Source organism: Natrix helvetica (genome assembly GCF_964273705.1).
Source record: "Natrix helvetica genome assembly, chromosome: 2".
Taxonomy (NCBI): domain Eukaryota; kingdom Metazoa; phylum Chordata; class Lepidosauria; order Squamata; family Natricidae; genus Natrix; species Natrix helvetica.
Genome location: NC_138552.1, coordinates 134,359,765 through 134,648,122, shown reverse-complemented (window position 1 = coordinate 134,648,122; position 288,358 = coordinate 134,359,765). Strand labels below are relative to the sequence as shown.

The 288,358-nt window shown below is 41.1% G+C and overlaps 3 protein-coding genes across 10 annotated transcripts; 2 read left to right on the top strand and 1 right to left on the bottom strand.

The window, feature by feature from the left end:
- Positions 1-79,199: 79,199 nt before the first annotated feature.
- SNAP25 (synaptosome associated protein 25) lies at positions 79,200-143,165 on the top strand. Of its 3 annotated transcripts, none has more exons than XM_081943687.1 (8): positions 79,200-79,345; positions 118,135-118,270; positions 122,058-122,099; positions 127,314-127,362; positions 131,890-132,007; positions 136,720-136,845; positions 140,544-140,688; positions 141,591-143,165. In XM_081943687.1, exons 2-8 carry the CDS (start codon positions 118,199-118,201, stop codon positions 141,657-141,659), a joined length of 621 nt encoding a protein of 206 aa, XP_081799813.1. In that variant the 5' UTR covers positions 79,200-79,345; positions 118,135-118,198; the 3' UTR covers positions 141,660-143,165. The 3 variants fall into 3 exon arrangements, with proteins under 3 accessions (XP_081799813.1, XP_081799815.1, XP_081799814.1); XM_081943689.1 differs by lacking the exon at positions 131,890-132,007 and adding an exon at positions 131,623-131,740; XM_081943688.1 differs by lacking the exon at positions 79,200-79,345 and adding an exon at positions 79,457-79,578.
- A 15,478-nt stretch (positions 143,166-158,643) lies between these two features.
- MKKS (MKKS centrosomal shuttling protein) lies at positions 158,644-179,197 on the bottom strand. Of its 5 annotated transcripts, none has more exons than XM_081940758.1 (6): positions 179,081-179,197; positions 174,333-174,570; positions 168,357-169,694; positions 164,253-164,428; positions 161,129-161,239; positions 158,644-159,620 (listed from the first exon to the last, which is right to left on the bottom strand). In XM_081940758.1, exons 3-6 carry the CDS (start codon positions 169,339-169,341, stop codon positions 159,180-159,182), a joined length of 1,713 nt encoding a protein of 570 aa, XP_081796884.1. In that variant the 5' UTR covers positions 169,342-169,694; positions 174,333-174,570; positions 179,081-179,197; the 3' UTR covers positions 158,644-159,179. The 5 variants fall into 5 exon arrangements, with proteins under 5 accessions (XP_081796884.1, XP_081796885.1, XP_081796883.1 ...); XM_081940759.1 differs by having other exon boundaries at positions 168,357-169,718; positions 179,070-179,187; XM_081940757.1 differs by having other exon boundaries at positions 179,070-179,187.
- Positions 179,198-191,418: 12,221 nt separating this feature from the next.
- Positions 191,419-281,997, top strand: SLX4IP (SLX4 interacting protein). 2 transcript variants are annotated; one of them, XM_081941455.1, is made up of 9 exons: positions 191,419-191,511; positions 201,925-201,978; positions 244,818-244,895; positions 245,391-245,514; positions 254,477-254,551; positions 261,661-261,749; positions 275,706-275,815; positions 277,291-277,350; positions 279,622-281,997. In XM_081941455.1, the coding sequence occupies exons 2-9, from the start codon at positions 201,952-201,954 to the stop codon at positions 279,716-279,718; spliced, it is 660 nt and encodes a 219-aa protein (XP_081797581.1). In that variant the 5' UTR covers positions 191,419-191,511; positions 201,925-201,951; the 3' UTR covers positions 279,719-281,997. The 2 variants fall into 2 exon arrangements, with proteins under 2 accessions (XP_081797581.1, XP_081797582.1); XM_081941456.1 differs by lacking the exon at positions 277,291-277,350.
- The last annotated feature ends 6,361 nt before the right edge of the window (positions 281,998-288,358 follow it).

Genomic DNA, 288,358 nt, shown 5'->3' with positions numbered 1-288,358 from the left:
TAAACTTGCTTCTCTATGTACTTCCAGCCATCACTAATCGTGGAAAATGAGGAGGGGTGAATTAGAACTGCAGGCTCAGAATGTCTCCACTTTTTTGGTGCCCAGGCTTATTTTGCAGAACTTAAAGGAATTCTTTGGGAGGGGGAGGGGGAAAAGGCATGGTGTGAACATGCAAGAGTGACTAAGCTAGCTTCATTTTGTCTAGCCCAGGCATGCTGCCCTCTATCTGTTTTGCATCACAGACCTCCAATGGCCTGTCATGGAGACGACAGGAATTGAAGTCTAAAACACTTAGAGGCCACCAGGTTGCCTATGGTGATGGACACCGGCAACAGCTCTTCCCCACCCCTTTGGTTTAGCCAGCTGATACAGTATACTGAAACCAAGGCATTTTCCACTCTGGGATGGGAACCATAGCATCACAGCCTGTTCCAGAATCAGTTCTAAAATTGACCCACACCATCAATCCCGTTTTTGATGCACCTGAAATGGCACATTAAGTATCATTCTATTTGCAATGGGGAAGCTCTTAGTTTTTCAGTGGTCTCCCCACCACCACCCACCGTCCCATCAGTGACATTTCCTGCCTTACCCAGTTTCATAGCTCTGCAACTTTAAATAGCAAGGTTTCTCCCCCCCCCCTTTCCCCTCTTTCTCTTGCTTCTGTCATTTTGTGATGCAACATAATCAGGAGCAAGAGGCAGGAACTCATATTCATTCTCATACAGAGAAGCACGTAACAGTCTTCCTAATGGCATCTGCTTGAAATGTGGCAAGGCAAACACATTAACTCTCCATGTGGCTTGCAGATCATTTGAGAAAAGCAGCAGCGAATTAAGTGGTCCTTTATCTCCTTTGGCAGGTACTTCTCTTTCCTACCAAAGCTTTGCATTTAATTTAATCAGCACTCGTTCATGGAGTAATGAATTGCTCAGATTTTCCCTCTTCTTGCTGTAGATAACAATGGCTAGTACAGCCCATCATATCTGCTCACTTTTGTTTAGGCAATGGAAAATAAAATTACTTCATATCATATTCTATTCCTGTGATTTCATGGATGCAGTGATATAGTTTTCTTTGTAGCAATATTGATGTGTTTTACCTTTTTCTGGCTTCCTGAAGGCTTTTTTTCCTATTTTAGGTTTATTTTAGATACTTCTATTGATCAATTGCATTGCTTTGCATTACATTATTATACTGTGCTATGCTGTGTTGTACTATACTATACTGTTGTGGCCCAGCCGGTGCCGGTGCCGCTGCCACCAGACTCCGACAGCGAGGTGTCCTCTGAGTCGGCTCAAGAGGAGGTGGGGGACCCTGGACAGGGTTCCGATGCTGAGCAGGGCGCAGAGAGGCTGGTTGGCCACCAGGGGGCGCCTGAGGCATGTAGCAGTGGTGAAAGCCAAAGGAAGGGGGCTCCTGATGTCATGCCTTGGAGCAGTGGAGAGGAGTCACAGGACAGTGAGTCAGACAGCAGTGAGCTATTAGATGCTCGTTACCGACGTGCTACCCGGCGTAAGGAGCAATTGAGCAATTACCGGAGGTAATGGCTCTCAGCTGCTGATCATTAGACTCCTCTCCAGACTATAAAGGGACTGCTTGTGGACACACCCTTTGCAGGAATCAACTGATCATTGGGGTTGGAGAAGCTCAGATCTGTGTCGTACTTTGGCAGGCTGGATTGCTGCTAAAGGTTTTACCTGGATTACTGTCAATCTGTTCCCTGGACCTTGGCTGCTAAGGTGATTATCTGGAGCTTGGTAGCTGGATTGCTGCCAAGGGGTGTCGCTGTAGCTGGATTGCTGCCCAGAGTGCTATCTTGACCTTGGCAGGCTGGATTGCTGCCAAGGTGGAACCTGTATGTCAATAAACATCTTTGAAGAGACTTTGTGTCAGAGTGTCTTGGTATACAAGAGGAGGGGGTCAGAACACTATACTATACTATGCTATGCTACGCTACGCTACGCTACGCTACGCTACGCTACGCTACACTACACTACACTACACTATACTATACTATACTATACTATACTCAGTGATGGGATTCAGCCAGTTCGCATCTATTCAGGAGAACCAGTTATTAACTTTTGAAGCAGTTTGGAGAACCAGTTGTTGGAAGAAATCTCATTTTGTTTTTTCCCACTTTGCAAGGCTAATCCTGTAAGGAAGACAGGAAGGAAACATTCTGGTGTTGTTTCTAGCCTAATCTTTATTGTCCTGCTTCCAGAAACTGCCTCTCACGTTAACCCTTATTACATTGTAACAGCTAAGGCGAAGGACCCATCGACGTGAGTGATGTTGAGTTGGCCACGCCCACCCAGTCACATGACCACCGAGCCCCACCTACCCATCTGGTCATTAGGGCAGAGAACCAGTTGTTAAATTATTTGAATCCCACCTGACTATACCATACCATACTATACTTTTACTATAGCAATAACACTTAGACTTATGTATATACCACTTCACAGTGCTTTACAGCCCTCTCTAAGCAGTTTTTTTACAGAGTCACCATATTGCCCCCCAACAATCTGGGTCTTCATTTTACCAACCTCAGAACGATGGAAGGCTGAATCAACCTTGAGTCAGTCATTATATTATTATTATTATATATTTTATTAATTAAACATGAAACTCAGCCAACTGAACGTTCAAAAATGCATTACAAATACCAGTGACTGGTGCTAATGGTCTATACAGTTTGTTGCCAGGGTCCTAGGTATCAACCAGGTACCTTCTTAAAATATAAGATGTTCCGAGTAGTGCAGTTTTTTGCAGTTCCACTGGGGTTATTGTACGAAGCTGAAATTTGTTGATGTATCTTGTAAAATTCTTGGACATGGTACCAAGTGCCCCAATGACAATGGGTATCACTGTTACATGCTTCATCCATAGCTGTGTAGTTTCGATGGCCAGGTCGCGATATTTCATGATTTTTTCTAGTTCTTTTTCTTCGACTCTGGCATCTCCAGGTACAGCGATATCAATAAACTGTACACTTCAGCCCTCTACAACCATGATATCCAACGTGTTGTGCTCCAAATGATGATCCGTTTGTATTCAAAAGTCCCACAAGATCTTCACCTTCTCATTTTCGATAACTTTTTCCACTTTATGTTCCCATGACTTTCTGGATACAGGTAAATCATATTTTTTACATAATGACCAGTGGATTAATTTAGCAACTCGGTCATGTCTAGCTTTGTAATCAGTTTGTGCGATTTTGCTGCATTCACATATTAAATGTGAAACAGTTTCGACTATGTTATTGCAAAATCGGCAGTTTGGTTGTCAGTGGATTTTTGTATCTTCGCTTTCATGGCATTAGTTTGCAGTGCTTGTTCTTGAGCAGCCAGTATTAAACCTTCCGTTTCTTGATAGTTCCCATCTTAAGCCATGTCCATGTCAAGTTGTCATCACATTTTCCTTCAATGTTTTTCAAGTGCTGTCCATGCAAAGCTTTGGTTTTCCATCTATTTAATCTGTCATCCAGCTGTTTTTCCTTATATTCTGCCTTTGTTTCTGTTGTTTTTATGCTGTTCTCCGTTTTCACAGCCTGCAGCAATTTTTCTGTATTTTGGTTCTCATAATCACTCAAACTTCATTTTTCTTCTTCTACAGTTTGATGGATTTGCAATAGCTCCCTGCCCCCTATTTTTCTTGGCAGGTACAACCTGTCGATGTCACTTCGTGGATGTAAAGCGTGTTTTCCAGTCCAAGTTTTCCAGTTCAGCCAAAGTCCAGTTGATGATTCCAGCTGAGTAGCATATCACTGGCACTGCCCATGTATTAATGGCTTTAATTATGTTTCCAGCATTCAGCTTTGATTTTAATATCTTGCGGACCCTCCTGATATATTCCTTTTGTGTTGACTCTTTGACTTTTCCATTCAAGATGTTATCTGTTTCCAATATACCTAAGTACTTGTAACCATCATCCTTTGCTAATTCTTTCACTATATTTCCATTTCCCAGTTCTATTCCTTCTGTTTTTTCCATTTTTCCTCACCACATGGATAATATAGCACATTTTTCAAGCCCAAAGTTCATTTTGATGTCACTGCTGAACAGTTGAACTGGGTTGAGTAGTGATTTAAGTTCAGTGGGGCTTTTCGTATACATTTTTAAGTCATCCATGTATAGTAGATGGTTTATCTCAACCCATGTTGGCTTGAGATTTGGTATCCCAGTTTTGTGTTTCGTAGGATTATTGTCAGTGGAATTAATACAATGTTGAACAGTAGTGGTGAAAGTGAATCCCCTTGGAAGATTCCTTTTCTGATCTTGACTTCACCAATGTTCTCCCCATTTGTTGTTAAAACTGTTTTCTATTTTTGCATATTTGCTTTCAAAAATGTACAGATACTTTTGCTGATTCCAAAGTTTTCCAGACAGGTATTAATCCAGCTGTGCGGTAATGAGTCAAATGCCTTCTTGTAATCAATCCATGCCATATTTAAATTTGTTTTTCTTCGTTTTGCATTTTTTAGTACCATTTCGTCTATGAGCAGTTGATCTTTTGTTCCTCTTGATTTTTTATAATTTCCTTTTTGTTCTACTGGATACAAACTGTTTTCCATCAGATGATTGAATACTGAATTTGCCAGTATCCTTGTAAAAAGTTTGAACGTTGTTGGCAGACAAGTAATTGGGCGATAGTTGCTTGGTTCTGTGCCTTTTTCTGGATCTTTCATTATCAAGTATGTTTGGCCAGCTGTTAACCATTCTTCGCTTGTTGCATTTTGAAGCATTTGATCAAATTGAGTGGCCATGCAATGATGGAGGCTTGTCAGGTGTTTTAGCCAGTATCCATGCAGTTCATCCAGGCCAGGTGCACTCCACTTCTTGACTTTCTTTGCTTGTTTTGCCACCATGTCAGTTTTTATTACAATATTTTCCATCTTGTTTTGTGCTGTTTGTTGTTGAATATCTTTGATCCAGGAGGCAGTGTTGTTGTATTCCACTGGGATTTCCCACAGTTCTTTCCAAAAGTTGAAAGTTTTTTCTTTACATGGGTGAATATTAGTTTAGATTCGATTTTCATCAAGGGACTGGTAGAAGAGATGTTGGTTTCTTCTGAATTGGACATTTTCACGATATTATTTTACTCATTCTTCGTATCTTTCAATTTTCCTTGCTGTTGCTATTGCACGTTGTTTTAGTTCTTCGTGGCTTTGTGGGAGAGCTCCATTTTCGCTGGCAGAGGGCTGCAGGAAACCATCGCCATCACAAACAGAGCCCCAAAACAGAGCTCTCCCTAGTTTCACCATGCTCCGCTGGAGACAATGGTCCCAGCCAGCCCTGCCCAGGCCACCACAGGTGCCCCCAACATGAGTTACGTTGAGATGGCCATGCCTTCCCTGGCCACGCCCACCTGCCCTCCCGAGGTCAAACACAACCCTCATGTAGCCCTCAATGAAACTGAGTTTGACACCCCTGCACTAAACAATAAATAAATAAATAAATACTTGGCTGGATTCTAGTGATAATCAACAGGAGAGGTACTTTGCTTAGTCATTCCCAAATGTTGAACCTCCCCACCTGGCAGTAGGGATTGGAGCTGAGCTGGTGATCTGCTTTAAAAAGGTACTCATATCTTCTTCTAGGACTTTCGTGTTAATGGAACTTTTCAATTGTTTCAGATCAGGGATATCTGCAGGGACAAGCCTAGACCTGAATCTGTAACATTGGAGTTATATGCCTGATAAGGGTTACTAGCAGAAACTCTTAAACCTTGGCAAGAAGGCAACTGTACATAACTTGCAAGATTAGGAAAGAAGCTCAGCTCAACTGGCATTTTTTGCAAGAGTTCTTTATCAGCTTGTCAGAAGCTCCTCCAAAACCCTTAACGCTCATCCCAGCCCTGCTTATATTCAACATGGGCTGAAATTAGCAGTTACAAAAAGAGAGAGCATATGAAGAGCATCTGCCTCCCTTTTTACTTTATGAAGCCAGGAATGTATTTTTACTTGGCTAAAAAAAGTAATCTCCAAGGAGTTTATTGTCTCCAAAGTCATCTGTCTTTTCGAAGTCTTAAAAAATAATTAATCACCCTTCCTTGGATCAAATGCAGAATAAATGCTTCCAGTGCTTGTATCATGCTGCCCAGTGGTGGGTTTCAATTTTTTTTAGAACCTCTTCTGTAGGTGTGGCCTACTTTGTGGGAGTGGCTTGCTGGCCATGTGACTGGGTGGGAGTGGATTGCCGGGCATGTGACTGAGTGGGCGTGGCCAACTTGTAAAATGTGGTGAAACTCACTTAACAACGCTCTTGCTTAGCAACCAAAATGTTGGCTCAGAAACTCTGGCATTGAAGTGTGCAAGTCTTAAAGCTGTCAAGTTACAAGACCCTTGCACTCCTAACCCTTTAGAAACCCCCCCCAGGGGTGTTCAAACTTGACAGCTTTAAGACTTGTGGACTTCAACTCCCAGAATCCCTCCTCTCGCTCTTCATCTTGATGATGTGCGGATGGGCAGGGGGAGGGAGCTGGAACCGGTTCTAAACGGCACTGTAGATTTGGGGAACCTCTTCTATAGAAGAGGTTAGAACTGGCATGAACCCACCCCTGATGCTGCCAATATGATCGCCAACGTCCGATGACAGATATTGCACAAGAAGAAGTGCTTCTAACTTTTGACAACAACATGTCATAGCATAGCATAGCATAGCTTGGCGTGGCGTGGCATGGTGTGGCATAGCATAGCAGGAAGGGACCTTGTAAGTCTTCTAATCCAACCTCCTGCTCAGGCAGAAAACCCATTATTATTTCAGACAAATGGTTGCCCAATCTCTTCTTTAAACTTTCCAGTGTTGGAGCATTCACAACTTCTGGAGGCAAGTTGTTCCACTCATTAATTGTTCTAACTGTCAGGAAATTTCTGCTTAATTCTAGGTTGCTTCTCTCCTTGATTAATTCCCATCCATTTCTTCTTGTCCTGTCATCAGGTGCTTTGGAGAATAGTTTGACCCCTTCTTGTTTGGGGCAACCCCTGTGATATTGGAATACTGCGATCATTTCCTCACTACCACAACCCCCATTCAATATGTGCACGTCAACTCGCCGGTGGTGACTATTTTGTTTGACTTGGCTTTTTGATAGTCTTGTTTGCAATATTGCCGCTTACAGTGTAGAAATTAAGTGAGCTTGTAGGGGTCATAACTATAAACAGAACCAAGAAAATAAACTGTGAAGAAAAAGAGGGGAAAAGACTGAAGCACATTTGAAAGTCTGGTGTTAAAATTCTTCTCTGGGAGTCACAATGACAAAGGAGTCACCATCGGTATTTTATTTTACTTACACAGAACCTGAAAATATATGCTGGGTCATTTTCATCTTTTGTAGCTCGAGCACAAGAGTGGAAACATGGTAAATGCTGAAATGCATTTTTAAAAGGTTGGAATAACTGCATTTATGCAGCCAAGATATATTCAAGGAAATATAGAAGTAGGGCAGACTTGGTACAATCAGGTCATTCCTGAGCTGATTCAATGCTGAATTCTACTTTGTTTTCATTCTTTTGGGTAGAGACAAATGTCTTTTGTGTCAGTAAAAAAAAAAAAGTTCACCATTAAAACTCTTTAATGCTCCCTTTTTGTTTTCCCTAAAGTGTGTGGTCACTTTTCTCTACTGTTTATGGTGGTAGCCATTTCTTGCTTTCCTGCAGGGGTCAGCAAATGTTTTCAAGAAAGGACCAGGTGGTAAATATTTTAGGTTTTGAAAGCCAAGAAGTAAAATCGAGAATATGAAGTAGGTTATTTATATAACAAGACAGAAAACAAAACTTCACAATTTTTTTAACTGATGAAGTTCCTTCCCTCATTTGATGTGGCAGGAACTACAAAGCATCAGTGGTCTAGATGAGGTCAGAGGCTCCGGACACCTCCCTCCCTCCCTTCCTCTCCCTCCCTCTCTGGATGTGGCCAGCAAGTCTGCTGGCCAAGGAGCATGAGAGCCATTTGATCAGCAAAGAGATACAGTATAATGATATGTGAGAAGGACCTTGGAAGATGGAGGAAGACCAATAGACTATGCAGTGGTCAGACAAGAAGCAGATGAGTCCATAGAAGGAATGCGGATCTACTAAAGGTCTCAGAAGGGACCCTCCCTAGTTTCTTGGACTGGAAAAGCAAGAAGGAAAAGATGCAATATTCTATTACTATAACCTTATTAAAGTTAGAGTGAGTACGTTTACGTGTGCTTCTGGCTCAGGCTACTTCATAAAATTGACAGGAGGCCACTGATAAGCTGCAAGCAAAATGGAAGATGTCCTCTTACGCCTTGTCTCTGCCCAACACTTAAGGAGCTCAGCTGAGTCTCAGGCCTGGCTTTTCCACCCATCCTTCCTTACACGCCATACAAAAAACCGATGGTGAGCTGGATTTGACCCGTGTTGCAGATTTTCTATTGTTGCTTTATTTCTTCAATGTTCTTAAGCACTCAGGGAGCATGAGGGTGTATTGGGAGAGAGAGCCACAGATAGGACAAGCAGCATGTAAAAAATACTTCAAACCAGTTCTTGATTTACGTCCAAAATGTAGCCCAAATTATTTGTTGCTAACCGAGACAGTTAAGTGTTCTGACCCCCCCCCCCGCTCTTGTATACCAAGTCACTCCAACACAAAGTCTCTTCAAGATGTTTATTGACATACAGGTTCAACCTTGGCAGCAATCCAGCCTGCCAAGGTCAAGATAGCACTTTGGGCAGCAATCCAGATACAGCGAACCCTTTGGCAGCAATCCAGCTACCAAGATCCAGATAACCACCTTGGCAGCACTCCACTGCTGAGGTCCAAGGAACAGATTGGCAGCAATCCAGGTAAACACTTTGGCAGCAATCCAGTCTGCCAAGCTACGACATTAGCGTCTCCAACTCTAATGATCAGTTGATTCCTGCAACGGGTGTGTCCACAAGCAGCCCCTTTATAGTCTGGAGAGGAGTCTAATTATCAGCAGCTGAAAGCAATTACCTCCTGTAACTGCTCAATTGCTCCTTACGCCGGGTAGCACGTCGGTAACGAGCATCTAATAACTCACTGCTGATGTCTGACTCACTGTCCCGTGATTCCTCCCCACTGCTCCAAGGCATGACATCAGGAGCCCCCTTCCTTTGGCTTTCACCACTGCTCCATGCCTCAGGCGCCTCCTGGTGGCCAACCAGCCTCTCTGCACCCTGCTCAGAGTCGGAACCCTGTCCAGGGTCCTCCACATCCTCCTGAACCGACTCATAGGGACCCTCGCTGTCTGAGTCTGGTGGCAACTCGAACTGCTCCTGCTGGGCCACAACAGTTAAGTATGGTTCCCCCCCTTTTTATGACCTTTCTTGCCATGGTTGTTAAGTGAATCACTGCAGATATTAAGTTAGTAACATGGTTGTTAAGTGAGTATGGCTTCCGCATTGGCTTTTGCTTGTCAGAAGGTCCCAAAAGATGAACACATGACCCCCCCCAGGACATTGCAACCATCATAAATAGGAGTAAGTTGCAAAGCGGCTGAATTTTGATCATGCGACTTTGGGGATGCTGCAACAGTTCTATGAAAAAAGGTCATAAATCACAGTGTTGTTGTAACGGTGAATAGTCACTAAATGAATTGTTGTAAGTTGAGGACTACCTGTAATTCTCACACTGTCTTATTCTCTGACAATAATAGAAAACATATGTTAGACCAGGGGTGTCCAACCTTGGCAACCTTAAGACCTGTGGACTTCAACTCCCAGAATTCCTCAGCCAGCAAAAGCTGACTGAGGAATTCTGGGTGTTGAGGTCCACAGGTCTTAAAAGTTGCCAAGGCTGGAGACCCATGTGTTAGACAACCTCTTCAAAGCCCTCTTTTATTTATTTTTTGACTTCCTATCTTATTGTGTTCCTTTTCTCTTTGTGTTTTCCTTTCCCCTTCCTCGTGCTTCTGAAACTTCGCATAGATTGCTATTCTCCTGCTTCCACCTCCTTAATTATGATACGACGGCAGAAGGAGCAGGATTTGCTTTTAAGTTCGCATTTATCTGATTAACCTGGAGGGTTGTGTTTCTGAGACAGTCATTCACCAATTCAAAATTAACACTTTGTTCTTTCGGTTCTCTTTTGAGCTCAGCCATTCAAGTCTCCAATTGTCCCTTCTCTTTCAAGGCCAGGGATCCTTTGCTTTCTTGGCACTCTCTTCCACGGGCCCATGGCTGCCTTGTTGAACTTGGCACTTAGCACATTCAGCAGCTGCAGCTTGAATCATCTGCTTCCATTTCTCACACCTGTCTAGAGCTAGGGTGAGTGAATAAATTGCAAATGAGAGAGAAGCATACTTCTCGGTGCTGGATCGGCACAGCAGTATTTGGGAGAGGCCAGTGACGTGTTGGAAGAAATATCCAGGTCCAGATCCAAGCTGGGAGAAAGGCACTGGAGACAAAATGGAGGCTGGAGACTGATTGGAAAGAGAGTCCATTTATTGATGAACAGGACCACGTGCAGAGGTGGTATTCAGCCGGTTCAGGCCAGTTCACCTGAACCGGGAGCGGAAATGATGGGTAACTGCTGACCAGCTTTCTTCCTACCAAGGAAGATCTCAAACCATGGGATCCATCTTAAGAGACCTTTTCCTGTTTTTCAGTGGCAACGTCTTCAAATCAGGAAAAGTGCAAAACATTTATCTGAGATATTTAGAACTAAGGAGAAATAGAACAGTTAGAATCAGTGGAACAACTTGTCTTCTGAAGCTGTAAATGCTCCAACACTGGAAGTTTTAAAGAAGAGATTGTACAACCATTTGTCTGAAAGGATACAGGGTTTTCTGCCTAAGCAGGGGGTTGGACTAGACAGCCTCCAAGGTCCTTTCCAACTCTGTAATTCTGTTATCCTAATATGCAATCAGAAATACACATAAAGCATACAATGTAGGAATTCGTTTAGCGGTACTATCATGGGTTCTCAAATGCCAGGCTATTGCATCCTTTTTAAAATTTGTACCTAGCGTATTAAGTAAACAATTTGGAATCTGTCTGAAAGACTATTGCCTGATGCTATTCAAAATTATTATATATAGTCCCCTATTGTTGGAGAATATAAGTGGAGGGATGCTCTTGCCAGAATATTCAGTTTATGGGGTACTCATTGGCACCTGCATGGACGTTATGGGAACAGAATGCTGGACAAGATGGGTCTCTCCTAGGGGACAGAGTTGGCAGAATCTTATATCATTTTTTCTTCTTCTGTTCAATCATATTTGATTCTTGGAAGTTGCCTGGACAAATCCCTGTAGTTTTCTTGGCAAGATTTTTTAGAAGTGGTTTGCATTGCCTCATTATTCTTAGAGCTGAAAAAAAAATGCTGGTCCAAGGTTGCTTGTTTTGTGCCTAAGGTGGGAATAGAATTCATGGTCTCCCAGTTTCTAGCCTAGCCTGATGCCTAATCCACTGCACCTAACTGGCTCTGTTATACCAATGCAAGAGAATATATGTAGGTCAATGTCTGCAAGCAAACAAGTTCAGAGAACCAAGTTTACAGAGCTGTCACAGAGAAGTGTGTGTGTGTCAGCCTAGTCTTGAAAGCACTTGAGGGCAGGACAAAGAAGTGATGGATGGAAGATTATTATGAAGAGATTTGACCTAGAACTGAGGAGAAATTTCCTGACAGTAAGAATAATTAACTAGTGGAAATGCTTGCCTTCAGATCTTGTGGGAGCTCCCTCACTGGAGGTTTTAAAGAATAGACTGGATAACCATTTGTCCAGGATGCTATAAGGTCTCCTACTTAAGCGGGGGTAGACTAGAAGACCTCTTAAGGTCCCTTCCAATTCTATGATTCTATGAAGCACCAAGGACTCAGCAGGGTGTTTTTACCCAATTGCAGTAAATATTTGGATTGCTGCTGCCCTCTGGTGGCATCTTTGAAATGAAATATATTCATATTGGGTGGGCGTGTGCAACATGCAACGCTCATTTCTGCATACAGTAGAGGTGGGTGGAAGTTTGGGACTTTTCTCGTCTATGTCAGTGGAAAGATTTGTTTGTGCATTTTGCCTCTGTATTAGGTGTTAGATGGGATAAAGGAAAGGCACACTCAGGCTAAAGGCAACAACAGAACAACTATGTACAATCCAGCGAAGGTTCAGTCTGACAGCAGCCCTTTTATAGGGAGCTGTCAGACACTTCGACCAATGAGATTAAACCTCTGTTCCTGCCGGAACAGAGGACCTTGGTGGAAACCATTATGACAGTTGCTAGTATCGAACACCCCTCCCCTCTTAGATGGAATCAACCAACTTGTGATGTAGTCACGCAGGTAGGTGGGCTTTTTGGTAGCTCTGCCAGACCTGCGCAGTTCAGTCGGAGGGTGTTCTTCGGACAGGTCGGACGGACTTGTTGGCTCTGCAGCTTTGCCTGATGGAAGCTCCTGGAATCTTTCACAGGCCGCGGCTGGAGCTTCTAGAGCCGGTTCGCTCAGAGCTAGCTGCGGGCCTGCAATACAAGTAGATGAGTATCCTGGTGTTTTTGGGTGTGAGTTGGCTGTGGAAGGAGTGGCTTTGTGCTCCTTTTGGGTAGGGCTTTGGCTAACTTGTGCAGGAGTTACCGCTGGTTGCCTAAGAGTGGAGTTGGAAAGGCAGCCATGGAGTTGGTCAACGTGCCTTCTCCAATTCTGACCGTCCTCAAGCTCTACAAATAAGAGCGAGGCCCAGTGATGTCTATCACTGTTGCAGGAATCCACAGAGTTCCTCTGGCATAGTTGTGGGCGTAAACTGAATCCCCTACTCTAAAATTCTGAATTTTGCTTGTTGAGTCTCGGGGTGATGCGGCACAATAGTTTGGGTGTAGTGGGTCTAAGTGGGACCTTAGTCGGCGACCCATGAGAAGCTCAGAGGGGCTTCTCCCCGTAGTAGCGCTTGGCGTGATGTGTTGAATTAGAACATAATGATCAACCCGTGTTTGCCAATCTCCCGGGCCTATCCTGGATAGGGCCTCTTTTGCAGATCTCATCATTCTCTCTGCCTGACCATTGGAGGCCGGATGGAATGGCACGATCAGGGCATGTCTGATTCCCTGTGCTGCTAAGTAGGTCTCAAATTGCATGGCCGTGAATTGGGGCCCATTGTCTCTGTAGTACCTTGCTGTGGTAGAGGTCATGAGGACTACCTCTAGCCATTTCGAGTACGCATCCACAACTACTAAGAATGTCTGGCCATGAACTGGGCCAGCAAAATTTATGTGCACCCTAGACCATGGTGGTTGAGGTCGCTCCCACTCCTTAGCGGGTGCCTCTGGGGGAGCTGGTCTGGACTCCGGCATGGTGTGCAGGTAGCCACCCATTCTTCGTCCATGTTAGGCCACCACACGTAACTCCTAGCCAAAGACTTTATCCTGACAATTCCAGGATGTCCTACATGTAAAGCCTCTAATACTGCAACGCACAGTTTGGTGGAACAACAACCCGGTCCCCACAAAGCAAACAGCCATTAATAATAGACAATTCATCTCTTTTACAATATTACATTTTGAAATCAGACCCAAAGGGCCCCTTGGGCCACCCTCTCCACACCCAGTTCAAAAGTTGTTTGAACGTGGAGTCTCTTGCAGAGTGGCGGGCAACGTCACTAGATGAGACAGGACCAGTCTCTAAGCAGTCAATGAGAAGGACTGGCATCTCGGGGATAGGGTCTGCAAGTAGTTTTGGCAGCAGGCAGCGACTCAAAGTGTCAGCATGCCCCAAGGTTGAGCCTGGTCGATGGATGAGGCGATAGGTGTAGGCCGCGAGGAAAATAGTCCATCTGGTCATTTGCGGTGACAATGACATAGGAGTAGGTCGGTCCCAAGCCAGCAAGCCCAGTAGTGGTTTGTGGTCCATGATGAGTTCAAAATCACAGCTGTAGAGGTACTCATGGAACATTTTTACACCGGCCACTGCAGCCAATGCCTCACGGTACAGCTGGCTGTAGTTCCACTTGGCATGCAGTGGCTGAGGACGGCTCCGACGCCAAACGGGGAAGCGTCACAAGTTAACACAAGTGGCAGGGTCTGGCTGTACTGAACCAGGAACATGTCTGCTGACAGTAGTCTCTTCACTGCAGCAAATGCGGCTGCTTCGGCTCTGCCCCAGGATCACTTCGTGTTCTTTGCCAGGGGACGATGTAAGGGCTCAGCAACAGTGGCTTTCTGTTTGAGACAGACACTGTAGAAGTTAAGGAGCCCAAGGAACACCTGCAGCTCAGTCTGATTGCGAGGTGTAGGGGCATCCTGGACTGCTTTAATTTTTTTAGTGGTTGGGTGAATCCCAGAGCCATCGATGAGGTACCCTAAGAATTCAACCCTTGGCACGTTAATTTGGCATTTTTCTTTTTTGAGATGGAGGCCCTTGTCTCTAATTCTGGTCAAAACAGTTCTTAAATGTTTGAAAAGTTGCACCTCATTTGCAGCCGATACCAAGATGTTGTCAAAATAGGGGGCGACTCCTGGAATCCCCTGCAAAAGCCGTTCCATGATACTTTGGAACAGTCCAGGGGCGATACTAACTCCAAATTGCAGGCGGTTACATTTGAATGCACCCCTGTGCGTCACAATGGTTTGGGCTTCTGCCGTAGCACCATCTACAGGCAATTGTTGGTGTGCCTGCGCCATGTCTAATTTAGCGAATACTTTGCTGGGGCCTAAGGAATGTAATAAACACTGTACAATGGGTACAGGATAAGCGCTTTGTTGTAACGCTTTATTGATTGTGCACTTGTAGCCTGTGCATAGGTGGACAGACCCATCAGATTTGACAGGTGTCACTATAAGGGTCTCCCAGCGTGCGTGATCAACCGGCTCTAGGATTCCCTGGCCTATGAGCTTGTCAATTTCCAGATCAATTTTAGGGCAGAGAGCGAAAGGTACTCTCCTGGGTTTCAGCCTGATGGGGGCTATGTTGGGATTCAAATTAAAAGAGATTGGGGTCCCCACATACTTACCTAGACTGGTGCCAAAGACTTCCTCAAACTCCTTAAAGAATTCTTAGGCGCTCTCGTCTTTCAAGGTATTGATACCGGTCACTTCTAGGCCCAGGGCTTTGAACCAATCAAGCCCCAGGAGGCTCTGCAGGTCACCGCTGATCACCGTCACTGGAAACTGGCCGCTGAAGTTTTTGAATTGCACCCGGAAGGTGCCCTGGCCAACGATGGGGACTCAGTTCCCCTGGTAATCGCGAAGGCGGATGTCAGGGGCGCATTGATGCTGCTGCTTCAGGCTAGGGATAGCCTGCTTTGAGTGTAGACCATGGCATGATAGTCAGTGATGACCCCGTGTTGATCTCCATCTCGTATGGAGAGCCCTCGATGAGGACTGTGACCTTCAGCTTTTTTGGCCGCCTTGTGCGGGCTTGGCCGATTGAAGTGTGGTAGGTGACTCTGGTGTCGCCCTCTGAGTGCTGTGGTGGGGGCTGCCATGCCACTTAGTTGGGCCTCTGCTGGCAGTTAGGTCGGCTTCTGGGCTTCCAGGTCATCATGGGGTGCTCGCTTCTGCAAACCTTGGTGATGTGCCCCTTCTGCTCGCAGCGGTGGCATATGGCATCGCGGAAACGGCAAAACAATCTGGCATGGTCTCCGCCGCAGCTTGCGCAAGGCGGGAAACATGGTTCAAATTTGCGCGCCGGCTTGGTGCGGTCACTGTGCATGCAGCAGCTGTCATCTTTGCTTTCTGAGCCCTTGGCCTCTGTAGCTTCACAATGTATGCGTGCACCCTTTCACATGTCTTGTACGTGTGCGCCCTGCAGCGCCCTTTGGCGCTGCAGGGTTTCTGTAGACTTAACAGCAGATTCGGATGCCCTGGCTTCGTCCAAAGTTATTTGCAGAGTGAGATTAAATTTGGCAAGTAATCTCCTCTGTAAGTTAATGTCCCGCACACTGCATATGATGCAGTCAAGTATGAGTTTGTCTAGGTCTCTGAACTCACAGTATGCTGTAGCCTTTCTTAGCGCCACAATGTACTCGATCGATTCGCCTTCCTTCTGATTGCGAATATTAAATTCATCCCAGCAGATGTGCTTAGACAGCTTGGGAGCATAGTGTGTCCTCAGCGTCTGTTGGAGCACTGACCAAGCGACCGATTGGAGTGGCGTTGGCTCAGATAGATTTTTGGCTGTTTTGAACACTTCCCGCCCACAGTAACCCAGGAACATGTTTTTCTTTCGGCCTTCAGAAAGGCCCATGAGGTCGTTGGCTTCGAGGAAGCAGTCAAACCTCAGCATATACGATTTCCAGTGCTCGGTGACTGGGTCTTATGGAGTTGGTGGGGCGTGCATGGCCATTTTGTGTTCTGAGGGCATTTTGATTTTGCCGTTCAAAAATGGCTGCTCAAAGCCATGCTGAGCTCCGGGCTGGATTACTTGCTGGATTGCTATGCTCTTTTTGGTTCACCTAGTTGCCTTCCAATCCCACCTTCGGCGCCAGTGTTAGATCGGGTAATGGAAAGGCACACTCAGGCTAAAGGCAACAACAGCTCTTTATTGTAACACAACAACTATGTACAATCCAGCGAAGGTTCAGTCTGACAGCAGCCCTTTTATAGGGAGCTGTCAGACCCTTCGACCAATGAGATTAAACCTCTGTTCCCGCCGGAACAGAGGACCTTGGTGGAAACCATTATGACAGTTGCTAGTATCTAACATTAGGCATCTTCAATATTGTAAGGAGGAATGGATTAGGGGGGAAAAAACTTCGGGTGAGGGGAAACATGATTCCAAAAATGCTGTCATGGATGTGATGGGGTTGACTTGTTCTCTCTTACTAGAAGGCAAGACTAGAACCAACCTCAACTGATCACAGAGAAATACACTACTGATAAAACTATGGAGCAGGATGTGGCAAGCAAGCCTTCTCTGGAAATGCTTAAGCATCGTCTGATCCTCTTCTATCAAGGATCCCTTGGCTGCAAGATTCCTGCAGTGTGCAAAGAATGCACAAAATTAAAACTGGAGCTGGTTTTGCATTTTTATTATGCAGATGCTCCTCACACTTACCAATATTACAAGTTGGAAATCTTTCACTGGGAAGAAAGAAAAGATGGTCCCTTAGCTGCTCAGGATTGAGCTGTTATATGCCATCAAAGCAGCTGACAAAAATTCTCCATACTTTACTTGACTATCAGATATAGACATATAGCTTCATTTGCTAATAGGATAGCTTGTTAAGAGTGTTGATTGCTCAAGAAATAGAAGGAGGAAAGGCAGATAATCCATTAGCATTCATGCCACCAAATCCTGAGCAGAGAGGTACTCTAGCCTCTAATTCAGGGGTGAAATTCAGCAGGTTCTGACAGGTTCTGGAGAACCGGTAGCAGAAATTTTGAATAGTTCGGAGAACTGGCAAATGCCACCTCTGGCTGGCCCCAGAGTGGGCTAGGGATGGAGATTTTGCAATATCCTTCCCCCAGGAGTGGGGAGGGAATGGGGATTTTGCAGTATCCTTCCCCTGCCATGCCCACCAAGCCACGTCCACAGAACCGGTAGTAAAAATGTTTGAATTTCACCACTGCTCTAATCGAATTTATTCGTATTCTGGTGTCTTCCCCCCACCCCCTCTGGCATAAAGAGTCCCCGTGTCTGGATCTTGACTTGGTGGCTTTTCTGAGCCTAATTACTAAATAAAGACGTAGGATCTAACTCATTGAGATGGATCTGAAACCACCCCTGCACTCCTTTCTTGCATATTCATTTTCCTTTGGCTCATTGGGAGTGATTACATCCAAGCCCTAATGGCCAGATAGCATATTTCAGTCCAGTTAGCTTTGACCTGGTTACCCAGGCTGGGATTTCAGATTTACTTTGACAACGTCTCTGAAGACTTTGAACTGTCCATGGTACCAGCTGTCTTGCGCTAGGATTTCCTTTCATGGAAGACAAGCTTCGATCGTTTTACTGAATGCAGAAAGCAAGTGAAGAGCACAAGTGGGAAAGCACCGCAGTCTGTGCTGTTAATACCAGTACACAAAATGAAAGCTTCTTATATAAATATGAGCCAGCCCGGCTGCATATCGCTGGCCCCACCTTCCTCGAGCTATTTTTCAAATCAAATCACTCAAATCTGTATCATTTCTCCCTCTCCTGTAGTAAGAAAGACTTCTGGATCTTTTCATTTTCCTGCATTTTCCCCTCTTGGCCTTGACGGAAAAAGCAGTTCTGAAGGATGATTTTGCACTGAAAAACGATAACGGTGAGCCAAATAAGCTCTGTTTTGCTTTGCCTGAAAAGTGTGGAAAATAAATCGCTTGGAATATAAACACACACAGAGACATCCCAAATAACCAAACCAATCCAAACTAAACCGAGAAAACAAAGGTTTTCATAAAACATGTGTTGGATAGACAAACATTTAAAAATAAAAACTGTGATTCAAATAGAAATGCATTAACTTCATGGTTTAATGTACCTCAGGCTGGTAGACTTTGGTTAGAGAAGACAATGTTTTGGCCCAGGCAGTGCCCTGAAACAACAGATTGATCTACAGTCGTGAGGGAACTATGGACCTCTTTATAATTGTGGACTTGGACTCCCAGAATTCCTGAGCGAGCATATCCATACTTGCTTAGGAATTCTGGAGTTGAAGTCCATAAGTCATAAAAGAGCCATAGTTCCCCACCCCTGATCTGTCTGGTTCATCATGTGGAGTAGTAGCCCAGACAAGTTTTGCCACCCATAAAAGATGAGGAAGCTTCTGGGCACACTTCTTGTTTTGAGTTCCCGATGGGGAAAGGGAGAAGAGAAGGAAGCACTGGGAGGTTGAGGCCCACAGAGGATAGAGTGCTGGAGCAGTTAATAGTGGTTGAGACAAGATAGCTAATGATCATCTTGTGTTTTTTTTAAAGTCATTTAGGGATGTTTATTTTCATAATCTATATATATTCAGATTCTAATCTAAGGGTGTCAAAGTGGCAGCCTACGGGCGGGATGCATCACATGCGGGCCACACCCACCCCAGCTCAGCAAAGAGGAAAACTGTCATGAAATATCACATGACGGCAACAAGATGCCATGGGTTTGACACCCGTGCTCTATTCCTTCAGGGTACAGGTAATCTTCGACTTAACAACTTTGAAGTTGTTAAGTTACAACGGCACTGAAAAAAGTGACACGACCATTTTTCATAGTTACAATCTTTGCAGTTCCCCAGGCTCGTGTGTTCAAAATTCAGTTGCTTGGCAAATTGGTTCATATTTATGACCGTTTTATCACTTAACAACCGGATTACTAATTTATCAACTGCAGTGATGCACTAAACACCTGAGGCAAGAAAGGTTGTAAATTGGAGCAAAACTCACTTATGAGTTTGTCTCCCTTAACAACAGAAATGTTGGGCTCAATTGTGGTTATAAGTTGAGAACTACCCATGTTGCTCTTGGAATATAAACACACACAGAGACATCCCGAATAACCAAACCAATCCAAACTAAACCGAGAAAACAAAGGTTTTCATAAAACATGTGTTGGATAGACAAACATTTAAAAATAAAAACTGTGATTCAAATAGAAATGCATTAACTTCATGGTTTAATGTACCTCAGGCTGGTAGACTTTGGTTAGAGAAGACAATGTTTTGGCCCAGGCAGTGCCCTGAAACAACAGATTGATCTACAGTCGTGAGGGAACTATGGACCTCTTTATAATTGTGGACTTGGACTCCCAGAATTCCTGAGCGAGCATATCCATACTTGAAAAAAGTGACACGACCATTTTTCATAGTTACAATCTTTGCAGTTCCCCAGGCTCGTGTGTTCAAAATTCAGTTGCTTGGCAAATTGGTTCATATTTATGACCGTTTTATCACTTAACAACCGGATTACTAATTTATCAACTGCAGTGATGCACTAAACACCTGAGGCAAGAAAGGTTGTAAATTGGAGCAAAACTCACTTATGAGTTTGTCTCCCTTAACAACAGAAATGTTGGGCTCAATTGTGGTTATAAGTTGAGAACTACCCATGTTGCTCTCTGGAGTAAAGACAATAACTGCATCAAACACTTGTCAACTTAGATATTGTGGTAGTTCATTAATTGTATATGTGGCTTCTGTTTCAGGGATGCAAAAAAAATTACAAAATAAACTTTATTGGTTCGATGGCCTGCTAAAGGCACCTTCACCAACCATTTTGGTCAAGAGGTCTGAGTACTACAGTTCTGCTATATTTGGACATTCCCTCCCCACTCCAGGGGAAGATTACTGCAAAATCCCCATGTCCTCTTGATCAGCTGGGACTCGGGAGGCAGAGAATAGATGGGAGTGGAGCCAGTCAGAGGTGGTATTTACTGGCTCTCCGAACTACTCAAAATTTCCACTACCAGTCAGTGATGGGTTGCAGGTGGTACACCCTGGTATGGGCGTACCAGTGCTTGCCAGGAGCACCGGGTACCGTTCCGGTACAGTGCTCCGGAGGACCCACCCGCCAGCCTGAGTTCCTTACCTATATTTGAGCTCTTCGGTGCTTCCGTGCACGCAGCGTACTACGCCTGCGCGATGCTCCACCGAGCAGCTGGAGCATCGCGGGGGTGTCATGGAGGTAAAGACGGATGCATGCACTACGCACATCTGCGCATGTGCTGCTCACGTGCATGTGGGGGACGCCGGGCCCCATTGCACTGTACTGGTTGCACCGGAGATCCGGAACCCACCACTGCTACCAGTTCTCTAGAACTGGTCAGACCTTGCTGAATACCACCTCTGGTGCAGTGAGAAACAATTCAAGTTGCTTAACCATGGTTGACATGATTATGTTTGAGGGTTCAATGTGTGTGTGTGTGTAATAACTACCAAAGAATTATCCTTCCTTTAGATAAATGGCTAATCCTGAATTTTTTTTTTCTGTTTCTGCTTAATTTTTTTCTGCTGTGAAGTTGACTGATTGATTGATTGCATTGGCTGAGTTTTTCCTCCTCCTACAAGCATTTGAGACTCTTTTGGCAGCCTTGGGAGATGGCAACCCTATCCCAATCACCCAATCCAAAAATGCTGCTGTTTGTAACTTGAAGACGATGTTAATATTGCCGAGGGAGGCGGATGTAGCCAGCAATGGATGATTTAGTGGCTGTGCATAAGAAGGGAGACGAGCATAGTCTCGCCTGCTGCTAATCTTTGAAGAAATGTCGTCTTGATTTAAACTTGGCTCGAGTCAACCCCTCCCCCCATACTGCAGCAGATTTCTGCTTTGCTAATGCAGTGCACTCTGCCAGAGCCTTGGGCAGTGTGTTTAAGAAATCTCTTGTTTCTCTTAAAGACAGACCACTCTATGTTTACACTGAATCTGTGCTTCCTCCAGCATGGGGATTGTGGAAATAACAAAGAGGGAGGGATAAGGAAGAAATATTCATCACTCAGACAAACTGGAACTGAATACTGTAAAGCAGACAGTAATGCAAAGATAAGATAAACAGTAGTCTCACTCCCACCACCCCCTCAGATGTATGAGAGATGCCTCTGTAGGAAGTTAGCACCCTCCCCTCCCCTAGAAAAATGAAATATTTTAGGAAATATTAAAAGGGCAGAATATTCCCCCTAAAAGGGAGGCAGAAACTCAGCCCCCCACCTTTGTCCATGGGCTATTAAGGCCTGAGCCAGTCTATTCTACATAACAAAGAACTATCCCCTTCAGCTCCAGGGTGATGGCATTAAGACATGGCCTTCAGGACATGATAGGATTAGCCCTCTACACATCTCACCGCATGGCACCTGGGAAGATTACATCAACCAGCAAGGCTCAACCACTCCTGGGAGGCAGAGAGCCTACAAAGTTAGCTAAGACCACGCCCCTTGGGAGTCTGACCACCAATCAGAATACATTTCTTACACAGGAACAGGAAGCAATAAGGTGGGGCCCAGGAGAGGGTATAAATCTCCCTCCCTCCCTCCCTCCCTCCCTCCCTCTCTCTCTCTCTCTCTCTCTCTCACACACACACACACACCAGTGGGTTGCAGGCGGTATGCCCCGGTATGGGCATACCAGTGCCTGCTGGGAGCAGTGGGTACTGTTACGGTACGGCGCTCCGGAGGGCCCACCCTCCCACCTACTGTCCTTACCTGTATTTGAGCTCTTCGGGGGTTCCTCGCACGGAGCGTACAGTGCCTGCGCAATGCTCTGCCGAGCAGCTGGAGCGTTGCAGAGGTATCGCAGAGCGTCGCAGGGGGTAAGGATGCATGCATGCGCTGCACGCGTTCATGTGGTGGCCTCCAGGCCCTGTTGCACCATACCGGTTGCAACGGGATCCGGAACCTACCACACACACACACACACACACACACACACACACACACACACACTTCTTGTTATGCAAGGACAATATGACACAAATCACATTAGGGTTTTGAACAAGTCCATAGTGTTCTCTTCACCTTGCTCAGGTTGGAATCCTAAATCCACATAATCCACTGGGAGTAAGTAAGCACCACGAGTTCAAATAGAACATAGAATCATAAAGCTGGAAGGGACCTTGAAGATCTTCTAGTCTAACCCCCTGCTCAAGGCAGGAGACTTATATAAATTCCAGTCAAATAGCTGTCCAATCTTTTCTTGAAAACTTCCAGCAATGAAACACCCACAACTCTGGGATGCAAGCTATTCCATTGATTGTTCTCTACGTCAGAAAGTTTCTCCTTATTTCTAGGTTGGATCTCTTTAACAAGTTTCCACCATTGCTTCTTGTCCTGCCATAAGGTGCCCCTCTTCTCTGTGACAGTCCCTCAGTTATCATGCCTCCCCTCAAGCTTTCTCTTCAATAGTCCTGTGTCTGAGTTCAGAGACTCATGTGGTTAACGTTTTTGATTCTGCTTATGGAATAGAAACCCTCTGGAGATTAGAGAAATGAACAAGTACCAACAGTAGTGAATTTTACGGCGGCGTTTTATTATAGTATTTAATGGCATTTTGAAAGTACTAGTTAGAAGATTGTTTAAATTTACTCTTTGGCCTGCAGTACAACTAATGAAGTCTAGTGGGACCTTTTGCCATCTTTTCCCTTAAATGCATATATTGGTGGAAAAGGTAGCTCTCTACTTTTCATTGTAATTATTTTCTATTTTTGTTTACCTTTTTAAAAAAATTGAATTGGCGAAAGCCAAGAATCAAGATTTGTTTTGCCTGCCTGCCTGCCTGCCAGCAAAAAAACCTTCAATGAATGCACTTCTCCTACCCCCACCCCAATAAATAAAGTTTGATACCCAAGGATTTCTTCCAGGATTTGCATTTCAGCATACATGCATTTAACTGGCCTAAACAGATCATTTCCCAGGATAGTGTAAGTCTATGCATGCATGAAATGCCTGGAAATAAAAATAACTATTTTCAGTGGGGCTCACTACAGAGGAAGCATGGTTGATATTTGTTGGGGCCATATTTCAGGATTCTCGTTTTTCCCCTATACAGTATGTCTGCATGAACGGGTGTGAAAATAATTGCTGTGTTGGTGTGTATGATAATTATTTGTATGTATGTATATGTGAAGCATGAATCACATATCTAAGCCAACTTTTGCTGCAAATCAAGGATGGCTTTCTCTTCCCAGCCTTTCATCCTGTGGTAAAATAGAGCACTGCCTTATAGCAATCCATCTCTCTCTTAGTCTAGGTTAGATTATCTACACTGATGACAAAACTATGGCCCAAAGTCTACATGCTCTTATAGCTTGGTCTTCTGAGCCTTCCTTCCATCCATCCATCCATCCATCCATCCATCCATCCATCAAAGAATGTGCTGCTAATGTTTAGCCAAAACTAATAGGCTAATGATTTCCATCTTTAAAAGAAGGAGGGAGAGACTCAGAAGTCAAATACCTCCATTATGCCTACTTTAGCCTCCTCTAAAATTTGGGAGGGGAAAGCGGGGGGCACCAACCTCACTGAAGCTACTGCATCACTGTGCTACACCCAAAGCCCTTAGTCACCAAACTGATGTTTTGTGTTTTCTAAGAGCAGGCCCTTGGCTGAGACAGACTGTTTCCCCTTGATCCACTTCAACTGACAGGACACTGCAGAGATTCATGCTGTGCCTGCAAACCTGCTTGCCCTGTGCCTGTTACTCTATCCCTGCTGTCACAGGCAAAGATCTGAAATATTTGATTTCCTTTCTTCATACTGCAATTTGATCGCTCCACTTCTCAGAATGTGGCACGACACCAAGTATCGGGCAGCTTCCCTGCCCCCTCCAAATGAAGGCACTGCTGCTTTCTTCCTCCTCTAGTTCTCCCTTCCAACCACATCATCATTTTTCCTCAAATGGCACTAAATTTTCTCTAGCAAAATTATTCCATTTCTGCCAGGGTTTGGTGGGCTGGTATTGCTAAGGAGGAAGGGGATGGAATCATATCTTACTAGAAATCAAACACATCAAACCTCTATCCATGATTTGCTCAAGCAATGGCATTTTATAAGAGACCTTCTAGGACCTTTTAAAATATTGGCCTTTGGAAATCTTCCATGGTACCACAGAAAGTGACCACATGTCAGTGGTGGAATATGGTGTACAAAAGGCCTCCGATTTAGCACCTGACATTCCCATCCAGAATGCTTAGGTAAGAGATTTACCTGTGCCAGAAGTGGTGATACTGGATAGGACATACTTAGAAGAATCAATGGAATCTCTCTCTCTCTCTCTCTCTCTCTCTCTCTCTCTCTCTCTCTCTCTCTCTCTCTCTCTCTCTCTCTCTCTCTCTCTCTCTCTCTCTCTCTCTCTCTCTCTCTCTCTCTCTCTCTCTCTCTCTCTCTCTCTCTCTCTCTCTCTCTCTCTCTCTCTCTCTCTCTCTCTCTCTCTCTCTCTCTCTCTCTCTCATATCTATCCATCTATCCATCTATCCATCTATCTATCATCTATCATCTAATCTCCCACCTTTATTATTTTTATAAATAACTGTAGGCAGAAAATATATCTAATATTCCTTCCTCCTCCTATTTTCTCCACAAAATAACAATCCTGTGAGGTGGAGAGGGGGAGGGGGAGAGAATTTCTGTCTCAGAAATTCTGGGTTTTCTTTTCAGCCGTATGTCATATGCCTTTAATTTATTTGTGGCTGCACGCTGTTATGCTAAGGAAGACAATGACTACCCTCTGAGTCAGAATGAATGGGCTTCCCATTTTCTCTTCCAGAGAATTCCCCTCCCCATTTTCTTCTTCTTCTGATCTTTCTCTCTCACTTTCTTTCTTTCTTTTTTGCATAAACACAAACGATCACAACACAAAGAATCCTCTTTCTTTACATACTATAGAAAGTGTGTCAGTTGGTTACAAAAAGCTTTTGTGCATCTCTTCCACAGTCATCACCTGTAATTCATATCAAATCATATATTTCAAATCAAATATATTTATAGATATTACTATCATCATACCTCCATTTTTATTTGACTATAATTGTTTTAACGTCTTTTTGCATAGAATATTCCAAAGTTTTAAAACATAACCACATAATGGCATTTTGTTAGTTATTTCCAATATCATCCAATAACATTAAATCCTTATGACCTATTCTAAATAAAAATCAATAATATTTAGTAACCAAGTTTCTAGTCCTCCTTTCCACATCACTGTTTACAATTTATATCCAATTTCCTTTTATAAAGCCAATATATATATATATATATATATATATATATATATATATATATATATATATATATATATATATATATATATATATATATATATATGTTATTATCATTATCATTATCAATCATTTATTTGACTGTGTCCATTATCATAACATTTTTGATCTAATGCTCAAAGTTTAACTAGATTTAATTTAATTTTTTATTATTAGCTTTTATGTCATAACAAAATTTCTAATCTTCCTTTCATAGTCACCATTTACCATTCAAATCCAATTAATTCTTATCAAACCACTACATATATATATACATTATTATCATTCTCAATTATTTATTTAACCATATCCATTATCACTTCATTTTTTACATAATGCTCTAAATTTAACTAATTTTTTGTTATAAGCTTTCTTATATCAGCCTGTATCTTTCCAGTAATAATGCAATCTTATGTTTTTTGCCATTTGTGGAATTAATCTTCTGATTATTTCCTTGATAATATTTGTGTGGACTTCTCTTCGCAGCTCGTTGCTTGTTGCATCTCTTATATAATCTCGATAGCCTCCATCTGTTTCTTTAATCAACATATCTTTGGTCATCAACAGTGCTTCTGATAAGATTTCTCTTCTTAAATCCATCAATTCTTCTCTTTTTTCTTCTTCTATACCTTGCCATCTGGGGTAGAGTTCCTGGCCATATAGCTCCCCTTTCCATATTCCACTGTCTCCATTTCCAACCACACTCCATTCACCGTAGATATCAACAAATTTCTTGTCTTTGTGCTCATTTTTCTCTTCAATTTTTAGGACTCTAGCCTCCACTTTTTCCAATTGAGATTCTCCATCATATTTTGCTGTTATATGCTCTATGTTTTCCAGTTTCTCCTCAATTCTCTCTGATACTTCTAATAATTTTTGAATTTCAAACATTATCTCTTGCAATATTAAAGTTTCTTTTTGATGTTGATATTGTGGCATTCTTTCAACTGGTAAATACTGCCACTCTGGCTTTCAAAGCTTTTTATTAGATTAACCACAAATTCATTTATAATCTCTCACAAAAAGACCTTGTTTCCATTTTTCTCCAGCTGGCAATAAGGTTCAAAAGAACACCTGCATAAACACTCCATGCTCTTCTTATCACTCTCTGTAAACAAGCTGCAAGGTCTTAAAGTGCAAAGTTGAAATGATCAAAGAGAGAAGTAAAAATGTTTCCAAGGCTCAAACCTCCAGCCTCCAAGTGGCAGTGTTGCTTCCTTTCCCCCTAATGTTACAAGCCTCTTTGTACTCCTTTTGTATCTTTTTTGTATTCCAGGTTTAAAAGAAGTAAAATTCTTAAATGAGGCAAAACAGAAAAAAGGAAAAAAACTCATATAGAAATGAAAAAAAGAGTTTCAATCCATAGGTTACAAAAATAAAAAAAGTAGAAGAAAAACTAATCCGTTCACTTTAAAAAGCTTTGCGCAAATTCCATCCATAAAATAGCATTTAAAAAGAAAGATAACACACTATCCAATGCAATCTAATGTAGCTTAATTTCACCACTTATTTCTTCTGTTCTCAAATTTAATTTAGCTTTAAGGGTTTTTTTTTTTTTTGAGCAGTCTCTTTTAAAACAATAAACTTTCCTCACCAGCTGTACACACTTTCTCTTTCCGTTTCCTTCCATTCCGGAGCTGTCCCAACTTCATCAGCTTGTGGCTGCGCTTTTGTTGCCGGCTAGAAGAACTTCTCTTGGATCAATCAGGGACTTTGCGGGGTCCCTGAGATCAGCAAAACGTATTCTTCCCGATCACCATCTCTGCGGGACGGTTTAGGTTCATATGGACCGTCCAGCGGCGAAAGTATCAACTGCGATCTCGGAACTTTGAGATCGCAGGCCGTGTCATCGCGATGTCAGCTCCTCCTCCCCATCACTTTCTTCATCTACAAGGCAGCCAGAGGCTTGACAGAGAAGAGACAGATCACTATCCCTATTCCGGCACCTTCTTTCTTCCACTGAACAATCACATGACATAAAAATCCCTGAGCAGAAGAGAAGCAAATAAATTGGGGATAAGTAATTGTACCGTGTCTTTCTAGTGTTCAATGTCCTTGTTTGCATGCCCTGCTTTTATTGAGGAAAGAGTTTGCATTAGTGGCACCTTCATGTCAGCAATTGGGGCTCCCTCTAACTTTGGATCACATTATTCCTGAGAACAGTCAATACTGGCAGCACAGAAGAGGGGCATCTTTTGAAGGTGCTCAAATGAGGAAGAATTGCCAGATGCTGGAGGTGGAACAGAGAGATAAGAGGCAGTTGTCTGTCCCTGATAAGACACACAACATGAATAATCCTGGAAATGTTGGTATAAAGGAAGGAAAGAAATCATTTGCATTAAATCTGTCTCCATATATTAGCACTGCTAATTGAGAGCAAATCAGGGTTGCTTTGGAGAGCAAATTAATATGGAAGTGAAAAGTACAGTGGTTGTACAAGGCAATGGTCAATTTCAATTTTAAAAAAATCCCTGTGGCCTTTTTGAGTGTCTCTTTGTTTAACTCCTTTGGAAAGGATGCAGCTTCTCATAGATTCAGAAGAGAACCTGGCTTCTGAGCATATTAAAGGCGCCTCCTTGTGGAGGGAGGGGTAGTAGAAGCATATGGGCTGCCCACAAACTCATGTCCCCATTAATGGAGAACGCGGAAGATAAGGGGAGGATAAGCTGGTGAGGAGGTTGTTAGCTTTCTCCATTACTTGCCCATTCTCTCCCAAAGCAGAGACTCCCTCTTGGAAATTTTGCAATCTCTTGAGTAGGAATACGTTGGGGGAAGACATACATTGTAAGAATGGAAGGAGTCTCGTGGCTGCCTCACACTGTCAACTTCCAGCTTTAGCAGCTATTAGTATTAGTCTACTGAGCTGGGTTGTTGAGTTTGCCTTTCCCAAAATGAAAACAAAAAGGGATGAGAACTTTTCGCATTTCCTGAGGATACTATAAAGGTGCCCATGGAAAAAAATGTAGTATTATTCTTGCAGTAGATTGGTTGGCTTTTTTGGAAAATTATCTTTCCCTCTTCTTTATCCGGGATGGAGATTGACAACAGGAGAGCGGCCTCCTGCCTAATATGTAATACAGCCCAGGTTCAAATCCCAGTAAGGGTATGGCTAGCTGATGAGAGCTAAATAGCTTGAAATGGATCTATACTAGTCTCCCTTTATTTATTTATCAGCACAAATACAACACAAATATAAAAAGGCAACATTAAAAATAAAAATATGGTTTTGTGCCTGGATGGTTTTCTGTGATGAGCTGAAGGACAGAAAGAGGGAGTAGTGAGCTTCCTCCCATATTTGGGCATACCAGGGGTTGTAACACAAATACATACATATACATATACATACATACATACATACATACATACATACATACATACATACATACATACATTATTGTGATTTTATATGTGGCTATATATTATTCATAATATATGAATGGGATAATGTTTAAAGAAAAAATCAATTTTTTCACTTTTTTTTTAACAAACCAAAGAAATGTTTTAGACTGCTATTAGCAAATTCACTTTATTCCCTCATGGGTATCATATTAACAGTTCACAAGAAGTTTTCAGACTCTTTAATTGTTCTTGACGTTACCTCAAAGGCATACATAAGATTTCTTTCCCTTCCTTATGTCAAATTACCTCTAAAAGTTAGTAATTTGAAATATGTGATTACAATGAAACAAAATAGTACAGTTTACACTGGGAAGGAAATATGATCTTTTTAAAAAAATCAGTGTATTAGAAGCTGATATAGATAAGACAAGGAGTTATTTTATTTCACTAACTTAGCAAGAAACAATGTACTGAAATGGAAATAACAAAGACGAACTGAATAAAATTCTTACAATTCCCTTAAATACAGAATTTTAGATTGTAGTAGTAGATACAAGATAGGGAACTTTTAACCCTCTACATCCGTGATGGCAAACCTATGGCACGCGTGCCACAAGTGGCACGCAGAGCCATTTGTCAGGGCACGCGAGGCGCTGCCCTGTCAGCTGGCCAGCGAGCATGCGCCCGCTGGCCAGCTGAGTTCACCTTTTTAAAAGCTATTTTTCGCCCTCCCCAGGCTCCAGAGGCTTTATAGGAGCCTGGGGAGGGTGAAAATAGCCTCCCCCGCCCGCCCAGAGGCCCTCCCCAGGCTTCAGGGACCGTCAGGAGGCTTCCCTGAAGCCTTCGGAACGCTCAAAACCACCCTCCGAGCAAACCAGAAGTCGGGTTGCTCAGAGGGTGGTTTTAAGCATTCCGAAGGCATCAGGGAAGCCTCCGGATGGTCCCTGAAGCCTTCGGAGGGCCTCCGGGGGGGGCGGGGGAGGCTCCTTTCGCCATCCCCAGGCTCCTATAAAGCCTCTGGAGCCTGGGGAGGGCGAAAAAAGCATGTAAAAATGGGGGGCACGTTGTGCGCGCATGCTCACTGGGGGATCACACGTTGCATTATGGGTGCGGCACGCCCGCACATGACCCCCCCGCACTCCCCCCACTTGTGGCACGCGAGCCAAAAAAGGTTCGCCATCGCTGCTCTACATGTTGCCAAACTACATCTCTCATCAGTCTCATTAAATGAAATCAGTTTCAAAAGTTGTTGGGAATTGTGCAGCTCAGCCGACCCCAATAGACCCAGAGACGTAAGGTTTCTCCTGCAGTCCAAGCCAAAATGACAAGGGAAGGTGATGCCATAATGACTGGATGGGAGCAGGCCTATTATCAACTCCATTGTTAATGAATCATGCTAGGATCATAATGGGGGGGGGGAGAAATCTAAGGAATATTTATGATGCGATTAGGGGGAACATGAGAAAGACTTTAATCTGAAAAGCATTACAAATGAAATAGCAAACTTCCTTGTTTGGATATGGCAGGCTTTTCTTTCTGTTTTCTTTTACCAACTGCTCCCTTTCTGATGTGACTCTCATCACATGGAAGTTTATTTTTAAGCCAATTCGTTTTTTAATTTGCTCTGGGTATGGCTGCAGATTCTATTAGTCATGGATCTCAGCAACAAATATATGAGAACACGGATGCCACAGGCTTGATCCCTCTTGACAGTTTTGAATGGTAATTAATACATCAGCAAATGTATGTCTTTTGCATTATTATTTTTAAAAAAAAATTTTTTATTAAAACAGTTCTACAACCTTCCGAGGCAAAAATATCATTTCATTTGCACGAGAATTTGCATCATTGTTGTTTGGCTTCCCTGACTTACTCTGAAGAATCCAGTCGATGAAGCTAATCTGATTCTAGGGCATTTGTCAGTACAAGTAACTTTCTAAACCACTGCCAGAAATAGAATGGATTAGTTCATACTAAATATGGACGGTTGCCCATTTGACCCTAATGACCTTATAAAAGGCATGGCCCAGGAAATAAGTACTGATATATATATTTCTCTATATATAGAATTCCTCAGCAGGTATCCTGTTTAGCTATGCACATTCTCATTTTTAAAAGAAGGAACGTTGTGAAAATCTCACACGATTTGGTCATCTTATGAGAGGTCAGCATATATATATATATTTTGCCCCAAATCTCATCAATTCTCCTAGAAGAGCACAACGGTTTCATGAGATTTGATGATCTTTCGAGATATTGATTATTTTGATTTTTGAAAATTGATTTTGGCTTCATCTGGGCATTCCACAGGCACGATTGAGTAACATCATAGGCCTTGTGGTCCTATGGAAGGGATAAATAGTGAATGACGCAGACTGGAGTCCAATAACCATCCCCATCTATAGAAAGGGACAGCAGAGCAAGAGAAAACACCATCAAATGGGAAAGGGAAATATGGTTTACCATCAAAACTGTAGTTTCCCACTGTGGAAGGAAGGAAAAATTAACAGCTCCCCAAGAAACTATTTTCTAGAAGGGGAGAATTTCAAGCTTTGAATGTGAAGCAACCCTATGATGACTCCACATCCAACTAATAGAAGCCCATGTAAAAGCCCTTTCCCACAATTCAACCTTCTCCATACCAAAGAAGAAAGGGACAATAATAGCACTTAGCAATAGCACTTAGACTTATATACTGCTTCATAGTGCTTTACAGCCCTCTCTAAGCAATTTACCGAGTCAGCCTCTTGCCCCCAACAATCTGGGTCCTCATTTTACTCACCTTGGAAGGATGGAAGGCTGAGTCAATCTTGAGCCTGATGATATTCCATCTGCCAAACTGCTGGCAGCCGGTGATGATCAGCAGAAGTAGCCTGCAGTACTGCACTCTAACCACTGCGCCACCATGGCTCTTATAAAGTTGAAGACAATAAGGAGACACATTTCATTGCGTTTGCTTGGTCAGGAAATTGCTTTTTTGACATCTGTGTTCTTAACTGTTCTAAGCTGGTTTACATTCCTGGCTATCTCCCGTCCAAGTACTAACCAGGTCTCGCTCTCTTTAGCTTCCAAGCCCAAACAATGTTGCTGGAGTACTGCCATCTGCTGAGACTGATCACATGAATGAAATACAAAGAACACACTCTCCAGTGGTCTAAACGTAGTTTTACGAGGCTGCAAAGTTCACAACAGATTTTATTTATGGTCAGAGTCTTACTGGGGGGGAGGGGTTGATGATGCAAAGTCCACTGCATATGGGAGAGGCAGGATTTTTTTCCCCCAGGTTATTTTTCTTTGGCGTACATGTGTGTGTTAGAATGGAGCAGAATCCTCTAAAAATATTACACTTATTTCAGGGATACAGATGCCTTTTTTGTGCCTCCTGCACAAAAAAAGGAGAAAATTACATTTTTAGCAATTTTGAACTAGAAGAACCTATTGTTGATCTGTGTTTAAGTGCAACTGATTAGGCACAGCTGCCTGGATTTGAATGGACACCAGTTGCAGTCTGCATTCTGTCCTAACACTTTGTACCAATTTGTGCACAAGTTTTCCTGAAGTGCCTTTCTTGCTCTGAGGGCATATAAAATGTCTCATGTGTCTCAAGGCAATTGTTATCACACACAGAGGTCTATTTCCTTCCAGCAACTTTAAGAATAATAAGCAAGGGCAAAAATAGGAGTATTATAGTGCCCTAATCTACAAGAATGTTGAGTTAACCCTGTAGTTAATTCTGTTCCACAAGTACAAGGTGCTCAAAAATTAGAAGAGGTTAAATTTTCTGTCCCTGCTCTGTATCTCTTCTCTTCCAGGATCTGAAAATTGATTATATTAAACGAAGTAGATACTTAAATCAATGTAGCCATATTATGTATATTAAGTTTGCATGCCATAACTACCTCGGTAGAACTTCCAACTTGACCAGGAATATATTGATGACTAGAAAGAAAATCCAAAGTTGCAAGAAAGGGACAGTATATCCATCAACAATACCAAGGCCCAGCCAAATTCTTGGTAAGTGAGCCAAGCAGACACAAGACTGAACTGTACAAAATGAAAATGATGTAATGAATGAAGCTTTTTAGTCACTGTGGATTTGCTCAAGAGCCCACAACCAACATACTGTACTGTGGGAGATTACTAGTTCTCAGCAATAGTTTCAACAATATCACCTTAGCCATAATTATTAAATTAATATTTTGCAATAATAAGGCCAACAGATAATTAGCACAACAATAGTTCCACAAATTTTGAATGTTGCTGCTTGCGTAACCAAAGCTTAGTGTTGTCTAGTTTGAAGTCCAAATGAACCTGTGATTGATAATGCCACTCAGTCATGGCAGCAATATTCCAGTTTCCAACTTATCCCATGTCACCCTTTCTGTGAATTGTACAGAAGAGAGCTGTATATACACAATGAAATATCTTGAGGCTGCTTGACCCACATAATATTCTTTGAAGTGTGAATCTGAGACTGCCGAGAGCTACTGAATATAGTCCAGCAGAATTGCAAATACCAAATCCATTTCGACCTGAGAGAAAAATCTAGTTTCTGTGTGACTGACCCAGGCAAGGTTGTTGCTAAGATGCATCATGAATTCATCCACTTCAGGTTAGAGCAATCACATTATAAATCATAAGAGTCTGCCCGTAATTCACACATAAGTATACTGTCTCTGTATCAGAAATGAGCTTCATCACTTTGCAGTCCAGAATGCTTTGTTTGTTGAGGCATTCTGCACAATTTGGACATCTGATAAAGATAAATAGCAGCGCAGATTATTATATATTGGAAATCATTGCTTTGTAGTGACAAATACATTAGGATAAACATTCTCCAGCATGTTGCATGAGTTACTTTCCCCCCATTCTAGGGTAAAGGGCTTGCAGCCCAAACTATGTCTCCCTGGACTCCTCAGTTCCTGGAAGACGTGCCAATACATACCCAGCTCCATGTTGGAACTGTGGTGATGAATACTACAATTCCCATTCTTGCAATTCTCACTGGCAAGTTTGGTGAGGAGCAGAGAGGGAGAGGTTGAAACACTTATGGGACCACAGTAGGTAGGAAGTGCACCATAACCAGCCTTTCCATATGGAATTACTAGAAGTCATCTCCAGGAAAATATTGCATCATAAGGTATTTCTTTAATGGCATTTTAATGAAGCCATGGCACTGCTGTATTGTGGTCCATTGAGCAGAAGATATTCTTAGCTTATAGAAGACCAGCACTCGTCAACATAGCCCAATCATAGGCCTGATCTGGCCAAAAGAATTCATATACATCGCCAGTCTGATTCGCACTGTTACTGTACTTGTTTGCCTTTCCTTATGAGAATCTATTCATGCCTTTTGGATTAACTTACCATTAACTACATGCCAGTTAGAACGTGGTGGTTCAGTGGCTAAGACGTTGAGCTTGTCAATCAGAAAGTTTGGCAGTTCAGTGGTTCGAATCCCTAGCACCGCGTAACGGAGTGAGCTCCCGTTACTTGTCCCAGCTTCTGCCAACCTAGCAGTCCAAAGGCATGTAAAAATGCAAGTAGAAAAATAGGAACCACCTTTGGTGGGAAGGTAACAGCGTTTCGTGTGCCTTCGGCATTTAGTCATGCCAGCCACATGACCACGGAGACGTCTTTGGACAGCTCTGGCTCTTCGGCTTTGAAACAGAAATGAGCACCGCCCTGTAGAGTCGGAAACGACTAGCGCATATGTGCATGGGGAACCTTTACCTGTTCCTTACATGCTAATATCTGTCTGTCTGTCTGTGTCTGTCAGTCAGCCTCTCTCCCCCCCTATTTCAAGCTACAGATGAAAACCAAGTATCAAAGTCCCTGAACTATAAGTTTGAAACTTCCCATTAAGGTGCCCTTCAGTGTGTTGTTCTTCAAGTTCCATCTTTCCTACCTTCCGAGTGACCGTATAAGTTGGAAATTGTGAGCATCGAGGCGCAGCCAGAGGCCACCTGGTTGGGGAAAGTCTGCTGTTATGCAGTTTACCCAAAATCTCTACACCATTTCTACCCTGGCACTGCTCCCCCCCTGGGTGCACTGGGCTTTCTAAGGAGGCAATATGTCTTGTATAGCATACAGGGTATCTTGCATTTGATTTATTTTCACTGCTAATGTGCATTCCTCCTTCCTTTCTATCTCAATCCTCCCCCTCGTGCTGGGAGGGTGCGTTTAAAAAAATCCCCAAATGCTGAACGCTGCACCACCGCAAAAGAGAGCCTTCTAAAAAACACCCCTCTGTGTGCCAAATCACTGCTGCAATGAATCGATTCTGCACCCTTCCCAGCAGTTCGTCGGCTCCCTCCTTCTGAGAGCCTGTGTGTGGTTACCCTGATTGCTGCAGAAGCTAAAACAACAATTCTGTGTTTCGTCTCTTTGCCGTGTGACTCAAGGCATTGCGGTTTTGCTTTTCTCCTTCGTGAGGCTTCAAAAGACCAAGAAGCAATGGCTGCATAACTCCGTGCTCTCCCCTGCCAAACTCCGAGGAATGGAGAGGAATGCCAGCTTCATCACTTCCTGGAGGCAGGCTTTCTGCTTCTTCCCCTGCAATCTGTCCTGTGCTATCCAGGCACAGAGAGCAAAGGGGGGGGGGGGGAGATCTCAAGAAATCCCTGCAGGTGCCTGTGAAGTCAGAACAATCAGGCGTCTTTTCTGGGACTGGCAAAATCCTGTCTCTGTTTACTGTCTGCTGTGGCATCAGGATATTGCCCCCCACCCTCTTTGCTTTTTGCTCAACATCCGAAAGCTTGATTTTCCTTTTAGACGAGGCACAGAAAATCCTCCAACTTTCACATATATACATGCAAACATGCACACGCAGTCATAAATCAAGTTGATTTTAATATGGAAATTTTGTCATCACATCGACAAGCATATTAGTATGCGTTGTGTCTCGCTTCCTTAAAGGAAGCCCTAGATGGTTTCTGAGAATGTCCTAAGAACATAAGGCACATTTCTAATACTTGTTTTATTTACTGTTGCATAAGCAGATCCTAATGAAAGCAAAAGTACCCTCCTGAAGGAATAAAATAGCCTGCATCAGGAATCTCAAGGCAACCTTACAGATTGCTTCCAAGGCTATAGTTGTTCTGACCTAGGCTTCCTTAAAAAGCAAGAAGTAGAGTCCCCTTTTATTTACACGACTGTGAATTCCTTTCATTCACAGTCAGCAAGGCTTAGCAAACAGTCTTTCAGAGAAATGTTTATCAACACGAACCTTATCTCGTTTGGAGAGCTGCCCGTTAACAAGTTTCCAAACACAAGGCAAGGCAAGGCAAAACTTGGCACAGTCTCTTATAGTCACAAATGAAACTCTCCACTCTTGAAACGACCGAATTGTTTCCTGCAAAAGCCCACTCCCCATTCGCTCCTCTTTTGTTTCCTAAGGGAGGGGCTAATCACCTCCAAGGTGTGGCTTTACTCCTAAGTCGACCCTGCTTTCTTAGTTGTTCTTGTCTTCTGGCAGCTCTGCGCATGTGCACACTGGGAACAGGCTCCAGCTGTTCCTCTGCCTCACTGTTGTCTAGCTCCCTCTCTGCCTCTGACACAGAGCCCTCGTCTGAGCTTTTCTCAGCCCCCAGGACTGGCCCATGTTCCTCCCCAACCTCCTCACTGTCCGATTCTGCTGCCAGCTCTGCTAAAATAGGACGTAAAGTGAGATTTGGACATTAAGAGTGAACATACGCGGTCAGGCTGGATAGCCTCTCGGGACTCCTTTCCTCTTGTTATTATAAAGTAAAAGACGGTTTGAAGCTTGCAAAAGAACAGGAAGTATGAAGCCTAGCCACAGAGTTCACTTAAAGTTCTCACAAAACCACAGAGTTCAGCTAAAGTTCTTACATAGCCACGTAGCCATTATGAGACTAGAGCTCCAGACCTGCGGCCCAGACAAAAGGGGAAGCAAGACAGTATCTGCTTATAAGGCTTCTTTCCTCAAGGTAACCAATCAGAAATGGGTTAAGTATTTCCGTGTTATGTTGCTTTTGACAAAGTATAACAATGTGTAGTTCCATTAGAAGAGTTGTTCAGAAGTTACATGCAAGCCCTTGACTAGCTTTTCTGAACCTGGCTGCCAAATAAACTTCTCCTTGATCCTGAGACGTCTAAGCCCTGTGTCAGCCTCTGTTTTGCTATTTGCTTTCAGCTGCCATTGAAAAGGGGGGGGCTGGTATTTGGGAGGGGAAGTTTTAGTACAGGAGAGATTGTAAAAAGGGAGTTTTGGTCTCACCGTCTACTGCGCATGCTGGAGATTAGTGCTTGGTGTCGGTCAAGGCTAACCATCCTGCATACCAACCTGATGATGCTCCTTGAAGATGGAACTCACATGACGCCTAAGGGATTTACAGATTGGACAGTGGGATGAGGGTTAACAGAAGGAGGGGGTTGGTCACATATTGGTATGTATGATTTCGCATGCTTTTGCCTCAGATCTTGCTTTGCTTAGCTGCTATCTTTTCATAACCAGTAAAAGTACTCTTAATTCTGCAAAATGGAGTTAAGCGGTTTCTTTCTTGGTTGCTGAGGGAGGCCGGCTTGACACCCTGTTATCTTCTGCAACACTGCTGGCCAGTGGCAGGCCACAACAATAGTTTTGTTACCATTCAGCTACTAAGTTCTCTGGCCTTCTACCCTATTCTTGATTTTCTTCCTTTCTTCATCTTATTTGAAATGCCACATTCCATCTCTAATTAATATTTATTCCAAAAAGCTGGAATGAGATCTCCAGCTTACGAGAGATCATCCTGTATTCTCAAGGAACCATATTAGGCCATTCGTCCAACAATCTGCTGTACTATAATTTTAGATGTGGTACAATATTCCAGAACAATTTTGCCTGTAAATTTGTAATTCATTTAATGTATGTCCCTTCTTTCTTTCCATAGAGTACTGAATACAGTTACCAATTTTTCAAAGCAACATTTATGGACAAATTAGTTAAAATCATGAGTCACTAATTGAAACTGAACAAGCTGGGCTAAAAATGAAGAAGTTTCCTAAAAGCACAGAGAGTGGGGGCTGAGCACTCTTCAAAAATGATTCAAAATAAACATTTTGGATCTCATACCAATAGAAGGGTAGAGCAGGGCTGGGCTTGCATGATACTTGAAGCAATTCCCAATCGTTTTGAAAGTGGCTCTGCCCAGTGTATTCTTTAACTTGACAGTACTAGAAGATCTTCTACCCAGCAGACAGATCTTTTAAAGCAAGAGCAGAGCCTTCTTTGCTGACCTTCAGATCTAGACAGCTTCATAGGAAGAGAAGCGAGCCTTATAATACGTTGAAGCAGAACAAAAAACTTGAATGTCAGTGACGTGCAGTCAGGTGAGGCAAGTGAGGCAAGTGAGGCACAGCCTCACCACTCTCATCATGAAAAAAAAAAGTAAAAGGAAAAAGCTGAGCTAGTTGCTGCCTCACCGTGGATGACTCTGCTTAACCTCACTGGTGCTCTCCCTCCCCAAGTGTAGTGACTTCCTCCCCAGGCCCCCATTCATTTCTCTCTCTCACACACACAGCTGGATAAAACTATATAAAAATCTAGCCCAGCTTCACTGATTACAAGTTTGAAAAGGCAACATGGCTCCACCTGCAATCAAACTACACTTGGGGAGGGAGAGCACAAGCGAGCACTGAGGAGACCACAGGAGGAGGCAGGAAGCCAGGCAAAGAGCCATGCTGTAGTACACACACTTCCCCCCAGCCTCTTTCTTTTGGAAGGCTCGGCTCGGCTCCCCTCCGGCTTCTCTGCCTCTCCTCTCACCCCAGCCTGCCAGCAGGAGGTGATGGGTGGGCTTTATTGTGTTCCAGGCATTTCCCACCCAGACAGCAGGCTGCATTTGCAATGGTGGAGGTGTTTGGGAAAGGCAGCAGGGGAATGGGGGGGGGGGGATGGCAGAGGAGCTGCTTTCAAGCCACTGGAAAAGATATCCAATCCAACTTTTGTGGGGGGGGGGTGAGTGAGAGAGGGAAGGGGTAGGAGAGATAGTCCAATCCAACTTCTGTGTGTGTGTGTGTGTGTGTGTGTGTGTGTGTGTGTGTGTTTGAGAGAGGGGGAGGAAGGGAGAGAGGGAGGAAGGAGGGGAAAGAGAAGAAAAAGAAAAAGAAAGAAGGAGCAAAGGAGAAAAACAAATGCTGTCGCTTTAAATTGGAACTGAGCATGCCTGGCTATGGAATTCTGGGAGTTGAAGTCCACAAGTCTAAAAATATTTGAAACCCAGCACTGTGTCAGTGCCTCACCAGTCATAAACCTCACCGCACGTCACTGTTGAATGTGTATGCCATAAGCCATCTTAAGAAAGTCAAACTATCGGGACAATTCTCTCTTAGTGTCAGGGCTTGTGCCACTAATCACAAGAATGACACCTTTCTTGACATACCTTTCTTCTGCAAGAAATGTGCCTAATGTGTAAAATTCCCTGAATGCCATTTCTGATCTTCTTATCCATTTATAGATACAAATACAGATGAATGTACTGAAGCTCTATATTGCTAGGTGTTAAACTGAGGAATTCAAGGAGCTACCGTACTTGAAAGATCCCCAAGTAATGTCCCATGTCATCAAGGCCAACTTTTCACCAGATGGAACCCTAGGGCCATTTGCAACTCCAAAAGTCCTGGGATATAGCCCTCAGATACCCAAATGTTTTCCCTAATTGCACTTTTAATGTGAATAAATGACCAGGGAGTAATCCTGATCATTATATTAGATATATATGAAATAAATCCAATTAAATTTTTCTCTTGGCTTTGCCTACCTTTTTAAAAATGTGCTGACCTGCATAGCACTTTAAAAAAAACCAGATATGGCCATCTTTCTCTATCACACTATTATTTCGGCCTTCTTTTATTTCCCCCCTCTTTCTATTTTAAAGTTTTTCTTGGCAGGCAGGGAGTGAGAACTCCAGAATACATGTCACTCTCAGCCACCCTTTCCTCCACTGATTACTTACCAGTTCTGAGGGCTTGCTCCAAGGAGTTCTCGGAATGATAAATTAGGGCCGGCATATCAAAATGAAAAGCAAGTCCAATTTGAGAGTTGTTAGATCGGGTAAAGGAAAGGCACACTCAGGCTTAGGCAGCAACAGCTCTTTATTAACCCTGAAACAACTATGTACAACCCAGCGAAGGTTCAGTCTGACAGCAGCCCTTTTATAGGGAGCTGTCAGACCCTTCGACCAATCAGCTTGAATCACTGTTCCCACCGGAACAGAGGACCTTGGTGAAAACCATTAGTACTGTTTCTGATATCTAACACCCCTCCCCTCTTAGATGGGATCAACCGACTTGTGACGTAGTCACGCAGGTAGGCGGGCTTTCTGGTGGCTCGCCCAGACCTGCGCAGTTCAGTTGGTGGGTGTTCTTCAGTCAGGTCGGATGGACCTGTTGTCTCCGTGGCTTCACCTGGTGGAAGCTCCTGGAACTTCTCACAGGCCACGGCTGGAGTGTCTGGAGCCGGTTCCCTCGGAACTTGCTGCGGGCCTGCAACAATTTCAGATAAGTGCCACGGGACCTTCGGAATTGAGTTATCTGTGGAAGGAGTGAATTCATGCTCCTTTTGGGTAGGGCTTTGGCTAACTCATGCAGGAGTTACCTCTGGTTGCATAAGTTTGGATTTGGAGAGGCGGCCACAGAGTTGGTCAACGTGCCATCTCCAATTCCGACCGTCCTCGAGCTCTACTAGGTAAGAGCGAGGTCCGGTGATGCCTATTATTGTGGCAGGAATCCACAGAGTTCCCCCAGCATGGTTGTGGGAGTAAACTGAATCCCCTATGCTAAAGTTCCTTATTTTGCTTGTCGAATCTGGGGGCGATGCGGCAGAGTAGTTTGAGTGTAGCCAGTCTAAGTGGGACCTTAGCCAGCGACCCATTAGAAGCTCGGAAGGGCTTCTCCCAGTGGTAGCACTTGATGTGATGTGCTGTATGAGGAGGAATTGATCAACCCGTGTTTGCCAATCTCCTGGGCCCATCCTGTATAGAGCCTTTTGCAGATCTCACCATTCTCTCCGCCTAACCATTGGATGGAATGGAGCGACCAGGGCATGTCTGATTCCCTGCGTTGCTAAGTAGGTCTCGAACTGCATGGCCTTAAATTGGGGCCCGTTGTCAGAGACCAAGACATCGGGCAGGCCGTGAGTGGAGAAAAGTCTCCGTAGTACCTTGATGACCGCTTCTGCCATGGTAGAGGTCATGAGGACTAGTTCTAGCCATTTCGAGTAGGCGTCCACAACTACCATGAAAGTCTGGCCGTGAACTGGGCCAGCAAAATCTATGTGCAATCTAGACCATAGGCGCCTCTGGGGGAGCTGGTCTGGACTCCTGGCACGGTGTGCAGGTAACCACCCATTCTTCTATCTCCCTGTTCATGTTAGGCCACCACATGTAACTCCTGTCCAAAGACTTCATCCTGACAATTCCAGGATGCCCTACGTGCAAAACCTCTAATACTGCAATGCACAGTTTGGGTGAAACAACGACCCAGTCCCCCATAGTAAACAACCATTTATTACAGACAGTTCATCATGTTTGCAGTAAAACATTTTAAATTCAGACCCGACAGGCCCCTTGGGCCACCCCCTCCACACCCAATTCAAAACATGTTTGAGTGTAGAGTCTTTTGCAGAGTGGCGGGCAACGTCACTAGACAAGACAGGACTAGTCTCTAGGTAGTCAGTGAGGAGTTCTGGCATCTAGGGGGTAGAGTCTGCAAGCAGTTCAGACAGTGGGCATCGACTCACGGTGTCGGCATGCCCCAATGTAGAGCCAGGTCGATGGACAAGGCGCTAACTGTAGGCCGTGAGGAAGATAGTCCATCTGGTCATTCACGGCGACAAAGAAGCAGGAGTAGGAGTGAGCAAGCCCAGTAGTGGTTTGTGGTCCATGATGAGTTCAAAGTCACAGCCGTAGAGGTACTCGTGGAAGCTTTTAATGCCAGCAAGTGCAGCCAGAGCCTCCCGGTCCAGTTGGCTGTAGTTCCGCTTGGCAGCAGACAAAGTTCGTGAGTCATAGGTAATGAGCGCCTCGGTTCCATTGGGCATGTGGTGGCTGAGGACGGCTCCAACGCCAAACGGGGAAGTGTCGCACGTTAGCACAAATGGCAGGGTCTGACTATATTGGACAAAAAACGTGTCCACTGACAGCAGTCTCTTCACCGCGGCAAATGTGGCTGCTTCAGCTTTGCCTCAGGACCACTTTGCGTTCTTTGCGAGAAGCCGATGTAAAGGCTCAGCAACTGTGGCTTTCTGTTTGAGAAAGACACTGTAGAAGTTAAGGAGTCTGAGGAATGCCTGCAGCTTGGTCTGATTGCAAGGTGTAGAGGCGTCATGGATTACCTTAATTTTTGTCGGTCAGGTGAATCCCAGAGCCGTCGATGAGGTACCCTAGGAATTCAACCCTTGGCACGTTAATTTTTCTATAAGAAAAAGCAGTCCAAACAATACAAATATAATTTAAAATATAATTTTAAGGTTTTAAGTAATTGTTAATTGAGGCTTAAGTGAAAGTGAAGAACAAACTTTCCTACTGCCTCAGGAAAGAGCCAACTCTGTTGGAACAGAAGAACGTGTAGAATGAACTACACACACACACACACACACACACACACACACACACACACACAAAGGGGGGGGGCAACAGGGCTTACCATAAAGCAATATTTGCCATATAAAAAGACTTTCATTAGCCTCAAAAGTTTCAACTTTATGCTCAAGGTATCTTCCCTGGCTAAATTTCCCATTGCTGGCAGGCAGAGAGGTTTCGGTGTTAGCTTTTTTGCAACTCTGAAAGATGCCACTTCTAATATTTGCATTTCCTCTGTGTGAAAGCACCCTGCCATGTGGCACAAGGCCCGTCGAAATTAAAACAAACAAATGCATCCATTCCAAATCCTCTCGGGCGATTTGCCCTTGCTGTGCAGCTCCTCAGATCTTGGGATTGCCAGCCAGGCTTTGCCTGAATTACCTATGGGAAGAGGGAAAACCCACCCTGCATAATCCCCAGTTTAACGAAAATAACGAGGAAAGATTTCCAGGAGATGATAAATGTGTTTTCCTTGGACGATGTCAGGAGAAGGAGATTAGGCCTTTCCTTTTACTCTTGTCCCTGTCATGGCCTCCATTGAGGTTTAAGAAAATGAATGTGAGGCTCCCAGTGTGGTAACTCAGGCTGCCTTTAAAAGGGCAACGGCTGTTCAGACAGACCCTTCCTCTCTAAGAGCTGATGAAGAAGGAGATCCATTTCAAAGTGTGGCCTATGGCTCTAGAAAGGTGTGTGGTAACCAATGCAGAAGAAAGTTCCCCATTCTTCTGAGTACACACACACACACACACACACACACACTTTTCTGTTCACCTCCCCTTCCTTCCATTATACCATCTGTCTCTCAAGCCATATATAGGGAAGGTTGGGACAGAACAAGACATTCATAACTGGCTGAAGCAGCATTTGGCAGTACAAGAGCAGGCTGCCTAGCTGATCTTGCCAATAATATCTGCTTGCCTCAAAGATTATTCCATGCGTGTTGAAGTACACGCAGGCCTCAAAATGAAATGGCAAAAAGGAGGCCTAAAGGCTTCACTTCATAAAGCCCCGTCTCTGCAGACCCCAAAAAGAACCAAATTCTGTTTCATTATATCCAGGTTAGATTCTGGGCACAATGGAACAGTTAAAATGGGAAAATAAAAATAATTCTGTAGGATAGAAAAGCCTGGTTTGAAGGGATGAGCTGTATTCCAATGAAAGCTTGTTTCTGGGGTTTTTTTTGGGGGGGGGGGGGATAAGTCTGGACAACACGCAACTTTTGGAAATAAAAAATTGTTTGAAAAGGTCTCTTGACTTTACTCCTCCATATTTAGCAACATGAGCCTTGGCCTAACTGCCGTACTTTCTTGCATCTCCTGGTCAGCATTACTTCATGTAGGCCTACATAGACCATTCCCACATTCCATCATCTTTCTAATTTATGACCTTGTCATCTTTCTAACTTCCTCTAATGCCAGCAGAGGAGTCAGGGATGACATCCCCAATGAACAGGCAATTTGAAGACAGGAGAGGATTTGCACTGCTTTGGCATTCTCTGCCCTGTTACCGCTGCCACAGGGCTACATTGCAACAGAGAAGACTTTTATCTTTTCTAATATCCACAGAAAACCCAGGAATACTTAGAGTTGGTCTACTTGGATAATAGTTTGTTGATGGTATCTGTTCAATCATGTCTGATTTTGGGTTATTTGATGGACCAACTTTCTCCACATTTTCTAGCCCTGTATGGCTTCTTTCATTTGTTTAATGATCTGGCATGAAACGGCCTGTTCTTTGCCTCCTCTTAAAATATATTTTCTGTTTGTTTCTCTCTGATTCTATGTCTTATCCTATTTCCATTATAAATTTTAGTTAATTTGGCCCTTTATTCAGTGGTGGGTTGCCAATTTTTTTACTACTGGTTTGAGCGCACACCGCTTCTGCACATGTGCAGAAGCATCCAGGCAGATGGGCGGAGCCTCCTGCCGCCGCTACTACAGGTTCGCCCGATCCGGGCTGAACTGGGAGCAACCTACCTCTGCCTTTGTTGCTGAACTATCTAATTGCCTATAGATTTTATAGCCATTATGCATGTTGCCCATAGTTAGCATGCGTGGCTGGGATGTAATTTTGGATCATTCTTTTCCCACCACCATCCCACAAACACCTTGAGAAATGTGAGAGAAGCTCTGGTGGCATTAGCATCTTGCCTTTATTTTTAGCTCCCCACTTTCCCTGTTTTTCTCTCCCTCTTCTGCAAGGCTCTGCATTCTGCTTTTCTCGATTACCCCTGCCAATGAAGGTTGTTTTTTTTAAAATCTCGTAGGAAAAATTCTCACTGTGATATTTTGAGCCATGCTAGATGCTAAGTCTGTGCTGGAGATTTGTATTCAAGTCAGCCTTGGCATCTGTTTTACTGACATTCACCGCCCCTTCCTAAAAGTACACTTTTTTACAGCTTCTCTGTGACAAACTGCTAGCCTTTTAAAGGAGGGGTAAGTAAATGCTTCACTGGGATGTGGTAATCTGACAAACTATGTTTATTCCAATAATTTTAACATGGTCTCAGAGTCTAAAAGTATCACTGATAATAGATGGGGACATGTGCTGCTGGAACATTAATCGTTTAATCTGAGTGAGACATTAGGTTATGGAATTTGAAAAGTATGAGGGGGGGTCAAACTGGCGGCCCACGGGCCAGATTGGGTGCTTCATATGTAGGCCATGCCCACCCCAGCTCTGCGAAGGGGTCAAATGTCGCGATGCGTCACATGATGATGATGGCAACATGATGCCGCAAGTTTACACCTGTGCCTTAGAGTACAGCAAGAGTTCTCCAAACTTGGCAACTTTAAGACTTGTGGATTTCAACTCCAAGAATTCCTCAGCCAGCCATGGGAATTCTGGGGGTTGAAGTTCACAAATCTTAAAGTTGCCATGTTGGAGACCCCTGGATTATAGCATGAGCTGCAATTCCATAGAGATCCTCAATTCCATAGATATTTTTTATAACAATTGCACTTAGACTTCTACACCGCTCCATAAGTGAGTGGTTTACAGCACTCTCTGAGCGGTTTACAGAGTCAACCTATTGCCTCCAACAATCTGGGTCCTCATTTTACCGACCTCAGAAGGATGGAAGTCTGAGTCAACCTTGAACCAGTCAAGGATCAAACTCCTGGCTGTGGGCCAAGTTACTGCAATACTGTTATTCTAACCACTGCACCACTATGGCCCAGAGATCCTCCAATTACACCCCAATAATTCAAAATTATTTCTATCTTAAATTCTATTAATTATTTAAATAGGAAACTCCCTCACTTAGAAAGGATTTTTGTCAGGGAGCCAAACATATTGATCCTTATCTCTGGGAGTTTCAACTCAAGAGGAACCACAGTACAGCCATTCAAGACTAGTTTAGGAGCAGACCTGTTGCTGCAGAATGAATAATGAGGCGACATTTCTTTTCCATCTCCCTATATAACTGGAAGCCAAGAAATGGCCTAGCCTGCTCAGTTATGTCTAGAAGTAGCATAACAGAAGGCAAGCTGTATAAAAAAAATCTATTCTTCACTCTAATTATTTTTAGTCACCAGCCAATCTGAGGCAACCAACTCAGTCTTCTTATTTATCTCTTTTATAAGGCTCCTTATCTGATTCTTTGGATTTGTCTTGAGCAGGACTTCTGCTTTTGTTTTGGGAAGAATGATATTTCATTTTCAGAAGAAGTCCTTAGGAAAACTGAAAATTCACTTGCCCTCATTGACTTTCTCTTAATTTGGGGGTTCCTGGTCATTTGCATTTTATACTACTTTTATCTTAAACACATTGGAAAGCTTTTCATCCTTAAAGGTAGCTCAGGATTAATTTATTGTTGGGGAGATGACAAATATCTTCATTAGATAGTTACTACTACTAGATATACTGTAGCATTTCCATTCTAATATCTTTACTGATGTTCCAGACAGGTTTGAAAATCTTTCTTAATAAGTGAAGCTATGCTGTTTTTTTTAATCAGTTCTGAATCTCTTTGAAACTAGGAGCACTGAGTATTCTTGGAAGAAAGAAAAAAACCATTCATAATTCCTATAGGATTTTTCTTCAGTTTTTCTTCTTTCAAATGTTTCATCATTTTAAACTTTTCTTCAAATTAAAGCACCTTATTTTGATTATTGTTGTTGCCTTTTGCTAGCTTTTGCATTTCTTTGGCCACCATATATACCTCATCCTAATTTTGATCTTGAGATATAAATGGTAACTGGATTAGGGATATTTAGAATGGGAAGTAAAGACAATATTGAGAGACTTTGACATTTGCAAAAAATTAATTAATTAATCCATAGAGATCCAAGGAGGTGGAATATTCTGATTCCTCTCCTTACAACCTGGAAATGTATTTGTCTATAGGCATTGCACTGTAAATGAAATGCAGGTAGTCCTTGAATTACGACCACAATTGAGACCAGGATTTATGTTGCTATATGAGAAATTTGTTAAATGAATTTTGTCCCATTTTATGACTTTTCTTGCCACAGTTTTTAAGTGAATCACTGTGGTTGTTAAATTGGTAACACAGCTGTTAAGGGAACCTGGCTTCCCCATTGACATTGCTTGTCAGAAAGTCGCAAAAGATTGTCACAGGGACACTGCAACTGTCATAAATATGAACCAGTTGCCAAGCATCTGAATGTAAATTAGGTGACAATGGGGATGCTGCAATGGTCATAAGTGTGAAAAATGGTCGTAAGTCCCTTTTTTCAGTGCTGTTGTAACTTCAGTCATTAAATGAACTGTTGTAAGTTGAGGCCTACCTGAGGTTTACAATAATAATCTGGGCCAGCTGCGATTTATAGCCTGCTAGGCCAGGCATTTCCAGTGTAGCAGTGCATCAACTTTCTGCAATGGCTGCTGGCTTGGCCCCCAATCTCAAGCAAGGCCTAGGGCAAGAGAGCTCACACTCCCGTTCTGCCTTCAACTTTATGATCACTAGTTCTGACTTGACCTAAATTAGTCAATTTGCAGGGTCAGCTGGAAGGAAGCATCTTATTATGGCATCTTGTATTATTCACAGCTGCTATACTCAATTCAGTATCTGTCCTGCTTTTCCTCCAAGAGCTCAAGAGGAAACACACACACACACTGTGCTCCAATATTCTCTCCCGCCCCCTGCGGTGATTTTGTGGCTGGGTTGAGAGAAGAATGATTGGTCCAGAGTCACCCAGTGGCTTTCAGGGCTGAGGGCAGACTTGAACCCAAATCTTCAATGTCCTCACAACACGTTACTCTGTGTGCAGCTTGATATGTAGCTAAAACCACCTATCCTCCAATAAAACAGTGTGTAGGTCTGGATGCTTTATTAAAGGAACAGGATAGATGCAGTGGTGGGATTCAATTTTTTTTTGCTACCGGTTCTGTGGGTGTGGCTACGTGGGGGGGGGGCATGTGATTGAATGGATGTGGCCAACTTGACATCACTCACGGCCATGCCCACTCAGTCACATGACCACCCTCCACCAAGCCATGCCCACAGAAAAAGGTAGGAATTTTTTTTTGAATTTCTACCTATTTTCTGCCAAGATCTGGCCTAATCTGTCAAAGAAATGTTCATCTGGGTTCAGTTCCAGGTGGGGAGAAAGACACTGGAAACATGGAGGCTGGTTGGAAAAATGGTTTAATGGTGAAGCAGAACCAACAAGCAGATGTGATTCTGGATAGCTGACCACATGGAGTGAAGAGTGAGAGGCATTTATACCCTCTCTTGGGCTTTGAACTTGAGCTTCCTGTTCCTGTGCTAAGAGCATGTATTCTATTGGTTGCTGTCAGACTCCCATAGGGCCATGCGGGGTCATGTTTGTCTTGAAGTCAAGTTTGGTTGAACCTTGGGTTGATGTAATGTAGGGGCTTGGTTGTGCCATGTGGTGAGCGCTGCTGATAGATAATCCTATTATATCCTGGAGTGTCATGTCTTAATCCCATCACCCTGGAGCTGGAGTCTTTTTGTCCTGTAGATAGGCTGGCCCAGTCTTTCTCAATGGGCTCCAAATATCTGCTGGGGGCAGGGAGCTGCTCTTTGTCTTTAAAAGCATGTTTCTCCTTTTCTCATCCAGGAAAATATAATATTTTACCTTTTTAAAATATTCCTCAAAATATTTTATTCTTCTAGGACGGGAGTGCGTGGTAATGTTCTTCATCACACTAAGCCAAAAGCAAAGACGTGGCACTATAATATAGTATTACAATCAGGATGGACTGAATCTTCTCTGTTCCAAGACAAAATATGCCAGTTCTTTAGACAGCCACAGCAGAAAATCCAAATATGCATCTTCCCCAGCAGTTAAAAGAAAAGAATAACAAGGAATAAGCATTGCAGCCCTTTCCCTAGCTCCTTAACCAGCTGCCTAAGGGAGCTTCCTCATTCTGCCTACCAGCTAGGTAACCCTGTCAAGGGAGCCAATGAGGGAAAAGGAAAGGGAGAGACAGGATATACTGAAATATCTTCAGAAGATGGTTATTATAAAACATCCACACACAAAACTGAATGTAGTACAGTGACACTCTTGATTGCTAAGGTGAGAGAACTAAGATTTTTCTAAATAAAACAGTAAAATAAAACAAAATAAAATCAATGCCAGAACGAAACAACAACGAAAGATATGTTACCAAGGCGGTTTCAAAGAGGCAAATATATAGGTGAATGTCAAAGGGAGCAACTGCCTTACTTACTTTGAGGAGCAAGGAATGAATGTGAGCACGGCTTTAATCATAGCAAGTCTGATTTGCACTCAAGGCAGCTTATTCAGCACAGGTCAGGGCTGAAGTAGATAAAAGAGAAAGAAACAGGAGTAAAGGCTACAGGAAGCTTTTCAAATCCTTCGGGGAGCTGGTTTTGGAAAGCTAAAAGCCTCCCTGAAAGGGGGAATTATTGTATTGGTTCTCATGCTGCCTATAAGCAGGCAAGGCTGCTTGTAAGAAACCACAGGAATTGCCTGCATTAGAAACATTGGGAATGATATAGTCAATAAACACTTGCTCTGCCGTGGGCAATAGACAAAGTGAGTTACCAAGGACCAAGGTGATGTTTCCACGTTGCTCATGAGTCTTCCCAGCTCTGTACTTTGCCTTAAATATCCTGTACCGATTTTGAGAAAGCTGGCAAGGCCCAGGGAGTAAATTATCCTTCAAGATTAGTTGCACTTGAAGGTTAAGCATTTGGTTATCTTGGCCCTCCTGTCCTTGCTCTGTATGTGTGTGTGTATGTACGCACAGGCAGAAAAGTGATTAGATGGAGGATGGGATCTCAGGAGCTTTATGATTCAGCAATTGTTACTCAGTTGTTGGCTAGCTAGTCAGTTGAGTTTCAAAGCAGATGCATTCTTAAAAACACTGGATGCTTTAAAGAAGAGTCTAGACTACGGGTGTCAAACCCACTGCGTCATATTGATGTCATTTGACGTATCGTGACGTTTTTCCCCCCTTTGTAGAGCTGGGGTGGGCATGGCTTGCACAGGAAGCATCCGGACCATGGGCTGCCAGTTTGACACTCCTGGGCCTCTATACCAGGGGTGTCAAACTCAAGGCCCAGGGCCCGGATCCGGCCCACAGGGTGCTTAGATCTGGCTCACGGGGCCACCGTGGAAACAGAAAAGGATCAGCCCATAGTGCCTCTGCCAGGAAAAGCAGCGTTTGAGAGGGCCGTGGGCAGCCCTCCGGAGCTCCATTTTCACTGGCAGCGGGTTGCAGGAGGCCATTGCAGCGGAAAAAGGAGCTTAGGAGCCCATTTTCACCAGCAGAGTGCTCAGGCCACCACAGGCACCCCTGACACAAGTGAAATCAAGCTAGCCATGCCCCCTTGGCCACGCCCCCCTTGAGGTGAAACATAACCCTGATGTGGCCCTCAATGAAATCGAATTTGACACCCCTGCTCTAGACAGTCACTTATCTGAAATAGTATAAGTTCTCCTGCTTGAGCAGGGGGCAGGACTAGAAAACCTCCAAGGTCTAGTCCTCTCCTCTCCTCTCCTAGTCTAGTCTAGTCTAGTCTATTAAAAAACCAGACGGAAATACCATGGCATGGACTGACCTAAGACATGGTGTCAGCTTTAAACCAGCAATGCCAATGAGTTGTAGCCATAATGGTAGTACACAAAGTATATCTCCAAGTACCAGTTGCTGGACAATAGAAGTAGGAAAGCATTCTTGCCCTCATTCCACTTATGGGGCTCTCAGAAAGGTCTCTTGATCCCTTTGGGGGAACCAGATGCTGGCCAAAACAGATGATTGTTCCAAGTGCTTTAGCAGGATACTTCTTACCCTTATCTTAGATTTATTTCAGCAGTTCGGAAACCTCCCCAAATCATTGTAGTTTCCCTAGTGCCTGCATGCAAATGTCATCCAAAAATCTCCTGGGGATTTATATGAATCATAATCTCTCTACTCCTTTGTTGTCTTTCTCTGCTGGCAGTTTATAGCTAATGTAACATTTATCCAGGGGCTACCTTTGTTAGTTTTGTCCTTTCACGGATGGAGGTTCTGCCTGTCCATCTCTCTTCTGCCTCCCTCCCCACCTGGCTAGTCAACGAAGCAATTCACTGCATCATTTCTGAGCACCGGAGCTGCAATAGAACAGGTCGTATCCCTGCAGAATTGAATGGGTAAAGAGAGGGAGGGAGGGAGAGAGAGAGGGAGGGAGGGAGGGAGGGAGGGAGGGAGAAATAAAGAAGGCAGGCTGATAAAGATTACTGGTATTCAGTCAGATCTGATTTCCTTAGGACAAAGTAGTAGAAACGAAAGCAAGAAACGAGAACTCTGGGCAATGTCAGAGTGGAATTGGGAAGGGGGGGGGGCAGGGTATCATTTTCAGAAATTGTTTGCCTCCCTACCTGCTTGGGAAAGGGATGCAAGAACTGCAATAAAAAGGAACTTTCTTTCAGTTTCAAATAGTTGGATATTGTGGGTCTGAGTTTGGATGGTATGAAGCAGAGGAAGACAAGAGAATAATGGAAGAGACCTTGGAGATCTTCTTGTCCAACCCGCTGCTCAGGCAGGAAATCCTGTGCCATTTCAGACAAATGGTTGTTCAATCTCTTCTTAAAATCCTCCAGTGTTAGAGCACCCACAACCTCTGGAGGCAAGTCATTCCACTGATTAATTGTTCTAACTGTGAGGAAATTTCTGCTTAATTCTAGGTTGCTTCTCTCCTTGATTAATTCCCATCCATTTCTTCTTGTCCTGTCCTCAGGTGCTTTGGAGAATAGTTTGACCCCTTCTTGTTTGGGGCAACCCCTGTGATATTGGAATACTGCTATCATTTCCTCAATACCACAACCCCCATTCAATATGCACACGTCAACTCACCGGTGGTGACTATTTTGTTTGACTTGGCTTTTTGATCGTCTTGTTTCCAATATTGCCGCTTACAGTGTAGAAATTAAGTGGGCTTGTAGGGGTCATAACTATAAACAGAACCAAGAAAATAAACTGTGAAGAAAAAGAGGGGAAAAGACTGAAGCACAATTCAAAATCTATTGTTAAAATTCTTCTCTGGGAGTCACAGTGACAAAGGAGTCACCATCGGTATTTTACATTACTTATAGAGATCCTGAAAATATATGCTGGTCATTTTCATCTTCTGTAGCTCTGTAGATATTGGAACACTGCTATCATGTCTCCCCTAGTCCTTTTTTTCATTAAAGTAGACATACCCCATTCCCGCAATCGTTCTTTACATGTTTTAGCCTCCAGTCCCCTAATCATCTTTGTTGCTCTTCTCTATGGTCTTTCTAGAGTCTCAATATGTTTTTTTTTTACATTGTGGTGACCAAAACTGGATGCAGTATTCCAAATGTGGTCTTATCAAGGCATTACAAAGTGATATTAACATAAACAACCACTATTTCGGTTGGTGAGAAGATGTTGGTGTGGGGCAAGTGAAATTATTTCTGTTGTATCCACCAATGAGACTTGAAAGACTAGGGAATCAGAAGGAGGCAATGTGTTTGACCTCTATGCATATAGCATTGGTCCTTCTGTGATTAAACCTTACTTATAGGACATGATGGCTCAATGGCTAAGACGCTGAGCTTGTCGATCAGAAAGGTCAGCAGTTCAGCGGTTCAAACCCTTAGTGCCGCGTAACAGAGTGAGCTCCCGTTACCGATCCCAGCTTCTGACACCCTAGCAATTCGAAAGCATGTAAAAATGCAAGTAGAAAAATACCAGCTTTGGTGGGAAGGTAACAGCATTCTGTGCGCCTTCGGCATTTAGTCATGCCAGCCACATGACCACAGAGATGTCTTCGGACAGCGCTTGCTCTTCAGCTTTGAAATGGAGATGAGCACCGCCCCCTAGAGTTGGGAACGACCAGCACATATGTGTGAGGGGAACCTTTACCTTTACCTTTATAGGACTTAATAGATTTATACCAGACATGGTCTGTGACTTATTGCCATACATTTGTCCTGCCTCAAGATGGTTTCTTATATCATGCATATATTTAAGATGTTTAAAGATATTTTAAATCCCACCTTCATTATTTTTATAAATAACACAAGGCTATGTACAAACTTAAAACTCCTTTCTCCTTCTCTTTTCCCCATAAGAGCAACCCCGTGAGGTGGGTTGGACTGAAAGACAGTCACCCAGCCAGGTTTCATGTCTAAGGCAGGTTTAGAACTCACCATTTCTTGATTTCTAGCCAGATGCCTTAGCTTTTAGACCAAGAAGTACATTCCTCCAATGAAAAACGTTATACGAAAGTACTCAATTTTTATCAAACCCAGGTTGCAGCTTCACCCAGCTGCATTTTTCCAAAGTATTTGAGGAATATTCAAATGATGCAGTTCAATGGTGACAAAAGCAAGATCCTGTGCTTGTGGCAGGAAAAATCAAATGCACAAGTATAGAATGGGTGGTACTTGGCTCAACCACAGTACCTGTGAGAGGGATTTAGGTATCTTAGGGGACCATAGCTACTGTAAGTATGAGCCAGCAGTGTGCTGCAGCTGTCAAAAAAGCCAATGCATTCCTAAGATGCATAAACAGAGAGATAACATCAAGATTATGAAAAGTGATTGAGAAGACCCACAAAGAGGATAAGGCTTTTAGAGGCTAAACCATATGATGAACTGTTCATGGAACTAGGTATGCCGAGCCCAGGGGTGGGGAATTCATTTCTCCCAAAGGGCCATGTGAGAAACTGGGACTGTTGTGGATGACTAAACCAATAGGCTGAACTTAATTCTGGTAAATTATGTGTGTGGCAAACATTTACATTTGATTTCTAATTTCTGATTGACTTCATGCTGTTGTGACAGGGACAATCAAAAAAGGCCTGATGTGGATCAGAAGGGGAAGGGGGGGGGGCATAAAATGCCCTGGTCTGATCTAGCCTAACACAGAGAAGGATTAGGGATGGTTTATTTTCTGGCACTTTCAGAAGATATTTCAAGGAGGAAGGGGTTGACTTATTCTCCAAAACACTTGAGGGCAGGACAGCAGTAATGGGTAGAATCTCGTTAAAGAGCGATCCAATCTGGAAGTAAGGAGAAATTTCCTGACAGTAAGAATGAGCAATCAGCATGCCTTCCAGAATTGTGGGTGGTCATTGCTGGAGGTCTTCAAGAAAATATTGAGCAGCCATTTATCTGCGATGCACTAAAATCTTCTGCCTTGGGCAGGAGGTTGGACTAGAAGACCTCCAAGACCCCTTTCAGCCTTTTGATGCTTTGGTTGTATAGAAATTTAAATTTCTACAGTTCAGGAACAGGCAAGGAGATACCACTGAGGGACATTCTTCTTGCAAATAGCTTCCCCAGTGGCTTCAGACTTTATTCCCCAACTGGTTTAATTTTACTTTCTAAAGATGATTTTAATTAAAATGAATACATAGAAAGCTAGCAGGCTGCAAAACACAGAGCTGGCACCAAGGGTAATCCTTTTTTCCAGGAATATTTCTGAGACCTGCAGACTCCAGATCTACAATATATGGATGGGTGGGAGGGAGTGGGCAGACAGATAATGTGGGAATGCTTTGTTTGGAAGACTGGTCCCCCCCCCCCCCCAAGGCAAGAGCATGGTAGATAGCATTGGAGAATGTGTCAAAGAACAATTTATCTAGTTTCTTTCTGATCATGGATATCCTGAGCAGATATTTTGTAATGGTGTTTTGGACATACTAAAAACCTCACGTATATGCTCATCAGCCCCAAACGTCAGTCTGCTCCGTTTTAATTTATTCTTGCATGAGATTGCAGGTACAACACAAACCTTCTTGATAACAACTCACATTTGTAATGTTCCTTTTTCTTTATTTTCAAATAAGCTGTTCAACTGGGGGTTTTATTTTCAGGATCATCATACCAGTGAATTTAATGCCTTAGCGCTCATAACATGCATAATTATTTGAGACCATATTTCAAGTGATTTTTAAAGTGATTTAACATTTGTGCTGTTCCTGTATACCAGCTTATGATTCAGTCGGGTTCTCAGTTACTTTGAATGAGGAATTGATGGTGAAACTTTAAAACAAAAGTAGATGTAGATGTAGATGTACACAACCCTTTAGATGACTGTTTCAGGCTTGGTGTAGGAGAATTCCTTTCAGTTGCAGATTTATGCTCGGTGCCCCGAAGGAGCACAAAAAGAAAGCAGAGCACAAATAAAAAGCAGAGCTGGCGCATAGCATGGCAGCGATCCCAGCAGGAAAAGCATAAAGCCAAAAGGCTGAAGGCAAGCAATCATCAGGCAGGTTAACTAGCTAGATCTGCCATTCAAAACAAAATGGACTATGGTGTATCAATACAAGGAATACAGCTGCCTTCTGCGTCCGCCTACATGATCGTCTTGCTTCTGCATACCAATTGAGCTAAAAGAGAGAAAGAGAAGGAAGGAGGGGAGAGGGAGAGCATCAAAATGTCAGGCTATGTAAACCTTGTAACCCTTTGATCTCGGGATGCCTGCAGATGAGTAATATATGATGCATATTAAGAGACCTGCTGTTGAAAAGACCTAAAGTAAAAAGCTTAAAAGCCCCCATCAGCCTTGTATTGGAAGACATTTTTGTGGCAAAATGGATGTACTACCTTGCTGATTATGTATGTATGTATGTATGTATGTATGTATGTATGTATGTATGTATATATGTATGTGTGTGTGTGTGTGTGTGTGTGTATGCATATATATGCAGGTCTTGGTGTATTCGGGTCTTTTCCCGTGTAAGATTGACAGTATCTTGGCGACGTTTCAACGAGGTCACACTCGTCATCTTCAGGCTGGTGCCTTTGGCTTCGTGCTTGTGCGAGCAAAGCGTGATCGAAGCTGCTGTTTTTCTGTAAATATCAATAAACAAGCCCTAGCTACAAAAACCAACATAGGACCCAGAACAACACAGGACACCATCACCAATCACCTTCACCAAACATCAATTCCATCAACCAATCAAGATGTCACAACACAGCCAACCAATCCATTTAAAGCAACAAAGCCAACATTCCACACCCACCCACCTATATTTATAGAAAAATGGCAGCTCCGATCACACTTTGCTCGCACAAAGGGTGGAGCTGAAAGGCAAAAGGGAAACAGTATGCTCCCTCCTATATTTGGGCATACCAAGTGCTTTGACATAAGCACTTAATCATTTCCTTGGCTCAGCTAATAAGGGAGGAAAGCTTGTGGCTTAGAAGCTAATACAACTGCCCTAACATGTAAAAACAGCTGTTAGGGTTCTAAATACCATGCAGAAATAAATCATTGTCCAAGGCAAAACATCCTTTAAGGTGCAATTTATTCCGCAGGCATGTTAGTACAGCTATGGAAATTCCAACTCTAAATTACATCCTCTAAGTTCAACCAGTTGAAAGTTCATGATCTCTCCCCACACCCACAAATCCATCACATGTTCCAATCATATTCTTCCACGCTGGCATGTACACCCATCTTCTTCCGGCCAGGTGTCGAGATGCGAAGACAAAAGATGACCTTGGCTTCTACAAAAGAATGTCAACAATCCATTCTACAATCCTACTCCTTTCTATTCCCCCCTCCCAACTACTACACTAATGAAACAGCATAGAGAATTATTAAAAAGTGTGGCAGGCCAAAGATCCTAAAAAGAATATAATTACAGGCCTGACAGGCGGCCTCTCCTCAAAAGAAAACGTTTCCTGCAAAGAGAATAACATAAAAGTTAACATAACAAAATTAACCACCTCTTCTCCACCCAGGGGAACCCCTTGACTTCTCGGGAAACTTCCCATTGAATTGCTTTACTAACTTCTCCACTTTTAGGTTCCCACTGTTTACCCAATTAACTTCAGACCAAGGGTAACCCTTCCAATGCACTAAGTACTGTAAGCAACCCCTATTCAGCCTGAAATCTACAATTTTTTCCACCTCAGATTGTGTTTCCCCTTCTATCACCACAGGAGGAGATTGAGCTTGGGTGGATGCTCTTCTGTTAGACCCAATTACTGGTTTCAACAAGCTACAATGAAATTCTGGGTCAATTTCCCCTAGACTTCTGGGTAGACTGAGTTGAACTGTAACTGAGTTAACTATCTTCACTATTGGGAATGGACCTAGAAATTTTGGACCCAATTCCTTGCTAAGCATTTCTAATCTTATGTATTTGGTAGATACAAAAACATTGTCCCCCACACGATAGGGGTTTAGGAGTGAGCGACGTTGATCATCTTGCTTCTGGTAGGCTTCTGCCGCAACTGCTAGAGCCTTCTTCGTATTCTCCCATCCTTTCTTTAGCATGTCCATCCATTCACTCAAAGACATGAAAGAAGGAGGTTCTCTAGGCAACTCAGGCATGGCAACAACTTCCATGCCACTGGTAATCTGGAAACCCGCTAATCCTCTGCTGCTATGGACCGCATCGTTGTACGCCACTTCGGCGAAGGGTAGCAAATCCGACCAGTTGTCGTGCTGATAGTCCACAAAACACCTGATGTATTGTTCCACCACCGCATTGGCTCCCTCTGCTGCGCCGTTCATGCTGGGATGAACCTCTGAGCTCAGTTCTTGTGTGGACCCAATGGATCTCAGGACCTCTCTCCAGAACTTGGCTGTGAACTGGACTCCGCGGTCTGAAATGATCCTCTTGGGTACTCCATGCAGGCGATAAATGTGTTTCACAAACATTTTCGCTAATTCGTTTGCGGATGGCAATCCTGAGCAAGCAATGAAGTGTGCCTGCTTAGAAAACAAATCAATAACAGTCGAAATTACTTTATGCCCACTGCTGTCTGGGAGTTCCATGATGAAGTCCATTGCGACCTCTTCCCATGGCTGTTTCGGGCTCTCTGCTGCAGGTGCTGTAGGTTCTGGGCTCTTGGATCCAATCATCCACGGCTGGCCTTGTTCCTCCTCCGAGGCCTCCCCCTTGGTAGGACTCTTCGTCACCTGAAGTTGGGGGTCCTCTTCCAGAGGCCGGTTGGGCATTTCCCCCTCCGAGGCCTCCCCCTTAGTTGGACTCTTTGTCACCTTCAGTTGGGGATCCTCCTCTGGAGATTGTTTGCCCTTTTCCTCTTCCGAGGCCTCCCCCTTGGTAGGACACTTTGTCACTTTAAGTTGGAGATCCTCTTCCAGAGGCTGTTGGCCCAGATGACTTTTCTGTGCGGGCATCTGGGGCCCTCTCTTAACCACCGTGGCAATTGGTACACACGTTTGTTCTTCGGCAATTCCCTCCTCCGAGGCCTCCCCCTTGGTAGGACTCTTTGTCACCTTAAGCTGGGGATCCTCTTCCAGAGGTCGTTTAGGCTTTTCCCCCTCCGAGGCCTCCCCCTTAGTTGGACTCTTTGTCACCTTAAGTTGGGGATCCTCCTCCGGAGAATGTCTGCCCTTTTCCTCTTCCGAGGCCTCCCCCTTGGTAGGACACTTCCTCACCTTAAGTTGGGGATCCTCTTCCAGAGGTTGTTGGCCCAGATGACTCTTCTGTGGTGGCATCTGGGACCCTCTCTTTACCGCCGTGGTGGTTGGTGCGCACGTTTGTGGCATTGGGGCTGGAGCCAAGCACTCTGACGCTCTGTGGCCAAGTTGACAACAATGGTGGCATTTAATTGGGCCCCACGAGGAATGGAACCTAGTTACATCTCTAAACTCAGGAACCGTTTCATCACACTGCCTTGCTCTCCAACTTGCAGCTGCCCCCTTGGTAAACCCTTCTTCCATGGTGGAGATTGCTTCTCTGTAGGAAGGTGGAGTAAGAACCTTTTGGGGCATTGCAGATGCGCCTTGTCCCGCTTCCCATCTTGCAGGCCTGGCTTTGGTAATCCCTTCTTCCATGTTGGTGATTGCTACTCTGTAGGAAGGTGGGGTAAGAACCACTTGGGGCCTTGCAGGCGCACATTCTCCCGCCATCCACACTGCAGGCCTCTGTTTGGTAATCCCTTCTTCCATGGAGAATTCTTCTCTGTAGGAAGGTCTGGTAAGAACCTTTTTGGGCCTTGCAGGGGAGACTGGAACCGGTGGGGAGGTCAATCCCTCGGTTGGCCACTGCCCAGCTTTCTGCCATGGTGCCATCTGCTGAGGGAGGGCAGGTGCCCACTGGCATCCCTCCCATCCATGACCTGGGGTTAAGACCCATCCCGGGGTTGCCTGCTTCACAGGTTGCAGCTCAACCAATGATGGCTGGCTAGGGGGTTTTACGTGCCAAGGACCCTCCTGCTGGCTTGGAGGAGTTATGGGCCAAGTAGGTGCCCTTTGCTGGTTTGGATGAGTTATGGGCCAAGTAGGTGCCCTCTGCTGGCTTGGAGCATTTCCCCATGCTGATGGCAAAGGAGTTTGTAAGTAGCATCTCTTCCATCCATGTCCTGGGAGGAAAGCCCAATTTACTGCCCAATTTGCTTCATTTACTGGTTGCAGCCCCATTTGTGGTGGCTTGCAAGTGACAGATGCTGGAAAAATTCCTTCTTCCTGCCTCCTTTGAAATTCCCATTTTGAAAGGGAATCTTTCTCCCAGCTAATTGCAGGGTGACAAGCCATTTCATTTATTGCCATCTGGAAGGAGCCCAAACCTCTGTTCTAGGTTTTTCTTTTTTCCAAGCCTTGTTTCCAAGCTGGGGGGAAGGAGGGGGAGCATGCACTCACAATTTTCCTGAAGAAGTCCATCTGAGATTTCCTTCGTCTTGTCGCGTCTCCTCCTGCATTCCTCCAGATGCAATTAAACTGGAAACAGCATTCCATTGCCTTTGAAGTTCCGCACTCAGCTTCTTATCACCAAAAGCTTCTCATTAATTCTTCGCTGATATTTACGCTGTCCCGGTCAGCATTGGGAATGCCGAGACCCCATCACCAGATCTTCCATCACCAGCCCTTCCCCCTTGAAAGGGGGAGGGAGCTAGTGAATTATTTTAAAGTAGAGAGTTGGAATAATGTTAGGGTTCTAAATACCATGCAGAAATAAATCATTGTCCAAGGCAAAACATCCTTTAAGGTGCAATTTATTCCGCAGGCATGTTAGTACAGCTATGGAAATTCCAACTCTAAATTACATCCTCTAAGTTCAACCAGTTGAAAGTTCATGATCTCTCCCCACACCCACAAATCCATCACATGTTCCAATCATATTCTTCCACGCTGGCATGTACACCCATCTTCTTCCGGCCAGGTGTCGAGATGCGAAGACAAAAGATGACCTTGGCTTCTACAAAAGAATGTCAACAATCCATTCTACAATCCTACTCCTTTCTATTCCCCCCTCCCAACTACTACACTAATGAAACAGCATAGAGAATTATTAAAAAGTGTGGCAGGCCAAAGATCCTAAAAAGAATATAATTACAGGCCTGACAACAGCCCAGGTTCGAATCCCAGTAAGGGTATGGCTAGCTGAAGAGAGCTAAATAGCTTGAAATAGATCTATACTAGTCTCAACCTATTACAACCCCTGGTATGCCCAAATATGGGAGGGAGATCACTACTCCCCCTTTCTGTCCTTCGGCTCATTACAGAAGACCATCCAGGCAGAAAACCATATTTTTATTTTTAATGTTGCCTTTGCTATGCTCTCCTCCTTATCATCTGAGCCCCTTTCTGTCCTTCGGCTCAATCCTAGTCTCCCTTTATTTATTTATCAGCACAAATACAACACAAACATAGCAAAGGCAACATTAAAAATAAAAATATGGTTTTCTGCCTGGATGGTCTTCTGTAATGAGCCGAAGGACAGAAAGGGGGAGTAGTGAGCTCCCTCCCATATTTGGGCATACCAGGGGTTGTAACACAAATACATACCTATTTCCTTGGCCCAGCTGATAAGGAGGAGAGCCTGTGGCTTAGTGGCTAATACATCTGCCTAATATGTAATACAGCCCAGGTTCGAATCCCAGTAAGGGTATGGCTAGCTGATGAGAGCTAAATAGCTTGAAATAGCTCTATACTAGTCTCCCTTTATTTATTTATCAGCACAAATACAACACACACACACATTCCCTGACTGGCTGTGCGTGTTCACAGAAGTCTCCCCTAAACAGAATGTCCATTTTGTATTATTAGGATTATAACTACCTAATTGTATTATAGTTATTTGTTCCGGTATAACAGTATTATAACTATCTAATTGCTACCCCCCACAAAAAAAACCCAACTCTCAAAAAATTCCATGGTGCAAAAAGGATTTAATAATGTGAATTTTATGTTCATTTTTTTCCAAGCCTTATGACTTTACAGCCATCTGAAAATCAAAAGGGAACAGTTTAGATTTTTTAAAGTATTTGTTTCTTAAGTTGGATTGAAAATTGTGCAACCAACATTGCTATAGATTTGGTCTTTTCTTTTTCCTACGGTGCATGGGGAAAAAAATAATGGCATTTTTAAAAGAAAAGGCTATAACTCTTTCTTTCAAGGGCTCCTGGTAGCCTTGCTCCACATTGGCTTTCTGCTACACATAAATGAACACCTTGATAGAATAGGGCTTGAACTATAGGAGTTCTATTGCAGCAAAAGGGCCAGGGACACAATGTGCAAAATGAAATCTGAATGACTTCCATGCCAAGAACTGGCATTGATAAATCTGTGTTGATTTCATGATAAACTTACATTCTGCTAAGGTTTCTTGGGTATTAGTCATTAGCTTTGCCAGAGGCATTTTTATAACTACCAGTTCGGAGAGGGATGTGACGAATCTGTAAAAGGCTTAAACGTTCTTGTTTGACCTCAAACAGGCATTGAGATTAGGGGATCCCTGGTGTTAATCACCATCTTTAAAGCGCTCCATGGCTCAGGACCTAGGTACTTGCGGGATCGCATCCTACCACACACTTCCCTGCGACCGACTCGCTCTCACAGGGAGGGGCTCCTCCGGGTGCCGTCCACTAGGCAGTGCCAATGGGCGACACCTAGGAGTAGAGCCTTCTCTGTGATGGGCCCAACCCTCTGGAATGACCTCCCCCCCGATATCAGAACCACCACCGACTTTCTCTCCTTTCGACGAAAACTGAAGACTCACCTGTTCCGTTTAGCCAGCCTGGACCATTCATAACCTCATTATACCTCTTGGCAGATATATTTTAACTGGGTAATTTTAATTGGGTATTTTTTAGGATTGTTTATATACTGTTTTTATCTGCTTTACCTGTACAGTGTTGTATTGCCTCCTCTTCTATGTTTTTATGTTTCCATGTTTGTAGTCTATTTTATCTATTTCATTTGACTGTACACCGCCCCGAGTCCCTTTGGGGAGAGGGGGCGGTATAAAAATCGAAATAAAAGGTAAAGGTAAAAGGTAATTTGGAGAAGGACATTCAGCACCGGCTGGATACCCCCAATATTAGACCTCATTCTGGACATAGCCCTGCGATCATATGACCACATTTCAGAGACTCGGACACTGACTCATCTTTCTGGTGGCCAGGTGACCACAGTTTACAATGTTTTTTTTTGCCAGTTTCTGGCCTTTTCAGCTAGTTTCGGGCAAAAAAAAATGCCCATAGGGATATATGGATTTGCATTTGCTTAATGGTTGCAGCATTCACTTCACCATTGCAGCATTTATTAAATGATTGCTGCAAAAAAGTCATAAAATCAAACCTGGCTATATGGGTGCGTCAACTTATGAATTACAATGGGAATTCTGGGCTCTACTACAGTTGTAAGTTGAGGACTACCTGTACTCTTTCTTCACTTTAGTACTGCAGCATTCCTTTTTCAATTATTTATTTATTTATATCCTGCCTCTATTATTCTTTTACAAATCCCTTAAAGAGCTGTGGTGACGCAGTGGTTAGAATGCAGGCTAATTCTGCCCACTGCCAGCAGTTCAATTCTCATGGGGTCAATGTTATTATTATTATTATTTTATTAAATTTATAGACCGCCCCCTCTCCCCGAAGGGACTCGGGGCGGTGTACAGACACCACATTAAAACCTAATATAAAATAGATACACTTAAAAACCAATTAAACAATAAGGCTGTACAGGGTAATAAAAGTTAAAAATCAGCTTAAAACAACCCCCAAAATTTAAAAGTACAGAATTGAGGGACTAGATTGGGATTAGGCCAGGCCCGCTAAACTAAACAGGTGGGTCTTGAGCATCTTACGGAAGGAGCGGAGATCAGTGGTTGTTCTGATGTCACGGGGGAGGTCATTCCAGAGGGTTGGGCCCATCACAGAGAAGGCCCTACTCCTGGGCGTCGCCCGCTGGCACTGCCTCGTGGACGGCACCCAGAGGAGCCCCTCCCTGTGAGAGCGGATCGGCCGAAGGGATATATGGGGCAGGATACGATCCCGCAAGTACCTCCTCGGTCCTGTGCCATGGAGCGCTTTAAAGATGATGACCAATACCTTGAAACGCACCCGAAAAGCCACAGGTAGCCAGTGCAGACCGCGCAGGAGAGGTGTTGACTCACAGCCTTCCATACTTCGGGGATTGGTAAAATGAGGATCCAAATTGTTGGGGGCAATAGACTGACTCTGTAAATCGCTTAGAGACAGCTGTAAAGCACTATGAAGTGGTATATTAGTCTATAAATGCTATTGCTAAGTGCTATTGCTATTGAAGAGATTAACCTATCCAACACATCTTCCTTTTCCACACAGCAACAACAACCCTATAAGGTGGATTGGGCTGAGAGAGAGAGAGTAACTGGTCCAAAGTCATCCAGCTGGCTTTCATGGCTTAACCACTAGACCAAACTGAATCACAGACCACATACATTAGTAACATGAAGGAACTAAATATTTTGGCATGGGGTGCTTGGGTTGTTGTCTCAGAATTATGACAGGCAGTTCCAGTGACGTGTGGTGAGGTTTATGGCTGGTGAGGCTGGTGACGTCATCAAACCGCGTGGTTGCTCCGATCGCACGGGCGCAGCCCGATCAGAGAAGGAAGGAGGGGAATGGGATCATGTGTGCAGGAGGCTCCTCAGCGCCAGCTTCAGATCAGCGCGAGCCGCGGTTCCCTTCCCAAGCACACGTGGTCCCATTCCCCTCCTTCCTGAGCCTCCTTGTACATGTCTTGATATATGTTTTTGTAATATGTATGTCTTGTCTATATATTTATTTCATATGTTTTATTGTACGCCGCCCCGAGTCCTTCGGGAGAGGGTGCGGCTAAGAAATAAATATTTATTATTATTATTATTATTATTATTATTATTATGAAGGGGACCGCGGCTGCGCTGATCTGAGGCTGGCGCTGAGGAGCCTCCTGCACACGTGGTCCCATTCCCCTTGCAAGGATCCCGGGCTCGCCCAATGCAAAAAATGGCAAGATTGGTGCACTTGGGGCTGCTGCTGCGATGTCCAGGAAGGCTAAACCAAGCCGCTCGCCTCTCCCAGCCTTTTTTTTATTTTCAAGATGAGAGCAGTGAAGCACTGCCTCCCCTGACTGCACGTCACTGGGCAGTTCTATGGCCCTATCATCAAGTTGGGGATATCTGAGCTGGGAACGCTTTATGACCTATCTGTCTCAATCTATCTATATGCACATATTTATAATAGATATATTTATGGAAATGGCCAGACTTAGATTCCTAATCTAATGCACGGATAGACAAAGGGGAATTTCCCATTATCTCTACTAGAGCTACAGGCTTTTTGCAATTTTCCTCTTTCATGGATGAAAGTGGTTGGAGTGATTGAAGAATCTACTGTAAAAAAAATGCATTTGATTCTGTCAATCTTTTCCCTCCAAGTTCTAACTTTCCTACTTTTTCAAGAATGTAGATCAGCCTTCCCTATGTTGGTGGTTTAGATAGTTTGAACTACAACCCTTGCAATAAGTACAGGAGCTGGGTATTCTAATTCAAATATCTCTGAAGAGCACTAGACTGCGGAATGGTAACTTCGGATGGGCCTTAATGCCTACGTATTCATATCCTGGGCTTCTTCTGGAGGGGAGAGCTGGGACTTGGATGGACACTGGCTACCTTCCCCAGAAAACCATGTGGCATGAGGAGAATCTGAAGTCCTGCAGTATTTATTACAGCTATTTCACTCTTATATAACAATACTAATCTCCCTTGTGGTGTTATAAAGTGATGGCAGAGTAAAATGTAACACAAGATTGAATTGCTCATAAGGAATGCATGATTATTATTATTTTTACCTTTTACACCACAGTTGCTATGTAAGTTTGAAGCCATTCTGCAGAAGGCAAAAGGGGGATTAGGCCAGGCTAATTGGCCAAGCAGCCTTCCAAGCTAGCAATGTCTGCACACTGTTGTTCCAAGGACAGATTTTTACTTCTGACTATGTGAAACATGTTGCATTGGAAATATGTCCCATCAGTTTGAATAAGGCTTAATACAAGTGTTCACACACACAGACACAGAGACACACAGACACACACACACACACGGAGAGGGAGAGGGAGAGAGAAACAGAGAGACAAAGACAGAGACAGTGGGAGGGAGGGAGAAACAGAGAAAGAGAGAGACAGAGGGGGGAAGGAGGGAGGGAGAGAGAAACAGAGAAAGAGAGAGAGAAAGAGAGACAGAGACATAGAGAGAGAGAGAGAGAGGGGGGGAAGGAGGGAGCGAGGGAGGGAAGGAGGGAGGGAGGGAGGGGGAGAGAGAGAGAGAGAGAGAGAGAGAGAGAGAGAATGCTCCCCAAGCAGAATGCCCTTTCTTGTATTTTTTTTTAATATAAAAAAGTTTTATTGGTTTTTTCAAATATTTTGGGGAAAAGGGTACATAAATGTGGAGAAAAATTTTGACAGCTACATCATACGGAAGCTGGTACCTCCCCGGAGTCTTACATCTCTCTCTTATTTTATATATATCAAAATATCATTATTACATACATATTAGCAGTTTAACTTCAAATTCTTTGACATCTTCAACCATACTTTATATCACTTCTAACCATTTCATTATATTAACAATTGCGATATGTTTTTAAATCATTTCTGTGACCTAAGTCTCATTGCTGTCTCTTCTCCCCTGTCTGTTGGCTGAGCCATGGCTCCTTCCCCCTTCCTGTCTTGTGCAGTGTCTCTTGTTTCATCTAGGAGGTTCTTATGTTTTTCCATGAAGGCTTCTGCCTCCATTACTGTATTAATTCTCACTCTACCACCCCTCCCAGAAAATCAACAAGCCTTCTGGAATTAGCCACCTAAACCAGATATTTTTTTCATATAATTTTTTAGTTAAAAAGAAGAATTTCTTCCTCTTATCTCTTATTCTTTTTCGTATCTGTTTCAGAATGGTTATTTCTTTGTCCTTATATCTTAAAGGTTCCCCCCTTTGAACTCCTAGAATCTCATCTCTTGTAGTCTTTCTAAAAAATGTAACATGAACTTCCCTTGGAACATTGTGTGTTCTAGCATATGCTGAATTGATTCTGTATATCAAATCCATATCCCACCCTAGCTGTTGCTTATCTCTTTTAATATAATTGGCTAGCATTGTTATCATAATCTCCCTTAAGTCTTCACCCTCCATTTCAGGTATGTTTTGAAATCTAAGAAAAAGAGACATTCTTTCACATTCCATTTTTTTCCATATAATTCTCAATTCCAACATTTTTTTTGTAAAGCCTTCATTTCTTCTCCCACCCCCACAGCCCCCTCCTCCAGAGCCTCTATTTTCTGGCTATTTTGTAAAGTCTGTTTATTCTCTCTGAGTTCTTCCCTTAAGTCAGCCAGCTGTTTTTTTTATTTCGTCCTGTCCCTTTAAGATTGACTGGAACATTTGTTGGAACATATCTTGAGATTGCTGTTCCCCCTTGGGGGCCCTTGGTTGTAAAAAGGAAGATAGCTGTGTTTGTTGTGGAACAGGACTTGAAACAGAAGAAGATGGAGCCGATGCTGGTTTAGGAATAGGAGCCTTTTTCGCAGGCATTGTGAAGTTCAGAGAAAGTTTATAAGTCTGGACAGAAAAGATGGCATCTACAGGAGCGCGCTGTCGGGCGGGGTCTAAAGGCACACAAAATCCAGCGTGGGATATCAGTCTTCAATATAGCTCCCCTCTAGTTGTAGTCAATTTTCCCCAGTCCAAGGAAGATTGTATAAAGAGATTCCTCTAGGGTTCACCAGGGTTTTATAATTCCGACCCAGGAGATTTTTCAAAGACAACAGTTCATTTGTAACGGCAGCAAAAATGGGGGGAGAAACGCCATTTTGGCTCAGCTCTCTCAGGAGATCGGAGGACAATCGTTCAAAAAGTTCCCATTCATAGTTTATTAGGTCAAATCACTTTCTTTCTTTCGCAATTGTTCAGGAAAGCCATTAGCCCATTGCTTGAAAGAAGTGAATATCAAAGAGTTTTTTCCCAGTTTTCTCTCTCTCCTCCGAGAGAGTGAGAAATTGTTTAAAGCCGCTTTTCTGAGAGGGGGGAGAAAAAAAAACCCTCTCCAATCTCAACACTTTACCAAGATCAAAGAGTCTTAAGAGAGCTGCTAATCCTTGTTTACTCAGTTGTTCAAAGGGGTAGGAAAAAGACCCCGGGGGAATCCCCAGCTCACCGCATTTCTGCTGTTGCCTTCACATGGAGCGTTTTCTTCCTATCTCCTCAGGACGAAGGTGCACATGGCACCCCCCAAAAGCCTCCCGATGCCTAGGGCAAAGCTGGCAGCCCCCCTGCGGCCGCCGCCGCTCCAGGGGGCTCCAGCAAGCCGCCCCGTTGGCAGGACGCCCTACAAGGCTTCCTGTGCCCCCCCGTGAGTCAGAGGGGGCCCACCAGGACGGCGAGCGGCAGACAACATGTCCGTCGTCCACAGAAACCGGAAGTAGAATCGCCCTTTCTTGTATTATTGGCACAGAAAATAAGATTTTTCTATTTCCCACAAAACATAGTAAACATCTCGCAATCTATCTACTTAAAGTTCAGTTTAGGGTCAGGAAATATAGCCCAGGACTGTCCATTAATTAATTCAGTACAGGTTTACTGTACTCATTCAGCATTAAACTTGTACATTTTGAATGTACAATGCAGAATGTTTGGGGAGGATTTAATCCTGTATTGTGGGATGACATGTACGATTGTATAATATCATTGTCACTGAAAGAATGGATTGTAAAAGTACATTATCTTAATGAAAAGCAAATTCAGGAGCAATTCATCTTTGACCTATCGATATTTTAAAGGTATAGAAACAAGCCCATTGAAGCCACCACTAAACTTGAAGAGTAGAGACTAGAAATAAGCAACTTCTCTCATCTCAACTCTTGAGATCAAATGAATTACAAAGAGATATACATGTCTGTGCGTGTATGGAAGTGCCATAATATAAAAAGTACCATGGCTAAATGATCAAATAATCAATAGATCAGTTGCTTCAGTTATGACTAACAGCACCTAGAGCAGTCCAACCATTTCCATACTAAGAAAACTGTAATGAGGAAAGGCTTAATACCACTTCAACAATGGCTGGGTGGTTCTGCAAAGTCACTATAAGCTGCTAGTGAGGCAATGGCCAATACAGGTAGTCCTCGATTTATGACCAGAACTGAGCGAAAAATTCCTGTTGTTAAGTGAGACATGTCAGAAGGTCACAAAAGGTGGATCACATGACCTTGGGACCTAGCAACAGTTGTAAATATGAGTCAGCTGCCAAGCATCTGAATTTTGATCACATGATCCTGGGAATGCTGCAAGGGTCGTAACTGTGAAAAATGGTCATAAGTCACTTTTTCAGGGCTGTTGTAACTTTGAACGGTCACTAAACGAACTGTTGTAAGTCAAGGACGATCTGTATTTTACAACTCACCAATATGCCTAATGTAACACATGTTGCAGATGGTATGAGAAAACTGACTTTATCGTCACGGATCGCTGAAAAACCCACGGTGAATGCTTTCCCGACAAAAGAATAAAATAAAATATAGAATCTTTATTCCTGAATATCTGCTAACAAGACTGATGTTTGATTTAGATCAGGAAAATCCAAGTTGAAATCCCTGATCAGTCCCAAAGCTTAATTGGTATCCTCTGCCAGCTTAACCTACTTTCCAAAGTTACTGTGAGGATAAAAACGGAGGAGAGGCCGCATAACCACTCTCTGAGGACAAAAGGTGGGATGAGAACAAGAGCAACCACAATAATAATAACAACTTTCTGTCATCAGAGAAGTGGGCGCTCCTGTCTGAGGCAGGAGGCAGAGACAGAGACAGAGAATTGCTCTCTATAATCAGCAATAAATTGGTACTTTGTGCTTATGAAATTCCAGCATGACTTTGTAAGCCATTTGATTATGTGAAACTGTGTAAGAAAAACAGATGTACACCATACGGTAAATATTAGTGTTGATATTAATGGTACAATTGAATTAATCGTACAATTGAAATGTTTTAAAAAGATAATAAAGTAAAAAGCCTAGGAAATTATCTTGTATGTTAAACTATGCTAAGAAATTCCACCAGATTGCTCAAAAGTCCTCTTCTACGACTCTTCATTGAACACTTAATTCAAACGTTGACAAACAACATCTATCAACCATCCACTGTTGCAAACGTAAGGTAGATATTTTTTCCCAGTCCCAGTTCTGCATAATAATTCTTTTGCTATTGACTTGCATGAATTCCACAGTTCTTGACGTCTTGAAAATTCGCAACTGAGCCAAGCAGAACACATGCAGCCTCAATCTGCAACTGTTTGTTAAAATGTCAGCAGCAATGAAAGATGGCATTGGATGATAATTCAAGGGCCTTACTCTATGAGGGGGGGGAAGGGAAATACGGCTTAATGCAAGGGATCATATGTAAGACTGAAATCTAAAAAGCCATTATCAACTTGCCAGGACAAGATAATGACATCTGGAGGTCATGTTCCTAAGGCAAGATAAAGACATGTTCTTCTTTCTAAGAAGAAAAGGATGAATCTGTGGGAAGAAATATCTATTTGGTTCAGTTTGAAGCTGGGAGAAAGACACTGGAAACATGGAGGCTGATTGGAAAGATGGTTTATTGATGAACAGAACAACCAGGGTTTGTGGTTCTGGGCACCTGACAAAATGGAGTTGAGAGTGGGGAGGTTTTGTACCTTATGTTGGGCTTTGCACTTGAGCTTCCTATTCCTGTGCAAGAATATGTGTTCTATTGGCTGTTGTGAGACTCCCATGGGGTCGTGTAGGGGTTATGTAGGGGTCATAGCTGGCTTTCTAGGCAAAGTACAAATCCTAAGTGTTTGTCTGAGCTAGGTTTGGTTGAAATTTGGATTGCTCTGAGGGTGATGCAATGAAGGGGCTTGTTTTCTGAAAGGTGTTGGGTAATTCCTATTGTGGCTTACTGGCTTTTGTCCTGTTTTGGCTCTTGGGTAAGGTTATTTGCTTATGAATAGAGCTATCTAGATACTTGTCTTCTTTCAATAAGCTCTTTATCTCTTAAGTGCTGACATCTGCTGTGGCCACTAAGGAAAGTGCGGGTTGCTTTCTGCCTCTAAAAACATGTTTCTCCATTTCTATCTTTGGGAAATAAAATAATCTGCCTTTTCAAAATATTCCTCAAAATATTTCATTCTTCTAGGAAGGGGTTGGGTGCTAACTTTCTACAAACCTTTGGAAATTTGTTAGTTAAGATGTCTAATGGCAAAGGCAAGAGACCAAGATCCAGTACACAGATAATCCCAGATAAAAACTCAGAGGTTTGGGGAAACAATAAACAATCCTAGCATTATCTCCTGTAGAATTATGAATCCCCTGATTTAGCTGCTCATTGCTGAATCCTTGTAATACTATTTAAAAATAAAAAGAGTTTTGGACATTTAACAGCTATTTTAAATATATATGTTATAGTTTGGACAGAGAAATGAGTACATATATACTATATAAACACTGTATCGTTTTCATTATCAAAATAAAATAGTGCTTTCCGTCAAACAATTTTGTGCGGGGAAGATTCTGTTTTGTTCCTGGAATCCTTACAGTGCCATGATTTATGAGCTTAAAATGTGAAACTGCACATTACTGTCTTCTACTACATTGCCAGCATATTAGAAGTTTTAACTAATTACAAAGCAAGAAATGGCAGATGAAGGGAAAATATTTTTAGATGCTTTACCATGGAAAGACCAGGATAATAATCTAAGTATATGTGCAATGAATCAAATCTGGATTCTTAAATTACTAAATTACATATTTGGCTTTAGAAGAACATAATTATTTTCATTGGTGCTCTGCACAGAAAAAGTGGATAGAGAGACATTAGTAGCCCTTTCACTTGAACCTGTCCACTACAGAAACTCCATAGAGAGCACAAGGTCATGTACAGCTATAGAAAAGCCTTGGTATGATTCAGTAGTGAAATTCAAAAAAATGTACTACCAGTTTTGTGGGCATGGCTTGGTGGGCGTGGTGTGGCTTGGTGAGCATGGATACTGCAAAATCTCCATTCCCACCCCATTCCATGGGAAGGATACTGCAAAATCTCCATTCCCACCCCTCTCTGGGGCCAGCCAGAGGTAGCATTTGCCGGTTCTCCGAACTACTCAAAATTTCTGCTACTGTTTCTCTAGAACCTGTCAGAACCTGCTGGAATTCACCCCTGATATGATTCCATATCCCAATTTTAATTTTTAAAAATGATAAAAAATGATTAACCAAATTGGAAGCGATCCTACTGACGTTTACTTTTAATTTTAATCAAATCAAGTTTAATTCTAGCCTACCTCTTCCAGATGTGTTTATTTTGTGGTGGCCCCCTTTCCTTCCTGGATTGTGGTTCTTCACAGGCAATTTGAAGGCCATGTACAGCTCTGGACTCACTAGACTTAATATGGAGAAGCTATTTCTCAATTTCACTTGTAGATGCAAGAGAGAAATGGACCACTTGCTTCTCACAGGTCACTGCTGGAAATGGGGCACTGGAGCTAACAAACCTTTGATGAGATCTACCACCCCTGTCCAGCATAGGAATTAAAATCTAACATATGGAAAATTGGGAAAATCTAGTTGAAACATATAAGATAATTGGAAGAAGACAGGAGAGATTACCAAGCAAATGACCCTGACTAGTTTACAAAAGAATTTAGTTAATACTCATAATTTGTATTGTGGGTAGCTGTCCTAGGGCTAGATGCTACTGAGTTTGTAGGCTATAAGAAGAAACACGATATAGAAGAATGGTTTAAATTACTGGTAAGATGTTTTCTCTCATCCTCTCTTCCTCCCTCCCTCTCTCTCACACATACACCCACACACTCACACTGTCTGTGATCATAATATATAATTTCTAAAAATAAATACATATGACAATAATAATAGTAATAATTCAGTTGACTGAGTTACATGTTTAATGAATAAAAGAGATACTAATAATGATACTAATAATGATACTAATAATGATAATAATGATGATGATGATGATGTCATTAATAATCATATACTTGGAACAGTTTATATTCTGCAACGAAATCTTTAACACCATCCAACAACATGTCTCTATGCCAGGTCCTTGGGAAGGACTTCATAGGTGAATAAAAATGCCAAATCCTGTGCAAACATCTGGTTGGCTGTATGATGAACCACAATAATATATTAAATCAATAATGAAGAGACAAAAACCCTGAAGAAAAAAAGTCCATATAGCAACATTTTAGTTATACTTTAAATTTGGAACCAGACATTCTACCCTAAAGATGTATTAACACAACATTAAGCCAGGGGATAATGTAGAATGCCTTAATGGGAAAACAAAGAACTCAAGTGCAATTGCTCATTGGTGGAATTGTGAGAAACTCGCTGCTTACAAGTTTGAAGCTATGGGGAAGGAATGTATAATGGTCTTTTCTCTTGGAAAATCCAACATACTCTGATGATCAAATGCATTCTTTAGTTCTAATCCTGATGAACATAAACAAAAACCATCTACCCTCAAATCTGCATGAAGAGATATCCTCCTTTCTTGTGGCAAAATGTCATTGGTGTCATTTCTATGCCAATGGAGCTTTCCTATTCTCTGTCTGGCATTGGGTTTCATGCAAAACAAAAAACAAAAAAACAAAACCATCATATTTGCTCTTTTTAAACTTAATTTTTTTCCAGTTTTCAGGATTACATGGTTATTAATCTTAATTTTAACATGGTTATACGGTCGTACATACCCTGAAAGAAGCCCCATTGGATACAATCTATGTATTAATTAAATTTGAACTTCAACAAGATCAAAATTAGGCTACATAGCTCTTCTGTTTTGATTTCAAGGTTGTTTTCTTTACAAAATTGTTTACACTGCCTAGACATATGCAGGCAAGCTGGTGCTTATCTAATTTTAAAGAAACTGATAAAAATGATATCATCTAGCAAGCAGGTCTTAAAAGCATTTGAATGAATATGACAATAAATAATTGCCACACAGCTATTCAAAAATAATATGATTATATAATGTTTGGATGACTTGGATTATCTGAAAATAAAATAATTCTCCAAGTTGTGCAATTTTTAACATAAACACAGTGATGTAAAGAATCCAGGGGCCATTGTAAACAACAAAACTAGAAACCGTAATATTTTATGATCCAAATAATATTGTAACTGCTAAATTCAAATTAACAGAATTTTCTTTCTTTAATGTGACACTTGCAAAATGCTTTATAATTGTTATGGCAATAACCGAAGTGATTCCCCCTAGCAATTAATATGCTTGCGCCAAGGGAAACTTTTGACTATCTTCTTTCCTCATGATTCATTTCCCTTTTAGAAATAACCTACGAAGCAGCATGGGGAAATGTTATTTTGAGTGACTAATGTTTATTAAAATAAAATCCGATTTGACATTATTACGCCATTCTCTAGGATTATGGCCTGTTTTACTAATCCACAATATAAACTTCTGTGTGATTGACCAATAATATTGCAAAGGAATGTTGGAAGCACAGCAGAGATTTCCTGTGAATAGAGGTCTAGACTCTTTTAAAACCTAAGTATTTTAAAGTAACAATAGCCAGCCAGAACAGATTGGATTTCTACTTTTAATATGGTGGGCCATATTAATCTCTGGCTAAATTTCTGTAAGTCTAATACCTCTTTTAGGGATGCATCCTGGCAAGTCACATTGTTTTCAAGATGTTTCCATTGCTGTTGCAAAGGACTCAATTGGAACATTTGCAAATTGTTCATCGGAATGAGTAATCATCTGGGTTGTCCTATTGTATATGGACCAGTGTTGCAGAACTGAGCAATGGGTGTAAAATGTATGGGGCCAGGCTTCTCCCATTCAGTTTTCAGAGACACGGATTATATGTGATGTAGTTTAATATCTAAGCATCTAAAGGATGGCAGTAATCTTATGTATCTGAAGCTCAAATACACAGAGATTATAAGCACTGTACTGGAATGTAAATGCCAGATTTTCTTTTTCTTTTATATCTTCTTTTTGGGGATCATCTCTGGCCTGATGAGACCTGGCCCCCAAATACTGTGCTCCAACCAACACCCACTTCCTGTTTCCTTTCTGGTCAAATCTGTTTCCTGTTTCCTCTCAAGCTCCCCCAGGATTGCTATCTCTCACCGGTCTTTGTTGCTTGGCAACAAAGCTGAAAACACCCTCCCCCTTAGTTTCTTCCCCCCCCCCCCGCACAGCTGCTAGGCATCCTGAGCCATATTTTGATGTAACAAATAGGAGACCAGATGGGATGATACATTTAATACCATTTCTAAAAGCAAAAAAAAAATGCATGTGCATGGGGCAAGCACTTGGGTGGAGTAGAACCCTTACCCATGAAGAACGAGGAGCACAGGTTTGCAACATCCATGCTGCCAAAAGAACACTGTAAGACTGTAGTTCTAGTCCAGGGGTGTCCAGCCTTGGCAACTCTAAGACTTGTGGGCTTCAACTCCCAGCGTGGTTGGCTGGGGAATTCTGGGAGTTGAAATCACATGTCTTGAAATTGCCAAGGTTGGAAAGCCCTACAAAAGCCAAAGTGTAGAGGCATATGTCGGTGTGGGAGATGGGGAAATGGAAATAAATGGAATTCCCCCCACTCTAGTAAGGACCTTAATAATTGCATATATCCTCAGCAGTAATAAATATTGGCTTGGTTGCCTTGGTTTTAGTTATTTATTAAATTTATATGCCACCCATCTCACCATTGAACAACTCTATTCTGCACCTTTCTGGGTTTGATTATGCTTGCCCTGATCTACCAGGAGTATCCTGAACAAAAGCATTTCCAAGCTCAGTACAGGTTTCCCTTATTTTATGCTCTCTCAAAACCTTGCACAAAACAAACTCATATAAACGGAGTCATTGAACCAATGGAAAAACGGGGTTGAGAAATAGATTGTCACATTCTGTAACCCAAAAGCATTGACAAATATGCTCATAAATTTGCAGTCTTATTCTTTGCTATTATATTATTCAAATGCATTTTCTTCCTTGTCTTATATTCTATGTACTGTATAGGAGAACCGTCTTTTCTATTAATGCATGCAGTTATCATAACAGACAAAGAGTAGAATGCATTTCATCATAATAGTACAAATTTTATTAACATTCTTTGTTGTGTTGCTTGCAGTAGATTTGCCTGGTTAGTTAAAAGTTCATTCTAAGGTTGGGGGTTCTTCACCAACTTTGAAGCAATGTAACAATCTAAGTTTGTTTCTAATGTTAGAGGGGCTTTTCCTTTGCATTTTGGGAATGCTGATTTGACAAGATTTTGATGGTCACTTTGATCCTGCAATAACAGTATTAACTATTGCAGATATTGAAGTGGGATACAGAACCCACAACTAGAACAATTGTACAACATGATAGCAAATATATAGATATATTTGTTATAAAACTGCTGGTGACTTTCTTTCACTGCACTATAGAGAGTTTTTTAACTTACTGCACCTGTGTATGGTTTGCCAATTGCACAGTGGCAGATAGGACAGCACTCCAGAGGGTCAACATCATTGCCCAGAGGATCATTGGTTGCCCTCTCTCCTCTTTGGAAGATAAATAAATTTAACAAATAAATAATAAATAAGTTGTTCTTAAGCACAATTCCCCACTAATAATAAAGATAACTGGGCTATGTTGGGTTGTTTGCTGTCTGGATGGATGACAACCGACTCAAGCTCAACCCCTCCAAGACGGAGTGGCTGTGGGTACCGGCTCCCCGGTTCAGCCAATTAATTCCATCATTGGCCATCGGGGGCATTCAACTTGCCCCCGTGGAGCGGGCGCGCAATTTGGGCGTCCTCCTGGATGCCCGGCTGTCCATGGATGACCATGTGACAGCCGTGGCAAGGGGGGCGTTCCACCAGGTTCGCCTGGTGTGCCAATTGTGCCCCCTACTGGACCGGGACGCCTTACGCACAGTCACTCATGCGCTGGTGACGTCTCGCTTGGACTATTGTAACGCTCTCTACATGAGGCTTCCCTTGAAATGCACCCGGAGGCTACAGTTGGTCCAGAACGCAGCCGCGCGGGTAATTATGGGGAGTACTAGGTACTCCCATGTGACACCGTTCCTGCGCGAGCTGCACTGGCTTCCTGTGGTCTATCGGGTGCGTTTCAAGGTTTTGATAACAATCTTTAAAGCGCTCCATGGCTCAGGACCTAGTTACTTGCGGGATCGTATTCTGCCCCATACATCCCTGTGACCAATCCGCTCGCACAGAGAGGGCCTCCTCCAGGTGCCGTCCACCAGACAGTGTCGGGGGGCGGCGCCTAGGAGTAGAGCCTTCTCTGTGGCGGGCCCAGCCCTGTGGAATGACTTCCCTCCGGATATTAGGAATACCACTGACCTCCGCTCCTTTCGTATTAAGCTCAAGACCCACCTATTCCAAGTAGCTGGCCTGGCTCAACTTTGATCTAACTATATCGCTCCTGACGGGTTTTTATCTGGGTATTTTAATTGTATTCAATTATTTAGGGGTTTTTAAACATTGTATTTTAATTGTTTTTATTCATTAGTCGACCTCCTCCTTGTACATGTCTTGGTATATGTCTTTGTTATATGTATGTCTTGTCTACATATTTATTTCATATGTTTTATTGTACGCCGCCCCGAGTCCTTCGGGAGAGAGTGCGGCTAAGAAATAAATATTTATTATTATTATTTATTATTATTATTATTATTATTATATTCCTGTCTCATTGAATGGGAGCTTTGCTATTGTATTTATTAATACAGCTTGCCTTTAAAAAAAGGCCTGGGTAAAATGTGCAATTAAACCACAATTAGTGAAGTGTTAATACCACTTTATAATGCCTTGGTAAAGCCACACTTGGAATACTGCATTCCGTTTTGGTCACCACAATGCAAAAAAGATGTTGAGACTCTAGAAAGAGTGCAGAGAAGAGCAACAAAGATGATTAGGGGACTGGAGGCTAAAACATATGAAGAACGGTTGCAGGAACTGGGTATATCTAGTTTAATGAAAAGAAGGACTAGGGGAGACATGATAGCAGTGTTCCAATATCTTAGGGATTGCCACAAAGAAGAGGGAGTCAAACTATTCTCCAAAGCATCTGGGGGTAGAACAAGAAGCAATGGGTGGAAACTAATCAAGGAGAGAAGCAACTTAGAACTGAGGAGAAATTTCGTGACAGTTAGAACAATTAATCAGTGGAACAACTTGCCTCCAGAAGTTGTGACTGCTCCAACACTGGAAGTTTTTAAGAAGATAACCATTGTATAACCATTTGTCTGAAATGGTATAGGGTTTCCTACTTAGGCAAGGGGTTGGACTAGCAGACCTCCAAGGTCCCTTCCAACTCTGTTATTCTATTCTATTCTATTCTATTCTATTCTATTCTAGAGTGGTTGCCTCAATTCCAGCCTAGCATTTTTTTCTCAATGCAAGTCCCATAAAGGAAAAAGCAGAGTTATACTGTTGATTTAGATTAGGGATGCTAGAGAGTTCTTGGAATTGAAGTCCACAAGTCTTAAAGTTACCAAAGTTGGACTCCCTTGATTGAGACCCATTAGTCTGAAGATTTGGGAATACAGGTTGGACTATATGTGAATAGGTGAATTTTTAATAGGACCAGAACTCCATCCCATCCCTGTCCCTTTAGCACCTAGAAATAGCCACATTAACTGTGGAATGTTGCATACACAACTCACACCTACCTCTGTGATCATCATTGTTTATTTCTCTTTTTTTACTTAGCAGATATCCTCTTCACCTCATTTCACAACATTTACTGGTATTTTTGTGAGGACAGAGCTTTCTAAATATTCAGTGCATAGCCAATAATCAAGTTTTAGTGGGGAAATAAGGACATGGAAACGCTAAAGAGGGACAAATACTATCATTTCTCCTTTCCTGCAGAGCTCCCAAGACCACAATGCTTGATAAACTATTTTATTTTACTAAATATTTGATAATTGCTTTTCTCTCAGTTCTGCAACGCAGAGTGGTCCTTTGTGAAAAATATGCCATTTCATGTCATCAGATTATTTGTTTACTTAGGGATGAGACAGAACTGCTTCATTATGATTGTTCTCTAGTAGAGGAAGATTTTAATTCGTGTGTTTGAAGTCCACTTTTTAAAAATCATATTCTAGAAGCATTTTAATGCATCAGCTAGTTTTTGGTGTTATAGTTTTTAACAGCAAAGAAGACTTCCTTTTAAGAAATAGATTTCTGTTAACAGTTTAGCTTGCACTTTCAAGTTGAGCAAAATAAGTATAATTAGAGAGGATTAGATTTGTTCCATTGGTATGCTATTTTTTTAAAAAAAGGAATATATGTTTATTGAAAAGATTAGTTCTGAGAAAATCACATCTGGCTGAACTACATTGTAAAGTACAGATTAACTACTGTATTTACTGAAGCAGTTTGATTCCATTGCTCAATGCAGAAAAAGAGATCTTAAATTTTTGCACTATAACATGTTTAGAGACTCTTCTCCACTCTATCAGAAAAGGTGATCTGTTGAAACAGAGGAAACAATACAGAAGAAAAGCATACATAAAAATAGAAGCCCACGTCAACAGGCCATATATGGAGTTACTGGGGACTTCAGAGGGATACCCTTTCATTCTTTCTTTCAGGTTGTTTTTTTTTTTTTTGCACCACCCCTTTGGTGAAAACAAATCACTACCGCATTATTTCTCCTTCTCTCCACTATTCAATCAAACCTTCACAAAAAAATGCTGCACATGGATAAGCAAAACCTATTTATATTATAGAATGCAGTCCAGGCCACTTCAAACTAATGTTCTTTACACAATTTGAAACGAATTTATCCTATTTATTAACAAGTGGAGCAAAATGCAAAGGATTGCGGTACAGTGCAGCAATAGCAGCTTCTGATGAGTCAAGCTCCCACAGACGCCAGCCTGCCTCCGCCTCTCCCCCCCCCCCACGTCCTCTTTTTCTTTCCTCCCATCCCCCTCTGCCTCTCAATAGATGTCTATTAAAAGCTGCTGACGTTGGGAGCGACGGCCATCTTTGATGAGGGCACAGCTCCCATTCCATTGAAGAAGGAGATTTGGGGAGGTCAGGAGCGGCTGTTCTTACTTCCCAACTGCAGCAGCACACCCCAGTCTCATAACCCTCCACAGAGGCAACCGAGCAGAACTCATCTGGAGCGAAGGTAAGGGAAAGCAGAGGATGAAAGCCCCCTGCTTGTCTTCGGAAGCTCTTCCACGGCTAAAGCCGTGGAAGGAAGGGAGAACTATGGCAGGCTGGGAGAAACGGGGATATTTTTTCAACCATATTGTTGTTTCCGATAGAGCAAACGAGAGGGAAGGAGAAGAAAAGAAACATTCATTTCTGCGTCTGGTTTGCTATTATTTTGAAAAGAATCTGGTGGTGCATTCTTTACACGTAAGAGTTCTTCTGCAGTATTTGCCTGGTTTTGTGTCTGTCTGTGTGTAAAAGAGTGAGTGCATGCGAGGGAGAAAGAAAGCTAGGGTTCAACTAAGTGATTGTGTTTTGCTGGCTGAAGTCACTTTTCTTCCTCCCGCGTTTTGATGCAGAATCGGTGTGACTAGCAATAAAGAGGTGGGGAGGGAAAATTGTATATAGCGGAGGATTTTCCTGTACGCTGGGCAACATTCTTCGATTACAGATTCCATTTCAGTACCCTGGACAGCGAATACCACTGCTGCGGACTCTGTCGCAACGGCCGCAGAAATCTATCCAAGGCAGAGTGCGCACCTAAAAGCCTCACTGCAGCAACGGGACTTTTATTTCAGCACCTCGGGCAGCTAAGGGACATTCTCATGGGATCCCCCTGCAGGCAAAAGTTGTGATGATGAAGGGAAATCCGACGCCTTGGAGATACTTGCCTTAAAGCAGGGAGACCGGTGACAATGCAAATACTGCAAAATGGTGGGGAGGGTGGGTGGCAAAGAGGAACGCCGGAGGCAGAAAAGTGGGCAGAAGTTTTATATATGAAGAGGCTGCACTAAAGGGAGCGAGGGAATGGAGACTGGTGCATTAAAACCTCTCGCGATTGCAGCTCATTATTTAGTTTCCCTTCGTCCCTTTTGCCAATACTGATCTTCTCTGTTTCCACACCATAGCCACCCTGCCTTACAACATCCGTATTCGTCGCCACGTAGGAAAGATGAAACCTTTCCTGACTTCTCCACTGCAGAGACCTGCTGTGAAGCAGTGGCACGCTTCCCTAAGCTGGGAACCCGTGTTTGTTTTGGAAAGAGGTCCTGCAACTAAACAGTTTGTCGTGGTTTGATCTGATTAAGAGGGAGGTTTCAAAGAAGGGAGATTGAGTCCAAATCTTTTAAATCTATTTTTAAGAGGTAAAAGCGACCGTTAAGAACAGACAAGCAAAAATCTTCTATCCTTCTTCTCTTCCTGATCCCCAAAGATCACACTGCGAAAGTTCTACTGAGTTTGGTGATCTCCCGTGAGCCCCAGCGATGTGCAATTTTTCCTCCAGACGTGCTGGGGCAGTTTCATTCATCTTTCCGTTTTTGCCGCCTATAACGACGTGTCAAACGGCCATTCCTAAATAACACTGCGATAGGCGAGAACTCTCTTGAATGCGAGGAATGCTAGCCAGGCAGTTTGATCAGTATCGGGAGCGCTTCAGGTACCTTTTTCGTTTAGCGCGTTGATTGGAAAGATGGCCAACCTTTGGTACCAGGAAGCACAAAATAATTCGCCCTGTGAGCCTACCGTTGTAAAACCCTTTCGCTGAAACGCCTATAGTTCAACCCCTGCTCCTCTAGAGGAAGTGGGGTCCTTCAGAAGCCTCGCCTCCCTCTATTAAGCTGGGGTTATTTTGGAAAGTGTGGAAGGAGCAGGTCGTCCATGTGAAAGTGAACTTCTGGAGAGGCTCATGTAAGAAAAAGAGGGGGGAAGAAGAAAGGGGAACATTGATATAGATTTTCTCCATGCTTCGAAAGCGCTCATCGGGAGCCAGTGCGTCAAGGAAAAAGCTCTGCGCGTTGGAGCTTCAGTAATTATTCTGCTGGTTTCCTCTCCCCTCCCCTCCCCTCCCCTCCCGGTCGTCTTCAGCTTTGCAAAAGGAGGGAGGGGAAGAGAGGAGGAGGAAACCGAGACTGTTGACAAGGGAAGGCAGGAGATTCAGCGTGTGTTGTTTCCAAGCGATGGCTCTCGGATGGGGGGCCCCAAGGAGTTCTTTAGCGCCTCTTCGCAAACAACGCGGAAACAGCGAAGCTGGGGGGTGGGGGAGGGAAATTGGCGGGGGAGGAGGAGAGAATTCAGGTGGCGTCCATTCATGAGTAAGGCGGGAGAAGCGCGTCAGCTCAACTGACGGATCAGAGCTAGGGTTGATTGAGATCAGCCCTGCACATCAGGCGGTAAAGCTCCCCTGGCGGAAGGCTTTTTGCTTTTTCGCAGTCATGTTTCCCCGTCTCGCTGCGTCCATCTGCTGTCTTTAAGAGTTGCAGTCGGAAAAGCCACGTTAAGCGTCGAAGCCGATCGGGACTGTTTTAGATGGGATGGGTTCACCCTTTCCCGCCCTACGGCCTCTTCCGTCGCCCCTGTATCCGTTCCAGCTGGACGCCTTTAATCGGGAATCGTAGAATCCCTTTGGGAATTAACTGGAGCTAACGTGGATCGCTTGCTTCCTGCTGCTTCCGCCTCTTGGTTAATCATCAGGGGGGCGTTATGATTCAGGTTTGCGGCGGCTGCCTAGCCCAGCATAGGCCACGCATGTAGCAAAATCCGAGACCGGCATGGCCTCGCTCCACGTGACTAGCTAAATAGGCCGAGGCAGCTTTCTTATTTTAAATCTTTCCCTGGAAGTGGTGTCATGTTGGAGGAGGGTGACAGGCCGTCTGGTAAAAGCAGCAAGGGGCGGGGAGGGCGGAGAAGGCAGGGCCGAGAACTGTCCAGATACCCTTGGAAATTTTCATGACTTGGTCGAAGTCGGGTTCTGCATCCTGCGTGCTGAATAAAGCACCGTTCTTCGACTGCCTCGTGACAGAGGATGGAAAGCAAAATTGTCTCGAGGAACAAGGAACAATCAAGGAATTGGACTTCATAGCAGTGGAAAAAGCGGGGGCGGGAGGAGAGGGAGAAAGAGCGTGCTGGACAATGCAGTGCTTACAGAGGACCTTGGTCTACAGCAACCTTTATCCCCCAGCACCAAATGTCGAGTCACATCCCATTTCTTTGGGAAATAATGTAGGTATCTTGGAACAGACGCCAAATGCCCTTCTTGCAACGAGTAATTTTGTTTTAATCACAGGGGACAGACTTTAGGCAAAGTCCCATGCAGGATCGAGTCCAAGGAATTAGTAATCAAACCCTTAGCAAGATGGAATGTAGAATGGTCAATAAGAGAAGAAGAGGCACCAGGGAAGGCTATATTTGTGGCCTTACAGAAGCAAACAGACATGCGGACATGTGGAGTTGGGGATGTTTTCTCCAAAAGAGTCTGAAGGAATTTTCCATCCAAAGCCACCAAGGCAGTATTCCAAAGAGCTGGTTCCTTTGATTACAGAAAACTGCTGCAGGCATTAAGAAGTGATTGGCTGTTTCTTTGGCACAGTGTAGATTAAACCAGTAAATTATTTCAAGAGTGCAGGTGGAAGAATCTCAGGGTTCCCCTTCCAGACATTGGAGATAAAATAAAGAAGGAGAAAACCACCATCCTGCAATCAGCATCTGATGGAACTACATCCTGGCTGAAGACAATGACAAATCTCTTACTGTTAGTAAGAACACTATATGGATGTTTCTATGAGGCCATCAGGGCTGGACTCTGTGTGAAGGAGACTTTACCTTTTACAGGACAATATAGCTTAATTCAGGTTTTCTCCCCATTAGTCACATTGTCCTGGTTTCTCTTCCAGAAGCCAGAAGAGTCCACAAAGAACTGTGTTTGAATAGGAATGAGATTCTCTCTTTGTTTATCCCTTCAAATGAATGTTACTAAAGATGGAAACCAAGAACTTCAGTAAAATAAACAGGCAGCTAAAAATTGAATGTTGTATCTTGTGTATGCATGCAGAGCCTCTTATTCTCCCACCAGCAGCAACTTTGATGTAAACAAAAGTCTACCCAAAGCTGGGCTTGTAAGCCTTCCTAGTTCTCTCTTGGGCTTTACCCTATTGCTTTTAATTAAAAGCCATCTGAATATAGTATATTCATGGCTGTTAATGTAGCCAGAATGCCCCATTCAGTACTTGTGTGGGCCTGTGAGATCGTTTCCTTTATTTGTATGGATTGGGTATGAGTGCCATTCCTTATGTAACCAAAACAGACAGCTTCTCCAACCAGATAGTAGGGATGAGCATAAGGGGTGGGGAGCACGGAGCTTTGCAGGTATCTCTAGGGAGAAAGCCTATTTACCTGCTGTAATTTTTAAGGAAAAACACAGGGGGTTGGTTAGAAATGCGTTTTTGCTATGAGTGAAAACAGTGAACAGAATTACATTCATTATGCAGTCTTTTGTAGAAGGTCCCATTTAAAGAGACCCACTGTAAAAACAAAATATCCAAGTTTAACACTTACAATTTTATGTCACTGTTCCTTTAATGTTTTACTTTGGACTCACTAAACTATTGTTTTTACAAAATGTTACTTACAAAGAAAGGTTATAGTAATGGGAAAGTATCCGTTAACACTTATGCTGGGAAGTCAGGAGTTGAAAATATTACAAGGCAAAGAATTTTGGGAGTGATTTAAAAGTCAAGGAAAAACTTTTCTGAATTCTATTCAGATCATTTCAGTTCTATCCTTTGAATTATACCTTGCTGTGTGATGCTGTTATTTTCCCAATCCATTTCCAGTCCAAAATAAGCATGCCCAACTCTTAACTAAAGTGTATTGCGAAGCTTTGCTTCTGAACTGAAGTGTAATGTCACTCTGCCTAAATGAGATGGAGTGGCATCATGAGGGGAAGAGATTGATAAAATGTCTGAATTAGCTTAATGTAGACATTGTCATCAAAAGGACATGGGTGCCTTATGCTGCAGGATTGGATGTGCAGGGTTTTTATTCAGGATAGACAAGGTAGGGTAGACTGGATTTGGGCTTTAAAAACAATTAATCTTGCCCTAAGTAAACACTAATGTTTAGTATCCATTGCTTGTAGATAGGCCCCATTCACTTTTTGGTAGACTTAGGTTTCAATAATTTTCTGCAATGGGATAGTAAAATTGTTAATCGAATAACAGAGTTGGAGGGGACCTTATTATATACTTGATCAAGAAGGAAAGCATAGGGGTATGGTTCAGTTAGATTTTAAATCTCGAGTTGTTATGCAATAGCTTAAATTTATAGGGAAAACCAGCATTGGCAGCTTTATGTGATTGATCTGTTGCTGGAATGTGTTACCTCAGATTGCTGGTGCCCCTGCTGGCTATATCGACATTATCCAGGCATCAAAAATTTCCATATTCTTTTTGGAACTGAGATACTTTATCGTCATCACCATCTTTAATTAAAGAACAGGGTATTTGCATATCTCACTATTTGCATAACTCACTTTTCTTCCTTCTCTAGAGTAGCACAGTCCAATCATTGACATATCAGACAGGGCTGGCTGAATATGAAGCTTGGCTGGTCGATACATCTTACTGATATCATTGAATTTGTGCCACTAAAGGCTTGGCATATCTCTCGGATACAGAATCTAGAAATGTCATTACCGATGTATATTGTTCGGCTAGAATATTTCTTTTTTTTCTTTTTGTCCTACTGTAAGGGATGTGTTTTCATCTTAAATCTGTCAAATTGTTTGAGCAAATTAAAATGCAGGCATTTAAATTCTCTGAAAGGGGTGAGCAGTATTTATATATAACCTCTGCTGATCTGCTGTTATATCTATCTATCTATCATCTATCTATCTATCTATCTATCTATCTATCTATCTATCTATCTATCTATCTATCTATCTATCTATCTATCTACCTACCTACCTACCTACCTACCTACCTACCTACCTACCTACCGTATCTATCTATCTATCTATCTATCTATCTATCTATCTATCTATCTATCTATCTATCTATATGCATTTTTGAATACAGGGTATATCAGTTACACAGACAAAGACCAAAATAACAAAAATCATGGTAAATATTAACACATGGACTCATAACAGTAACTATAATATGATAACACTTGTATTAATTATAATAGTATAACCAAATAGTTTAAACTGGGTTTTCTTACATCTTGGCCTATTTACATTTTATAGATTATCATAATTATAGTTGGAAACCATCTGTATTTTAATAAGACATTCATAGTTTTTTTCTAATTCCTACCCATTGTCTCTAGCCATTCACAAAAACTGTTCCATATCAGGTAATATTCTGAGTCTTCTTTATCCTTAATTCAATCTATCCATTTCAGCACATTCTAAAATTTTCCGAATTACTTCCTCGTCTGGCGGAGTGCAGCTGAAAAGATAGTCCGCAAATATGCTTCTGTGAAAAATCCTTGCCGCGCAAAATGTTTAGGTTTCCTTCACAGTTGGATGTGAAGATGAGATTAGTACAATTTTACTTACTCTTTACTGATTTGAAAGCCAGTTTGGTTAAACACCTGGTTTGGTGTAGTGGTTAAGGTATCAGGCTAGTGATTAGGAGATCATGAGTTCTAGTCCCACTTTAGGCATAACTGGGTGATCTTGGCCCAGTCACTCCCTCTTGCCAAGAAAACTGCAGGGGCGTGTCCAGATAGTCACCAGGAGTCAACACTGACTAGAAGGCACCAAAATGAATAAGAGCTGAATGGCACAAAATATTCTCTTTCATCATAAGCACGTAATATAAGTGGAGGAGGGTATATACCGTGCCATCAGATCTCAGCGGCTTCAATCTGTTGCAGAGTTAGAATCATAGGGCAATTTCCCTAATATGTTAAAAGTTCTTCCTTGAACCTTCCTTGATCAAATATACTATTGCTATGCTATATTGCCGGGATATTGGTTGTGTCAGAATTTTATTATGTTCCTTCTTTGGTAATGATAGATACGGTGTTTCATCTTATGCAGTAGCAGAAGCTGAATATTAATCAAGGGAAGAGAACAGACTAGAAGCAATTTATCATGAGGGTTTCTATATGGCTGCAGGTGATGAATGCGCTTCTGGCATGGTTAATATTAAAATCACGTGGCTCCAACCACTGCACGCATTTCGCTCTTCAGCTGGAACTCTAGCAACTCATGTATATTTTTTTGTGTTTTAAAGAGACCACATTCAAATCTAATTGAATCCAAAACCCAACTTCAAACAATTGCCACCATGGCAATTCATGGGCAATGGATTTAATTTTCCTGGGCAAATTGACCCAGGCTAGTATTTGTTTCACTTCAATATATGTTTATCTTTACATTCTCCCAAACTGATAATTACAGATTTATTCAACTCTTAATTTTAATCAACTCTCGACTTATCTCCCCATGCTTTGTAGAGTTTGAAAGACAAGTTGACTTTCCCCAAAGTCAGGCCCTGTAGGTCCGATCGCAGTATATTTTATTAAGTTAATCACATACAAGGTTTTTTTCCAGAGGTGCCACATGCTAAATAATTTTTTTTCAGAGAAAATGTTATTGTACTTGTTCAAAGGCCAGGCGTGAAACCAGAAATGAAGAAGGTGTTAAAAGAAAATGACAACCTGTTCAAACTATAGGACGTTGTCTATAGGGCACACTCTGTATAACCGATTCAGTATTGTTACCAATGCATAGAACAGTGTTTTTCCCCCTCTCCAGTATGTTTAATTTAGATGGTGTTAAACAAGTATGAAGATGTTGACGCTCCTTGAGTAACAAAATAAAGGAAGCATGCAAAGCTGCAAATATATAACACGTTTGCACGTCAGTGTTTCTGCTTTTTTCTGGAACTGTATGCCTCTTCCAGTTTTTGGAAGTTACCATGCATGGCCAGACAGATGGACAGACAGAGTCCTGCTACACAATTTCTTCCCAATATTCCATTAGGTTGAAACTTCTTCTACTTGTGCTATATCCATAATCTGATGTTGGCAATCATGTTAGCAATCCTATTTTTGTCAACAGTCGCATGAAAAAATGCTGCTGAGTTTTGTCCAAACCAGTCCCTTAGGTTTTGTAGCTATGATGTCCTTCTTCTACCTGGACCTCATTTGCCTTCAATCTTTCCCTGGAGGATTAAGTGAAGGATGCAGTGTTTTTCTGGGTGTCGCATCACATGTCCAAAATATTTGAACTTTTGCTTTTTAATGGCTTGAAATTGGGGGGGGGGGAGGGGTTGAGCAAAAAAGAAAATCCATGACTTAATGTTTCTACATTGTGATCAAATGCGATTACAAAATTCTGGCACCTCTGAATTAGAAAAACCTCTACTTTTTATAAAAGGGTTGACATATTTAGGAATGATATAGCATTCCTATGAAAGCCAGCTGGGTGACCTTGGGCCAGTCACTCTCTCTCTTGGCCCAACCTACCTCACAGGATGGTTGTTTTGGGAAAAATAGGAGGAGGAAGATGCATAGGATATATTCGCTGCCTTGAGTTATTTGTAAAAATAATAAAGGCAGGATACAAACAAAATATATAGATATATAGGAAATGAAGCAGTTAATAATCCTGGGTTTTGCAGCCAAAAAGGGTTTTTAAAAATATATTTTAAAGGTAGGGTTTAGCCAAATCAGGATTATATCTGGTAATAAAGTTTTCGTTTTATTATTTTGCTTGCCCATATTGAAATGGAGCTGAGCCACAAGTAAAAACACTTAGCTTCATAGCTGCAAGGACAAATTTCATGATAAGTTAGTAATGTTCATGGCACTGTGATTTAAGCCAGTGCACTGTGTCAAGTTGCAAGTGCTCAAATACATGGAGCTTTTGGCTTGCGACTGTAATTGAACCCAACATTTTCTGTTGCTAAGCGAAACAATTGTTAAGTGATTTTGCCCCATTTCATGAACCTTTCTTGCCCCAATTGTTAAGTGAATCACTGCAGTTCTTAAGATAGTAACTTAGTTTGTATTAATAAGTGAAAGTTATGAGAATTGGGGGTAGTGCCATTTCCTGCATAATGTAGCTGTCAAAATTTGTAACTTTATCCATTATCCCCTTTCCTGAAATTTTTTGTAAAACCAATAAAAATTTCTGTTTGGAAAAAAAAAAAAAGATAGTAACTTAGTTGTTAAGTGAAGCTGGCTTCCACATTGACTTCACTTGTCAGAAGGTGATCACATGACCCTGGGGCACTATAATTGTCATAAGTATGAGTCCGTGGCAAAGTGTCTGGATTTTGATCAACTGCAACTGTCGTAAGTATGAATAACAGTTGTAAGTCACTTTTTTCAGTGCTGTTGTAACTTTAAATGGTCTCTATATGAACAGTTGTAAATTGAGGATATTTTGGTAACTCTTCCCACCCCTCCCCATTTATAGTAAGTTGTTTGGAACGCAGAAACAATTTCGAAGCACAAAATGAAAATCTGGGCAGGGAGGAGCCCTGAAATGTCAATTATTTGTCCCTTTATCTACTCTAAAATAATCCGTGTGAGATGTTGAATTACCTGCAAGAAAAATGGCTTGGTACTATGAATTTAGTTTTTAAGACATTCTTATGCCTTCGACTTGCAAAACTACAGTTAATCAGTTGAAAATATGGTGAGGTTGCTTCCCAAGGGTAGATTTTGAGTGTCATGAAATGATAAAGAAGGCTATCAAGGTTATTTGGGAATGTATGTTAGAATCCAGCGTCTTTTACTGATTATCAGTATCTTCTACCAAATACTATATAGGTATTAGAGCTCCACCCTCTGGTTTTCTATTATGCCAAGAATGTAGTGCAAGGCAATCTGATTGTATTATCCAAATGAATGTTAGGGGAAAAGTTTTCCGCAATGAAAAAACAATTAGTTGATTTACACTGCAATGACTAAAATAGTTTTTTGGGGGTCAATTCATTATGCAGTTGTTAATCTTAAAACCCTGTTACGTTAGGATACTGATATGCAAAGGAATGTCTCTCTATCCCATTGTAATATTTTTTGTTGCTTCTGCTCTAAATAACTGAGCTTGGAAATAGTCGGATTGCTTTTAAGCAATAAATCTTCAGTAACAGAACATTCTCTCCATAAAGACTCCCTTGGGAACTTCATTCATCTTTTGGCATCAGGCAAGCACCTCCGTTCGTTTAGGATTTTAAAGCTGTCTAAAAAGTTTTGCTGTGACATTGAGTTTTTCTTCGGTGTTATAAAAAAGAGCTTGATGTGGCCCCAGAATTAAAAGCAAAGTGGTTACTACTAGTGGCACAGTGGTTAGAGTGCAGTACTGCAGGCTACTTCTGCTGACTGCAGGCTGCCAACAGTTCAGCAGTTCAAATCTCATCAGGCTCAAGGATGACTCAACCTTCCATCCTTCCGAGGTCGGTAAAATGAGGACCCAGATTGTTGGGATAATACGCTGACTTTGTAAACTGCTTAGAGAGGGCTGGAAAGCACTGTGAAGTGGTATATACATAACTCTAAGAGTTATTGCTATGGCTGTTGCTTCTCTTTCTAAATTTGAGAGAACTGGAAAACTTTGCGTCTTGTCTAATTAATATAAGGTACTTTTCACAGTATCTCTCGTGATTTACCCATCATGTTGTTTTAATGGACTGCAGATGGATTCAGGTGGGGGTGTGCTTGCTGCATCTGTCAGTATCTCCATGAAGAAACTATGTGTTTTCCTGGGTTCCTGACGGCAGTGCAGTTTAAGGAAAATATGTGTTTTAGTTAAGGAGGTTCCGGCAGGTACCACCTTCAATCAAGACCATTTCTTATTGTAAACCATGGCTTTTATGAATTCCATTATACCCTGATGGCAGGCCCATCTACATATTTCCCGGTTGGCCCAAAGAATTGAGTGCTCAGGGAAATTATTGTTGCTGACACTGAATCCATTTCAGTTATAAATTCACTCTGGACTAGTGGGGTAGGCCAGTTCCAGTAAAACAACTCTAAAACTAAGGTTGGATCCAAAGACTCAAGAACTGCAAGTCCTCTCCAAATTTAACGAATTTTAATGTTTAACACGATAAAAGGGGGAAATTCTCTCTCTCCCCCTCCCTCCCTCCCTCTCTCTTTGTCAGAGGTAGTTGAAGTAATTTGCCCAAATTTTTATTAATCTATCTATATATGAAAGGCTGTGTGTGTGTATGTTCCAGCATAACTCTGGAATGCCTCAAGCAATTTCAACCAAACTTGGTACACAGATGACTTACACTCTGGAGAAAAATACTGTGGGGTAAGACACCCTTAACACCCCTCGGTGTGTGTGTTCTGTTAAGATGCAGCCTGTTGCACCATACTGGCTTCTACTGTACAGCGCAGTGGAATTGTCATGGTAACGGCTTCACAGTACTCCACAAGGGGGCTCCTCCTGGTAAGGGGGAAAATCCAACATTAGAAATTACATTTGGTCTAGACATTTTCCCCCTATAAATAAATATCCAGGCAACGCCGAGTTATCGACTAGTTTTAAATGTAAATGCAATCAAATCACAAGTGCTCATTGTAAATATGGCTGGTATAATATTCATAGTCTAAGTCTTCCAGTCTGCTTCTTAAAAAATCTGGGAAAGTTGGCAAAGCAGCTTGGGAGGCTCTAGAAGCTGCAATAGGAAGAGAAGATTAAAAGAGTCTTTTAGATTAATGAAAATAATCTTGCATAATATTAGATGTTGCTTAAAAAGTCTCACTGTGGGAGATGTTGTTAGAAAATGCTTTATTATAATTTTATCTTGTTAGTTTGGGTTATGATTGCTTAAAGGAATTGACTGCATCTGATTCTGCCTTTCTAATTATCAATTTTCTTTCAGTGAGTCATACTGGGTAGCTTGCTTTTCTCTGACTGATCAAACCTTCCATAATATCTGACTCCATCAGAGCTCTTTATATTAAGAAGAAAAATTCTAGATTGTACCCTACTCTGTTTCACTGGCTTTGGGCCCCACGCCAATTAAGAAGCCTTCAGCAGCATAAACCCTGTCCAACCCAACTCAGTTTTGCCAGGCCACATTGTTTTTGATTAAAACCATATATCTTCAACAGCAAGAGTTGTTTCCAGTCAATACCTCCATCACTCTAGTTGTTCCCCTAGCTCCTGCAGCAATTAAAGACTGCCTCTAAAGCCAACCCTTTTATACTACCTCCTTTTCTCCCCAATGGGCATGCTTGCTATGAGAAATTAAATGAAACTGTATTCCCAGTTTCCATATTTGTACTATGCAGTTTACTTTTCGATAGAAGGTTGACCAGAAGGTTGGCTGATGGATAGCTTTGAGTTGGTGGCCAAGTACTTTGTGGATTAAATCATTAGCATTCCCTCAAAGTTGGAAGATTACTGGACAAAATCCAAATAGGGGTTGATATTTGTGGCATTACCAGCTAGGAAGAAGTTGAAGCTGTCGATCCTAAAGAATGAGCAGAATCCTTCATTAAGATGAACTCTGCCACTTGCAGGTTGGACTTCTACCCTTCCTCATTTCTATCTACAGCTTGAGTCTGGGACTGGACCTTTGTGAACGTTTTGCTGTCAAAGGGGAAAATATCAATGTCCCTGAAGAGGATTGGTGTACAATCCTTAACATGCTGCCTTCAGACCAGTGGTGGGATTCAAATTTTTTTACTACTGGTTCTGTGGGCGTGGCTTGGTAGGCGTGGTGTGACTTTGTGGGCGTGGCTTTGTGGGTGTGGCAGGGGAAAGGATACTGCAAAATCCCCATTCCCTCCCCACCCCACTAAGCTGCTTTCCAGCTCCATTCTCCTGTTCAGGGCAACAAAAGAAGATTAGCTGGGAGGCTGGGAGACAGTGGGGCCAGTCTATTTGCTGGTTCTCCAAACTACTCAAAATTTCCACTACCGGTTTTCCAGAACCTGTCAAAACTGGCCTCTGCTTCAGACCCATCTTTATAAGATAATTATCAAATATCAAATAATTTCTAACCTTGGTTTTCAGAGAATGTTGTTGAGAAATCCGTGGAATGGTAGCTGTAAAGAATTCTAGGAAAAGCACATTATCTGGCCCCTTTTCATCCAGGGATCAGGTTCAGGCATGAGACAGAAACAACAATGGTATCTCATTGATGATCCACAGTATCAAATGGATAGAGGAAGGATGACTGTTAGCCCTGCTGAACTTGTCAGTAACCATCGGTACCATTGAGAATAGCATCCTTCTGGACATCTGTGAGGAGTGTGAGTTGCAGGCATCAATTTAAGGTAGTTTCATGGTTTCCCCAAGCAGAGTTTTTAGTTGTTTTGTGTGGAGAAGGAAAGATTAAGCCCTGGGGCACTCCAGCATAGGTTGTCACAATGTTAAACCCCACATAGCTGTCTAGTCAAAGAAGCAAGAACTTTGGGAATTTCAGAAAGGCATTTTTAATGCTCAGCCGGGATAAAATATAATATTGAAAACCATAAGAGTGAATTCCCAGTCACATTTTGTGAGTTAATTAAGTTCATATGTCTTTCAAATGCTTTCTTTTCACAGCTCTTACTTCTGGGCTGTACTGTTTCTCCATACCTAATCTGCATTCCTCTGCACATTCCCACAGGCTCTCATACACTCTCATGCTCAGCTTTCTCCTACATTTTCTTTGCCTAGATTTGTGGTCATTTCTGGAACCGAATGTGCTGGCAATAACCATTCAAATCCTGCCAATGTTTGGTGAGATGAATGTAATGCACTCTACAAGGGAGCTTCCCTGAAGATCATCTAGAAATGGCCCCTAGTTCAAAATGTAGAAACAAGAACTATAGAGTACAGACATAAAGCACCAGTATTATGGAAACTGCATTGGCTGCCAGTTGGTTTCCAAGTGCAATTCAAACTGCCTGTTGTTACTTACATAGAGTTAGGATTGCTAACGTCAAATATAACCCGCCCATTGAATACATGATGGCAGAGAGCACTGGCTAAGGATCCCAAATTCATGTAAAAAAGTGCTCCCAGGAGAGCATTTTGTGCAAAAACTCTTCTCCTACCGTGTTTCCCCGAAAAAAGAAAATTATTTTCTTTTGACCGCCGAAATAAGTACTTGGCCTTATTTTTGGGGAGTTCCTATTACTTTGAGGTGCAGGAAGCAGTGAGCACGATCACCTTATAGCTACTGCTGTGTTGCAATATTTTTGGGGAGGGCTTATTTTGGGGGGGGAGGCTTCTTTTAGTGCATGCACTCAAAGGCCTGTTTGGGCTTATTATCCAGGGAGGTCTTATTTTCGGGAAAACAGGGTGTATCACCCACCAGATATAACGTTGGCACACTCCATCACCTTAATATTTAGAAACCTGCTGAAAATCTGATGATTCCAGACAGCATTTGGGGTGATAGAGTGAGGAGTTGGCCCATTGAGTGTTATAATACTTTGTATGTGGATTATTCTTAGGATATTGGGCTCTTAGCATCGGCCTGGCTGAAACTCAAAATACTTTCTTGTTCCTTCTACATCAAGCATTTGATGATGTCCTTTTAATGCAAAAAAGTGCCTTTTTATCTATCATTTTATTAATTTGGTTCTTTCTAGATAGCCTACAAGTTCAACAGCAGCATCCAGTATTTTTCCTCCTTAGGAAGTTTGACCTACCAAGACAATGAGATAGTTATGTAACTTACTGCTTTCTCATACTCCGTTTTTCCCCTCTGGTATTATCATTTTTTTTTCATTTTTAATATTCTGTAAAGCAAGAAGAAACAAGAATACAAGATAATAGTCCAGAACAATACATCTCAACATTCAGTCATAATTTCCCCATAACGCTAAATTTATTAAAAGAAGAGTTATTCTTAGCATCACTTATGTAATCTTTCCAGATCTGATAAAAAAAAAAGATCATCTCTCTGAGATATCAGTATTTGAGTTTTATCATTTTCCCCCATTAAAAGCAATTGGCCTTACCTTCCTATACTAATCTTAAAATCTGGTTATCGGTAAACACGCCTTTATTGTGTTAGTTTTTAGCACAGGTGCACCTGCCCTGATGCCTGTAAAAAAAAAACACCCTCTGCTCTGAGCAACCATTGTATGGCTGCTTAGTTGGAGCCTTATCAGAGAAGGAGGCTTGTGAACACAGCCATAAATATTGCCATCCAAGTGGGCGTGGCATTTGAAATCCAAAGCCCTCTGTCAGAATATCACAGTAGCATACCATCCTTCTGGCCTGACTCGGCATAAAACATCAGAACAAATGTGACAAGGGGTTTTATGAGATAGGATTAGTGTGCTTGTCGGGATGCTGAAACAATTCCATCTTGGCAAATATTCAAAAGTTATTTTTTTAAAAAAATCAAATAACAAAAATAAGACAATTTACCTTAGACCAGTTTTGCTGCATACTCTGTTTAGCTGTTGTAAGCCATTGCATTTGCCCAACAAATATTCAATTCAGTTTTATGAGATTAAACACTGTCCCATGTCAGTTACAAGTAACGTTGTATTTTCTCTGTACTTTTCCTATGATTGTGAAAAAAAACACCACACCTTCAAATGAGGATTTCTAAGGCAACAAGAGAGGAAAGGATTGTGTTTGTCCATGTCTTGTCTATCTGTGCATGCTTTATAGGTCCACAGATGTTGTAGATAAGCATCCAAGCAGGAAGAACGTAATAGGATTCTATTTAAAATTATTGACATCTTTAAAAGCTATGGGAAAGTGTACGGCACAAGATGATTTTGGCCTCTAATATTAATCACAACAACTCCAAGCAATTCTTGGTGGTTTTTTACTTTCATGGTTAATGGAGATTGAAGGAGTTATAGTTCAACAACATGTGGAGAGGCACAGATTTTCCAGTCCTTTGTTGGGTATTTTTTCTACCTCGGTCAAAAATATTTTAATTCCCTTTCTGAGAATGAGGCATCCATGCCACTAACTTGAAATGATGAAACATGAGCAAAAGCAGTGGGGCATTATAAAAATATATAGGAAATTGCTTTACGTCAGTTATGGTCTCCTTGATGAAGGCCAATATTTCCACTGCAATGTTTGGATGCTCTCCAGGTGGAAAGATCTTTCTTATCATACGATAAGTGGTTAGAGCAGAAAGATATAAATTTTGCAACAAATGCAACCTTTACTATTATTGAATCCTCTGTGAAATGCCTGGCAGACTTTTCTCAGTTAATGGGCTAGATGGGAACAGACTCAACTAACCACAAACGTCTACTGCAGGAGATTTGCAAAGCACTTTAAAGATAAAATGGTTCACATCTACTCCAAGTAGATGCCATAATTAGCAAAAATGCTAGTGTCTTTATGAAGCAGCATCTGGTATGTGTTTAGGGGATAGATTGCTTCTGTTTGTGGACTTCTACAGGTGCAGTTTTCTTGACCTCTCTGGAATATCTACATGGAATCACTGATTATCTATTTCTACACCTCGCTAAATCAGGAAAAGCTGGCTATGTGTCTGACTGTTGACAGGAAATAGTGATGGGCTCCATAATCTAGGACAGGGATATCAAACTTGATTTCATTGAGGGCCGCTGGATTATGTTTGACCTTAGAGGGCCAAGGAGGGCATGGCCAGGGTGGGTGTGACCAGCATGACATCACTCACGTCAGGGGGGGGGGAACGCCTATGGTGGCCTGAGTGCTCTGCCAGCAAAAATGGGATCCCAAACTCAGTTTTCAGCTGGGATGGTCTCCTGCAACCTTCTGCCATCGAAAATGGAGCTCGGGGGGGGGGGGGGACCACACATGTAGCCCTCATGAGCTCCGTTTTCAGCTGGTATGGCCTCCTGAAGCCCTCTTCCGGGGGAAACACAGCTTGTGAGGGCTGTGTGCAGCCCTCCTGAGCTCCGCCTTCACTGGCAGAGGCAGCGCAGGCTGATCCTTCATTGTTTCCAGGGGAGCCCTGCAGGCCAGATCTAAGCACCCTATGGGCCGAATCCGGCCCCCAGGCCTTAAATTTGACACTCCTGATCTAGAAAGAAGGAAGCAAAACAAATCATGCAGCCTTCTCTGTAGTTGGGTAGTAGTTCATAGCATAGCCTTTAATTATTCCATTATTTATTTATTTATATTTTAAGAACTGCACTTCCTATTTTCATACGTTCGAAGCTGCAAGTTCTACAAGAAGCCCATACGATCTCTTACTCGTTGTCAATGATCAAACTATTTTGAGAAACACGTCCCTTACATCTGATTAGAATAAATTAAGAAATAAATGTTCAAGATACAGTGGGTCCAAGTTTGGAAATACATTTCCAATGTCATATAGTGAGGTCATTCCATCCAGGCACACAGGATATATCTGAAGATTCTAAATGCCTAATTCATAATCATTTTTATATTCAAGCTAGTATATAGGACATTGATACCTGGATACCTAAGGACCCTTAGAAAATCCTACAATATGCTGGGGGAAGGGATGGGTTCATAACTAAGCATCTAATATTACAGGTAAAATCAGAAACTTGATTTTAACCTCCCATAGCAAATATCATTTTTCTGTGTGTTGCCAAGATGACCTGTTAGGTTTTAGAGAAATGCAAGAAAGAGCAAAGTTTGCTCAGCAGTTAACTTTGTTTTTCTAATCAAACCAAAACACCCGCATGATCAGCAGTGTGAAATGATGTAAAATAAAGATTAAGAAAATAAAGGTTGAATTGAGGATAATTCACATGAGGGAATCAATACCAAGCATTACTTCTAGGGCAGGGGTCAGCAAACTGTGGCTCTGGAGCCGCATGTGACTCTTTCCTCCCTCTGCTGCGGCTCCGTCACCAGTCGGTGCCACAATTTTGAGAGGAGCTTCCAGTGGGGAGGGGGGAGGCAGAGAAGCACAACGTGCCAGGAGAAGACTCTATGGCAAGGGGAGGGTTTTCCAGTTGTCTCCACAATTGATAGGGCTTTTGGTTATGACAGGTAGGGAAAAAGTATGCTGTACTAGGAGGAGACTCTATGGTGGGGGAACTGAACTTCCGGTCAGCTCCAGAATTGAACAGGGGGCTTCCGGTTAGGACCTTGTGGCTCCCGGTGTTTTCTTTTCTGTGGGAAACGGGTCCAAATGGCTCTTTGAGTGTTTACGTTTGCCGACCCCTGTTCTAGGGCAACTGAGGGACATTGATTCTTGTAGAAGCTCTGTAACAGTCAATGAATATTAAGACCCTGAAGCCAGTTATACACTGAACCACATCTTGTGTACATCCTGGTAAAGTGGGGCACAGAACATTCATGGTTTAAGGACATTTGTGAAAGCTTTAAAAGGGATTTTGTGAAGAAATCTTTTTTAAGGGTTTAACTGTATGCTTTGGTTATTAAGGAGCTCAGCTTGAAATAAAGAATGCAAACATGTTTTTTCTACTTTAATCATTTTTTAATATATAAAACAGGATCTCATAGAATATTTATCTGTGAAAAAATTGCCTTGGGAGATGAATGCTGCTTTAAAAGGCAGAATAGGGAAGAATGTAAATTGCCTTTAACAGTGGCCTGGTGATAAGATGAAGGCCCCGTCATGAGGACTTGTCCTCTGTAAACATTTCACAGGATAATCACCATGCTGCTGTTAGTGGGAAACGAGGATAAGTATGAATGTGTGAATGGCCTGGCCTTTCCTAACAGGATACGCATTAGGAGATTGAACACATCGGGAGAGCTGGGTTCACATGACGTGGCTGGAAAAATCATCCTGAGGAAGAACAAGATGATGAGGCAATCAGACTGTCATGAATAGGGAGTCCCAGCCGTAGCAACAGAATCCCCTACTCCTGGCCCCTGTGAGTCAGATCTTGAACTGGAGGCTCATCCCAGCCCATGGGAAGGCTGCCAGCTCTGTGTGAAAAGATAGAAAGCGGGGAGATAGAGGAGCGCTCAGCTGCACAGGAGGACATGACACATGCAGGGACAACTGGGAGCAGCCTGACGCTGCTGGAGTGCCAGCTGGTGACTGAACACTTCCTGGTATTTAAAGCTGCACCTGAATATGCCTGAACAACTTTCTTACATCAGTCTAATTTTATAGGCCGTGCCTTTTGCTGGAAACCACTCTGCAGCTAGTTCTTCATATTCTCTAGCTTTTACTATTTTTTTGTTAGAAACCACAACCTTTACTTTAATGATAATGAATACTCCTGTATTTCATGAATGTTGACTATGCCCCTTGAACGTATGATATGATTATATGTTCATATATGATGTGATATGAAGGTGTAATTCTGACTTGGCTTGCCAGAACCACAGTCCTAAATTGCTGATTGACTGATTCAGCCCAAACAGGACAGAACAGCCATGCTTGATTTCCCCTCAGAATCCTTATATTATGTAGGCCTTCATTTCACACAGAAACATATATCCAGGACCAGCCACTTTGGATTGCGGTGATCATATGACTAATTTTCACACGTACAATATTTTCACAGATATATCTATTTGTATAGAGTTTTAGAAAGTATGTTGAAAAAAATAATACCGTTGGTTTCTCCTTTGGCATTTTTCTCCTGCAACAAAGGAGAGCCATCATAAGGTGACCAATCGTCCTCCTTTAGGGAGGACAGTCCTTCTTTTGTAAGTTCTGTCCTCCCTCAAAAAGTGTCCTCCTACATGTCCTCCTTTTTTATATTTGAAGGCTAATCTGTTGCGCGTTATGTGACGTATTTTATTAAACAGTTTTTAATGGTGTTTTTTTTACTTCACCGCAAGTAAATTGAACAGATATTGAATCTTGTGTTGAATTTTTATCTAAAGAAATTCTAGACATTAAAATAGACAACAATTGTCTCTTTGAAGAAATTAGAAGACTGAATGTATATTTAAATTCTGAAAAATTAATACAATGGGAAAATCAACATGTTGAAATTGATAAAAGATGGGTGGATATTTTCAGCCATTTCAAAAATGAACATATTCCATGTGAACATTTATTTATACTTGTTCAATTTACGTTGTGCTGCCCTAGAACTAATGCAGCAGTTGAAAGAGTTTTTTTCAATTGCCAATGATTTTTCGACAAGTGAGAAATTGAGATTGAATGCTGATACTCTAGCTGCAGCACTTGCCATAAAATTCAATATGAAGGATATTTCTTGTTCAGATATTTCCAATATATTGTTAGAAGATGATACATTGACAAAAACATTAATTCAATGGAAAAGTACTCATTTAAATAATAATTAACAGGCATGTAAGCATAATTACAATATAAAATGTTGCAAATGTTTTATTATGCATATATCATATTTTAGTGTATTATTGTTGCAATGAATAAAATATTTCTTTTATTTACGATATTTTTTTTCCAATTTATTTGTCCTCCTTTTCATTGTAAAAAAGTTGGTCACCTTAGCCATTATGTTATAATTTAAGACAAGAGAGAAGTTAGAACCTCAGTTGCAGATAAAATAACTTCATTAACTTCATTGAAGCAGTAGAAACATTGCTGACAATAGTGGAACTTGTGTCAACTGTATATTTAATGCTAAAAATCCAGAAACATTGCCTGAGCTATATGCTCTGATGCCATCTGTCAGGCGGTTGTAGTATAATATGCATTTCTGAATACAGTACTCATTACATAGATTGGGGTGGGTGGGTGGGTATGTGAATAGAATCTGCTGTTTCATTTGATAATATAAGATTGAAAAATGTTTTGAAGCTGTTATGTAATATTTAATGTTAGCCTTGAGGGGTCCTTATGCTCACTGAGCTTGCTTGTTTTCCTGCAGATGTTTCATTATCCAAACTAGGTAACATCACTGGTGATGTTATCTAGTTTGGATAATGAAATGTCTATAAGAAAACAAGCAAGTTCAGAGAGCACCAAGAACCCCTCATGTCAACCCTGAGCTACACATTTTCTCCTTTATTAATCTTAGCGTATTTTCCTGGACATGAATGTTATATGAACTTGCCATCTGCTGCATGATCTCTGTTTTAAAAATTATAAATACTGGAATAAAACATTGCAGCCCCTTAACACTGCTTAAGAAAAGAAAAGGAGACTGAAACTTTTCTCAGAAAACCAGAAACCTTTTTCCACTTTGAAAGTTATGCAAGAGTACGGTAGTTCTTCTGTTGTCGCAAAACCTGGGTAGACTCCATGGATGGCAGCCATTTTGTACAGCTTTGCCTTACAGAAGAGTAGGAAATAGCTGTGCTGTAAGTGTCCCAGACTGTGTTTCCATCATGGTTTTGTGAAAAGGCTGAAACATATACAACTGCAGTCCCCCTATTCTAGGGACTCTGGGGTCTTAATTTGTGGAAAGTTGACCTGGTTTGTTTCAGCCTTCCCCCCCCCCCCCCCCAACAAAAATAGAGATTTGCCTAAGTCTGTGCTGTGTGCATGCTATTCTTTGTCACCCATGGTACCAATCTGAGTTATTAAGTACAAAGCTGACTGCGGCCAGGATTAGGACATCTGTGTCCTCCAGATATTGCCATGCTAGAACTAGCCCCATTCTTCCTTATTGGCTACAACAAATGGTTGCTAGGACCTATAGTTCAACAACATCAGGTGGATCAGGAGTTTGTCTCTGGGGCCAATTTAGACTCTGACATATCAGAGTATTTGGAACATCTCTGGCTAACTTTTAGACAAGCAATAGTCCTGAGTAAAATCTGGGTTTAGCAATTTCGAGAAACTTCTGAGGTAGGAACATTCTATTTATTTATGTAGTTACACATTAATAGATCATGATAATTCATCTCTTGCTTTTCTCCAGGAGGACAAAGAGCATTCGTGGGGATTTTCCCCACTGAACTCCTGAAGTAAGTTAGACTGAGAATGGGGGGGTAGGTAGCTTAAATTAACTGAGTGAATTTCTATGGCTGAAAGTAGAAAGTAGAGTAGAGAATTTCTATGGTTGAAAGTCTGGGCTGCCCAAGGCTAGTTTAACAGTGGAGACAGAAAGATGTTTTGGAGCTTGACAATTCAATGGAGGTTTATTGAAAACTGCTCGTTTATGCTTCATTTGTATTGGAAAGGTAAACTTCACTTCACTTATTTTTCCACCTTTCAACATGACTGTACAATAATCACGATGTCAACGCCCAAGGCGTTTCCTTGACTACTATCAACTTGAGAAGTGTGTGGGGGGGGAATGCCATGCATACTTTTGGCCAGAGTAAAAGTCTCATATTTCTGTACTGGGATGTGAATGCGCATGTCCAGAACCCTGCCATAACGTCCTGTTGGAGAATGTGATTGATGACATCAGCCAGAGGGGAGAGGGCACAGGGGTAAAGGTCAGACACCATTAAGTGTGATTTAGTCCGTGCCAAGATGTTAGTCCTAATAAATGAATGGGGTTTTTTTGAACCTTGTCTCGGGGCTCGTAAATTAATTAAGGCAACTCTTGGAAACTTCACACACATACTCTGGATCACATTGTTATTCCTATTAGAAGATGAAACCATCAAATTGAATTCCATACAGTGAGAGAACTATAGTTCAAATTTCCTCGACATGAGAATATTTTCCATTGGATTTGATGGAGTTTACATTTCTAAGTGGAGTTGTACCACTTTTGAACTAAAGCAGGAAAAAGTAATTTAGTAGTCTCTCTGCGTTTTGGATTACAAAGCCATGCATGGCAATGCTGGTTATGGCTGTTGGTGAGATGGGTGATATAGCAATTTAACAAACAAACAAAATGATCTTAAAATATATGCTTTCTTAAAGAAAACATGCTTAAATATTATTGATTATGAGATAATAAGTATTTTCATAAGCCAAGGCTCACATATTGTACTAAACCCTAAGTTGGTTTTGATTTTATATGATGTATAAACCCAGCTAGTTTGGTGTATAGACCATAGTTTTAGCAAGTTATTCCAACTATTTGTGATGGTGGATACATTTGGAATTTTGAGGACCTGCTCAAATGTAGGGATTTGTTGCAAAATGGGCAAGGAAGGGGTTGCTTGTTCACAAAAGGCTAGTCACACAGAACCCTAGAAGGGAATGGATTGTGTGAAAAGAAGAAAACAGTCGAAAGGAAAACGTTGATGGATTAATGTTAGTCACCATTAATGCTATTACTTTCAGCCCTATTTCTGCCTACTTAACATCTGATCTCTTGGTCACATTACGTCTGTCAAGAATATTAGCTCACCTTTTGAAAAATGAATGGGGTAGCAATCAATCAAAGGGGGTAATTGTTCTCTGTCTTTTACTCAATTTGCAGTCTGGTGTTCTCATTCTATCTGTGGTTACTTTGGGAAAAGAATTTGTCCATGGGTAACAGGCTACTTATTACTTTCCAGAAGTTCATAAGCAGAGCATGGAGATGCGATGGGCATCTCTTTTATGAGATTTTATGTAAGCAGAGGCTACCATGGAATGTGGACTTTCATTATTAATCAATTCCATGTATTAATATGATAATATAATTGATTATTAATCAATTCCATGTATTAATCAATGGAGGTGCTTGCCTTCATTAATCAGTGGAATGGCTTGACTTCAGAAGTTGTGGGTGCTCCATCGCTGGAGGGTTTTAACAAGAGTCATGTGTCTGAAATGGTATAAGCTCTCCCTAGAGGGGGTTGGACTAGAAGACCTCCAAGGTCCCCTCCAACTGTGTTATTCCGACTGTAATTTCAGTGGAGGCGGAAGAGGACATGGAAAGAGCTCAGCTGTGCTGCATGCAAAGGTTTGGAGTTGTTAGGAATAGCATTCCTACTCTTTGGATGATCCTTGAATTTCTGTCTGACTGCTTCCCCAATAGGTCAATCAACTGGGTAGGCAGAGAGGGGTAATGTATTATTATGGGGCCCTTCCAAAAGCACACCAGAAAGGCATAGGCCTTCCTCTCAAATGCACTTCTGTTGCCAGTAATGAGAAAACAAAGGGAGAATGCCTGCTCTTAGATTTGCCCCATGAGCAGCCTGATGGGGCTAAAGAGCCCTAAGAAAGGATGATTGGCTGATATGTAATTTATGCCACTCCTGTTGGAGGACAGGCTGCCTCAGGGCAAAACAGAGCAGAGCAATCAGATTACCGTAGGTCTCACCTGGTGACAACAAGAGGCAGAAGGTGCCTCTTTTCCACCTGGAGAAACACTGTTCTTTGCATAGTCATCAGTAGCAGTGGCTGGCTTCCCGCTGCGTTTACTGAAGTCGATGTCAAATGCAGCATTTGTCTTAGTCAGAGCGCTCCGGAAACGCAACCTACTTTTAGAAAGCGTTCTCCCTATAGCATTGTAATAGCTGTTAGGATTTGTCAAATCTTCATCCTCTTCACAGCGGCTTGGTGACGCAGCTGGAATTATGAGCTCAGCCTTCTCAGCAGAGGACTGTGGTCAGCCTGACTCCAAAAGTTGTGTGATTCAGGCTGTCCTATTGCTTTCCTTCCCAGGTAGCCTGCTGGTCCTGAGTCATGGCCCCTCTGTCTTGGGTGGTTGTTTCTATTTCTATTAATACTACTAAAGCCCTTCAAATGAAGCTTTAATGCCTCGTGACAAGAGTCTAATGCAACTCGCTCCATGGCTCGGGACCTAGTTATTTGCGGGATCGCATTCTACCCCATACATCCCTGCGACCAATCCGCTCTCACAGAGAGGGCCTCCTCCGGGTACCATCCGCTAAACAGTGCGGGCGGGCGGTGCCTAGGAGTAGGGCCTTCTCTGTGATGGGCCCAACCCTCTGGAACGAGCTCCCCCCCGATATTAGAACCACCTCTGATCTCCGCTCCTTCCGCAAGAAACTCAAGACCCACCTGTTTCGAGTAGCAGGTCTGGCTTAATTACAACCATAATCGTAACTGCATTTAACATTTATTCAAACCTTCCTGGATGGCTTTTTAAATTTTTAAATTTTATATTGGGGTTTTAATGGGTTTTAAAATTGTTCTTAATATTTAATTGGTTTTGGGATTTTATAACAGACCGTGTGTGTGAGTTGTTTATGTTGCATGTCTTATGTCTTATGTCATTTTATTGTTTTGATTACGAATGGTCTGTACACCGCCCCGAGTCCCTACGGGGAGAGGGGGCGGTCTATAAATTAAATAAACTATAAACTATAAACTCTGTTTTCTCTACTTTGGATGTTGATCTTTGTAAATAGGAACATCTCAACCTCCAAAGCATGTTGGGGCATGGTGGGTTTGTATTTAAATTAGTTTATTTGCTCACAAATGGGGCTGGCTCCAGGTTTTGCACATGCACACACATGCACACGCGCGAGCACACACAAACACGCGTCTGCTAATCGGTAGCCTTCGGTAGATTCGCAGGGATTTCTGAGTACTGCCAAGTAGCTGAAGCAAGTAGCTGCTTTAATTGCTGACATTACCTTGATACTTCAGGATATCATGGGAAATTAAAATGGCACTGCTCAGAACATCAATGACACCCGGGTCTCTTCCTCAAGGATTCTTCCCACCCCCCACATCTGTTCCTCCTTGCAGTTGGAGAATGGTGTGTTTGTTTCCTGAGAGGCAAGTTTGTCTCTCACACCACTTCCCTATACACAGAACAGGCTATGCGTGGCAATGGTTTTGTCTCAAGCTAGATATATGGCTTTCCCATTTCTCCTTCAATTTCTCTCCCAGCCTGGAGATCAGCTGCCTAAACTGGGAAAAGTGTCATGTAGAGGGGAGGCTCCTCCATCCCAGATCTCCTGACACCCTCAGGTGATGAAGGGGTGCAAACCGTCTTTCTACTCAAGCATGTTAAACCCATATTCAAAAGCAACCTGAATGGCAGCTAACAGATATTGGGGGTGTGGGAAGCAAGGGACGGTGATAGAAGTTCTTCTCTCTCTTTTTCTGCTGTTTCATGAAGCAGTATCTCCCCTTTATACACACACACACACACACACACACACACACTGATGAGGATGGGTATCTCCAAAGCTGGAAACAGGCTTACACATTTGATAGGTCCAGGCATGAAATCCTCTTACCTTCGTTACCAGTTTGGAACCAAGGTTGCGCATGCATATGCTTGTTTTGCTCGCACACACTTGCTTCGCTCATGCATGGCGCTTCTGCGTATGCGCAGACCATCCGTGATGATGTCTGGGCAGGTGGGCAGAGCCTCCCGCTGCCACCGCTACCCGTTCGCATGAACCGGGGCGAACCGTCAGAATACTACCTCTGGATAGGTCCCAAAGAGAGTCCAATTCAATGAACAGGATTCTCTTACTGCCCACAATAGAAATGCCATGAAGGAGGGGAGGGAGGGCAACCAATATCCCAGCCCTTAGAGGCTCCTGACAACATCTGTGGCTTGGGAATAGTCAAAGTGTATCCTATTGTTAACCAAGGGCAAAAATGCTTCTGTAACAGTAGGACTGCTAACAAGGATTTTATCTCAGGTTTCGGCTGGAAGCAAAATGAAGGCAATGTCATGGCAGGAAAAAAAGTGGTGGCTGGGGATATTATGTTCCTATGAGGAAAGTCCCATCCACCCCAGTAGGCTCTGGAGGAGAATCAAAGGGAAATCAACAGCTGTACACTGGGACCCTAGCTTGTGATGACATGTTCTGCTGTTAGTCTTACCATAATAAAAGAGTATTCCCCAGTTTCAGGTCTGATTCCTAGTGAAGGGACCTGTATGATGAGAGAGAGGTGCATACACGCATGTTGCATCAATCAAGTGAGCCTATGTGTCCACTCGGAGAGAGCGGGGGGGGGGGCGCTGAGTAGCAGTTTGCAAACTCTGCCCCTTGTGTGCTTGCATTGTGATTTTACGTGCAAGTTCAAAAGTTCCTTTATGACATCGCAATGCACATGTCGTCATTTTGAGGAAAATGTTGGCTTGCTGCAGATGCCCCTGCAAGAGAGTCATTATTTCCAACCTATAGAGGCAACCAACTCAATTTAGTATTAGGCTTTGGATGGTCAACCTGTTGCAATGCATATAGCTGTTGTGGCTTGTCGGCCGCCGGCCTCTCTAGCAGCTGAATCAGAGAAGGAGGAGGAGGAGGTGTGGGAGTCAGGGTCAGCATCAAGGCAACCTCAGAGCTCCAAGGGGGAAGAGGGAATAAAGCTGGCAGAGAGAGAGAGACAGAGCCTGGGCCATCCATCAGCCCTCGGATGGAGAATCAGCAGCCCCCAGGTCTGGAGGTGGTAGATAAAGAAGAGGGGGAACAGCTGGGTCCTGTGCCTGACGCGTGGCTGTACAGAAGGCAGAGAAGGGGGGAGCAGTGGAAAGCCATGGGCCGATCCTGGGGAAGGGAGAGCCACCGCTGCTAGTGAAGCCCCACTAGCTCTGGGGATAAAAGGCAGGGGGCAGAGATGAAAAGATGTGGCAGACAACTATTCATTTTCTGGCCAGACAGACTTGTTAGCTGGTGTTGAGAGAGAAACTTTTTTGCTGCACCTGCTCCTAATAAAGGAATCTTTGAGTTAACTTTAGAGGGTTTGTTGTGTTTGGAAAGCTGGGTTAGAACAACAGCCTTTCCTTGAGGTCTCAGATGTAAGTCAGAAATGAAACTTAGAGCTAGGAAGTTCCAGCACTGTCAAGGAGCTCAGCTTGCCAACATACCTCCCTACAGAATAATGAGTGACCAGGTTGCTCATGGAAGTGGAAAACACAAGACAATCAGCTCAATATACCAGTACTGTACTTAGGAAGACAGAATCAGCACAGATAGAAGCATGCCATCAAAATGATAATGTGGGTTGGCGATGAGATAATTGATTCTCATGTATTATGTTAATTAAAGGGGGATTACTATACATTTTTCAGTCTGACAATAGGATAATGATCAAATTCTGCTGATAAAATCATGCAAATGTCTTTAAAATGAACCCTTTAAAATTTTGTGCTATTAAAAATTGCAGCAATTTTGCAGCATTTCAGTTAAATATAGATAGCATAAAAGCCTGTCTAATTTTAGTCACTGGTGTCAGCTCTTAGCCTTAGGCAGAACAATAAAAGATGAATCAAAGAAGGTTTTTATTCTGAAATGTGCCTTTTCTTTCTTTTACCCATTTATTCCTAGAAAGCCTGGGCTTTGGCACCTTAGTTATCCCGGGGGGGAAATGGATTTGTGTCGCTCTTCACAAGATTTCACATATTTTCCTGATTCTAACAACAACCCTGTCATATAGGTCAACCTGTAGTTTTCATATGCATCATTATTATAAAAGAAACTAACCCAGAAATGTTGCAGATATCTGTTTCAATACAGTACTGAGAAAATTCCTAAATTTTGAGTTAAAAAGGACAGAAATTGTGGAAATCAGCCTTGATTTGATCAATCTTTTAGGAAAAGTAAGACCCAATAAACAAGGTTTTTTTTGTCTTTGAATGACTCCATAATCCCTTGCATCGGCATGGAGTCAGGACAACTGAATGTTTACTGGCCGGATGCCCTTCCTGTCACCAATGCAGAGTTCGTAGCAGATAATTACTCATTGTGCCCAGAGAGAGAACTATCAGCCACTACCTAGGATCGAACTCACAGCCTCCTGATTGTAAGGAGGAAGCTCCACCTCTAGGCCACTGCACCACTCACCCAACAAACAAGTTTCAGTTCACCAAAATAAAAATAATAAAGATAGGTAAAATCCATTGAAGGATCTGCAATTAGAAGTAGTAAAAATAAATATGGCTTCAGCTTAACTGTCTTTAGAATGATTAATAAGAATGGGATATCTTCTGGCATAGTATCTACTGCCAAATTCATTTTGTTGCCCTAATTGCTTTAAAGGGTATATTTTTTGGCTCTATCGATTACCAGTCAATCCCAAGGAAATATGTGCTTAATTGAAGGAAGTGCCGAGAGCAGAAGTCTCTGGACCTACGCATTCTCCAAATCACTTTTTCTCCTTCCAATCCAAACAGCTGTATGGCCTGAATATCCACCAATTGTGGTAGCTGAAACCCTGTTTTTTGTAAGCCACAAGAGAAATCACAGCTATAGCAGGAATTATAGTGGAAAGAAGCAAAAATGTCTCATGCTGAATCAGACACAGAGCTGGTCCATGACACTTTGCCACCTCGGGCAAGGAACATTTCATGCCAAAAAAAAAAAGAGAAAAGAAAAAGAACCTGACTAGCTACGCAGCTGAAATTTTCCACAAAGTAGGCAAAGGAATAATGTTCAGCATCACTAAAGAAGGAAGCTAACTAGGGCACACATGGTACATTTTGTACCTTACGTCTTTTTACCCTGCTGCTTGCGATGGCACCTCAGGTTGATCAGAATCAGAAGGTCAAAGTGCCCACCCTGGTATTATTTGCAGAAAATATCAGTGAAGCTCCAAAAGATCACCACAGAGAATTTTTCGGGGAATTTACTCACGCAAGGTACATGACCTCCAAACGAAGAAAAGAAAGCATTTTTCTTGGAATTCTGTAATGACTTGTCTGGTTCTGGGAATCACTGGGAGAAGGAAACTGTTCTGAGAAACAAATGAGCCATTTTTAACCAAGGAAAAAGTTTATGTATTCTGCGATTCAGTCTTCTGCAATTTACAACATCTGAAGCAACAGAGGGTACAGCTTGGCAGATATTCTTATTGTTTTATGTAGCAAAAATTGTTACCCGGCTTATAATGGTAGAAGTCACCATCGGCACCCATCTTGTGCCAATTGCTCTAGTCACACAACCCCAGGGTGTGTAGCAATAGGTAGCACTGAAAGAAAGAAATGAAGAAAGCGAATATGGCTTTGTCAGCTAGCTTAAGGATAACACCGCAGAGGGGAGTCACTGAAATGGTTATATAACAGTTAAGGGAATGCGTTCTCTATTTCAACCAAAATGTGGAATACAAATCTAGAATACAGATGGTTAATAATTTTAAAAACTAAAGAAAACATAAAATATAGAAAGTTTTTTAAAAAACTATTCGATATGTGTATAAAAACAAAAAAAAAATTCCTATGAAGATGGATAAAAATTAAAATATGGCCAATTATGATGATAATACAGAGAACCCAACTAACTGATCAGATGCTCATTAAGGCTGGTTTGAGGCACAGGTCATTCTCTGACAGATTTTGATCGCTGCTGTGCAAAACCTGGCAAGGAGGCTCTCTCATTGCTTGTTTTTCTGCCATTTTGGTTTTTCACTTGCTTTTTTTTTTCTTAGTTTTTTTAAATTTACATAGGTGGTTTTCAATGGTTTTTATGCCCTCTTGATTAGTTTTATGTATACTGCCCAGAGTCACTAAGTGAGAGGGGCGTCTGTACAAATGTGAGTAAGGAAATAAAATAAATCAAGATATCAATAAATCAATAAACCCTCCTGCATGGGAAGCAGAAGGCTTCAATTGGTAAATGGAATGGATTTTGCTTTAGCTTTCCACACATTTGCTGATCGTGTAACTGAAATGAATTACTCCCTTCCCCCCACAGCATGATCCATATCCATGCTGGGTGCAGAAGGGAGGGGGAAATAAGGTTATGTGTCTACATTAATCAAGGATCAATTTTTCCCTGGCAGTTTGTGATTTAATGGTTGGCTACACAAAGCAGGGTTTGTATGGAGTACAGCATGAGCTGGAAATGGAAGTTTCAACATCCTCTGCTTTATGGCTTGACCTGAGAATGTGTAATGCCAAATGGTATGATATCCTGTGGTGCATCCTTTGAGCAACGTCTTCATAATAAGATTCCTGAACAGAGTGCACCATAACCAAGAATTAAAACCCATGGAAGCAAATAAAGCACTATTCTCAGGAAATGAGCAAGTAAACATCGCACTTGGCTTCGGTCTATTGAAAAATCTTGGAGCTAATATAATTTTCTCTTTAGACCCCAGATGTCAAGTGCTAGAAATTGGCAAGGCTAAATATTTGATAGGATGAATCTGCAACATTGCAGGAACCTTCCATTGACCTCCAATGAATGGTTTGGGGAGAATGCTTTGATGATTTTGCCATTGAAATTGATGAATGGACCTGCTCCAGGGATAGTGATGTAGCTTAATTGAATCATTTGTATGCTTTAATGAATTGCTTCTAGGAATCTGGAAATGTTCTTTATTGTTACTATTGGATGGTTATGTTTACAACCAGTTGAGCCTTTGTGTACTTTTTCAAGACTGGCATAGTAGCCAACACAATAGGCAAGACCTAGAATCCAAGAATCATTCCAGTCAAATTACTGTCTTGTTGTTCTTTCCCCCAAGGCTGATTAACAAAAGCATGTAAGTGTAGTTTATTTGGGGCTTAACTTTAAATAATCTTATATAGAAATAACTCATTTTTTGCCTTCAGTTTGGACCATACTGATAGTGTCTCCATTTTGTGAATGCTATTATTTCAGAATTCGTGGAATAGAATCTCCAATTTCAAGAAAGCCAAAAACAAAGAACTAGAACAGGTTTTGAAAATTCTTGGGAAGAGCTGATTAATTTTCTTGCCTTTCATATACTCTTCCTGTATCAGTGCAATTAAAGATTCTTCAGGCTATTTTTTAAATTTTTTGGGCTAGTTGTTTTTCTGATGTCTTCTTATCTTCGCAATTATTTTGTTTGTTCAAAAACTATTTTTTCCAGCACAGTTTCATAGGACAATTACTTTCATGATTTTATATTGGACTTTTTGTGATCAACCGCAAAAGATCATCAGAGATAAATAATACATACATACATATGTACATACATACACACAGACAGACAGACAGACAGACAGACAGACGATAGATAGATATAGATGATAGACAATAGACTATAGATATAGACGATAGATATAGATATAGATTATAGACTATGATGATAGACGATATAGATATAGATTATAGACGATGACGATAGACGATAGATATAGATTATAGACGATAGACAATAGACGATAGACAATAGACAATAGACGATAGATATAGATATAGACAATAGATGATATAGATGATAAGACAATAGAAAATAGATATAGATGATAGACGGTAGACGATAGAAGGTAGATGATAGACGATAGACGATAGACGATAGATATAGATATAAATAGATAGATAGATAGATAGAGAGAGAGAGAGAGAGAGAGAGATGTGTGTGTGTGTGTGTGTGAGAGAGAATTTCAGAGAAAAAACTCAGATTTCTTTTCTTCAACAGAAAATAATATATTCCTCTCTTTATGGCCCCCGGTTGCCTGAATCATACCTTCCTAAATTGTTCATGCAAGGGATTGCAAGATTGTAGAAGCATCTTGAGAAGACTGACTTTATATCCGAGATATGCACTGGTTATGCAAAAGGTTTAGCATGTCATTTTTGCACTCTCAAAGGCTTCAGAAAGAGGCAGGGAGGGAAAACTAATCTTTTGCTTTTCACAAGTCGAACAAATTATACAGGCACAGAGGAAGAGTAAGCTGCTTGTTCCTTCTCTTCCTCCCTCCCTCTTTGCTGACACATTTGCCTCGGTACTAGTCACCAACAATCATTATTCTGTTTAGTCATGATGCATACTTTACAGTTCCATTGGTTTTATGATAAAATCGTGCTATTTTTTTTAATGGAATATTTTGGCAGAGGGTAAATAGAAAATAATAGAATAACAGAGTTGAAAGGGACCTTAAAAGTCTTCTAATTCAACCCCTTGCTCATACAGGAAACTCTATACCACTTCATACAAATGGTTGTTCAATCTCTTCTTTAAAAAGCTCCACAACTTCTGGAGGCAAGTCATTCACTGATTAATTGTTCTACATACAGCAGAGAATGAATCTATGCTTGTATTTTCTGTGTTTGAATTTTAAACACTGAAGACCCCCAGGATTCTTTCCACCCCTGTGATTCTATGCAGGGGTGGGCTGCTAGGGGTTTGCACGGGTTCAGGTGATCCTCTAGCTAGGATTCTGCCCAGTTTGGCGAACCACCAAATGCCACCCCTGGCTGGCCACGCCCATCCTACCCTTCCCACTCTGCCCCTCTCAGGAGTCTCCATGTGGCCTTTTCATCATGCCAGGTAAGTGCATGGCCTGCATGGAGGCTCGGAGAGGATGGGAAACAGACCTACTGAAAGTTCCAGAAGTTCCGGAAGTCCGGAAATGGGCCTGTTTCCAGCCTCTGGAGGGCCTCTGGAGCCTGGGGAAGCCGTTTTTGACCTCCCGGAGGCTTGCAGAAAGCCTCCGGAGCCTGGGGAGGGTGAAAAATGTTTTTTCCCCTTGTGGTGCAGGAGGCTGACTAGGCCACACCCACCATGGCCATGCCTACCCAGCAACGGGGCAGCGAACCTGCAATTTTTGAAGCCCACCCCTGATTCTATCTATTCAGACAGGTCCACATGTGTCAAGGTGTGATATCAGAAGTGTCTGAAAAGCAGCTGATTTATCTGTCTTTCCCTGCTGACTCTCTCTGACTGATGACTGAAAACAATATTACCTTCCGCTTAAATCATTATGAAATTATTATAAAGTTTCTAGCAATTTTGTAGGGAAAAAATAGAATAAACTTCTTTCCCTACTGTTTCTTTATGGTAGTTCCTCAATACACAAACCAGGTTAACAATAAACTACGCACTATAACTTTTGTGTATCATTTCTGGATTGCAGGTCAAAACAATAACCTTTCTCAGATTTTTTGCTGCTAAGCAGTTTATTATCCTGGAAATGATGCTGTTTTATTGTGAACCACTTGTGAATATTTGAGCTTCAGTGTAAACTACATAGCAAACCTTTAATAACCCATTTTCTCCCAGCAGTAACACTTTCCATTTTGGAGTACACATAGACTGAAGTGTATTTGCTTTGGAGTTCATATTATTTTTTACATGAAATGGAATTAGGAGAACCATTCCCAGCTCAAATGATTCAGATAATGAAACAACCCTCTCTATTCTTTTAAAATCTCTGTATTCAGAATTGTCCTCCTGGGCAAATATCAGTTTGTTTGTTTTTCATGTGAGGGAGTGAGACCATCACGAACTAGTTACATAAATGAATCAGAGACTTCAGTAGAATTGATTGCTAATCCCTGCTTGCTCCCTCCTACCCCATGTTTGTGGGGCGGCAATTATTGTACGTCAACAATCCTTGCAGTTGCCTCTTGTTCATTTTTAATTAGCACAGATACATGCTTCACATGGAGAGTCCTGTCTCCCACAGAAATGGCTTGTCAGCGAGGGAAACCAAACATTAGTGAGAGCTGAAAATAATGCTTGGGGTGAAATTCCCCTTACTGTGGAGGCCCAAAGTTTTCAGAGGAGTTTATTCCACAAGCTTTGATTGCCTGACATCGTGTGTGTGTGTGTGTGTGTGTGTGTGTGTGTGTGTGTTGTGTAAATTTTACATATTTAAATTACACCATGCCTCTCTACTTCCTTTCTTCCTAATTACGGTATAAATTGTTAGTGGAAGAATGAAATTGAATGGATTACTGTATAATTCTCTTTCTTTACTTTCCAATCATGATGTTATATAGGCAGGGCTTCAGTATGTCTTTGGTGGGCCCTTGGCACTTTTGCTCTGGGGGACCCTCCCTCCATAAAAATAACAGTGTTAGGATTATAGGGAGCATGATAGCTCAGTGGTTAAAGAGGCTAAGCCTGTCAGCTGGAAAGCTGGCAGCCCGGGTTTGAGATCCGAATGCTCTGCAATGGGATAAGCTCCTGTTATATGTCGCAGCTCCAGCCCACCTACTATTTGAAAGCATGCGAATGTGAGTAGATAAATAGGTACCACTTTGTGGGAAGACATGTGCCTCGGTATATAGTCATGCTGGCCACATGTCCACAAAATCATCTTTGGACAATGTTGGCTCCCTCAGCTAAGAAACAGAGAGAAGCACCACCCCCTAGAGGCAGACACAAGGGGAAACCTTTACCTTTATTATATTTCATATGATTTTCAATGTTTTTTTTCCATATTTGTACAGAGAAACGGGGAATACTAAATCATAGAAGTTTCTTATAATACGTTTATAAAGTCAGTTTTGCTGATTAATTAAATCTGTCGTGTATCACCATAGTTCCTAAATTTTAGAATTGACACTAAATTTTACTATTTACGTTAAATTAATTAATTGCACTAACTGTAGGGTATGGATAGATTTGAGGTTCAAAATCTGTCTGTTTCCCGTCTCTTTTTTTTTATGAAAGAGCATGAAAAGACGTACATATTTACCCAAAGGCATGATAATAACTTTTACTTTTATTATTTCTGATTCCTTTTTAAAAAATCAAACATATTTATACCTAATGATAAGTTAGTCCTATCTAAAGGGCACATCCAGACAGCCAGTGACCTTTCCTCTAGCCCAGGCAACCTTAAGCACTCAAAGAGCCATTTGGACCTATTTCCAACAGAAAATAAAACACTGGGAGCCACAAAACTCTTCCCATGTCTGACTATTTCCTGAGCACCCACAAAACTAGTCTATGTATTTGGATTAAAGGTTCTGTTCTGTAACTTTTCTTTTTTGGGATTTATCCATGGTTGGCCTACTGGGGGTCGAAAAGCTCAATAAGTCATGTGCTGTTGGGTGTCACACATCGGCGGTTGTGACACATATTTTGAGCGACAGGGAGCCACAGCAGAAGGATGAAAGAGTAGCATGCAGCTCCAGAGCCAAGGGTTGCTGACCTCTGCTCTAGTCCAGTGATGGCTAACTTTTCTGGACTATGCCCCCCCATGTGGTCCCCATCCCCCACGCATGCACACATGGAGCCCTGGCACACGCCCCCCCCCGCACATGCTCAGCAGAGACCTGACGACCAGCTGGCTGGCGGGAGGCTTGTGCGCACGTGCGGCAGAACTAAACTAGGGTGACATCTTGCAAGCCCACAGAGACGGCATTGCGTGCCACCTGTGGAACACGTGCCATTGGTTCGCCACCACAGTGATAGACTTTCTCCAGGAGGAACCTGGCCAACGTTCTCCCTCCAGGTTTTCTAACGGTGCATCTATTGTTACTGTGACCAACTCCATCTTGCTGCTAGGTGTCCTTTTTCCTTCCATTTTCCCCAGTATTAGAGACTTCCCAACAGATCTGGTTTTTTAACATAATGTGTCCAAAATTGAACCCGATCATTTGAGTCTGGGATGATAACCTGTTTTGATTTATTTGATGATCCACGGCAAGAGTCTTCTCCGACTTTAAATTTCAAAAGCATCACTACTCTTCCCGTCTTGCTTCTTTAAAGTCTAGCTTTCACTTTCATAGAGCGTCACGGGGAAAATCATTTCCTGCACAATTGCCTGCAGTTTTTCTTAGGAGAACTAAAGAATATTTATTATTATTATTTTATTATCAAAAAATAAAGAAGCAGAAAAACTCTAGTGGTCATCCTCCTCTCATTTACATTTTAAGACCAATGCAGCAGAAGCTTTCAACCTTTGCGGTTATTAAAGAGAGTCAGTCTATTTATAATCAGAGAGGTCAGATAAGCATGCTGCTCCTCTTGTGTGAGAAAAGTATTTTTCATGCAGGTTCTTCATACAGTTGGGGGCCCTCGTGTTCTTGTCTTCTGGTTTTTTTGCTCTATCTTGTCAACTTCGAAGTATTCTACTTTTGGACACATTCTGTGAAGACACAGCTCTCTGCAGAAGGCTCTAATGTTGGGAAAGGTGGAAAGGAAGAGGAGAAGAAGAGGACAACCAGCAGCAGATGGATGTGATGGATGCACAGTTGGATGACTAGGTTGGAGACAGATCGTCATGGAGAAAATCAGTCTAAGGGGTCTCTGGAAATTGAAAACAACCTAATCAAGGAGTCAACTTGCCTGCAGAAGATTTATGGAAGATTCAAAAGCTTACAGGCAATTTTGTGATGTTGATTACCTAACTATTATCCTATGGTGGAAGAGAGATTTTTTCCCTCCAATGTGTGTGCATGTATCATAAAAACATCCATTGTGTGAGAAATGTCAAGGTTGCAGTTAAAAGCATTTAGTTGCATAATGGCTTCTGAGAAATCTAAGAGGAAGCCCTTTCTAGAATCCACAGTATCCAGGATTACAACTTTTCCCTTGACAACAATTAGAAAGACACAGAGATTTTTTTTTTGTTCTTACCATTGTTTTTAAGAAACAGAAAAAGGAGAGACGGAGAGTTTACATAAAGGATAATGCGTAGTTTGGAGGGATGGCTGATTTCTTCTCGGAGTAAATCAGATTTTGAATACTTGTTGAGAAATGTAAAGTTTTATTTTCTTACAACCAGTTTTGATTTGGAAGCAGATTTCCAACCTGTTGCTTTTCTTACAGAACAAAACTTTCCCTGTGTAATCCCATTGTGAGATTAATCTCCACTCAGAATATGGAGTCTGTGGAATTGGAATAGTTGAGGGCCTGTGATTTTTCAGTTCCTTGCCAGTAACAGGATTTCAACACTTATTTCAGTTCTGGAGAAATGTGGGAGATTTGGGACAAAACTAGTGCAGATACTTTTGCCTCGTATCCATTCTTTCCCTGGCCTACTTGATTTATGAAAATTGATCAGTGTTTTTATGAGACAGAAATGAATCAGTTCTGCTTTGTGATTGCACCAAACATACATTTGGGTTCCTATTCAGGAGAATGACTAATGGCCCAGGAATAGCACAATATCACCTTGGGAACAATTGATGAGAGCTTTCTCACTTACAAACATTGCCTGCCTCAGTTAAATAGCTTTATGAGGAAAGCCATAAGAGTATTTTTGAAAACACAGGTATTGACGCACGAGTAATCAAAAACCGTTTGTTTGGTGAGATCACTAATCTGATGGTGTTTTTCCAAGTACTTGTTGTAATATGTAGATATTTAGCTTTCAATATGTACAACTCAGTGGTGGGTTTCAAATTTTTTTAGAACCTCTTCTGTAGGTGTGGCCTGTTTTGTGGGAGTGGCTTGCCAACCGTGTGACTGGGTGGGAGTGGCTTGCCAGCCATGTGACCAGGTGGGAGTGGCTTGCCAGCCATGTGACTGGGTGGGCATGGCCAACTTGTAAAATGTGGTGAAACTCACTTAACAACACTCTTGCTTAGCAACCAAAATGTTGGCTCAGAAACTCTGGCATTTGAAGCACGCAAGTCTTAAAGCTGTCAAGTTACAAGACGCTTGAACCCCTAACCCTTTAGAAAACAAAACCCCAGGGGTGTTCAAACTTGACAGCTTTAAGACTTGTGGACTTCAACTCCCAGAATTCCTCCTCCAATAATGTTGGCTCAGGAACTCTGCCATTGAAGTGTGCAAGTCTTAAAGCTGTCAAAGTTACAAGACCCTTTAGAACCGGTTCTAAACAGCACTGTAGATTTGTGGAACCTCTTCCATAGAAGAGGTTAGAACTGGCAGGAACCCATCCCTGGTACAACTTCAGTTCAGTAATTATTTCTCCCTAATACTGTATTATGTATGTTCATCAAGGAATTGTTCCTCATAATTTATTGTAAGGTATTCCTTTTATTAAGAGAGCCAGTTTGGTATGCAGGTAGTCCTCGACTTACAAAAGTTTATTTAGTGATCGTCGCAAGTTATAAAGGTACTGAGAAAGTGATTTATGACCATTTTTCACACTTTTGTAGCATCCCCATGATCATGTGGTCAATAATCAGATGCTTGCCAACTGTTTCATACTTGTGACTGCTGCTGTTTCCCAAGGTCATGTGATCCCCTTTTGCAACCCTTTGACAAGCAAAGTCAATGGGGAAGCTTAACTTAACAACTGTGTTACAAACTTATCAACTGCAGTGATTCACTTAACAACTGTGGCAAACAAAAGTCGTAAAATGGGGTAAAACTCACTTAACAAATGTCTCAGAAAGCAACAGAAATTTTGGGCTCAATTGTGCTCATAAGTTGAGGACTACCTCTAGTGGTTATGGCACTAGGCTAGAAACTGGGAAGCCATGAGTTCTGGTACCATCTTTGGCACAAAGTCAGCTGGATGATCTTGAGCCCGTCCTTCTCCCTCAGCCCTAGGAAGGAGGCAATGGCAAACCACTTCCAAAGAAAACCTTGCCAAGGAAACTGCAGTGGTTTATCCAGACAGCACCTAGGAGTCAACATTGACTGAAAAGCACAAAATGATGGTGGTGGTGGTGGTGGTGGTGATGATGATGATGATGATGATGATGATGATGATGATGATGATGATGATAATGCACTTTTTGTGTTTTTTTTAATTTTTGCACTCTAGGCTTGCAGACGGCACAAAAGTAACTGATTGATCTCGAAGCGAGAGCCACACACTTACAGCCACAATGGCAGAAGATGCTGATATGCGCAATGAGCTAGAAGAAATGCAGCAGCGGGCTGATCAGATGACTGATGAGGTAAAGAAAAGGACAGAAAAATATGTGCAATACAAGGAATTGAGCACCTCTGAAGGACAGGAAGTTGGGGGTACTGCTTTGTTTATTTACCACTCATGTGTTGCCTTTGAACTGGACTAGGGATTAGAACTTGAAACTTCCCAAGGGTGCTTTTTCAAGAGGCAACTGGACTTTCTGGGTTTTTTAAAAAGGTTTTGCTTCTTATCCAAGAAGCTGAAGAAGCTTCTTGGATGAGAGGTGAAACATCTTCAAAGAAAGTCCACTTGCCTCTTGGAAAAGCCCCTTTAGGGCAACCATGACCTGGATGACTGAGAACCTCCATAGACAACTTGAAGCTTCCTTATTAAAGCTAATCTCTGCCCAAAGGGCAATGAAGGGAATTTCCCCCAGTTGCATCTGATGAAATGATGAACAGGCTTGGATCATCTGGTTTTTCTGCCATGTTTACTCTCATACTGCTGCCATTCTTACTTTAGGCAGCCTTAAATCATCCCTGGCTTTTTAGCTTCAAAGTGGCATTTTCCCCTTCAAGCTATCAAAAATGTGCAGCAGTTTTATTCTTGCTGCAATTTCATAGGCTTCACCAACCGACTTAGGTTGGTGTTGCAGTCAGGGTGGGATTAAGGGGTGGGATCCAGAGGTGGGCTGTTGCCGGTTAGGACCGGTTTGAGCGAACCGGTAATTCCAACCAATGATTGGGCCTGCCAACCCGTCCTGGGGCTATCCCATCCTATACAATCACCATGTTTTTGATGCCGCGCGCATGGGCACGCTCACATTTTTGGTTCTAGGCGAACCGGTTGTTACATTTATGTGATGCTCACCTCTGGTGGGATCAGACTAGCAACTATTGACCGTCTTAGGCTGCAATGAGCATTTTTCTTCTCCCTGCAGTCCTTGGGCAGGGTCCTATGGGGCCATTCAGGCTTGTGCAGTGGGGAAAGAGATCCAGCCTCTTCCCTATTTCCTATTTCTCTAAGCTGATCCCTCCTTTTGAAGGAAACATAAGCCCAACCAACAGACATCAGGTCTACCTATCATCAGTTGGCTGGGTTAATTTAAACATGATTTTAATTCTTTTTCCAAAGAATGCTAACCTTTTTTTGAAAGCAGCCCAAGAAACAACTGATCGGGCTTTGATGATTGGGTGTGTGTGTGTGTGGCGGAATGTGAAATGATATCTTCTTCATTTTAGTGTGGGAAATCCTAACTACCCATAAGGGTAGTTAAGGGGCTTCAGTGCCTATGCCTGAATTGACCCTTAGGCTGGGAGAGGAGGCAGGTGAAGCTGAAAACACCAACCGTTGGCTTTCTTTAGCCAACCCTTTCAGATTTGGCATCTGATCAACTCCTTGGGATGTGAAACCTGATGTGTAGAGCTGATTTCCCCCTTTATTCCTGTGATCTATTTTGGGATAGAGCCATGCTGGCACAATGATTAGAATGCAGTATTACAGGCTAATCCTGCATCTGCCAGCAGTTTGATTCTCACTGGCTCAAACTTGACACGGTCTTCCATCCTTCTGAGGTTGGTAAAATGAGGACCCAGATTGTTGGGGGCAACATGCTGACTCTGTAAACTGCTTAGAGAGGGCTATAAAGCACCAAAGCGCTATATAAGTCCAAGGGCTATTGCTATTGTTATTGAGAGCTTGGGCAAAGCCTGGGACAGCTTTTGACAGATGGCTAAGCCAAGGAATTTAACAATTCTTTTGTACCTTCTTTTCTATTCATCCAACTCTATTCCAATTAAGGAAGGTGATGGGTGGAAGTTCTTCTGCCAGCTGGGGATATTTGGAGAAAAGAGAAGGAAGCAAAACTGGGGGAATCTTCCATTCACTTTCCTTAATTTGCCCTGCGTACAAATAATAAGCAAAACACTGGTGTAGTTGGACTAGTGGATAGTACTTTGATCTACAAGGAATTGCTCATTGTAGCAAAGTAATTCTAGCAGGAATACTGTCCAAGAGAAATGCATATCCATGTTCCACAACTGGGTCACAAAGCTTTCACTGAAGATGAAAGAATGTCTTTTATTATTCATACATAGCCTTTAGTGCAGTGACAAATTGAATAAAAGTACTATTATGTTTATAGGAGGTATCAGACATTTATATGCAGGAAACTAATATTTATCAACTTTCTTAGGAGTCTAACAGGATAAATTAAATTACATTAAATTAAAGACTAAAGAGACCTTTGATCTGATACAGTAAGGATCTCCTTATGCTTCAGTTAGCTGTAATTTATCTGTCAATATTTACAATATCATTTGGTACCTGAAACATTATTTCAAGTGAGAAAATTGAATAGCTTTCTACTAGAAATCAGATTGGCTTCTGCATTATTGGTTTTCTGTATATTTTAAAGACTGAATTGTGCAGAGAGCATCTGGAGAATGAAATGACACCATTGTTATTACTGTATAACTTTATTTTACCCTGTTAAATTTCTTATAAATGTTATGCTGTTCTTCTACTCAAATCAAATCAAATCAAGCTTATTACAATCACAGAGACCAGAACAAATAAAAACAAGGAATATCCAGTTAAAAATTCTAGAATAAAATAATAAATAACAGATAAAACCTATATTCAAATCACAATTTGGCGTCCAATCTGTCAGATACACATGGCCTAACTATCCTATAATATCAATCCTTAAATTGCGAGGTCCATAGTCATTAAATACTAAAATGCAAAAGAGTAGTCGTGCAAAAGGGTTTCCTATATTAGTTGTGTAAAATAGCTATGGTGGATTAATCATGTGTTTCCGATCAATCCCCAGTGCTGCTAGCCACCAGACTGTTCTTCTACTGTATTTTTAACTATTGATTGCCATATGTTTTTTGTTAGCTACTGAGAATCTGTGGATAGCAGCATGTTTAAACAAAATAAACTCCTCCTAACCATCACTAAGATGAGATATAGATTCTTAAATAAATAAACTATCTGGCTGTAATGCCGTGTTTTCCCAAAAATTGAAGAAATGTGATTTAAATTTCTTTCTGCTTTTCATACTTAACATTTGTCCAAGAATAATTTTTGACATTCAGCCATATGTGAAGCGATCATAGTTTGTGCAATCTTAGATCAACGATTCTTAGATCAATCTATATTATGTGGCTGCTCTGAGAGTCCTAAATCTTAAACTCTTTCCAGGGAAGATATAATTTAAACATAATAAATAGAATCTTCTCTATAAACAGGAGATAAACATAATACTATTGATTTTATCTTCTTTCCATTTTTTATGTATTTAAGAAATGTATGGTCTGCCCTCTCCTATAGTGATTCTGAAGGGCTTCTAATAAAAACGATCATAAAAGCAAAATAAAAGAATATCAAAAAGAGGAATTCCTAAAATTAAAACATGAGTACTAAATACATTTCTAGACTCCTCCTAAATGATAACATGGATAGTCTTTGTTCCAAAACATGGATCCTGTCTCCGAAAAAGCAGAATTTATTGTCAGTGGCAAATGTTTTTGAGCCCAGATAGGAACAGTTGTTTTGGTAACTTGAGAAAACTGAAACTTATATTGGGGTGAAAACCCTGGAACTTTAGTACTGGCTTTTCACCAGTTAGTGCCAATATTGTGTATCTAAATACACAACGGAATGCCTTAAAGTTCAATTTGTGATGGATGCATTACTTGGAACCTGGCATTCAGATTGATAATGATCTACGCAGGATCAAGTATTTGACCAACATGATTGGTCTTATCAATATATAATTTGAAACATTTTGTTAATCTTAACATTGTTTTGTTTCTTTTCTGCATTAGTCCCTCGAAAGCACCCGTCGTATGCTGCAGCTTGTTGAAGAGGTAAGACTTTGATTTATCTTGACTCTTCCTCCTGGCTAGCCGGAACTGAGGCTTCTCAGTACATGACAAAGCATATACATGTTAGACTTACATAATGACTTTTCAGTCATTATGAGCCACGGTGATGCAGTGGTTAGAGTGCAGTGCTGCAGGCTACTTCTGCTGATCACTGGCTGCCAACAATTTGGCAGACTGAATCTCACCAGGCTCAAGGTTGACTCAGCCTTCCATCCTTCCAAGGTGGGTAAAATGAGGACCCAGATTGTTGGGGGCAATAGGCTGACTCTGTGAAACCACTTAGAGAGGGCTGTAAAAGCACCATGAAGCGGTATATAAGTCTAAGTGCTATTGCTATTTTCCAAACACAATGAAAATGATTATTTTAAAGTGTTTTCTTTAGGTGAATATTTACACGCACTGTTAACATAAAGCCAGAGGTTTTTATATGTATGTGCCTTCCTGTGAAACCATGACTGGTTTTCATAAGGAGCATCCCATGTAAATCCTTCATCCGCTTTTGAGGGCGCAATACATGCATATAACATTTTCAATACTCTTCCACATCCTGTAAAAGCAGAGGGAAAATTAGAGAACAGGGACTGCTCAAAAGGACCAGTATTTGCTTGGCCAATGAGAGTGGCTTTCATCAGTCTCATTTAACTCTGTTAGAAATATTTTGAGATTAGAACAAATAAATCCCCCAGAATTTGAAGAAGGAGCTGTAAAAGATATTGGATTTATTTATTTATTTATTTATTTATTTATTTATTTATTTATTTATTTATTTATTTATTTATTTATTTATTTATTTATTTATTTATTTATTTATTTATTTATTTATTTATTTATTTATTTATTTGATTTATCAGTCGCGCCCTCTCCGTGAAGGGCGCGACTGATAAATGTGATTGGACCTGGTCACATTTAAAGTAGAATGATTAACGTCAATGGGATTTAAGTTAGCTACTTTAAGCCTCACTCATTTCAATGGTTTATTTGATACATGATTGAAACAACATGTATGTATACACATCCATCCCACTGTTCCCTTTAATGGCCATCAGTCTTATGCAAAATGCCCAAAATGCATTAAAAAATATTGGAAGGAAGAAAAATGAAGGTAGGAGATGGACGGGGGGAGAGAAAATGGAAACCTAATTAAATCTTGTTTTTCACTACGAATCATACAGGTAGTCCTTGACTTACGACCACAACTGAGTCCCAAATTTCTGTTGTTAAGTGAATTTTGCCCCATTTTATGACCTTTCTTGCCACGGCTGTTAAGTGAATCACTGCAGTTGAGAAGTTGGTAACATGGTTGTTAAGCGAGTCTGCCTTGCCCATTGATTTTACTTGTCAAAAGATTGCAAAAGGGGATCACATGACCCTTTGGGTTAGAGTTGAACCAGTTGCCAAGCATCTGAATTTTGATCACATGATCCTGGGTATGCTACAAAGGTTACAAGCATGAAAAATGTCATAAGTCGCTTTTTTCAGCCTCATTGTAACTTTGAACGGTCACTAAATGAACTGTTGTAAATCAAGGACTACCTGTACTTTGACTACCATAGTGAGGAGACGCTTGGAATAAAAATGATCTTGTGCAAATCACCTAAAACATGCCCAAGCATAATGTCCTTACTATATATAAGGTTTGCTGCATGTGACATGGGTGTAGCTAAGGCTAATAAGCAAGTCTGCTCTTTTTCTGCTGGCTGCCAGCAGCTGGCAGATCGAATCTCACCAGCCTCAAGGTTGACTCAGCCTTCCATTCTTCTAAGGTGGGTAAAATGAGGACTCAAATTATTGGGGGCAATATGCTGGCTCTGTAAACTGCTTAGAGAGGGCTGTAAAGCACTGTGAAGCAGTATATAAGTCTTAAGTGCTATTGCTATTTGGAAGTGCTGTGTTACATTGACAAGCCTATCTTAGCACAACACTGAGTACATGCATAATTTCTACATGCTAACTTTCCACATGAGACAGTTTGGTCTAGTGGTTAAAGCACCAGCTAGAAAGTGGGAGACTGTAGTTCTAGTCCCATCTTGGCCATGAAAGCTAGCTAGGTGACCTTGAGACAGTCAGTCACTCTTGGCCCTACGCACATCACAGGGTTGTTGTTGGGAAAATAAGAAGAGGAAGGCGTTTTTAGGTATGTTCTCCACCTTGGTCCCCACCAAGACATGGATAGAAAATAATTCTATCTAAACCAGGGGTGTCCAAACTTGGGAACTTTAAGACTTGTGGACTTCAACTCCCAGAATTCCTGAGCTATCATGGCTGGCTCAAGAATTCTGGGAGTTAAAGTCCACAAGTCATAAAAGAGCCATCATTCTCCATCCTTGTATTAAGCAAAGACATCGACCTAAACCAGGGGTGTCCAAACTTGGGAACTTTAAGACTTGTGGACTTCAACTCTCAGAATTCTGGGAGTTGAAGTCCACAAGTCTTAAAGTTCCCAAGTTTGGACACCCCTGATCTAAACATTTTCTATCCTGTTTCTAAGGATAGAAAATAAACACATGCACAAACAAAATCACGTTGAAAAGACAATACTTTGAGAATGGTGGCAAACCTACACAAAACTCCAGCATTATCATTGGGATCTGGCATTCAAGCAGTTTAACTTAATTAACTGACTTAGAAAACTCTTAGAAAACTATAAACTATAGTAATAGAGCAGAGGAAATAAACAGCATCTACTTATTTCGTGCTCAAGTTGCCTAGAGACCAAACTGAGGCAACAAATGGAGTCGTCAGCTGACCATTCATTTCAAAGCAGTAGATTAGGGTTAAATCCTTTTTATCAGCGCATGAAATGAAAAGATTCCATGAAACAGGTTATCCTGCAGGAGTGTTGAGCAGCAGTGGGTTTTTTCCTGATTTAATAATAACACAATTTATTTGCAGTAATGAACTGTGCAAACACACAGAGAGAAAGGAATTAGAATACTGTAACATGTTTTATATACATTACCCTTTTGTAACCCATACATTCACTCTGGAAGGTTCATCAGCATTATTAGCCTTGTATTGTCGATGGAGATAAGAATGAGAGGAAAAAATGCTTAGCTCTTCTTTTGACCATGTAATGTTCTGGTCTTAAAGTTTAGAGAAACAAAAGCAGCAACTTATTACATATATAATTTAATTGTGTATTTTCTGGGTGAGCCGGTCCCCAATCTAATGGAAGAATTCTGTCTTCTGAAAGACAGAATTACCTTTTCTATACTTTTTGATCAACTAGAAAATTTGGAATTGGTTTTTTCTCTCAGTCCCTGTGAAACATTCAAGAACTAAGATTCAGATTCTACAGTCAGATTTCACTATGTTGACTTTAAGTTTCTTCAGCCTTAACGTCTGTACATGACACTATGTACATTAGTGTGACTACACATTCAATTACACATGGACTCCTGACTGAAATAGGTTGATTCAGAAAAAAATTAAGAAACATCAGAATTAGAGAAAGATTTATCTGAAGTGAGGCACATCTGAAGTTTTCTTGGTAGAAACATAAATGAGGTTCCCATATTTTTTTAAAAAAAAAATCACAATACAGAGGAGAAGAATTCCATTTTTTGTGACTAGTCTATAATCACAATAAACAGTTTTCACAGTGGTATATTGAAGAAAGACTTGAAGGACTGACATATTGCAGGACTGAGCCAGTGTTCTGTTTGGTTCTGAGAACTTTAAAAAGTTTTGATTGATTCAGAAGAGTGCAACATAGGATACTTTCTTTTAGTTGCTGCTTAAATAGAAAATGCGACAAATGGTACTTGCTTTTTATTCATTTTAGTTTTGTACTCCCTGCAGCTACTCTCCTGCAATTGTTCTAAGAAACTACTACAATGAAATATGTCACTTTCATACAAATTCCCTGAAAAATAAGCATAGGAAAAGGGGGGGATTACAAACATTTTGTTTGTTTGTTTGTTTGTTTGTTTGTTCGTTCGTTCGTTCGTTCGTTCGTTCATTCATTCATTCATTCAATTTCTATAGTTACCCATCTCAGTCAATGACTCTGGGCAGCTTACAATCAAAAATATATTACAATAAAAAGCACTGAAGACATTTTTAAATCAATTGCGGACCAGAGGTTGGGAGGGGGAGAGGATTGTTCTGTGCGAATGGCAGGCTTGCCGCTTGTGCAAATGGAGCGCACTCACACGCCCGCTCTTTGTACAAGAGGGGATGCATCTGGGTGTATGCACTCGCCTATCAATTCTGTGGCTCGGTTCAGAATGGCACAAGGCCTGGTCTGGGGGTTGGCGATCCCTGCCTTAACACATTCAGCATCCCAGGCTTTGGAAAGTAGCCAAATCCCATTCCTCATAATTTTAAGACTCTTTAACCTACCCACTTCATCTATCAACTATCCTTATGAAAGGTTTTCAAATGTTTTGTTTATTCATTATTATTATCTTATGGGAGAGAAAACTAGAAATTAGTTTAGATGAGATTTTCACCCTTACGTACGGGTGTGTTTCCTGTCCTTTCGTTCCTGATTCAACTATCTACACTTATCATAGTCATAATCCTAGTCTAATTCCATATTGGATAGTTTTCATGTTTTAGCTAAATATTTACACATATTACCTAAATAATATACAAAAAAGATTTTACTTATATATACTCTATTAAATGCACTCATATGGACACCGGTGTCATGTGCATGTTGGCGATCTAGCTCCATTGTCAATTATTGAAAGAAAACAAACTAGAGCAAATAATAATAATTTTGGAACAATAGGTTCCTAAATTTTGCAGAACCAAAATTGAGCCATCATTTTCTAATGACTCCTTCTTCCTTCTGAAATTATCTGGTGTTGCCATGAGTCCCAAAGTGAGTCATTCTAATCTGATGTCCTCCAAATAGCAACACTTATTTTGTTACTAACCAGTCAGGTAGTTATTTAAACTACAGAATTACCCTCCAATATTCCACTATAGGGACTACAATTCTCAGGAGGCCAGTAAGTATCCCCATAGAGCAAGCCAGGGAACACTCTCCTAGTAGTACTGATGTGATATCTATTTATTGTTTCTTTAATGCTTATGACTATAAACTTTACTCTTTCTTATTGCCTTTCCTTCATTGTTAACTTTGATTTGAACTTAACTATTAGTTCCTTCACTAATTTCTTTCTTTCTTTCTCTATCTATCTCTGTGTCTCTCCGTTTCATCTTGTTATCCTCACCGGAATATAGAGCAAGGATGCTGGTATCAGGACCTTGGTTATGTTGGATGAGCAAGGAGGTAAGTTCAGGTTGTTTACCCAAAAAGACCTTTTAGGAACAGTAAACTTTAGACCAATTAATGGTCTTATACTAACACATGTATATATTTAGACAGGTGTTTGTTTATAGGTCTTGATCTGCAACCATCTAAACTAGGATGATGTTGCTAGCACATGCCCTTTTACTTAAAATGAACATAAATCTTCTAATCAGAGCTACAGTATTTAACATTTTAACATTCCTTAAGGTTTCTTTGCAGCACAGATTACTTTAGGGATCAGGTTCTCTGCATTCTGGAAAAGGAAGGAATTTTGATAGCGAAACTTGAACAAGCTAGATAATGGGATATTCAACACAAATGCATATAGGAAAAAGTCAGATCTCCTTATAAAACTTTCCAAAATTAATATGGGTGGTTCTTTTAAATGCAAGCTTGTAAGTCATTCAAAATATGGAAATGTTCCATATGCTTTAAAACAATTTTCGGTATACTTTAAACAATTGAGACAGGGTATGCTTCCATTAGACCATGAATGACTCACAGATAATCTGATTTATCAAATGATGTGAATCTCAAAATTATGAAATTGGATTATTTAAATGCTCAGTTGACAGATCCCTTCCATTTCTTTTGGATCTTCTCCTGACTCTTTAAGTCCCCTAGATTGCTTGTTTATTTTGATGTTGAAGAAAATTTACAAGGCTCAGTTGTCCATTTCAGAATAATGAGAACATTAGAGTGGCTTTACTAAATCAAGCCAAGGCCCAAAAGGCATTTTGTTTCTAAGAGCAGAGAGGCAGATGCCTCTGCAATGCTTGGGAGGAGATGCACCCTCCATAGCTTTTGTTCCTCTATGACTGGCATTTGGAGATAGCATAGTGCCTCCAGTATGTCTTCAAGATGAATTGCTTCTCATCGTTCTGTTGTCCATGAATTTATCCATTTCCCTTTAAAATCCTTCTGATTTAATGGCCATCAGTATATCTTGTGATAATAATTTCCACAGTTCAGTTATGAGCTGTGTTTTTTTTTAATCATCTGTTCCAAATCTCCTTCCAATCCATGTTCTGAAGGAGAAAGAAAACCTTCTGCACGTCACACCTAATTTTAGAAACTTTGATTATATTGTCCCCTTGGTGGTCCGTTCTCCAAACCAAATAATTAGCTTAGATTAAGAGTTTACTTCTGCCTTTAAAAAAATAATCATCAGTTCAATGTAAGAATGTTCAAGGTGCTTGTCCACATGAAAAAAATAATACAGAACATTGTTGAACACATGCTACTATTCACCAAAGAGAAACTATAAGTGGGTTTGAAATCTTCATGGATTTGTGGGAGGAATGTGAGGGAAGGAACTGATACATTTTCAAGAGATATTGAGGTACCGTGTGGTAATAAATGATGTCAAAAGAGGAGGGCCTTTGCTCACTCAGCCCTGCCTTTCATTTTGATATTCTATCTTGACAGTCACTGCGGACACCCTCAATATAACAACTGTGTAACTTCTAGGCAAGTTTCTGCTTTTGAGTTTTGTGAGTTTGAGAACCATTTGGCATTTGTACAAAGGGCCTTGTATTTCTTGATTCAGAAGAAGAAGCATAGATACCAAGAGGGGATTATTGGACCCATAGCCTAAAGTTTAACGGAAACTAAATGCTACTACTAATGTCACATGAAAATTATCTGGTACAACACACAAAACACAATCAGATGCTGATTTAAGGTATGCTAGGAGCCACAAAGCTGGTCCTTTTAAAGACACAAACTGTAGCTATAGTCAGTTGGTGAATCCATGAATCACAGCTCCAAAATGCATCTCAGGCGTCTTAATTGCCCTGAATCCACAAATATATACTCCAAAATCAATGAAATTTAAAAATTTAAAACATCAGTATTTCCTTTGGTGAACAACCTGTGGCCCTTACATGGCATTTTTTGTCCAGCAGTGCTGCTGAAATTCAGTGATATACTGAATTATGTGGGGGCTATTTTAATATTTAAGCCAGGGGTCTCCAACCTTGGCAACTTTAAGACTTGTGGACTCGAACTCCCGGAATGAGAGTTGAAGTCCACAAGTCTTAAAGTTGCCACAGTTGGAGACCCCTGATAAGTCGCAGGATGTTACCCATAGAATGTGTGTATTTTCCAGATATGTGTGAACAACAGGGCCTTCTATGTAGAAATTAATTGTCCATGGCATCAGACATTTGCTCCTTATAGCCTTTCGTTTCCTGGGCAATTGTCCCTGAATTGGTACTGAAATATAAACTGCAGCTGCTACTCTAAAGCCAACTGAATGTCATCCTAGCTGACATCATGTTTTTACATCTGCATTAACTTTCTGCAATCATGTTTACTAAGTATACACTTGCCAATTAAACAAAAAGCCATATCAAGTAGACAGAGTTAGGGCTGCGGATTTTTTTTCTTTTTTGAAGGAATTTTGCTTTTAAAATTCCTGGAAAATCCACGCCACCACCTAGCAATCATCTCAAGTACCCTTGTAACACACGCTGCTCTTTCAGGATGGATTATTCTGGATAGATAGTTTCTTCTTCATCTTCAACTTCCTCTACGAAATCCTTGTCTCTTACCTGCCATAGAGAAATTGGAGAAATTAAGAGGGAAAAAAACCTCTGATACCACGACAGTTTTTTTTCTCTAAACCTATTCTGTGATTTCAAAAGGCTGGCCTTTGATTTAATGACTACGACTTGTATTGTATTTTTCCCTCTTCTTTATATTTAGCCATACGAACACAAACATTTTAGTTCCTGTGCAGAAATGACAAATAGAACCTGCTTCGTGTTGCTAATATTTCTTCTTCTTTTCCTTGTGTTAAATGGGATTAGGTTTTTTTCCTTTTAAAAGTGTTTCTTCATTATTTTGTTTCCTTAGGGTGAAGGGTGGGAAACAAGGTGACATGCCATTGAAATGAATATGTTTATGATAGTGGAAAATAACTGAGGTTCAGAAGGAGGCACCAAGGGGACAATTCTATGTGTACTTTGCCAGAAATAATTACTGCTAAACATGATGAGCATTTTTTTTCTACCTAAATATTGACTGACTTGAGCTGTATGATTGTTTGTGCCGTCTCAAATGTTTACTTTGTGCTATTCGGCATATCTTAATAAGAATAATGATTCTTAGCCACTTTTCAAAGGCAATCTGTAACTAATTCAAGTCAGCACAGGCTCGGTGGCATTTATAAAAGTCACTTATTATTTGCATATAAATCCAAATAGTGGGCTTGATATTTATGTTATACTGTTCTAATGCAAATCAGGTGTAACTCCATTAAAGTGAAAGGAATTACATTGACCTAATAATGTCCTGGAGATCAGGTAAGCAAGAAATAATGCCCACCAATGGGGGAAAAAGATGGTCTTCTATTATATATTTTTTCTAACTATCCATCTATTTACCTATATATTGCATCTGCTCTGAGTCTCCCTAATTCTATGGCAGTCTATCCATCTGCTTTTCTGGACATGGAACAAGGTCCTGCACTTTATGTAATTCCTTCTACTCCACTGGGGTCACTCCTAGCATATAATAATGTCACTGACAGAAGAATAAGACCCATGGTCTTCTCTTCTTTAGAGATGGACCTCGGCCCAAAATTCAGATCTGAAGAACCTCAGTCATTGAAAAAAGTTTGTATCTGGACATGGATCTTAACTCAGCTACTCATATCCATTCTAAACACCATTATTAACTGTATACACTTCCACCAAGCAAACCAATTACATTTTCAACCATCATCAAACTCAAAGGCATTTGTAAGTGGAAGTATTGTAGATATTGTCCATGGAAGGCAATCATTTAAAATTGTTATTAATGTACACAAATGCATTGCAAGGTAATAATCCCATTTCTTTCTTTTTCTTGGATGTCACTGGTGTCTTAGTAACTGGATGTATTGTATTATGTTTCTGGATTCTGAGGTATTTGACAGCACCTCCATTTTTTTTTTACATTTTTGTTCTAATTAGCAGACATCAAGCACTTCTCCATTTCTTTTTTTTCCCTATATGGATGTATGTGTGCTTTATCATTTTAGTAAAAGGGACTCTTTTTTTTTTAGCCTCTAGGGTTGCTTCCATTTTTGCTTCAATGCATCAGCTGCAATTAATGCATTGAGATGCCATCGTAATAATTCTGTTTCTCCATACATCTTTTTTTTTTCATTTTCTGTTGACGACAAACAGCTACGACTAAAAAAAAAACAAAAAAACAATTCATTCCATACTGTCATCCCTTTGTCCTGACCAGAACAACTCGATCGTGTTGAAGAAGGCATGAACCATATCAACCAAGACATGAAGGAGGCCGAGAAAAATTTAAAAGATTTAGGGAAATGCTGTGGCCTTTTCATATGTCCTTGTAACAAGTAGGTACTTGGTGCCAGTGCTGCTCTGTAGTGTCCAGTTCTTTGTCATGAGTGAATGTCTGAAGTTTTTTTTTTCCTTTGTCTTTTTTTTTCTTTGTCCCTTTCCATCTGCTTCATACTATGGGGATAAAATGCTTGTGTTTAATCAGAACAACTGGAACGCATCGAAGAGGGAATGGACCAAATCAATAAGGACATGAAAGAAGCAGAAAAGAATTTGACGGACCTAGGAAAATTCTGTGGCCTTTGTGCCTGTCCATGTAACAAGTAGGTGCTGCCTGCCTGCCTGCCTGCCTGCCTGATTTTTAGAGCACTCAAGGCTGACCTCAACAGAGCCTTGTGATGCTCATCCTTGCTTAAGGCACCTGGACAGGATGAGCATGTGGCATGCAGAGAGAACACTTCTAGTTCCAATGCATTCATCGTATAGTGTAGACCAGAGGTTCCCAAGCTTTCTGACTAACAAACCACTTTGGCCCTGTCTCTAAAATCCCCCTTTGGCTACCTATGAATCCTGCTATCAGCTTTCAAATTTCCACCTTCCAGGGAATCAATGCAGTGGGCAGCCATCTGTCTCACCGTTTGTTCCCAAGACACGTCTTACTGCTATTTCCTGGAAACGTGAATGCTGACCTAGAGGCGCATGGCTTCACATCAGTCCCAGTACAGAAGAGACAGTGGCGGTTCACATGTCCCTTCCCCTGGGCCACTGCTGTCACGTGTTGGATAAGAGGAGACGTTTGGTTGCGTGAACTAGTTACTGCCGCCTCAAGAGTTCAACAGTGGCTTGTGTATTTACAGATTGGGAACCACTGGTGTAGACAATAGTAGGATTATAGTAGATGCATTAAAATCAGGCATACCATAGTAAAAAAAAAATTACTGTAGGCACTTTTCAATGATGACGATTTCAACATTTTATAGTGTGTACTATGCAGCAATTAAACAATTTATGTTTCTAAAATTATGAGGACCCCTTGTAATATTTTCTTCCTCTGAACAGCCTTTAAACCAGTACTTCTTGACCACGATTCACGGCTCAGAAATACATAAAACGATTATTTGGATCTGGAGATACATCTTGTTTTCCTTATTGGATCCCAAGCTACAGGAAAGTAAAATATTGTCAGGGAAAAAAACAACCCTGGATCCATTTTGCTCATAAGCAGCTCTCCACTGTGTAGCGTGACACCAAGAAAAAAATGTTGAAATGTATTAGACCTGCTTCCGTATTCCTGCCATGAAATGAAAGTGCAGCATAATAAAATGGGTGTATCAGCTTTAAGGGGAGGACATCGAGGAGAAAGAATGCGTGCTTAGATAAATAAGAGATTTAGCGTGGGATGAATTATTGCACGGATGAATGATTAAAACATTTATAAATATTAAAACAGGCCCAGAATGGTGAATATCTGTTTGCATGTGAGCATGTACCGGTGCATGTGGCCTTGTAAATGTACTGTAGCTTTGGGTTTATAATCTAGACCTTTTTTTAATTTGCTCAGACATCAGGAATGAGTAATAATTGTAATAATTAGACTGCTCCATCCAGTATTCAGATTGTTTTATGATACATGAAGAGGCTGGGCAGGTTTTTTTAAATTAAAAATATTTGGGGGCAGCTATATTTCTTACATTGACCCAGAAAGACGGAATCTGCCCCTCCCAAGTAATCCTGTTTAAAGCAGTGATGGGTTCCTACTGGTTCAACCGGTTCGGCTGAACTGGTAATGGTTTGGCGGCCTGGGTCGCTGGAACTGGCAGCGACCCAGGCCTGCCACATCCCCGAACTGGTTCTCAGGGCGGCACTGTATGGTGGCACCTACAGTAGGTGCCACCATCTTGTTTATCATTTCTGCACATGCGCGGAACAATTTTTATTGCGCTGCACATGCGCACACAGCATGCATCAAGCACGCACACGAGCAAACAGGAAGTAGTGCCTGCCGGAATCCACCCCTGGTTTAAAGCCTTGTAAACCAGTCAGGTGTCTTAAAGCAGTGTTTCTCAATATTCCCGAGAATTCTGGGAGTTGACGTTCACTCCTCTTAAAGTTCCCAAGGTTCAGGAACGCTGTCTTAAAGAATAAAGAGAGAAGTCTCTTTGTGCAGCTTTTCTACACTTATCCCCTTTCAGACGCAATGATTCAGTGCTGCCAGTTTGACTTAGACTTTCTGCACTGAGGATTGGCTTCCCTTACACTCAATTCCATCCCAAGTAAAAAGACCGCAGTGGAACTTTGGGGCTCAATTGTGTCATTGAAAGGCAAAGACGTGAATGAGAGTAGCAAGAGTTATCAGGAAATTCTAAAAAGAGAAACAGTAATGCTGAACATAATAAATAGTAAGTCTATTTTTTTTCTTCCATTCAAACACATCTGACTCTCGAGATCTGCCTAGAGAGGTCCCTGGGCAGTTTTCTTGGCAATTTGTTTTTCCCAGAAATGATTTGCCACTGCCGCCTTCTTAGGGGTGAGAAAAAGGGTCAGGCTTAAAATCACCCAGCTGGCTTTGTGCTCGAGGTGGAACTAGAACTCACAGTCTTCCATTTTCTAGCCTGATGCCTTGACCACCATACTGGCTCTCATTAACAGGGGTGGGTTTTAAAATTTTTAACAAGGGGTTCTCTGCCCGGTTGCTGGGTGACCATGGCCATGCTGCACATGGCCTAGTCAGCCTCCTGCACCATGGCGGGGGGCGTTTTTGCTCTCCCCAGACTCCAGAGGGTTTCTTTGCGCCTCCGGGAGGGCAAAAACGGCCTTCCCAGGCTCTAGAGGCCGGAAACGGACCATTTCCGGACTTCCCAAACTTCCGGTAAGCCTGTTTTATGCCCTCCCTGAGTCTCCCTGTGCGCCCTGCACTTACCTACATCCAAAATGGGCCGCGTGGGAGGGGAGGGGTGGGGTGGGTGGGACCAGCCAATGAGTGGGTCTTGGAGGTTCTTCGAAGTGCACAGAATCTCTGCTAGAGGTTCTCCTGAACCCCTGCAAACCCCCAGCAGCCCACCCCTGCTTAAGTCTACATACTTTATCAAGATAGTTTCAGAGCAACCTGTACCTATTGAGAAACAGAAACCCTGAATGGAAGAACAGACCAAACTGGTTAGTCAAATAGTGATGTAAAGAGAAAAAATGTAGTCAATCAGCAGCTCAAGCAGAGGTGGACAAATGTGTGGCCTTCTAGCAATGCCTGAATGCCACCTCCTTATCACCTCTGGTTAAGATGACACACTGTTCGTGTCCTATTTGAAAAAAAAAATTGTTCCAAATATTACTGAGCATGGGGCATACCTAATTTTCCAAATAGCATTCCACTCTTACTGCTGTATTTAATCCAATTTATCAGCCTCGTCTTACACATTAACACCAAAAACTATTGTAGCACTATCGTAGCACGTAGTTTTTATTATTTTTGCGTGCATGTTCCTTGGAGCACATCCTGTTAGGTTTACCAGCAAGGAGACATTCATAGGATTGGAGCTCTGCAGTGGAATTTTACTCATGTACTTGTTCAAAAGAAGGTCAATTGACTTCTGACCAAAAAAAAAAAAAAATGATTACAAAGCAACATGCAGGCTGCAAAACATGTTAACAACTAGCCCTGCTTGAAATGAGAAGCCAAAGGAATGTTTGAACAGTTGTGTTTGCTGTCTTTAGAAAGCTTTTAATTAGTGCCAGTTTGGGCATATAGTGGAGGTTTATTAACATGGCTGGACATTTTCTGTTTTGGAGGAGAGCTTGTTTTCATGTACAAACTTAAGGAACATGCTTTGCTGAAACTGATGCTGTTTAGGCTCTAACAACCCACCAGGTTTGACAGTAATTTCAATTTGTAATCTCCAACACTTCTACCATTAAAATATACAAGGATGCTGCATACATTAAAACTATATTGCTTGTTATCGCTGGTATGCCTGGATTTTAATTCCCCTGTGGAGACTCAGTCAAAAATGGTTCCTCTGAAAAAAAATTGCCTATTTAACTCACTAAAAACTTTATATGACCTGATGTTTTAGATTCTCACCGTAACAGAAGATCCATTTTTGCCTGCATCCCACTTTGTTGTGTAGGCTGTGTAACTGCTAGTGTGTTAAGAGAATGTTGGACCACGGGGGCAACTGTGTTTTCTCAAGAACGCTTCTTATTCATGCCTGAACCTGGTGCATGAAATATCTCTCTCTATATACCTACTTAGAGGAATTTCCCTTTCTGAAGCTCAACTGCAATACATGCTTGCATTCTTTCTTTACTTCCCTGCATTCATCCCAATATGGCCTGATTTTACTTTCTGTCTCTGTGAATAAAGGTTTGTACATCAACTCTAGATCTATAGTTACTCTCTCCAAGTACCGATATATTATTAAAATGTCTTGCCAAATTGCCCCATCATGCCTTATGGCAAAGAAGCCTCTGTGAATCTCCATTCTTCTAGTATCCCATAGGAAAAAATGTTGGATGTAAAAGTTCTTTGTGCCCCATGATCAAGAAAGGAGCCTTGCTTAAAAGGAGGCTGAGTCTGTTTTTGTTTCATCTTGGTCTTTTTTTAAAATCTAAGACAATGTCTTACTGTGATGTGATGTACACACTTCCCTTTGCAGTTCTGTTTTCTTGTCTGTCTAGAAGTGCAGTCCCTGCGTTTGGTGTCCAGATACACACGTGTCATGAAAAAAACCCAGCTGAACGTTTCCTAGTTGTGTTTGTTTATTCTTGTGTAAATCAAGCAAGTCCACCCTCCAAAAGCCACCAACTTGGCCATGATGATGATTGACACTATTGGAAATGAAATTTGCAAGCAACAAATAAAAAGAAAGGAAATGCTTTTGTTCCACTTTATGATATATCGGTATACCAGAATGCCCCCTTTATCAAAAACAATCCATTTGCTTGACTCAGCTCTTAGCTTGAAACAAATGAGAAGATGTTTTACGGTTGGCTCTCCCCGCTCTTGCTGCCTTGTTACTCACTTCCTGTTTTTGCATAGGCTTAAATCAAGTGATGCTTACAAAAAAGCCTGGGGCAACAATCAAGATGGAGTTGTAGCCAGCCAGCCTGCTCGTGTGGTGGATGAACGAGAACAGATGGCCATCAGTGGTGGATTTATCCGCAGGTGAGGATTTTGAAGATTTTATTCTTCCTTCTTTTTTTCCTTTTAAAAATGCAGTCTTCCTTTCCTTCTTTCCTGTTACTGGCATTCTGGAGAAGTGTCTCCAGATGGTCCTATTGAGAGTGTTAGTGTTTATTCCCAGTTTGTACAGCCAAAATTCATTAGTCAAGCTGTACCAGAAATTTCCATCAACATTCTCTTGAATATTTAGGAGGGATTCTAAACATTAGCATCAATTGGGAGACTCCCCACCACCACCCCTTACCCAAATTGATAGACATTTGAAAGCTAGAAGGTTTTTAGCGGTGTATCCCTAGAGCCAAGAGATTTAGTAGGGATGGGAATGACAAGGCAATCAAAGATCCTCCATCTTTTCTCATAGATAATAATGCTAAGAAATGACCGAAAAAAGGAAGAGATACTCAGTTCCTATTCTGGCATAGTCCCCTTCAACTAGAGAGGGGTATTCGACCAGGCAATTACCGACAGCAGGATGAAGGGAAAGGACCATAGGTGGTATTCAGCCAGTTCTGACCCGTTCTAGTGAATTGATAGCAGAAACTTGGGTAGTGTGGAGAACTGGCAAATACCACCCCATCTATTCGCTGCCTCCCGAGTGCCAGCTGATCAGAGTCCCAGCTGATCGGCTGGGTCTTCTTCTGTTGCCCTGCACAAGAGAATGGAGCTGGAAAGTAGGTTAGTGGGGTGGGGAGGGAATGGGGATTTTACAGTATCCTTGCCATGCAGTGGGGAGGGAATGGGGATTTTGCAGTATCCTTCCCCTGCCACGCCCACCAAGCCACACCCACCAAGTCACACCACGCCCACCGAACCAGTAGTAAAAAAATTGTTGAATCCCACCACTGGAAAGGACTGAAGTTTGATACCCGTGAAAACATAGGTCCTGCATGGCTCCACTTGCAGTTAATCACGACACTATCATACGCCAACCACTCCCGCCTTCTCCCTGGAATTGTTAGATTATGCATCCAGGCATAAGTAACTCATCCTTACCTCATGGAAGAAACATTCTTAAGCCATTTCTAAGTGCACAAATGGTATTTTCCCTCTAAGCCAACACTATTCTAGGTTATTAAATTGTGTAAAATCTGCCTTTGTCACCCGTTAGCTTAAAGGCAAGGGCAGATCACCTCTGGTGGGCATGATCAGTAGTATGTTTTGTAGTCATGGGCAACCCCTCTTTCTGTCTCTTCACCACTAGCCAGCTGTTTCTCTTCATTATTGGCCTTCTCCATGTGCACTTAATTTTTTGAGGGTCCCCCCTCCCCCATAATTGATTGTAAGTTGCCTAGAATTGCCTTTGACCAGATGGACGGCATATAAGTTTAATAAATGAAATAAATGATCACGTAGGAAACAAATTCCTCCCATACCTTTTATTTTTCCATGTTTCTATTTCAAATTATTTCAATTTGGCACTTGTCCAGGATATGAAAAGTGGAGCAAACCAACCAACCTTGAAATCCCAACCCCCAGGTAAAATGTGACAGTCAGCCTTCCCAACTATTAGGTGTTTGCTCCGTTTGTTGGTGTCACGCTAAAGAGTGTCACACTGAAGAGGAGAGGCAATAAAACAGGGGTGGGCTGCTATGAGTTTTCCCGGGTTCAGGAGAACCTGTAGCTAATGTTATAGCCGGCTTGGAGAAGCTCCAAATCCCACCCCTGGCCTCTGGAGCCTAGAGGAGGCAGTTTTCGCCCTCCCAGAGGCTCAAGGAAACCCTCTGGAGCGTGGGGAAGGCAAAAATGCCCCCTCCCCGAGTGGTGCAGAAGGACAGTTAGTCCATGCCCACCATGGCCACACCCACACAGCAACCAGGCAGAGAATCTGCTGCTGAAATTTTTGAAGCCCACCCCTGCAACAAAACCAGAAAACTAATTGTTTTATGCATGATGTGTGCAAACCAGCGCACACATCTTTTGCACTGACTCAGACAAATGTAACTGATGAAACAAGCAAAATGTTAAAAAGTTATCATATTTATGTAGTTACTGTACTTATCAAACATCTAAATAGGAAGCGGGAGTGCAGTAGTTAGAAAAAAGGGTAAATGCAGTTTTAAACCTCTGAACATCAACCGAAGTATCATTTCCAAATAATGGAAAGTAAAATTCTCTTTTCTACTGTGGTAACCAGATCCCGTTCCAACTACTGCATCCAGTTTTGGATTTCAGATAAACTGAAAAGGGTTGAGAAAAGACAAATAGCTAATATAAAAATAGAGAAATAGGGCTAATCTAGTAGTTAAGGCAGGGGTGTCCAAACTTGGGAACTTTAAGACTTGTGGACTTCAACTCCCAGAATTCCCCTGAGTTAAGGCATCAGACCTACAAACCAGGAAACTGAGTTATAGTCCAGACGTAGGCATGAAAGGTGACTAGATGACTTTGGGCCTATCACCCTTTTTCAGTCCAACTCATCTTACAGGGCTGTTGTGAGGGGGACAATAGGAGGAAAGAGTATTAGGTATGTTTGCTGCTTTGAGTTTATTTGTAAAAATAATAAAGGATAGATAAATGAGAGATGAGAGACAGAAGGAGGGAGAGATGGAGAGAGAGAAAGAGAAAGATGGGGATAAATAAATGAGGATGATTGGAGATTAGAATCTAAGTTCTTTGAAGACTATACAGAAGGGACAAGGAAAAGATGAAATAGTAAGATAAAATAGTATCCTCCCATTTTGGAAAAAAAATGTTGCATAGTAAAAAGTCAAGAACTATTCTGTATTCTTTCAGGAGTACAGAATATAAAATAATGGATTTACATTTCAAGAAAGCAACTTCTGGTGAGCTATTAGAGAAAACATCCTCACAGTAAAAGTAGGTTGGCAGTAGAACCATTTCCCCAGCGGAATATCTTCCCCTCAGTGGATGTGTTCAAGCAAAGGCTGGGCCGCCATCTGTTCAGAAGCTTTAATTAGGATTCTGGCATTGAGTAGAACATATGGCTTGATGGTGGTTTTATCCAGGTCCAACATCTTTTCCTTCAGAAAAAGAAAAATCCTTTGAGGCACCAGGAAACTCTCTGCATGTAATGTCACCTCATTTGCTAATAACATAAAGTTGTTTTTTTAAAAAAAAAAAACCCCTCTAGAATGAACCGATATGTAGGTTGCTCTGATAATGTTCACTAAATATGTGCAGAAAGGAGTGACAATGTGCGACAATGTGGGAATGAGTATTCCCACTTATTGTGTCCTGACATCCTGCTGGTTCTTCTGTGACTTCTATAATTAGCCTAAAAGGTAGGCCTATGCATTTAAAGTCGTATTCTGACACAATATTCAACTTGTGGAAGTTGTGGAAGATTATATCCTTTATCCCAGGGATGAAATTCAGCAGGTTCTGACAGGTTCTGGAGAACTGGTAGTGGAAATTTTGAGAGAACCAGCAAATACCACCTCTGGCTGTCCCCAGAGTGGGGTGAGAATGGAGATTTTGCAGTATCCTTCCCCTGCCACGCCCACCAACCACACCCACAGAACCGATAGTAAAAAAAAATGAATTTCACCACTGCTTTATCCCTTTATTTTGCTCATTGTTTGTCTTTATACAAGCCCAGAAAATCTTAGATATGGCCATCAAATAGCATTCCTTTGCGTTAATAAAGAAGCTTCACTTTTGGATAAACATCCAAGCCTTGGATATGGTTCAGTCCAGTTTTAATTCTCATTCTTCCGCAGGGTAACAAATGATGCCCGAGAAGGTGAGATGGATGAAAACCTGGAACAAGTCGGTGGCATCATTGGAAACCTCCGTCACATGGCTCTAGATATGGGCAATGAGATTGATACACAGAATCGCCAAATGGACAGGATCATGGAGAAGGTAAGAGATGAGCTGCCACTGGCATCAATATTCATAGTTGGTCCAGATGCTTTCTGGTTCAAAACCATTCGTAAAAATATTTTTCTAATAACTTCCAAGGATAAAGGAGAACATTTGCAGCTCAGGGTTGACATGAGGGTCCCTTGGTGTTCTCTGAGCTTGCTTGCTTTCGTCCAGACGTTTCATTACCCATATTAGGTAACATCATCAGGAGTAGCGCTTATGTTGTTACCTAGTTTGGGTAATGAAATATCTGCAAGAAAGCAAACAAGCTCAGAGCCCACTAAGGGACCCTCAATGTCCAATGAGGCCGAGATTAAAACCATTTTTTTATTATTCAATCATCTGAAATATTTTTTATTTTATTTCAATCATCATTGAAATAATTATGCATGAAGGAGACAGATAAGCATAACAGGAATGGTGTTGGTGCGTGAATCTGAGACATTATTCTACAAAGCACCAGAGAGCAGGACAAGAAACAATGGTTGGAAACTAACCAAAGAGAGAAGCAACCTGGAATTAAGGAGAAACTTCCTAACAGTGAAGACAATTAACCAGTGGAATAGCTTGCCTTCAGACATTGTGGGAGCTCCATCACTGGAGGCTTTTAAGAAGAGACTAGACAGTCACTTATTTAAAATGGTATAGGTTTTCCTGCTTGAGTAGCGGGCTGGACTAGAAGACCTCCAGAGTCACTTCCAGTTCATTCTATTGTACTCTCCTCTCCTCTCCTCTACTCTACTCTACTCTACTCTTACTACTTAGTATTAATATAGCCTGCATTAGACTGTCACACATTTCTGGGATTGGATCCCCAGATACCCATTACTCTAGTACAACTTTCTTGACAATATTGCCATCTTCACCCTTTTCCTCCATGTTTCTTTTCTCCAATTCAGGCTGTTTCCAACAAAAACAGGATTGATGAAGCCAATCAACGTGCAACAAAGATGCTGGGCAGCAGTTAAAGGCAACCAGGGGCCAATCCTTCTACACACACTGTCCCCGAGGGGAGCAATCTCATGCTTTTTCTCATGGTATTTACCAACTAGGTTTGCATACGTGCACATATCAGCCCCTCTCCTTCCTTCCCTCTGTAAATGTTGTCCTGTGTAAGTTGTCAGCTTTCCAAAAATAATACTTGTAAATTTATTTTTATTTCCCAGACCTCTTCCTTTCCAAAGGTTGTATGTATATAGTACTGATTTAATGGCTATAACCCATGACTATGTTCTATTTATTTGTTGGGTTTTTCCTTTCTCCCTCCCTCCCTCCAATCCAGTCTGCCCCTTGCATTTTCTGTCCATTTTTGGTTGGTGGGTTTGTTTCTTTTTTTTCTTTTCTTTTTCTTTTTTAAAATTATGACGTTTCTGCTAAATGAAAAACAAAATGTAGGAATGCTCAACGTGCTGTTAAACCTTGAACTATACAGTATTGTTCTTGTAAAACTGTTAACATTTCACAGAGCTGCCCCCCCAGAAGTCTCTTCTTTGAACATCATGGTTGTTTAAGCACTTAAGAACCTCATGTTCCTCCAATTTCTCCACTGCTGTCATCCGTTGTTCTAAGTTCATAATAAAACAATGTGGAATTATATAACTTATAACAAGCATTGCACTAAGCAAACAGTGATGTGATTTATGCATTTATTGCATGAAAAAATAGACTTTTAGACTCTTTAACTTAAGTGAGACTTTTCCATGGCAGTAATAACATCAGTGACAACAAAAGAAAACAAAAAAATTAGCATGCTTGGTATTGGGACCCTGTCAGGACTATATTATACCAGCAAGTCTGCAGTAGCATCATCTTATTTTTCCATATAAAGATGTTGGTTCCTCTTTTTCCCCCCCCATTCTTTTCGTTCACCTCATTTAAGACCAAATAATTGGATCTGGCACTTATCATTTCATCATTGCCAGCAAATAAAACATTTGGCTGAAACACAACAACAAACAACAACAAAAAAGCATCAGCAAATAAGATATAAGTGTAATATATAGAGTTTGTCTGCTGCTTTCAAAAAATGTCTTTTTTCAGGGGGAGGGATGGCTACCATATGAAATGTTGCAGAGAAATGTAATTTTTATAAGGCTGTATCTTTCTAGCTCTCTCTCTCTCTCTCTTTCTCACACACCCTTTGGCGTGCACGCACACACACACAAACACACACAAACACAGACACCTTTTCTTCTTTTCTTTCCTTCCTTCCCCCATGTGGTTTGTTATTAATACAGTTCTCTGTTGCTTATCTAGAGCTATGCATACCAAAATCACGGCGATGTTTAGTAGCTGTTATTGATTTTAAAATAAAACAAAATAAAAATATCTTACGTGAATGACTTCTAGATAAAACTGTGAGATTAAATATAGTTGCCGCATGTAATATGAAATTCCTTCTGTCTCCTGTCAGTTTGTGATGTGATTGACATTTTGTAGCTAGTTTAAAAATATTAAAAACTATAGCCCTCCGACTTGCTAAGCCCTTTTTTCATCCATCAGTCTGTGTCACTCCTACCTGGTTATTTTCTGCTCGCTGGAAATTGTGTGCCATGAATTGATTCCTTTGAACAATTCTCACAAAATATAAGTTTGGGTTTCCCTGCACAGTATAAACAGTTTTAAAAGCAAAACTCCCACTCAGGAAAACAAATCCTTTGACTAGAGGGATGTTATTTAGTTTCATTGATGTACGGTCACTCAGAATAAGGTTGAAGTTGGGTCAGAAGGAGTCAAATGAAATGCATTCCAATCCTTGCAAGATTAGAATAAAAATTAGGATATGACACTCAGAGAACATTTCATTTAGTCCTCAACAGTAGGTAGAAGGAGCAGATTCTGATGTAGCAACACAGAGGAACAGTATTATTATCATACGGAGAGAGGCAGGAAAGGCTTCACTTTTGACTGAAGCACTGGAGGAAGAGAGAGAGAAATTTTAATTCTTTGCATCAGAGGTGGGAGTCACTTACCTTCCCTACCGATTCGCAAATGTGAGCGTGGTCGCTTCACTCACTTCATCTGCACATGTGCACCACCTTCTGTGCATGCGCAGTGCTCAAGCATTACGTCAGGGCAGGTGGGCGGAGCCTCCTGCAGCCGCCGCTACCCTTTTCGCCCAAACCGGAGAGAACCGGCTGAATACTACCTCTGCTTTCCATGCTTTCTTTAGTCTAAACTACTTACACCAAGATACTTTTTCCTTCCATGAGATGGGGAGGAAAAACAAGGGATAGTTTTATACACACGTGTGTGTTGCTACTAGGCAGAAGCAGCTGGGAAAATGAGTTCACTTTGTTCATTTCTGGCCTTTTAGCAGATAAACAATGAGTAAAAGAGCTTCAGCCAACTGAATGGTACCCTTCATTTAGAAAAAAACAAAGAATGGAAACATTTAATCTGCGACTACATATCAGTCTTGAAACTCGGTCTTATTTATCGTTTTTCTTTATCTCATGTGCTGGATATGAACTTGGGCACAAACTCTTGGACACATTATCATTTTCCCATGCACCCCACCCTATTTGGTTGCTAAGGGGCAACTGGAGATGCCAGCTATTCTATTTGACTCCATGCTTTCCCTGTAATTCATAGCAAAGGAAGGGCCTTACTTCTTGAACTAATAGGGGGCCCAAATGAACAATACTTTCCAGATGTAATGCTGAGATGCGGAGTGAGGTTAATAACCCTGCATCAAAATGCAACAGAAGGAAGAATCCAGTGTTGCATTCTTCTCCCTTTCCTCTTCTTCATATACACCCTTTTGTTACACACACATATATACCCCTTTTTGGCTTGGGAAGATTTTACTTTGATTCAGATACTTCCTTCTTTAAACAGTTGAGACAGGATTGGGAAATCTGTTAGAAATTCTGTTTATATAAAACACCACATAGAGCAACGAAAAAGTACAGTCACCATGTGCTTTACTGCTCAACCATATAACTGTAACAGGAAACTCTACTTAGAACAAAAGAGCATATTTTAGTTAAAATATGAATAAGACAGAAATAGATAAATCAGTGCTTTTAGAAGATGCTCGGCTTTACTCCAGACAGTTTCAATTACATTGAGTGATAGAAAGTGGCTATGGGAATTATAGTTCAAAATTTGCAGAGGGCACAAGTTGCCTGCCTCTTCCTGCTGTAGGATACAAGCATGTGTGACAAAGGCTTCACTGAAGAACCACCTGTTAAACAGCAATTGCCAAAAACCAAGGAAGGAGGTCCAGTGTAGGAAATCGTGGATACAATTCAACTTTTGTCATATTTAGTCCATTAGCCTCCCTGTGGTGTGCTGGTATTAGTAGGAAAAATTAGTTGATGAAAAGAAATACCTTTGGGCCATTGCTTGGAATAGCCAGATACAACATATGACTGAATACAGCTAAAAGCAACAAATAACTCTCCTCCATTAAACATAATAAAACGTACTGCCCTAAAAACAATTCAAATAATCAGAAGCAATCAAGATGGACTTACACAACCTCTTGACCAATGCTTTGGACAAAGCCAAGTTTTCAGAGTCCTTTCAGAAGTTACGCAGGGTCAGAATCATCCAGATCTGGAGGGGAATACAAGTAAAGATGTCCCTGGGGGTTTTACCCCATTAGTCACGACTGACTTTAAAGGGCAGTGCTCATCTCCATTTCTTAAGCCAAATAACCAGCATTGTCTGGAGATGTTTTCATGGTCATGTGCCAGCATGACATCAGGCCATAGCCCGAAATGTACAGCGAAACATGGAAAGCTGTTACCTTCCTGCATACTTATATGCAGTACCTATTCATCTGCCTGCATTTGCATTTTTTCAAACTGTTCGGTTGGCAGAAGCTGGGACAAGTGACAAGAGCTCACTCCATCTCATGGCACTCAGGTCTCAAACTGCCAAGCTGTAGACCTTTATCAGTCTAAGTCCCAGTTTCATAACCATTGAGTCACCCACATAATAGTAGATCCAGCAACAGTGACATTCAACTGATGAAACCTGGAGCATGCCAGATCTTATTGTACAGGCAACGGAAATTACAACCTAAGCACCTTGAATTGTACTAGAAGCCCACTGGTAACCAGTACAGCCTGCAAAGTATCAGTATTATATAGGTGTACCAAGGTGTACTCACACTGCTGTGTTCTGAACCAACTGTAGCTTCTGAATGATATTCAAGAGTAGTCCCATATACAATACACTGCAGTTATCCAGATGAGAGCTGACCAAGATGTGAATGACTGTAAGTAGGGCCTTCCAGTCCTAGAAAAAGTGCAATTACTACACAATAGTAATTTATGAAAGCACTCTTTGATCCAGGATCGGTGGAACTGGGTGGGAATGGAGTCTCCCGCAGCACACAGAGAACTACCGTTCAGGTAAGACCAACAGTCTTTCTCCTGTGCACTGCTTGGAGACTCCATGCATGGGATATATCCAAGCATAAACAGTTAAGGGCAGGCAACAGTCTGGTCCAGGTTCTTTCTCTTCATATGAAACTCTTAGTCTAGGACAGTGACCCCTTAACTTTTTGAGTACCAGAGACCGATTCGGTGGAGAAAAGTATTTCTGTGGACCAGAGGGGGTATGCCAGACTATGGACCAGAGGTTGGGGACCACTGGTCTAGGACAGTGATGGCCAATTTATGACACATGTCAAAAGTGACATGCTATGACATTTTAGGTGACCCACCAGTGTTTATCAATCCCTGATAACAATTCTTCTTGAAATCATTCCCCTTTCTTGCACAATTTTAGAGACTTCAGGGGCTGAATGGGAATAGGATGTGCTCTCATATGGGCTCCAGACCCTCTGGAAGTCATGGGAGAGGGCCGTGCTCTCATGTGGCCTCCAGACCCCCTGAAAATTCCATGAGCATGGATGTGCTTTCACATGGTTTTTGGAGACAGCAGAGTGCGTAGAAGAGCATTCTCCAAAGCCACTTTACAAATGAAGATCTCATGCAACCTCGAGCAGCCTTGGGTAGGCTGCAGATGCCTGTCAACAGAAAACGAATACAGCCTGAAAGTAAGTGGTGCATGGCTAATCCTGAGGACCACTGCATGGTGGGAGCAATCGTGCCAAGCAATCGTACGAAGCACACTTATGTAATACTGCTACTTTGCAAGGAAGTGCAAAGTGACTTTTTGAGTGGCAGCAGAGGTGCTAGGGCTAGGGCTGAACTCAAGACCCAAGTCTCTACCTCAGGCCCAACCTTGACTGTCATGCCCCCATCAAAGCCTGAATCTGCAGAGGAGGACAAACCGCAGCTAGAGTTGATGGAGATCGAGGGGGAGGCTTCGTTGGCTTCAGAGGAATGTGGGGAGGAACAGGATGAGGCAGCCCAGGACCCCTCAGGATTGGGATGGCTTGTTACCAGGGAGGAATGGAGGCAGGATGACCGAGAGAGGGAAGCTTTTGAGCCCAAAAACTTTGCCATCACTGGTCTAGGATGACACTCCCAAATTATGCAGCAAGTCTGTTTGGGTCAATACAATCCCCATCTAGTCTGCAGTCTTTATGTTCCCATAATAGACAAATGCCTGAAGAGACAGCAGTCTTATCACATGCCTCTGCAAAAGTAACAAAGTAGAATCATTCCCATCACCATAGATTTATCTTGTGGTTGGCTGGATTTTCTACACCTTTGAAAATGTTTTGCTATAAAGGGAGATGTTGGAAATTCAGCCAACCAGAAGACAAATACATGGTGATGGAAATTATGTACTTTTCACTTCTTGTGAAGGCATTTGAAATGACTGCTGTCTCTTCAGACTTCCTAAGAGGAAATACTTGGAGCAGTTTTGTCTAGCATTTTGAAGAACAGGAGAACAAGTTTGAATTCTGACTAGGAAGATCTGGGAAAGAAAGGTAATTCTTAAACGTTCATACAAGCCAGAATACATTAACCAGCCAGAATTCTTCTTAACCAAAACAGATGTCTGAGGGACAATTAGGACGGAGAGTAGCAAAATATGGTGAAAAGCACCTGATCCCCAGTAGAGTTTTCTCTGGAGATATTAGGACACTGTTATTGGCTGCTCTTGCGTTGATTTCTGATGTAAAGCTGTCCAGATATTTTCATTTATTTGGACTGAATAACATGCCCAGGTTTAAGGCAGGCAACAATTTTATCACAACATCAAAATGTGCCAAAATCATATTAAAAAGCATCTGGTGTGTGTCCCCCCCCCCCCAACAATAGAAGATGCACTTAAATGTCTGCTGAGACCCTGAGGAAGAACCTTCTAAAGTTCAAAAGAACAATTGAGTACAACTCTCAGCCAACAAGCATGACATAATATGCACAAACATCTGAAAGAAGTCTACTTGACACTGAAATATTAAACTGGAAATATTATGCATTTTGGCGGGCAAATGTCATCATTTCTGGCATTACAATTTGACAACTGATTTCACTGTCTCTTAAATCAGCCTTCGCTAAACTGGAGCTCTCCAGTTCGGTAAAACCACACCTTAATCCCTGACTGTGGTAACTGATAGTGACGGGAAGCGCAATTCATTGAAATGGTACCGTAGATGTGTGGCTGTTCCAGAAGATGTACAATAGCTGAAAAAACTTTGTCATGAGCTCCTGTCCTGTCCCCAAACTCCAGAGAGTTGAGCTATGGAAAAGTTAAGTTAAGGTTTCAAATATCTTGCAGTAGGTCCTGGAAGGAAAATTTATACTGCAAAATCAAATCATTATATTCTTTTTGTCCTAGAGCGGGGGTCTCCAACCTTGGCAACTTTAAGACTTGTGGACTTCAACCCCCAGAGTTCCTCAGCCAGCTTTGTTTAAAGTTGCCAAAGTTGGAGAGCCCTGTCCTAGAGCACATAAAAAGGGAGAGAAAAGCAAAGGAAAAGAAATTACTAGATTTACGCTTAGGTCAATTGCTATTGTTGCTGCTAATGGTTTTTTTTTAAAAAAAGGACTATTGGTAAATTATTGAACATCTCTGACTGTCAGATGAAAAAGGAAGGATCCTTTCCTTGGGTTGCTCATCTGTCAATCTAAGAAACGGGGTGCCAGAAGGAGAAGATAAAACTAAACTGGTAGGCTAGTGGTTAATGCACCAGGCTACAAACCAGGAGACTGTAAGTTCTAGCCCTGCCTTAGCTATGAAAACTGACTGGGTGACTTTGGGCCAGTCACACTCTCACAGCCCAACCCTCAGAATTGTTGTTGTGAAGAAAATTAGGAGGAGGAAGGTGTGTGGGTACGTTCACTGCCTTGAGTTATTTATAAAAAAAAAATACTAAAGGGAAGATAATAATAATGAAAAAATTGCCTCCCCAAATAGTGTTTCAATCTGCCTCAAACACGAGATATGCTCTATGCTGAGCTACTCTCCTTTCCTTTGACCTCCATAGTAAGGCAATTGACAAAAACCCATGGCTTGGGATCATGAAATAAATGTTAGCTGTGGCTGAGTTCAGTTGGCTTTGCCTGCTGAATGAAAAATGTTCTTTCCTAAGTTTGCCGTTTCCATGTCTTTCTGTTTTTCTCAAAAGCCTGTCCATTTTCTTTTTCTTAACTTGCCCCCTCCCCTGGCTTGATTGGGTACAAGAGAAAAGACACATCTCTTAGGCTTAGATCTCTGGCATCTAACTTCACCTAACAGAAGAAGCATCCAGAATTTTGCCAAGGTGATCTATACATCCCATTACAGGTTGTCCTTCAAAGGTGCTTAATGAATGCTATTCCTTCCTTGATTTGCTCTCCCTGCCTTCTATCAGAATACTTTTGTTTCTGAGGTATCACTTATTTACAAGGCGAAAAGGAAAGATGAGAGAGAGGATGGATCCTGCTCTTGGTCCTGAGCAAGGATTTACTGCTGAGAGCTGAGGTTGGCAAAACAAATCACTCTTGGTGAGTTGCCTCACTTCTGAAGGAATCTTTTGAACTCCAATAAAGCTGATCTTTTAGGTCACAGTTGCTGGTCTCTGGAGATCTCCACCTGTTGCTGCAATGCATGGACACACCATCCTCCTGATCTTCTAAGATCCTGGACCAAACAAGAATATTAGCTCTCTCTTTTTACCGAGCTCCCACCTCCCCTGGTTCAAACAAATAGTCCATTTTTAATCAGACAAATACAACAAGATGTTCAGCTTTCTCCCTGTTGATGCATATATGTTGCCATGGAGATCTGAGGGCTTTCATCTCAAAATATATAAGTGCAATTTCCTTCTTAAAAATATCCTGTTTGTTGTTGTCTGTAAGAGAGAAGAAAATAGCCCAGGAAAGTGGCACCAGATCATCGTGGTTTCAATGCAGAAACAACAAAGAACTTTGGCTAGGTTTTTCCACGCCACTATCATCATCACCGCCAACTCTCCGCTATTCCATCTGTCCATTTTCAACTTTATGCAATTCATCTTTTCACCATAGCTCATTGCTGGGAAGAAGAACATAGAGAGAGCCCCAAGTAAAGTACAACTCAGTGCTGGGGGAAAGGAGGAAAGGAATCCCTACAGATTTTACTCCCGCTAGTCGTTGCTGACAACAGGGGGAGGTGCTTATCTCCATTTTGAGGTCATGAGCCAGCAGTGTCCGAAGACATTTACATGGTCATGTGGTCAGCATGAGGTCACGGAGCACTGTTCCTTCCCCACCAAAGTGTTACCTTTTTATCAACTTGCATTTGCATGCTTTCAAACTGCTAGGTTTGGGAAATGATACTTTAATTGGTCAGTTTTGCCACTTTAAAGGAGTTAGGCAAAGACAGGTGCTCACATTGTTGTGTGATGCTCAGTTCTCGAACCTGGGGGCAGCTTTCCAGCTGACAAGCCCAGTGTCGTAAGCCGAGTCATCATGATGCCTTGGAGTGGAGAAGCACCTTTATCACTAATTTACCTTAAAAGTGGCGAAACTGGCTGATTAAAGTATCATTTCCCAAATTATTTTAATATTTAGGATTTTCCACCCCATTTCTCTTTCCATTGATTTCAATGTGCAGAAAGAGAAAAACTGCACTGACACGATCACAATCTCTTAGTCCAGAGCAAGACGGTGTAGGGCTAAGGGGTCGAGGTAGGAGTGGAGAGACCCGCATTCTAGTCCCTACTCAGGCACAAGAACTCACTGGGCAACTTTAAGAGCAATTACTCACTCTCATCCCAACTTACTTCATAAGGTGGTTGTTGTGGAGGACAATAAGAGAAATTAATGGTATGTTAACAGCCTGGAGCTCCTCAATGAAAGATGGGATATATATCTGTGTGTATATGTATGAATGTATGTTCCAGTATAACTCTGGAAAGTCTCGAGCAATTTCAACCAAATATGGTACATAGATTACTTACCTTCTGGAAACAAATACTGTGGAGGTAAGACACCCCTAACATCCCTTGTGAGTGTGTGTTCCGTTAAGATACAGCCTGTTGTGCCTTAAAATGGCTTCTACTGTATACCGCTGTGGAGTTGCCATGGTAACGGATTCACAGTACACCACAAGGGGGCTCCCTCTGGTAAGGGGGAAAATCCAAAATTAGAAATTGCTGCGACATTCATGAAAGGAGGGTTGGGATAAATAAATACCCGGGCAATGCCGGCTTATCAGCTAGTATCTAATAAATGAAGATCAGCACTTCTGTTCTCTCTATCCTCTCCTGGAAATCACTATGTGAAAAAGAGGCAGTTTTATTAATGATGCACCCATTCTTACAACAGATTCTTCTCTGCTGCTGGCAACATGGCATTATCACGAGTGCTTTGACCATTGCCCCTGCTTTCATTCTGCATGATTAGGAACTCAGTGTGGGATCGCTTAGTCATATCTCAACTCAGCACCAGAGGTCTGGAGGTAGAGAAAAGAATAAGCCAATAATCAAGGTCGTTGCAGCATGTACAGGCTGCTAGAACTCTCCAGAGACTGAGCCAGTCATTTTTGTTCAGGGCATCGGTGCTGTAGGAGGGTTTTGTAAGAAAGGAAGAGGAGTATGTAGTAATCAGCAGATGGGAGAGACTGTAACTGGCTTATCAAAGAAACAGATTCTTAGTACATCCTGCCGACAAAAAAGAATTTCCAAAGCTTCAAAGAGGTTCCACTTTAATGAATTCACTAATAAGGGAGGCTGGAGAGCTTCCATTCAAGCTCTTGGGACTCTGTACAGTATTCTCACCCCTAATTCATAGCATTAAATCTTATTTTAAAAAGTCCAAGGGACTCTTGTTTCCTTGGCCGTGCTCTGCACCTACAGAGAATACAGGTAGTCCTTGACCTACAACAGTTCATTTAGAGACCATTCAGTTACAATGGCACTGGAAAAAGTGACATGACCATTTCTCACACTTACAACCGTTACAGCATCCCCAGGGTCTTCTGATCAAAATTCAGGTGCTTGACAACTGACTCATATTTGTGACGGTTGTAGTGTCCTGATGATCATGAGATCATCTTTTGGCAAGCAAAATCAATGGGGAATCCAGATTCACTTAAGAACCGGGTTACTAATTTAACAACTGCAGTGATCCACTTAAGAACTATGTCAAGAAAGGTCATAAAATGGGGCAAAACTCACTTCACAGAAGAAATTTTGGGCTCATTTGTGGTCGTAAGTCTAGGACTACTTGTAGTTTCCCCAAATTGGGCAAACCCCAGAAATGCTAAGCTTCAATGCTTGCCATTTTTAACCAGCATGGTATTTGGAATAATCAATAATAATACAATGCAATACCTCTGCACAGCAGAAATGTGGGGCAACCTAGGACATAGTTTTAGGGCAGAGAGCAATTGTTGTTTTGCTGCATTTTAATTTTTAAATAGAGTTATGCAAAAGTTGCAAAACCACCAAGTCTTTCCACTTGGGAAAGAAGCATATATACATAGGTACATATACGTGAGGAGGAAAGAGAAAAGGTCAAGTTCTGAAAGTTGTGTTGCATAAAAACTAGATAATCTGAGAACGAGCTGTACTCAGCAACATTAATGGAATAGCATTTCTCTAATATTAACTAACTCTAATTCTGAAAAATGAGGAAAAACACAATATAATGGCTCTCCATTTGGAAGACAGTTTGGGGGATGTTGGCTTCTGATCTCACCATTTCATGAAATACTTCAGCTCCACCTTAATGTGCCTAGTGCATTCAAGAGGAAAATTTCCATTATTGCCTCAAGTAATCTAGACAGGTTTCACTGTTAGGCTAGCATTCAGACTGAAATGAAATGATATTTTAAAAAATCCTTAATTGCAACTGAATTTTACAAAGCCTGTCAGAATTATTTTGGGAAGGGGAAACGACAGGTCACTTAATATATTTTTTTAAAAGCAGAAGGTTTGCTAGCTTTTTATTTTATTAGCTGGCTGCTTCTAGCTCCTGGGCTGAGGCCAGGGATGGTTAGATCCTCTTCAAGGAAGTCACATGTTAACCTAGATTCCACTAGAGAAAGGAGAAAAAGCTACAGCTTGGAGAGAGAAGAGTATGAGAGCCACTTCCTCTGTGCCAAATGTCCCTTCTTCAGTCCCGCAAAGGCACTAAGAAAACCAACCCATCATCCACCATCCAACAGCTCATCCATATGAAAGCCATCAAATCCGAGAGACCAAGAGGAATACGTAGAATAAGGCACGACATCTGTTGAGAAAGTCTACTACATTCCAATTTCTGAACCAGAAGCTGATTTCAAACTGCATTGACATTCCCACATGGGGGAACTCAAGGCTTCATTTCAACCCTCAGATCTTCTCTGATGTCCTTCATTAGGAAGTCTTCTTATAATGTATGTTATGTTGTGGATTTTTTAGATCCTTCTTTGAGTTATTTTTATATGCTGCATGCATTACATTGGCTGAGTTGGGAAATCCTGTACCAAGTGCAGGTCTAGACCCAAGCTAAGCATATTAGAATACTGCAAAGGTTAATGAGGTTAATGTTGCATGGACCACAGGCTTGAGTTATTGTTTTTTTGGGTTTTGTGTCAGGGTTCCAAGTAACACCCCCTACGAAAGAAGACTGAGGCTTGAGTTTCCTCAAAGTTCCATTTTATTAGAGATGTCATATTGGCATATCTAGGAAAACCCGATTCTGAAAGCTTCCAGGTTTCCCCCACCCAAGTGAAAGTTCAAGTCCCTGCCCAGCACCCACATGTCCATCATATGGTCCAATCAGACCATCCCAACTGGAGATGCCTCCCAGTCACACCACTCCAGATGCAGGGCAAGATGTCCTTGACTCTCTGAGAAAGGAATGTTATTATGACTATATATCTCCCATACTCCATATAATCCCCTCTCCCATTTTCCCACAGCAGAAAATGTGGCAGGCCTTAAGGCCCAATGTAAAAGATGGCTTCCAGACCTAACATTTTGTTTCTTTCAAGTCAATCTCCTTGGCAAAATGGTTGGAAGTTGTTGGCTTCTTGCCTTCTTCCTACGACAGAGAGAGAAAGCAAATATCCTAAGATCACCCAACTAACTTGAAGTGGGACAAGGACTCATGGTGCCTTAAACAATACATCAAACAGTCCCTGTATGGACCAGCATAGAAGATCACTAAGAGGTTAAGAAGCCAATTTGATAGGACTGTGCCGATAAGAAAACATTTAAATTTAAAAATTGAGAATGGAAAAAATACTGTACATAATTAAAGTAGCCCTGTTTACAGTATAGTTACATCATAATAAGGCACAATTATTGGCAAAAATATCATATTGGCCGGGCTGATGAGGTTTCAGAAATGTTAGAAGACTCCTAAGCAGCAAGCCTGTAAATTCAACAGTTTTCAAAGAGTCTTCTTTTGTGCATGGAGAAGTTCAGGGCCAAGACTGGATAACTGGCTCCTTTCCTCTGATTAAACTCTTCTTTTACATTTATTTGAAAAGTAAGAAACCCACATACTGTAAAAGATGGTGCCACCCTTCACGTCACCCTTATTTTTAAGAACGTTTCTGTGCCTGAAACAGGTTCGATAACCTTCTTTATATGGAAAATTGGAGGATGGCTACAGCCTAGCACTTGGGTTGGAACTCTCCCCAGAAAATGAGTGAAAGCAAACAGATGGTTGGTTGGCTAAAAAGAATATGTGCCCTGCAGAAGCATCTATCAAATCGAGAGGATTCATCACAATGATGAAATATACGCTGCAATGTCGTTCTGCAGGCTCCATCCCAGGGATATCTGTATGTGACATTGCAACACCTGCACAAAAAAAGGGCAACATTTGCAAGGTGGCATTACAATACAAATTTTGTATTTCTCTCCCTTGCTGGAGACCACTTTTATGAATGAAGCAGCTCTTCCTGCCTGCATCGGCTATTGTCCCACTAGTCCAACAGATTAGGAACCCTTGCATAATTCAGTGAATGTGCTCCTCCAAAGTTTTTTTCCCCTAGCACTTTACAAACCCAAATCCCTATGGATGTATGAAATCTTATGCATTTTAACCATTGTAAACTCTAAAAACTATCATCCCCAGCTCTTTTATTCTGGCTATGTAAGCATCGCTTCTTCCCTAAAAATAAATCAGTTTATGTTTTTAGGCAGACACAGGAAAGTCCTTCTCATGTGATTATGATAAGCCAAATGCATTTCTTTTCCCTGGACAAAAATAACCCTCTTGCCCAAGGCTCAGAATCTTTTCTCGTTGAGCTCATTTGCAGAAAACCTATTCCATGGACTTCTAGAAATGTTGTTCAAGGCCCAGTAATTAGGTGTTTTTTTTTGTCTAGGCATTTCTTTTCCAAAGACAAGCTCCCTGAAAAGACTAAGAATTTAGAAAGATTAAAAAAAGATTTAAATTAATACTGGGGTGCTCTTTGGACTTGCTGTGGCCAACAACATTTTACTGTTAAGAGTCAATTCTCTGACAAATCTATCAAATTCCTTTAAAAGGTTGTAGGAGAAAGTACTGCAGTTACTGAGCATGGGTTTTTCTGGTACATATATGACTGCAAGTATAGAATCTGTTTAACAGTTTACTGCACGAGAGCAGAACGTTCTAAATTCTGATGTGTGGAGGCAATGGATTGGAGATTTAATATCTCTGATATTTAAAATAACTGTTGGGTTCCAACAGCCGTATTGGAATTAATCTTGCAAGATCCAAGTCCAGGACTCTGCTTAACTGAACATTTCTGGACTACTAAAGTACCATAGGTTATGAAACCAAAAGTGCAATTCCAATGCACAAGAAGGATCCCAACATTTGAAGAAACACACATCTCTGCAAGAAAAAAAAATGGGTGATGCAGGGGGGGGAGGGGAGGAATTCCTGGCTGACTATTGGAGGAGAAAAATGTACTGGAAAGCTTAGAATTTAGGATGGGAATGTCTCCCCTTCCCTTGGCATCAGACATTTGTTATGTATCTCATTTGCATCTATTATTTCTGATCTTATTGCTTGCACGTGCTTGATAACTCTGAAATTATAATGGCAGAGCTGGGGTTATAGGGGAATAAATTGTCTGAGAAAACTTGATTTCCACAATTGTCTCTGCATTTTTAAAAGCTTCCTTTCCCCAAATGTGTTATCTTCGAAGGTATGCTCTTGTTTGATTTTTTTTTTTTATAATACATTTTCAGACCATTTACTTTAAGCTATAATTTTTACTTAATTTCTTCCTGGAGAAAGGAAAGAAAAAGAAAAAAAAGTTGGTTGCTTGCCACAAAAATTGTAGGGTCAGGGAACCAGAGAGACAGAAGTGCTAGGAAGATCACCATTTAATTATAGGTTTTGGTTTGACATCTTACAGTTGCAGCTTTTGTACAAATGGAAAGAAACAAGAAGCAAAAAAAAAAAAGATCTGCCGTATGACTAATTCAAACTTAGTTGATGGGGAAAACGATTGGAAACAACTTTTCCCAAGTGGGCTGAAAATTAAGCAACTGGATGGAAGATGAGAGCCTCAGGAGTTGGTTGACCTCGGTGGGGAGATGGGAACATACAAAATAAAATCCCAACCACTTTAGTGTTATTTTGGATTAGCAAACCAAACAAGAGTAGCTTAAAGCTACGTTTCATTTTTGGAGTAGCATCTTTGTTTGTTTAAAAGGTAGACAAAAACCAGAACTATGTGCATTCATCAAGTGTGTGTGCCTTACATATAACAAAAATAAAAAAATAAAGACAACTCCCAGGCTCTAACCCATTTCATACTAAACTACCGTTTTTGTTTTATTAAGCAAGATTGTACTTGATATGAATTTATTGCTTCCAGATGCACATCTTTTGAACTGACCAAGTGAATATTTATTAGAGTATTCTAATATGCTGCTTTGCAAATAGTATCCCCCAAATACAGACATCAGTAAACTAGCCAAGAATTCAACTAAAATATAAATAAGCACCCCTTAAGACAGTGGTTCTCAACTTTCCCAATGCCACGACCCTTTAATACAGTTCCTCAAGTTGTGGTGACCCCCAACCATAAAATTATTTTCATTGCTACTTCATAACTGTAATTTTGCAATTTTCCGATGGTCTTAGGCGACCCCTGTGAAAGGGTCGTTCGACCCCCAAAAGGGTCCCGACCCACAGGTTCAGAACCGTTGCCTTAAGAGAAGACTCAGCTATATAAATTATATTCTAAGGGATAGCAGAAATTCAGAATAACATGAGCTAACTTATCTAGTTAAGATTTGATTATGTTTAGTAGGATTTTCTGATTTCCCCTGATTTTGATGTAGTTTCAAAAGGTATTTTGATTACAGATGTAGTTGACATGTGGAAGCTAAGCTATCAATTGAGACACACCATTGACATGTTCTTGGGAATGACAACAATGGATCAGATTTCAAGCACTTAGAAAGTGGAACTCAATTTACATCCGATATATCCTACTATGTAGAGCATATCAAAACTAGTGAGTCCTTTATTTTGATTTTAAACAAAATGATTTTTTAAGTTCTTCTTTTAGACAGATGATGAAAAGAAAAAGCATGTTAAACACAGAAAATCATAATCAAAGATCCATCTAAGGTAAAGTCTTTATTAAAATGATTTTCTGATTTCAACAATTCCGGAAGAAAAGTACTAAACAGAGTTGGTGTAAAAACACAGGCAAGAATTTACAGCTCACTTTTCAAGATCACCTGAAAATTGTGTAGCTAATAATAGTGAAGAAGAGTGTAACAAAATGAGATGTGTGTGTTTATTTAAAAAAACCATAATTATATAAACTGTGTTAGGAAAAAATATGTCCGTTCATATTCAAAGCAGAGATGCATGCAGAGTTTGGTAAAAAAAAATATTCAGGGTGGTAGCCATAATGGGGGACACACATAAAAATTGTGGCACTTTGATTGCACTATGGTAGCCACCACTGTGACTTTTTTTAACCATATCCCAGGATACTCCCAGTTCAAAGACAGAAGCAACTCCTCTATATTGTAAGCAGGCAGGACCAATCCATTCTTACTACGAATTGTATCTGAAACACTTTTGATGTATTAAATGGAAGGAGAACAGGCAGAATTGATATTTCAGTTATGGTGGATATACACTACAGGAGGAAATTAAAATTATTTATAAGGTTACCTCTTTAGGAACTAAACTTTTACAATCTAAAACAGCTAAGTCAAAAAAGCCAGCAGGCAAGAATCTTACATTTTTAACCTTTTTCTGTTTTGGAAGATAAAAGCAGATAACAAAATCTATTTCCTATATTAACATTTCTGCAATGACATTACATAATAAAGGTAACAGAAAGAAATGAGAAACACTTTTCTCAATGTAATATATCTAATTTAGCTGATGCTAGAAAAAAAATATTATTTTTGTACATACTCTTGAAAAGTATTTTGAAACTGTAACAATCTATTACAACTAAACCAGTTTTCAATCAAACAATTCTTAAATTAAAAATGAAATATTCTTAATTTGGACCTTACTTTTATGTTTGGACTGTTCTGTGTTTTGAAAACTAGATTATTTAGAATCCAATTATGTTGCACTTCAGTCCTTATATTATTAACCAGTTTTATATATATATATATATATATATATATATATATATATATATATATAACAATATATGATGTTTTCCATGATGAGCTAAAATCAGTAACACCATTTATTACAGAGGCTAAAATAATTTCTGGTGGTATTATCTGCATATTAAATTTTTGTTTAGTCACAATCTTTCATTTTTCACATTCTAGACAAACAGTGGTCATATATCTCAGCAAAAGATGTTACATATTTGCATAAGCGTTTTCAGTAGCATATGCCTTTTTAAAAATATCAAACATGCAAACAAACATAAATAAGACAAAAATATCTATGTTACATCAAAAAATGCCAAATTTGCAACTGATATTTCTGGTCCATAAGTATGGCACCCTAAGGATACTTGCATATGTGTAAATGCGTCTCTGGGGTCTGTAACGCAGCAGGAATAGTTTTTTCCTTCCAGTAATAGATTGGTAGGAAATACCAAACATGCCCTTGAGAATTCCAATGTTTGTTACAGGTTTTTCTGAAGATGCAAGGGACGTGGTTGGAAAGAGGCTTAGAATTGCCAGTGCAAATACATTGTTAAATGTGCACAAGCAACTAATTACGATCTTCAATTATATGTGATATGTCTAAAATGAGATGGGCTGTCTCAACTGCAACTTGCAAACCGTTCCGCTTTGCGGCAAAACAGTCGAGGACAAGATGGTCAGCAGACGTTACGGAGGACTCGTGAACACAATGTTGGGGAAGGAAAGAAACAGAACGACAGTTTAATATCTTCCAGTTGAGGCCTTCCTGTTTGTTGCAAAGGCCGCACCCACACTTTTGAACAAAATCTGACCAATCCGAGTTGCTAGGAATCTTAGGTGGAATAGACCACGAATGACCCCAATGGGTATCAATAAGAACGTCACCACTGTCATGCTCCAGAGAGGACGCAATGGACTCCAGTGAGTGGCAAAAACAGTCAGTTACTAAGTGGAATTCCTCCGAAGAACAACCTAGATCTTCCAAGGTGCCCTCTGTTACACTACAACTCTAGAACAGAGAGGAAGAAAATGAAAGTTGTTGTTACTCATTGACCTACTATGTTTTAGTAGCTCATGTATTAGTATAATATTAGATATCAGTATATAAGAGCCATGGTGGCACAGGGATGCAGTACTGCAGGCTAACTCACTGCTCACTCCAGGAGTTCGATTCTGAGTGGCTCAAGGTTGTCTCAGCCTTCCATCCTTTTGAGGTGGGTAAAATAAGGACCCAGATTGTTGGAGGCAATAGGCTGACTCTGTAAAACGCTTAGAGAGGGCTGTAAAGCACCGTGAAGCCATATATAAGTCTAAGTTCTATTGCTATTGCTGTTATTGCTCAATTTAAGATTATCTGGGAAGAGACTCATTGTGGTTTATGACTCCAAGGTAAGTGTCAAATACTTTGATGGTAGTCCTCAATGTATGAGTGTAATGGAGCCTGCCCTTCGAGGTTGTAAGTCAATGGAGTTGTAAAGTGAGTCACCCACTTGACTGACCCAATTTTACAACCTTTTTTTTTACTGTGGTTGTTAAGTAAATCAATTGTTTTCTATGGGCCTGTTTTGTTGAAAGCCAGAAGTACATTCTCATTTTTGACAAAAAACCCGCATCAAAAACATGGTTTCATGACCATGGGATTTACAAATGGACATAAATGTGGACCAGCTGCAAAGTGCCTAAAATGTGATGAAGTGACCAAGGGGAGGGAAGCAACCATTGGAACTTCAAAAGCAGGACACAGGTACCCCCAGGAAGATCTGTTGTAACTTCATATGGTCACTAGGTGACCAATCATAATTAAGAACTACGGTACCTCCTTAAGTCTTCACATTAGAAAGGTTCATTGCCTGAAAATGAAGAGGTCCTTGTACAATATTACAGTCCTAAAAAGCAAAGGTGCCCATATAATATTTTCTATTCTGTCGCAATTTAATATTATTGCTGGAAAAGAATTGTAAGGCTTTCAAGTGCTCTGTCAAAGAACATAATTGGGTTGTATTTATTTTCCAACAGAGGACCTTTGCATATTTTTCTTTTGCCTAACAGTAGATGCCAACACCTAGCAAAAAATAATAATAATAAGCAGGACCTGATTTGGTTAATATGAATGGGAGAGCTCCAGAATATCCCAAGCCTAAAGTCAAGTTATACTGGGAACAACAGCAAGAACAAAAAACCAAACAAATTAAAAGCTAAGAAAAGGCAATCGTAAATTATTTCTGCATTACTACTCAGAAAATTACATGAGCATGAAGTCACTAGTAATTAAGCTTGGTTTAACAATGTCCTTACCTTGCCTTATCTTTTCCTTGCATTATCCATAGCCTTAATATTGATTTTATAATACACAAATATATAGAGACATACATGTATTAAATGTTATATAATATACAGCATGTGGTCTCAGTAAGGTATTTCATCTGTACTCATATGCATACTTATGCATGCATACTTATTACCAGTATGTACTACCAGCCTTAAGTAATTTAAATACCCCCCATGAAACTCTCAAACCTTGTGCTTTATGTAGGAGGACACATGAGTTTCGGTACAGCCTCCGCCCAGCAAAATCCATGGATCTTTGACTGTTAACTGCAAAGCGCGTTCTGCAGTTTGACAAGCAAGCTACAGAGGGGGGAAAAAGCACCAAATACTTGTATTATAGAAGCTGATATTTTCCCCTCCAAACAGAATAGGAAAAAAAAATCTCCAATTAATTTATCTTTTCTGCAAAGGAATTCTGGTTTGGTTTAGTAGGTATACTACTTATCCCATTTTATTTGCTCAGTGACACTACAGATTAATATAGATTGTTCCAGGTATTTCATTCTGCTTTTACACAGTTTGAAAGTCAACAAATGTAACATTTAAAATACTTAGCAAACCATGCAGGTAATCCTTGTGTAGTGATCACAATTGGGATAGACAATTTAAGTCAAATTAAGTGAAGTAGTTGCTAAGTAAAACCATGACTATGTGTACAATTTTAATTCAGCTTTTCTTTGCTTTTTAGACCATGAAGGTCTGTATGCAAATACAAGGATTGCCATAAAATTACTATTTCACCACCATCATAAACGAATGGTCGCTAAATGAGGAAGAAACCAAACAAGGATTATAGACCCCAGATTATGTCCCATCCATGCTTAATAGGTGTTGATATCAGGAACATAGCAAACATTGCCATGGCATAAATTGTGATTCAATAGATTGCAGCCAAATAATTAGTCAGATAAAGCTGTGCATAGTCAGAGATATGCCCTTCTACTATTAGAAATGCTTGCTTTTGATTAAGCCTGCAAAAGGTTTTTGTTTCTTCTCCCTACCTTTTGGCAATTATCTATCTTTCAGGCACTGGAGAGATTTTCTTGACTCTAAGGATTACTCCACTCTTTTTCTCACCAGAATTGACAATATCGTCTGTCATTACTCTGCTCAGACAATTGCACACAGCATGTGATATGGAAACCCCATTAACTTACAGCAACTAAACCAATAATCTCTTGATTTAAACAAACACAAGAGTTAATCTCAATGGAATTCAGCCTATTTGCAGACACTTTGCAAAGCCCCATTTATCTAATCATTTCTCATTTTTCTTTTATCACCTCATCTTGGATAAAAAGAGGTGTTATTTTTTTTTCTTGAGAAGATTTCTGTGCCAACATGCTCATCATGCTAATTTCCTTAAAATAGTCATTAAAAGCAGCAGCTGTAAATCAAGAAACACAATTTAATGCCTCTCAGTATGATTTCATCAGACTCTCTGACAGAATGGTAGAATATTTGCCCCATAAGAACAATTGCACTCACTGTCCAAAACACTGTCAAATATCTACTTGTTCAATGTTGTCCAAATATTACATTATTATAGTTTTATTCTACCTTTTTCCTAAAGAAGCCCCTAAGATCACATTCATGATCTTCTCCATTTATTTATATTTTCACAATACAGGTAGTCCTCAGAATTATGACCACAACTGAACCCAAAATTTATGTTGTTGAGACATTTGTTAAGTGAGTTTTGCCCCATTTTATGACCTTTCTTGCCTCAGTTGTTAAATGAATCACTGCAGTTGATAAGTTAGTAACCCAATTGGTAAGTGAATCTGGCTTCCCCATTGACTTGTCAGAGGGTTGCAAAAGGTAATGATCTGGGAACCAAGCAATGGTCATAAATATGAATCAGCTACCAAGCATCTGGATTTTGATCACAAGATCATAAGGATGCTGCAAAGGTCATAACTGTGACGACCTTTGCAAATGGTCAAAAGTCACTTTTTTCAGTGCTGTTGTAACTTTAACCGGTCCCTAAATGAACTGTTGTAAGTCAAGGACTACCTGTATATGGAAAGGCTGAAAGAGGCCTACACTTGCACCTGCAGCTTCACTTCGCTTGACAAGAAAGAGAGGAAACTCATGATAATTATATTTTTCTCCATACTTTATGCCAATTATATCCATGCCTATAGATCCGGGATGATGGACCTGTGGCACACGTGCCACAAGTGGCACGTGGAGCCATTTGTCAGGGCACACGAGGCGTTGCCCTGTCAGCTGGCCAGCCTTTTTTAAAGCCATTTTTCGCCCTCCCCAGGCTCCAGAGGCTTTATAGCAGCCTGGGGAGGGCGAAAACAGCCTCTTCCGGTTTGCTCGTACAGACGTTTTTAGTCCTCCGGAGCCTTCAGGGAAGCCTCCTGAAAGTCCCTGAAGGCTCCAGAGGGCTTAAACCGGCCCTACAAGCAAACCGGAAGTCCATTCGTGAACTTCCGGTTTGCCCGTAGAGCCGTTGTTTTGTGCTCCGGGGGGGGGGGGGAGGCTGTTTCCGCCCTCCCCAGGCTCCTATAAAGCCTCTGGAACCTGGGGAGGGTGAAAAAAGCATGCAAAAAAGGGGGTTGCACCTGTCCTGCGTGCATGCGTGCTGGGGGTTGTACATTGCATTATGGGTGTGCCACGCCCACGCACTCCCCCCCTGCGCTCCGCTTATGGCACACAAGCCAAAAAAGGTTCGCCATCGCTGCTATAGATTGTACTTATCTTCCTGGCATTCCTTCCCTAAATCATCTTGCCTCTCATTAACAAACTCTCCAGACCTGATCCACTGTTAAAAAATACCTCAAGCACTCTTATTTGTAGTACAACTCTTGATTTCCACAAGTATTTAATGGTCTAAGGCAGAGGTGTCAAACTGGCAGCGCACAGCCCGGATTTGTCATGTGCAGGCCATGCCTACCCCAGCTGTGCGAAGGGGAAAAACATCATGATACATCACGCGACACCATGGGTGTGTTCCGGCAGGCATTACTACCGGTTCGTGTGTGTGTGTGTGCTTCGCAGCGTGCTGCGTGCGCATGTGCAGTGCAATTAAAATTGTTCTGCGAATGCACAGAACTGAAAAACAAAGTGGTGTCGATGGCGCCGGCACTCGGGAACCAGTTCGTTGGCATGGCTGGCCTGGGTCGCTGCTGGTTCCAGACAGCCAAACCACTACCGGTAGGAACCCATCACTGGTGGCGCCACGAGTTTGACACCTGTGGTCTAAAGTCATTATCGGTTTCATGTGTACAGAATTAACCACTAGATTAGCCTTCTAATAACCTTCATCTACTACTTGCTGCAAGATATATAAAGAGATTACCTTTAGTTCATCCCATGCTGTTTCACTCCTATTGCAGAGTAGCAAACTGCAGACAACTGGCTGATCAGGAATTAGATGCAGGAACCATTTTGAATCAAAACATTGAGTCTGTAAGTCCTTCAGTTGGCCATAACAAGCAGGAGACAGGAATTGTAAAGAAGGTATTGGCTGAGAACCTAATCAATTAAAGAAAATAAAGGCATGTATAATCCCATGAACAAAGAAGCCCGTTTTAAATCACTACTGGAAAAGTTATTTGGGATAAAAACAGATATTTTCTAAGGCTTCTATGTTCTTAAAATGTTCTGTGGCAAGAAATAGAGGAAGGGAATTTGGACACACCTTACAATTAATAGGGTTGCAAAAATTAAATGAAAATTAAATTTTATATTATGAAAGCATAATCTCAGAAACAAAGCATGTACATTAATTTGTGAGATGTATTGCCCTAAGATGCCTTGGTGATAGTCAAGGACTTAACTATTCTAATAAAAAGATCAATTTACAATGGATTATCAACATTATCCATCATAAAACACACACACACACACACACACACACACACACACACACACACACACAGTGGGAGAGTCATATGGGCACAGCAGTTTTTCTAATCTATTTGATTTCTAATCTTTCTTTGAAAGGGATGAAATGGAAATCATTTTAACAGGTCACCTTCCTTTCAGATACCGTAAATATGATAGATGATTGGACACACATTATTCAATATTGTGGAAGGCAACCTTACTATTGCTGTTGTGTTGTAGACTCCGCTGCTCAGCCTCACGATGGCCCTGGAAACTGGCTGTTGCTGCGTAAGACAAGTTCTGGTTTCAGCTTTAGATCTGGCCCGCAGGGCTGCCTTGGAAACAGTGAAGGACCGACCTATGGTGCCTCCCCCAGCGAAAACAGAGCGGCCTTCCAGCTCCATTTTCGCTGGCAGAGGGTTGCAGGAGGCTGTTGCAGCTGAAAACAGTGCTTGGGAGTCCGTTTTCACTGGCAGAGTGCTCGGGCCGCCACAGGTGCTGACATGACAGATGTTGAGCTGGCCACGCCTACCCTGGCCACACCCAGCCCCCCCAAGGTCAAACACAACCCTGATGTAGCCCTCAATGAAATCGAGTTTGACACCCCTGCTTTATATCATTCTAGACAATTTTTCTGGAGCCATATACTAATGGTACAACATTCCATAAAAATTCTTTTAATTGTTGATTTAATTTAACCTTCAGTCATTTTAGCCATATATTTTCTCACTGCATATTGTATCCAAAGTTCTTAGTCCACTTTATCGTGCTCTTATCTACTCTTGTTTCAAATTTCAAGAAAAGTGTATACATCTTAGCAATTACATGTTCATTATTTCTACATATTTCAACTTCAAATTGTTTTCTGCTGCTCAATTCTAAATGTTTATCTACCTTAAAGCTTTCTCTTGTTTATCTGAAGACAATTGAAAACTAAATCCTTTTGCATTACTTGTTCTCTTGATTTCATTTTATGTTCTCCATGTTCCTGTTCCAACAACTCTTGATAAGTTAATTATTTTCTTTACCTACTATTTAATATGTTTCTTGTGCTGAGACCCATAAAGGCATTTTCGGGTAAAGTCTGGATTTATATCAGTTCCAAATTCTCAACATGGCACAGTAATATAATGATTTTTAAGATCTACAATAACCTTATCATACCATACTAAAATTGAAAGTCTAAGAAAATCTGGAACAACAGAAAAATTAGTCTCACTGTAGGGAATGAAGCAAGAAAGAGAACGTTGCCAGTAACATTCATTTTATTTATTTATTTATTTCTTAGATTTTTAGACCGCCCCTCTCCCAGAAAGGGACTCGGGGCGGTGATTCAATGTAGCAAAACACTTCTTCCAACATTTTTAAAAACAACTACACACATGGACGTCAATGGATGGATAAAATAGGTTGAAATCAGGTTGATTATATATTCTGCAAGACAAATGGAAAAGCTAAAACTACAGAAGACAAATTAAATAATCAAAGCAACAAGATTATGACTTCAGCTATATTCTGTAGAATTATGGGTCCAACAAAGAATATATTTAATGGATTAGATTCATAGAATGCCTGAGGAACTCTGTAATTTGAAGATGAAACAAACAGAAAATCATTCGGAAATGCCAGGAAAAGAATACAAATTGCTGCTGCTGATGCATTCAGAGTTATATAAGAACATTACGTATATGAAAATGTGGGCCTAAAAGATGAAAGAACAGTTCTATGGGAGAAAAAAAGATACCGGTAGTTAAGAAGAGACAGTGTCAATATAAAGAGGAATTGATAAATAGTTGTCAAAATTGATGAAGGACACAAAAATTTGTTCATTATTCTGGTTGGACATTTTGAAAAATTAAATTAAATTCTCCTCAGCAAATCTACTTCTTAGCAAAAATACTTCCGATAGAAAAGGCATAGAAGTTGATGAAATACCATCATAACTGTTCAAAATCTTACAAATAGCAATAGCATTTAGGCTTATATATTGTCCCATATTCTCTGGATGGTTTACAATGTTCAAGCATTATTTGCATTTTGTCCCCAACAATCTTAGGTCTAATTGCCTAAGGAATGGAAAAGATAGATTTGTAATCTAATGTAAAAATGGAGCAATATTAAAGAATGCTCAAACTCTCAAACAATTGTACTTCTCTAACATACTAGTAAGATTAATATTTTAAGATTTTGCTATCCAGTCTTAAATAATACATGAGAATTTCTGGCTCTACTAGCTGGATTCACTGCTAATATCTGATGACTAATGGAAAGGCAAGAGAATTTCAAACAGATTTTTCTTTACTGACATTTTATTTGTAAAAGCCCTTAAAAACCTAGGCTGGGTTATTATATCTTCCTACGGAATAAATTGTAGGAAGCAACAATTATAATGGAACATGGAACAATTAATCGGGTAGGAAGTAACCCAAGGTTACAGATTGTCACCTTTTATTTAACTTACATGAAAAATATATTATGAGAGACACCGAATTAGAAAAAATAAAAATTAAAGCTCCTGGGAGAAACATCAACCACCTTTGTGACGATCGCATTCTCATGGTCAGAAATGAATATGAATCTTTGATTGTGATTCAAATTCTAGGATCTAACAAGACGGACTTTAATGCGGTTTATGTTAAAAACAAGTGATGTCCTTTAAATCCTGGATATTTTTTCACAGAGATGCTTCAATTGAATTATTCAATGATGTTGCATATCAAATATTTTAGGAATGTGTCAATAGTATTGCCTAGGATAAGGGAAGGAATTTATTTTAGTTTGGTGTGCTGTGTGAACCCGACCATTCTGATTTGTGAAATGCAGTCCATGATCTGTTCCTTTAACACAAGGGGTGACACTTTCTAGAAAGCTTCACATGGATTAGTGTAAATAAAAGTGAGTGATAAGATACCGTATCTTGCTTTAATAGGTTTTATCATTGTGGAATGGAAATCAGGTTAGGTTCAACTCATTTTGAAGCAATTGTTTACAGGAGCTGTAATTTAAAAAACCTGAGATGAGCAACGGTTGTTGAAATAGTTAGTGTCTACCCATTATGTGGTATCTGGTGGAAAAAGCATACTCATGGTCCTGTCCAAGAGTGTGCCATCTGGTGGGATCCAGGAACAAAACCTTTTCTGCCATGGGACTTGTCTTCTAGAACCTCATCTCCCCCAAGTGGTCCTCCCTTGAAAACCTGGCTTTTGCCACTGAGTTGGGACGGAGAGTATGGGTGAGTTTGTTTCTTGGTCTTCCTTGTGTTAACTTAAGTGTTCCTACCTAGTTGCTAAGTTACTTTTTGTTAAGTTGATTGTTCTTTAATGTTTTAATTGTTAGCCTCCCAGAGTTATTCACATGAGATGGGAAACCAAATACATTAACTAAGCAAATAAATATATGGTATGAGATTAGAGATAGGTCAAACACCTGACTATTGCTCAATTAACAGTCTAGCACTTGCAATTTGGACAGCTAGACAACTAACAAAGGAAAGATTTCTGCTAATGGTTTGTCACATCCCGTTTTCTCATGGATCATATCCTGAAGTGATCATGTCTGAAAGCTTGTTCATTACCTGTCATTTTCTTCAGCGGCTCCATCATTCTTATTCCAACTCTCTCAACAGCAACAATATTGTTCTCCTTTAAATACTGCTTCAAGGTTGGGTGGATGACCTTCTGGCATATCACAAGGCCAACACCATCAGTTATTACTTCCCTGCCTACACTGAGTAACTGCTCCAACACTTCGGCTTCTAGAGAAATTCCATGATGGATAACTATGGCTCCTTCTCCGGCATGAGACAAATCTCCTGACATAGACACGCCAAACAGAGCCACTTTGATCTGGCCTGAAGCAGTTCTTTTGAAAGGCGGAATCAGATGCATTTCTGGCATTTCAATTAAAAGTCCAGGATAGACAGTAGAATCCATAACTCTCTTATTTTTTATAGGTATGTAATGACATTTTCCTAGCACGGCACTAGAATCCACATTTTGGGGGACTGTAAACAGAAAGGCTCTTAACACCAATATGCTGATATGATCAGCCTCCTTCCTGCTAAGCATGCAAGCACGTTTGCTCGATATAATACTGCGCACCAGGCTAAGGAGAAGCTTAGAACTGCTGAAATCCACCGGTATTCGGCAACCACAGGTTTCAGATGAAAGGTAGTCAAGGCACAGGCTCAAAATACGTTTGCTAATTTTAATGAAAGGGTACGGAGCCATATTCAGGCTTTTGTATTTTTCAAGCAAGTTGCAGCAAAAAATTGCCGTAAATAAGCCACTGTCCCCGAAGAGCGCAAGGTGATTCTGCACAGAGGCTACCAGAAGCTTTAAGACGGGAAGAGTGACACAAAGACTACTCAGCAGAACCGAAGATTGCGATGAAATACGAACGTATCCTCCCATGCCATTGTGTAATTGTTTGAGCCTACCTGTGGGGCCATAGGAGGACCTCATTATCTTACTAAATGTGGAGACAGCCTGGCTAATCACCTCCTTAGTTAAAGGTCCAGTGGTGCAGAGGGAAGGTTTTTTAACATCAGCCCGAGACATCTTTCCCGAGAAAATTCCAGTCAAGCTTTATAGAAGAGTTCCGTTTCTACAAAACAGTTTTTAATTATCATTATACATAGGCATGCGAGACCTTGGGTTTTCTTTGCAGGCAACGATACAACAAAGGGATTTAACAGCACTTATTTGATGTTAAACAATGTGATCAATGTGATGATTGCCAAAGTTGCTTCGTTCAACCAGACCGTTTGAGTTCATTTCCATGCCCCGTTTTTAAAGAAAGCGTTGCTGTTTTGGGTAGATGGTAAATACCAACATGGGCACCAATGAATAAAAATCCAGGCATGGACAGCCAATTCCTACTATTCCAGCTGCCTTCCATATCTCCATCAGACCTATAATAAATAAGAGAGATATGCCTATAAGAAGGAGGGGAAGAAAAGAGATTTCTTAATACTATAATCACAGAAAAATACATTTATTAAGGCAACGTATTTCAGTGAAAACTCTTGGCAAACGATCTCTGAAAATGAGGTATAATCACCGAATGAATATTTTGCATGTTGGAAAACATTCTGATAATTTGCCAACTCAGATTACTCATCATAATCCTTTATATAAGCATAATGCAGAAAAAATAGCATTAACAGTGGGCAGTTATGGAGTTTTGCCAATAAAGCACTCAATCTTTGATTTACAGAGATTTATTTCTTCTCCCTTTAGAGGTATACAGATGAAAGTGATATTTTTACACATTTTTAAAGCTCATATCTTAGCAATCCTTTGAAGCTGTTTAGTGATATTTAAAATATTTATATATACACGACATTGATTAGTTTAAACTTTATTGGAAAAGGTTTTGTGTCAATTGCAAGAATGTTCAGATTTTATTGTATCAAAGAACAGCATGTATACACACGGTATATACATAATAAAAAGGGCATAGCCAATCCTAGATGCATGATGTGGGGAATCCAACTGAATGATACAATATCCAGGAATGTGGAATGTTCTTTTTGAGGGAAAACTATTGGTTTGACAAGCTAAAGAGAAATTACAAAAGGCAAGATTTTCACCATGACTGTTTTAAGGGGGGGGGGGGGTTTGACCAATTTTTGTGTCAGGTCTTTCATACACTGTTTCCTAATAACTTCCCCAGGAATACTTGGCAAGAGAGTCTAAATGTTGGTGGTTTCGAAAGAAGGGCTCAACTTTTGCAATCAGAATGAAAGAAATAGTCCAACCTGAATGGGCCAATCCAGCACAGCCATCTTGCCAGCGACAATTAATCATGGTCAATTTGCGGCCGGCTAAGTCATGGAGGGACAATTCCACGCAGGAAAACACAATGTTATCCGCTACTGGTTTTTTGACATTATTTCCATTGACAAAAATAGAAATAATGTAGACAAGACGGTGGCGGATTAACATTCACTGTGTTGAGTTATCCCACATGGGTTGTCCCAGGGAGAGTTGGCCATAGGGAGTTGTCCCATAATGAGTTGGCCTTTGCAAGATGGCTGCAACGTTGTCCTATACCCTAGCACAACTATCTACCTCTATCAGTTACAGCATAAAGCTTTAGCACCAATTTATATCTGGAAGTCATTAAACATAGGCAACTAAAGGATACCCCAAACCAATGGAGCATCCACATAAAACAGCATGTTGCCATTCTGGCACTAACATGGCACTGAACTTTTATTTTGGGAATACAGCAAAAGAATATTGATTTTGGAAAGTTAATGGGGTAGATGGACTTGAAAGAATATTTCCTAAGGGATCTTTAAAATTTTATAAAAGAATACATGAAGATTTTGAAATTAACCATAAGAAACCACCTCCTGTGGGAATGTTTTACTGATTGGAAAAGAAACAGATGTTAAGAAGGGACTTTGAAGGCTAAGTAGAGCAAACTAGAGAGAACTAAGGATTACAATTAAAGGAGAAGAGACCTATTAATACAATGGAGCAGTATGTTTTGCTAGAAAAGAAATTAAGTTTGTTTGGGAGCACTGTACTTAACAATTACTTACAAGATTGTCTGATATTGTAACGGTGGGATATAGAAAAACAACAGATTTTATTGAATAAAACAGGCTGAGGTTGATTTGAATGTGGATTAATATTTTTTTAAAATGCCAGATTACAAAAGTGATATGGAAAAAGATGCTTTGGGTCTGAAAATGAATTTATAATGCCAGAAAATGTGATATGGAAAAAAGATGCCACAATGAATGTACAAATGAAACCAGCTGATATCTTAATAATTAAAGGGGAGATACAAACAATAAATCAGAAGAGTGACTTGGAAACTCTTCTTATCTTGGATTTATAATAGGGATGTGTTAAACTAATGTAACTGTTCCTGAAAGAAAGAAAATGATAAGAAATTAGCCAGTGGGATATTATTTGACAGGTTTAAAGATCCAGAAAAGTAAACAGAAGGAATTCAAAGTGGATTTATTTGATCAGAGTCAATATATATGTTATGGTTTCTGATAGCTATTAATGGAATTTCTTTTTGACCAGGATTGAACAACTAGACTTTAAAGATCAGTTCATAAATGAGAGATCTCTTTTACTTTACAATATAAAAAGTGTCAAGTTAGAATACAAAATGGATTGATTACATAGAAATATAATATTATATATGATGTTAAGTTGAAATATATTATTATAACAAATATAATAAGTTATTACTTTTGGTAGACTTTTGCTGATTAGGACCGAATGATGATTTTTTTATAATTTGATTATTGATTAGGGCTGAGGCATGGAAAGAAGAGATTTTGTTTTACTGAAATGTTACAGAAGGTGTTAATGAAATTGTACTTTTCCAGAAGGAGAGTCACTTTTTATATACCCTTTTCTTTATTTTTTTCCTTTTAGCTATGAACTTTCCTTTTTATAGTTTTCTTAATTTGCACCAGTCTTTTATCTTAAAAGATAAAAGTTTTTTTTAAAAAAAAAAATCACAGACATAGGCAGGTTAAGAATACATGATTTTGAATAAGGGCACAGATACAAATTTTGCTTTAATGAGTACAGAGTGTGTGCTGTTATTAATTATGCTCAAAAGCTGCATTTGTAATAGCTCTGCCAAGGTAGCAGAAGAACCACAGCTGTTCAGCATCACATGAATATTGCTTAATATTTTGGTTCTGCTACATGTACAAAAATTGTAAACTGATGAAAAATGAAATGGCTGATGAATTTAACCAGCTAGGAGAGTATACTAGATACACACACACACATATATATCTATATGTGTGTATATGTGTATTAGAGAGGGAGAAGGAGAAAGAAAGAGAGAGGGGGAGGAGAGGGAGAATATGCCTATCAAATCCAGTTTATAGTTGTAAGTATTATAAAGAGATCATGGAAAAGAAAATTTTCAAACTTTTAAGGCTAAAACATTGCTGTGGGATATCAAACTATACAATTTTCACAGAGAAAAAGAGAGACAATCAATATTGAGGTTATTTGTTCCTATAGGATTCTTGCCTAATCCTGTAATGGATCCTGGCCAGAGCACCAAAATTATAATATATATTATCTTGCATATTTGTCCATTTTGAGTATTTAAAATCCCTATGCTTTTTTTCAAAATCTTTTCCCCATAATTCTATATTGCATTGTGGGGTTTCCCCCCGCCCCCGAGAACAGGATCAAATTCTGACAAAATGAATTGCTTGAGGACAATCAGTGAGTTGCTTACAGAAGCAACATCTCCAGATCAGAAACTCCCTGGTTCTGCTAAATTTTACTGATCCTCATTTTCCAAGAGAAAATTCTATGCCACGCCAGCAAAGCAGGTCCTTAGCTGTCTGTTCGTTTCCTGGTTTTAGGATTTTCTCACAGAAGTTGCGATGTTGACATTTATGCCTATGTTAGGAAAGCTTCCTTATGGTTTGACACTAAAGGCCATCTATTGTGGACCATTACTATGCCACCTACAGGGAGATTCCAGACCACAGTTCTGCAAGAAGAGGCATCAATTCCACAACAGAGTGTAGGAAATTAAAGAGATTAGCTATTCATTAACATTTCCTTTGGTTGGCTTCATGGTTGTACAGGTAATCCCCGACTTACAATTATTTGTTTAGTAACCAAAGTTACTACAGTGCTGGAAAAAGTGACATGACCATTTTCCACACTGATGATGATTGCAGGATCCCCATGGTCATGTGATCAAAATTCAGGTGCTTAGCCACTGACTCATATTTATGACGGTTGCAGTATCCTGGGGTCATGTGATCACTTTTTGCAACCTTCCGACAAGCAAAGTCATTGGGGAAGCCAGATTCACGCAACAAATGCATTACTAATTTAACAACTGCAGTGATTCACTTAACAACTGTGGCAAGAAAAGTTGTAAAATGGGGCAAACCCCACTTAACAAATGCCTCATTTAGCAACAGAAATGTTGGGCTCAATTGTGGTCATAAGTCAAGGAGTACCGTATTTTTCGATCTATAAGACACACCAGAGTATACGCACCATGATTTTAAAGAGGTAATTTTTTTAAAAAAGTTTTTGCACTCTGCAAGCTTGCCAAACCCTCTGCACGCCTCATTTTTTGCAAAAAAAAAGAGAGCATGTAGAGCTTTGGGAGGCCCTTAGAGTGCTCCTGGGGGCTGGGGGACAGAAAACGAGCAAAAAACACCCTGCTTTTCGCAAAAACAGCCCCCTTTTTTTTGCAAAAAAAAAAAAAAAGGGCATGCAGAGGGTTTGGAAGGCTTCTAGAGTGCTCTTGGGGGCTGGGGAGGGGGAAAAAAAGAGCACAAATGGCCCATTTTTTGCTCATTTTTGCCCTCCCCAGCCCTCAGGACCACTTTGCAAGCCTCCCAAACCCTCTGCAAGTCCATTTTTGCAAAGACGGCAGAGTTTCAGTGGGCCAAAAATGCTGTACTCATTGTATAAGACGCACCAAGATTTTCACCCTCATTTTTGAGGGGAAAAGGTGCGTCTTTTACTCTGAAAAATACGGTACCTGTATTTTTGTGGCCTTTTAATGGTTCTGTACTTACCTCTTAATCATTCTGTAGCAGTTTACAATTATTTCCCTTCATTTTCTTTGTCCTGCTGCAGCACATATCTCACAATGTGAGAGTCATCATAATAGTCGTCTTTTTTTGGTTGAAAAAGGGGATTGGATTTCATTTTATACCATCCCCAATGTATCAGCACCATGCCAGTTCCCGTAACAATGAAAAATCGGTAGTTCTTCCAAAAGTCTCTAAGGCCCATGTGCTGGTTGGTCACTACCTATGCAAAGAAATTGGGATATTTGCGCATGTTCTACTAAACAAGTTAATCAAATCATATCACTCAGATCATCAACAACAACATCAACCTACTATATAACAAGTTCATATTTGATTGACTGTTGATACTAATGGTATTTCTCTCTCTCAGAAATAAGTGCCATAAATATTGGGAAGACTTGCTTTTAAAGATGTTCATGCAATATACGTATGACTTATGCTGTAACAGTGCATATAAAAGGCCAAATCAGGTCTCTCATGAGAAATAATGAGAATTATACTTGACATTTGACTAGAAATTTCCACCACTCCTCAAATCCTATCTTCTTTCTTTTGCAAACCAGAAAAATACTATAAAACTGCCTACTGCAACCTTGTTGTTGTTAGTTGTGAAGTCGTGTCCGACCCAACGCGACCCTAAGGACGACGTGCCTCCAGGCCTACCAATGTGCTGGGCTGCAATGCTCACAATACTCTTGAGAACATACTACAGAACACTGGCTTATCAGGAAGTGTGGTCTTAGATCCTTGTCCTTGGGAACTTTTAGATGAAGTTTTTTTGGGGGGGAAATTGATTGGGTTGATTTGATTATTACAGACTTTCCCATCTGGAATTTGTTTATTTAATATAGTATTTTTTTATTAAATAAGGATGGGAAAGCTAACAACTATTTGTAGATCCCTTAAATAAGTGGAGGAAAAATCTATCCGTTTTTTTAAATTATTATTTTCTTTTCAACATCCAGACAAGGTGGATTCTTTATGTTTAATGTTAGATTTATTCGATCTTTGGGTTATTCATTTTCTTTTGTTTTTGTTGTGTTTAATTTTTTTTGTTTTTTGTTTTGTATTTTGCTCTTGTTGATGAAACAAAATAAATATATATTGGATAATCTGGTCAAAGTGGACATTCAGGAATTTGAATGTAGTTTATATAGTTTAAAATGTTGAGACTCACAATTTTCCCTATCTAAATGAACACAAGGATTTCACTAGTATCCTATTACCCCCCCCCCCCCCCAATCTTCCACATCTGTAAAGTGTTCCATGAACATAAACATACGGCGAACTAGGGCTGGGTTGCAATCTTGATTTGAAGGGCAAAATGTGATTTGTGATGGGCAGATGTCCACAAAGCACCTATTGGAAACATCTTAAAGCAGCTGTTTCCCCCTGTCCCGCGGGTTTTCCCGACAGTCCTTAATAGCAGCACTATATGGGAGAAAGACATATCTCGGGTAAAAGTTTCCAGCAGGTGTTATATATGTACACTTTGCACATTGAATCAGAATGGCTGCCCTGCCTGGCTGCAGAAAATTACCCAAATATGGTTTCAAAAATAAGCTTAAAATGGACATTTCACAATTAAATCGGTGTTGACTTGCACCTGCTGGATCTAAAATTGGCATGACATTTGCCAGATCTGGACTGTTACCTTTGCTAATCTAGTCAGAAAATACTCTCTTTGTTGAAGTCATAGAAAACTAAAAAAAAAAAAAAATCAACAAGGAAAAAAGGAGGGAAAATACATAACAAAGTTGGAAGGGATCTTGGAGGTCTTCTAGTCCAACCCCCTGCTCAAGCAGATAACCCTAAACCAGCGGTATCCAAACTTGGCAACTTTAAGACTTGTGGAACTCTGCTGGCTGGGGAATTCTGGGAGTTGAAGTCCACAAGTCTTAAAGTTGCCAAGTTTGGACACCCCTGCCCTAAACTATTTCAGACTAATGGTAGTCCAATCTCTTCTTAGAAAACCTCCAGTCTTGGAGCACCCATAATTTCTGGAGGCAAGTTGTTCCACTGACTTAACTTTCTGTCAGGAAATTTCTCCTTAGTTCTAGGTTACTTCAACCGATCACCATGTTACTCTGTTTTCCCACCTTATTTAAAATGTAAATGTTAATTTTAAAAAAAATAAATTGCATTAAGTTGTAATTCTATTTGACAATTAGTCTAATTAAATTTAATCAGACCAATTTTTAAGTTAATCTATATCGGGCTGCACTTCAAAGAATTTTTTTTAAAGCCCTCTTGATTTAAAATAAAATCTGCTTTTTATATAAAACATGCATATACTAATGAGTCATCCATTACGATTAAGACACTCTTTGCTGAAGAAATTAGAAAAGAGCCCAATTTCTAAAACTCGAACATTATAAAAATTAGCATGCATATTTAAAGTGCAATCTATATATAGTTAAAACATTTTACATCCAGCTGACTTCAAGGAGAAAATAATGCATAATTATATGTATATAATTTGTTATAGGAAAATAATTAGTGTATGTCTTCCTGCTCAGGAATTATATATCAATATGGAAACAGATTTAATTCAATTATTTAAATCAGCATACTTTTATTGGGGAGGAAAGAATGGTTTATTTGCATATAAGTAGAAGATGAAGCTAGTCTTCTTAGGTGTGGATTTTGACTAACCAAATTTTGCAACACAAGACTAACTTCACAGATTCTCCCCCTCATCCCACACCTTTCCCCCATGATCAACTCCAGAGGCTTGAGCTACCACTCAGTTCTTCTATCAGAATATTCTTTGATTAAAAGGAAGAAACACATCCATCTAGAGAACATCAAGTCTACATCTAACACATTGAATTTTGGGCAATAAAGAATATTTTATTCTATTATGTGAGATGGGCTGTGCAAGAAGGCAGGTGGATGTTCAAAATAATGTAGCATGCACAGAGGAAAAAAAAGATGTTTTACTATTGCTTCTGACCCAACAAATACCAACTGTCTGTAAAAGTCAGTTTCTGCATGTGAATTTATTGACTGCATTATGTAAAGTGATTCCATTTTTCAGGTGGAAAGACATTCTATTTCCTTAAAACAAGTCATTTAAAAAAAAACCCAATTCCTCGGGATATAAATGGCTTCCTCTAAAAAATAGCAAATGCCACCCTGAAGAAATATCAAAAAGTTTCAAGTTGTGTGCATGTATACTGAAATCTATGCCCAAAACAGCCCCCGAGTTATTTAAATATCTATTACTAGCAACTGCAAATGACAAGTGACAATTATGAATGTAAGAAGTCAGGCAAGACAATATTCTCACTTGCTTTGACCTTTGGATATTAGATCTGAAATTATTCTGTCATGTTAAATATTCCAATTATACCAATAAAGAAATAAATTATCATGTAGCTAATTTCGGTATTTGGCCACCTCCATAATTTCGGTATTTGGCCACCTCCATAATTTCTCTTCATCTTTAGCTGGCAATTAGATGACACATTAGGCATTTTGCATGGGAATAAAGGATGGTACTGTCTTCAGCAGACTGCTTGCCTTATCTGAAGGGATGCTCCATTTAGTTCAGAAACTCAATCATGCAAAATTTTAAATTAAATACCCAGCTTCCACGTACATAATAACCCTGTTGCAGTTACAAGTACACAAGTACAATGTGAGGGTAGAGCTCATCCGTCCTACTATCTCCAAAAGTGGAGGATACACTTAACACCCCAGAGTGATAATTTTAGGCCCAGGATTGAATGAGATATTAACTGTTATCTGGGTTGTGTCATTTCAGGCTGCAAGTGGGACTGTTCAACTAGGCTATCTGAAAAACTGTTGCATCTATACAACTGTCCCTATAGTTGGCCCTGAAGATGAGCTATGTAAGAAAGAATAGGACTTTGGCAAGTGATATTATTGGATCATTGAAAGAATGTTATAAAGATTTTGCTCAAGCTTCATTTGGTACGGGAAACACACTGTGATTTCATCCAAGGTTTTATCTGTGATTCAACAGTGTACTGTTTTTATAGTTCACAATAAAATCTCTTCTGAATCAAGTTTTACTCTTGGTGACTACAAGACCCCGTGTTTTCTCAGTTGCCATTGCCTTCTCATTTTTTGTTTTTTTTAACTTCATACTCCTAAACACTTCTAAACACAGTATAGCACCACAAACAGATTAATAAGACAAATTTCACTGGTGCCAGTGTAGTGTGTAATATGTATATACCATGATATAAGATATACACCAGAGTAATATACATATTGCGTAGAATATGACGTACATATGGAAACGTATGACTAGTTCTCTCCCCCCCCCCCCACAACTACTTGGATTATTCTTTTATTCTTGTATGGACTGCACCAGTAGAGGCTAAACCAATTCCGTTGTATACATCGTGTACAATGACAATAAAGGCGTTGAACTTTGAACTGATCTACAGTTCTAGTTAGTATATCTCGATGGTCTCCGTTCAAATATTAAGCAGATCTAATCCTATTCATCTTTTTGAGCTCAGCTTTGGTTAGGTAGGTAGGTAGGTAGTGCCAATTAGATGGAATTTTACACCGTAAAACATGCTCTAATCTGCTCTGCAATAGGTTGTGAATCCTAAAAAATGCTCTTAATTAGCACCCCCGTTTGCCTTTTGCTACAAGCGGCAGAAGCTTCTACTCCCCCCCCCGCCTTAGATAAAAAAAATGTCACCCGTTCTTTCCCATAAATGCATTCCGATCCAATACCTCTCTCTTACGTTGCAGCACGGAAAAGCAAAACACTCTAGTTGCCCCACAATCCTTGCGCCCTTCAAGCTTCCACTCGTCAGGCTTTCCGGAAGTGGATACAAAAGGCAGAAACTACAAATTCCAAGATACACCGCGATATTTTTTTTAAAAAAAAACACTAGATAAATCGATGTTCCGATGCATCCTGGTAATTGTAGTTCAGGCGAAGTGGAAATGCAAAAAAAAAAACAAAAAAAACAAAACAAAACGCGGAGTAGCTTCTCGGCTACAATATTACCATACAATCGACCGGAAAAATCATAGGAGGGAAATTATTCAATTTGAATTGAAGCGTGAATTTGAGGGATCGGTTTCAAACATTCCTTAATTTTGTTAATTACATGTCTTTTATTAGGATTTCCCCGTAGGATGGAATAGATTAGTCAGTGGTTTATTAAAAGACAGGCATACGTTCTTATCTATATTAAATACCCCGGATTAAGCGGAGTAGCATCCCAAGGGCGAATAAAAAGAAATAGATATGTCATACCGGAGAGATTTGACCCAAGAGTTACCTATTCACTTATTAAAATATTTTTGAAATTTTGGGCTTTATTTCATCAGATCCAGTAGTTACTGCTTGGGAAAGCCCGCACTTTTTGAAATTAATACATTTCATCTGACTGTACAAGTGGATGTTTTAAAGGTTAAAAAATAAAATAATACTCCTTATGTAATGAAAAGGTTTCATATTTAATTAATGTTAAACATTAATGTTTAATGTTTTGATAGTCTCTGTGCATATTGTGAGACTCCTTGACTAGATTTGCACACCGGACTGAGCTATGATTTATTTAACCCAGTTTTATCTTTAAAAGATTAGATCTTAAAGGATTGGATTCACACTCATAGTAAACCATCAAGATTATACATTCTAACACAAGGTCAAATAGGACATAAAGTCCAACTCAAATAAGATGACTTTGAGAAATATGAACAACTGTATTAGGCTAAAAAGTATTTGCTGTGTTGTGGCTCATTATGTTGCATAAACTCAGCTGCAGTTAGCAGATGATTCAGTATGGAGAATATACCACTGATTAATTCAATGTATCATGGTGCAGTTAACTAAATCAGTTTCTTGTAGAAACACAAGGATATATATAATACAGGTAGTCCTTGACTTACAACCACAATTGACCCAAAATTGCTAAGTGAAACATTAATTAAATGAGTTTTGCCCCGTTTTATGACTTTTGCCAGACTTGTTAAGTGAATCATGGCCATTGTAAAGTTAGTAACATGGTTAAGTGCAGCTAGCTTCCCTATTGATTTTGCTTGTCAGCTGGCAACATGGCCCTGGAACACTGCAACAGTCATCAATGCCAAGCATCTGAATTTTAATCATGTGACCATGTGGATGCTGCTATGGTCATAAATGTGAGAAATGGTCATAAATCACTTTTTTCAGTGCCGCTGTAACTTTGGTCATTAAATGAATTGTTGTAAATCGAGGACTACCTTTAGGTCTGGTAATAACCTCCTTGCTAGAGTGTACATTTGCATTTGAGTAAACATCATTAAAAACAGAATGAAAAATTATGTGTTACATAACATGTTAAACTAAACCATTAATAAATCCCAGTTCTCAAGTCAAAACCAATAAAACTCCATTATGTATTAATTGGCTTGTATAAATCAGGCCTATAATTGGTCTGGCTTGTTTTAACCAAGCATTTTGTAGAAACGCAATTACTCAGTTTAATACAGAACAGGCTATTTTTCTGTAAGTATTTTTGGGGTGTTAGCACACAAACCCCTCATTTTTTTCTTCCTTGAAACAATATATTTCAACATATTTAGCTTAATGATTAAATAAAACATTATTCTGAGCCACACACCCTTGCCTAATTACATTACTTTAGCCATTTAGGTTTCAGAGTACAAACGCCTGTATGTATGCCATACTTGGTCTGAAATAATTGATTTTAACAGACTTTCACGTAAAATACACAACTGTTTGAGAAGAGTTAAACGTTATTCCCAGATAATTGACTTGTGGCTTTACGACTTCATGGACACATCCATGTCTTTCTTTTGGCAAGAATTCCGAAGCGGTTCTCTACTAGTACATTTCCCAGGATATTTCTTTCTTTCTGGTACATCTGAAAAAACGCATCCATGCTCACTTTCCCCTCTGATATCACAAGCAAGAGCTGGAAAGCTATAGAGAATACCGTATAAAAGCTATTGGTTGTTGCCCGTCACATGATACACGTGAGCCAGTCCACGCTTCGGGATGTCGCATTTTCAAATTTTTTCAAGCTGCGGTGCACGCCTTTGAAAGAGGTAAGTCACAGCTACAAACACGGTGCGTTGTTTTAAAGCGTGGGTTCGGAGACGTGGGAATTATTCACCGATTTTGTATTGGGCCGCTGTTAGGAAGCATCACAAGAGGCAGAGGCGTTGTTGTTGTTGTTGTTGCTGCTGCTGCTGCTGCTGCTGCTGCTGCTGCTGCTGCTGCAACCGCTGCAACCGGTGATTTGGGGAAACTTAGTAAACGTGGTGGAAGTAATAGTGCTCATAGGCGAGCGTGGAGAAAACACGACTTTAGCTGCGTGAATCTGATCTCATTTGCTGTCCCGAAAGTAAAACAAAGGAGTTGCCAAGTACAAAAGCACGAGCTTCAAGTTGTGACTGTTATCTATGCTAAGAATGACAACGTAAACACAGCTTTCATATAGAATTGTACTATCTGTGTGTGCGGGTATGCACTTAATGGCGGTTTTTGAGGATATCCATTTGTATGGTCCAATCCTGAAAAAATATAAGTTATAATTATAAAATGATCATTCTAAGCCACCTAATTCCCCATATTCATAAATCATATACTTTGTTTCATGTATACTTTGGCAATTTTAAGTTTTCCTTATAGTTCTAAATTTAGTTTAAATTTAGTTTAGATGCATGCATGAAATGGAGAATGCATTTTGTTCTATGCAGGGATCACCTTGGTTGTTCCAAGTTTCAGCCCTAACAAATTTCAGACTGATCGACTGAGTTGAATGGGGCAAAACTTATTCCTCTACTGTCTCTTCTGTCATGTGGCTTGTGCATCAGTCCAACTATACTTGCCTTATCCAACTATACTTAGCTATGACTGCACTTGAATTCAAGCATGACATATGTCCACATCCCCCATCCCTACCCTTAATTTTCCTTTCCCCTTAGTTTGCTTAGCAACTACTATGTTCTTTCTGCCAATTGGTTTCCCACTCTCCTGCTGTCTCCCATCCTAGAACTCCTGTCCCTGATATGCATGTGTCCTGGTTTACTTGGAGCATGTAAACTTGACTACTTAATCATGTTTTATGTAAATCAATTCCAATGCCTGTAGTATCATGCCTGTGTCAACCCATAAAATCCATTTTCTCTTTATAGCATCTTTATTAATCTTTTGGTAGGATTTTTATTATTTTTGAGTCATGGAAATTATAATGGATTTTCTTTAAAGCAGATACTTAAAGTTTATTTGAAATACTTTGTAAAAACAACATAGACATGATGTTCAGGATGGTATCTTTGAGATACTTGTATTCTATTCTACTGTATAATATGCAGATAAGTGCTAAGTTAATTGCTTCCTAATAATGCACTAACAGCTGTCAATGAATAAAATACTTAAGGTCTTGGAGTTGATTTGTACAAGGAGGGGAGAGAAGACATAAATGAAAGGGACAGAAAATAAATGAGAGTATAACACAAATATTAGGGACCCTTTTGGTCATGAAACTTGTCCTCCGATATCTAAAACCCACATCATGGCAGGAAGCTGTGAAACAGCTTTTGTTTTGAAATATTTTAATGAAATTCTTATGTGTGAGTGTTAAGACCCATTAAAATGCACAAAATATCACACCAAACAAATGTTAAGGTCTGGTTACCTGAATAAAGCATCATTATAAAAACTGGTTCTGCTTTGAAGTTACTGAAGGACCAGTGTTAATAAATATTTTCATGTCTTTGTATCCTATGCACTTTGTAAACACTTTGTATCCTATGGGTTGTCTCTTTTCCTTGGTGAATAGCTTTGTATGAGCTTTTCAAAATAGTACTGGAATTCTTCTGTTTGAATATGTGTGTACTGTATGTATATACACAAATACACACACAGTTGCTATTACATTAAGATAGGGTAATGCAGTTAACAGATTTTTTACTGTTGCACTTGTATTTATTGATTTAATAAGCCACTAAATTTCTAAACTCTGAAGGCTTACAGCTAAACTTTATCAGTAACTGCACTAAATACTAAATAAGCCATATCACTGCCTCCCTCCCTCCCCCCTCCCTCCCCCCTCTCTCGTGGCATTATTGGTTTTACTTGCTTAGGTGGATTCAGTCTCAAAATACAAGATTCTTTCTGTAATGTTTACTATCACCAGAGTCTTTATTTTAGGGGTATAATATTTTAGCTATATACTGTGTATATCAAAGAGAGAGTACATTTTTTTCATAAACATCACAGCAAATGACACCAAAAAGTAATTTCTGGAAGAAATTTCTTTATGTAATATATTTCGGTGTTCTTGAGAATATATATTTCATCAACACAATGGTTGTTGAGGTAGACTTGGACTGAACAATATGGCAGAACAATTGGCAGGGCAATGGTTGGATAATCATATTAAGGAAGAAATTGAGAGTTGTGTAAATATTCTAGAGGGGAAAATTGTTATCTTGTGTCCTAATAGAAGCATATATCCACAACATTTTCATCATATGTGCTTATGTATTAACAGAAAAAGAATGTATGTCATGCCCAGCTCAAGAACAATATACTGTAGAACAGTGCTGCCAAAATTCAGTTCTTTATTTGTTCACACCATATAGATGGAATCTTGCCTGACTAAACACTTATTGCTAACAGATATACCTTCTAGGGAGTGGCTGTCCTAAATCTCTTCCCCTCTTCTCTGATCTAGCTCCAGGCTGTATTGTCTCTTGGCTCACCCTTCTCCTTGGAATATTCTCTTGCCACTTCATTGCAATCCATCATCCCAATTCCTCCTTCAGAGTGGCTTTCTTATTGATAAAATTGATAAATCAGGAAACACCCATTTGTTAAACATTTCCAAGAAATAGTAGTAAATATAAAATGCCTAGGATGCAGCTTTCTCAGGTATAATGCTGCAAGTATATTCAGGATAGTAAGAGCTGACAAGAAATGATGAAGTCAGTAGAATACAGTTGCAACATTCATTTAGTAACCCTTCTTGTGAAAAACTTTGCTACTCCAGGAAAAAAGTTGTAAACATTGCCAAGGACTTCTCGGTAACTACTTTACAGCAACTACTGCTAAGAAGGGGAAAGGGGGGCTTTATTACCTCTTCCACATGAAACACATTTATGGAGTCTTGGGGCGCCTTATTAAGAACTCAAATATCAGTTTATAGGAAAATGTATTTATTGATTTAAAACATTTATATCCTTTCACATCTTATATAAAACTGAGAGGCTCCTAATCAACAATTAAAACAATATCAATAATAAAACAACATATAAACATATTAAATCTATTAAACCCATAAACTTTAAAAACCTGCACCAAAGTTAAACTTCCAACATACAGTCTCTCATTAAATCCTCTCACTCCACCTCACCTTATTCCAGGGATTGGAGGAAAAAAACATGTCTTCAATGCTTTTTGGAAGGTTTGAAGGGTAGAAGAGGCAATGTTGTAGGGAAGGGGCGAGGTGCATGCCCACTCTATCTGACCTGGTTGGATTTTGTTAGGGAAAGCAGATCATGAAGATATAAATGAAATTCTGTTTACTAGAATTAAAGGGAGAGACAAGGAACCTTAGCTTACTTTCCACGAGTCTATTTTGGGGGGCATGATTAAAGAGCAGTGGAATAATTATTTTATTTCTGATGCTGTTGAAGCTTGGATGGAACAGAGTGTCACCTTGAAAAAAGAATCAGGCAATGGCTGAGTTACATTGCAGGTGCTAAAAATGGAATGCAGTCAGGCTCATTTTCCTATTGCTATTCTTAGGGTTTAATACCAGGTTTAATCCTTAGCTGGTGACAAGGAGTTGATTATGACCTGAACATTCAGTAATCATCCAGTAATCATATGAACTATTATGAACACAAGAGCAAAGAGTAATTCAGCCAAGAAATCTGTAGTCGAAAATTGCAAGTTTTTCCTGCAGATCGGTGGGAGGGGCTACAGCTGGGTTTAGTCACAGCCTGATTGGTCCAGAGACTGAGGGAATTTTCTTAAAGACACCATCCTTCCCTACTGGCTCCCAGTTTCCTCTCAGTCTCTGGTCGAAGCACTAGTTTTGGCTCCTTGATGTATTTATAGTTAACTATAGCTAATATAGTTTAATTCGGTTAATTGGGTATTCTAAAATTCTTAAATTATCGGACTGCTGGCCATCAAGTCTGCTAGTCAGTCTCATAAGGAGGCAGGGCTGCCCGATCCTTGCCTCTGGGCCTGAGGGGGATTTGCCCAACTCCTGGGTGTGCGCGGGTGATGGGCTCCCATTGCAGCCCATATTCCTAGAGGCTTCAGGGCGGGTTATTTGGCATCAGGTACGATTGCAGAGGCTGCAACTGTAGTTGCGAACTGCGCCGCTGGGATAGCCTCGCTGCAACTTAAAGCCTTGCCGCGGTTTTTTAACAGCCTTGCCGCGGCTGAGAAAAGTTCGTCGCAACGCCCTAGCCTCGCTGTGGTTTTAAAGCAACCGCGGCCTCAAAGACTTGCCAGTGTTCCCTGAGGCTCGGAAGCCTTCGCAGTGGTTTAAAGAAGGCAAGCAATGAAGGGAGCAGAGCGAATAGCCTCGGCTTGCCGAGAGGCCATTGCCTCAGAGCTGTTTCACCGGGCGGCCGCCATTTCTGTTTGCCACGAGGCGCAGTGGCCATTTTGGAGTGACCTCGTGGCGGTGGCAAAATCTACGGCTGAAGCCCGCATCGCGGCCACACATTGAGGCCGGCAGGACACTATACAGCCGCATCGCGGCCAGATATCGAGGCCGGGAGGCTCCGATTTGATTCCTCAGGAGAATCCAGACACGTGAGTGAGGCATGGCCTCCACAAGTACCGGGTCAGCGCAGGCCCCTGAAGGGAGCATTGATGATGGGAGAGAGGAAGGCCAGGGCAGGCTGCAAACCAGGGCAGTGGCTTCTAGGTCATCTGCAGATCAGCGCTCTTCTGGAGCTACAGTAAGGGATGAACTTCGAAGACAAAAGGCCTTGGAGAAGCTAGTGGCCAGAGCTGAGAAACAATCTCAACCTGTTAGGCCCGCATCTCCAGACAGATCCAGGTCTCCTGTGAGGCCCATCCCTCCTCCCTCTCCCTCCCCACATAGGGGCTTCAGTCCTTCCTCTCCCTCCGTTTCCCCGGCTAGACATTGCAGGCAGGTGACCTCTCCTTCCTCCCTATCTCCCCTATATCTTTTAGGTATGGGGGTGGCGAACCTTCGGAAAGGGGATCCGGGGATTATCTACCCTCCTCTCACCTAGCTCCCCAGGGCCCGGCTCCCATGCGACCCTCAGAGAATGACCTGGAAAATTTGGACCTCCTGCCTGAGAGCATCAGGAGTCTCATCTGCTCTGCAATCTCTAGAGGCATTGCCTCAGGATTAGTCCAAAGGGACTGTTCCTCTCAGAGGGCGTCTAGAGCTCATTCTGACAATAGACATCACAGATCTCCTTCTTCGTCCTGGGGCCAGGTCAGCCTAGGGCCCCTTCTCAATCGGTGGTCAGCGAGGCCTCAGCACTAGGGGAAGGTACTCATCCAGAATTAGGTTTCTCAGACGATGAAGATATTATTCCTCCAGACCATTCTGGAGGCCATTCCAGGCCTCTTTACACCACTGGCCTTCAAGCCCCTCTTACATAAGGCCAAGAAGACTACTCAGATTGGCACTGGGGCTCCGCCAGTGTCTTAACACAGGGACCCCAATCTAGCTATGTTTATCAATCCCAATACAGATAAGGAGGAGGTCCCAGCCCCTCCTCTCTTCTTGGAGGTGGTTCAGAACCAGTGGGCCCGACCGTCTTCCTTGCCCAATCCTGGGAGTAATGACCGCCGCTTCTACAATATGGAGCAGGCTTTTTCCAAGGTCCTTCAAATGCCAACAGTAGATCCCCCCCCCATTGTGCTCCTGGCCAATGCCCCCACCGTAGTTTCCGGTGATGTGGCGGATAAATTGAAGCCCGAGGATAAACGAGCGGAGCTCACTTTACGTAAAAAATTCACTGCTTCTGCCTGGGCGATCAAATCAGCTGCCACAGCTTCCTATTTTAACTGAAGAACTGTCATGTGGCTTCGCCAGTTACAGGATAGCATCCCGATCCAGCATGAACGTGTTCATCAAGACCTAGCTAAAATTATCGCGGCCACACAATTTTTTGCAGATGCTACTCTAGATTCCATCAAGTTTGCATCCAGGGCGTTGTCCACTTCAGTCACGTCTAGACGTCTTTTGTGGCTTTGCAACTGGCAATGGACAACAAGTCCAAATGGGGGTTGGCTGCAGCTCCTTTCACCGGCCCCAATCTTTTAATCTCTTGACCCCGATCCTTGTGGAGAACAAGGATAGGAAAAAGGTTCTCCCTTCTAATTCCAAGAAGCCGGACTCTTGTCCCCCTTCTTACAGGAGACCTTCTTCGTACCGGCCTCCCGAACCCGACTTCCATCAGCAGCAGTACACCCCCTATAGATATGACAGGCAGAGTCACCAATCTTTTTACCAGGATAGGAGTAGGTTTCAGGGACAGTCCAAGCGCCCCTTTTGAGGGTGGGAGCGGCGGCCGTCCTTTCTGAAGAAGGAAATGACTCCAACCCGAGTCAATCCATAGGCGGCCACTTGGCATCCTTCGCGGATCAGTGGGATCAGATAACGTCAGACGCTTGGGTCAGGTCCATGATCAGGTACGGCCTCCGGTTGGAATTTCTCTCCCTTCCTCCGACACTCTTCAGGACCTTCTCTCCATCTCGGGATCCGGAACGCTGCCGTCTCATGAGCCTAGCCATCCAACATCTGGTGGACATGTACATGTACATACAATTTCAGGGCAGGGTGGTGGCTAAGATCATCGACTATGAAGACTCCTCCATGTGGTATGGATGCTGGCTAGATGACATTCAACCATCACCTTCTCAGTCCAACCTCATAGGGTTGATGTCGGGAAAAATAGGAGAGGATACTAGGTATAATGCACTGAACTCCTGAAAGATGGCAGGCTGTAAATCAAATAAATTACACCTGCAATATTAAGTATCTCATGTAGCTACTGGTTCAGCTTATGAATATGTATCTCCTTAATTATTGAAATACTGTAATATTGAACTGAACATTAAAAAATGGCAAAAATAACTATTTATCTACAGTATTTCAGTGACCAGAAAATCTCAATATCTTGGGGCACTTCAGGCAAGGATGTTCCAGACTGGTTTTCCCAACATATCTTGAAGAGTGTCAGGGAAGTTATTGCAAATAACTTTGCTTTGGTGTCTTCCATTAAGCTATCAATGAAAGGGGATATGTGTGAATGTTTACAGGCAAGCTAGAAGAAGCTGGCTAAGTTTGCATTTTGTAAAAGAGGATCTTTTGGAAAAAATCTCACTGTGGGTGTTGTGTATGAGAGAACAAATCTGAAATTTGAAAGGATTTTCTGCCTTATCCCAATAGCGCCTTATTTATTTCAGCTTCAGTGCCACATCTCAAGTATGAGAAAATTTCTTCTCACCTGGCTGTAAGAACTAATGGGTGACAAGTAGATTTTGCACTCCAAATTCATGCAGAATATTATTTAAGGAAATCTGAAAATGCAGAAGAAATCGGGAAAGAATAAAAGTAATGTGCACTCAAAAACAGGAGAGGAAGAGACTCCAATGGAATTGGAGAATGATTACTACTTATACAGAAGAAATTCCATTTGTTAAAATCTTTACAGGAATATTTCTGCCAAACACTAGGTGATGCTGTTGTGCCATGAAGGCAACTAAAATGGGAATGTTTTCTTATAATTAGATACCAAACTACAGAAATGCTGAAAAAGAGAAGCTAAATAGAGATACAATGATGAAATCTCAGATTAATAAACTGAGGAATGCAAAAATGTCATGTTCCTATAGGCAGCTTCCTTATTATCCTTTTCCCATGAAATAGACCAGGAAGGATCTTTCAGAGGTCCTAGAATCTGTTAGATCTCTGTTAATCTCTGTTTTCTGTTAACAAGGAAGTATGGGGAAAACAGGTAATTTACAAAGAAGTAATAAGTGGGTTCTATACTATCTGAAGTGTGAAGTTCCTCTTTAAGTTATACCCTTCCAAGATATACGATTTCTTCTCTATTTTCTTCTTCTTCTTAAATTGTACAGTATTTTCTGCCAGCTGAGCTATCATTTTAATTTTCTATCTATAAAAGTCTTTGATATGTTCATAGGTCCTGGAATCCTTCAAACCTGAGATTCCGGTTTCAGTTATGGAAAGAACCACATTTAGATATGAATTTGCTATTCTTTGGGTAGCATTTAATATGCAAACATCTGGAGGGCACCAGATGCATACTGATGAGTCATATTGTCTCAAATGCATCTGAGCAATTCAACCTGAAAACCTGACAATGATCTATTCAGCTCAACCTGTCAGATGGAAAATGATATCTGTGCATTGAAGTATAGATACAGTGTATTTCCTATCACTAAATTCAGATCATGATTCTGCATGTGGGGAAAATAGGCTGGATCTCAGTGACTAGATCATCCTGTATCTGTGCTGTAGATCAGAATGCTTGGAGATGTGAATTGTATGCTTCTGTGTGAAGAGAAAATGGAGGTGTATAAAAAAACATCCATGAGAAAAGAGTGTATTGTGGCTTCACCTTTTCTAATTCTCTATATGTGAAGGTTTTCATTATTCTGTTTATTTGGTCTAGGAGGTTTTTATCTACTCAGAACCCTACTGCATTAATCCTTTCCAAGCAAATTAACTGTGTTGATCTGCTCCTGACCTTGACTCCTGTCTTTATAGCATCATTGTATGCAGCAGGAATATCTATTTTGCAGATGCATAGGGTGTCCCCATAGATGTCTAGGTTGAAATCAGTCATTGTTTGTGACACTATTCAAGGGTTAGTAGGATGAATTAGTACAGGGGTATCAAACTCAATTTCATTGAGGGCCGCATCAGGGTTGTGTTTGACCTTGGGGGGGGCAGGATGGGTGTGGCCAGGGTGGGCGTGGCCAGCATGACGTCACTCGTGTCCTGGCGCAGCTCCTGAGCTCCATTTTTGGCTGCGAGAGCCTTCTGTAACTCTCTGCCAGTGAAAAAGGACTCAGGAGTGCTGCCCCCTTGCAAGCTCCATTTTCGGCTGCTATGGCCTTCTGTAACCCTCTGCCAGCGAAAATGGCGCTTGTGAGGGCCGCATGCAGCCTTCCTGAGCTCTGTTTTCGCTGTCCGTTGCTGTTTCCAGGTAACCCCAGGATGGCCAGTTCTAAGCACCCTGTGGGTCGGATCCGGCCCCCGGGCGTAGTTTGACACCCCTGGATTAGTACTTTGCTGGAGCTTTTAGCTCTTTCGACAAAGTACAGAAAATCAAGCCCTTAAGTGATAGCTTTCTACCCAGTCCTTAACAGTTGAAGGCAGAAGGATGAAGAAATTTGTGTCATGTTATTTTGTGTCCACAATTTAAAGGAATTCCTGTTCCTCGGGCATTAGGGCTTACCTAATAGTGTGGCATAAAATGCATAATTATCTAATGTTGGGATCTCCAACATGGCATCCACAGGCACCTGTGTCTTTGGTGTCCTCAAGACTCCCTGCCCTATCTGATTTTTTTGCATTAAATTAAGAAGTTGCTTTGCTTCATATCAGAGCAAAATGTCAGGGTCTTCTTCATTTCTTCTGGACCCCAAATGAGGCATAAACTTTTGTAGAAAAGGAAGATGATGGGTTGCTGCATTTAGTATCCTCAGGAAAAGAAGGAAAAGCAGAGATCATCCTTCTGGTTTTAAGGATAGCAGTTAAAAGTCTATAAATTAGTGCTTTGTAATTGTTTTATATCCCCTAAGATAGTCATTGTATGAATGTCAAGTCCTCAGGACCTTTTTGTGAGAGTTGCGGCTTAAAATTGGAGGCCTCTGCAATGAGATTTTTGCTATAGCTAAAAGGAAAGCAATGTTGTATGATATCATGAAGTTTGATTTAAGTAATTTTTCCACTTTCCTATGGCACAGTATTCTTGAATATTAGTTGACAAAAAACTCTTAAGATTCAGGTATCTTGATTTTCCAGCTTGGCAATTAACTATCTTGTTCCATTTTAAAAAAAATATTTTTATTTTACTGTTTTTCAAAAAGGAAACCAGTGGCTGCTACAGCGTCATCTGGCTGCTGTTAGAATCTGAATTGAGAAGTCTCAAATCTTTATTCTGCTGGCAGGTAAGAATTGAAGGGGGAAATTTCTAATTCTGCTGCACAGACAAACAGCATACATGTTGGTAAATATGGTTGCATAGAAACTGCCATTAATTCAAAGGGTGAAAGACACGTACCCAACAAGACTTACAATGAAGAAATAACTTTAAGAACCCATATAAGGTACAGACTGAAATAAAAATTAATAAACATTACAAAACGCTGTGGTACAAAGGTGTAATAGGATGTAGGAATTCATTAAAGGTTACTGAATTCTTTGGTGTGCATTTCTAGTTCAAAGTGGCACCCTCTGCTGACCAAAAATCAATTTTGGGGGGGAAACTGATCCTGGCCTTTCCTTGGAGGAATCTGAACCCAGATTTTCACGCTACATAATGTTTTCATGTATTTTGTGAATTTATAACCAGATTTGTGGTGCTTATCAACATACTTATTTAGTTCTTCATAACATTTTAAACACGCTAATAAGAAAAGATTGAATCCTGTTTGTTCTTGTTATAGATTGTTCTTCCTATGCCCTGGGATCTTTTGTGTTTGGTCAGAAAATTTATTTGGCATAGCAAATTATGACCTGGGTTCCAATACCATTGAAAATAACTCGCAGCTTGAAGAATGTTCCCCAGAATTTGCTCTCCTACAAAATAAGAGGTGCATTGGAGAATAAGGCCTGCAATTTAGGTAGCTTTAGGAATAAATGTTCTGTCTGAAAACACTGCAGGTATCCTTTGCTTTAAAATAGGTTTAAAGTTTCACAGTCGTGTTTTAAGCTGTGACCACCCTGCCGTTCCTCCTCAGATCTTTGTATTAAATCTTAGTAATTACTTTATAGCCCTAGATTTAGATCTTGCTCCTAAAGGCCTATATGCAGTTGCTTCAAAATATATCAAGATCTGTGAATAATTCTACCGAAATCTTTGGTAAGATACTATGTATAAAGTTGTTCTTTCTATAGTCATTCCATTTCCGATTGTACCTTTCTATTGGTACAATAGAATTCTAATTCAAATATCTGTGTTGATATATGCATAGGTGCAGAGTATTAGTTGAGGGGTCCTTGGTGCTCTCTTAGCTTGGTTGCTTAGTTTTCTTGCAGATGTTTCATTATTCAAACTAGATAACATCATCAATGCTAGCACTAGCGACTAGCACTGACGATGTTACCTAGTTTGGGTAATAAAATATCTGCAAGAAAACAACCAAGCTCAGAGAGCACAAGGAGCTCCTCATTTCAACCCCGAGCTATAAATATTCTCCTTTAGGGAGTTAGTTTCTATATGGAAAGGGGCTTCTTTTTACATCTAAATTGTATCTCAGTAGTTTGCTACTGTTGAGTCCCCTTCTGACTTTCCTTTGCTCTTAATTCCAGAGCTTATTTCAACAAGCTTTTATCATTTTCTGTTTGATTTTAAAGTATGAAAACATTTGCTTTTAATTATGCAGTATTCACCGTTCGTCAGGCAGCTAAGTGTTGAATGCAAAAATAATTTTAAAAATGGACTTTATTTTTTCCCAGGAACTGAGGAATGTAGAAAGTATTTTGGTCTCTCTGATGAATGGCCTGTGTGTGCGTTTATATGTGTTTTCATTTTCCTCTCTTGGTCTTAAGCAGGGCAATGGGGACCTCCAAGGAATTTTTAAAAAAAATTGTAATAAATGATATAGGATAGAGCAGCGATGGCGAACCTTTTTTGGCTGGCGTGCCATAAGTGGGGGGAGCGCAGGGGGGTCGTGTGCGGGCGTGCCGCACCCATAATGCAATGCGCAACCCCCCCCCCAGTGCCCATGCGTGCACTACAGGCACGACCCCTCCCCCAATTTTTGCATGCTTTTTTCGCCCACCCCAGGCTCCAGAGGCTTTATAGGAGCCTGGGGAGGGCAAAAACAGCCTCCCCTGCCCCCCAAAGCCTTCCAGAGGCTTCCAGGATTTTCAGGAGGCTTCCCTGAAGCCTCTGAAGCAGTCAAAATGACCCTCCGAGCAAACCGGACTTCTGGTTTGCTCAGAGGGTCGTTTTAAGCGCTCCGAAGGCTTCAGGGACTTTCAGGAGGCTTCCCTGAAGCCTCCGGAACAGTCAAAACGAACCTCTGAACAAACCTGAAGTCTGTTCCCGAACTTCTTGTTTCCCTGTAGGGCTGGTTTTTTGTGCTCTGGAGGCTTCAGGGAAGCTCATGAAGCCTCCGGAGGGCCTTTGGGGGGGCGGGGGAGGCTCTTTTCGCCCTCCCCAGGCTCCTATAAGGCCTCTGGAGCCTGGGGAGGGTGAAAAATGGCTTTAAAAAAGGATGAACTCAGCTGACCAGCGCATGCATGCACGCTGGCCAGCTGACAGGGCAGCGCCTTGCGTGCCCTGACAAATGGCTCCGCGTGCCACCTGTGGCACACTTGCCATAGGTTCGCCATCACTGGGATAGAGTATTTGAACCTGGGATTGATTTCTCTGCCGGTGGGAAGAAAGGCCTCACTCTAACATTAAGCATTAAGGTAAAGACTTTCTTGAGTTGAATTTGATTGCTGCTTACTGCCTTGATATGAGTAATTCTGTGTAATTCTCTTGGCAATAATATGGAGGAAGTGGCTATTGTTTTTTTTCTGAAACACCCCCCCCCCCCCCCAATATTTTGGTTTAGCCTGGGTAGGTGAGTTCAGTGAACAGATGAAAACTGTAACAGGTTATGTGACACTTATTTTGTGGGTATTCCATTGAAGAGAGTGTGGCATTAGGTATACCAGCCATACCTGTAAACCCTACAAGAAGCACAACCAGAAATATTAGTTCTATCTTTATTATAAGGTTACATTATCATGTAGGGAAATCTGAAAGTGTTTCTTCCCTTTTCTCTTCTTGCTCTCTCAAAAAAGTTTCCCAAACCCTCACTGCTTCTGTGGGTTGAGGCATCTTTTGCATGCCGGTTGTTTAGTCTGCCACTCTCCCTCCTATCTCCTAAGGCAGGGATCCCCAGTCCATGGATCAGCACTGGTCCGTGGCATGCCAGCAACTGATCCGCGCAAACAAGTGAAGCCCAATCTTCAGGATGCAAGTAGTATGCAAAACCACGCCTCCTCTACTCCATGGAAGAACCTCTCTCCATGGAACCGGTCCCAAAAAGTTGGGGGGCACTGTCCTAAGGCCATTTCCACATGCCATTACAAGACCTCACACTCATGTCCCCTGCTGGTCCCTCCTCTTTCCATTTAGAGGTAGGATCTAGAAATGTTTAAAGCATGATACTGTACTCATGAGGCAGAGTTCTTACTCTGAATAAGAGAGCACCAAACAGAGATCTATGTTGGTCTGAAGCCCCCTGCCTTTGTCCCCTCCTATAATTTGAGCTTCTCAGCTTCAACTTCCACTTGATTATCATATTATCAAACAGGCGGAACAGTAAATTTAAATCATAAATAATCTAACAAGAGTAAATCAATCCTGAAATTTTGTAAACTGTAACATTATTTACAACTAGCCAATAACCCAGCGTTGCCCGAGTATTTATTTATAGGGGGAAAATGTCTGGACCAAAAGTAATTTCTAATATTGGATTTTCCCCCTTACCAGAAGGAATCCCATCGTGGAGTACTGTGAAGCCGTTACCATGGGAACTCCACTGCACTGTACAGTAAAAGCCATTTTACAGAAGTACAGTAGAAGCCATTTTAAGGCTGTATCTTAACAGAAAACACACCCCGAGGGGGGGGGGTTAGGGGTGTCTTACCCTCACATTATTTGTTTCCAGAGTGTAGGTCATCTGTATACCACGTTTGGTTGAAATTGCTTGAGGCATTCCAGAGTTATGCTGAAACACACACACACACACACACACACACACACACATTTTTTTATATATAGATGTTCACTTTTAAACAGAAGCTTTGATCAGAAATGTTCTTCAGTTATAGGTAGTATTCTCCATAGCGCTGCTTGGAGAGTCCAAGGATGGGTTAACACAGCCTGTTTGCTCATGGACTGAGTAGATTTTTCCCCTCTGGCCACGCCTCCTTTGCCTCTTCTGGCTCAGTTTTAAAAACTCAGTCCGCCCGATAGGACGAGTTTTGGGGAACACTCAGCTTTGAGCAAATAGGCTGGGTTCTCCAATAGTAATTTTAGAGTATTTTATGTGTTGATATTTAGTTGTTATTAGGATTTTTCCCCAGGTTTTATTATTTTGACTTTTTATTTTCCTTTTTTCTATTTTTTACCAAGAAGAGGATTTACCAAAGTAAGTCTGAGGCAGCGATCGGTTCCACAGCTGCTTAGTCGCAGCTGGGGGAAGAAGCGAGGCCGCTTGTCCGGCGTCTGCTGGCGAGCGCAGGGAAGGACGGCAATCCCCGTGTTTCCCTGGTCGTTTTGGAGGAGAGGCTTTTAAAAAAAGCCCTTGCTTCTCCAAACGGCGTCTTTTGCCGATCGGGAGAGCGGCGGCCATTTTGAAAAGCGCTGCTTTGGCGCGCTTTTCGGCTGCAGCCAATGGGAAGCGCCTGGCCCTTAAGTGAGGCTTTTGGCGCGCAGAAGAACCGGCGGCCATTTTTTTGAGACTTTTTTACTGTCCGGAAGCAGCAGCAAGCAGCAGAGCTCTCCGCCTCAAGCAGACAGCCGCAGAGGATTGCGAGGGCTTGCCTGGGTCTCCAGCAAGCCTGAAGTTTCCCAGCCAACTAAGGGGAAGCGGCAAGGAGTGTCCTGGTGCCTGATCCAGCCTCCCAACTGAATCTGCAGACGCTTCTGGAGCCGTTGGGCCAGCATCCACTGCCCTTCCCACAGCAGCGACCTCTTCGACTCAAGATCAACCAAGGATGGCTGATGAAGGTTTGGAGCGAAGGGAGGAGCTGGCAGGGCCATCTGCAAAGCGCAGTAGGCCAGATCCCTCAGGCCAGGGGAGAAAGGGAAACAAGGGCGCTGAGGGGAAAGCTTCCCACTCTTCAGCTGGGAGCAAGGCCCCCAAAATTCAAGGGGACAAGGGGCAGGACTCCCTAAAGGACAAGTCTGCTAGGCCCCAGGTTCCCTCTGCACCCTTACCAAGTGAGGCTGGGCCAGTTCCTTCCCCACCCATCCAGAGGGAGATAAAGCAGGGGGAGGAAATGGGGGATAGATCCCCATCCTTCTGTGATAGGGATTCCATGTCAGGATCCCCTGCAGCCTCTCTGGGTTACCCAGGTTCTCCTAGCTCTTCAGTCAGGGAGGATATCCCCTCCTTTCAATGCTGTTTTCATGCAGAGGATCAGAGAGATCCTCCTAGGGGTGCCAGGGGACAGGCCTATGACCAATCCAGGCCTGTAGAGGACAAGGGCCCAGCTATGTCAGCAGAAATGAGGGATCTCATCACGCAGGCTATTTCCCAGGGTGTGGTAGAAGCCATGAGGCTACAGGAAGGCAGGGGTGGCAAGGCCTCTAGGCCTGCTCGCTCCCTGGGGGAAAAGAGGACCAGAGTACTCGATTCCCCGGGCACTTCTATCACCACAGAGGTGTCTACGTGGGAGGAGGAGACTGCTGAGGACTTTGCTCTCTTGGAGGATGAGGATATGCCTCCAGACAAGCCCTCCTTCACTGGTCTCTTTAAGCCATCCTTATTCAAGTCCATCTTACACAAGGCCAGAGCCTCTACTGAGCTTGGTGCCAAACCTAAGGACAAGGAAGTCCCATCTACTTCCCAGGACCTCATGGCAGGGCTGTTCAGCGAAACAACCCCTGACCCAGAACTGATACCAGTCCCTGACATGTTCATGGAGGTTATCCAGCGCCAATGGGCACAGCCAGGTACCCTGGCCAACCCCAGTGGCGCAGACAAATCACTGTATCCCTTAGAACCTAGGCTGGAGGATGTATTGAAGCCTCCAGAAGTGGATGCCCCTGTGGTCTCTCTGACCTCTAATTCTAATCTCCCGGCCGAGTTATTAGAAGGGTTAAAGGCAGAGGATAAGAGGGCAGAAAAGGCTTGTCTCAAAACGCACCAGGCGGCTGCCCGGGCGATCAAAACCTCCACTTCTGCCTCGTTCTTTACGAGGGCATCCCTATTATGGCTGCGCCAACTCAGATCTCAGCCCCCATCTGAAGCATCTCGTTGGCGACATGATCTTAACAAGATCATCACGGCTGTGGAATATGCCTCTGATGCATCCCTGCATGCAGCGAAATTCGCCTCCAGGGCACTAGCGTCCAACATCACTTCTCGCTGCCTGCTTTGGCTTCGGCACTGGCAGGCGGACATGAAGGCTAAGTGGAAGCTGGCTTCAGCTCCATTCAAGGGAGAGAACCTCTTTGGGGATTCCCTAGAGAAATTCCTAATTGAGACAAAGGATAAGAGGAAGGTCCTCCCTTCCACCTTCGGGAAGCATGACAGGAAAGGTCAGGGCTCGTTCAGGAAACAGGCCTTTCGGGCACAGGAAGGTGCCCAGGCCTCCTCCTCTTCATATTCCTCCCAAAGACAGTTTAACCAGTCCTCTGACAGGTCCCAGGAACGAAACAACTTTTCTTCCAGGGGCAGACAATCCAATCAGGGGTCCTTTCGGAAGCCATTTCGTGGGGGATCCCACAACTGTCAGTTTAGACGTGGGAAGTGACCGTCTGGGGTCTCCTCCCATCGGGGGCCGCCTGCAATTCTATGCAGACCGTTGGGAGGAAACAACCTCGGACAAGTGGGTCTTAAATACCATCAGGAGGGGTCTAACCTTGGAGTTTCTATCCTCTCCTCCGCGGACCTTTGTTCTATCCAAGAACCCTGTAAAGAGGGCTCTCGTGCAGGCAGAGATAGATCATCTTCTGCAGATCAACGCAATAGAGGCAGTTCCTCCAGAACAGGAAGGGAGGGGGGTTCTATTCCATTCTCTTCCTGGTCCCCAAGAATTCAGGGGGGTGGAGGGCCATTTTAGATCTGAAGCGCCTGAACAGACATCTGGCCTACAAGCGCTTCAAAATGCAGTCTCTTCAGTCGATCCTAAGCTGCATGCGACAAGGGGATCTGCTCACCTCCATCAATCTCAAGGAGGCGTACCTGCATGTGCCCATCCATCCCGCACACAGGAAGTTCCTGCGCTTGTGTTACAACGGAAAGCACTTCCAATACAGGGCGCTTCCGTTCGGACTTTCTTCTGCACCCAGAACGTTCACGAAGCTTCTTGCAGCTGTGGCGGCCCACCTGCGCAAGCTTCCAGTCCTCCTGGAGTGCTATCTGGACGACATCATCATCCACTCAAGGACTCAGCAGCAAGCGGTGAGGGATGTAAACGTCACAGTTCACACCTTACAGGACCACGTTTTTTCCGTAAACATGGAAAAAAGCAACCTGACTCCTGCCACACGCATACAACACCTGGGCGCCATAATAGACTCAGTATCTTGCCAGGTGTCCCTGTCTCCGGAAAGAATCCGCAACCTCAGGAGCAGGATCCGGTCGTGTCGCAGGAACAGGTCCTGGCAGGTAGTGCAGCTATCCCAACTGTTAGGGATCATGATTTCTTGCCTCAACATTGTTCCCTGGGCACGTCTTCATGCAAGGGAACTGCAATGGTTCTTGCTTCCAATGCAAAGAGCAAAGATCAGCAACTCCACCAGGAAAGTTCGCATCCCACCAAGAGTGACTCAGTCTCTGAGTTGGTGGCAGTCTCGAGCAGTGGAGAAGGGCTGCCTATTCAGAGAACCCGACGATCGTGGTAACGACCGACGCCAGTCTCTACGGTTGGGGGGCGCATTGCCAAGGTCAGCTGGCGCAAGGCAGGTGGTCCAGCGCGGAGGCAGCCTGGAGCATCAATTGGCTAGAACTCAGGGCAGCCCGGCTTGCGCTGAGGAGATTTGCAGAACAGCTGAAGGGGCACCACGTTCTGCTACTGACCGACAATGTGGCCACAAAGGCTCACGTGAACCGACAAGGAGGGACCCACTCCAAAAGACTCATGTCAGAGGCGGAGGCCATGGGATGATGGGCAGAGATCCACTTAGCGTCGCTGAGGGCGGATCACATCTCCGGAACCAGCAATGTAAGTGCGGATTGGTTGAGCCGTCAGACCATCGACAACTCGGAGTGGCAACTTCATCCGGACCTGTTCGCACAGGTGGTAAGGAGGTTTGGTCTCCCACAGGTCGACCTGTTTGCCTTGGCGGCAAACACACAGCTCCAGCAGTTTTTCTCCCGCTACAAGTCAGCACAAGCGGAGGGAACGGATGCCCTGAGGTCCAGCTGGCCTCCAGGGCTTCTTTACGCGTTTCCGCCCCTCCCTCTGATCCCGCAGGTGATCTACAAGCTGCTGAAGGAGGGGGCGGAGCTCATTCTGGTGGCTCCACATTGGCCCAGGAGATCCTGGTTCGCGGACCTGGTCGATCTGTCTGTGGAGCAACCGTGGAAAATTCCTCCAGACCAGGTATCCTTGCGTCAAGGGGCCATCAACCATCCAGAGCCCCAATGGTTGCAGTTAGCCGTCTGGCACTTGAGGGGCAGCTCCTGAAGGACCAGAGCCTCTCAGACAACGTCATTAAAACCATCCAAGCTTCCAGACGTCCGGCCACTACTCGCATTTATGACGCGACTTGGGCTGCCTTTTCTTCCTGGTGCAGCAAACGGGACATTGACAGTGTGGAAGCGTCCATCCCTCAGTTATTGGACTTCCTACAAGAGGGCTTGGACAAAGGACTGGCACCAGCCACTCTCAGGCGCCGGGTTGCTGCATTATCCACCATCTTAGCCAGACACCAACTTCAATCCCTGAGTCACCATCCTCAGGTCAAGAGCTTCTTGAAGGGGGCCTACAACATCCAACCCCAGGTGGTGCACAGGTACCCGACCTGGAACCTACCCTTTGTCCTGCAGGCATTGACAGCGGCTCCCTTCGAACCTTTGAGGAAGGTATCTCTTCGACATCTGACTCTTAAGACTGCCTTCCTCATAGCCATTACTTCAGCCAGAAGGGTATCTGAGATTGCGGCCTTCTCGGCCAAGGAAGAGCTGTGCATCATCCACCCAGACAGGGTCATCCTACGGTTAGACCCCGCCTTCATGCCGAAGGTGAATTCTCATTTTCACAGGTCTCAGGAGGTTATCCTCCCGAATTTCTGTCCCAGCCCTCAACACTCCAAGGAGCGCAGGTGGCACAAATTGGACGTGCGAAGGGCAGTCCGCATTTACCTGAAACGAACTAAGGACATCAGGCACTCCGAGGCCTTCTTTGTGTCTTTTCAACCAGGCTCGCTGGGTCGCAAGGTGTCATCTTCAACCATAGGTCGGTGGCTGCGAGCTTGCATTAAGATGACATATGACCTTCAGGGCAAGCCGGTTCCACCTCGTGTAACGGCACATTCCACCAGAAGTGCAGCCACGACCGCGGCCTGGGCGACTCAAGCATCTATTCTGGACATTTGCAGAGCGGCCACGTGGGCGTCTCCCACGGCTTTCATTAGAAACTACAAGATCGATTCCTTTGCCTCTGCCGAAGCCTCTTTTGGCCGTAGAGTATTACAGAAGGTTATTGAGGCTCTGGACAATGTCACTTCTTCCCGCCCTGGGACACAATAGCTTGGGCATGTCCCATCCTTGGACTCTCCAAGCAGCGCTATGGAGAATGACCGTTGTCTTACCTGAACGGTCGTTCTCATGGCGCTGCGGAGAGTACAAGACCCACCCAGGGTGATTGTTTAGCTCCAAGATTGTATCTTTACACAGGTGTGAGCTGAGGACGTCTTCGTCGGACAAGACCTCGTTTTTAAAACTGAGCCAGAAGAGGCAAAGGAGGCGTGGCCAGAGGGGAAAAATCTACTCAGTCCATGGGCAAACAGGCTGTGTTAACCCATCCTTGTACTCTCCGCAGCGCCATGAGAACGACCGTTCAGGTAAGACAACGGTCATTTTTTCCTTTTTAATCCTTTCTTAATCAGAGCATTTTACATTTATGATGGTGAGGCAAGTTATGACAACTGTAGCATAAATAAATATGCATTCTCAGTAGAAAAAATATAGCTTCGACTTAAGATATATTTCTTATAGGAAGACTTAAGTAACACTTATGTTTTCCATCTTTGGATGAAATTGCTATTGCTGACAGGTTTGGATATCAAAAGTGTCGTGGTTGGGAAATACTACAGTAGTATTTCTCCCATTATCCTGTCAAGTAATTACAGTATGTGGTTGGAACTTTGACCATAAATATTACTGTAGAAATTTGCTATTTTCCATACTCTATCCCAATAATTGCAACAACAAAAAAGAAAAAAAGAAAGGAATTGTATCTGCGGAAATAATTTAAAACTCCAAGCAATTTGGTTAAACATATTGCATGTATTCTGTGCCTAATTGTACTTTGTAGTAAGCTACAAAGTAAAAAGAAAAACCAAATTATATGCATTCATGAACACAACTTTCTTCTCAAGTTTGACATTATGGTATGTAGGCTTCAGAGTCCCTAATCATTACAGATTTCCTAACGTGATACTTCTTTTATTTATCTTACAGATTTAATCACCAATTAAAGAGGCAACCATGACTTTGGACAAATTGGTTATCAAGGTAAGTTGATGATTGATGTAGGCAGAGAAAACCAATGTACAAATAACTCCAGTTGGATTTTATGGGAACAAATCTTGTTGCATTGTTTGTTTCTTACACTGAAATGCACTGCTAAATAATTCTAATATATTTCCCTTTGGTGTTTGGTTAGCATAACAAATGATAGTGTATATTCAGCCCACTAATTATGTGACAATCTAAAGATAGAGCATATATAAATTCAGGGAGAGGCTTTTGACTGAAACTGTATTTGTGACCAGGCAAAGAATAAAATGTATTGTACTGTTGGTTCAATCAGTTATTGGTAAAATGCAGTAATGGGTTGAACCATGACTAGAGAGACGATAGCCATTAAAACTGCTATATAAAAACTTCACTGCTAGGAGCAATGAATGGTAGAAGAGGAGAAATTATCTCAACTGATTCTCAGTGTTCAGTGGATGAGAATCTTATTTTCTATGTGACAGAACAAGTGGTAGAAGCCTTGTGACCAAAATTCTGGTCCCAATTAACCCAAGGACTCACTGTATTGGTTTAGAGATGTCCACAGACTATAGAGCAGGGATATTAAACTCAATTTCATTGAGGGCCGCATCAGGGTTGTGTTTGACCTTAGGGGACCGGAGTGGGCGTGGCTGGGGTAGATGTTGCCAGCTCGACATAACTCGTGTTGGGGGTCCCTGTGATGGCCCCAGCATTCTGCCAGTGAAAACGGGCTGGTGAGCTCCATTTTTGGCTGTAATGGCTTCCTGCTACCCTCTCCCAGCAAAAATGGAGGCCGGGAGGGCTCCGTTTTTGTTGGCAGAGGGTTGCAGGAGGCCATCGCAGCTGAAAACAGAGCTCACCAGCCCATTTTCGCTGGCAGAGGCACTGTAGGCCGGTCCTTTACTGTTTCGAGGGCAGACCTGCGGGCCAGATCTAAGCACCCCATGGGCTGGCTCTGGCTCCTGGGCCTTCAGATTGACACTCCTGCTACAGAGGTTTTATCAGAGTGATAAAATTATATTGTCACATCATAATACAAGCTCCACCATTCACTTAAGTTTGTGCAACATTATGACACCTGTACAAAAGAGTGATTTTTAAAATTTGACACCCCTCCCCTGCTCTGCCTGCGAAGGCTCATGAGATGAACATGAGCTTTCTGCGTGTGAACAGCATCTTTGCTTGCAGCCGAATGTTTTGTCATTTTCAAATAATGTTTTTGCAAGCAAAAATATCCCCTGAAAAGATAGCCATTAAGTTTAGCTATTTGAATAAAGTCTCTGTTCTCCTTGTGCAGTTTTCCCATGTCAGCTGTGTAAATCTTTCAGAGAACACTTGATTTTTATTGTCTTGGGAGTAATTACACTATGGGTGGTCAATTTGTATTACTTACTAAAGGCTGTATGCAATCCTTCATGTCTCCTTTTGCAGCTTGTAATGAGATAGCAGATACTGTTATCTTAACTCTTCTGTTAGGATCTCATAGTTAAATATTAAAGTTTATATTTATGCTGTTCAGACATATTCTAGCCCAGGGGTGTCAAACTCAATTTCATTGAGGGACGCATCAAGGTTGTGTTTGACCTCGGGGACAGGGTGGGTGTCGCCAGGGTGGGCATGGCCAACTTGCCATCACTTGTGTCGGGCGTGCCTGTGGTGGCCCAAGCACTCTGCCAGTGAAAATGGACTCCCGAGCCCTGTTTTAGGTCACAACGGCTTCCTGCAGCTGTCTGCCAGTGAAAACAGCTGAAAATGGAGCCTGGGAGGGCCGCATGCGGCCTTCCCGAGCTGCGTTTTCGCTGGCATAGGGAATGCGGGCCGGTCCTTTGCTGTTTCCAGGGTGGCCCCATGGGCCAGATCTCAGCACCCTGCGGGTAGGATTCAGCCCATGGGCCTTGAGTTTGACACGCCTGCTCTAGCCTGATCCTCGTTAGAAGTATGCTGGTGATCTTGAGTATTAATACTGTCTACCGTTATATAATTTTACTAATTGTTAAGTAAATCAGTAGTAAAACCCGAGAGCATCCAATTCCCATTATGTTAAGAAGGCAAATACTTTGGAGCATTCCTATGAGTATAGTGCATTTCATTCACTCCTTGTTGACTACAGCTTACTATTTCCTTACAACTGGTATTGGCATTGTAAGGTTATTGTAGTATTGAAATCTTGAACTTTGAACATGCAAAGTGGTTTGTTTCAGAATACGTCTACTATGTTTAGTGGAGTAGCTGTAGTTAGCAGCTTGAAGCATTTAATTTAAGTTTGCATTTAATGCAAATAAGTCATTGAAAGATAGCAGGTAGAACAGCCCAACTGGCATTTTTATTTCCTCACTTGACTATATTTAAAACTTCTCTAATGATGTCATTACAGGTACTTCTAAAGTATAGTTATGTTTATCACCAGAGTAAGATAACAAATGCTTGGCTGTGAGATTTTATTGCGTGGATTTTTTTGATGTTAATCTAATTCCAGTTCCCAGACTTCTGAAGATTCATCCACCTCCTGGCAAACATCTTATCGTGGAATTTTTAAGGGAATTTTAATTTTATTTGTATTTTAACTAATTATGGTACAGTATATTTTCTACCTCCTCCGTCTATGTCTATGTTTATGTATATGTATGCCATTTTGATATGTATTTGGTTTTTAATAATGACTGTACACCGCCCCGAGTCCTGCTTAGGAAAGGGTGCGGGTTATAAATAAAAGTTGATTGATTGATTGATTGATGTGGCTGAGGCAATTGCAAACTTCTGTTATCACTCAAAAGACCCATCTCCTTGCAGCTTCACAGAGAGGCTATAGAAAGAAAAACAGAACGTTTTCCTGCAGATCGGCGGGAGGGGCTACAGCTGGGTTTAGTCACAGCCTGATTGGTCCAGAGACTGAGGGAATTTTCTTAAAGTCACCATCCTTCCCTACTGGCTCCCACTTTCCTCTCAGTCTCTGGTCCAAGTACTAGTTTTGGCTCCTTGAGGTACTGATAGTTATTATTTTTAATTCGGTTAATTGGGTAATCTAATATTCTTAAATTCTCGGACTGTTGGCCATCGAGTCTGCTTAGTCAGTCTCATAAGGAGGCAGGGCTGCCTGGTCCCGGCCTCTGGGCCTGAGGAGGCTTTGCCCAATCCCTGGGTGTGCAGGGGTGACGGGCTCCCATTGCAGCCGATATTCCAAGAGGCTTCCAGGCGATTTATTCGGCAGCAGCTCTTCAGCTCCACTTGCAGAGCCTACTAATTGTTGTTGCGAACCACGCCGCCGCTGGAATAGCCTTGCCACGACTTCAAAGCCTCGCCGCGGCTTTTAACATCTTTGCCGTGGCTAGGAGAAATTTGTTGCGCCGCCCGAGCCTCACTGCGCTTTTAATAGAAACGCAGCTTCAAAGACTTGCCAGCGTTCCCTGAGGCTCGGAAAGTTCAGCAGTGGTTTAAAAGGGCAGCAGCAGTGAAGGGAACAGAGCGAACAGCCTCGGCTCGCTGAGAGGCCATTGCCTCAGAGCCGATTCACCAGGCGACCTTCTCCTGTTTGCCACGAGGCGCGGTGGCCATTTTGGAGCGACCTCATGGCGGTGGCAAACCTCTACAGTTGAAGCCTGCATCGCAGCTACAAATAGAGGCCAGCAGGACGCTATACAAGCCTGCATCGCGGCCAGATATGGAGACTCCAATTTGATTCCCTACGAAGCTCCAGGCACGTGAGTGAGGCATGGCCTCCACAAGTACCGGGTCAGTGCAGGCCCCTGAGGGGAACATTGATGAAAGGAGGAAGGCCAGGGCAGACTGCGAACCAGGGTAGCGGTTTCCAGGCCGTCTGCGGATCAGTGCCTTTCTAGAGCTACAGTGATGGATGAACTTTGAAGACAAAGGCCTTGGAGAAGCGAGTGGCCAGCCTGATAGGCCCGCATCCCCAGGCAGATCCAGGTCTCCTGTGAGGCCCATCCCTCCACCCTCTCCCTCCCCACCTAGGGGCTTCAGTCCTTCCTCTTCCTCCGTTTCCCCGGCTAGACATTGCAGGCAGGTGACCTCACCTTCCCCTCCCATCTCCCCTAGATCATATAGGGATGGGGGTGGGGACCATTGGAAAGGGGATCTTTCTATACTTTCAGGTCGATTGAGGTGAATTGCCTCCTCTTTGTGTTTGTATTTTCTATTTATTGATGTGTTTTTATCTGACTGTACACCGCCCCGAGTCCCTTTGGGGAGAGGGGGCGGTATAAAAATCTAAATAAAAGTAAAGTAAAAGTAAGTAAGGAATCTATAAATCTACGTGGTCTGTGTTCGCCTCCTGGTGTGAGAGATTCTATCTATCTCTGGCTAATGCTTCGGTAGCCCAAGTCCTTGAGTTCCTACAAAATGCCTTATACCAAGGCCTTTCCCATAGCACCTAACGGAGGCAGGTGGCTGCACTCTCCTCCATACTGGCAGGGGATGGTCGTTTTTCATTGTCCCGGGTTCCATTGGTCAAACGGTTTCTCAAAGGGGCGGCAAATTTGTGCCCCACTCCTGTCCATCATTTTCCAACGTGGGATCTCTCTATTGTACTTAAGGCCCTCATGGGCACCCCCCTTTGAATCGTTGAGGACAGTTCACCTCAGATTCCTCACTTTAAAGGTAGCCTTTCTCGTTGCCGTTACCTCGGCTCGACGTATATCGGAGTTGGGGGCATTGTTGTCTAAGGACGACCTTTGCCAATTCCATCAAGATAGGGTCATCCTTAGATTAGATCCAACCTTCCTCCCGAAGGTCAACTTCCTTTTTCATAGGTCGCAAAAGATCATACTCCCTAACTTCTGCCCCTCTCCTTCACACGAGAGTGAACACCTTTGGCACCGTCTGGATGTCCCCCACGTTTTGGGCATCTACCTTAGACGCACATCCTCCTTCCGCCGATCAGAGGCACTTTTTTTTATCCTTTCAGCCCAGCACACTGGCTGCTTGAGACAAGCCATCAGTGAGGCATATTTAGCCCCACCCCAGGGGATCACGGCCCATTCCACCCAAAGTGGAACCCGCATGGGCCACAAGGGCTCCTCTGGAGGATATTTGTAGGGCAGCCACCTGGGCCTCTCCAATGCCCTTTATCCGACACTATCTTTTTGACCGTTTCGCTTCGGCGGACGCATCCATTGGGCATCGGGTACTACAACAGGTGGCAACCTCCCCTCTCCCGGGGTCTTCAGCCCGCCTGGGACTTAGCTTAGGTATGTCCCAGCTGTAGCCCCTCCCGCCGATCTGCAGGAAAAAGAATGTTGGTCCTTACCTGAACGTTTCTTTTCTGCAGAGAAGGCGGGAGGGACTACATCCCGCCCTAGTAAGTTCAGTTAGGTCCGGCAAAGGGTGATCATGGTGTATAGATGTGTCTCCGGTTGTTTTGCCTTACATAAAATTTACAGCTTATTTATTTGACCTCGAGGAAACTGGGAGCCAGTAGGGAAGGATGGTGTCTTTAAGAAAATTCCCTCAGTCTCTAGACCAATCAGGCTGTGACTAAGCCCAGCTGTAGCCCCTCCTGCCTTCTCTGCAGAAAAGAAACGTTCAGGTAAGGACCAGCGTTCTTTTCCAACTTGATATACTTGGGTAGACATTGGTTCTAAATTGTTCAATTGTTGGAAATCCATCTCAATACTTCTTGCTAAAGAAAACTCTGTTGGAGTTTGGGGCGGAAAAACTTGTTTGCTTTTGCTTTTGGTTTGGTTTTAGGCAGCTTCCAAAGATTTTTCAAAATTTTATATGTACTGTATGTTTTTAAACTCATAGTCTGTAGTAGTTTCCACCTCTAACTTCTGTCCAACTCACTGAAAATGGGGTCGTATGCCACTCACTGTAGTTTAAACTATGGTATAAGCTTACCGACATCAAATGATAATTAACATTTGTCCCTCAAGACCTTTGCTCCATGGTTCTCAAGTGCCTCTGGGTCACTAGTGAGAATGAATAAAGCTTTGATTGCATAATATTGAAACTGTGGTTATCTATCAGCACTTTCGATAGAAAGGTAGGACAATCTATTGATCTCTCAACGTTTAGTCTTGTTTATGAGCTGCTATCTTAATTTCCACCAAGGACCATATTTGGTCAGGGATAGACTCCTGTTGTCATTTTAGATCCCAAGAAGAGATGAGGTAATTTTATGACAGAGCTCCAAATCAGGTTATGGCTTGCGGACCACTGAGTCATACAAAAGAAATCTACCTTATATGATGAGAGGAATGATGTAAGAAGAAATATTAGTCCAATGGAAACCTGATTTCATTGGAGCCTTGTGGCTACCAATCGTTCTGTATTGAAAGTCCAGAAACTCTTATAGTTGTTGGTCCGCAAACTTGGGTGGACTTGTAGTTCAGTGTAGAAATGCAGATATTCATAGAATTAATATTTCAATTAGCACAATCTAACACTGATGATATTACCTAGTTGGGTGGTGAAATGTCTCCAAGAAAACAGCCACACTCAGAGACCACTGCATCTCAATTTATTTAGGCAGCATAGTGTAAGCAGAACAGTGGCTTCCTCAGACAGGTTTATTTAATAAGTCCTTAGTATGACTTCCACAAAATGAGATTTATTTTAAAATATTAAAATAAATGGCATAATTCCACCCACAGATTTTATTTTGAAGAGAATCATTATTTCATCATTTGGTATCTCTTAACACCTCCATCCTTCCTTACTAAATAATTACATTTATTGTTTATCCTTACTTATCCTTATTTATTTATTTTACTTATTATTACAAATTCTTACTTATTATCCCTGTTTTATAGGGAGGGAGGAAGGAAGGAGATTTCCAACCTTTTCCTTGCCAGCTTCCACAAGCCAAATCAATTGGGAAACCGGCAGGAAGCTGGAAGTTGCTCCCACTCCCACTGATTTTATGGCCTCTGATGGTCATTCCTGTTTCTCTGTTTAGTAGGGAATATCTTTGAAATGTTGACCCAGAGGATCATGGGTTATCTGCTGTTGTGGTAAAATTCTATGTATATTTACTTGAAAGCAACTCTTTTCAATCAGAATGGAATTTACGTATATACCCGCATGCAGTTTTTCTAGGATTCACTAGATTATTAAAAAACAGTTTTTCTTCTCTTCTCCCATGGAGAAAAGTCAACATTGTCTAGATATGCATGGTTGTCACTGGCTGCTTTTACACGTTATCCAATTTTGTGACCTCACAAGAGCCACCAACAACATAGGTCAACACGCATAAGCACTCTTCTCCACTACTCCTCATATAGTATCCTACTCTCCATAATATTATCAATACATCTTATGAGTAATATCACAAATTGGACCCTGGGCTTTTCCCAAATACCCTGTCACTCCCCCTCCTGAGATTTGGAAACTGCTTTCCCACAGTGGCCTGGCTTTGATTCCAATTCGCTTTCTCCCATTGAAGTCATGGTTGGTTGTTTCTTGATATTTCACATTCTAAACTTTTTATGAAGGATTTCTATTTTGAATACTGTTTTGAGTTGCCAAAACAGCTGAGAGAATATTACATCAAACAGATTTCAAATGATAAATCCATGCTAGTTTCAATGATAATATGCTTGATTTCAAATTGAAATTCAGATTTTGTTTTCTGTGCAAGTCATGGATTCTGCTTGGTAATATATTATCTAACATGTTTTCACTCAGAACTGTTTGGAAAGCTCTGGAAAATTCATTGGCTCATCTGTTTACATCTCAGCGGTTTCAAATGTAATTTAGGAAGAGAAGAACACCTACTGTCTTAATAGCTTTGCTTTTAAGAGCACATGTATCTTATTAGAAAAGTCCCAGAGGATTTCAGAAAATTTTCCTGATGTTGTAATGCAATATTTTCTGTAGAGGGAGTAGTTGATCTACATTTGAGCTATAATCTCCAAACCTTGGGTTGAAAATTAATACTACATTCAACAAAAAAAGTTTTATTTTACTAAATTTTACTTTAGTCCCCCCCCCCCTCCGAAAGGCTGAATTCGAAATGGGATGCAAAGTACAGAATGGTACAAAGTAGGTGATGTATAGCAATTAAGAGATAAACTTGAAGCAAGAAGATCCAATTTGCTAGTCTGCCTCAGCCACCTTAGATCGTTCATTCTCTCTCCACTATACAGGGTGATTGAGGTGAAGAAAGTGAGGAGAAGTGAGCACCGTGTGTCTTGGCTTAAGCCCCTGAAATAAAATTGGGATCTAATAACTAAATACACCTTGTTCGGCTGAACAGGAGCAAACATGAATGAAATAAGTAGTATAGCTCTATTAAATAAGTTCAAAGGTGAGGTTGGCATTACTAAAATGCTGTGAAGATAGATTAACATTGATTGGGAAGCCTTAAAAAAGTAATGCTCTATTCTAGAGAACATACATGTTAACATCTACTAACATTTTAAAAGATACCAGTGTTGCAATAATGTGGATTGAAGCTGCAACCTTGTATGTGCTTACTCTAGAATAAGCACTGTTGCATCCAGTGGGACTTTCTTCTGGGTTCATTAGATTGGCCTGGAGCTCCCATAGCGAGATAGGGAATGTAAAATAAACTTTTAAAATCTGGAATAACCCTGCCATTTCCCCCCCTTGTTGGAACAATTTTTTTAATGTCAGGGGATCACTGAATGTAATTTAAAACTGCATAGATCTTTTATGATGACTTAGCCTAACCAGTAAAGGTAAAGGTTCCCCTCGCACATACGTGCTAGTCGTTCCTGACTCTAGGGGGCGGTGCTCATCTCTGTTTCAAAGCCGAAGAGCCAGTGCTGTCCGAAGACGTCTCCATGGTCATGTGGCTGGCATGACTAAACACAGAAGGCACACAGAACGCTATTACCTTCCCACCAAAGGAAGGTCATATTTTTCTACTTGCATTTTTATGTGCTTTTGAACTGCTAGGTTGGCAGAAGCTGGGACAAGTATCGGGAGCTCACTCCGTTATGTGGTGCTAGGGATTCGAATTGCCGACCTTTCTGATCGACAAGCTCAGCGTCTTAGCCACAGAGCCTCCACGTCCCTATAGCCTAACCAGTAAATAACCTTAAAGTTATGTGTGGGTCTTTGAAGTTCCTGAGTGAGGGTCTTTGGAGCCCCATGTTAAAAATCCTGTACCGCAGATTTCCCTGCCTCCCTTCCCTTCAGTTTTTCATTTTTGTACTGTTGTCAGAAGAGTAGGTTTCTCTGTGCTGCCCCCTTGAGGGAATGCTATTGGCACTCACTCTCCCTGCCCCCTTCCACTCTATTAAACAGACTCTTGCTTAACCCAAGAAGGCGCTCTTGTGATCTTTGATGACAACGATAGCAGTAATTACAATCTGACATATGAAACGTTCTCCCACAAAAACAGGTTTTTGAGTTCTCTGCACTTCCTTAGGGCATTCTCTTGAAGGCTTTAATGTCAACTCCTAATAAAACTGGAATTATGTCCTCGTTCCCTTACTTCCCCGTTTGTTCCCCTGAGAAATTGTTCCCTTGCCAGGCAGTGTGTTTTTTCTGTCTTTTCGATTCCTATCATTGAACTTGGCCACTGTTGAACCAGGATGCACGCAACTGCAGAAGTGTTTGAGATTACAACTTGGCTCCTTTAAATACCAAGCAAAGGGCATCCTTTGCCTGTCATCCTATTATAATTCCCTTCCTCCTTTCAAGTTTGATTGTAGCAAAATTTTTTGTCATTTGTTTTTTGATCATTTAGCTGCCAAAATCCACTTTTGTCTTTCTGGTTGGTAACTTGATCTGACATCTAACAAGCTTAAAACTCCATACAGTTAATGATTTTCTTAGGTTTATCTGATTTGAATTGGGCTTTCAGAATTTTGAAGAAAATAGCTTTTTCTATCACATGTACACTAGTTTACGGGCGGTTGGGAGATTTCCAAAATTTTGAAAGACAAATTGTCTATTTCATAACATGTCAGTGATAGCACCTATTACTGATCAGCTTGCTTCAGGCTCATCCCCCCCTCCCCCATTCTGGACAGATAAGCCCTCTTTAAAGCAAGTGAGCCACCTTTTGATATGGTGGTTATTACTTGACTTTGTAGCATGTTAGCATCTCTATCTCTTTATCTCTCTATCCCTCCATCAATCTTTTCATCTATCTATCTTTCTCCAACCCACCCAGTTATTTGTTTATGAAAATACAGTAGTCACCTGGGCAAATGAGACTGTTGGGCACCATTGAAATGTCTTCGGGACCTCTGCTGTCAACGGGATTGTGGTTACATACTGTATCTTGTTTTACTTTAGTTTTGTAACCCTTTAATCCTTGAGGTGGGATATTCCCTCAGTCAAAAGATTTAAAGTTGCTTATGAAAGTTGCTTTTCCCAGTTTTAGCTTGTAACTTCACGGGAGGCTGAACAAGACAGCTAAAGGGTCACTGCCATGGAGAAATAAGGTTGAGATTAAAAGAAGCCTTTCTGTAAGTAGTCCAATATGCTGTATCTGGTTCATGAATACTAATCTAAAACCTTTGGGCCTTGATTGAATTATGCTGTTTGTAAGCCTGTTTTGAAAAACCCGATTCAAGGCCTCTCCAAGTGCCCATTTTTCTTTCAAGAAGAAGAAAAAGGGAATAACCCCCATTAAATCTCCCATCAGTGACAGGAATTGAGTGCCTCTACGTTAAATGTTGATTCCCTAGGGAAGGATAGCAGAGGACATAGACTCATCTTTTGTATGGCTGAGGAACATTTTAGACGTCATCTTGCTGTGTGAAAACTATATTTATGTAGATGGCCAAGGTCAATGTTTAAACAATTCTGACCATATGAATATAGACTAGTTGCTTCTGGCTTTCAAATCACCATTCCGCTAGGAGGTGAATGCATTGAGCGTGTATGTGTGTGAGAGACTGAATTTTTTTGGGAACAGCCTTCAGTGAAGATGTTTCATCAAGGTTTTACGGTAATTAAGCCCTCAAAGTACTGATTTATACCACAGGTATTGAAACAGAAAGCTGGAAAAACAAAATATTGTGCTAAAAAGCAAATTTATTCTCTTTAAAAAGAATTGGGTTAATGTAATGGCATTGGAGTCGTTCAGCAGTCAGATGGTGCCTAAATCATCATCATTTTTCATGTTTGCGTTATGTAATAAGAGCTATATGAAAAAATTGTCATCTTTCAGTAAATGATATTTTAAAAGTAGTTTATTGTTAAAATAAAGCTTTCATTAATATGAGAAGGAAGCCTCGGTTGCCCAGTATTCATATAAATCTGAGGTACATCATAATTTAGAGTCGTAGGCACCCAACCTTCCATTTCTACATGGTTGTGAGAAGCAAATCAGAAGATTTTTGCTTTCATTTTCACCAAACTATGGCTTGTCATTGTTTTTAAATTAAGCTCAACTCTGATTAATGTTGCCTATGTATTACTTTAAAGAGGCACAAAGAATAGAAAAGTATTAGAGTTAGAAAGCTTATGTGACTTTCATGTTAATATTATTAAGATCATAAAATAACTTTTGCATATTTGAGAACTTCATCTCTTTCATTTTTTTTATTGTATAAAGATCTAAATGAACAAATAATCGTAGGTTATTTTGAAAACCCATACTTCCCCAAAGTTTGTCCCAGATTAAACTTTTAGTTAGCTGATAATGCAAGTGATTGATTTGTAACCGTTCTGGAAATGGAGAAAGGAGGGAGCTTCACAAGAGGCTGAAGCTCGTGCACTAAAATCGAAGCCATATTTCTGCATTATTAGAACCATTGTACTGTGATGTTGTCTTAAATCATGGTTCAAAGACCATTTCTTAAAAACTGAGAGAGAGAAATATGTGAAAAGCGGATTAGTGATGAAATAACATTTTTACAGTATTTAGTACCTTTATTTGCAATCATACCTTTTAACAAAATTCATATAAAATGAAAACAATTCATATCTTGAAAGTGATGAAAGAAATTGACACTAAGGGGGAAAATCATTACAGCCACCTTGCATTTCCTTCATGTGGGCTTCCTTTTTGTTTACCGTATTAACATTTTCTCCTGACCGATTTCCTACTCACTTGAACTTAGCAACATTAATTTATTTGTGTGGAGAGGAAGTGAATTTGGTTTTACTTCTGTAACTATCATGATGTTCTTACACATCATTAATAAAATCATTCTTAAGCAAAACATGACTGTGTAAAAAGATTTTCAAGCTTCATTTCCACATCTGATGTTTTATTTAGCAAGCATTATGACTCATGATTTCTGGGGAAGCCTCTTTGTAATGCTGAGCAATGGCCAGCTGACTCTTAATAGACATAAGTTAATGTTATATTTTACTTCATTATTATTAGTTTAACTAAATTTGTCATCTGTCAATGTCTTTCGCAACATGGGGACTTTGAGATGTATTGAAATACAACTTGGGGAATTCCATCTTTCATAGGAATTCTGTGAATTGTGATTCTATACGGTTCAAAGGCCCTGGGTGGTGGAAGGAAAGCATTTTATGCAATAATTGTTGTATAAGAAACTTCACTGTGACAGATTACTCAGCTATATTTGCCTGCTAAAAATAAATTATTGTAATGAACTGAAAATCTGTCTCAAAGGAAGGCGTAGCACATGTGTTCTGGAAACATCTTTGGATTTTCTTCAGTTCAGTGCTTCTGCTGCAAATGGTATACGGGTAGCCCTCGACTTATAACTGTTGGTTCAGCCACTATTCAAAATCATGGCGCTGAATGAAGAGACTAACCACCCCTGCCCAAAGTTAGAGCCGCTGGAACGCCCTCGCATTCACATTAACAAAATTTGAGAACTTGTCAATCCACTCACGCTTATGACTGACTGCAAGGGCATTAACTCTAGCGTGTTGTAACGCTCGGCCCGCAGCAGTTTTCGAAGGCTGATATAAAAAAGTTCCATATGAGAACTGAGACTGTTCCCCCTATGGACAAGGGGCCATTGAAACTACAACTCACCTCCTGTTATACTGCCTCCTCTATAAGGACTCACTGACGCATTTTATAACACCTCACCTGATTAAAGTACCGTGGGAATTCTGGTTTCTTTTGAGTACAATTACTATTATTGGATCAGTATGACAAAGCTTCTCTGAACATAGCTAAGTTTTGCTACTTTGCAAAATTAGGCAGACCTTGGTCACCCACTGATGATTTCACCATCAATTGTAATGTGTTATTACGCCCTGTTCCGTCCTGTTGAGTTCTGCTCAGTCTTGTTTTGTTTTAATGTTTAACTTTTGTGCTGGTCTGTGACCGTAATAAAAATTGATTAATATGACAGACTGCAGGGATGCTGCAGCACACACACCCTGGTCTATCTTCCCCACCCATTCTGCCCCACTGGGTGCCCGCAGGCCTTGGACCTACTTCCCACACTCTCCTCCCCACTTCTCATCACGGCTCGGTCACTTATCTTTTCCGTGGAACTCCTTTGGGAAGCAACTGCTCCGCTGTGGCTTTCCTACACAAAAAGGTGTGTGGTATAATCCCGGCAGTGGGTGCCATTTTGGGAGCAGCTGCAATAAATTCAGGGATAATGGTACCCAGCGTCCATACAGTGTAGGGAGCGAGAGGGCAAACCGTCTGGCTCTCCTTCTCAAGCGCGATCTCTGAGATCTTGTTATTGTTATATACACAAGAATGTGAAATTATAGCTGCCAGTTCTTTAGCTGTTGGCTTTCATAAGCATTGAGTTCTTCCAAAGAACCAGGTCATAATGTATCGGCATAGAATATGTGGAGATCCAAGTAGTAATGTGGCCTTTTGTAATTGACAGAAGAAAGTTTTGTCAATGTACAGATTTAAGCGCGGCGCAATGTTGTTGTTTTTTTATGGCACCCAGTATGCTGATATGACCAGTTTCTGCCATAATCTTTCAATTTTGATTTTTACATCTTACTGCTGTGATCTTTTCCAATTCTTTGTCTTCTATTCTACTATTCCCTGGTATTGCCGTATCTGTTATCCACACTTCTTATTACTAGTACTATCATTGTATATATGCCTAGAAATCTACTCTTTAGCCCACAGAAGAACTCTGTAAGAAGTATAGTGGGGACCTGTAGTTTCTATTGCTATAGTAACTAGACTTTTATGCTACTTAATTTGAATACAATGGGACTGTATAGGCATATAGTGAGTATGGTATATAGAAATGCGCACACATACTTGAGAGAGGTTCTTTTACAGGTTTTTCTACATAAGAGACTTGTTCATCCTTTATTCTTCCCAGTATTGAATTATTTAACAATTAGCTATATCTTAGGAAATACTGTTTCATCCTGCATGAAACTTTTTAATATTCAAGGATTTTTAATAAGATTTTTTGTGACAAATGGCTTGCTAAGTGGAATAAAACAAATAATTTCTTTAAAAAAATTAATTTTCATGCCTGTGAACAAGAATGGACCTTAATCTTATATAAGGCAGAGACATTTTCAAAAGGAGATTTTGTATCAGATGGTGACTTGTAGTTGTAGACAACCCTCCGAGTAAAGTAGATATACAAATTTCAAAGATCTTTGCCATCTTTTGCATTCTCCTCAGCATCACCTGTGCAGATCATGAATGCACTATCATACCGTGTTTCCCCAAAAATACAACTTGTCCTGAAACTAAGGCCTTGCCATATTTTTCGCATGGGCAAAAATATAAGTGCCCCCTGGACAACCCCCCCCCCTCCAGCCAGGAAGAGCACAGCTCACCGACCTAGCAGTATCTTGAAGGCACCAAGCCGCGGGAGCAAGGGGGGAGAAAGGCGCTCACGTGGCTTGCCGCCTTCGGGATACTGCTAGGTTGGGGAGTGGCGTTCTGCCTGGCCAGAGGGGGGAGTTGCCGGGTGGCTGCTCCCTTGCAAGTGGGCTCCTGAAGTGCCGGGCACAGCCTCAGGGGTAAAGCAGCCATGAGGTGACCACACTCACAAGCAGCCGCCCGGCAAACCCCCTCTCCAGCTGGGTAGTGCGCCATTAATTGACCTAGGGGGTATCCCTAAGGCGCCAAGCCATGTGGCACTCTGCCCACCCCACAGCTCCCGCGGCTTGGCACATTTGGGATACCCCCTAGGTCAGTGCATGGAGCTCTGCCTGGCTCCCCTATGGCAGCCGGCCCACAACCATAGAGCGCACTCCTAGAGCGGCTGTTGCTGGAAGAATTGGAAGCCGAGTTCTGGAGTTTGGAAGCCGGAGAAGAAGTTATGCTCGAAGCGCGGCGGCAAAAGCGGCGGTTGTGCCCTGGCCCTGCAGGGAGAGCTGGGCCAGGGCATGGTGAGGCTGTGAGGCATGCGAGCTGGGGGCAGAACAGGCGCTTGTGCAACCACCCTCTCCAGCCGGGCAGAGCTCCATGCACTGACCTAGAGGGTATCCCGAATGTTCCAAGCCGCGGGAGCTAAGGAGCGGGCAGAGTGCCACGTGGCTTGGCACCTTAGGAATGCCCCCTAGGTCAGTGAATGGCGCTCTGCCCAGCTGGAGAGGGGGTTTGCCGGGCAGCTGCTCGTAAGCGTGGTCACCTCATGGTTGCTTTTCCCCTGAGGCTGTGCCCGGCTCTTCGGGAGCCCGCTCGCAAGGGAGCAGCCATCCAGCAACCCCAAAACAATAAGCCCTCCCCTGATAATAAGGCCCACGATAGATTTATCGTGTAGACTTATGGGTAGACCAGAGTATCACATGGAAACGGTATAGGGTTTCCTGCCTAGGCAGGGGGTTGGACTAGAAGACCTCCAAGGTCCCTTCCAACTCTACTATTGTATTGTATTGAATAGTATGGATAAATAGCTGAAAGAGTGGGGAAGAATAGGAAATTGTATCTAGGTTAATGGTCAAACTTTGCTGTTGTAGCAGCTATTTGAAAAGGCCAGGTGGTCACAGTTTCAAGGGGCCCTCCTTTTAATTGAGTGTGTTTAGGTCTGCAATTATAAATTGATGTTTAGCACAATTAGATACTTAATAAACACATTCCTTTCAACTCATAAACCCTTTGGGTCGCTACAGTGACAGTTAATAATTTCTATGAACTGGATATTTTTAAAAAAATCATTGTGGTTTTCAAGGTGACAAAAGAATCTTGCACTTTTGGTTCTCCACAGGATACAGTGAAATAGATTTCGGGATGATCTATGATGCCCTGTTCTTACTCAATGTAAATGTATGCAGGATCTCTTCCAAAGTCATCTTACGCTAACTGGTTTGATTTGTAGCAATGAAGTGTACCAGAAACCTAACGTTTTGCAACATACCCATGCTAGGTTTACGTCTCAAATACACGTTTGTGTGTTTACTGAAGTATATATAGTTAAAATGAATATATATTTTGCTGTTTGTTCTTGCTCCATCTTGCTAGGTGGCAAAAAGTCTGGAAAATTGAATGCGAGGAGAGCCCAAAATGAGAGAGCTAAGAGACTGGAGACCCCCTTTTTAGAGAGGGAGGGAATGACTAGTGCACAGAATGAAGAAGGGTGGAAAAAGTTTGTGGGTGGGTGGGAGGGTAGCATTGTTCTCCATATCACAATTTGAGAACATAACCAAATCTTTCAACAATTTTCTAGTGTGTATAGTATTTGATCTTAATATATATAAACAATGTGATATGTTTGCTTGGCTGCTGGACATTCTTGTCCTTTGAAAATCAGATAAGAGTTAACCCCAGAATTTTGGTTATTTTTCCATTCTGGCAGACTGAATCAGCTTCTCCTAAAGGAACAAAGAAAAGAAGAAAAAAGCATAATGCCAGAGGGATTTAATTCTAGGGTAATTTAGCATGCTTTCCTGAGTCAACTATTGTTAACAATCTATATCATGGCGATTTTATGAGATGTCAATCTTAGATATAAATGATATACTTGTTTGATACCCACATTTATTTTTTACAGAAATCTGCTCTTAAGCCAGGGGACAGATTCAAAATCTTCCAATAATATATATTTATTCAGCAGTAACTTAGTATAAATGCAGATGCTTGTTTTCATAAATATCTCAAATAAATATTTAGTCTTTGGGATGCATTGAGGTTATGGGAAATGTTTGAACCAGAAGGGCTGCGGAAAGCTTCACTGGTATTACATGGGGATCTTTGGGAATGCATTTCTCATACCTGCTGTTTCCAAGGCTTATTCAAAACGATATTTTCTTTGGAAAACAGACTGAAAGGGGACAGATTTTATTAATGAATTACTACAGAAATATTCCATCAGAAGAGAGTATTTGTAGTTCAATTGAACTATGCAATCCTTGGTGCACTCTGAGCTTGGTTGTTTGGTTTCAGGTATTTCATTATTCAACTAGGTAACATCGTCAGTGCTAGAGAATGTGAGGTTTGTTCCCTGTTTACATACAGTAGTTTTCCTTGCCAGTGTCGATGTGGCTGTGATTTTCTCTCTGGTAGTTCCTTGATTAGGATATTGTTTTCTGCTTGATGGATTGCATGTGTCAATCACTGTTTATCTGGGCATTGGCTGCTAATCTTTTTCTTTCCGTCTTAGCGTTTTTATTGTCTCCTTTGAGGTCTGTAAATGTGATTTATTTCTGTGTCAATTGAGGACTGATTCCCTACCATTTTTGGATTTAACGGACTAGGATGTTCACAATTTATCTGTGGAAATTATGGTTAAATCTGACCATGTCTTCTGAGATTAAAGGATTTTCATCATGTCTTCTGACCGCTAGTTGGTGTTCATGGATGTCCTCTGCTAGTTTTCTACTTTCCTGTCCTACATAATGGCTGTTACAATCCTAACACAATATGTTTTAGGTGAATCTTGTCGTTTTTTCTTTTCCAGTTATTGAGTTGTTTGGTTTGCTTAAGAAGTTTTGAGGGTTTTCGTTGAGGTGTGTGCTATGGTGATGCCTGTGATTGTAATTGTTTGTTGGTTATTTCTGAGATGATTTTAGTGTATAATAGTGCTATCCATTTTATTGGAAGCTGCTGTACTGTATGGGAAACAGACCACCTACACAGCATCTTCCAATAAAACATAACTTTATCAAAAAGTGCCTGGCAACTCAACCCATTATAGCACAGCCAATACAAGCTATGAAAAGGATAACATGTGTAAGCAAATAACCAATTCAGAGAGCACCACTGCAAAATGACTGGCAAAAAAAGGTGTATCATATGCACATGATGCTTAATTTGCAGATTTGAGGGATCGTGACTATAACAGCTTGAATAGGACTTTTATTTCATTGAGCATTTAAAACCCCATTTCTACTGAAAGCAAGCCAACTTTCAAAGCTGGGGGTAAATTGGAAAAGTAGGTCATATTTCTGTTTTGCTCAATGATTGCAAAAAGGAGTTTCAGTTTCTTTTTTCAACTTACTGGCCCATTTTACTATTTTTGGAGGGTGATGTAATTGCCTTAAGTTCCAGAAACACATTTCACCTCAGCCAATTTTTCCCTTGAAAGTAGCTGCCATTATCCACTTGATATGTGTCTCCATCCCACTTAAAATTCTCAACAATTTGTTTGGTCTCCCACAATTTAGCTGGAATTCGAAGATCCTCAGAGGAAGTTATTTTCTAGCATGTTTACCTTAGTGATTGGTTCTGTAGCGGTGATAACTATTTCATGTAGCATAAGTCTGTTTCTTATTTGGACAATAGGAGAGCATCTTTGCTTGACTTCTGTCATCATTAAATCATCTAACTGCTTGTTAAATTTCCTGTCTGTCCTATTCTTTGATTATTTTCAATTGAATCATTTTTATTCACTAACTTTCTGCATGTATGTTTAGAACATGCATTAAATTGTATCTCAAGAATTTTTGCAATCAAATGGTGGCCTCCCTTGTAAGTAAAATGATTTCTGTGCTGCTTCTCTTATTCTTGAGGTTATGCTACAAAATAGACCACACGCCAATAGCCAAGTCTCTAGCCACTTAAACATGTAAACAGTCTGGCTTCTTACGAAGTGGAAAAAATTCTTGTGCAGTGTTTTTAATACGATCAGCATGTTAAAAGTTCTGTGTGCGGCTATGTCAGCTTTGTTTGGCGTAATCTTCTCTTTTGTAACCTCCCCATAATGTGGAACCAAATTGTTTACTTGTGTAGTTTTTATGTAGCAATTAGTTTCTGGGGTGACTTAAGTGTACTCATATTTTTCCATCAACTGAGTTTTAAGCAAAAGAAGCTGCACACTTTGGGAACTGATGTTATCAGAGCCATATATTGCAAGGAGTCATTTTCTGAGCCGTTGTAAAACTCTTTCTTGGTCATCATAGAACAATTGGCAAGTTTGGATTGGTTTAGGTTAGGTTTAGGCTTAGGTTTATTGGAATTATATGCCGCCCTTCTCCCAAAGGACTCAGGGCGGCATAAAACATAAAAACACATATTACAAAAGTAAAAAGAAAGATTAAATAGAATATCCAAAAACCCCAATAATTCATTTATAATGAATTTAGAAATTAAATTAAAATTAACAATTAAAATTAATAATTTATTTTATTCAGGCCAGGCCGGCTTGCTGGAAAAGCCAACTTTATAGGGCGCGCCGGAAGGACCGGAGGTTGGGAATTATGTGAAGCTCTGGGGGCAGCTCATTCCAAAGGGAAGGCGCTCCCACAGAGAAGGCGCTCCCCCTGGGGGTCGCCAGCCGACACTGCCTGGCCAATGGCACCCTGAGGAGGCCAACTTTGTGGGATCGTACTGGACGGTGGGAGGCTACCGGTGGCAGTAGGTGGTCTCACAAGTACCCTGGGCCTAAGCCATGGAGCGCTTTAAAGGTCATAATTAACACCTTGAATCGCACCCGGAAAACAACCGGCAACCAGTGCAGGCTGCCTAAAAGGGATGTAACATGGGAGCATCAAGGTACCCCCGTGACAACCCGTGCAGCCGCATTCTGGACCAGCTGAAGCCTCCGGGTGCTCTTCAAGGGCAGCCCCATGTAGAGAGCGTTACAGTAGTCCAGGCGAGAAAGGACAAGGGCGTGAGTGACTGTACAGGGCAGGATTGAATTTTGACTTTGTTTTGGTTTTGTCTGTTTCTGGTCATCTTATCCTCTTTACGTTGGGAATGCCTACTCAGAATTCTACTTTCTATTCTAGATATGCACCGCCACATTTTCATTTGGACAAAAGAGATAAAGTTCAGTATAGGTTTTGTGGAGTCTTATTGCTACCAGTTGGTAATATATTCATTCTTTTGGTTTTCTCTTTTTGAGCCAGGCTGTAAGTATTTGCAAACATCTAGCTGTCCACTCTTGGAAATTGATTGCCTTGACAATGTGGATCCTATTTCTGATCCTGGAAGATCTCTTCTTATGTCCATAATTCCACATCAGGGTGAAAAGTACTAGGGTTTTGTATTTATTCTCCCAATGTTTTGGTCTCTTCTAATGGTTTTTTTATAGCTTCTGCCAGATAGAACGAGAATGGTCAGTGGCCAAAGATGATGGAGTTGTAGGCGAAAACTTTAGAAAGGAATCCTATTGGAGAAGTAATCTCATTTAGGATAGCAGTTTTTCAATACTTGAGGGACTGTCACATAGAAGGGGGGGGGGGAAATCAACCTATTTTCCAAAGCACCAGAAGGCAAGACAAGAAACAATGGATGGAAACTAATCAAGGAGAGAAGCAACCAAGAATTAAGGAAAATGTCATGACACTGAGAACTATTAATCAGTAAAATGACTTATCTCCAGAAATGTATGCACCATCACTGGAAGTTTTCAAGAAGAGATCGGTTTGCCATTTCTCTAGAATGGCATAGAGACCTGCTCGTACAGTGGGTTAGACTAGAAGACCTCAAAGGCTCCTTCCAACTCTGTTATTCTGTGATTCCAAGGTGATTTCCTGCATTTTACAACCTGGGAAAGAGATAGGCTTTATTTTCAGTAAACCTTTAAGTGTGCAGCTAGTGGCAGCCGTAATCCCCTAGTTCAGGGGTGTCCAAACTTGGGAACTTTAAGACTGCCCTAGTTGGCTTCAGAAAGCTGAGCGGAGTGAGCCATAGTCCATAGTAGTCATAGGCGTATGCAATGTTCCAGATTCAGTTTGGAAGAAGGGTTTCAAAGTGCATCAGAGTGTGAACCCAGCAATTGCCAAAACAGCTTTATCTCTTTCCAGCATTGTGTGACTGCAGTGGAAGAATCCTGCTGCAGCAGCTGTACAGTCTGGAAAAATAAGCTCTTTTAATGAATTACAGGAGTGTTGCATTCATATTCCCCTGGGTTCCAAGCCATCTCTCCTGATTCAAATATTAACCATTAAGGTTAGTACTGGATGGGAGAGAGGCCATTAAAAAAAAATCCAATTATTATTTCTTTCTATTTTGATTTTTTTTTAAAAAAAAATCAGCTTTCTGTTTTGAATTTTAAAAAGATAATCTGCTGAGGTTTATTTTTTTGCGTCAGGCAGACATTTTTCGGTAAACTAATAATGAGTTTTGAAAAAGAAGCAGGATTAGATTATTAACTTGATCAATTTATTTCAGCAGTCAAGGTAGCATACGGATAAATAGATAGCTTTTATTTCTGGACAAGACTATTTGGAAAAGCAGTGTTGTTAGAACAGAGATGTCAAACTCACGTCGTCACGGCAGCATCACGTGACATATTGGAACATATTTTGTTCTTCGCTAAATTGAGTGTGGGTGTAACCAGCGTGTGATGCATCCGGCCCATGGGCCGGGAGTTTTACAGCCCTGCTTTAGAACATGTTCTGCTGAGATAATAACATAAATTCAATCTTAGAAAACAATCGTGAAATACAATGTGCAAAGAGGTTCAAGGCAGTTGTCAGGCCTACAGCCATGTTCCTTTTGGATCTTTGGCCTGCCACACTTTCTATTATTCTACTATGCTGTTTCTATGGTGGGGAATTGGGAGGGGGGATAGTACGGAGTAAAATGCTATGTAGCCAAAATAGAATTCCTTTCTAGAATCCAAGGTCATCCTTTGTCTTGGCACCTCTGCACCTGACCGGAACTGGATGGGTGGAACAGCCAGCATGGCAGTGGAAGATTGGACCATGTGATGGACTTGTGGGTGTGGGGGCAAGATCGCGAATTTTAACGTGGGTGGGAAAAACCAAGAAGCTTCAGATTCTGGTTTTCCCAGATGTGCCAACATGGCTCTCTTAATAAATTGGAACTTTGAGAAATACTTTGCCTTGGATTCTGATTTATTTTTGGATGCTATTTGGAATGCTGACATTAACCCGAATCTCCCTTAAAATACTTCACCAGCTACTCCGGAAATTGGGGCACTGTTCGGGGTTCTGAGTCCCAGCATTGACCCGAGCTTGGGCAGTAAAAAATCTCAGTGAAGATGGAGGAGGAGAAGAAACCCACGGGGAAAGCAGCAGATGACAGATCGCCTATCTATGTCGAGACCATCTACGTGCCTTCCAAGGCCGTGGTAGAGGCTGCAGAGAGGGAACACCAGCTGGGAGCCAGGCTCAAAGAGCTGACCCCTAGGCCTCCCTCGCAAATGGAATTAGCTCTGCAAGTACTAGATATGAGTTCAGAAAGATACAGGGCTATATTAAACAGAAAATTAAAAGTCCAATAAAATGTCGGATCCCTAGAGGACAGCACTATATGCAAAGAGAGAAGAATATGAAATGGGAGAAGAATTTTCTCCTAGGTTTGCAGGATTTCCCTTTTAGAATCCAAATAGCTGATTGTGTTGTTAAAACTCAATTAAGTGCTGAACAATAATTCTGGGGTTTATTTTTTTTTACTTGCTTTCTATTTTGTAAGAAAGGGCTTCTGACAGTGGGAATATTGGAAGACATTAATCAAAGCTGAAGGACACTTGGGACTAAAAGCTTGATGTAGACCAGAGTTGGATTTCAGCAAGTAAGAGTAGGAAAAGTAATGTCCAAATCTAAAAGTTAATGGCCCAGAAATTATTCACTGATTGTATTAATCTGCATTTCTATATTTCCCTAACAAGTTCTAGGTTTGCTGTGAGAAATTTTTTTAATAGAAAAAAGAGTAGACAACAGAATATCATTGCTTTTGTTGGCATTTTAAAACTCAGAGAAGAGTGTTCTTTAGTGAAAGACCATGTTCTCTACACAAAACACACAAACTCTATAGAAAATCAGGAAGAAATATTCCTGCTATTGGGAAGGCTTATTGATCCAGCCAAAGTTTCTTGTTTATTTGCTAGGTTTATAATCCACCTTTTGTAGAGGAGCTCAAGATGCCATGCAAACTGCTCCATCCTCCAAATATTCTACATAGCATTCTTGGAAATGAAGGTAGATTAGAACCTGGTAGATCTCTCCAATATTAGCCAAGACCTTCTTTACCACTACACTACTCTGTCACTCGCTCTTCCCTGATTATCAAAGAGCAAGAGGTAATTTTTGGCAATGTCCTTTCCCTTCAACCCTATCTTTCATATTTTTCTGAATTGTGACTCTACACTCTGAAACTGTTTTGGGAGGAACAGTATTGGGGTATGTGAGAGAAAGCTTAAAAGTATCACTCCCCTCTTGTTTTGTTCATGGGGGGGCGGTCTCTGTTAGAGCAAGGAATATTTTATCAGCTGAGGATACACCAGTTGGATGCCAGCCAACACCTGAAGTATTTAGGATTCCGCTTATTTCTTTTATGCTCTTGATATTTACTAAAAACATGGGCTTCCAGGTGGAAAGATGGCAGACCAGCATGATTCTGAAATAGTGGCCGGGTAGTGTAGAAGCAAAAGCTGGCGGTTGGGCAATATGCCTGAGCTAGTGGAGCTTCTCTAGATAAGGAGACCCCATGGCATCATCCACATGAACTCCAGGAGGCAACTCCTTGCAAGCAAGCCCATAAGGCCTGGAAATACCCCATGAGTGATCTGTGAGTAGAGTATTGGGAGCCACGGGAGAAGATACTGCTCACAGCTTCATGCATAGCTGTTTAAAGGACACTGGGGCTGCCCAATCTAATTTCTGTAGCATATTTAAATGGAGTAAATTTTAAGTTTAATGAGACCTTCAGAACAGCAGAGCACCTAATGCCATCTGGGTAAGTGTACCTTTAATCTGGGAAAGATTAAAGTGAGGAAGGAACCAATTACAAAAATTTAAAAAGAATTAAATGCAAAAAAGGTTACCAGGATTTTGGAGTGAGAAGTTAAAAAATGGAGAAAAAAGACAGTTAAATTTGGAATATTGCATTATTTAAAAGCTTCTTTTGTAATAAACATATATCTCTGTGAGAAAGGAGGATGTTTACATTTCTTAAGGAAACTGGTTGAGTTAAAAAAGAGATACATAGAAAAAGAAGAGCTGAAGAAGCTTCCTGGATGAGAAGTGAAACGTCTTCAAAGAAAAACCAGAAAGTCCAGTTGCCTCTTGAAGCACCTTTGGGACTTCTCTAATTGTTTCCTTACTATAACCTTTCCTAGACTGGGAGAATTCCAGATGTGTGGACTTCAGTTCTCAGAATTTTCCAACTGATGTGGCAGCTCCTAGAAATCCTGAATTTAAATCAACTCCCTAGATCAGGGGTGTCAAACTCACATTATCATGGTGGCGTCACATGACGTATCCCCTTCACTAAACTGGGCGTGAGTGTTGCCAGTGCGTGACACATCTAGCCCGCAGGCCAGGAGTTTGACAGCCCTGCTCTAGATTGTGAAAGGGTTGGAGAAAATTGCTTTACAACATGCAAAGCTTCTCAGCTGTTCATGGAGAATACAAATACTAAATGATGTAACCTGCCCATTGCAGTGAATTTGCCATTACCACTTTTGCATGATTGTTATCTTTGTTATTATCAATGGATGAACCTTCCTGCAACATATCCAATCAGCTAAACTAATACAGCCGTGATAGACTTTAATTAAGAGGTGCTCTGGGCTGTGGGAAGGCATTTCCTCTTGGATAGGGCAGCCTTAGTGAACTTCTGATTTCCCCAGTCACTAAAACAAGAATTGACAAGAATATATGCAGCCCTCTCACATGTATATAATCCCCAGCCTCCCCCAGAATCATGCAGCTAACATTCAGTGGCAAAATGCCAACTTTGGGTGATATTTTGGAGCGAAATAAAGGCTTAAAGCATATCTGAAACTTCCACTAGGCTTAAGGCAGAGATTTCTTTAAACAAAATGCAAAATCAGGACAAAAACGTATGTCATTTACAATGAATTTTTAACTCATATTTTCTCTGTGATTTTTAGGGTGCGGAGTGGGGAACATTCCAAAAAAAGAATAAATTGCCTCTGGCTGAAAAGGCTTACAGAAAATAACTTCAAATTCCAGTGAATAACTTGATCCTGAGCAGCAGCTTTGGGGGAAAGCAATAGCGGTGGGCTGGTGGGCTAGAGAGAGGGTAGATATCTGGAAAACCTCATTGCTCAATCAACTTCTATATGTCTGGATTCAACCTATTTCATTTATTATAAGATGGGACACCTCAGGAAAGATCTGCATAGTTTCTGTTTAGTTGAAGACCAGGGACTATATAACACTTGAAGATGGAAGTGTTTAAACAGAAGACTTGGGAGAAATGTTCTTCAGAACCCTTTGTGTTTTGAACTGAAAGAAGCTTTCTGTTCCATGATTTTCCATGTTTCGTTGTTCTAGCTTTGGGTGGGTGTATTTATGTCAAAAAGAAAATTTTCTGATTTTTCTTGAAGAGTTTAAGCTCATGGAAGGTGAAAGAAGGCATTGTTTGTTTGTTTTCAATTGAAAATGATAATCATTTGAATAAATATACTGTAATATTTCTCAGATCTTTATGGGCCTTAGTCTTCCTAATTACTTCCCATTACCACAGCTGCTTAATGTTATAATCATTAACTGTGGGAAATATTTTCCACCTAGTAACACAATCCAGTGGAAATTAAAAATAAGGCTTTGAAGTATTAAACTTGTAAGGGCAAGTTTGGAAATGAATTTCTTTAAACTTGTGTTGACAGTATGTTTAGAAATAGTAGCTTTTGGTCAGTCATATTACTTTAAATGGAAAATGTGATTTTTTTAGAACAGTTAATGGAACAGAAATTAGAGGAAATTAGTGGCATTTTTGGAAGTTTACGGTATAAAAAGCTTGGGACTGTAGCAGGTCCACTGCTATTCCAATATTCCACCTTTTTGTATCATAGTATGTACTGTGAAGCTTTTTTATATAGATATTTCTTATCTAGTACACCAGTGCTTTGCAACTTTAGCCATTTTAAGATGTATGGCCAATGAGCATTGGATGCTGGAGTATTCTGGGAGTTGAAGTCCACACATCTTAAAGTGGCTAAGGTTGGGAAACACTGTAGTAGGCTGTGCTTTTTGGTTAAGATGAAATATGTGAGTGTTGCATCAATTATGAGGAGCATCTAGATCAGTGGTTCTCAACCTTCCCAATGCCGTGACCCTTTAATACAGCTCCTCATGTTGTGGTGATCCCCAACCATAAAATTGGTGTCTCAGTTCCTAAGACCATCGAAAATATGTGTTTTCCGATGGTCTTAGGCGACCCCTGTGAAAGGGTCGTTCGACCCCCAAAGGGTCCCGACCCACAGGTTGAGAACCACTGATCTAGATACATCGACTGCATCACTTCCTCTGTGTGCTTAGGTATCTAATCACTACTCCTTCCAGCTGTGTGATCTACAGCAGGGGTCAGAAGCCGAATGTGTGCAGATGCCAGGCCTCCATCATATATTTGCCCCAGACCCATCCACCCACCCATTTATTTAAAAGAAAAGGGCCTCTTTTTTGGGTGAAGACAATTTGATAAATGGCCTTGTGGAGAGGCGGTAGAAATACTATGTGAGTTTGGGATATTAAGAGATTCTATTTTTTTTTAGCAGATTGGCAATCCCTAATTGACCCTGTAGACATTGGGTCTCAAGAGTCTGTTTTGTGTTCTTAGTCAAAGATAATAAGAATTCTCTAATTTTTTGCATGTAGTTTGTTCCTGAACAAAGTACCTCTCTTTATAACTATATGTTTGTGATTGTGGAGGTGTTTGCTCTTCTTGTACATTTGAAAGAAACATGCTGCAATTCATAAATGTGCATGCCCTTGGAATCTGATATTATAAATATGAATTTGGGATTGCATCCAGATACAAAATATTTTGGTGAAGTAAATAAATGCTAGTTATCATAACAGAGGTGATTTTGAATTTGAAGTGCTTTATTAATATTCACTAGCTTCTAATTTCTCCTCTATTGATTATGGCCTATAACATGAAATTCCAGACATTCTTTAATTAAACTTACTATCTAAATTTACTTTAGTGTGGCTTGAGCTTAATTCTGTAATTGAAATGAATCGATCATTTAATGAAAAACCTTAAGTCAAAAGTATACAAAAGAATGGAGCCTTTAAATTCACAGAATTCTTTATAAGGTATGGACCACACCATACTACTGAATTGGATCTCCAGGATAAGACTCACAGGATACTGTCCTGCAGTGATTTTTGACTATCATAAACTAACTTGATCTTCCATTAGTATCTGTATGCAAGTTTGTTAGAGAGTAGATGGTATTTGAAGGCTCATAATTCTGTTTCATGAACTCTTGTTTTGATATGTGGTCTAATGTTGGCCTGAAAAACATGACAGACAGCAATGAGGGTGTTAACGTGTTGGTCAGGTACCAGAGAGACCCAGGTTCAAGTCCATCCTCGGGCTTGGAAATTCACTGGCGATTTTGGGCGATACCTTCTTGTCTACTTTATAATGGAGGAGAAAGTGCTTTGCATGTTGCCTTGAGCAACCTGAATGAAAAGAGGAGTAGAAATCTAATAAATAAATAGGTAAATAGAACATGTGAAATCAATTTAGGTGACAGAGCTAGAACAATGAATTAGTTTGTGGCATAAACTGAAGTCTAGTCTTAACAAGATGGAAATATTGATGATGGTGCCTGGATGTGTAGCCCACATACAAGCCCACATAAATATCTAACTCAGCTGTACAGACTCTCAGCTAGAAACCTAGAGAAACGTAAAACTCTTAAACAAGATATTCTCATAACTGCTAAATCCCTTATAAGATTTTTTCCAATTCCCCATATTCAGGTAAATTGTTGGGAGTTTGGGAGAGGAGAAGGACGCGGATGAAGATTGTTGGTGTTTTTTTATTATTATTTTTTTTTAAAAGACATAATGCAGAACTTTAAGTAAAAAACAGCAATAAGTTGCTGGATGAAAGCTGGAAATCCTACTGGTTTTTTTTTTTTTTTTCATCTCCCTTTGGCCCAGATCCAAGTTTGAATTTCCAGATTAATTTTTTGTTTAAGATAATTTACATGCTGTGTATATGCTCAGTTCTTTTGCATTTTATACAAAGTGACTTTATATCAGAGGGCATTCTGATGTAGGAAAATACTCTGTATGTTCTATCGCAGTGATGGCGAACCCTTTTAGCCTCAAGTGCCAAAAGGACGCATGTGCACGCTATTGCAAGTGCTCGTGTGCCCACCCCCATAATTTAATGCTCCCCTGCGCATGCACATGTCCCCCACCCCTTGCTGCCCTGCGCATGTGCGCACAGCTTTCTTGGAGCCTGGGGAGGGCAAAACGGCTTCCCCTACCCCTCCAGAGGTTCTTCTGAGGCCGGAAACGGCCTGTTTTCCAATTTCCAGTGGGCCCAGTAGGTCCCAGGGTTGAGAGGTTTTCTAGGAGCCTAGAGGGGGCAAAAAATAGCCCAACATGCAAACTTGAAGTTCAGGAACGGACTTCCGGGTTGCCTGTTAGGCCGTTTTTCACCCTCCAGAGGCTTCAGGAGGCTTCTCTGAAAATGCCCAAAAATCAGCTGGCCAGCATGTGCATGGACGCTGGAGCTGACAAGGCAACACCTTGCGTGGCCTCAGAAATGGCTCCACGTGCCACCTGTGGTACGCATGCCCTTGGTTTGCCATCACGGTTCTGTCGGTTTGACTCTTTTATGCTTTGGAACAATTGCAATGTTACACCCCCCCCCCCCCCAAGCGATTATGTTTTGCATGGGACTATCTAAAATTAAAAAGGAAACTTTATGTTTTATTTTTTCAAGTGATAATGCTGAATTACAATACAATTTACTCTCGGTTTATTTTCCTGATTTGGGAGAGGTCCTGTTTTCCTTAGCCATCAAACTCAAAATTAAAAGGGCCAGAAGGTAGGACTATAGAATCTGCATCATTCTTTCTTCTTGATGCTCAAGAAAGACTGAGGGAAAGTCCTACCTCATGCTTCCATGTTAAGAGAGAAGACGCCAGGTAAATTCAGCTCCCTACAATAGACGGTGTCAGCAGTAATACAGAGGTAGGAAGACAGGACAAACTATTTGAATATAAGAGGACTTCCTGAAGAAGAAATGGAAATCTCCCACCTTTCACCATATGGGCTTATACTTAGCCCCAAGCAAGAAATTATACTGTAGTTAACCTATTCGGGGGTGAATTTTAATTTCTTCCTAAAAAAAAAACTTTGCCAGTAAGAGACACTTGGTAGATTTAGTCTTTCCATCCTTTCAATTCAATAAGGGAAAGGGTCCCCTCACACATATGTGCTAGTCATTCCTGACTCTAGGGGGCGGTGCTCATCTCTGTTTCAAAGGCGAAGAGCCCGCGCTGTCTGAAGATGTCTCCGTGGTAATGTGGCTGGCATGACTAAACACTGAAGGCTCATGGAACGCTGTTACCTTCCCACCAAAGGTGGTTCCTATTTTTCTACTTGTATTTTTATGAGCTTTCAAACTGCTAGGTTGGCAAAAGCTGGGACAAGTAACGGGAGCTCACTCCGTTACGCGGCACTAGGGATTTGAACCGCCGACCTGCTGACCTTCTGATCAACAAGCTCAGCATCTTAGCCACTGAACCGCTGCATCCCTTTTCAATTCAATAGTCCTCTTCTATTTTTTGTTGTTTTTTTTCATTTTTTTTAAATGTACACTATCCAATTTTAAACTGCTGAATACCATCCAAATTACTGAATAGTAGGACATCAATGTTTATAAGCTAAATAAATGGCTATATCTCCTATTCTTTCTCAAATTTAAATTTTTATGAGTTCTACCTTGCAGTAAATATGGCAGGTATGATAAACTAAAAAAAAAAAAGATTAAGACTTCAGCAAAAGAGAATGTGAATCAGAACCATAAATTGAAATACTATAATGTTACAAATTCATGCCTGGTAATCAACACATCTTTTAATGTGCTGAAACATTCTGGCACAGGGATTTAACATCTGCAGATGTTTTTGTGCTTGGAATATGGTGCGCATATGACTTAATGAGCTGATTACTGCGGTAGGTAACATCTTAAAATAATGGGAAAACTAAGAAGAAATAAGGCAAATAGGATGCTCTCCCCCCTCCTTTCAATCCAGTGGGAAGTTTTCTTTTCTTTTTTTAATGGATTCATGGCAAGTTCTGAAAAGCTGCTTCCAGTTGGACAATCCCTTAGTGGCATGGTTCAAAAGTAAATTTCTCCTCCTTCCCGGCTTTCTGCATTTACCAGATTGTATGCATAAAAATGCCTCAGGGCATTAACTCTTTCCACACTAATTTGGGAAATAGGAGTATCCCTTGTTACTATTCCATTCAGTATTAACGTTGCCTGAACGTAGATTAGACCATTTTTCTCAGGCTGCATGTAGCTGGCTCAGTTCTTAAGTCAATAATGCACATCAAAAGCAACAACTTGAGAAACTTCGGTGAAACGAATTATTTAATTTTATTTCAGAACTGGACGACCCATGACCTGTTGGGCCATTGTTTCAGAGATATTTCCTTACCTAAACAGAGAAATAGAATGACTAAGGGCCAGCTTCCCCACTGACTTTGCTTGTGAGAAGCTGGCAGGGAGCATCGGAAATCACAATCACCAGAATATTTATATATATAAATGAATGAGTGTTATGTCAAAGCACCTGGTATGCCCAAATATGGGAGGGAGCATACTGCTTCCCTTTTGCCTTTCAGCTCCACCCTAGGAGTCTTCCAGGCAGGAAACCATTTTTGTGTTGCATTTGTGCTGATAAATAAATAAAGGGAGACCAATATAGATCTATTTCAAGCTACACTGTATTTAGCTCTCATCAGCTAGCCATACCCTTACTGGGATTTAAACCTGGGCTGTTTTTACATATTAGGCAGTTGTATTAGCCACTAAGCCACAAGCTCCCTCTCATATATGGGCATACCGGGTGCTTTGACATAACACTTACTTATTTCCTTGGCTTAGCTGATAAGGGAGGAGAGTTTGTTGCTTAGTGGCTAATACAACTGCCTAACATGTAAGAACAGCCCAGGTTCAAATCCCAATAAGGGTATGGCTGGCTGATGAAAGCTAAATACAGTGTAGCTTGAAATAGATCTATACTAGTCTCCCTTTATTTATTTATCAGTACAAATGCAACACAATATGTGTGTGTGTGTTTGTGTGTGTGTTCCAGCATAACTCTAGAACATCTTGCGCAATTTCAACCAAACTTGATACACAGATGACTTACTCTCTGGAGACAAATACTGCGGGGGTAAGACACCCCTTGGGGGGTGTTCTGTTAAGATACAGACTGTTGTGCTGTACTGCCCTACTGGCTTCTACTGTACAGCACTGTGGAGTTACCATGGTAACGGCTTTACAATACTCCACAAGGGGGCTCCCTCAGGTAAGGGGGGAAATCCAACATTAGAAATTACATTTGGTCTGGACATTTCCCACCTATAAATAAATAAATACTTGGGCAGGTATCGGCTAGTTGGTTTATATTAAAGAATATTTCAATCTCTCATTTGCATTATGAAAGCTCTTAAGATATGGGTTTGAAATGCAAGACTATGCACAAATATACGTATAGTCTTGTATTTCATTGTTTATAGTTAATGTATGACACGGTTAAAGTAAAATGGATAGTTTTGCTTTTGACTATGAATTTGAATATGGGTGACCTGTTTTGTGTTGTAAAGAAGATTGACAGGATAGGAAAAATGTTTGGTAGATAGTGGAACAAAGCAAATACTATCCATTCCCCAACTACTTTTCTGAAGCATAAAGATGGATTTTTGAAGTGGCTGTTTGGAGAAGGATGTGGTGATTGGACATGATTATTTGTCTTTTGCTTGATGGAATGGAATTTCAGAAGGGTATCTGGGTTCTTTCTCACGCAGTATATTGTTAATTTAGATGTGAAAATCAAGCTGCTTCCTAATGAAGTATGTTTTAAGAGCCTTTCTAAGTTTGTATGTTGCAATTATACAAACTGTTGAAGCAGGCTCTCCTTTATTGTTGTTTTGTTTATCAGTTTAAATGAGATAAGCATATGATGTAAGCTTTTTAATTTAATTATTTGGGTTGCAGTTCATTCCACACTAATCTGGAGTAAATAACAGAAATTAGTTAGGACTTGCTTCTTGAGCTGTCAGTTACGTGCCAAATAGCATGATGGGGTCATATTCCTGCAAAGTAATACTGAACATGGTTATAGAAACTTGCAGCATGCTTGTAATAAATATCAGTTTTGTGTTAGGCAAATCCACCATTGTATGTTTACTTATAACCAGTGGTGAAATTTGATTCTTTTTTTACTACCGGTTCTGTGGGCGTGGCTTGGTGGGTATGGCAGGGGAAGGACACTGCAAAATCTCCATTCCCACCTCATTCTGGGGCCAGCCAGAGGTGGTATTTGCCGGTTCTCCGAACTACTCAAAATTTCCACTACCGGTTCTACAGAACCTGCTGAATTTCACCCCTGCATATAACCTATATTTGCTGTGTCAGTTGGACAGTCTTCTACCATTCCTGATTTAGGCAATGCTTTTCTTCCATCTTCTTTTAATGGTTTTCTTTTATTACTTTACCTGATATATAGGTAGTCCTCGACCTGTGACCACAATTGAGCCCAAACATTATTAAGCAACTTTTGCCCCATTGTATGACCTTTCTTGCCACAGTTGTTAAGTGAATCAGTGCCATTGCTAAGTTAGCTAACAAGATTGTTAAGTGAAATTGGCTTCCCCTTTGACTTTGCTTGTCAGAAGGTTGCAAAAGAGGATCCTGGGACACTGCAACCGTCATAAATATGAGTCAGTTGCCAAGCATCTGAATTTTTATCGTGACCATGAGGATGTTGCAATGGTTGTAAGTGTGAAAACGGTTGTAAGTAACTATTTCAGTGCCCTTGTAACTTTGAATGATGACTAAATGAATGATTGTAAGTCTGAATAAAAACAATCTTTTAATTTGTTTGCTGTATTTTGAACAAATAATTAGGCTTCTCAAGCAACAGAGCAAATTTAGTGATTCAGTATAGCGACCCAACAGTTGGCAAAGAGAGAAAGATTCTTTCTGTGGTTGCTGCGTGTTATTTCCACTTGCCACAGGCAACCATCCTGTTCCTTTTGGTCTCCGGGAACCTCAGCGACTAGGAAGCTGTCAGGTATATAATGCATTTCCAGTGTAAGATGCTATCGCCAGATGTATCTTAGTTATGCTTGGAGAAAGCTTTGCATTTCATCAGCTTTTGGCATGAAGAAGAAGGAGAAAATGCTCTGCCAGCACCAGAGAGACTGAATATTCCCAACAATTAAAATAGTCAGATGATTCTTAGGTTATGAAACATAGCAATTTACAGTTTGAAGACAGTGCCGGCTTTGTTGTGAAGAGTGAATAACTGAAATTAGGGAAGAGGTACCATAACTCAATGGGGCAACAATGTAGGGTGTGTAATTCTAATGCTTCATTTATAGCAAGGCTGATGATGACATCATGTGCCCTGCCAGGGCTAGGATGGCAATATCTGTGAACACTCTGAAGCCACGCTGGAAAGAAAAACTCTTTTCCTCCTTCAGAAAATATGGAATTAAGCGGGGAAACGGAAGTATATGCAATATACCTGTGAAGGCGAACCTATGCCGCACGTGCTAGAGGCGGCACACAGAGCCCTCTCTGTGGGCATGTGTGCCGTCGCCAGCTGGGTTCCGTTGCACACATGTATGAAGACCAGCTGGTCCGGTGCGCATGCGTGCATGGCCAGCTGCTCTCTTCCGGGTTTTGGTGGTCCGGCATGCATTTGTCGGCCCTCGGTGCCAAAAAGGTTAGCTACCACTGCAAAATACCTTTCCCCAAGATCTTTTACTGACCACGTGTCAGTAAATTTGCTAATAAAAGTATGTATTATGTATGCCTTGGTTTATTCACAACATTACCCTATTTAATGTATTTATTAAATGTAAAAGCAGAATTTAGCAACTAAGTATTAATGGGGAACATTTTAAAAAATGCTATTACTGTGTAAGCCTTTAAAACCATGGTTTCTATGTTTTTATCAAATTGACCTGTTGACACAAAATAAAGTTGACCCTATCAGCATGATAATAAGATTTATGCCTTTTTCTTCGGCTGTTTTAGAAAAACAGTGTAGAAAAAGCTGTGGAAGCAAGGCAAAGCAAGAAGATATCTTGCATAAAAGTTGTGGTGGTGCAGAGGTTAAAATGTAGTATTGCAGGGTAACCCTGCCCACTGCCGGGAGTTCGATTCTGACTGGCTCAGGGTTAACTCGGCCTTCCATCCTTCCTACTATACGTAGGTTTAGCCTATTGAAGAGAAATATTAGAGGACACTAGTCTTCCAGTACTTGAGGGGCTGTCATAAAAACAAGGGAATTATCTTATTTTCTAAGGCCTCAGCGGACTTGACAAGAAGTAATGGGTGGAAGCTTGTTAAAGGGAGATCCTACCTAATAGGAAGTAGAATTTCTCTGATAGAGCAATTAATCATTGGTATAGCTTGCTTCCTGGAGTTGGGGGTTCTCCATCACTGGAGGTTTTCAAAAATAGAATAGACAGCCATTTGACTGGGATGGTATAAGGCTCCTGTCTTGAGGAGGGGGTTCGACTAAAAGACCTCCAAGGTCCTTTCCAGCCCTATGATTTTACGAAAGGAGAATGGATAAGGGCTTTCCCAAGATCACACAGAGAGTTTCATAATAATCAGAGATGTGAACCCATGTCTCACCGGAGTGCTATAGATTCACACATCCACCTGTATTGCAAGCAAGTCCAGTTGTACCCACAATGGCTTTTCTGCTGAGCTATTGGTTAGACTATATTTCATGAACTTTCCTACTCTATGCAAGAGCCAATGCAGTTGGCCAAGCATTTCTTTGAGTTGGAATATAAAGCCAACTATGCATCCCAGCGAAAGTCACTCAGCCTGGTTGGGCAGCCATGGCAGGTGGCAGTCCATTTGCGCTGCTTAGCATCCAGTTGGATGCATGTAAATGAGAGCCTCTTCAGTTCCTTGGCAACGAAATGGATTCCTTCCCTGAACCAAACAGAGAATTGAAAAAAATAATTGTATATAAGTTTGAATGAGTGTGTGAAAAGCAAGAAGTGGATTTTTCCCCAGGAGACACGGTGTGGAAGCAACAGTTCTGCAACCTTGCTGCCTGTTGGTGGTCTAGTAATATAATTAGCTTTGCAGTCATGAAGTTTAAAATGTCTCATAAAAAAAATAAAGAAATACTAAACGTTCTTAATAAAAATTAAGTGTTAGAAAAGTATCTTTTCAGTCACTTGTACAATAATGAAGATCAGTAGGACTTCCAAGATTGATTTCTACAGTTTTTTCAGTTCTCGTGTTTTTAGGAATTAACTGGCTTTTTAAAGAAACCATTAGCATACCCTTAACTTGTATTTTTCTTTCTGTTAATATCTAACCAAACTGAGGAAGGTAAAACAGCTGGTTGCTAAGGCAACCAGAATTCCCTTCTTGTGGGATTTTTTGGCCTGGCATCGTGAGAGCAGAACCGTAGAAGGAAAAGCTGAATATAGTATATTGATTTTTTTTTTTAATGGGAGACTCTCCAAAGGTTACCTCATTAAAGCAATTAAGTTGGTTTCTTTAGGAAATAGCCAAAGTGAACATTTCAAAGAAATAAGCTTGCTTTTGACCAGTGCAAAAAGATAAAATATTGAGTTAGTTGTGCAGCTATTGCCTCTATTGAAATGTGGATGGAGGTGAATATTACTGTATTTACCCAGTAACATTACATAGCCATCCCTGGTTAATATGCTCATATCACCAATAGGGTTTTCTGCTTCCTCTACTCTTCACTCCCAAGAGAAAGGGGGGAAGGAAAAAGGAAGGGAAAAATGATCAGAACTTGAGTGGTGAAATAAAAGTTAATTTCCCTTCTCTGCGTACTGGGGCAAAGTATCACTAATCTTATGTTAAGATGATGTTGAATGAGGAAGTGGAGGGGGTATAGAGTAGAACCTGAAAGAGAAATTATTCAAAGCTTATTGAACAGATAAGATTTTTTTTTATTAAGATTTTTTTTTCCTGGTGTCTTACTAACATCAGCTTCCTTGTCATTTAAACCCATTTATAACTTGTATACAATTGCCTTCTGAAACAGCTAAGCAATTCTGCCCCATCTTCTACACTGCTGTCCTTCGGATCTATCATGTCTTCGCCTTGCTAAATGTACCTCACACAATCTTTCTTTTTCCCAGCCCCTTATCTTGGTTGCTGGCCTCTGGATATTCTCCAAGCTGTCAATGTCCTTCCTAAAATACAGTCCGCACCACTCAATTCAATATTCTGGCTGCAGTTTGACTAACGTGGAATAAAAAGGAGTAATTACTTCCTTTGAGCCCTGAATCCTGTCCTGATATAGCTTCTGTTTGGTATCTCTCTCCCCCCCCCCCTCCCAATTTTGTGTCATCCACGAATTTGATGATTTTATTTTCTAACCTAACCGGTCATTTATAAATATATTGAACAGGAGAGTGCCTATAACAGAGCACCACTTGACACTTCTCTCTAGCTTGACATGGAGCTATTGATATATATTCATTGCATACAATTTACCTAGCTCCGTATTCATCTTATGTTGGCATAATCATGCCCACGTTTTGTCATCTTCTCTGCTAGAATTTCATGAGTGACTTTACTGAATGCTTTGCTGAAGTTACAAGTCAATTAAAAATCAAAACAGGATATGAGTTAGTTTGACATGGAGAAACATGTGGTCACTTCATCCCCAACTTTCTGAGTACTTTTAACTGTTCTATTCCCTTTTGATTGGGATCCGATCCGGAAATGCTGATCCATTTTTGTTTCACCTTCAGAAATTTGAAATGGCCTGCAAGATCAGTGTGGAAATTTTAACCTTTCAGTCTTGGCCATATTGTTTTCTCAACCAATGTCCAAGTAGATAAAATCATCAATTGCTTCTGTCTTTAATGAGCAAAAGGAAGGTAAAATGCAGAATCAATGGATTGTTTGTTTAGTTATGGATCAATAAATTGCTTCAGTCAAGCCAGTTATAAATGGTGTGTGGAAACAACACCCACAGTCAATGCAATACAGCAATAATGTATGATAGGAGAAACAGAATATATTACAGTAAACAAATGCAATCAATATAATAAAATATTGGCTGACCAGTGCTTTACTAATTAAAAAACAGTTCAAAGTTGCAAATATTTGCAGAAGATTTGGGGATGTTTTAAAAATGTATGTGTATATATGTATATGTGTGTGTGTGTGTGTGTGTGTGTGTGTGTATGTATGTATGTATGTATGTATGTATGTTGTATTTGTGCTGATAAATAAATAAAGGGAGACAGTATAGAACTATTTAAAGCTATTTAGCTCTCATCAGCTAGCCATACCCTACTGGGATTTGAACCTGGGCTGTATTACATACTAGGCAGGAGTCTTAGCCACTAAGCCACAGGCTCTCCTTATCAGCTGAGCCAGGGAAATAGGTATGTATTTGTGTTACAACCTCTGGTATGCCCAAATATGGGAGGGAGCTCACTACTCCCCCTTTCTGTCCTTTGGCTCATTGCAGAAAACCATCCAGGCAGAAAACCATATTTTTATTTTTAATGTTTCCTTTTTATATTTGTGTTGTATTTGTGCTGATAAATAAATAAAGGGAGACTAGTATAGATCTATTTCAAGCTATTTAGCTCTCATCAGCTAGCCATACCCTTACTGGGATTTGAACCTGGGCTGTATTACATATTAGGCAGGAGTCTTAGCCACTATTTGGGCATACCAGGGGTTGTAACACAAATACATATACATACATACATACATACATACATACATACATACATACATACATACATATATTAAACTAAACAATATACATGTCAAGGCATTGAAATACTTTTTGTGTATTCTCATTACTTTTTCCATTTGAAGTATTTAAAGCATATTTTCTTCTTAAGTTAATGGTTCTTTTCATTGCTGTTAAATTTATACCTTTTAGTTCTCAAGTGATTATATATATGTATATGAATATATGTATATTTAGATATTTGTCAAGTCCAGGGTGTGTGTGTGACACACACAGTCATTTCCTTATAGTTTCATTGCTGTTAGTATAGAATGGGTTTGCAATTGAATTCATTTGGCTTTGATTTTTTATTTTAATGGGTTTCCTTCGTCCCATCAATAGAGTCCCAAATGCCCTCATACTTGTTGTAAACTACTTTTAGCTTTCTCTTTCTGTCAATGGTAACTCTACTAGTTATTCTTGCTCATACTGCTAGTGTATCATAGTATCGGAACTGCTCACAGTCCGTCCGTCCGCCCATCATACCAATATGGTAATTTTTCAAAGGTTACCAGGATTGCAAGCCCAACTCAATAACAACAGTTATTTAATTAACTCAATTTGTATAGATGCCCATCTCATATTTGTGACTTTGGGCGGCTCACCTAATTCAAAACAATATTGTTTTTAGTAAATAACCAAAATACAAAAATCAATCACAAGCGCCGTAACCCCCAAAAAACAACTATATACATTTCATATATACAGTCATGTTCCATTTAGTGTATATTCTTAAAATTAATGAAATGTTTTTTAATCGGGTAGAATTAATTTAATTCGGATTGGATTAATACAGAGGTGAGCAATTGGTTTTTAATTCTCTGACATACTTCATTTGCTTAAAGTGCCTATTCCTTCTGAGATGATTCTATCACCTGAACAATCAACCACCTTCCTTATAATGGCCTAGTTCTGTTGGCTTTTATTCCCTGTTAATTGATAGGAGAACCTTAAATATTGCAAAACTGCTAAGCATATGGCACTATTATTCCATGGGGGAGGAGTTTGTATTTTGGAGAGATGGCCTGTGCTTTACTTGACAGATAGATAGTTTTCACCCTACATCCATTTGTTCAGTAGCCATTCACAGTTGCAGCAACACTGAAACAAATGGACATACCATCGGTCTTTGAGGTATTGGCCATCATGGCATTCTTGTGGCTAAGTGATCATAAGTGTTATCTGGGCACTCGGGTGCTCAGCTTGCAGTTTCAATATTACAGGGAACTATGGCCACACAATTGTCATTTGCAGGCTACCCTGCTGGGTTCCCACAAGCAAACTCAAAGGGGAAGCCCTTGCCCTCAGCAACCTCCCGCCCACACACAGACTCTCCCAGACCCTCCCCTGGCCTCTCATGATTTGTGTGTGACCTGCATTGGTGCTCTCCTGGTGTCTTCCATCCCCCCCACCAATACTCCCTATAATTCTTACCTGGGATTCCAACTTTTCCCACTAAATGACTTTTACTTGGTGCTATGATGGCAGGGGGGACTGCCTAGATTGCTGTTGCTAAGCAATGCAGTCATGTGATGTTGCACTTTATGATTGCATCGCTTAGAGACAGCAATCCCAGTCTGAATTGCTGTTACAATTAGATGATTACCTGTACTAGATATGGATATTCTATATATATTATGTGAAAGTTCAGCAATTCTTTAAGAAGTAAGAAGTAATACTGGAGTGTTATTAAATAATTCAGTAGTTGTTCGCTCTTTTTGTTCATATATTGATTAGATGTATAACAGAGAAACAGGTCTTTAATCTGTATATTATCTTTTAAAATATACAGGCAGTCTTCATCTTTTGGGACCAGTAATTTGACCATTAAGCAAACCAATTGATGACCAAAACCATGACTGTGCTTATTTCAGCTTTCCTTTGTCTTAAAGAACTGCAAAGATTGTAAATGGGGAGGAAAGTTACTTTTTCATCAATGTTGTAACTGTGAATGGTTGTTGTATAAGACAATCACTAAGTGAGGATTACCTGTATGGAGGAAAAAAGAGGGGGAAAGCTGCTTAAACATACTTATTAGAAAACAACTCGTTGAACTCCTGGAAAATATGTATTTTTCTAACTGCTGGACAGTTTTTAGGCATGTAGTCTGATTTAGTATTACTGTTAGCTGATATCTCTTAGACACACTGTGCTTATGAATATGGAATCTAGTATTTCACAATACTAGACATCTTACGTTTTGTCTATATTCTTGTGAATTAAGGGTTTAGCATTGTATCAGTTCTGAGGCATAATATAAGTATACTATCTGCATTAATCTAATTTATGTGGGAGAATTCAGTCTGGCTGAGCACAAGTCGTTAAATTCTGAACTTTTTATGTTTCCCATAGCCTTTGGCAGAATTATGCATAGCTTCATGGCCTTACTATTTGTCTTTTTCATTTTATATTTGTTAAGATATAATGATGTCCATTACACCATCAGATCATTTTGTTAAATTTAAAAAAATCCATAGCATAAAGGATGCCAATTACTTGTAATTTTAATAGCCCGAGTCCATCCTGAATTTTAGATTCCAGATTGCTGTAGTCTTCTCAGCTTAGTTTATTAAACGCATTAAAATCCAATTCCTATAAATGCCAATAAGCATGACCAAAAACCATGATTGCTGTAGGAGTTGAAATCCAGCTCTCAAAGTCCACTGAGAAATTTGATTTGGAAGATGACATAATTTCCCTTGTTTTTGTTAGCAGGTGTTTTTTTTAATCATAGGGATTAAAATATAAAGCAGATAAGATAAATGTTGTTTTGAATGCAGTCCATTATAAGGTTGAGAAAAATATTGTTTACTGCTGACTGATTATTGCTGTCTTAAAAGAATAAAACACATACTAGAACAAAACAGTTTGAGATACTAAATTAATGGAAGATTGGCAATCTCATCTTTTGCAGGAGTAGATGATTCAACCTGGCTTTTATTTTTATTATGATGGTGTATTAGTATAATATTTCTTAGATGTATTTAAACAGTAAAAGCATAGAAATGTGTGTGGTCAATAAATTATAATTATGTGTGTGTGTGTTGCATATATATATATATATATATATATATATATATATATATATATATATATATATATATATATATATATATATATATATATATATATATATATATATATATATATATATATATATATATATATATATATGCTGGTTTTGTTGTATTCGGGTCTTTATTTATATATGTATTTGTGTTACAACCCCTGGTATGCCCAAATATGGGAGGGAGCTCACTACTCCCTTTTTCTGTCATTCGGCTCATTACAGAAGACCATCCAGGCAGAAAACCATATTTTTATTTTTCTATAGTTTGTCATCCAAATTTGATAATTTCTTTCCATAACTGGATTTATGGCTCATACATAATTTTTCCTGAGAAATCATAGGTTGCAAAGAAAAAGTCAAATTAAATCCATTATTATTGTGAAATCAACTGAGTTATGTTTTGACACCTGTTTTTAGGAGATTTCCCACTTGTGTCATTTTGTACCATAACAGCAATCCCTGACAATTAACAATTCGTGTGAACTTTTGAACTAGTATTATCTCACTCACCCATCAGAATAAAATTCAAATTCTTCCAACAGCAAACAACATTAAGTTACTGAAATGTAACTTTTTGCCAAGAACTTGACCTTAGTCCTAAACTTCATAAGTGGAATAGTGGCCCTTAGTTTGAAATCAGAAAGGAAATGGGGTTTTTTTCCCCTTTGGATACTCCCTCATGGATAAAAACGTTCAGCACAATCAACCTACCAAAATCTGTGTGTTTATGGAACTCTGGAGATGGGGAATTTCTTCCATAGTGAGTAAATCAACAGCTCACTGTATGGAAGACTATTACAAAGAATAATTTTCAAGTGGCTAGTTGGGCTCATATGAATTACTGTACTTAGCCCACATTTTGACAGTCAACAAATATAAAGGGCCTACTACAGAATGCCAACCTGCAACATGTTTAATGACTTAATTTCATTCTGTTAGTGTTTAGTGATAGTCAAAATTTACCAGAAAACTGCCATGTCAGCCCTTACCAAAATTGAATGTTCACACTGCTTTAGAAACCTGTAGAATAGCTGAGTTTTGTCACAGTGCAATCTAAAATCTCTGCTTTGATTACTGTACCAAATGCAAGTAGGTGAATGAAGCACTTGTATCTTATGAGTTGATTAAAAGGCAACCCCAATCCATTTCAACAGAATGAGATAGATTTCTGGGACAGCATACAATGATGGGGGTTTTTAAACAACAAAAAATGTATTTGTACAGTATTTGTTTATATATTTTTGAATTTATCTCCCATCCTTTTGAATTTGCAAATATCCAAGCTGATCTACAGTACTAAATATGAAATATAAAACATCAGAGTAACCTCTGTGTAATTAAAATAAAAACAATAAATAAATATGGCATTAATTAGGCTATTTATTTTATTGCTGAAGTTTATTCAAGACACATTATACCGATGATGACTTGAGTTTAGATTTTTAATAAATATCATGGTCCTTTTGACAGCTAAGTGGGCAGATCTGCCAATATTATATCCTATGTTATTTTCAATTATATATAAAATCTATGAAAAGCAGGGACTATAATTAATTTACTAAATTAAAGCCTAAGGCTAAGTAATATGTCAATTACCTCCACCCTGTCTGCGCATTGTTTTTTTTAAATCTGCTTTATCATTAATTTTAATGTTTTTAATGTCCACTGTTTAATGTTTTGATCCTGTAATTTATTCTCTTATTTATGGTATTGTGTGCAGCCCAGAATTCTTGGTAGTAATTAATTAAGTAAATATTTATGCTTGTTGACAATGTATAATTTAATTGTCAATTTATTTTTATTTCTCTGATATCTCCAAACACTATCCCAAGTGTGGAAACTTTGCAGTCTTGGTAGATTTCCATATTGCATCTCAGGATCGTATGTGGTTTTCTGATCATCAGAGAGAGGTAAAGACTAATCATTCCTACTTTTAAAAATATCTAAAGAAATTGATCTCAAGTTCATGATTTTATAAATCCGTCTCAACTGTCTCAGTGCAGAACAAATTTTATGAAGGAAGAAGCATATACCTGTTTTCTTTATTACCACTTCTCCCGTCATTCTGTTCTGTATATATTACAGTGGCCCATAGCATAGAGAATTTAAACAACAATAAAAAAAAACTTTTAAATTTGGTCTATGGCAAAACAAGTGTATTTTATTTAGAAAACAAATTCTATTCTGTCTTTTCGTTAAAAAAAATACTAAGCAACTTATTTGTCGCTAATATTGTGCTTTATTAAGATTAAAAAATAATCATTGATTTTTTAATGTACTTGCAATGTTTTTTAACTTGCAAATCACAAGTTTTGTTAGAAGCATATTATTATATGCAATAAGTAGAAAAATTGTTCTTCTCAGTCTTTATATTTAAACTCACTTTAAGACAAATTATCTCCCAGGAAGTCTGTCTTCTGCTGAAGGATGCAGTTGAATCAAGAGTAAACCAGTACTTGAAAGCACGTAAATTACATGGTCGGTGCAAGCAAACAGAACATGGAGAAGCTAATTCTTTGTCTTTAAGAGGTAAGAGTTCATCAATTTATTTACAGTTGCATTTACTTAATCTTGTGATTATTACTGCACAGGTTTTTTTAATCAAATAGGTAGATTGTATAATGTGGAAGTAATCAAATTCAATAAGAAATGGTGATGCTTTTAATATGTGGGTGATGATTTAATCGTAGGATTAGGTTTCTTTTTAACTCAGATTTTTATTCAGAGCCCAAAATTAAAAAGTACGCTTGCAGAGACTATATGAACTACTTAAAGAAGGAAATGAGAAATAAATTATCTCTGATCAGTTGGCAGCCATTAATAATTTAATAGATTTATGAATGGCAGAATACAGATCCCAAGTAGTTTGTCCTTCATATACCCCACACCTAAAACTCTTAACTTCCTGGGAACTCAGACCCCTCCAGAAAACATGAAAACTGTGGACATAAAGATAATTGAAGAATGTAGTTGCTTAAAAATTACAGGAGTGAATTATAGAATATATGGGAAGGTGAATTTAATCCATAAAGTGCCAGTGGCCTACTATTAACCAATATCTTTCATTGGATTCCAATTATTCCTGCTTATGGAGTTCATAGCCTCCAGCTTAGTTCTTCCCCAACTGTTGAGTTGTTGTGTCTGAATATACTATTGCCTATTCTCATGCAGACTTGACCGGTCTTTAACAGATATTAACAGAGTTGGAAGGGATCTTGCAGGTCATCTAGTCCAACCCCCTACCCAAGCAGGGGATTCTACCTCTACCTAGGATCGAACTCACAACCTCCTGATTGTGAGGTGAGAGCTCCACCTCTCAGTGCCTCTCAGAAGGAAAGTTGGAATGTCCCTCAGAAGCATGAAAGGCAGAGCCTTTTGGATCATAGTGGAACTTTCTCTCAGAAGAGATTTAGTTTGTGTTTTTAACCACCCCTAAATATATATTTCATTCCCAACTGCTTTTAGCTTAAAATATTATTTTTGTTGTCTACAGAAGTTTTGCCTTTAAAAAAAAAGCTAACTCAATCTGGATGAATTGGAGAGTTTGCGTGTGTGTTCTCCTTTTCATCACATAAACTTATTCATATTGACATTTTTCAAAATGATTTATTTATATTTTCTATGCTGCCTTGAGAGAATATTGTATTCTTGAGTACATTCACCCCCCCCCAAAAAAAAATACCACACAAAATAAAATGAGATCAGAGAATATATAGAATGTTTTTGATTGATCAAATGGGCAGAAAAGTTCCATGTTGAGTTTCTGTAGTTAGAATAGAGATGGAAATTTGAAAGAACAGACAAGCTACCGCTTGTGCCTCCTTTGTACCACCTAGCCTGGATGAAAGAAAGGGATGTAAAGCCTTCCTCCCAATCCAGATGTTAGAAAGATGTGCTGTTGATATTTGGGGGAAAAGCTGAGCAGCTGTGAGCAAGCTGTGACTTTTCTGCTTGGATGTTAGGAAACATCCAAGTGAAATGTGAAATTATACGGGCAACCCAGTACAAACACATACAATATATTTTTCAAAAAATATGTCCCAGTTAGATCATTGCTAACTGGCAAGTTATAAAAGATTGTACCTTGTGTGGCGTGTGTGTGAGTACAAAGTAATATTTGCAGATTCTTGCACGTATTGTTAGATTATTTAATCTAGTTGAAAGCGAGACTTTAAGATTGTACAGAGCAGTTAAAAATTAAACCTATATTTTAATCTTTACATGTTAGTCTTTCTCTTGTTTTGTGGTCAGAAATAATCTTTGGAAGAAAGCTCTGGATTTCTCACAGGGCATTAAAACTGTCTAGGTGTTTAAAGCGAAGCATGTCTAAACGTTTTCCAGCATCAGGACTTAAAAAAGAAAAGAAATAGCCTGGCATGGTAACAGGGAAGGATTTTTTTTAATTAAAAATAATTACAAAAGTGGTGGCATTTGAAGTATAATTTCCTTACCTTTAAACTTTTGATTTGATGTTTAATAACACAAACTGCCCCCTTTTCCCTAAATAAAATTTAATTGCAAACAAAGGAAAGAAGTAAAGTAAGGTTTTTGCCAGCCCTACCAAGTAGACCAGACCAGGAAATCAACCATAAACCAAGAGATACTTAATGTTGTCAGAACATAAATGTCCAGACTGAGATGAGTATTCTGAGAATCGGAGATCTGCAGTGGAGTGAAGTTCATGTCAGAGGGGTACCAGATTGCATGTGGACCAAAAAAAAAAAAAAAATCACAGAAGGAATGGAGTGTCAATATTAGACCTGAAATACAGCTGCCCCCTCCTTGAAAGAATGATTTCACTTTGAATCCTAAGACAAGACAGCGATATTATGGCAATCCAAATGCAACAACAGTTGCAGAAGAAGCAGAAGTTGACCACTTCTGTGGTGGCTTATAACACCTTGTAATGCAACCCTCACAAAAGACAACCTACCAGTTATGGGAGAATGGAATGCTAAAGTTGGTAATAAAGCTCCACAAATCATGGGATAATCCATAAAAAGGAAGCAGAGGGCAGTTTTGCCAAGACGGTTCTGTGATTATTAAAATTGAATACATTGCATTTGTTTACATAAACAAATTTTTAAAAGTTTAATGGTCTTCCAACAACCTTTAAAAAATGATTGTACAAATGGATACCAGCTAAAAGAACAAGTGCAAAATCAACTGGTCCATATTCTGAAAGCACAGATAGAAAAAAGATTTCTAGCCGGGATGGCGAACCTATGGCACGCATGCCACAGGTGGCATGCGGAGCCATTTGTCAGGGCACACGAGACGTTGCCCTGTCAGCTGACCAGCGCGCATGTGCACGCTGGCCAGCTGAGTTCAGCCTTTTTTAAAGCCATTTTTTGCCCTCCCTGTGCTCCAGAGGCTTTATAGGAGCCTGGGGAGGGCGAAAACAGCCTTCCCCGCCTTCCCCAGAGGCCCTCCGGAGGCTTTAGGGACTTTTAGGAGGCTTCCCTGAAGCCTCCAGAGTACTAAAAAGGTTTGCCCGTAGGGTCAGTTTAAGCCCTCCGGAGGCTTCAGGGACCTTCAGAAGGCTTCCCTGAAGCCTCCGGGGAACTAAAAAGGACCCTACCAGCAAATCTTTTTAGTACTCCGGAGGCTTCAGGGAAGCCTCCTGAAGGTCCATAAAGCCTCCTGAGGGCCTCCGGGGGAGGCAGGAGGCTTCCTTTTTATGGATTATCCCATGATTTGTGGAGCTTTATTACCAACTATAAGCCTCTGAAGCCCGGGGAGGGCAAAAAAACATGCAAAAAATGGGGGGGAGCACCTCTCATGCACGCATGTGCAAGGGGGGGTTGCGCATTGCATTATGGGTGTGGGACGCCCACGCAGGACCCCCCCCCTGCCCACCCACCCCTTATGGTACGTGAGCCAAAAAAGGTTCGCCATTGCTGGTCTATAGTATTCAGTAAACAAAAATAGGCTTCTAACTGCAGCTCACAAACTGCTTAAAAGTACAACTGAAGAACATGAATAAAATCATCAACCAGATATGATTTCATCAATACTCCATACGATACAGTGAATATTGTAGGCAAGTCAAATCAAGAAAAGAATAGATTTAATGGATTAGACTGGGTAGGGTGCTTCAAGAATGCTAATACCATTAAAGATGAAGTCATCAAAAATATCCAAAAAAATATAAAAAGCAAAAGAAAATGAAATGGCTGTTTGCTGATATGCTTACATGGTCAAAGAAGAAAAGTAATATAGGCAGAAGAACATTTTTCCAAATATCCCAAAGGAGCTTTTTCAAGAGGCCACTGGACTTTTGGGGTTTCCTTTGAAGACATTTCACTTCTCATCCAAGAAGCTTTTGAAGAGAGCTGGAGAAGGTTCTTGGATAAGAAGCGAAATGTCTTCAAAGAAAAATCAGGAAGTCCAGTTGCCTCTTGAAACAAGCACCTTTGGGACGACCATGACCTGGATGATTGAGAATCTCCGTAGACATTTGTCCAACTAAATACTGACTTTCAGGGGAAAAAAACAGGCAGGAGTTCTACTTAAAGGGACTAAGAACAATAGTCAAATGGGAAGGACGTGAGATACGGTACTTTTTGGAAAATTGCAGATATCAAGGGAAACTTTTTCACAACCCTAAAGCAGTAGAACAAAAGAAGAGAAAAACAGTAAATGTCTATTGGAGAAAGTAGAGGTGATCTATGGTTTCCCTCCAGGAAAATGGAAAAATGACTGCTCGGAAGGTTTCAGCCTCCCGCCAGCAGTTCCCTGACTTAGCCTTTCCCTATTCTGCTTACCCTCAGGGCTCACAGAGTTTAGAGGGAGTGGTTGCCTCAGCCAAATTGCTTCACGCTATTAGCAGTCTCTTCATATTCAGAAGGATATTAAGGCTCTACAATACTAATTTCATAGTGATAGAATGTCTTTAAATATTTTACAGCTTAATAAAGTTAAACTCAGCTGACTGAATTGCCTGGTGGATGCCATGCCCCGAAGCTGCTCTCTTTCTTCTGACTCTCTCTAAAACTTGCTTAACCTATTTTTGTTGCCTCTGTTGCATCCCTCTATGTTTCTAGCTAAAGGTCCTGACTGATGATGGGCAACACACGGGTTGGCCTAAGAGTGTCTGTAAATAAGAGTTTCCCAACCTGATATCCTCCAGGTATTCTGGACTACAACTCCAACACTTAATAAGGCTACTGACCTTGCTTGTTGGGGATGATGAGGGCATAGATTGAGGAAAACTTATCTGAGCAATCATACAGGCAGGATTTACTATGCGACAGATGAAGCTATTCCTGATGATGATGATCATATATATCTGTCTCTGTGAAAGTATGTGTGAGAGAGACGTATATGTACACACACACACACACAATTTATATACAAGCTATTTTCTGTAGCTTCAAGCTTAGTGTTGAAATATTGACTGAAGAAAGATAATTAAGGGATTAGATGTAATTTAAAGCAGGAAAATGTAGAGCATTGACTAGCATCACTAACATATTAATGCTTGTGTGGCCTATACATTTTACAGTTTAAAGAATAAGATCGATTACACAGCCGCATATATCATTTAGTTCTTTCAATGTGCTTTCTCTAAAAACATTTACTTTATTTATTTGAGAGTTTTTAGTCCCCGCAGCACGTAGAAAGAATGCATTTCAAATAATAACGGAGCAAAGACCGGGGTGTACAGCATCTGAAATAGCTGGATTGTAAAGGAAGAAAAGGTTCGGTGTTTTGGAAAAGATTGTGGAAAAAGAAGCAGGGGTGTGTCAGGTACAAAAACACTTTGAGATCACGACAGGCCTCCATAGGCCTGTCTTGTGGTTTTGGAGAAGACTCTGCCGAACTCAGAACAGATGATTCAGGTGCCAGATTTTGCTGGGAAGTGAACACCTGCCAGGCCATTCCAAATAACTTAGCCGCTGAAAGGCATTTTCCCAGGCTCCCAGGTGAATGGTCTCTAATAGCCGTGGGAGACAGCTTTCCCTTGTTGTATGCTATACCACAGACTCTTACTGGCAACCACACAGATGATCGAGTCATCAGTAAATATGTGTTGCTAGCATGCTTATGGAAAAAGCTACCAAGCAAGGTGGGGAGAACTCAGAAACTGCTTTTTAAAAAAAAAAATGGACTTGAGAGGGCCACCAGCTGGAGCCTGGTGAAAAAAACATTTAGAATTACATTTCTGGTTCCAGGGATTTATTAAGTCCCAGATCTGAATAGAATTTTGGTAGAAAAACTGCTGCTGGTTATTTGCCTCTATCCCTTTATTAGAAAGGGCATTCAGAAATCCTTTTTCCCCGCCCATTGTTTAATTTTATTTGGACATTGAATGATCAAACATAAACGTTAAAAATTCCAAAACTACACAGATAAAATGTTTTTAAAAATCCTAGACTATATGTTACAGATCGTTCAGAAGTCAACCAATAAAATTAGGGATACTTGCTACTCATCCCATTTTTCAAAAGCTCTTGTTGACTTTAAATTTTTAATAAAAAGTTCCTATTGAATGCGTCTCTTTTTGAACCTAATTTTCTCAATTTTGATAAAATACCGTACCTTAAAATGGTGGAGGAAATTTCAGAGACTGCTGCTGCTGCTTTTGTAGTAATTCTGCATTAGCATCTTTGATCTGTATGGCCCAAAGGTGCTTTTTCAAGAACAAATGGACTTTCTGGTTTTTCTTTGAAGACATTTCGCTTTTCAGCCAAGAAGCTTCTTGAGGTCTTGAAAAAGCACCTTTGGAACAACCATGACCTGGATGACTGAGAATCTCCATAGATACTTTGATCTGTATAGAAGCTAATGTAGATGATGGAAGTGGTTGAAAGGTTGGACTTGGATGGGGCAGGTGCAGATTCCATTCCCTACTGCAATGTTTCTCAACCTTGACAATTGAAGATGTGTGGACTTCAACTCCCAGAACGCTCCAGCCAACAAGCTGGCTGGAGAATTCTGGGAGTTGAAGTCCACACATCTTCAAATTGCCAAGGTTGAGAAATACTGCCCTACTGGAATTGTAATTTTGTCATTGTCAGTCTGCATCCGGGTCATTCCAGTTACAGCCCAAAGCATGTCAAAATAGTAGGGTGAGGCTGTTGATCAGCATAGTTTAATTTTCTGATTTAACCACAGGGGTGTGAACAGACTGATGAAGGCCTTTGTCTGCAGTTGTCATTCCTGAGGCTGTTTTCCAAATGAAATTTGGAATCATATCAGCGAATTCCAACTCTTACCCCATCACCATCTCCAGGGTGTAGATTACCTACTTTCCTTTTAAGTCTACATGCTAATAGGAATAGTTTGTTTTTGTAGAAGCTGTCCAAATTTCTGTGGGTATTTTTAACTATTCTAAAATGACAATGGAAACATCAGGTTTTCACATGATTTCAGTAAAAATGTTTTCAGTGACAGAAATATGCATGATGCTCTCAGATGTGCCAGTCACGAGACATGTAAAAATAATGTCACACAGGGTTAGAGTCAGTGAAAATATATTTATTTCTGATCCAAAGGTGTGAACCTATTACCATGCTTCTTTTAGGCACATCACAAACCACATTTTCACATTAATGGAGGCATTCCTTCCATAATAAGAATGACCAGGAACACTTCAGTTCAAAGGTGCTTGGGGAAAAACCACTGCAATTATGTTTCAAAATTTTAGAGCCTACAAATATTTGCTTGTTCCTTCTTTCTGCAATTATTATATTGCTACTTTGGAATAAGTCTTACAAGTCTGTATAGACCTTCTTTCACTTCAGTTAACAAATTAAACTGAAACAGACCGAAATTGTCTTCCTTTCCATGCCCCCCCCCCCCCTCCTTGGCATGTAAACATATAACCTGATGAAGAACTACTGGAATTCAAAATTACCAGCTCTTTTTAAAATATTCCCTTGGCCTCATGAAAATATTAATTTCATGAAGCTGGTTTGTAATTATGTGACCTTTATGATCTTGGTTTTATTCTGCCAGTTTTGGTTGTTCAGTTGTGCTGTCCCATAATTCCATATATGCCGGAGTACAGCATAGCAGAGTTGATAGTCAGGAAAACAATAGACATGAAATCAAAGATTTTCTGGAGACAAAAGTGTTTGTTAAGCAACTAACTTGTAAAGGAAAGTACGGGCAATTATCTGAGTCAGAAAAGGAGAGAAATTACTGTTTGGTATTGACTTGTAAAGAAAGGAAATGCCATGAGAATTGGAAATCTGAGTTGGAGAGAAAGCTTGTGAGGATACTCCTTTCATCCTTCATCTTTGTCCAAACCAGGGCCTTGATGCAGTGATACTTAAGAGACATTTTTGTCTCCACTAAAACTTTGCCAGTTTTAGCCTACTGAGACTGGATTTTATAGAACCAAGCAAAGCTACAGTTCCAAGTCAGGCTGTGTTTGATTACTATAGCAAGGCCATGGAATTAAGGTTTCGTTTAGAATAAAGGATGCAGAAATACCATAGGCCTGTATGAAGTCTATAAACATTATTTCGATCATTTCAGGATTCCATTATCAAATCTTAAAAGTGCATTTCATCCTAGCTTGATTCTTTCCAGACTAGCTGAACTTATCCAAAGAAAATGTAGCCTTTTTGTACCAAACTATGCAAAAGAGTGACAAACGAATATTTTGTTTTCACAGTAAAACAACAGGATTAAATGCTAAAGAGCAGAGCATATCTTTAATAGAATTATTCAAGGCACTGATGTTCAGTAAAACACAGGAAGTCCAAAAAAAAGTCAGTCATTGCATTTCTGTTGTTCCAGTGTAATGTAGAATAAATTGCAAAGTCATCTTTCAATAGTGTAATATGATCAAGCGTTTTAAAAATTCAGTGACTTTTTTTTTTGAGAGAGAGAGATGGCTCGGGTGCTTTGGCATGGACTTATAAAAAGAAGGAAATCAATAACTGTATAAAAATATTCTACAATTTTTTTTTTGAAAAACCCTACCAATCTGAACCAAATTCTCAACATGGCTTTTTTTTTTTTAAATGACAACAATGAGCGTGTATGGAAATATTTTAACACAACTTTATGATCCTTTTTTTTTTTTTCGTGGAAATGGCCTCCAACATTTTTATGATATCCCCTTTTTTTCCTACAGAGTGTGTTAAGTCCCATCTATTTTAAGTAAAACTAAAGGAGGATTCATATATAGAATTTTTTTTTTAAAAAAAAAAGATTTGCTACATTGCTCAAAGATATAATTGTGCCAAGAATTGTGTAATGTGAGAAAGTGGCATTTGGCAGGGCTGGAGGTGAGTGATATAAGGAATGGATAAAAGGTTGTAGCTTATAACCTGTTCTCAAGCCTGCGCTGGAACATTTGAACATGCAATTTTGGATTTCGTGGCTAGAGTTGAGGTAACGATGCACGTAGATAACATACGTTTAAAAATATAAGTGAATTTTAATTGTGTTTTTTATATGAATTTTAATCCAGACACATACTTGATAAACAAGTGTTGCCTGTAGAAAACCTGCCTTGCTTTTTCTGTTGCAGCGGACGAGTTTCACATTTCAGCTTACTTTGTCAAAAGATGGGCTAATCTGCGATGTATTGGACAACGGCACGGTGGTAAGCTATCTATGTCTCCCTTTGGAGTACTTTGGAGAAACAAGGTGAAAAAGTGACGCTTGGACCAATGGTATTCTTCAACAAACTATGTGTGGTGCAGAAAGATTTGAGGGGTCCTTGGCACTGTTTGAACTTGCTTGTTTTCTTACAGATGTTTCATTACCCAAACTAGGTAACATCATCAGTTCCTAGGACCCCTCATTTCAATCCTGAGCTGCAAATATTCTCCTTTATTGACAGAAAGATTTCTGTACTTCTCTTTCTACTGCTTGACCATAACTTGCTAATGGCTTCTTAGATGGAAACTGCTAAGTAAGAGTATTTACTTGTTCTGTTCTCTTACAAATAAATTAAAAGGCATATAATGCCAGTTTGTCTTGGCAACAGAATTGAAAGGAAACTTCCTCTAGTTTTTATTACTAGTTTTTTTTTACTTCCTTTGCCACTAGGAAGGTACATCTTCTACCGATGATAAGTGGGGAGAGCATCCTGACCTATCCATAGCTCAGGAACAGGATTATGAAAGAGTGTTACTTCTCATTTTATATCAGGAAGAACAATGAGATTCAGCTGCTAATTGGCCATGCCTTCCAGTTGAAACACTTGATATCTCAAGCAGACATTTTAGGTCATATCAACTGACTTGACACTCATTCTAATCACAGGTATAATACTCTGAATAAATCAAATATTTCATGTTCCCTCCCCCCCCCTTCCTCTCCCTCTCCCTCATTATACTTTTATGCTCCATATCACAAATGATAGGTTCTGTTTTCTAGAAAGGAGTCTTTGTAACTCTGATGTGTGCCCAAAACTTCATCTCAAGGGATGGTCTACACATATCTGCTTCCCTTTTGTGAAGAAGTTTACTTCTTTGACTGTTGCAAATGTTTGTGTTATGAATTTCCTGCTGCTATTTTATTCCATGCTATTTACTAACTGATTAGTTCTTAATTAGCCCAGACCTCCTGCAACAGTGGCCCGACTCAGCTTTTTACTGAGTGTTTGAATTCTATTTTTTCATAAAGTTTTTTATTTTTATTTTTCATAACATATAATTGTATGTATACTATTACATAGCCAACATCGTATTGTATTATTAAATGTTTATATCAATCCGTCTTACCATCAACTCCCTAAAAGAAAAAGAAAAAAACCCCAGTTATTGGCTCTTCTGCTCTCCATACACTATATTTATGCGTTCATTTTTTTCTCCCTCTCTCATCCCCCTCCCTACCTCCTTTCTTCTCTCTGTCCTCCTTCCCTTCTTTACTTCCCCTTCCTCTCTCCTACTCCTCTCTCCCCTTTCCACTCCTCATTTCTCTCCTCCTCTTTCCCCCTCCTACCCTCTCTCCTTTCCCTTTCTCCTTCCCTTATCTCTCTCCTTTTCTTCCCATTCTTCATCTCGTTTGCTTGGTGTATTTCAGCTTCTGAGCAAGCTCCATTTTATGTTGATGGTATTTATAGTTCTTTTTCAATATACCAGGGGTGTCCAAACTTGGGGACTTTAAGACTTGTGGACTTCAACTCCCAGAATTCCCCAGCCAATATGGTTGGCTGGGGAATTCTGGGAGTTGAAGTCCACAAGTCTTAAAGTTCCCAAGTTTGGACACCCCTGCAATATACATATTTAATTTTAAACATCTAAAGTAAAAAATAGAACAAGGAAGTATACATATATAATCATTGTACTTTTAAACCCCCCCCCCCCCCCCATCCCAGCCTAATTTTGGTCGAGATATAGATCTGGTTACAGTTCCCAGCTATTCTCATCATTATCTTTATATAATTATACATCCTTACGTGCCCCCAGTTTGTGATTCTGCCTTTAAGTCTAAATAGTTTCCAATTATAGGTGTATTTCATGTTTCCCCTCCAATTTTTCCATGTCTTAGATTAGGTTACCTTTAGTTGTCTGTGCATGGCAAACCTCGCTGTTCAATATTCATTTCAACTCCCTTAATCTATTGTATACTATAGCAAACGGTAAACATCTCGCTTTATTTCATCATCTTAAAAGTTCTATGTGTATCCATGTTTCATATATTTTAACCCATGCTTAGTTGTCCTTCTGTTATCATTTCCGTGCTTGAATTCTGAATCAGTAGAGGTCGCCCTATGAGTCAGGCATATTGTCAGAGGGTAGTTCAAATATCTGCCAGAGACAGCTTTTGTTTATCTTTTTAAGTGATGTCATTGGACCTGGTCGCTTTTCATATTTTTGCACCCAAAGAACTCTAGAAGGGTATGACATGAAATTTTAGGCTGCCAAAAATAAAATGTTTGGAGCAATTAATTGTTTGTCTGGGAAACTTGCTTGAATCCCACTAAATATGGTATTTACAGCATTGTGAACATTTGTTAAGTCTATTGGACATGTAATCTCTCCTTTGATAACACCTTAAATGAAGCCCATTCTGCTTTTAAGTTCAGTGCTTTGGGATGAGAATGTCTTGGGAATCATATATCCCATATATATTTCATTTGACATTCTTTGTATATTGCCATCATCTGTCTTAAATGGTCCCTTTAGGACAGTGGTTCTCAACCTGTGGGTCGGGACCTCTTTGGGAGTCAAACAACCCTTTCACAGGGGTCGTCACGACTATTGGAAAACACATATTTTTGAAAAAATAGTGAAAACATAAAATAATGTTATGGTTGGGGGTCACCACAACATGAGGAACTGTATTAAAGGGTCGCGGCATTAGGAAGGTTGAGACCTACTGCTTTAGGACCTACCCTTAAAAAGTAGCAAAGACCCCCCCCCTCATTCACGATCTAATTTCGGAGGGGGAGCCGGACCTCGCGGGAATAACGGAGACCTGGTTGGGTCACGAGGGAGGTTTACCCCTCGTGGAAATGTGCCCGCCAGGTTATCGAGCATTTCACCAGCCCCGGGCCCAGGGAAGGGGCAGTGGGGTAGCAGTGATTATTCGGGAGGACTTAGAGCCGAGGGAGTCCACTGTGCCACAGACATCCGGATGTGAATCCCTTGTTGTGAAATGGGGCCCTGGGAGACAGTTGGGCCTGCTGATAGTATACCTGGCTCCTCGCTATACATCAGCGGCCCTGCCCGAACTCCTCGAGCTGATCGCATCGGTGGCGGTTGAGACCCCCAAACTTTTAGTGATGGGGGACTTTAACCTGCCATCGGTGGGAGAAGCATCCGAGGGGGTTCGGGAGTTCATGGCCTCCATGACAGCCATGGACCTGACTCAATTGATTCAGGGCCCGACACACGAGGGAGGTCACACCTTGGACCTTGTTTTTGTCTCTGGCCAGTGGTTGAGTGATCTGGGAGGAGGGGACTTCACTCCCCTGTCATGGTCAGACCACTCACTCCTCCGACTTGACTTCCCTGGTGCTGCCCCCTGCTGCGGGGAGGCGGAACCGGAAAATACTAGATGGTTCCCCCCCAGGCGCCTGATGGAACCAGAGAAGTTCCAGATGGAGCTTGGGCCACCTTCTGCGGCCCTGACCCGCCCTCGGGTATAGGACCTGGTGGTCGCGTGGAACAATGCGACTGCCGGGGCCTTGAACCGGGTGGCGCCTTTGCGGCCTCTCCGGCGGCAACGCTCCACCCTTGGTTTACCGAGGAGCTAAGGGTGATGAAGCGCCGCAAGAGATGCCTAGAGAGTCGTTGGAGATCCTCCCACTCCGAATTTGACCGGACACAGGTACGAGCCCATTTAAGGACATACCTTGTGGCATTGAGAGTGGCCAAACGTCAATATTGTGCCACTCTCATTGCATCCGCAGAGAACCGCCCTGCCGCCCTATTTCGGGTGTCCCGCTCCCTCCTATTTCAGAGGCCGCGGGAGGCCCCTTTACAGGGTAGGGCAGAGGAATTTGGGAAATATCTGCAGGATAAAATCGCTCAAATCCGGAAGGATTGGGTCCCTTTCAGTGGCCCTGTAGAGGCGTCCGTGGCGAGTCTTGAGAGACCAATCTGGGAGGAGTTTGACTTGGTTGCCATCGAGGATTTGGACAGAGTGCGTGGACGACTGCGACCTACCACATGTTTACTGGACCCGTGTCCCTCCTGGCTTGTACTGGCATCCTGGGAGGTTACACGTGACTGGCTCCTGGGCCTAGTGAATGCTTCGCTAGGTGAGGGGTCTCTTCCAGCCGCCTTGAAAGAGGCGGTGGTGAGACCCTTGCTCAAGAAGCCTTCCCTGGACCCTACGGAGCTGGCCAATTATCGTCCTGTCTCCAACCTTCCCTTTCTGGCAAAGGTTGTAGAGAGTGTGGTGGCTTATCAGTTTCCACGACATCTGGAGGAAAATGATTATCTAGACCCGCGCCAGTCCGGCTTTCGCCCTGGGCACAGCACGGAGACGGCCTTGGTCGCGTTGGTGGATGATCTCTGGAGGGCCAGAGATAGGGGTTGTTCCTCTATCCTATTAGACCTCTCGGCGGCTTTTGATACCATTGACCATGGTATCTTGTTGCACCGACTGGAGGGGTTGGGGGTCGGGGGCACCGTTTTACGGTGGTTCGGCTCCTACCTCTCCGGCCGGACACAACGTGTGTTGACAGGGGAGCAGAGGTCGACTCTAAGCCCCCTTACCTGTGGGGTGCCACAGGGGTCGGTCCTCTCGCCGCTCCTGTTCAACACATATATGAAGCCGCTGGGTGAGATCATCCGTGGTTTCGGGGTGGGATACCATCTGTACGCTGATGATACTCAGCTGTACATCTCCACCCCGAACCACCCCAACGAGGCCGTCGAAGTGATGTCCCGGTGTGTGGAAGCCGTACGGGTCTGGATGGATGACAACCGACTCAAGCTCAACCCCTCCAAGATGGAGTGGCTGTGGGTTCCGGCCCCCCGGTTCAACCAGTTAATTCCATCTCTGGCCATCGGGGGCATACAACTTGCCCCGGTGGAGCGGGCGCACAATTTGGGCGTCCTCCTGGATGCTCGGCTGTCCATGGATGACCATGTGACGGCCGTGGCAAGGGGGGCGTTCCACCAGGTTCGCCTGGTGCGCCAATTGCGCCCCCTATTGGACCGGGATGCCTTGCGCACAGTCACTCATGCGCTGGTGACGTCTCGCCTGGACTACTGTAACGCTCTCTACATGGGGCTTCCCTTGAAATGCACTCGGAGACTACAGTTGGTCCAGAACGCGGCCGCGCGGGTAATTATGGGGAGTACAAGGTACTCCCATGTGACACCTTTCCTGCGCGAGCTGCACTGGCTCCCTGTGGTCTACCGAGTGCGTTTCAAGGTCTTGATAACGATCTTTAAAGCGCTCCATGGCTCAGGACCTAGCTACTTGCGGGATCGTATCCTGCCCCATACATCCCTGCGACCAATTCGCTCGCACAGAGAGGGACTCCTCCAGGTGCCGTCCACCAGACAATGTCGGGGGGCGGCGTCTAGGAGCAGAGCCTTCTCTGTAGCGGGCCCAGCCCTGTGGAATGACCTTCCCCCGGATATTAGGACCACCTCTGACCTCCGCGCCTTCCGGATAAAGCTCAAGACCCACCTATTCCAAGTAGCTGGCCTGGCTCAACCATAGTTCGTTCACACTGCTCCTGACGGGTTTTTTAATTTTTTGGTTTTTGGAATTTTATTAGGGGATTTTAAATTGTGTTCTTAATTGTCTTTATTCATCTACCTACCTCCTCCATGTACACGTATTCGTTTATTTTGTGTGTGTATTGTGCATATTGTATTTTATGTGTTTTTTATTGTACGCCGCCCCGAGTCCTTCGGGAGAGGGTGCGGCTAAGAAATAAATTTTATTATTTTATTATTATTATTATTATATTTACTTATATGGCTTTTCCTTAAAGTGGATTTAAATTCTGTTGCTTTTTAAAATCTTACTATAATCTGCGATGGTTTTCCAACATTTTTATCATGCTTTGAATTATAGCAACATAAGAAACTACTTTTCTGAAAATCCAGAGTAAGACTAAAATGATTTCGTGAGTTGCCCAACTACCATTCTGTTTAAGACATAATGAAACCTCTACAGGATTCAGCATAGGATTTCTCAGGAATATATCTTTTTTGGGGGGGGGGGTTCTTTTTATTTTCATCATGATTGTGGCACAGCAGCGCAATGTCTCAGTGGTTAAGGTGTTGGCCTTATTGGCTAGAAAGTCAACAACCCAAGTTTGAGACCCGAGTGCCGTGCAATGGGGTCAGTGCCCATCTTCACTTAGCTCCTGCCCATCTAGCAGTTCGAAAGCCTGCAAGTGCAAGTAGATAAATAGGTACCACTTTGGTGGGGAGGAAATAATGCTCTATGATGTCTTGCTGGCCACATGACCATGGAAATGCTTTCAGAGAACAATGGCATATAGCCTTGAAACAGAAATGAGTGCCACCCCCTACTCTGCTAGTCGGCAATGACTATCAGAGTAAAATCTTCAGGGACTCCTTTTCCTTTCCATGATTCTGGCAGGGGAAGCCTTGGAGCTAACTGCTTTTTATGTTGCTGTTAATATTAAGAGTGGGCATTTATTACAGTCACAACGTCACCTTTCATTCCATTAGCTTGTTAGAGTCTTGTTCTAATACTGTACCATATTAATGTTGAGTTTACAATTCCCACCTGCCCCAATCTTCGCTCACTGAAAGACTGTGCAGTATTGTTGCTGCATCACCTAGGGCTGCTAACAATGAAAATCAGTAAATACCACAAAGAAATAAAAATAAATACAATTAAAACTAGGCAAATAACTTTATATTTGCCATAAAACAAATAGTTATAGGAATTCACGAGAATGTGACATCAATCATTTGATTTCTTGTTTTGTGCCTCTGCTTGTTACATAAAAGAGTGTTTTTAAAATATTTGGGGGGGAAAAATCTTGTAAGATAGCATTGGAATAGGAGGAAAAACCAGCCAAGATTTTTTGCATATTCCAATGGAAAAGTCTTGACATATTTTTTTTTCAAATTTAGTTCTTAACTTTAATAATTTTTGCCTGTCAACGAAAAAAAAAAAAAAAGGATTATGGAACTCAATTGACCAAAAAAAAAGAGGTTATAGGGTTTTAAAACCTAAAGGATTAGATAATATAGAAAGTGCTTCTGAAGTTTCATTATGTTAAAAAGCTTCCAAAATGTATTTGTTCTTATACAGAATTGCGTGTATTTCCGGATCGTTTTGTGATTTATGTCTCAAGATTTGAACCCAATCCATCTTCTTGGGTCAAAGAAAGTTTGGCATTGGTATGTATGAAAAATATTAACAAGTAGCATATTTTACAGCATTCTGGTTAGAAACGTGGGTGGCTTCATGTTAGCCTTTGCCATTCATGGATTCTTGGCATGTGGTTGGGATGGAAAATTTTACATAAGTCCTTGGGCCAAGTGATTGAAAAGTTGGATACAAAAATTGTTCTCTGAATTCACAAGCTTCGCACCCAGAAAAGAAAGATAGTGATTTCTGGTAAGTATTGTTAATGAATTCAAATTATCCTTTAAAGGTGCAGAATAAAAAACACCATAAAGACATATTTCAAATATGAATGATATAAATTAATCCATCGTTGCCACCCATACAAAATTAAGTACTTTTCATCTTTTTTTTTACTTATGGAAGCATTATCTTGGAGCATTCATTTGTTCTGCTGTATTTCATTACTAATATTATTCGTCAGACAGTCAGTCAGATGTTCGGACTGGATTTAGCATTTTTATCTACCTAGTGAGTGTCCCCCCCCCCCCCCAATGACCTGGGATAGGCAATTGTTGATGTTTTATGGTGTTTAGAGGTATTGGCGCAGGATGTAAGCTGTTCTGAGTAAAGATGCCTTTTCCAATTGACTGATGGGGAATTTGTCAATGCTAATCATGTTCAAGTGGTACTCCAGTTTTGGGATTCAACCCAACGCGCCTATTACTATTGGCGCTACTTCTGCTTTCTTTTGCCACAGTTGTTCTATTTCTATTTGCAGTTCTTTGTATTTTGTTATCTTCTCCAGTTCTTTCTCTTTTAATGTGCTGTCTCCAGGCACTGCCACATCTACATAATATCAAGACTTGATTGTCTTTCTTATCAACATGGCATGTTACACCCATCTGTTTGAGTTCTAAAACCCCAGAGTAATTTAGTTTCTTCATATTTATTTGATTTTCTCTATTTTATAGTTCTACCAGTTCTTGCTTGCAGGCAAATGGTAATTCTTGCAAATCTTTCAATGCATTATTGTTGTTGTTGCTGCTGCTGCTTTGATGGATTTGCTAGGGTTGGACACACAAATTAGACTGCAACTGTCCCGCTCTTAAAGATATTAAAGTGAAAGAATTAGCCTTCATCTGAGTTGACATTTCTTTTAATAAATCAAACTATTATTTCAGCAGGTCACTTGGCCTGCTGGCCAGATAGTAGTTGTTGGCACTTTAACCAAGCACAGGGGAAATTAAAGATATTTCAGATCTAATTTTATTTAATCTGCTAAATATGCTAAAACATATGAAGAACGGTTGCAGGAACTGGGTATGCCTAGTTTAATAGAAAGAAGGACTAGGGGAGACATGATAGCAGTGTTCCAATATCTCAGGGGTTGCCACAAAGAAGAGAGAGCGAAGCTATTCTCCAAAGCACCTGAGGGTAGAACAAGAAGCAATGGGTGGAAACTAATCAAGGAGAGAAGCAACTTAGAACTGAGGAGAAATTTCCTGACAGTTAGAACAATTAATCAGTGGAACAACTTGCCTCCACAAGTTGTGAATACCCCAACGCTGGAGGTTTTAAAGAAGAGCTTAGATAACCATTTGTCTGAAGTGGTGTAGGGTTTCCTGCCTAAGCAGGGGGTTGGACTAGAAGACCTCCAAGTTCCGTTATTATATTATATTAATCGGGTTAAAAAAACTCAAGATACCAGCCATTCTACAGCCCTTAGGAAGAAAAACGACTCTTTTTTTATTTTCTTGGCAACAATGCAGTCCTGATTTGCCATTGTCTTCTACCAAGGTGTGGTTTCAAGCTTTTCAATTCAATTTGTACTCCTGGAATTTCCAGGTTATCTCTCCTCCAAACAGTAGCCAAGTCAATTTCATTTTCTTTCTAAAGTTCATCTAAGGTCATTTAAAATCGCCATCATAGGAATAATTAACTTCAGGAAACAGCTTTGCATTGATGCTTTCCCCCATGAAGACTGGACTATGTTGCCATATCCATGTGGATTAATAGAGGAACTCATGACATTAGAACACAACAGACTGCCCGATTTTTAAAGACAGGTGGTTCTCAACTTACCACCACAACTGAGCCCAGAATTTATCTTGTTAAGCAAGGCTGCTGTGCCTCATTTTACAACCTTTTTTCGTCAAAGTTATTAAGCGAATCACGGCAATGGTTAAGTGAATCATGTCATTAAGCGAATCTGGCTTCCCTCCTTGACTTTGCTTTCTGGAAGCCGCTTGGGAAGGACACAAATGGTATCACGTGACTGCAGGACACTAACTATTGTAAATACATGCCAGTTGCCAAGCACCCAAATTTGCAACTGTCGTAAGTGTAAAAAACAATCAAGTCATTTTTTTCAATGGTTTAACTCTGAACAGTCAGCAAGCAAATGGCTGCAATTCGGGGACTACCTGGGTTGAAAGGGCATTTGGGTACTTCAAGATTCCCTGTTCATTTTCAGGTAATTCATTTCAGGGTGCTCAGCAGGGGTGAAATCAACTTACCTTCTTTACCGGTTTGCAAATGTGCCACCTCCCCGGCTTCCGCGCATGTGCAGAGCGTGAAAATGGGACGTGATGACGTCCAGACGGGTAGGCGGAGCCTCCCTCCGCCACAGCTACCGGTTCGCCCGAACTGGATAGAACCGCCGAATTGCACCACTGGTGCTCGGGACTGTATTGCTAAATGTCTATAGAGATTCTCAGTCATCCAGGTCATGGTTGTCTCAAAGGTGCTTTTTCAAGAGGCAACTGGACTTGGTTTTTTTTTAAGACATTTCACTTCTCATCCAAGAAGCTTCCTTAGCTCTGACTAGATGGTTGCAAATGGAAGGCTCCACTCCAATCTGTACTACTCAGGTGACCCTGAGGATAACAGATAAACCTCCCAGTGGCCTCAACGACTCTCTGAAAGAATGCAAATGACCAGCTGTCTGCAAGGAATGTAAATCCTTCTGTTTCCCACCATCCATTCAGAGCTAAAGATGCTTCTTAGACGAGAAACAAAATGTCTTCAAAGAAAAACAAGAAAGTCCAGTTGTCTCTTGAAAAAGCATCTTTGGGGTCAGGACTACATTCATGTCTTCTTAGTCTGTGTGAGCCTTATGCTGATCAAGGAAACAAAAGCTTAGGTTTGTTGGAGAGGATGCCGAAGTTCTTCTGTTTACCTCTTGAAGGCCCTGACTGAAGAAAGCACACACCTTATTCCTTTCCCTTCGCATCTTTGTGCCTGATTTTCTGCCCATGATGAGCACTGTTTGACTCAAAGTTTTGACTTTTTCTGATGATGCAAAGGGCTTAATATTCATAGGGATAATGACCGTGGATATGAAATACACGTCTGTTGCTTGGGAGAAAAATATGACAAATTGATCAGAATATTGAATACAGAAATGTCACAGTGACAGCAAAGGTGTTGTCAGGGTTGTGGTTTTCTCATTTATGGCTATGAGAGCTGAGTCATCAGGAAGGCTGAACAAAGAAAAATTGTTGTCTTTGAATTGTGGTGCTGAAGAAAATAGTTGAGAACATCATGGAGGACAACAAATAATTAAATACTAGATGAAAGTAAACCAGATTTTTCACTGGAAGCACTAATAATGCAGCTAAAGCTTATGCATGTTGGATATATAATTTGAAAGAAACAGCCACTGGAGGAGACCATGATGCTGGGAAAAATGAAAGTATAAAGAAGAGCCCAACTGTAGACAAGATGGTTAGATAAGATCACTGAAGATACAAGCTATAAGAAGCTAACAAAGAATTAGTTACTGGCAGAAATCCTTGACAAAACATTGGTTGCCAAAGAGTTGAAGCAATTGAAAGACTGAACAACATACAACCCAGTGGTGGGTTCCTGCCGGATCGCACCGGATCGCGCGCTCCCTTTCGGAGCTAAACCCGGAAGTACGGTCTTGCCCCGCTCCTGGCGACGGGACGAAGCTTGCCTGCGCTCCACCAGCTCGGCTGGGAACGGAGACGTTTCCTCAGCGGAGCGGAGCGCCTGAAAGGGACGCAGGCTCAGCCTGCCAGGCTGCCACCACTCCACTGAAGACATTGCTGAGCAGAGAAACATCTCCGTTCCCAGTCGAGCTGGTGGAGCGCAGGCAAGCGTCGTCGCGTCGCCAGGGGCGGGGCAAGACCGTACTTCCGGGTTTAGCGCCGAAAGGGAGCGTGCGATCCGGTGCAATCCGGCAGGAACCCACCACTGATACAACCCCATATTTATGCGTAGAAGTTTGAAATTGTAAAACAAAAAAAGATTTCTTTTTTGTTTTATATTTTAGAATCTGTTTCTTCGGTGCTTCTACTATTCATGACATCCTTTTTTGCAATTTATGGTTAGCAACTGCTGAGCATAGGATGTTCTAGAACAAGGCTGTAAAACTCACGGCCCGGATGCATCACGCTCTGGCCACGGCCACGCTCAGTCTAGCAACGGGGGGAAAGTCGTAATACGTCACGTGATGCCGCTGTGACAACGCGAGTTGCACACCCCTGTTCTACAAGAATCTGAAAACATTTCCTTTCTTTTGAATGACTATGTTAAATAAAAAAAGGACAGCATCTAGAAAGTCTTGAAGGGGTCAGAAGACCTGAATTAAAAGAAGAGCTGATGGAATCTTTCAGCCAACAAAATTTTTGGCTATCAGCTACCTCTGTTCCCAGTTACTTATGAACTCGTAATTGTGTTCTACTGTGTTCTAAGTTTTTTTTAAAATAACATATAGAAGTATATAAGTGTTTTGACTTCTCCAAAAGAGGTAGTGGAACATATCATTGAGCAAGTGAACATGGAGTGCTAACTGGAGTTATGTAAGGATGTTTAAGAGGAATTTCCTATCAAATTTTCACTCTAAGTCAATTGTTTGTACTTGACTAACCTCAAAATTCAAGAACAGAAACAAAAGAGTTTCTACTGGTGGTAAGAAACAAGAGCAAACATGATTGGACAGGAAGTTTAGAACATAATATGCAATGCTTGTGGCTTGTTGGTTGGAAAAGATCTTGAGCTGTATTTGTAATTTGTAGTATGAAAGCTTGAAAAAAAAAAGATAAAGCAATGAATGCCCATATTTAAACTAATGGGAAAGGACAACAATTTATCAGTTCAAAGAAAGGAAGTTTTTTTAAAGCAGAAACTAGCCAAAGTAACTATAAAAAAGACAATCAGACAGAATAAACAAGCTCAGTAGATGAGAATAATAACTGAAACATAGGGAATATTCTGTACTACTGGAAGTCAAACATTTTTGGGCTCTTACCATTGAAACAGAAAAAATAAAAGAGATATTGTAGAGTAGAAGAGAAACTGGTGATCTAACAAGTAGATTCAGGATACAACTGTGTCCTCTAAAAAGATAGAGAGAAGAGTCAGTGGTAGTTGGTAGTTCAACTTATACAGATATAAAACAAATCTATAGTAAATGTAAAATATTCAACTAATCCATTGAAAAGTATGCTTTCCTTATATATATATGTGGGGACAAATCAGTGGTGGGTTTCAAAAAAATTAGAACCTCTTCTGTAGGTGTGGCCTGCTTTGTGGGAGTGGCTTGCTGGCCATGTGACTGGGTGAGAATGGCTTGCCAGCCATGTGACCAAGTGGAAGTGGCTTGGCAGTCATGTGACTGGGTGGAGGTGGCCAACTTGTAAAATATGGTGAAACTCACTTAACAACGCCCTTGCTTAGCAACCAAAATGTTGGCTCAGAAACTCTGGCATTTGAAGCATGCAAGTCTTAAAGCTGTCAAGTTACAAGACCCTTGCACCCCTAACCCTTTAGAAAAAACCCCCAGGGATGTTCAAACTTGACAGCTTTAAGCCTTTAAGGCTTAGATAGTACTCTTAGAGGTGGGGGGGGGGGGCGATTGGTGAGCCAGCCAATCAGTGAGCGGCGGGCAGGGCAAGCATGGTGCAGACGGGCAGGGGGAGGGAGCTGGAACCGGTTCTAAACAGCACGGTAGATTTGTGGAACCTCTTCTATAGAACAGGTTATAACTGACAGAAACGCACCCGAGGCAAATGATCCTTTAAGGAATAGCTACAACAATATCCCACATACTTTGGACATCTTAGAAGAAAGCTGAAGCTTTTTCAGGTTGTTCAGTATGAAAATAAGTTTTAGAAATTAATTAATTAATTAACTAATTGGCATGCCAGGTGATTTGACGATATCAATTCTTTTCCTGTTTTCCAGATAGGGAAAAATAGTACAATTCGCTACAGAGTTAGTCTCAGAGAGATACAGTACCTGGAAAGATTTGAGAGCAGATGCTAAATAAATCAATTTGTAAGGACTTGGTTAATAATGTGTCAGTTACCAGATGTTAGCTTAGATCTATCAAGAATGATTCTTGATAGGCTAACCTGATCTCATTTTTTTAAATTAAGCAACTTAATAGATTATGGAAATGCTATAGGAATAATAAGTTCTTGATGCCAAGCAAATCTTTTCCCAAAATATGCCATGATATGCTGATTTACAAGTTAATTGAGCATGGGCTTGATGGCATAAAGAAGTATGTGAATTGAATACAAATTATTCTCCATTGAATTGGAGAAAGGTGATGCAGGATTCTAGATACTCTCCCCTTCAATATCTTATTAATAAGTTGGGGTGAAAGATGAAGAGAATATTGCATTTATTAAATTGATGGATAACACAAAATTAATGGGATCTCTAATACTCAAGAGAGAAAAATAAATCAAAACCCAATATATTTCAAACTGTAGTGATCCTCAGAAGTGCTGCAAACACAAAAATTAAAAAAATAAAATAAATATTTGTACAAGGTATCAACAAAATTGGAGACATTCATATTTTTTCATGTTCCAGTGTATTCTTTAAATAATTGAACACTATGAAACACAATTAAGAAATAGGAAAACAATGTCTTATTACTTAACTAATAAAAATATCAACAAAACAAACTGTCAAACCATAAATAAAGAACAATTCCACAAAGGTTCAATATCAATGCATAAATATATAACTGAGAAACAAAACACTGCTGACAAAAGAAACAATTTTCAACCATATACGCATTATCCAATTTTGAAGTTCTACAGTAATTTATTGGAACTATACAGATGTCTTGTTAAAAATCAAAAGTTAAAAAAGAATAAGTACTCTTGACCTTTGAAGTCATGACAGTTATTATTAATGTTACCATAATTAAATTAACAAACAGGCTGTTCTATTTTGAATTATAGTTTTAAAATAACAATGTTTATGGCAAGTCCTTATAACAAAGGACTATAGGACAGCATGTGGAACATTCTGATACCTCTTAAAATCATATTGCTCTAAGATGTAACTTAATTGCTACAGAATTGAATGGTCCCAGTCTTGTTATAACATGAAACTATCTATGCCAAATAAGAAAGATCCAAGGATTGGGTGGCATACAGGCAAAGAGGCAGTGGGAGGGAGAACACTTAGTCTGGGAACCCAGCCAATAACTTTTGTGACAAACCATTTTTAAAAACCAACTTCTTACATTTCAGTGTGTACATATTTGCTGGTTATATTTCTAAACAAAATGTTTGAGACGGAAAGCAGTAAGAAGAATGTTTCATGATTCCTTTAGCATAGGGTTGTCAAACTCAAGGCCCATAGCAGAGGACTGCAGCTGAAAATGGAGTCCGGGTGGGCCTTGCACAGCCTCCTCGAGCTCCACTTTTGCTGGTAGAAGGCTGCAGGAGACCGGGCCATCGTGGTCGAAAATGGATTCTCGATGAGTAACGTCAAGCTGCCCCTGCCACCACCACCCCTGGCCTCCCAAGGTGAAACACAATCCTGCTGCGGCCCTCAAGTTTGACACCCCTGCTTTAACAGGGGCCTGCACCCCAATTTTATTGAATCGAATTGTGAAACGCTCCAGAAGGATCTCTTTAAACTGGGTGAATGGTCAACCAAAATGGGGGTGGCATATGCATCATCCTAACAGCATAATCGCATTGTGTAAATCAGCATTTCTCAAACTTGCCAACTTGAAGATGTGTGGACTGCAACTCCCAGAATCCCTCAGCCAACATGTTGATGTAAATATTGTGACTATGAAATTATATTCTGATATCTAATGCACTTAAGGTTTAGACCACCTTTGTAGGTTTCCAGATAAGCTTTTTCTTAGACTTGCTCTTTCTTTACCAAGATCCAGTTCTTTTTTTTACCTTTTCACCTCTGAGGTAAATGTTCTGTATTTTTTTAAGCTCAGAGGTTCTTTGTGTGTGCCTTGTTCCAGTGAAAGATTTTTACAGACTATGCAGAAAGAGCAATAAAGCTCCATCAACCATTATGAAAGCAGATGCATGCTTGTGCAACACCCCCCCCCCCGGCCTTTCTTTTGTTCTGCTCCCCAAAATGTTATGCTAACTTCAAGCCCAACATGTGTGTTGGGACAAACAGAGATGTATGCAAATGGACACAAAAAGACAGAATCCATTGTCCACTTATTGAATTCTCAAGATGCTCCTTGCTTAAGACGTGCAAGCCCAACCAAGGTAATTTTTCTTAGAATTTCAAACTATTTCAAAATAAGCATTCATCAACACACAGTTCTCTTTCTGCCTGCCAAGGAATCTATTCCAGTGAAGGGAAAACAAAGTTCAGTCTGATGGAAAAGGAGTGGCATGAGTTTGGTAGTGTTGTAGCCTGCCAGTGACCAGCAGAGCTGGCAGGAGATCCGGTCAGTGAGGAGGTTGGGGAGGAACAAGGGCTAGTTGTGGAATCTGGGGAAGGCTCTGATGAAGGCTCTGTGTCAGAGGCAGATAGGGGGCCAGAGCCATATGCAAGTTATCAGCTGCCTTCAGAGTCAAACATCAGTGAGGCAGATGAACAGCTGGAGCCTGTTCCCAGTGTGCGCATGTGCAGAGTTGCCAGACGAAGGGAAGAGCTAAAGTACAGGGGCTGATTTGGGAATAAGGCCAGAGGTGGACGATGAATGGCCCCTCCCAGAGGAAATAAAAGAAAAGTGAAAGGGGAGTGGAGTTTGCAGGAGACAATTATTTTGCTTAATTAGTTCGTGACACTTCGAGACTCCTTGCCATGTTTTGCAGATATCAGCCTGTCAGCTCTCTACACCAGATAAGGTCTGTGACTGTAAATCCTCCCTTGAAAGACTTTGCTGGATGTGAATGAGTAGAATTCACAGTAAATTAATGAAAGGGTTTTTTGTCGGGACTAGGAGTTAATGCTCTTGGGAAGCCTAGGTCAGAACAGGTAGCTCTCAGATCTGAAATACATCTTATATTTTGCAGTATAGCTGTAGTGTGTCAGCAAAAATTTCCAAGCAACGCCAAGAGGTGAGTGCGAGATTCTGAGAACAAGAAGAGGTTTTGGCACTTTTGAGAGTGATCAGATGGTTCTCTTCTTTGAAGGCCATGTGAACCTCTAGATTACATGGTTATGTTGGAAACGGTGTAGTGTAAGCAGTGGGGAGATGTCATTTGTCATCAGTAAAGTGGCCCTTTCTGATCAGCATCTGTGACATTTGTGCTACTGCTTTCTATATGGGATTCTCCGAATTGAAGGAAACACTGAAAAAAAAATGGGACGAAAATGAATATTTTTGTTCTGATTTGGGGAGGTGGTGCATTTTAAGTTTCATTTATTTGGGAAACAAATATATTCCTTGAATTATAAACTAATTTTCTGGAAACACCCTTCTTTTCTTTGATTGACCATAGTATCTCTAATTGTATGGTAAGATGGAAGAACTGATCAGGGAAACACTTGGGATATAATTATGAGTGGTAAGGACAGGCGAGGAGATTGTAGGAAGTTCACTTTCCTGGTGTTCAGGATGCTGCTTCTAAGCACTATGTGCCTTAAAGCTCAACGCATTGTTAGAGACCCCATACACCCACTTTTTGGCCTGTTTCTGTTGCTCCCCTCTGGGAGGAGGTTTCGAAGTATTTCTAGCAGGACTTCCAGTTTCTGTAACAGCTTTGTTCCTTATGCCATCCGTCTGGTAAACTCATCATGTACAGGTATACATCCGAAGTAAACTCTGTATTTATCTGTATTTATTTATGTGTTTATTTACTTATTCTGTTATGTAATGTATATTGGAGGTGGTGACCCTTTGAGAGCTGTATGCAACAAAATTTCACTTTAATGTATGCCGATTAGTGTACATTCAAAGTGACGCAGTTTTTATTCCTATTCTATTCTATTCTATTCTATTCTTATTATTCTATCCATGGGATATTCTCCCTGCTTTTCTGTTTAATACTCAGTGCCTCTCAACCCCAAGTCAGCTAAATGATCTAGAATGCTACATTGGTCACAGAGAAATCCAGAACTATTAGGATCACATATTCTTAATCTACTTTTCTACATAGATCATCTACTAAGAGGATAAAGTAGATAAGGTAAAGGTTCCCCTTGCACCTATGTGCTAATCGTTCCCAACTCTTGGGGGCGGTGCTCATCTCCATTTCAAAGCCGAAGAGCCAGCGCTGTCCAAAGACATCTCTGTAGTCATGTGGCCAGCATGACTAAACGCCGCACAGAACGCTGTTACCTTCCTGCCAAAGTGGTCCCTATTTTTCTACTTGCATTTTTTACATGTAGAACTTTCACAAGTAGAACTGCTAGGTTGGCAGAAACTGGGATGATAACAGGAGCTCACTCCATTACGTGGCACTAGGGATTCAAACCGCTGAACTGCTGACCTTTCTGATCAACCTCAGCGTCAATCACGTCCTTTACAACCTTACTCTTCCCAATATTCTGTTTTTCTAGGTTTTTTTTAATACCATGTTAATGGTTCATATAATGATTATAAGTCTTTTTTATATTTGTATGTTGTGTGTGTGTGTGTGTGTGTGTGTGATTGTGAGAGAGAGAGAATTTAGATAAGTAAAAGAATTTGGGTTTACTCAGCACGATAAGAACTCATGTAATATTTTCTTTCTTTTTTGCAAGCCATGTCATTCCCACAGGAAATAAGCAACTGTATTCTCAAAACAAATCCCCTTAACTCTGTAACCATTCCCCTCTGCCTCCCTGATCTCCCAGTTCATTAATTATGAAAATATCATTGTTAATACCATAATGGGTATTATATGAAATGTCTATTCCTCTTAATTGTCGCCTTTATTATGGAATCGTTCTATTTTTCAGGCAATTTATATCCCTCTTTAAAAAAAAGAAGAGACTCTTTAGTTCTCACAGTGTCATTCAGAGAATGACTCACGTTCCTTACATTAATTGTTCAGTTCTCAAAATATAACACAGGTGGGGTGTGGCTCCAAGGGGAAAATCTACTGTACTTGCAGGACATGTTGGGAAGTGTTTCACACAGAAATTTGTTTTTCTGTTATTTTGCAAAACATTAACTCCTTTTGGCCACTTTTTGAAAAAAGGGGGCAGTTATTTTTCTTAACACAGCCAGTTTCAGCCACAAACAATTAATTTCAAAGCAGATGGAGGCAGCAGGTGAAATTATAAGCTTTATCAAGTGTCCTTGAAGAGTCTTAGTCATGTTACTAGGACCGTGGGAGAAACACAGGAAATATCCCAACAGAGTTTTCCTTGTGAGAGAAGCCTTCTCTCAACTTTGAATGGAACACCAGGGGAAGATAGATATGTCATCCCTTTCCTGTAGGCTTAATTTATGGTCAAAATAAATCCTGAGGCTTTTTTAAAAATTCAGATACAACACCCCCACCCCCATTCTTTCTTGAGTGGAAAAAAAACATCTTGAGAGAAGGAACATATTTGTTTGTGAAAATGGATTACATGAAAAAAGATTAAACATTGTCTCCTGCCTCTACAATTATTGTGATCAAATTCAGAGCCCTCTCTAAAATTGCATTAAAATCATAATACAATAAATAAATAAATTAAATTAAACCACCACCCATGTGGCACTCAGGTGTTTCCCACTTGTTATGACTTGTTAAGTTTTAAGCAATATATTTCAGTTATGGGTTAACTGTCTTGGTGAAAGCTACACCAATAAGGCCATAAGTTTCAAAAGTGGGTTTGCCATGCTGTATATCATGCGGTGGCTCAGTGGCTAGGACGCTGAGCTTGTCGATCAGAAAGGTTGGCAGTTCGGCGGTTCGAATATCTAGCGCCGTGTAACGGAGTGAGCACTTGTTACTTGTCCCAGCTTCTTCCAACTTAGAAGTTCGAAAGCATGTAAAAATCCAAGTAGAAAAATAGGGACCACCTCTGGTGGGAAGATAACAGCGTTCCATGCGCTTTCAGCGTTTAGTCATGCCGGCCACAAGGCCACGGAGGTGTCTTCGGACAGCGCTGGCTCTTCAGCTTTGAAAAGGAGATAAGCATCGCCCCCTAGAGTCGGGAATGACTAGCACATAGGTGCAAGGGGAACCTTTACCTTTATATCACAACTGAAGTTTGATGAAAAACATTAGGGCCATTCTCGGACTTCTACTTCCAGTTGTACAGATTTAGTTGGGTAGCTGTTCAGATCTGAGGAACCATGATCTGCGTAAGAACTGCTGAATGTGCTCTTGGTGTGATATCTTCAAACGTGTTTGTTGCATTTCTATCACCTGTCACCGCAGGTGCTCTGTTTTCTTTTGTGTTGAGTTCTTAAAAAATGCATCCAGTTGATCATATTATGCATTATGCTTTGCTCGCTGCCTCCCTCTTAGTTCAAGCATGAGAATATCGGGCTAAGAGAATGACCTTGAAGTGCTCAGAGATGGTGAGTGGCTAGGCTAGCACAGTGTCAGGTTGTAACTAATAAAATAGTAGAGCATATAAACAGAAACCAGAAGGCCAGAAAATGCATTAATGGCAACCTACCTTGCTTCTCCTCAATGAAGTGTAACAAACATTGGTATTTATGTACTTGTGTACTTCAGATGCAGAGATAGATTTACCTGGCTGACACACTATTCTTAGGCATGGTATGATTAGGTTTAGGATGAGGTTTAAAACCCCAAACCATAGATTAAATTGTAGTTAAGATGGAATCCCTTAACCCTCGTGGATTATCCTCATGATCTGGTTTTAGTTTATATGCATTAATCATGGTATTGAGCGTCATTGAAATCTCATCTTGGGCAATTACCATCCACAAGTGAGGGGTGAATATGGGCCCCTTGGCATTGGCCATATTTGTTTTCCCTGATATGCGTGTACTAGATGTGTGTATAGAGAGTGTGTATAGTGGTTAATTATGTTTTCACCACCATATAATATATGTGATATTTAAAGATAGAAATGCAAGTGGAAAACGTCTGGCATAAAATCATGGGTGCAATACAGTGGTGGGATTAAAAAAAAAATTACTACTGGTTCTGTGGCCGTGGCTTGGTGGGCGTGGCAGGGGAAAGATACTGCAAAATCCCCATTCCCCCCAATCAGTTGGGACTCGGGAGGCAGCAAATAGATGGGGGCGGGGCCAGTCAGAGGTGGTATTTACCGGTTCACCGAACTGCTCAAAATTTCCACTACCGATTCTTCAGAACTGGTCAGAACCTGCTGAATATCACCTCTGGTGCAACACCGCTGGACGTATTTTTCCACTATTTAGTCAATCTTAGCATGAAATATGAATCTGGAGATAACATCATCTTACAACATCACATAGGTGTTAATGGGAATATTAAGAGGGTCCTTTACCACGCCATCCTATTTCTTTAAAAATAATTGATGGCGTATGCTGCTGACTGTTTTACAGACTTTGGATAAATGTCATAATTTGAGCCGTGTAGGCCCCAAGTATTTCCCAATGATTTCTTAGTATGACTGGAGTCAGGTTTATGGACCATATTTATTTGTGGTTCAGTTTAATAGCTTAAAAAAAATGTACAGCCAACGAGTATCGTTAGTGGTGCAGAAAGCCTTTCACAGAATCAAGCATGTTTCTCTTCAGATTTGGCTTGTTGGCATTTGAAACTATAATGAAGAGCACCGGTATTGTGTAACATTTGGATTAAGTAAAATAAAATAATGGATTTATATTTCAAACACGGGTATTGGGGTTGTGTTTTTTTGGATAGGAGGAGAACCTATTCACCAAGGTGTCTGAATATTTTCAAGGTTCAGCTGAAGATAGAAAATGCCAGATTTCCCTGACTCAACAGGAAAAACAAGACACTCTAAAAAAGCTGTAAGTGCTCTTCCCACATGCCCCACAGCGTGCACTTTTTATATAACCAAGATGTGAATACAAAATTTAATAATGTCAAAGCAGCTGTCTCCTTCCCTCCATGAGTATGTGGGGGTAAAGTTAACATTGAATAAAATCAACTTTCTAAAAATAACGATTGGCTGGAACCAGCAGCAAAATTAAATTATAATGGAAGTTGAGGGAGAGAATTGATCTCAGAAAAAAAAAAGAAGCCTGTGCTTTGGTATTCCCAATCGTGCTAAATTGACTTTATATTTTTTAAAAAGCATTTAATTTTGTTGGGTAAAAGATAGATCTAATTAAAACCATTATTTTAAGAAAAGGGGAACTGAGATTCAAGGAGTCCAACTTAACCCTTTTCTTTCAATAGCTTTTGGAGGGATAGAGAGAGGCAAGTTTTTAATCTTGTCTGAAACAATTGTTATAGGTTCTAAAGGCAAATTATATTCATATTAAGGGCTAATTCCACCTCTACCCCAGGCCCTAATTTCTCTTTCCACATGCCACTTAATTGTAAGTAAGCACATAGATGGTAGTGATAGTAGGAAATCTATTTTTTTAAAAAAATCTTACTATTTTATGTTTGTAGGTTCCAATATATTGTGCTTATTTCTAAAGGACAAATTTGATTAAATATAGACTCCATCACACACGTCAATACTTTACAAGATATAAGAAAATTGGCACTCTTCTTTTATAAAGGAAGATTTATTCTTTGGTCCAGCTAGATGGTAGCACCTATCCAACCTTGTTTGATCTCAAAAACTTAAGCAGTCTCAAACCTGGTTAGTATTTGGATGGGAGGCCATTAGGAAATGCTAGAGCTGTAGATTAATATGAGAAACTTGAAGTAATTGTTGTGCTATAACAATATCTATTATTTTTAGAAATCAAAGTAGAAAAACCCCTAACTGTTTGAAAAAAGACAACATTTCCAAGTACACAGACTCGAATATGGTGAGGAGGGAGATAGAAACTTATTCTTCCTATAGAAGTATTTTTACTGTTGGCAGTCTGATTGTCTTTATCCTGCCATCTTTCCAATCTTTAGGCTATTGGGATGGTCTTATTATATGAATCTTCATCTGTGGATTCCATCAGCCAGGCTGATACTATCGATCCTCTAGTGACTCAGGAGTCCATATCCACTCTGAACTTGCCCTTTAATTATCTAATTCCACAGACTTACCTGGACATTTAAAATACTGAGGAGAAACCTGTTTAAATTGCCTCTGCTGTTCAAGGCCCACATAGGCAGAAGTGAGCTTTCTCCAATATTACTTGTAAACTAAGGAATGCATTCCTCCATGAGTTATGCTTAGCCCCTCAACTTTCTATTGTTAGAACTAGGGATAAGAAATACACAACTTTTGAACTTTTTAAAAATATGATTTGAGGTGTTGCAGCAACTCTGTTTTTGAGTAACTGTTAATTTATTTTTCCTTATTTTCTAGTTTTATTGTTAGAATGTTGTACGATGTCTTGATTATCCTGCTTAGACGGAAAGATGGGATGTAACTTGAATGATAAGAGCTGTAGAAATAATTTTATAAAATAAAATGGGGTCCTTTGATCGTTTGGAAATAGATGAGGGTCCTTTAGGCTGAAGAAAAGACTATGCATAGTCCTATTTCAATATATCTTGGCTCAAAATAAAATTTTCTGAAGCTTGGAGCCATGTTCTTCTTGGTGTAGCTTAGAAATAACTAATTTATTATGACATAAGCTTTCGTTAATTAGAAATGTTCCATGATAAATTCTTTAATCTTTGAGGAACTTCAAGACTTCGGTGTTGATCTTTGTAGCAAAAAAACATTAAAATGATTTAAACTTCAGTTTCAATTATTGACTTTTTTCATTTCTGGGAAAGCTAATCTCACAATTCAAGATCCAGAGCACTCACTATTTGGCTGTGCCTGCGGTTAACACTTAGGCTGCTTAAAGTTCAGTTGTGTGTAACAGATGGTGCTATTTAACTTCATATTGCTTAAGTGTTTTCTTTTTCTACTGCTGCTCCCCGAATAAACACCCAGCATCTCAATTTTCTGATTTTTTTTTTAAAGTTTGTGTCACTGGTTGTTTCTTATGAGTGTTTCTGATGGAGTTGAGCAAATCACAGCAAACCAGATGCTTGTTTCATTCATTCAAGTTATCCAATAAGCAGCGAGTCATTGGGATTCAGTAACTGATCACAAAACGTACAATCACACTCTTATATTGCTGTGTAAGAAACTTAGCCTATTCCGCCACGGCAAAAGGCTTTGATTTAGTAGCATTTAGGAAATTTCTAATGTTAACAACCATTTAGGCTCCAAGTTCTACCTTTGACTCATCTTTCCATAGAATATTCCTATAAATGATTATCCAGGTGCTTTTTAATAAACTTGAAATGCTCCTAAAATGAAGGGTTCATTTTAGGAGCAATCAATGGCTTCTTTTCAGCTGTTCTCCCTTGAACTCCATTTGAACTTCCTTGAACTTCACCACAGAGTCATGGTGACTGAAGTTACCTAAGGCCAGGGAGATCAACAGATCCATCGTGTTCTTCTGGGATTTACTGTGATATTGTAGACAATTTAAGACTGCATTCTTGCAGGGGTTTTGACCCAGTGACCACTCTTGGAAAGAGTGTATTTAATCTTAATCTAAGATATTGTATCTAATCTTCTCCAGCTCAAGACTTTGCTTCCAAATATAGTATAGAACAATGGAGACCCAGACTTTTAGAAATAGCTTTTCTATTTTTTCTATACTCTTAAGCATTTATACTTTTTTATAGAAGTCTTCAGAAATTTCTTTTGAACTGGGCTTGATGTGCCTATAGACTCTGTGTACTGTGCACTTCACAGGAACAAAGAGAACCAGGCTTTATGAAATTTATATATATATGAGCCATGGTGGCACAGTGGTTTGAGTGCAGTACTGCAGGCTACTTCTGCTGACTGCTGGCTGCCTGCAATTTGGCAGTTCGTATCTCGCCATATCTCAAGGTTGACTCAGCCTTCAATCCTTCCGAGGTGGGTAAAATAAGGACTCAGATTGTTGGTGGCAATATGCTGACTCTTTAAACCGCTTAGAGAGAGCTGTAAAGTGCTGTAAAGAGGTATATACTGTAAGTCTAAATGCTATTGCTATATAGGATAGGACTACCCCAAATCAGGAGGTGGCTTACTGGCTATGCAAGCAATCTTCAAGGAGCTATTGCAGATGTCCTGTGTTATGACAACAATGTTATTATGTTTTAACCTCTGCTAGCCTTGTAGCTGGAGGAAGCATGTTGAATTTGTAAATAGATACATCTCTAATATAAAATCAAGGCATCATAAGGCACATAACTTTCGTAATTCGATAAATGCCGTGTTCGTGAGAATGGAATGCTAAATACCCTAGAGTATCAAGGTGTTGAAAAAGGAACCCGCCCCTCTAAATTGAAGGCAAGTTTCCTTTCTGAACGTTTGCACATCTTGCTTTGTTGGAAGCCATCGCTTAAGGGAAGCATTTCAAGATGACCTACATTGTGGGTTATAACATCTGCATGGAATATCAATCTGTCCTGTGAATTTAAATTTTAACTCCTACAGAGCCCATTGTTTTACTGAATATCACTTCCCTCAGGGGCAGATGGATATCTCTTAATCTGATGAATAATGGGGAAAAGTCATCAAGATCGTTTTAACGTTTCCAGTAGTGGAGGTTCTCCAAATGGCTAGAAACAATGAAGTGTTAAGACATCTGCATTATGAAAATAAAATGGTTTTAATTATTATTATTTTATTATTATTTAGAATGAAGAGGGCAACACATGCTAACAAGAAGAAACCTCAGCCCAGGATGGCCACCACGAAAGTATATCTTGGCTCACCAGATTCAGACACGGAGTAGGAAGAATGCATTTCAACCAGTTTGATGCTCCAGCCTGAACTGAAAATGTAGGCGTAAAGCACAATCAAAAGATTGCATAAATACAGCTGAGAGCAGCTTGGGACTTCCTGTTTCAGAATGGGCAATGATGCGGACTGGAGACAGCCAAGCAACGCTAACAGCCAGCAAAAACTTCATTTGTGGAGTGGTTAGACATGACTTCTCTGCAGGAACCCTCAGCGGTGCTATGAGTCAGCACTGCCACATCCAAACCGAAGTCAAAGGGTGACTGAAAGAACTGAAATAGTGCGCTCAGCAGGCAGGAGCAGGAGGAAGAAAGATGTCCCCAAGGCCAGGATCACCCGGTTCCCAGATGCAAGAGTCCTACTGGTGGTTCAGAACCCTGTTCTGGAGAAGTCCCCACCAAATCCCACATCATGATCCAAATGAGGCTTGGCAGGATTCACGTCTGATGGAGAATTGCTGACTTAAAAGAAAAAAAACTTCCCCCAAGACTGGTTTTATGAGAAGTGCTACAACGTTGTGCAGACAGACCCAATCCAACCACAGTCACCAAATAGTCCTTAATGTTTCACTCCTCTGCCAAGTCAGAAGAGAAAGAGTTGAGAGAGAGGGAGAGATCTAAAAACAGGGTGAAAGGAAAAAGGTAAAACCTGAAAGATAAGGCAAGAAAAACACTGCCTTCCTCTGGTGCTACCTTATCCCTTTCACATGTGTCATATTGAACAAACAACTAGACTTTGCTCAAGATTTAAAAACAATTCCTGAACCAATTAAGAAGTCTGAAATTTTTAGGGACACTGAAATAAACAGAATTCAGGATGCATGTCACTCAAGGATAGCTCCATAGCTTGAATCATAGGAAACCATTCTTAATTCTCTTTCCTTGGCCTATAATTGACTGACTTGAAGTTTCTCCATCAGAATGATAGAAATCTGTTTTATGGTCCTTTGTCTGCTTAGCTCTTCATAGTCCTGTTTTTATTTAGTGGCATAATGGGAAATAAATACTTTCCTTCTGTGAAATGTGTTTTTGCACATCTTTTTTTTTTGGGGGGGGGGAGTTCCTTGTCTGATAAATCACTTTTCAAAAATTATTTTGAAGAAATGGTGCCATACTGTATGCTTAAGTGAATAGGTTTTCACAAGGCACATATTGGAAGGAGAGCATGTGAGTCAAAGATTAAAGAATCAAACCATTTGTGCCTCAAATCCACATAAATGGCCTTTTTCTAACTATGGTCCATTTGAGGTTATCAGCTTTGCTGATCCATTGCCTCATTTTTCCTGTTGCAAGAAATGTTGATGAGGAAATTAAACTGCATCAGGATTGCTTCAAGCAGGCTTAGCACCTTAATAGCTACAGAACTCATTGTCTAGGACAATTGATCCCAGGTATAATATCCTTGCTTTGTTTCTTACAAAGCCAGGATATAATTGTATGTATAACATCCTTGTATGTGTAATATTGTATGTATAATTGTTTGTATGTGCATATTTCTTTTTACTGTTCCTTAAAGAAGTGTAGGAGAACGTTATTTTCCCGATATAATCTCCCAACAGCCCTGTACAGTAGGCCTGAAAGAAAGAAAACAAATGCCCCAAGATAAATGAATTTTAAGGGTAGTGGAATTTCTGATCTAGAAATTCACTGTCTTCTTTGGTGATGCGAACATAACATCATGAATGTCAAAATGATACTTTTAAAAAAATCATAATTGTTTCAATGCAATGATTTAATGCCTTTTAAGATTTAGTATAAACTGTTACAAATCCAATCCAATGACATTGAAGATTTTGTTTTCTTTGCATTTGAATTAAAACAGTACTGATACTATTTAAAAAGTAAATAAACTTCACTGTAGGTCCCTCCCACCCATTTTAAAATTCCTTTTGTCCCATTAAGAGATTCTCTGCAGTTGTCAAGATTCATTGACTGGTTTTATTTTATGTGCCTTGGCATGTTTGAGCAAGCAAAACTGAAATGCTTCAGTATTCATTTCTTAAGTAGTTTAAACCCTTTCCATTTATACTAGGGAGAGTGAACAGAACTTAGAAAAGCACTTCCTTCTAGAATGAAAATATCTGATCTCTCTTTACATTACTAACCTAAATATATTATCAAGGCTATAGTTCAATCTACTTTCTGCCAGATGTTTCACCTTCATTGATCAGACTGAAAGACATGTGCATTATAAAGTTTAAGAAAGTAACAAATCAATAAAACAAATGATTGTATTTAAAATATATTGGTACACGTTGATAAGCTGTTTTGAGAGCTAAATAGCCTGAAACAATTAGAAATTCAGAAACATAGCACTCAGCCAGTGGTGGGTTTTGGATCCCGTTGCAACCGGTACGGTGCAATGGGCCCAGCGTGCACATGCGTCCTACCCTCCAGTGCCGCTTCTGCGAGCCTCCGCGACACTCCAGCTGCTCAGAGGAGCGCTGCGCAGGCACTATACGCGCCGTGCACAGAAGTGCCGAAGAATTCAATTACAGGTAAGGACAACGGTCAGGCAAGTGGGCCCTCCAGAGCACCGTAGCGGAACGGTACCTGTTGCTCCGGGTAGGCACCGGTATGCGCGTACCGCCTGCAACCCACCACTGGACTCAGCTCTTGATTCTTAGCTGTCAGAAAGATTCAGCAGTTGTACAAATTTGTCGTAGAAATGAACTACTGGTATATTTTTTCTGGGATCTCTTCAATTCATATGAGCATGGATTGTTTAATCTAGCAAAATTTGTGATCATTCTGAAAGAAAGTATCCAAAGTTTGCAAGATCCCACCAATTGAATACAGTATTCTACTTTTACAAATTTGGTTTTGTTACTTTGGTCATCAAATACATCAGATACAGATGCTTCATCCAATGATCCTGCCATTATTGCTTTACAGTTCTCCTTTACAACTGAACTCTGAATTAATCAAAACTCATTTTCTTTTTTCTTTTTTTTAATCTCGTGGTTTTCCTTATCTCCTTCCCGGTACCTATTCTTGTCCTGACTTATATCACCAATTTTACTGGAGGTTTTAAAAATAATTGCAAGAAACAAAATTTGCTATTGTTTCTAACTGTGTAGCATATTTCATTGTAGTGGAATAATAGTTTTTTATCCAAATATATTGATGTGTGATTAATGAAATTATAAACACATTGAATTTGAAGAAGGAGAAGACGACAACAATAAAGCCACTTGGTGCTACTTTCATCTTTCTGACTATTGGGGTAATCTCACCTTCTGGCAAGTCAATGCAGTTAGACAAAACTACATTTTGGCCCTTTATTGAGAAATAGCATGGGAATACTTTGGTTTCATCCAAAGCTTTAACATCTAATCCAAAACATTGTAATACTTCCAAGCATTTCTTGGGTTGGGAAACCCAGATCCTGGCTTGTTGAGCCACCATTTTTCAAGGTGATACCAAGAAGGTCAAAGGTTTGGGGATCTCATATGATACAATAAACAGTCTTCCATAGCATTAGGACAAGTCTAGGTAGGAAGAGATTGTAATACAGCAGGTGGGCTTGCATAGCTAAGTATATTGGAAAAGAGAGCAATTAAGTGGATAAGATCAGGCGTGGATAGGGGATTGGGGGGGGAGAGCTATGAGGGTATTAATATTTTAAAAATCCAATCTAGAAACCACAACATAGATGAGTGGGTGTGCACGGGTAATCATCATGGAATGCTGTGGTCCAGATGTTTCTACAAGACAAGGGTCTGCCAGAAAACTAAAGCTCCATTTTGTTGCAGGTCAGCGCCTTCTGAAGTTTGGCGCCAAGAAAGCTTTGCGTTCCAGTGCAAACATAATCTGTATGCTTGCAGGCAATTCTGATTCCAAGCCGATTCTGGCTTAATCTTGGCAAATTAAGAGCAGTGTGTGAAGAAAAACACTTTCTAAGAACATTTTCAGCAGCTGTTTGCCATTCTTTTATATATTAAGAATTGTTACGGGATACATCTCAGAACAATAGCATAATATGGTTGTTTCTGGAGCATCCTGAGGAATCTAGAATTAAATATTCCAGAAAGAGAGTTGCCATGTTCAACTACTCTTTCTGCAAGAATAAACAGCTGACAAATACAGGAGCTTTCATATTCCTTCACTCAATTTTCCAGTAGTGGGGTTGCCATTCAGTCCCATTCATTTTAGCATGATTGATGGAAGAGGTTCCCTGGGTAATAACACTGACTTAAGGTAAAAGTTCCCCTTGTACATATGTGTTAGTCGTTCCTGACTCTAGGGGGCGGTGCTCATCTCCGTTTCAAAGCCGAAGAGCCAGCACTGTCTGAAGAAGTCTCCGTGGTCATGTGGCCAGCATGACTCAATGCCAAAGGTGCACGGAACGCCTTCCCACCAAAGTGGTTCCTATTTTTCTACTTGTATTTTTACGTGCTTTAGAACTGTTAGGTTGGCAGAAGCTGGGACAAGTAACTGGGACAAGTCACTCTTATATATTTGAGCCGCTGAACTGCCAACCTTTCTGATCGACAAGTTCAGCATCTTAGCCATTGAGCCACCACGTCCCTATAACACTAATTTAGCCTGTGATAAAACCAATTTATTTTAATACAACCATTTGTATGCTACCTGATTCCTACCAAAGTGTTGACATCTAAACGATTATTAATTATAAAAGTTGTTGAGCGTTCCATATTAAAGAAGTAAATTGAGGCAGGGTGGCACCATTGTTGGAGAAAATGCCCAAATGGTAATTTCATTTATTTCAATCAACAGAAGGGACTAGAATCTCTTTTTTCCCTCCCTTTAAATGCTCTCTGGAAAGACTTTCCCCATCTTGGCAGAGTCCCAATTTGAGCGACTTGCTGTGGAGTCTGTCGTGGGGGGTTTCTTTGCTCTGAGTCCAGAGAAAACTTTGCTCCTGGTTATGCTGGTGAACCCGTCTGCATACGAAGACGCCATTTCAAAATTTAGTGTGGAAAGAAAAACATCTCTCAAGAGCGTGAGGGGTGGGGTAAATCTTTGCAGAATATTACTGAGCTGCTCTTGGCAAAATCAGTCAACAGTGTGGGAGAAGAAAACTTGCTGGAACACAAGAACATCAGAAGAGTCCCGCTGGGTCAGGTCAGAGGTCCCGTTAGATCAACACTCTGCTCCCACAGTGGCAAAAGGAATGCCAGTAGGAGGACCCAGCTATATGATCAATACAGGCCTCTCTTTAAAAAAAGAAAAAGCCAGCAGAATTTATGAATTTAACACATCTGCTTTGTATTTAAAATCCATTTTGCTTTTGCCAAAACCTCTCCCTCTTATAAAATGATGTAGCTTCTTCAAAATCTATAGGTTTCTGTCTAGTCTTCATTCCCTTGCATATTCTAGGCCTGAGCATGTGCAAAGTTCAATTTGAGAATTTGCCAAAAACTGGTGTGTGTGTGTGTATGTGTGTGTGTAGAAATCCTCTCTCACCCATTACAAGTGGATTTTTTTTTACAAACAAAAGAATTCACAAAGAATGAGCTTCGAATCTTAATATTCGATTACATGAAATGTTGTCTCCTCACGGTTTATATACTTATTTTTTGTAAACTATTATGTCTTACGGGTGACCTCTTTTCTCATTAGCGCTACTTGTTACAGCAGATAATTCCACCCTTTGAAGGAAGGATCTGTAGCAGTGGTGAAATTCAGCCGGTTCCATCCGGTTCGGGCAACCTGGTTGCACTGGTGGGGGGGAGGCTCCGCCCACCCACCTGGGTGTCATTGCATCCTGTTTTTGATGCTTTGCACATGTGTGGAAGATCCTTTTGACACTGTGTATACTCGGAGGTGAGCGTGCACGCTCACATTTGCGAACCAATAGCAAAGGTACCGTATTTTTCCGAGTATAAGACGCACCTTTTTTTCTTCAAAAAAGAGGCTGAAAATATGGGTGTGTCTTATACATCGAATACAGCATTTTTTGCCTCCTGAGATTTTTTGCCTCACCAAAATGGCCGTGCATAGCCTTATGAAGGCTTTCAGAGAGCTCCTGGGGGCTGGAGAGGGCAGAAAGGAGCAAAAAATGGGCTGTTTTTTGCCCCCCCCCCAGCCCCCAGCAGCACTCTATGCCTCGATAAGGCTATGCATGCATTTTCTTGGACAAAAAACAGACCCGTTTCCGTGAAAAACGGGGCGTTTTTTGCTCTTTTTTGCCCCCCCTCCACCCCACCAGGAGCACTCTCAAGCCCCCTCAAGGCTATTCATGCTTTTTATTTGAAAAATGGGGGCCGTTTTCGTGAAAAACGAGACTTTTTTGGAGGTTTGCAGAGTGCAAAAACTCCCCCCCTTTTGGAAAGCTCTTTAACTGATGAGAATTACATTGATCAAGTGCTGTGCCAGCAGGAACAAAATCTTAAGGTTTGTCAGCGATTTCCTTCTCCAGCACATAGATAAATACAACTGGAAACATCAACCTACCTACCTACTCTCTCTCTCTCTCTCTCTCTACTGTATTTCTCTCTCTCTCTCTCTTTCTCTCTCTATCCCTCTACCTCCCTACCTACCCACACACTCTCTCCCTACCTACCTACTGTATTTCTCTCTCTCTTTCTATTTCTCTCTCTATCCCTCTACCTCCCTACCTCCCTATTCTCTTTCTCTCTCCCTACCTATCTACTGTATTTCTCTCTCTCTTTCTATTTCTCTCCATCCCTCTACCTCCCTACCTACACACATTCTCTCTCCCTACATATCTACTATATTTCTCTCTCTATCCCTTTACCTACCTACACACACTCTCTCTATCCCTCTACCTACCTACCTACCTACCTACCTACACACTCTCTCCCTACCTACCTGCTGTATTTCTCTCTATATATCCCTCTACCTACCTACCTACTTACACACACTCACTCTCTCCCTACCTACCTACCTACTGTATTTCTCTCTCTCTATCCCTCTACCTACCTACCTACTCAATCTCTCCCTACCTATCTACTGTATTTCTCTCTCTCTCTCTCTATCCCTCTACCTATCTACTCTCTCTCTCCCTACCTATCTACTGTATTTCTCTCTCTCTCTTTCTATTTCTCTCTCTCTATCCCTCTACCTATCTTGGAAGCCTTGGGTGTAAATTTTGCAAGAACTACTCGGATGGAAAAGAAACTGGTTGGTTAAGTAACTCCAGAAAGAATTTTTCCAAGTTTTGGGTGAATCATTATCCAAAGTGAAAATGTGTATTATTTTATCCAAGGCCTCCTCTTACTTAAAAACAAAAACAAAACAAAACCCTTTCTAAATGTATCTTCTATTCTATAAGCTGCAAATTGGCAAGAGGCAACACTCAATTGACTGACTGAAATTTACATCTCTACTCAATTGAACCAGTTAAGCTGCTTGCAAACTGAGATAGGAAAGAAGCAGCAAGTATCGAAATGGTACGGGTAGTCCTTGACTTATGACCAAAATGGAGCCCGAAACTTACGTTGCGAAATGAGAGATGTTAAATGAGGTTGCCCCGTTTTACAGTCTGTCTTGCCACAGTTGTTAGGTGAATGCAGTTCCCTGCAGTTGTTAAGTTAGTAACACGGTTGTTAAGTGATGCTTTGCTTGTCAGAAGGTCGCAAAAGGGGATCACATGACCCCCAGGACACCGCAACTGTCATAAATATGAGTCAGTTGCCAAGCGTCTGAATTTTGATCACCTGGCCATGGAGAAGTTGTAAGTGTGAAAAGCAGTCATAAACTACTTCTTTCAATGCCGTTGCAACTTCAAACGGTCACTAAATGAACTGTTGCATGTTGAGAAATACAAATGGAATATAATCCATTTCCTTGGCCTGCCTTCTCCAGAAAAACACATTATAATAACACTATCATGCTATTCCAAAGAACTTTGGCCCAGGTGTGTCTTCACTGCCTTCCTAAAAACTAACAGGCGAGAGGCCAGTATCACTTCCAAGGTTACAGGTCATTCCATAAAAGCCCCCTTCCAGAGACTGCTCATACCTGCACTCCAACTTGCTGGATTTTGTGGTAAATGGGGATTCTCAACATAACCTACCTATTAGCATCAATTGTGTAGAAACTGGTAGCTAGTGCCGCTCCTGTAATACCAGTGTTACGTGACAATAACTGGGCTGACCCAGTAGTAAACAGGCAGCCATATCTGCAACAGTTGGTCTTCAAGTGCAGCTCCATGGTTAGTACATTGCAATAGACAAAGAAAGGTTACAACAGGCATGTCAGTCAAAGCTGGGCAAAGGACTTTACCCCTCTACTCTTCGATCAGGAGCCAAAAGTCTAGGGCTGCTGTCAAGCCTCTAACAGCCATTCATCACCATGACAGTTAGAGTCTAACAGAGTCTTATTAAACTGGGTTAGATTACAAGATATTGAAACCTGGCTATGAATGTGTGCTTTAGCATTCCATTTATCAGCAACTTATCTAAGGTGGAGAATTCTCCAGTTCTCTTGCTGACCAGCTCTCAAAACTGTGGAGAATAGTCATTGTGCTTTTAAACCCCCCTCTCAACCTAATTTTGGCCATGCTGTAGACCTGGTTACAATTCCCCACAATGATTATATATGTATACTTTTCTGTTATATTATTTGTTTTACTAAAAAGGAGGAGAAAAAATTAAATATGTATATGGAAAAGGAATTATAAATACCATCGACATTAAATGGAGCTC

Coding starts and splice junctions, on each gene's coding strand:
- SNAP25 (XM_081943687.1), top strand. CDS start 118,199: ATGGCAGAAGATGCTGATATGCGCAATGAGCTAGAAGAAATGCAGCAG. Junction 118,271..122,057: donor CTGATCAGATGACTGATGAG/GTAAAGAAAAGG, acceptor TTTCTGCATTAG/TCCCTCGAAAGCACCCGTCG. Junction 127,363..131,889: donor TATGTTGGATGAGCAAGGAG/GTAAGTTCAGGT, acceptor GTGTTTAATCAG/AACAACTGGAACGCATCGAA.
- MKKS (XM_081940758.1), bottom strand. CDS start 169,341: ATGTCTCGGGCTGATGTTAAAAAACCTTCCCTCTGCACCACTGGACCT. Junction 164,429..168,356: donor GCCGCTGAAGAAAATGACAG/GTAATGAACAAG, acceptor TTAATTGATTAG/GTTCTCAGCCAATACCTTCT. Junction 159,621..161,128: donor CCTCCTACATAAAGCACAAG/GTTTGAGAGTTT, acceptor TCTCTGTTCTAG/AGTTGTAGTGTAACAGAGGG.
- SLX4IP (XM_081941455.1), top strand. CDS start 201,952: ATGACTTTGGACAAATTGGTTATCAAG. Junction 244,896..245,390: donor TTTCTGATCATCAGAGAGAG/GTAAAGACTAAT, acceptor ATTATCTCCCAG/GAAGTCTGTCTTCTGCTGAA. Junction 275,816..277,290: donor CAAGACACTCTAAAAAAGCT/GTAAGTGCTCTT, acceptor CTTATTTTCTAG/TTTTATTGTTAGAATGTTGT.